The 241,477-nt window shown below is 41.4% G+C and overlaps 7 protein-coding genes and 1 non-coding gene across 16 annotated transcripts; 7 read left to right on the top strand and 1 right to left on the bottom strand.

Moving 5' to 3' along the window:
* Positions 1-45,036: 45,036 nt before the first annotated feature.
* Positions 45,037-105,169, top strand: MPG (N-methylpurine DNA glycosylase). Its single transcript, XM_072602232.1, has 4 exons — positions 45,037-45,166; positions 69,816-70,040; positions 87,028-87,232; positions 104,656-105,169. Exons 1-4 carry the CDS (start codon positions 45,143-45,145, stop codon positions 105,033-105,035), a joined length of 834 nt encoding a protein of 277 aa, XP_072458333.1. The 5' UTR covers positions 45,037-45,142; the 3' UTR covers positions 105,036-105,169.
* Positions 45,075-51,831, top strand: LOC140500054 (NTF2-related export protein 2). The gene is made up of 2 exons (XM_072602259.1): positions 45,075-45,166; positions 49,503-51,831. The coding sequence occupies exon 2, from the start codon at positions 49,660-49,662 to the stop codon at positions 50,080-50,082; it is 423 nt and encodes a 140-aa protein (XP_072458360.1). The 5' UTR covers positions 45,075-45,166; positions 49,503-49,659; the 3' UTR covers positions 50,083-51,831.
* LOC140521798 (U6 spliceosomal RNA) lies at positions 68,641-68,742 on the top strand. The gene has a single exon (XR_011973092.1). It is a non-coding gene; the product is annotated as a U6 spliceosomal RNA (small nuclear RNA).
* On the bottom strand, positions 96,027-207,048 carry NPRL3 (NPR3 like, GATOR1 complex subunit). 9 transcript variants are annotated; one of them, XM_072602164.1, is made up of 14 exons: positions 181,323-181,408; positions 176,869-176,938; positions 171,663-171,701; positions 167,010-167,139; positions 160,816-160,890; positions 157,491-157,644; positions 154,737-154,809; positions 139,461-139,598; positions 137,832-137,988; positions 124,222-124,328; positions 118,801-118,930; positions 114,758-114,947; positions 111,860-112,052; positions 96,027-106,859 (listed from the first exon to the last, which is right to left on the bottom strand). In XM_072602164.1, exons 1-14 carry the CDS (start codon positions 181,357-181,359, stop codon positions 106,694-106,696), a joined length of 1,659 nt encoding a protein of 552 aa, XP_072458265.1. In that variant the 5' UTR covers positions 181,360-181,408; the 3' UTR covers positions 96,027-106,693. The 9 variants fall into 9 exon arrangements, with proteins under 9 accessions (XP_072458265.1, XP_072458248.1, XP_072458310.1 ...); XM_072602147.1 differs by lacking the exon at positions 181,323-181,408 and adding an exon at positions 180,030-180,566; XM_072602209.1 differs by lacking the exons at positions 171,663-171,701; positions 181,323-181,408 and adding an exon at positions 206,962-207,048.
* LOC140500049 (hemoglobin subunit zeta-like) lies at positions 181,343-207,222 on the top strand. The gene is made up of 4 exons (XM_072602245.1): positions 181,343-181,455; positions 204,696-206,100; positions 206,528-206,732; positions 206,948-207,222. Exons 2-4 carry the CDS (start codon positions 206,006-206,008, stop codon positions 207,074-207,076), a joined length of 429 nt encoding a protein of 142 aa, XP_072458346.1. The 5' UTR covers positions 181,343-181,455; positions 204,696-206,005; the 3' UTR covers positions 207,077-207,222.
* A 9,391-nt stretch (positions 207,223-216,613) lies between these two features.
* On the top strand, positions 216,614-218,739 carry LOC140500006 (hemoglobin subunit zeta). The gene is made up of 3 exons (XM_072602133.1): positions 216,614-216,829; positions 217,790-217,994; positions 218,465-218,739. Exons 1-3 carry the CDS (start codon positions 216,735-216,737, stop codon positions 218,591-218,593), a joined length of 429 nt encoding a protein of 142 aa, XP_072458234.1. The 5' UTR covers positions 216,614-216,734; the 3' UTR covers positions 218,594-218,739.
* Positions 218,740-225,150: 6,411 nt separating this feature from the next.
* LOC140500000 (hemoglobin subunit alpha) lies at positions 225,151-226,584 on the top strand. Its single transcript, XM_072602119.1, has 3 exons — positions 225,151-225,543; positions 225,830-226,034; positions 226,315-226,584. The coding sequence occupies exons 1-3, from the start codon at positions 225,449-225,451 to the stop codon at positions 226,441-226,443; spliced, it is 429 nt and encodes a 142-aa protein (XP_072458220.1). The 5' UTR covers positions 225,151-225,448; the 3' UTR covers positions 226,444-226,584.
* A 9,584-nt stretch (positions 226,585-236,168) lies between these two features.
* LOC140499996 (hemoglobin subunit alpha) lies at positions 236,169-237,602 on the top strand. Its single transcript, XM_072602106.1, has 3 exons — positions 236,169-236,561; positions 236,848-237,052; positions 237,333-237,602. Exons 1-3 carry the CDS (start codon positions 236,467-236,469, stop codon positions 237,459-237,461), a joined length of 429 nt encoding a protein of 142 aa, XP_072458207.1. The 5' UTR covers positions 236,169-236,466; the 3' UTR covers positions 237,462-237,602.
* Positions 237,603-241,477: the final 3,875 nt, after the last annotated feature.

Raw genomic sequence — 241,477 nt, 5'->3', positions numbered from 1 at the left:
TTTCTCACCCAGCACTGGGTAATACCAGAGATACTCCCTTTCCCTTACCAGAAACCTAAGAAGAACTGAAACCAGAGCCTCTGCCCAGGACTCTGTGCCTTCCTATAGCCATGCAACTCCCCTAAATTCAAGGGGACTCAGTAAGACCGCAAGAGCAGGGGACACATTTCCTTAGTCAAAAGGGAGGCATTTTTCTACCTGCCTCTCACTGAAGCCAAGTCATTTAATACAAAAAGCATTTTTCAGGCACCTTACTATGAATACCACTTTATGTTTGGCACTAAGGAAATAAAGACAAAACAATGAAAGTTACAACCTACTATGTTCCCCCACTTCCAAATCTCTGTACTTCTATTGAGGACACCATCATCTTCCCGATCAATCACCTGGGAGCCATGACTCTTCCTTAACTCTTCTTTTTCCCTCACATCCCACATCTAATCAGTTTTTTCAAGGCTTGTTAATTTTACCTGTATAATATCTATATAATATCTGTCAAATCCTTCCCCTTCATTTCCCCCATGTAGCAGTCACCCTCAATCAGGGTCTCATGACCTCTCCTCTGAACTGCTTTGATGTCATAGTGCAATGGAGTCCTCACTCTTCTCCCACTGAGCATTCATAGATATTTTTTTTCTCTTTCCTGTGGATAATAGAGGAGCTGTGTGATCCCAGCTTCTGAATATATATGACCTCATGCTGAGAATCCTCTGATTAATGGCTGAGCTGAAAGAGCAATGACACAAGGTGCCCTGCTTTGTAGAAAGAGGCAGTTTCTGGAAGGTGGGCTTTTTTTGGGTACCCTAAATGACAAGATGTGATCGCAACAAGAGATGGAGAAAGATGACCTTTCTCTACTCTGATGTGATGTTGGTAAGGGCCTCTGGTCCCATTGTGAAGCAGAGACTCAACTACCTGGACTTTTACCAATGCCCATGGGTACATTTGCCACAGAAATGTTTCCTTCCTTTAATATCAACCCATGAATATTGAAAGGTCCAAGGGAAAAATAGTGCAGCAATGGTATCTTCTGTTAGCAATTGATATCCCCTGCAGTGGCAGCAGCTGATGGGACAATTTAATCATCACCAAGAAAGAAGCTATCAGAAAAAGGAGAGAGGTTGGGTGTTTGATCCAATAATGTTCAATGATGAGGTAAAATGTGAAACCACTAATTTAACAAAAATTGCCAAACTATGTTAAGCTTTGATATGGTAAGACAATCAATTTGTTAAATGTCCCTTGTTGATTTACTAGACCACTCAACCACAGTAGTTTTTCCAAAACTTTTCATCCCTTCGCAGATTTCCCTTTGCTTCCCCCTCCTCTGCCCTCACCTCTCAGCCGCAAAAACTGAGGCCATTTGCCAAGAACTCCTTCTTCTCGCCTCTGCTTCATCTCATGTTGCTCAGATCTCTTTTGCTCCACCTTCTTCTTCACCCTGTATCACTTGAAGGAGGCCCAATCTCATTCTATCTCATCTTCTCCAGCAGGATGCTCCCTCTATCATCCCTTCTCTCCTACTGATTTTCAGTGTCTTCCTGTCTACTTGCTGCCTTCTTATTTCCTGCACACACACCTATGTCTTCATTCTCAAAAGCCCTCACTTGATCTGAACATTCCTATTAGCTACTGTACTATATCTCTCCTTGCTCTCATAACAAAGCTCCTTGAGAAGGCTTTCTACAATCAATGCTCCTACCTACTTTCTTCTCAATCTCTTCTTAATTCTCTGCAGAGATAGCTTCCAATCTCATCAATGGACCAAAACTGCTCAAAATCAGTTAGCAATGGTCTCTTCATCTCTAACATTAATGTCCTTTTTTTCAATCCTCATCCATCTTGATCTCTCTGCATCCTGACATGGTCGATCACCTTCTTCTCCTTGACACTCTGTCTTTCTACCTCTCTGTCCACTCTTCAGTCTCTTTTACTGGATCTTCATCCAGGGACCATAGATGTCCCACAAGGCTCTCTCCTAGACTTTCTTCTCTTCTCCCTCTACACTATTTCACTCAGTGATCTCCTCAGCTGCCATGGATTATCTCCATGCATATGATTCTCAGATCTATTATGCAGCCCTAACCTCTCCCCTGATCTCTGGTCTCATCTCTTCACCTAGATGTCCCATAGATGTCTTAAACTCCACATGTCCAAAACTGAATTCATTCTTTCCCCCAAGCCTTCCCCTCTTTCCTACTTTCCTATTACTTTCAAGGATACCACCATCCTCCCATTCACCCAGGCATACAACCTAACTGTCATCTTCAGCTCCTCTCTTTCATCCCGCCCCATATTCCAATCAGCTGACAAACCTTGTCATTTCTGCCTTTGGAACATAGCTTGTATATGCTCCCTTCTCCTGACACTATCATCACCTTGATGACCTCCCTCATCACTTAGCCTTTCATAACTTCAATAAACTTCTGGTTGGTCTTCCTGCCTCAAACCTTCTCTCCTCCTCTACTTGGCTGTCCAATTGATTTTCCTAAAGCGCAGTCATACTACCCCACTCCTCTATTCAGCAAACTCAAGTGGCTCCCTATTTTATCCCAGGGTAAAATAGAAAACCCTCTGTTTGGGGTACAGTGGATAGAACACCAGCCTTAGAGTTTAAGAGGACCTGAGTTCAAATGTGACCTCAGACACTTAACTAACTGTGTGACCCTGGGCAAATCACAACTCCAATTGCCTCAAAACAAAAACAACCCTTTGTTTAGCATTTAAAGCCCTTATTTATCTGGCCCATTCCTAGCTTTCCAGTCTTCCTTCTTACATCGTATTCCCTTCAAGGCAGTGACGTTGGCCTCCTTGCTGTTCCTGGCACAAGATACTCTGTCTCTGAACCGTACATCTTCACTGGCCGTCCTCTCTTCCTGGGAGGCTCAACCCCCTCATCTCTGCCTTCACATTTCCCAGGGTTCCTTCAAGTCCCAGCTAAAATCCAGCCTTTTACAAAAAGCTCTTCTCTATTTTCCTTAGTGCTACTGCTTTCCATCCATGGTGATCTGCACTCTATCCTGTATAAATCTTATTTGTATAGACTTCTTTGCATATTGCCGTCCCTATTAGCCGACAAACTCCCTGAGAGCAGGGACTGTTCTCTGTCTTTCTTAGTATCCATAGATGTTAGCACATCCACTGGCTTACAGAAAGCCCTCAATAAATGCTTGATGACTAGACAAGTTCTAAGTTTTGGCCAAACCATACTCCTAGCTGATCCTAAACTCCACAGGTCATTTTTTAATTCCCCTTTTACCATGCCCCAGTGCCTTCCCTCCTCTCTCTTAATCAATCCCAAGACCTGAATGAATTTCCTCCTTATCTCTACTTCTCAGAATCCTCATAATCCTTCAAGGCTCAGCTCCTAAGCCTTGGGGAAGCCTTCTTCTATACCACCCTTTGCTAGTGCTTTCTCTCTTCACAAATTATCTTTTATTTATCTGTGGAAAAACCTGGGAGGCAACCCAGTAAAATGTAATCTTTTTGAGGCCAGGGATTGTTTCGGTTTTGTCTTCATCTGCCCACTCCCTAGTTTAGAGCCTTCCTGGGATTTCACCTTTGTAACGTGGATGCAGATGAAGAATTCATGTATTATTTGTCCTCAGTGTCAAGCCCGGTCACTGCCTTGGCTAGTTTTGTGGAGCTGCTTTTCTTTGTTACAAGGAAAGGTTCCGTGGGGTGGAGGGAGGATGTTTAAGGGGAAATGACTATTTTTTTTTAAAGCAGTAACAAAACTCAAAACAAAACAAAGCAAAACCAAAAAACTTCGAGTGAGTGGGCGTCTGAAAGGCTAGATAACTTGCTTCTGGTCACAAAGCTAGGATGTTTTAAAGGACCAAGGTCTTTCGGACTCCAGGACCAGCCCTTAATCTATCACTCTGTGCTGGCTGTTTCAGCCTTGCCTATAGTAGGTGTTTAAGAAATGTCTGTTGATTTGAATTGAATGGGCATGTGTGTCACCTGTGACCCAGTTCTCCTCTTCTCCCTACCACGTGGACCAGGTTAAATCCTAGGGGCTTTCCCAAGAGGGTCATTCTCTCTCTTTGACTGGTTCCTGGAGTTAACTGCAGAAAATATACTGTTACAGCTTATGTGTAACTTGTTTCCAGGTTTCCTCAAATTCAGATAAGTTCCCCAACTGACATACAAGGTAAGAAATGAATATGAGTGGAATAGCTTTCAATTCATTTTACAGAAAACTGCAGAAGGTACAAAGGTCTCACAGGAACACATAAAAAGATAGAGAAACACATAAAGCTTCCCCCTGAAGCATACCAAGTTGAGGTTGCTAACAGAGCAGCAACCCCTTGATATTACAGTAGGGTTCACCTCCTTACAAGGTCCTGAACAGTGTTTCCAAGATTTGTAATGCCCCCCCGAAATTTAGACTCCTCCCAGGAGACAAACACATTGTGGCTGCCACATAGGTATGCCCTTCCCATCATGCCATTCCCAAACAGCTCGCTGTGACAGCAGGAGGTAGAAAGACCCAGACCCCTTGCTTCCCCAAATCATAATGCCCCTACACTGTTCTTACAGTCTCAGGCATCATGTAGATGATTCTCCTTCCTCTCCTAGAAGCATGGTGCTCAAGAAATCCTTTTCACTCTTGAGAAAGCCAAGTCTTCATACTCTTGAACTTGGGGTTACTCATAAGGCAATCCCCCAAACTTGCATTGCCAAAGGAATCTCCCTTCTTTGACTAGAAGGCTAGGGTCTGGTATCACAATGCCTAGAAAATTCCCTATCTCTGACTTGAAGGCTAGATTCTAGGACCTTCACCTTGATTAACTTGCAAGGGAATCCTTGAGACTGGTGCTACCCAAGACAACTCCCTTCTCTAGGATAACATTGACAAGGCAATCAAAACCTCAATACCTCAACACGGGAGAATGGAATTCACAAATGTTGTGCATTATCCTAGCTTCTCAGGCCATTTGGGTGAGCATATGTTTGCTTCTGCCACATGCCTCTTTGGGAACTCTGTCAATTATCTGGCTACTGCCATCTCTTGGTCTGGGGAAGTAAAATCTCAGGAACTTTCCTTACAGGCCAAGTTCTAAGCCAGCTCACATAATGCCCATATGCCCCAGCCCTAGGGCACCCATTATAGGTTACCAGAGTAAGGAAGGTCTGGGTATACAGAGGCTCCCCATCACCTCCTTCTCTACCCCTACAAAAAACTTAAGACTTTTCTCCTCTATTTTGATCTGTCCTGAACAGGGAAAAATCCAAGAGGGCCAAGAGTGATCTATGACTTTTCATAATAGGACAGAAGTCTCTTCTAGACAAGAGCTCATCTTCCTGAGCCATACCCAGTCAACCATTTTGAAAGAAGTTTCAGTTGCTGGAAATCAAAAAGGAGTTATCCTTTTAAGTGTCCTTGTAACAAGCTATCAGTGCACATATCCATACTATATAGGGGGAAAGATGCTAGCTCAAACTGGTTGGGGGAAATTCCCCTGACCAAATCCCTTTGAAAATACCAATAAGCATGATAGAAGGTAGAATGGGATAGAATCAAGACAAGATCCAAAGTCCTTTGGAGAAATTTGATGAGGAAGAAAATACTTTCAACTAGGGACACCAGAGTCCGGATATTTTATCCCTACCTTTCATCACTGATTCCCACCAAGTTCAATGCATATTCACTTAGTGACTTCCATGTGAATATTAGCTCTAGAAGCGCTCAGTCCTAAAGGTCATCTACTCTAACTTTCTCACAGATGAGGAAATTGAAGCCAACGGAGAGAAAGTGACTTACCTAAGGCCACAGTATCAACAAGTGGCTGTGTTGAGCCTCAAAGCTCTATTTTCTAACTACAAGGGATAGAGATCCTTCCCCTACATCATACTGGGGAAAACACTGGAAAAGTCAAGGCAATAAGTTTTTCTTGTTGTTGTTTTGTTTGTCCTTCATTTTTGAAGAGGACCAATTACATCTCCAGGTGATGTCCTGACTCGTGTCAAGTTGTCAACGTCAAGAGTCAGCACAATCCAGTAAGACAAAAGTCAGGACACTGGAGATGGCTCAGGATGCATCTTCCATGTCTGTCCAAGCTCTAAGCACTTCACAGCGCCTGCTTCACCCACCTTCATGGCCTTTGGAATACATTGTTCTCCTCTGCCCATTCCATTAAGGGAAGTCTTCACATATTGAGAGTAGACATCCCACCTCAACCTGGTTGGTCCATCTACCAAGAGAGTTTATGGGGAATGGCTGCTACTGATCCTTGGAGTCACAGGTGAGGGCTGGGTGCTGGATGAACACAAAGGTAAATGAGCTGCCCTGAAAAGAGCTCAGCAAACCCTCACACCAGAGATGTTACACCTCTTTGAATACCCATACACACTACCCTTATTAATAAATAAACACTTATCAAGTATCTACTGTATGCCAAGCATTGTGCTGAAAAAAACAGAAATGAAGAGGAAAAAAACCACTTGACCCTCAGAAAAGCAGGGATTTCACTCTCTGGTTGGGACGCTAATCTCACACAGAAGAAATCACTAAATGTCAAGAAGGGTAAAAGGACTATGCTTGTTGCAACAGGTCAAGGGAAGGAGAGATAATAAGAATTCTCATTTCTATAGTACTTTATGATTTAATTTGCCCAACAATTACCTGGTGAAATAAGTAAGGCAATTATTATTTCCATTTTCCAGCTAAGGAAACTGAGGCTCAGAAAGTTACAAAGTCACATAGCCAACAAGTGTCCGAACAAATGTAAGTATCCAGACTCCACATCCTGGGCACTATGACAACACACTGGCTCTCATTTATACCCTACTGTCTAAGCTTACTCTAAATGACTACAGTCAAGGAAAGCTTCCTGGAGGAGGTGGGCCTTGAGCCGGAAATTCCTAAAGGAGCCTTTAACCTCAGGGCACGAAGAGCTCACTGGCCCAGGTCACTGGGATGGGCCCAGGACCATCCCAAATTCTAGACATAACTGTGTCTATTTGAGGAAGCCAGGGGTTGGAGCCCTGAGCTCATGATGCTATTTGAGAATGCTATTTGTTCCCAGTGGCTCCAGACCCCAGAGGAAGCAGAGTTGTTTTCTCCAAAAGCACCTGGAGAGATTGTGCTTCCAGAATCTGGGAGTTATCTCTTCCTCAGGACCTCCCCCCGCAACAGAGTAGACTGAGGACACTAGGGGAGTGTTTGGAGAATATAGCGATAAGGGAAATTGAGGAGAACTGAAAGGTAAGAAGACAGGAAGAATGGAGAAGGTGGAAGGATAGTAAGATGGGAAAGTGAGGGAAGACCATAAGGTAAAAAGAGAGAAAGAGTGGGGAGGATAAAAAAATAGGAGGATGGAAGAAAAGACTTGAGAAATCCTGGGTTTTAGAATCAGTTATTTACTAACTATATGATTTTAATCAAGTTATTGCTGTCTTCTGGACCTTAGTTTCCTCATCTGAAATAAGAGGGTTGAATCAAATGATCTCTATTTCTTCCGGATCTGATATTCTAAAAAGGAGAAGAATGAGGGGATGGGAGGGAGAATGGGGAAGATTGAAAGGAGAGAAGTTGGAAGAAAGGATGGAGGACCAATTAATTTTTTAATTGACTCTTTAGGGGTCTCTAGAATGCATAGTTTTGTCTCCTTTTTACTTATACTCAATTTTTTTTTGTATCCTTGCTAACAGAGATTTGCAGTTTCATGTATAATCCACCTTTGCTATTCAACTTTGTATATGGAAATATTCATTTTATTTGATATTCGATACACTCAATAATTGTTTTGAAAAGAGAGTGGAGGAGTGGGGAGGTGGGGAACATGGAGAATGGAGAGAAAAGGAGTGGGGGGGGATAAAGAAGAGGAGGATGCTGTGTCACAAAGCTTCAGAAACAGACCTGAGCCAGGCTACTGTTCGCAGCCTCTTTTTCAGTTCTTAGAGCATTACTGGTGCCCACCATGTACCCCTCAGAGGCAGTAACAAAAACAAACCAGAGACCAGGGCAACATAGTATGCAAGTCACAAATTTATGGAAGGTAGTAAGAATAAATGCTCTGGGATCAAACATGAAGGAAATCCCCAGGAAGAATAGGGGGTATATAAAGAGAAAGCCACCAGGAAAACAATTATGGAATGGACAGTAGCAGCAGCGATCCCACAATCATTCTAGCTGATATTTCTGTAAAGACTGAGGTCTGCAACGTACATTGTCCTATTTGATCCTCCCAGCAGCCCCTGAGATAAGTAACATAAATGTTTTCAATCCCGGAGAATGAGGCAAAGAGTGTAAATGACTTGGCCAACCTCACACAGCTGGTCTGAGACTGAATAGAACTCAGGTCTTCAGGACTTCAGGTCCTCACCCCACCTCCAACCTCCTTAGGCTGGAAGACCATACTCAGAGGGGAAGGGGGTCTTGCCCTCCTTGCTCATATGCCCCCCCCCCCCCCCACTAACAGCATCAGGGAGAGGGCAGGTAGAAGCCAATAGTCTGTTCTGAGAAACTGATGAGTGCAGTAGATAGGTTAAAATCCCACCTCTGACATCCACTAGCTGTGTGCCTGAGGGAAAGTTACTTCCCTTAATCTTTCTCTTTTTTTTCGGGTGGTGGGGGGAGGTTTTTGAGGCAATGTGTGCCCAGGGTCACACAGTCAAATGTCTGAGGTCAAATTTGAACTCAGGTCCTCCTGATTCCAGGGCTGGTGCTTTACTTTAATCTTTTTCAGCTTCAATTTCCTCATCTGTAAAATGGGGATAATAACGACCAGGGGGAGAGGAGGAAGAAGAATAAGAGACATATTGGGGAGAGGAAAATGAGGCCCAGAAAGAAGATGTTAGGAACCCAAGAAACAGCAGAGCAGAACTTGAACTCAGGTTGTCCCCAAACCAAGTGTTCCATGGTGAACTTTCACCCTCTCCCTCATTCCAGGAAAGTGTTCTTTTTATTCATGCCTAGGAAAGGTGAGGCCTGCCCCCTAAAATGCATTCCCTTTCCATAATCCTGTTCAAACTCCACATGACTCCCTCCCTCTGGTCAATCAGGGCCACAGCTGGACAACTGAGTTGGGCACCCAGGGCATCTGCCCGTGGGTCTGCATGTGACTTGCCAACATGGGCTGTAGCAGACAAACTTGGGTTCCTGATGCTCCTTCCACTCCACCTGCCTCACCTGCCCTACTATCGCTGGCTCTAGGATGCTTCCGGGGTGTGTGAGGGGGAGGGGGTGGGCAACAGGTTAGGACTCCAAGATAGCCCCTAGTTTGGGAGGCAGGTGAAAAGAGAGATGGGAACTGAGGATCTTGGGCCAGTGGGGGTGAGGGACTGAGGCCAGAGAACTTGGGAAACCCTAAGGGAGTAAAGTGAGGAGGACTGGTGGATTGATCTTCCATAGGGAGAAGAGTAAGTCTCTGAGAGGAGGAAAGGGTTGGTCTGAGTTGGGGGAGTAGTAGTTTGTTTGGAGGAGGGAAGGAAGGATCAGAGTCAGAGGAAGGGGTGTCTTGGGTAGGGAGAGGGGGGCGGATTAAGGCTGGAAAAAGAAAATAAGTAAGTCTGGACTAGTGGAGAATTGTTTGGGGAAGGTGTGAAGGGGGACTGATCAGGGTAGGAAGTAAAGATGTCCTGGTAAGGGGGCAAGGTAGGTCAGATTTGGAGAAGCGGGGGAGTCTAGAGGAGGAAAAAGGAGATGCACAAGGAGGGAATGTAGAGATATTTGGAGTCTAGACAGGGACTCTTCACTTTTGTGTGTGTCCTGGACTTCTTTGGTAGTCTGGTGAAGCTTAGCCTAGGGGTATCTTCTCAGAATAATGTTTTTAAATAGATAAAAATAAAATAAAAGGATTACAAAGGAAACCAATCACAATGAAATAGTTAACAAAATATTTTTAAAAAACAAGTTCATAGACCCTCGGTGAAGAACCCCTAAAGTAGGAGAAGTTAGGGGAAACTGGTCAGGGTTGAAGAAGGAAAGCAAAGGAGTCTGGGGTAAGAGAGGATCACTGACGGGAGGGGAGAGGTCCTGGGGGAAACACTGGGCAGGCCATAAGTCATTCTGGGCAGTTTGCACCAAAAACAGCTTTTCTGTTTGCCAATGTGTAGGAAGGAAGAGGCTGTGAATGGCTCTTTGTGATGGCTCTGGCACCAACAGAGGCCCTGTGAGGGCAATGAGAATGTGCCTATTGAGAGGGGAGCTGCCCACTGGCCAGGGGGCTACAGTCCCTTCCTGTGAGCCCTTCATTCCCCCTGGAGACAGAGACCCAATCTCAACAGCCCCTTTCTTCTTCTACCACTGCTCCTCCCTCTGGGGCCCAGGCACCCAATAGGCACAGTCCATGCTGCTGGGCCTAAGGGGCCATCCCAGAGACTTTCCTGGGCTCCCCAAACCCACCAGCGGGGAGGGGAGAGGTTTTTTTAGAGGCCCCTGGTACCTGGACCAGATTGTTAGCTTTTTGAAGGCAGGGAACATATCCTGTCTTCTACTCTGCTGCCTCTGCCTTAGTTTAGTTCCTAAGCAGTGACTTATGCACACAATACATTCTTAGTAAAGGCCAAATGAGACATAATAATAGCTCACATTTTTTTCTATAGCATTTTGTTAAATACTTTCCATGTAGCAACCATGCAAAGTAATTAGTGCCAATATTATTAGGAGAGGCAGTGTATAGTGAATGGAGAGCTGAATTTAGAGGTAGGAGGCAGCTGGGTTGGAATCCCCTTCCCATGCCTCCTAGCTCTACACTGCCTGGGCAAATCCCTTAGCCTTTCTAAGCTTCCTACCCCAAACGGAATGGAGATGCTCCTGCTTTCTGCACCATCTATCTCAAAGGGATGTTGTGAGGAAAGTGCTTGACCTAAATGTGAGTTAATGCTGACTCCATTTTACAGAGGAAGAAAGAGTCTCAGAAAAAGGAAGTGATTTGTGAAAGGCGATATCAGCTAATTAAGAGGAATATCCAGAATCAAATAATAAATAGAAATAGAATATATAAATAAATGATAAATAAAAATAATAAAAATCACTCCCATTTCTATGCAAATCACTTTTCTTGCAACAACCCCATGAAGTGGGATTTATTGCAGGTCGCATAACTAGAAAAAGGCAAAGCTAAGGCTCCAATCTGTTTCTTTACCTCCAAGTTAAGTATAATTTCTGGAAGATTCTATGTCCCCTTCCCTCTCAGACTCCTAATTCCAACCACACCACCCGAAAGCCCAGAATCCCTTGGTTGCACTGAAACCCTAAACCCCCAGCTTCCCCCTTTTCCTTTTTCCTAACTTCCCAGATCCCTAATCATCTTGTTCTTTTGAACATTTCTTCTCCCATTTAGAGGAGAGCCGGGAGCTCCCTTCCCCAGAGAGAAGGGCTCAGAGCTTGACTGGTTCCTCTTCCACCCCTCCTTGTATCCTCGACAGCAATCAGAGCCCAGGGCCAAGCTGTTAAGGACTCTGTGACAAGAGTTTTTTTTTTTTTTTGCCTGCCCCAGAGAATCACTTCCTCTCTTCCCATGGGATATATGTCAGCCACCTTCCCCTTCTTTTCTTCCTTCCCCAATCACTGAATCTTCACAGTCCCTCCCCCCCCCCCAAGACAAGTAGGTCCAGCTTAGCATCTCAGAGTTTCGTGGTAAATATTTTCTCCTGGGTTCCTTGAGATGCTCAGGCTAGGAATTCTCAATGAGACCCGGAACCTGGTTGCATCCTCCAGAAACTATCTCTGCTTTTCCCACCACTCCTCCCTCAAGGGCCATCTCTCTACCACAAAGCAAGAGGCAGGGCAAACTGAAGGCGTGGCATGCATGACCTCAGTCAGGCCTCTCAGTTATTGGTTATTTGGGTAGGGAAGTAGATTTGTGGTGGCTAGCTCTTGGCTGAGGACTTTAGAAATGCAGAATTTCAAAGTTAGAAAAAACCTTAGGGCACAGAACACAGAATGATGATCTTAGAGATCATCAAATCCCATGCTCTTTTACAAAGGTGAAAACAGAGGTCCAGTGATTAATGGTCACCTGGCTATTTATTGTCAGAATTGGGCCTAGAACTCACGATTCTTTAAGTTTGCAGCAACCCTGACCCTGACTCTGACTGTGGTCTTTGTTTTTGAATTGTGTTTTTAAATTTTGTTCTGTTTTGTTTGGAGGCAATAGAGATTAAGTGAGTTGTCCAAGGTCACATAACTAGTAAGTGTCTGAGGCTGGATTTGAACTCAGGTCCTCCTGGCTCCAGGGCCAGTGCTCTTGTCCACTTTATGATCTAGTTGCCCCTGACTCTGTTCTTGATGATGGCTCTGACGCTAATTTTTGCTCTGGTTTTAAGTCTTACCTTGATCCAGACCGTGGAACTTTTGCCTTAAATCCCTTCCTGACCTATGTCTTAAACCTGACTTCAGTCTTGACCTTGATGTTGCTGTGACCCTGACCCTGAATTTGATGCTGGATCTGATTTTAACTTTTTAACCCTTCTCCTAAATCTGTTTCTGAGCACTGGAAAAAGAGGCCCAAGTAGCTTAGTTTTCTTGGTTTTTCCCAGCAAGACCAGCTATCTCCTATATACCCCCTTGCTCTTTCATACTCCCTCTGGCCTCTGCCTCCAGCATCCTTCCCCTTAGGTGTCCTGAACTCAAGCAACCTACACAGAGAAGCAGGCAATGTTTGACCATTCTTGGCTTCTTTGCTCTCACAGAATTTTCTTTTTTAAGTTCCCAGTCCAGAACTTCTCTCCACCAATCCACACGCCCTTCTCTCCACCACCACCTACCTCCTCCTTTCTCTCTCCTACCAGAGGATTTCCTCCCTACTCTTCTCTGTTGCCTGCCTTCCCTCTCCTCCTCTTCACCTCCCTCTCTCTTCCCAACTTCTCTCCTTGGGGCTCTGGCTAGTCCTCTTCCCCTGAGTCCTCTGGGCAGAGGGCTCCCTCCTCAGCTCACAGGCGGGACACTAGATAGGGGCCTGAACTAGTTCCTTCCCTCTCCCAGGAGAGCAATGGGAATATCTCATACAACCAGCCAGTGCTTCAAACCACAGACCAGGAAATGGGATGGTGAAGGATTGGGGGTGAAGAGGGAGGGAGGAGGGGAAAGAGGGAAGCACAAGCCAGATGTTGTGCAAGTTCATGTAAATCACCCCTGGCAGAAAACATCTGGAGAAGTAGGTCAGCTTAAAGCCATACACAGAAGCATTTGGGCAGTTTCTTGACTTTAGAATCACCAGCCCCTCCCCTTCCCAAATACAGATATACCCCAAACATACACGTGTATACATTTCTCAATTTACAAACAGAGGACAGAGCAGCTGGGTCACCTCACTGGACACCCTTGCTGCATCCATGTGATGGAACCAAAACGGTTTAGAGATCAGGGTCAGAACGCTAGCTGAGACACTGGCTGTGTGACCTTAGGCAAGTCACTTAACTTCTCTGAGACTATTTCTTTCTTGGAAAGATGGGGAGAGCAATACTGTTACTGTCTCTTCCCGGGGTCACTGTGGAAAATGTTTTGTCAACCTTAAAGTACATTAGAAAAGTGAGCTGCTATTATCACTAGCATTATCATCATTATTTTTTCTCTGGATGCTACTTCACTAAACTTTTTTTGGGGGGAGTGGCTGAATTTAACCTCTCCTTCCTGAACCTGATCTAATTCTCTGTTCTTCCCTAGGGAAAGCAGGGTATGGATACTCTAACTTAGTGTATGCAAATAATAAGTACAGCAGTTTGGGCTATTGTTGACTCCTCTGGTCCTTTCTCCTCCAGACCCTTCCTTCCTTCCACTTACTTTTTCTACTTAGAACCATCTGCTTTAGCTGGGAAAGAATACCCACTATTACTCTATCCCTCTTGCTTGAGGGTTATAGAATAGTGACCTGAGGGGATTCTGGACAAGAACCTTGGGATATAATGAAATATAAAAGGAAGGATTGGAGGGGGAGACTTTTCAGAGAGTTTTAAGGAGAAATCCTAGGGAAGGAAACCTGAGGTGGAAAGGAACCAGCCCTTTTGCCCATTTGGGTGGGTGGGTGGGGGAGGAGCAGTTGTATCACAAACCCCTGCACACTGATCTTAGGGGATATTGGACTGGCTCTAGGTATGGAAGGTAGGAGGATAGGAAGGGATGTCTTGTCATAGTTGGGAAAGAAAGAGCTTCAAATATTGAGTAACCGCAAACCAGACTGCGGTGATTACAACTTTAAGATACAATGAACCACATGCCACATCCTATATCCCACATCTTCCAGATCTCTAGGAAAAGGAACTGGGGATGTTTAGCCTGAAGAAGAGAAGGCAGGGATAACATGTAGAAGAATGATTAGATATGTTTTGTTTAGTTAGATAAAGGTAGAGTTAGAACCCAATATCAAATAGTTCTGAATCAATGTAAGGAATGATGTCCTAACAATCAGAGCTATCCAACAGTGACATGGGATTCCTCAGGAAGTAGTAAGGCCCCTATCACAGGAGGTATTCAAGTAGAAGATGGATGATCACTTATCTATGATGTTTAGAGAAAATCCACAATGAAAGTGAGAATTGAACTAGATGATCGCTAAGGTCCCTTCCAACTCTGAGACTGATTGAGAACAATAATCCATTCCCCAGACCACCTATCAGACTTCCCAAAGACCCCACATCCACCCCTGTAACAGTCCAGAGAGCATCCCAATTCTTCAGGTAAAAAGAAGCATGGTCTAGGTCAGAGAGGGGAGGGATTTACTGAGCACTTAAAGCCATCAGATTAGGCACAGTCTAAGTCCCATGAGTACTCGGTGTGGTGGAGTAGGGAGATCTAGAGTTCCCTAGAAGAAGAAGAAAGGTGGACTGCATTTCCATTGCCTGGAACGCCTGGGGAAAATCAAAGGTCTGGGTATAGGACTGTGGCTCCACTTCCCACCCATACTGGTCCTAAAACCCCCTAGTCCTTTCCCTGGGCTTACTGCCAGAGCCAGTTCTTAAAGGGGTCAAAGGTCTTGCTTTTCACATTATTTTAGCTTCCTGTGGTAGTGACAAACAATTTCTTCTCAGGAAGTTTTTTATAGTTGATTTTTAATAAGCAGCCTTAATTTTGTAGGAACTTTAAGCATTTGTAGTTGCAAAGAAGATCTCAAAAAATAAAACTTGTCAGTCTAAATTCCTTAGTATCATATGCGTGTTTTCTGTGATTGGTGCCTATCTCTTCAGCCTTATCTCTCCCTATTCTCCTCCAAAGGCAGCGCTCCAGACAAACAGGCCTCATTGTCAATCCCCCTCCTACATGGCCCAGGCCTTCCTGTTTCTGTGACTTTGTGCCTAATTTCCCTTAGCAGTGTGGTATTAGGGAAAGAACACGGGATTTGGAGGCAGCTCTATCTCGTACAACCTGAATGACCACAGGCAAATCAAACATGTTGGATGACATGGTTAAGATCCAGAAAACCTGAGAGATTTGAACAATGGCCTAAATGGAAAAAAATTACATTCAGTAACTACAGCAAGATATTAAAAAAAACAAAACAGAGAAGGGACCATCTACATGAACATATTTATAGTAGCTCTTACCACGATAGCAAAGAACTGAAAATTAAGTAGATGCCTGTTGATTAGGGGTTGTTTAAACAAATTATGGTTCATGAATAAAATAGAATATTTTTATGCTGCAAGAAATGATTAATGTAATGAAAAAAGAGAAGCACAGAAAGATCTTTACATCTCCTCAAATATTTCCTGTCCGGTCATTTTGGATTTTTTTTTACTTCACCTCTACATGCTCCTTCCCCCCAAATCCCCACCCCAGCCTCATCACTGGGAAATTTCATTATCTTGTAAGATCTAATCATCCTTATTCTTACACCTCATCAGTACCTTCTCTCCCTCAGCCTGGAGGATAGAGCCATTTAAGGAGAAGTGATAGGACTGATTGTCTCCTCCCCAACCCCCCCTACCTTTCCAACTTTAAATATTATATTAAATAAATATTAAATATTTTACTTATTTATTACATTTATTTCCAACTTTTTCACATGTTGTCTTCCCCCATTAGATAGGAAGCTCCTTAAGGGCAGGGGCTTTTCTTTTTCATATTTGTATACCTAGCATTTAGCAATAACAAAGTACTTCTCACATAGTAGGCATTTAATAAATGTTTACCGATCTGACTATGTGAACTATGATACATAGGGGAGATAGCCATTGAGGAAACAATAGACACGATGCCTGTAAATGGAAAGAATAACCATGGTCTTTTCAATGAGATGGGTTAGCAGTAGAGAGGAAGAGAAGGGGAAAAATAGGGTTCCCTCCCCAAAATGAAAAAAGAACAGAAGGCCAGAAGGAATTACAGACAAGCAGGACAATTTTGAAAGTTACATGTTAAATTTATTGTACACTTTAAAATAAAACAAACTCTTCATAAAAGAAATTTATAGTTTCATGTACAAGCTCCTTTTGTTCTACAATGTATATAGAAATGCTCATTTTATTTGGCATTTATCAAATTCAGAATAAAAATTATTTTAAATGTGTTAAAGATTACATTGAGTAAAGATTAAAGTTCTCCACTTGGATTCAATCAATTTCATGATTACAAGATTGAGGAGTCAGTTAAGAAAGTTAAGGAGATGACAGGCCATACAAAAGGAGGTATAGTGTCTATAACATGAGAAGGGATGGGCTGTAAACCCCCTCCCTCTCCATATACATACACACACACATCTGGAGTATTATATTTTATTTTTTTTTAGAGAGGACAAGAGAAAGAGAAGAGAAAAATTTTCCAGAGGAGAATTATTGGGGATAATTCTGCATCCCATTGATCAATTAAAAGAAATGAGAATGTGTCCATCTTCAAGTATTTAAAGGGATGCTTTGTGGAAGAGGAATTAGGCTTGTTCTGCCTGGCCTCTGGGCAGAAGTAGGGGCAATGAATGGGGGGAAGTAACAGAAAGGCAGATTTAGTCTTACCAGAAGGAAAGAATTTCTAACAATTAGTTATCAAAAAATAGAATAGACTGTCTCTACAGATGATTGGTTCTTTCTCACATAATGGAATAACCAGCTGAGCTCCCTTGATTTTCTGAACTGTGGCATTTCCCACGTACCCTTGCCCCATTGGATGGGCCCCATACTCAGGCCCCTTGCTAAAGAACATGCCTGTTCAGAGGCTTCTGGTTAGTCTCCATCATACCCATCATTTGAGGCTGTTTAAAAAGTGATTGGCAGCCGAGCAAGAAGAGTTGCCCACTCAATAAGCTCTGAAGGAGAAACAGCTTCTACTCAGGATCTCTGGCTCATCCATATTTGTTGAGACATGGTCAATACCAGCCATCTTGGACTTCTCCTTTCCTGGACCCTCCCTCTCCCCACCAGCAGTTATGGTGGCCACACACATATGGTAAGATGGATAATTGTAACCTTGGTCGTTACCTTGTGAGTTCAAGAAGCCAGGAGTTCCAGTGTGCTGATGACCCCAGGAGGTACTTTCTGAAACTACATTCTTTTCAGAGGAAAATACCAGTCAGGAGGATGTGCCATGCGTATCTGGCGAGCCAGAAGATGTAGACTTTGAATTGTTGCTCAGATAGTGCAGACGGGGGAAAGTGAAATCTGGTCAGTAACCCCACAAGTCTTCTGAGAGTCTTTATCTCCCAAGGGAGCACAAGAGAGGTGATGGGTAATGTGTTTCCACATCTGTCAATGGCTTCCTATGAATCCTTTGCATCCTTATATCTCTCAGAAGTCATTCCAATATCGTAGGAGAGAAGATATTAGAATGATAAGCTTCATCTTGTAAGTATTTGTCAGTGTCTTCTGATCATTTGTGGTGGAGGAAATAAATAGCTATCCTAAACAGGATATCTGGTTGCACAGTGAATAAGTTTCAAATGTGGCCTCAGACAATACTAGCTGTGTGACCTTGGACAAATCCCTTAACCTCTCTTTGCCTCAGTTTCCTCAACTGTAAAATGGAGATAATGACAGAACTTATTTCCCAGGGTTGTTGTAAGGATCAAATGAGATAATACTTAGAAAATGCCTAATACAGTGCCTGGTACGTAGTAAGTATTTAGTAAATGCTTATTCCCTTCCCCTTCCCCCTAGTTTCCTTTATGCTAAAATATAATCAATAAGTTATATTACCGACTGTCAATGGTGGTCTAAACGCTGTGATTCTTAATACTCTCTGCCATCTTGCAGCCACCATCACTGGTGAAAAAGAAAGGGCACAGTCTTCTCAGCCCAGGACCATCATGCCACAACGAGGAAGAGGACTTTGTGAAGGACAATATCGTAATAATATGGGAATCCTAGCCCCTCCCCTTTTTTCCTTTTTTATACTTTCTTTGAAATAAAATATATGTGTGTTACATAAAGAACTTAACGACGATCAACACAAACATTTCAATTTCCAAAAAAAAAAAAAAGAACAAGGGTCTAATTTTAGCCTTCATATGCATACACAGAAGCTCACTCCGATACCTACCCCAAAGCACGCACACTGGAAAATCACTGTACTTGGTTCTGAGGAAAATACAAAGATAAAATAAAAATAGGTCCCTTTCTTCATTCAGTTTATAGTCTAGTGGGGAAGAAAACACAAACACAAATAACTATGATGTGAAATAATATATAACAGATATAGTGGTACAAATAGTGTGCCATTCGAGATCCAGGGAAAGAAAAGCCATTGTACAACAGATGACCAAGAGGGTTTCAAGGAGGACCATGGGAGAGGGCACTTGAATTCATCCATCTTTCTCTTTCCTTCCTCTAAATCTCCTTTTCTGTATTATCTTCCTGGCCTTTGATTTAGACCCCACCTCCACCTCTTTGCAAGAGTTTTCCCAATCTTATTACCCTCTTTGGGTTCCAAACTTGCAAAGAACCAGAAACTTTCAGAGTTGGAAAGGACCTTGGACCTAAAATATGGGATGTTAGAGCTGGAAGGGACTTTAGAACATACAAATTTGGAACACAGAACATGGAATGTTAGAGATAAAGAAGACCTTTCAACTGGGATATCCCTGAGACAACAGTATCTACACTGTGAATATTTGTTGGTTCAGATAATACATCAGGACAAAAAAATACTACGAATTTAGTAAGTGAATCTGTATTTTTAATCAAGTCATAATGGCATCTACAGAGGTTAAAAAAAATAGCGTGGAAGCAGACTAAATGAAGTCTCTTTACCACCCCTCTTAGTCTGAAGACTCAGTCTTATTCTGAAGCCCTTGATTTAATTTGAAAGAGTTTATTTCTAACTTTCACTTCTAAAACAATGTCCTGTTAGATCAACCTCTTTCCCAATGCCCAGAAGAGATTAATGATCCTTCTTATACCTGAAAAAATTAGGGTATAAAGTAGTGGGAGGAGGTCTCGTTGACTTGTTCGAGGTTGTTGATTTTGTCCTTCATTCTTGAAGAGGACCAGGACATCCAGATGATGACATGACTTCCAGTTGACTTTGATTTGAGTGAGGGAGGGCTGTGCAAGGTCACCAACCTCATTTTCTTCTCCTAAGCCATCTGGGTCCAGTAGCAGCTGATTAGTTCAAGTAGCCCCCTAGGAAGAGGGAAGAACCCTTGAGGGCAGTGGTCCTAGAGGGATTGAGTGGTTTTAGAAAAATGATTCTCTAAGATTGTTACTACTGTTCCGGATTGATGAAGCAAAGTGTTAAATTTTAGCATTTAACCCTGAACTCTGTTAACATTTTATCACACCATAAAATATTCCTTGTTCAAGAATCCTATAGATAAGGACTTCAAAATGAGTCAGGTTAGAAATAAATCTGAGGGGCTCTGTCAGCTTGGGACATCTCTTAAGCAGAACAATGCCTGAATTTAGAATAATGATATAAGTTAATGAAAATTGTTTCTGTCATACTTGTACTTACAGTGAAAAGTACAGTATTAATACTTCTCTTCAACAATTATAATATTTACTATACGTGGGAGACATAATAAATGGTATCTTTGACTATGTAACAAGTGGGTTCTGCTTACAGACCATGTGTATATAACAGATGCATTATGTATACACATGTATTTATTCATGCATAGATGTGTGTATATCCACACAAATTTTGCAGGTGAAGGTGGCATGGCCTACAGGCAGGCAAACATTTGACTCATCACCCCTCCCTCCCTCAGTCCTTTCGGTAGGGCCAGGCTATGAGCAGTCAGTTTGAGAAAGTTCATAGCTAAACAATTTAATTACATTAACAAAAGCGTACAGCCATGGTAGCTGGAGCAAATGGCAATTCCCCACTCCAGCCTTCTCGCTCCCATATGGCTCTTGAATCATAGAAGAGAAAGTAGAAAGTTTACCTACAAGATAGACATATCTCACTTCCTAGCACGGTGAGTGGATCCAGAGCTAGTCAATGACCCAGTTGGGAAGCAGGTGATCTATCACATGGGGCAGAGCCCGGGGAGAAAAAGGAATAAGCATTTAGATGGTGCCTACTATGTGCCAGGCACATTAACAAATATTAGCTTATTTGAACCTCACAACACAGAGAGGGAAAGGGAAGTATTAATATAGCACCTATGGCATGCCAGGCATTGCGCCAAGTGCTTTTGCAAATAATTAGTTCATTTGAGCCTCGTAACAGCCCTGGGAGGTAGGTACTGTTATTATCCTCATTTCACAGTTGAGCAGACTGAGGCAAACAGAGGTTAAGGGACTTGCCTAAGATCACATAGCTAGTAAGTGACTGAGGCAGGATTTGAACTCAGGTCTTCCTGACTTCAGGTCCAGCCCTCTCTCCATTGTGTAACTTATCTCTTGAGAGGAAGGTAGTTACTATCTATCTAGTCTTAGAAGGAAAGGAGAACCATACACATTGGATGTGGGCGTGATATTCTATCTCTTCCTATGCCTCAGCAATTGTCCCAGTACCAGCAGCCTCGATGGAAACAATGTATTCCAACAAACACATTCCCTGTATATGTCTATGGATTCTCTTGAAAAACTTGTATGGTCCACAGGTTGGGAACTATGGCCCTAGAACACAGAATGTCAGAGGCAGAAGAGACAGGTATCCCAAATCACCTTCCTCATCCCATGCTTATCTTCTTCCCTAACCTAGATCCCTAACCCCCAAACACCCTGGCCTCTCTGCTTCTTTTTTGGGACCTCCATATTTCCATCCAAAGAAAGGGAAGCTCAAGAGCTGACCTGGTACAAACTACTCCACCGCACTCCCCCAAAACTGGGCCCCACAGGAAGGCAAAACGAGAGGAATTGTTCCCAGCAGAATGGGGTTGCTGGAGCAGAGGAAGGAGAAGGAAACCCAGAACAGGAGAAGAGAGTGTTTACAGCTTCCAGCACAGTTATATTTAGTATTGGTGAATTTATGACACATTGTTTGGCTCTCATTCTGCCCCTCTGCGCCCTCCTTCTCCCATGTCCTCCAGCATGGGCCACACTGTTGACACAGGAAGTCAAATAATCATAGTCTACTGCTTTCTCTTGCCAGGTGTTCTCCTGCTACACCCCCTCTCCCTACCCCCAGTCCCTGAGTCCCCTTTCTCCACAGCCTTTCTGGACTGCTGCCTTGGGCCTCAGGGCTGGGACCAGTTGGGATAGAAAGAAGATACACAGAAGTCCCAAGGTTCATAGGCTCATTGAATTCATAGCTGGAAGAAACCTTAAAGAACACCTAATTTAACCTCATTTTACAGGTGAGGATTCTAGGCCCCAGAGTTTTTTCTTCCAGGCCCCAGTTCTTTTCTCCAAGAAGAGAGGGGTTCCCTGGGAGACTCCATGTAATATATTTCAAGTGCAAAATTCCAGCAATGAAACTGAGGGCAAGGGAGACCAGGAGGGAATAACTGAGCAATATAGGAAAATTTCAACTAGTAATGAAAAGCCCTGAAACTTTAGGGTCACCACATCAAAGGATCATAGATTTAGAGCCAAAAGGGACCTTAGAGATCCAACCCTCTCATTTTATAGGTGAGAAATATGAGACTCCCCTCAAGAGCTTGACTTTCCCAAGATTACACAGGTAAATAGGTAGTTGGTAGCAGGACCAGTGTTCAGAACCAGGTGCTTTGCCTCTAAATCCAGCATCTTTCCATTGTGCCACACTAGATGTGGGGTGCCAAACTCGGTTAAAATTCAAACATGACTCCATTCAACAGTGAATTCCACATCTTGGCCTTGGTAGCAAGAACTGCATGTGGGCTGAGATTAGGCCACTGTCATCCTACCCTCTCCCATAATTCACTAAATTATTCAGTAGGAGGTCCAGCCACTTCCCTAACCAACAGTTGGGCAACTAAGTCTGGTCTGGGGTACCCCAGGCTATGTGGGCAGTTTCGTCTTCCCAAGGAGTCAGGATTTGGATGCCTGGTCAGTACAGAACTTCCATTGAAAGGAGGAAGGGGTGGGAGGAAGACAAGGAGGAGAAGAGAATGCACAGGGCTCCCACATTCATTCATGCCCCATTTGCATTTTATTTACAAGGACCCACATGACCTCGGAAGTCTTATCATAAAACAGTAGAACATTAAAGCTGTAAGAGACCTTAGACATCAAAGGTGATCAGATTTTCAAAAGACTTCAGAATCATAATAGAAGTAGAGGTTGTCACACCTATAATAAGAAGAAATGACATTTATAAAGTGCTTTAAGATCTACAAAGATCCACTGACTTGTTCACACTTCACAAGGACACTGAGTGGGTACTGCAGCAATCATCACCCTCACTTTACAGGTGAGGAAACTGAGCTGAGAGAGGTCATAGACCTACTAAATGATGGTTACAGGATTCTAACCAAAATATCTGACTCCAGGTCCAGCATTCTATCTATTATAATATTAACCAGCCTTTCTACAGTGTCATAACAGTTTGAAAAGTGCTTTACAAATATGATCTCATCCTCATAACAACTCTGGGAAGTAGGTAATGCCATGATCTCTAGATTATAGATGAGGAAACAGAGGTGAAGTGACATGCCCAGGGCCACCCAGCCAGTAAGAATTTGAGATCAAATGTGAACTCAGGTCTTTTTGACTCCAGTGATTCCAGGCCCAGGTCTCTATCCCCTGGACCACCTAGTTACTTCATTATGTCATTCTGCCTTGTAAGAAGCAAAAAGAAAAATCTGTTCAAGGAGGTAACCAAAAATTTTCCCAAATTACAGAAACGCATCCAAACTATTAGCTGACTTTTGTGCAAGATTAGTGCCTCTCTTTCTCCCATCCAGACTGAAGGCATTCCAGACAATCATCAAGCTCTGGTTTGAATACACTCTTAACACATACATCTCTTTCTGGAGGCCATCAACCAAATGCTGAATGACCATGTGTTCTAGAGGGGATTCTTTTGTAGGCATGGCTTAAGCTAAATGAATCTCAGAATATTATAACACAAAAGAATCTCAGAACATTATAACATAAAAGCAACACCTCATTTCTACAGTTATTTTTATATTTCAATGATCTAATTTCTCTATTTCCATACAGCCACCCACTTTTCAGATTAGAACACTGAGGCTTAGAGAATGCCAGAAACAGAAGAAACTTAGGAGATCGTCTAGTCCAAATCCCCCTTTTACAGATGGAAAAACTGAGGTTTGGAGAGGGGAAACAATTTGTCTTGGATCATACAGCTGCTGCTGTTGGAGCCAGGATTCAGACCTAAGTCTCCTGAATACCAAGTCTATGTTTCTTTACTATGGTCCAATGTCACAGTGCTTCTAGGACTTAAAATGTTCCCTGTGCTGCCCTGAACATCCTCAGTGTCTTGACTTTTACTCTGTCCTGTCCCTGTTCAATTCCTCATAGCCACAACCCCAAATCTGTCCTCCCACACTTTGTCCTGGGAATAGAAGTGGAGATGTATAGTGGGGAGGAAGGTGGGAGTGGGAGGAAATGAGGGATAGTGGGGAAAATGAGGGAGGGAGGAAGAGAAGAAGCCTCTGGCTCTGATGGGGTCCCCTGAGTTTCCATTTACAATCTGATTTTCTCCATGGTTGCTCTATTATTAGCTTTTAACTCCCCTCTGACCAAAAGTCATTCTAAGTCTATCAACATCCTTCATTCTTTGAGACTACATCTCATTTCTAATCCTAACACTTATGTTTGCCCCCCTGTCTGAATTGTCTGATAGATGGACATACATACACATACACACATGCATAATTTTTATTGATATGTTTTATTTCTATTTTATCCATATCTTCAAATATATTCTTCTCTCTTTCTCCTACCCAGTTAGCCATCCCTAATCACACTTTTTTTTTATACAAGGGAAAAAATCAGTTTAGCAAATCAACTAACACATCAACCATGTCTGACAACATACACAACATTGCATAGCCCTCGTTCCCAGCCCCTTCTACAAAGAAAGGAGAGATATGAATGTTCTCAACTCTTTTCCAGGGTCAAGTTGGGTCATTATAGTTACACACACACACACACACACACACACACACACACACACACACACACACACACACATGCACTTGACTTTTTAAACAGCATATACCACATCCTTCAGAGAATCTGGGCCTAGAGCTCCCTATCCAGTCTCCCCTTGTTCCTTTCTCTTTCTCTATCTTTCCCACTCTTTAGTTCCCTTAGACTTGCTCAGGGTAGAATAGTGAGAAATTATTCCTATTTCTGTAGTGCCTTAGAGCATACATTTGTGCTTTATCCAACCCAATGCCCCCACCTACAGTGTCTGCCCTGTCTCTGGGTACTAGTTGGCACAGCTTTTCCCTTTTAATTTTATCCGAGGGATATTAATTAGCTCAAACTCCTACTAGTGTAGACCTCTATACCTGGCAAAGACTTGCCCCAGCCCATGGGATCAGGTTTACAAGGGATTATTTTAGTATTCAAAGCTGTCCTTCCTATTGGTTGACTAATAGTATAACCCCTTACAGATTAAAAAACACTTTCTTTACAATACCCCTGTGAGGTAGGTTGTACAGATATTCCTTTTTTTTTTTCCAGATGAGAACACTAGAGCTCAGAAAGGTTAAATGATTTACCCATTGTCAAACACTCAGTATTACAGTTGGGATTCAAAAGCAAACATACAGGACAGAGTGCTATATCAGTTAAAAAGAAGAAATGGTCCTTGGTTCACTCTCTTTTTTTAACCCTCCAAGTGGTATCAAGTAACTTTAAGACTTCCCATGAGGGTGTGGAGAGATGGATGGTGCTCTTTTTCCTCCCCCTGGTCACCTAGGGCTGCTCTCTATACCTAAAAGTGGATAGAACAAGCAAACTCAATTAGGTGAGTTTGCTCTGGGTCCCTGCCTTTTGCGATTTGTGTTTTCTGAAAAGGATTGATTATTGACTTCAAAATGGACATGCCAAGGCTTCAGAGTTCAAGAAGCCCAAATGTCTTAGGGTCCATCAGGTAGAACTGGCTAGTGACAAGGCAAGGGGAGTTTCTTCATTAAAGAACATGTCCATTGGTTGAAATGTAGATTCAATGCCTGCCATAACTTACCAGAAGACATCTATTTTGAAGGAAACAGTGCAGAGTAGAGATGAAATATGGAATGCATGTTTGATAGTAACATCAACTGCTTTATAATCTGATGAGGTTTAAAAGTCAGCTTCCTGGAAAGAGAGTATTAGTTGTAAGTTAAGTTACAGAATCTTGTTTTTAAGTTTTTTTTCACATCTTCTTCTATTTTTTCATTCTTTTGGTTTTATTTTGTAATTTCTTGGTTTCTCATAAAGTCATTAGCTTCTATCTGTTCCATTCTAATTTTTAAAGAACTATTTTCTTCAGTGAGCTTTTGAACCTCATTTTCCATTTGGCTAATTTGGCTTTTTAAAGCATTCTTCTCTTCACTGGCTTTTTGGACCTCTTTTGCCATTTGAGTTAATCTGTTTTTAAAGGTGTTATTTTCCTCAGCATTTTTTTGGGTCTCTTTTAGCAAACTGTTGACTTGCTTTTCATGATTTTCTTGCATCACTTTCCCAATTTTTCCCAATTTCCCACTTCCCAATTTTTCCTCCACCTCTCTTACTTGATTTTTGAAATCCTTTTTGAGTTCTTCCATGGCCTGATACCATTGCACATTTATTTTGGAGGTTTTGAGTGCAGAAACCTTGACTTTTATGTCTTCCTCTGATGGTATGCCTTGTTCTTCCTCATCCGAAAGGACAGAAGAAAATACCTGTTCACTAAGAAAGTAATCTTCTATAGTCTTATTTTTTTCCCTTTTGGGGACATTTTCTAACCAGTTACTTGACTTTTGAGTCCTTTGTCAAGAAGAAGATATACTCTGGGGACCTATAAGTTCCCAGTTCCTCCAAGGTAGCATAATTAAGGGAGAGGAGTTTACTCCTCTCCTGGCCTGTGCTCTTGTCGGAGAACCACCAAAGGTTTTCTGCCTAGGATCTGCAAGTAGAATTCCCTTTCCAGAGCCTCTACAAGCTCCACCATGCCAGTACTCTTCCTCACCCCAGGACCACCACTCAGGACTGAGACCCAGATCAGTGGCTCAACTCCCCCAGAGTCTTTAGGCAGAGGGCTCCAAAAATGGATGCTGCTGCCTGGGGCTGGGGCTAGGGGAGTACCTTACTCCCTTCTCACCCAGGTGAAAAAGCTTTCTCACTGACCTTTGAAGCTGTCTTTGGTGACGTTGATGGATCTCAACGGTTGAGGGATCTGAGAACCACAACTGCTGCTAGAGATTCCACCCCTGAGGCCTGCTATGGTCCTGTTCCTGCTGGTGCCCCATGGCCAAGGTTGGGTTGTGCTCCACTCCACACCCTGTGCAACAGACCTTTCCTGTTGGCCTTCCAGGCTGCCTTGGGATGGAAATCTCTTTCACTCTGTCATTTTGTGTTTTCTGCTGCCCTAGAATTTGTTTAGAGTCATTTTTTACAGATATTTTATGGGCTGTGGGGGAAGAGCTAGAGTAGGCGCATCTTTCTACTCAGCCATCCTGGCTCTGCCCCTCCAAGTCTTTCTTGACAATGCATGCTTGTGTTTTATGTTGGCATAAACATGTGGCATTTCTCTTGTGTATAGGAAATAGATAGTCCTATACCTGATTCATATTGTACACTGACTACCTTTCTATTCTCTGCTTTGGGGAGACCCTAGACATGAACCAAAACCTAAGCTATAAGTAATTATTTTTCCCCCTAGGCTAGGCAATTAGCAAATCAAAGTATGTGAAAAAAGGGAGTCTAGCTCCCTGGGGACTGAGTCTGACACAGAGTACTTGTATAAGCTCAGGGGATAAGGGCCCCTTAGTAGAGATGGGAGTTTGCATAGTGTCATACTCCCTTGAGCCCAGCAGTGATTTCTCAATGTCATAACAGACTGGAATCAGGTTTTTAAACAGCCTTAAATGCCTGGCTGAGGAGTTTGTATTTCATCCTAGAAGCAAGTAGGCAGTCAAACAGGCAGAGTTTTAGAAAGTGACATAGGCAGAACTGAGTCTTGGAAAGATTACTTTGGCATCTTGGTAAAGAATGGATTGGGGAAGGGAGAGACTGGAAGCAGGAAAACCAATTAAGAGACTATAACAATGATCCAGTTAATGAGAGTCAGAGTTATGGTGATGTGAATATGAAAAGGATGGGCATGAAAGATGTTGTGGGGATAGAACTGACAAGAATTTGCAACTAATTGGATTCAATGGATGTGGGAGAAGAATCAAGGATAACTCTGAGGTAGGAACATGGCATCCTAGAAGGACAAAGGTGCCCTCCACAGAAATCGGGACATTTGGAAGCTACTTATTTTGTGGATAAGGAAACAGAAGCTTTAATGTTTAAGAGGAAGATGATAAAGTCTGTCTTAAACATATCAAATTTGATATAGTAACAAAATCTCTGAGTGGAGATATATCAGAAGCTACCATAGAAGACAGAACCCAGTAGAGATTATTTAGTGCAACAATTTCTCTTTACTGAGGAGGGGAAGGTCACTAAATCTTTCATGGACACACACATACACAAGCACACAATCTATTTCAATACTCATTCAATGAGGGGAATGAGTATAGCTTTGGAGTCAGGAGTCCTGGTTTTTGGTCTAGGCACTGCCATTTACAAACCTTAAGACCTTTGACATTTGAAATGCAGTATGGAGTAACAGAGAGTCAGCCTCAGAGCCAGAAAGACTTGAGTTCAAGTCTCACCTCTGACACCTACTGGCTTTGTGACCCTGGGTAAGCCAGCTAACATTTCAGTGGTGTATGCAACTCTCTAGGATTATAAATTGCAGAAAAGGTGCCAACTTGTATTGGGATAGTGTATTTCCTCATTGAAAGCTCCCTTTAGTAGTGATGTCACAGATTTAGCGCCTATCCCTCTCCTTCCTTAGACTACAATCCCCTTGAAAACAGAGGATGTCTTTTGCCAGTACTTAGCAGAGTGCCTCACACATAGGAGGTATGTAATAAGTACGTGTTAACTGACTGACTATAACCTTGGACCATAACACTGATTACAGGGATAACAACTACATTCCCTCTCTCCCAAGGTTATTGTGAGGAAAGGACTTTTTAAATCATAAGGCATGATAAAAAGGTGAGCTATTATTACAGTGAGGGGAATGGGTCTTCCTCAAGGTGAGGAGTGCATTTAGGGTTAAAAATATATGGGGTCAAATCTTTCTCTGTTCAGGAAGAAATTCTGAGAGAGTCAAGGCTTGGTGCTTAAGTAAAGATAATACTGCAATTCTTTGGAATAAAACAACCAGCTCCTAATGACTTTGTCTCAGAGGTCACTCTAGTTTGGAGAATCCCACACAGTACCATATCCTGTATGGTGGCAGCAGGAAGGCTGAGCTCAGTGTATGCCAGGACCTGACCACTCTCATCAGCCTTGCCCACAGGGCAAGAAGCTGGAAGGTTGAGGGGATCTGACTATTCTCTGAGTCTATGCATGACTGTGTCTGTTCCCATAATTATGTGAAATCTGTCTGACCAATAATAAGACCTATAGAACTTTCCACTGCCTGTAGTCCAGGAAGGTAGTCAGAAGAGTGATACATTTAGAGCCGGAGGACCTGAGTTTAAATCCTGATTCTGTCTCTCACTCCCTATGTGACCTTGGGCAAATCACTTAATTTTTCTCATTCTCAGTTTTCTTAGCTTGAATCTGAAGGATTTGGCCTAGATGATTTTTAAGGTCTCTTCCAGTTCTAATTACTGTTTATCTATCCAAATTATCAAGAGATTTCAAATCAGGATAGTTTTTTTGAATCTGCAGGAAGATGGATAAGATGACCCTAAGGTGTCTTGTATTCTAAATTATCTACAGAATGGTTCTTCTCAAATCAATGGAATCCCATAATCGTAAAATATCAGAGCTCAGAATAAAGTGTTCATAGAAAAATGATCCTGTAATTAAAACAGTGAATTAACATCAAAACCTGGATTTGAAGTTAGGCCTTTGAATTTCTGCTCTTTTTTCCCCCCTTCTCTATCATATTGTCCCTATTTTTGGGGAGAGGGGAAGGAAGAAAGATTTGTTCTTTTTGATTTTCTAATTCTAGCTGTTCTAGTGTTCTAGATTCTACATAGGTTCAGCTGAGGCAAGGAGAATGATGTTTCCCCAGAAAAACAGCTGATGGGAGTGATTCTTGGATATGTCCCCGAGCAAATGGTTAAACATAGGGAATTATGGGAGCACAATATTATAGTGGAAAGCACATTGGATTTGGAGTCCCGGGCGGGAGTCATGTGACCTCACTTTTCTGGGCCTTAGTTTCCACTTTTGTAAAATGAGGGGGTTGGAAGAAATAATCTAAGTCCTTTCCAGGTCTAAATCTGTGATCTAAATTCAAATTCTCTATATAGAGAACTGACCCAAATGTATAATCATACAAGTCATTCCCCAATTGATAAATGGTCAAAGGATATGAACAGGCAATTTTCAGAAGAAGAAATTAAAGCTATCTATAATCATATGAAAAAATGCTCTAAATCACTATTGGTTAGAGAGATGCAAATCAAAACAACTCTGAGGTACCACATCACACCTATAAGATTGGCAAACATGACAGAACAAGAAAATGATAAATGCTGGAGAGGATGTGGGAGAGTTGGAACACTAATTCATTGTTGGTGGAGCTGCGAGCGCATCCAACCATTCTGGAGAGCAATTTGGAACTATGCCCAAAGGGCTACAAAAATGTGCATACCCTTTGAACCAGCAATATCGCTACTAGGACTATATCCCCAAGAGATCATAAAAATGGGAAAGGGTCCCACATGTACAAAAATATTTATAGCAGCACTCTATGTAGTTGCCAAAAACTGGAAGTCAAGGGGATGTCCATCAATTGGGGAATGGCTGAATAAATTATGGCATATGAATGTAATGGAGTACTATTGTGCCATAAGAAATGATGAACAAGAAGACTTCAGAGAGGCCTGGAAGGACTTATATGACCTGATGCTGAGTGAAAGGAGCAGAACCAGGAGAACTTTGTGCACAGCAACGACCACAGTGTGCGAGAGTTTTTTCTGGTAGACTTGGAATTTTGTAATAACACAAAAACTTCTTATAAAAAAAAAAAATCCCAATGGTGGGTCTCAAGGCAAAATGCCTTCCACACTCAGAGAGAGAAATATGGAAGTCACTCACATAATGTAACAGATCATGTTTGTGTATGTATATGTGTTTGTGTATCATGTTCTGATTTGTTATACAATTTCTTTCATTTATCTTAGTCTGACTACATAGCATGACTATAGTGAAAATATACTCAATAGGAAAGTATATGTAGAATCTATACAGAATTGTATGCAGTCGTGGGGAGGGAGGGGGGGAGTAGGGGGTAGGTGGGGGGGATAAAATCACAATTGTATGGCAGTGATTGTTAAACATTAAAAAATAAAATTAAAAAAAAAATAAAAAAAAAATAAATTCAAGTTCTCTGACTCCAAATCTAGAGGCCTTTCCACTACACTATGCCTGTGAACCATAGCCCCTTATCCATAAAATAAGAGGGTTGGACCTTGCTCGAGTAGCCCAGTCCTCTCATCTCACCTATGAAAAAGGTAAGGGTCAGAAACCGAGGTCCCAAAGTCACACAGCTGGTGAATAACAGAGCCAGAGCTTGGGATTCCACATTCAGTCTTCTTTCCATCATGCTATGAAGGTCCCTTCCAGCTATAACTCTTATGATCAGGCTGGGGCAGGAAGGGGAGAAACTCAACAAAGGAAAGATGTGGAGAGCCAATAGGATTATTCCTGCTCAGAGTTCTGAGTTGAAACCCTGTAAGCAGGTAGAAGGAAGAAGAATCCCCTCTGGAAGAGCCCTAATCTGGTATGAGGAAGGAAGGGCACCAACTTATAGGAACTGGGCTCCTGGACAAGAATAGGGAGGAGAACAGCAAGGTAGCTGGAATTTTCAGCTCCAGACCATTCCTTCCTTTGACCATCTTTAGATGTCCCTCATCCCAGAAGTCTGCTTTCCTGTGGGGGCAGGTTCCTCCCACTCTGGAAGGGGATCTTTCTCCAGAGTTAAATACATTCATTTCCTGACATCTAAGGGGGGGAAGGGTTGGGACTGCTTCTAAAGTCATTTCTCCTCTCTCCTCTCTCCTCCCTCCCTCAACTTCCTCTCTGTGGCTTGCTTTGATCCTCCTCAACAAGGAAAGACTCTTACTGCCAAAGTTCTCCTGCCCCCTCCCCTCGTCAACATCTGGAACTTGCTGGGGGTGGGGATTTCCTCTCATCCTACTCTGTCTGCTCCTTAATCATGCCCCTGTATAGATGTGGTAGCTCAAACACTGCCTTGAAATTGGAAGAACTGGGCTCAAATGATTTAATCTGAGTCTGAGTTTCTTAATCTGTGAAATGGGCTCTTCACAGAATGAGGAAAGTGCTTTACCTATGAAGTGTCATAGAAATGTGAGCTGTTACCATCCTGACCATGACCAATAATATTGACAAGCGTAGCTCATGTTTCTATGGCATTTGGAAGTTTTCAAAACGTTTTCTTCCCAAACACTGGAAGTATTAAGCCCATTGTAAACATGAGGAAACTGAAGTCCAGAGAAGTCAGGTAACTTCCCCGGGGTCACGCTTATGTTCTTACCATGTGCCAGGAACTGTACTAGCCAAAGGATACAAAGACAAGATGAAATAATCTCTGTCCTCAAAGGGCTCACATTCTATTGGAGGAGAAAACACTCGTGTATAAGTATGCACAAAATATACATATTCAGAAGTGTGTGTATATATATATATGTGTGTGTATGCATGTGCATGTATATGCATATTATACATATACATACACACAACAGAATTAATTGGGTGGGGACCAGGAAATGTTTCCTATAGGAGATGGCTCTTGAGCTAAGCTTTGATTGTGTCTAAGGCTTTAGAGAGTTGAAGGTAAAGAGAGAGTCCATTCTGGGCACAGGGGACAGTTTGTACAGGGGCAGAGAAAAGAGATGTTTTGTGGGATAGACAACAAGTAGGCTGGTTTAGCTGATTGATAGATTGTAGGAAGGGAAGAAACATACAATAAATCTGTGAAGATAGGGAGGAACCAGATTGTGATGGGACTTCATGTCCAAAACCAGAGCTTGTATTTTATTCTTTGAGGCAATAGGGAACAAATGGAGTTTTTTGATCAGACAAGTATGTGCCAAGGTCAGATCTGTTTTAGCAGTATCACTTTAGCAACTATGCAGCGGATGGACTGAGGAGGGGAGGGCCCTGAGACAGGGAGATTTCTTGGGAGGCTATAGCAATAACCCAGGCGAATGGTGATGAGGTCATGTGTATGTGAGATGAGGGAAAACTGTGGAGTCAAAGGTGACTTTAAAGTTATGATCCTGGGTGACTGGAAAGATCGTGGTGCTCCTAACAGAAAGAAATGAGGAAGAAGAGAGGGTTCTGAGGGCACAATAATGAGCTCTGTTTTGGACATGTAACTTTGAGAGGCCTATGAGAAATTCACTTGGAAATGTCCAATAGATAGCTGGTGATGTGATTCTAGAATTCAGGAGGAGAGACTAGAACTAGTAATTTTCAGAGCCAGCACTTGAATCTAGGTCTTTTCCAACTCTGAGTCCAGTGCTTTTGTTACTCTGCCACCCTGCCTTACTTCACGATTTTTACAGCACTTTACAATTACTATGGGACAGTAGTGCAATTATTATTATCCCCACTTTATATATGAAGAAACTGAGACCTAGAGGGGTCAAAGGACTTGCCTAAGATTATATAACTAACAGGTGATAGGATTAGAACTCAAAACGTGACCTCATTTCAAGAAAATTGTTCTTTCCAAAGTCACAACATTTCATAATGTCAGAGATATAAGGGATCTTAAAAATCTAGTCTAATTCTTTTGTTGTACAAATGAAAAAACTCAGGTCTGGAGGAGCTAAATGGCTTGTCCAAGGTCATATAGGGAGTTCCTGGCGGAATCTTTATCAAGCACTAAATCAACCTAACTCAGTATTGATGAGCAGCTGATAGGTACCTAGCCACATTCTGTGTTATTTGCACACTGCAAGGTATCACACTACAGAAGTACTACAGTAAGAAAGTTCCCTGTCTGAAGCCTGGATCCTTGCCCTTTAGAAGCCTAATCCCGAAAAAGAGAGACAGTGATGGGGGCATTACACAGGACACGCAGATATGGGAGTGAAATCAGCACAACAAAGACTGTAGAATCATATAATCTTAGACCTGGAAGAGACCCCAGAGGTCAGGGATTAGTTAATCAATTGACAAAATGACAAATATTTATTAAGTACATATCTTTAGGTGCTGGGTAATAAAAAAATTTACACAAGACAAGGCTTCTACCCTCATGGACATGACAGTCGAGTTGGGTGGTAAGACCCAAACACCTACAAAGCACAACAAAAATAAGGTAAATATAATCTACAACACAGGATTTCTAGTGTATCAGAATGGGGTGAAACAATGAGAAGTCCCTTCTACAGCCTTCCTGACAAGAAGTCGCCAGCTCCAATGTCTCCATAGACAATGAACTCACAGCTCAAGGCAGCCCGTTTCATTTTGGGGCAGTCTGATTGTTAGATAGGTCTTCCTCAAGCTGAGCCCAAATCTGCCTGCTCTGAAGGTTTCACAGGGCAAAGGGCTTTGCAGTTGGTCTTTTTAAGGATTTTGGTTGGTGTCAAGGAGATTGGGAGGAGAATGGCATGGGGAACAGCTTGAGAGGGAGAGAGAGAGAGAGAGAGAGAGAGAAGGAGAGAGAGAGAGGGAGGGAGGGAGACAGAGAAAGAGGGGAAGGAAGGAAGGAAGAAAGGAAGGGAGGGAGGAAGGGAGGGAGGGAGGGAGGGAGAGAGAGAGAGAGGGAGAGAGAGACAGAGACAGAGAGGCAGAGAGAGACAGAGACACAGAGAGACAGAGAGAGAGGGGAAGGAAGGAAGGAAGGAAGGAAGGGAGGGAGGGAGGGAGAGAGAGAGAGAGTGTCTAGTTGAAGAAGGCACAGATTGTATGAATGTGCACTAGGTGAGGGGAAACAAGGAGGAGACCAACCTTTGGCTAAAAAGAGCTATAATAATCCAGAAATAATGGGGAAAACTGAGGCTGAGGAGGGAAAATTACTTACCTCACAGATAATAACTGGCAGAGCAAGGAAATAATGGGATCATATAATTCAATTCAATAATCATTTACCAAGGCATACTATGTACCAGACACTGGGCTAGGCCCTTACCCTAAGATTTTCCTTGACTCACTGAGGAAGATGGTTATCTTTTGTGAAATTTAAAAGTGATCTATACTTATAGTTGGATAATTTTAATTTTTCTGAGGCGGTGGGCAACTTTTTATGCACAAGGCCTTTCTGCTTCCTTCCCCTGCTTTATGGAGAAAAGCTCAATTAGTAGAGCATCTCAGATCCAACAATCAATCAAGAGGCTTTCCTATTAGCTGAGACAGAATCTGTGGCTGTGAAAAGGACCTATAAACTCAGTCCTAAGTATGAAGGATGGGAGAAACCTAAGTTGTAAAGTAAATGGGACCATTTGAGGTCTGGATACTAGGGTTCACTACCTAGAAAGCATCATGGGGCATACTAGGTCTGCAAAACTTTAGTTAAGGGTTATGTTTAAAAGTTTATACGGTTTGGGTTTGAGTAGTTTTCTAAGTTTTATTGCTGTTTTATTTTGGTCACTCTGTTTCTGCATATATGCCTCTTCTCTCCCCTTTAAAAATCTATTAAAACCAATCAGCCCATCAGTTAATTCTGGCAATAATTTTCTTTTATGTATATTTTAATGACCTTTCTTTGGTATATATTAATATATTCTCTTTTCCCTTATAAATAAGCCTGGAAAAATATTCTGGTGGTGTGAGGTGTGTAGAGATGGGGCTGGAATGTAAAGAGAGGAATGACAGCTTTAGGACCAAGCACTCAAACTCCAAGGCAAGTGGAAGAAGTAGGGGGAGGGGGAGAAATAAAAAAAAAAATCAGGATTTTAGTATAAGAGATATCTGAACTCAGGGACCCAAATAGTTTCAAATGGCCAAGAGGGTCAGGAAGCACGATATCAAGAATTCAGTAATCAGGGAAGTTTAGAAAGTGGTGCAAGATGCTTAGCCAAATAAAAGTCCCCAGAATTGACTCAATGAGGAGAAGGACTTTGAGTGAGGCTTAAGGCTCATAACAAGATCCTTCACAGGTCAGGTATATGACTGAGACATGGTCACTTGAGCTGAAGGAACCCTTCCATTCCCTAGGATGGTGGTGATGGAAAGTTCCCAGCACTCTGAGTACAGGCCTCCTTTCTGTTTCTCACATAAGACACTCCTCTTTAACTTGAAGCATTTTCCCTAGTGGGCCACCATGCCTAGAATTCTCTCCTGTCACTTTCCCTTTTTGGTTTCTTTTCTTTTTTTTTTTTTAATTTATTTCACTTTTAACATTCATTTTCACAGAATTTTTAGGCTCCAAATTTTCTCCCCCCTTGTCCCCTCCCCCCACCCCAAAACACCGAGCATTCTAATTGCCCCCATCTCTAATTGCTCCGCTCTCTTCTCCATCATTCCTCTCTGCCCTTGTCTCCATCCTCTCCTCTGTCCTGTTGGGCCAAATAACTTTCTATACCCCTTTACCTGTATTTCTTATTTCCTAGCGGCAAGAACAGTACTTGACAGTTATTCCTAAAACAATTCAATATCGGCCAAATCTGTGTAGTTTTGCAAATGACTTCCATAATAGTCGTGTTATATAAGACTAACTATATTTCCCTCCATCCTATCCTGCTTCCAATTACTTCTATTCTCTCTTTTGATCCTGTCCCTCCCTGTGAGTGTCGACCTCAAATTGTACCCTCCTCCCCATGCCCTCCCTTCCATCATCCCCCCCACCCTGTTTATCCCCTTGTCCCCCACCTTCCTGTATTGTAAGATAGGTTTTCATACCAAAATGAGTGTGCATTTTATTCCTTCCTTTAGTGGAATGTGATTAGAGTAAGCTTCATGTTTTTCTCTCACCTCCCCTCTTTTTCCCCAAACTAAAAAAAAAATCTTTTGCTTGCCTCTTTTATGAGAGATAATTTGCCCCATTCCATTTCTCCCTTTCTCCTCCCATATATTTCTCTCTCACTGCTTGATTTCATTTTTTTTTTAAGATATGATCCCATCCTATTCAATTCATTCTGCGCACTCTGTCTCTATGAGTGTGTGCGTGTGCATGTGTGTGTGTGCAATCCCACCAAGTACCCAGATACTGAATAGTTTCAAGAGTTACTAATATTGTCTTTCCTTGTAGGGATGTAAACAGTTCAACTTTTATAAGTCCCTTATGACTTCTCTTTGCTGTTTACCTTTTCATGCTTCTCTTCATTCTTGTGTTTGAAAGTCAAATTTTCTTTTCAGCTCTGGTCTTTTCATCAAGAATGCTTGAAAGTCCTCTATTTCATTGAAAGACCATTTTTTCCCCTGAAGTATTATACTCAGTTTTGCTGGGTAGGTGATTCTTGGTTTTAGTCCTAATTCCTTTGACTTCTGGAATATCCTATTCCATGCCCTTCGAGCCCTTAATGTAGAAGCTGCTAGATCTTGTGTTATCCTGATTGTATTTCCACAGTACTTGAATTGTTTCTTTCTAGCTGCTTGCAATATTTTCTCCTTGACCTGGGAATTCTGGAATTTGGCCACAATATTCCTAGGGGTTTCTCTTTTTGGATCTTTTTCAGGTGGTAATTGGTGGATTCTTTCAATATTTATTTTGCCTTCTGGTTCTAGAATATCAGTGCAGTTTTCCTTGATAATTTCATGAAAGATGATGTCTAGGGTCTTTTTTTGATCATGGCTTTCAGGTAGGCCCATAATTTTTAAATTGTCTCTCCTGGATCTATTCTCCAGGTCAGTTGTTTTTCCAATGAGATATTTCACATTATCTTCCATTTTTTCATTCTTTTGTGATTTCTTGGTTTCTCATAAAGTCATTAGCCTCCATCTGTTCCATTCTAATTTTGAAAGAACTATTTTCTTCAGTGAGCTTTTGAATCTCCTTTTCCATTTGGCTAATTCTGCTTTTGAAAGCATTCTTCTCCTCATTGGCTTCTTGAACCTCCTTTGCCAATTGAGTTAGCCTATTTTTCAGGGTGTTATTTTCTTTCGCATTTTTTTGGGTCTCCTTTAGCAGGGTGCTGATCTGTTGTTCATACTTTGCTTGCAAGTCTTTTATTGCTCTTCCCAGTTTTTCCTCCACCTCTCTAACATGATTTTGAAAATTGTTTGGGCTCTTTATGACCTTTTCCCAGAACTGATCCCATTGAGTGGGCTGGGATGTAAAAGCACTGATTTCCGTGTCTTCCCCTGATGGTGAGCACTGCTCTTCCTCATCAGAAGGGAGGGGAGGAGAAACCTGCTCAGCAAGAAAGTAACCCTCAATAGTCTTGGTTTTTTTCCCTTTTCTGGGCATTTTCCCAGCCAGTGACTTGAGCTCTGAATATTCTCCTCACACCCACCTCGCCTCCGGATCCTCCCAGCCCGCGCTTGGGGTCTGAGGCTCAAATGCTGCTTCCCAGCCTCAGTGCTTTGGGCGGGGACAGGGCTGCTATTCAGTGTGAGATTAAGTTCAGGTGCTCAGGTGGGGGCAGGGCCACCTCACGGGCTCAGTTCCCTCAGGGGGTTTATGCGGAGACCTTCAACAAAGGATCCAGGCTCCTGCCTGCTTGGGGAGCCCTGGTCTGCTCCCGCCTCCGCTGTTGCCTCCTGAGGGGGCCTAAGTATGGGGGCTCCCCACTCCCCTCTCGACCCACCAAAGACCCCCGTCACCTGTGGGTGGAGGGACCTGCTCGGCCGCTGGAGATCCCGTCCCTGAAGTCCGCTCGGATCTGTTCCTCTCCGTGCCGCGGCTGCGGCGGGGCTGGGCTGGGCTCCGCATCCACAGCCCAACGGACCTTTTGCGAGAGGTTTGCAGGTCCCTCTGGAACAGAAATCTTATCCGCTCCACTATTATGTGGCTTCTCCTGCTCCCGAATTTATTGGCGGCTCTTTGCTACAGATATTTCATGGGCTGTGGGTTCGGAGCTAGCGTATTTGTGTGTTTCTACTCTGCCATCTTGGCTCCGCCCCCCCCTTTTTGGTTTCTTTCAAGGCCCAGCTAAAAGCTTTTCCCCAATCCCCCCAAATGGTAGTGCCTTCCCTCTGCTGGTTTATCAAATTATGCTTTATGTATCTTATTTTTTCATTGACTTTTTTTTTCATGTTATCTCCTCCATTAGATTGCCAACTCCTTGAAAGCATGAACTATTTTTTGCCTTTCTTTGTACCCCCAGTACTTAGAACAGTGCCTGACATATATTAAATGATTCTTCACAGACCCATAGCAAAAACAAAAACAAAAAAATCCACAAAATTTATGATTATGGGTCGTCCCTTTGTGGATTGCCCTGGGTCTATTTCATCACACAGAGAAAGAAGCTTGGGAACAGGGGGTGATGTATGGAAAGATAATTAAGGCAGCCCTGATCATGGAGGACAATGAATGTTAGGGGGCATTATGATGTAATGGAAAAAGGGATGAATTGGGAGGTTTCTCCTCACCTATTAGATTAGTAAAGAGAGCAAAAGAAGAAAATGGTAAATGTTGGAGGGAAGACAGGTACACTAATGCATTGTTGCTAAGACTGTGAATTGATCCAACTGTTCTGGAAATCAATTTGGAATTAAATCACAAAGGTCACTTTGTAGTATAATATCTCCACACACCCTTTGATACACATATAGCACTAGGGAACACATACTCCAAGAAGGTTCAAGACAGAGTAGAACTGTCCCAAATTTACCCATATTTCATAGCAGCTCTTTATTGGCAGCAAAAAAAAAAGAGAGATTAAAAGAAAAACCTTGAAACAAAGTGGGTACCTATTAATTGGGAAATAGCCAAACAAATCATGGCCCATGAGTGTCAGAACAAATATTATTATATTATTGTGAAAGTAGGTGTAAATATTATTGTGCCTTAAAAATAATGAATGAGTAAAAGTCAAAGAAACTTGGGAAGACTGAAAGTGAGGTAAGTAGAACCAAAAACCTCCCCAACAATTTATACACTGAGCACAATAATTTTATGTTCTTACATTATAGCAGAACGCTGAAAAGAATCCTAATGAATACAATGACCAATCTTGATTGTAGAAGACTTACGTTGAAATATATTCCCATCCTCTCAGCAGAGGCAGTAGACATTGGTGCAAAATGAGGTGTATATTTCCTGACATAGCCAACACATTAGTTTGTTTGGTTCATTTTGTTTTTTCATAAAACTAAGGTATTGTCATAGTATACAAGGAAGGGTTTCCTTAATAGTGAGGAATGGTTATTGGGAAGCAACAGTGATGTGGGAAAAAAGTATCAATAAAACACGTGTACACATTTTTAAAAAATTTTTTATTGTTTTGCATTACTTTCATTTTCTTCCCATCCCTCTCCCTAGTGAGCTACGAATACCAATTCCTTTAGTAAAGACTTTTAAAATAAGAAATGATTTTTTTATAAGAAAAAAGCAGTTCAACATAATCAGCTAATACTTCTACAAGTTGTAACAATGTATGCAGTATTCTACTCCCATAGGTCTTCATCTCTGCAGAGAGGAGGTGCATTTTCTTAACTCTTCTCCAGGACAAAGCTTTTTGGTCATTATAATTACAGTATTCATTTAAGTTCTTTTCTTTTTTCAATTTAAATTGTTACTATATATGTATATATATATCCATCTGTGTGTAAATATGTATGTATATATATACACACATATACATATCATTATATACATAGTTTTTATAGTTCTAACTTCACTTTGCAGCAGTTCATATATGTCTTCTAATGCTCCTGTGAGGTCTTCATATTTATTGTATCTTATGCTCTAATAATATTCCATCATGTTCAATACCATAATTTGTCCAGTCATTCCCTAATTGATGGGCATTTCCTTTTTTCTGTAATTCTTTGCTACCACAAAATATGCTACTACAAACATTCTCATGTCTGGTTCCTTCCTTTCTGTCTTTGTGACATCCTTATAGTATATACCCAGAAGCAGATCTCTAGGAATAGATGTTTTAGTCACTTTTTAAGAGCATAATTCCCAAATGCTTTCCAGAATTAGTGTGTCTAGCTTCCCATAACCCCTGTATAGATGTATATGTTACATATATAATATATGTTATATATAATATATATATGTTATATATATATATATATATATATATATATCTTTTGTCATCATTTCCAATTTGCTGATTGTGAGACAAAACCTCAGAATTGTTTTGATTTTTATTTCCCTCATCGGTGATTGGAACCATCTTTTATTAGTTAATAATTTGCAACTATTCTGAGAACTTTTTTTTTTAAAACACACTTTGATCACCTGTCCATTAGTTAATGGCTCTTGTTCTTAAATATTTCTGTTAACTTCCCATTATAGCTTAGATATCAGACCCTTAAAGATATCTGATATAAAGGTGTTTCCACAGTTAATAACTTTTTTTCCTAACTGCATTGATTTTGTTTATGTAAAATTTTTTAAAATTTCATGTGACTGAATTTATCTATTTTCTCTTTTGTGATTACCATTATTCCTTATTTGGCTAAAAATATTTCCCTTATTAAAAATAAGGGAATTATAAGGCATTTAGATTAGGTACATTTTACAACTACATCTACGGGAGAAGTTCTTACAGAGTTAGGGAGCCTGTCAATGTGAAACCTTTCATGCTCTGTCAGACTTGATTGATCTGGTGGTTAGGTTCACTGAAAGGCTTATTCCCCCCTTTCTTCTTTATTCTTTGTTATAAAGGATGACTCTTTGGGTGGAGGTGGGAGGGATGTTAGGAAATGAAGGTGGTATAAAAACCAAAGATATTAGTAAACTTTTTAAAAGAACTCTTCCCCTAGTCATAGCTGTAAAAGGCAGCTGATCTCATTCTCTTCTAATTTTTTTATGTCTTGACCTTTCATATTTAGAATGTATTACCATTTTGAGATTGTTATGATGATATATGTCAGACTAAATGTAATTTCTGCCAAACTTTCCAGAAATTATTGTCAAAGAGGGAGTTCTTCCCAAACGATTTATATTCTCAGGTTTATCTAACACTGGGTTGACTTAAATTCTTTCTTATTCTTCTTGATCTAATCTCTTCTACTGATCTACCTTTTAACGAGTACTAAATAGTTTTGATGATAACTATTTTATAGTCTAACTTGAGATCTGCAAGTATTATTTTCATCATCATTCTTACTTCTTTTTTTCATCATTTCCTTGAAATTCTAGACATTTTATTCTTCCAAATAAATTGCTATTATTTTGTCTAGCCCTGTAAAGTATCAACTAGGTAATGTGGCTGATATACCACTAAATCTGAAAATTAATTTTGGTATTATAATTTTTAGTATATTCGTTCAGTCCAACCATGATTATACAGATATAGCTATACATTTATGGACATATACATAACTATTTTTTGTTCAATTGTTTCAGTCATGTCTGACTCTTCATGACTCCCTTTGGGATTTTCTTGGTAAAGACAATGGAGTGGTTTGCCACTTTCTTCTCCAGCTCACTTTACAGATGAGAAACTGAAGCAAACAGTGTTAGATGACTTGTCCAAGGTCATACAGTTATAACATCTGAGTCAGAATTTGAACTCATGAAGAGGAGTCTTTGATTCCAAACCCAGTACTTTATCTACTGCACCACCTAGCTGCCCATACATATTACACACACATACACACACACACATATACATACACATATACACACTGTATGTATATATGTGTGTATATATATATATATATATATATATATATATATATACGAGCATTAGACTTGATGGGATCAAATTCCATAAAAAGACTTACTAATCATGAATATGGGCAGATCAGTTAATCTCTCTGGACCTCATTTTTCTCATTTGTAATACCGTATATAATACTTGTACTACCTAGATTATTGTGAGCTGTTACTGGATGTAGTATATCATTCACCAACATGTAGATTAAAGGGGTTAGGGAATATGGCATAGAAACAGGACCTATGAATATAGAGTAAGAGGCTAAGTGGTCATGAGAGGCATTTTAAGGACCCTAGAGAAATAGGGAAATCCCAAATTCCAAAATTCTCAGGAGTTTGCAAAGCATTCCCAGCGTGCTAGTGGGAAAGTCATATATTTAACCCCTTCCTTCTATCAACATTCAATCAATAAATATTTTTTGAGTATCTGCTCTATGAAAGAGACTATGAATGCATCCCTAATTTTACAGCTACTATTATAAAATATGGACAAAACAGATGTCACTTTAGAGATATATATGTTATAATTAAAATTTTTACAATTCAGCAAAAGATGTACTGGAAACTTTCACATAGGTCACAATAACCATAGAATATCAGAGGTTTAAAAAAAAAAAGACCTTAGGAATCATTGAGTCCAGAGCCCTTATTTTACAGAGGAAAAACACAAAGGCCTAGGATGTTAAGTGATTTGCTCAGTCCCAATACTCAACATAGGGTTCTGCTGTAAGGTGGATACTGATACCAAGGTGTGTTGGACTTTTGGGGCTTGGAATTCAACTTGATTCAAATCTATCCATCTCTTGCTATGTATGTCAGTGATCTATATATATAAGTATATATATGTATATATATACACACACATATATATGTGTATATGTGTATATATATATACATACAGACATATATACATATATCACTGTCCTGGGCCCAGGGGGCCCCGCCTTCCTGTGTGTGTAGAGATACATAGATGCAGACAGACAGATACATTGTATATGTCTTGATTCGTCATAACTATCATTTTCCTCAAGCAGGACTTACTGCTTTGGACACACGTGAGTCTCTGCCCTCCAGAAGCTTTAGGTCCAGCACAGGGTGGGGACCCTGCGGCCTACAGGTCACGTGGGCCTCGAGGTCCTCAAGAACGGCCCGTTGACTGAACCCAGACTTCACAGAACAAGTCCCCTTAATAAAAGGATTTGTTTGGTAAAACTTGGATTCCATCAAAAGGCCGCCCCCGAGGGCCCAGAAGGCCACAGGTTCCCCACCCCAGGGGGATTCTAAGTCCGGGCTTGGTCACTCACCAGCCCCGTGACCTTGGGGCCTAGCTCTCTTCCAATCGTTAACCCGGAGGGCCCGCCCCAGCACTGCCTTACCTCAGGGGGTTAAGGGAGAGCATCTTAAAGCGCCAGCCCGTATCCTCCCTCCCCCCTCCCCCGCCCCTAGTCCGTGAGGGGGCGGGGCTTGGGGGCGTGACTCCGCCCCCGGAGGGCGCCCGTATCCGACGTCGCGCAGCGATTGGTGGGACGTGAGCAGGAGGGTGGGCCGCGCATCTCGAGACCCGTCTAGGCCCAGATCCGGATCCGGCTCCTGCTCTGTCTCCGTCTCCGGATTCCCCGTAGGGGACACCTCCTCCCTCTCCTCTTCCTCCTCCTCCTCTTTCCGGGGTAAGAGGCCTAGCCCCTTGAGACCAGACGCCCGCCTCTAAGATTCTCCCTCCGGCACCCAGGCCCCCCCCCCCTCCCCCGCCATGTGGCCCTCTCCCCCAGGACGGGCCCTTCCGTTCATCTGCCCATCCGCCACCCCCTCCTCCCATCGCGTCTCTCCCCTTACCGCCTGACGCCATGCTTCTTCCCTTCCCTTCTCCTTCCTGCATCCGCAGCCTTCCTCCGCTCCCAAAGTCCGAGGCCTCTATCCCCGCGTTCCCGCACGCCCCTCCCCCAGCAGATCCCTCCCTCTATCGCCCCAACTCTGGCCCAGGCTCTCGGCAACGTTTCATTTCTCTCCGGGCCATCCTCCGTCAGTGGCCTATTCTCCTAAATCTTCCCTATCTTTTCTCACCGACCCCCTCCCCACCCAGAGTTCATCCCCAGGAGTCAGACCCTCGTACCCCAACCTTTTTTTCCTTCCGTTGAATTTCACCCCTCCCCTCCCCCACCCAGGTTCCTGCGTCATCCCGCCCCCCCTTTCTCTCCGCTCTCTAATGCCTCGCCATCAGCAGGCAGCATTATTCAGACAGCATTATACAGTTTACAAAGGGACTTGGAGCCAAAACTCGGCATTTCTGTGCCCGGCTTTTTTAGCTGTATAGCAGTGGGCACGTCACGTCCCTTTGAAATGCCAGTTGTGCCTGTAGGTGTGTGTGTGTGCCTTGGGGTCCTTGGGCAGGGTGGTGATGTCTGGAGAGCCCCTGTCAGAACAGTGTTGTTAGATGCATAAGCTAAAATACCAAGATTACAAAGAATCCAGTTAGGTTGACGTGTGTTCGTCCTTGGTCGGACGCAGAAGAAGACCATGCCGTTGGGGAAATGATGATGTGACTTTGTTTTGAGTGAGGGAGGGCTGGGCAGGTCACCAGCCTCATATATTAAGAGAAACCCCAACAGCAAACTTCGTATTAAGAACCACTGCTCTAGAAAATGGAGATGGATAATTCTTGAATCTTTTGGTGGTGGTGGTGTAATAATGAAATGTTTTGTCACCTTTAAGGTGGTATAGAAAGATGAATTACTGTTACTATTTCTCATAGATGAGGTTAGAGGCCACACGTGGTTATAACAACTCCTCCTGTGACCCCACAGTTAACCTACTGACCTTTATCCTAAGTTTTCCAGTGTCCGTTTTTCCTACAGGTGCTGGCCCACCGTTGGATGCTTGCATTGTCTTCTCCAGCATTACCCTGTGCCCTTGGCTTGCTTAGACCTGGGTGCTCTTCCATCATCTTCCCATGCCTGCATATTTAGGAAGGGAATGCCAGCTTTGAAGATGGCTCAGGTGAGTGGGGTTAGGAAATGCCTTGGCCTAAGCTCCTGAAACACGCAGAATAGCTTGTTAGAGCACATAAATTGAAACCTTAACCCCTGTGTGACTTTGGACAGAAAATCATATATTTGAACATGGAAGAGATTGTTTAGTCCAACACACATTCTGTGAGTGAAGAAAAACAAGCCAAGATGGATTTTGACTTGTTCAGGTTTAAACAGTTATTAAGAGTCTACATTAGAACCCAGGTCTCCTGTGTTCTAGCTTTGGGGTTGGGTTCATTGGCACTATTTGTTTTCTCTTCTTGCTCCTATTTTTTTTTTTTGTAAGTGATGGAGCTATTTTGTATTAACTTTAGAATCACAGAAGTTCAGAATGTGAAAGATGAGTTCCTAGATGATACTTCACACAACACGTTTTTATAGAGAAAGAAATGACATAAAAACCAGCAGGAGAGTGTTCTGATGTTCAGCCTCACTGCTCAGATAACATAGAATATGTGCAGAATGTACCTGGCAAGCAGCCAACCAGGCAAAGGTTTGTACGATCAGTGCAACAAAGTACAGATTTAGGATGACCAGAAATTATCTTTAACCTTTTTTTTTTAAAGTTCCCTCTCCTGCATACAGGAAGGCCCAAGAATTGGGCCTTTGCCCTTCGTTAAGTGAGACATGGCATGATCCCAGAGCTGAAGCTGGCCAAATAGGCACCTTTTCAAGGCATTTCCCTTCTCTGCACCTCAGCTTTCTCCTCTGAAAAATGAGGGAATTAGACTAGCTGATCTTGGAGATGATCTCCCATCTCTGGAATATTACCAGTGTCTGCCCATAGACCAGTAGGGAGTCAGTCAGTTTTTTACGAATTCTTTGGTTGAACATGAGAATGATTACAATAATGGTGTATTAAGTACCTATCATACAAGAGGAAAGTCTAGTGTGGGGATATAAGATGTTCACATAGATAAGTATTCTACAGATTTAAATAACATAAAAATAATAGGTACAGTTGAGGGAGAGAGTATACTTTATTGGACTGAAGAATAAACTATTATTATAGCTTACGCATGTATACCATTTTATAATTTACCAAATGCTTTCTTCACAACAGCCTGGTGACATAGATAGTATACACATTGCTATAATGACTAGATAATGATGAAATTCCCCTTAATAAATCTATATCCCTAAAATGTGATTTTTTAAAAAAAAGAGATCTTTGAAAAGAAAGACATAAGTATACACTTAAAAATAATGCCAATTACAGGCTTCAGTTGTGTTTTATATAAAACAGGTATTGGGGGAAAATGCTGTCTGTGTTTGAACTGGGATGGGTATTGGACAGATGGGATAAAGGAAGACCAAAGAGGGAATGTAACCTGTGTATTGTGACCTGGTGAGCTGATTAGGTCCAGAACTCAGGCCCCTGCACAGCCTCTGGCTTAATGAACTTGATTACAGATGGATTTGACTATGGTTTGAGTCCTGACAATGTTGGAAATGTCGCTAAGCCTGTTTTGAGGGTAAAGGCCTACTCGTGTTGGTGTTTGAGGCCACGGCATCTCCTATTTGTGGAAACAAAATTGTGGTTTCTGGTGTCACTGGCCTTAACTTCTGTCTTCCTAAAGGAGTCTGGAGAAGGGTGAGACACCTAGAGATCTAGTTTTAGTAGAAGAAAAGTAATTATAGCGAACCTTTCTATAGTGCCTTATGTTTACAAAACGTTTGCCTACTTTTATTCAAACAAGTATGTAAAGAAGGTGTTTCATTATTTTATCCCCATTTTACATATTGGGAAACTGAGAGCCACTTTAGAAAAATGAATAGGCCAGGGTGACACTAATAAGTGGTGGAACCAGGATGTGAACCCAAAAGTCTGGTACTTTTTACACTACTATAGTATTTCCTGCTTCCATTGGAGGTTGCAGATAAGAGAGATGGGATGTAATCTCTGTAAGGTACTTTATCCTGCTTCCATTAGATTGTGGGCTAAGAACAGCCACCTTCTGTTCTTTTATTAGTCTGATTTGAGCAACTCTTAGTGAAATTTGCATGTTCATAGCTGTGGCCTGGCCTATATTTGGAAGACTGTTGCTGAAGATTATTTGGTCTGGTTATCCACTCAGCACACTTACCTCTAGCTTGCAGGGCTTCCTGTGAGAGTGCACTAAACTTTACTGGTGCCACTGGACACATGAAGTCTAGTCTGTCCAAAGGTTATTAATACTGAGTTGGATTTGGCATCTTTTTATAACTTTCTATTTTCTGAACATTGACTAATGGGAAAGGTGAAGAAGGATGATGTCGAGGGTATGGGAGAGACTTTGAGTACTTTACAGTTTGTTATACTGGAAAGCATGTTGGCTTGCAAGACCTGGGTTCTAGTCCTAGTTTTTCCTCTTGTTAGATGTGTGACTGCAGGCAAATCACTTAATCTCCGAGTCTCAGTTTGTAAAAATGAAAGGGCTGATCTAAATAATCTCTAAGATAGAGACTAGCTTTGATATTTGATTCTGTGTTCTAACTTTTTTTTCCTAAGGTTTCTTACAGCTCTTACATTTTATGAATATTAGCTCTGTGATGGTACAGATTATTTTATTTCTGTCTTTATATCTCTAGTACCTAGCACAGTGCATTGTTCATAATTGGAACTTCATGCTTGAATTGAATTAAATTCTGTGTTGCAACAATCTGTATTCGTTCTAGGATCCTTTCCTGCTTTTAATTTCAGAAGAATACTCTGACACTCTGAAATGGACATTTATTTCACCTCTCTGAGCCTCAATTTTCTTTTTTGTTAAAAGGAAATAATAATACCTTCACTGCCTCACGTAGTGGTTGTGAAATAAGTGCTTTGCAAAAATGAAGCAAATTGAGTTGTTATTGTTAATGATCTGCGTTCTGAGATCCTTTCAGTGTTGGCCTTTTAAGGTTTTATGACTGTTCACCTCTTTGGAGATTCTTGGAGATTGAGTCTTAATCCATCTGACATAAGACCTAGCTTAGTGCTCTGCAGCTTTGTTTCTGTAGATCGTGAATAAGTACTTATGGATTGGGGGTAAATTAACTTACTTTCCATTTTCTCGTCTTTCTAGGCAAGTGACTTAGAATGTTCGTGCCATTAGTGGGCTACTACCTCTTAGTCTTTTTTACCATAGCATTGTCCGTGGTATAAGAGCCATTGCTTAGCTCTCAGGAATATGTTGAGAAACCTTCTTATTCCTGGGGGAGCCCTTGTGATCAAAGAGCCCAAAGCTACATCCTTTTAGTTCATGCTCATTTCCTTCTATTAAGGGGTTAGAATTGCAACTCACTATACAATACCACATGGATACAACAAACCTTATGTGTTATTTCATTTGATTTTTACCATAATCCATGTGATTGGCAATGCAGGTATTTTCTTATTTTTCCAGTTAGGAATCTGGGGCTCAGGACTTGACTTATATTAACTAGCATTTATATTGCACTTTCAAGTTTGCAAAGTACTTTACATATGTTAACTCATTTGGTCCTTCTCCAAGGATCTAGTACCAAGGATTGCTGAGCCTGGAACTCAGACTGGGAGTCAGAAAGACCTGGCTTCAAATTCTGCCTCAGGTGTTGGGCTTACTGGTTGCATGACTCGCAGTAATTCATTCAGCCTCTCTAACTCAGTTTCCTCATTTGTAAAATGGGAGAAATAAGAGCATCTACCTCAGGGTTGTGAGGCTCAAGTGAATTAATTTGTGGTTTTAAAAAAAAGACAATAAAAGACTGTATAACTCTAAATTCAGTGCACTCTTAGAGTGCTGGACTTGGAGTCAGAAAGACCTGGAATCAAATTCTGCCTCAGATGTTTACTAACTACATGACTCTTAAGTTATTCAGCTTCTCTTAACCTCAGTTTCCCAATTTGTAAAATGGAGGAAGTACCTTCTTCATTGGGTTGTGAGGATCAAGTGAAATAATTTATGTAAAAAACACTGTAAATCTTTAGGTGCTATATGTGTCAGCTCTTAGTGTTATTATAGAATGTGAAAGCTAAAATGGACTTCTGAAGAGCCAGAAGGAAATTTTAAAACCATGTAGCCCACTCCACCCCCTTCCCCTCAGGAATTTTTTTCCTCTGATGATTCCCTTTAATGTGAAAATGCCCAGGTACTGTCCTTATGGCTCCCCATCTTAAATTGTGTCAGGCTGGGATAATGTAGCCTGAAAAATCTATTGTTGAGTTTGTGAACCTCAGTAACTGTGTCTAGTTTTAATTATAGGATTTGTACTCATCATAAATGCCATTTATGCATTTGGGAGGTTTGCAAAGGAGTGGGAAGAAGGGACAGAAATGAATGTAATTTTTTTTAATGTTGCAGATGGGGATTTCCATCTTTTCCATCTCCCTGCTTTCCCTTGTCTACTTAAATTTAAACTAGTGTAAAAGGAGTTAGGCCTCTTGAATCTCCTGTACTTTCTGAACTACCTGATTGCTTCTGTGACTGGAGGTCTTCTGGACCTCACTAGGAAGTGGAAATGGCAATGGCATCATCTATGGATTTTAAGATCCACGTGGACCAGGCATGTAGAGCGGCTGAAGAATTTGTCAATATTTACTACGACACTATTGATAAAAGGAGAAGGGTGCTGACCAGACTGTACCTGAACAGTGCCACCTTGATTTGGAATGGAAATGCTATTTCTGGACAAGATGCCCTGACTGAGTTTTTTGAGATGTTGCCTTCTAGTGAGTTCCATATCAGCGTGTTAGATTGCCAACCTGTTCATGAGCAAGCTACTCAGAGCCAAACCACCATCCTCGTGGTGACCTGCGGGACTGTCAAATTTGATGGAAATAAACAGCGCTATTTCAACCAGAACTTCCTATTAACAGCTCAAGCCACACCCAACAACACCGTGTGGAAGATCGCAAGTGATTGTTTCCGCTTCCAGGATTAATCTACTTAGTCTTGGCAGAAAAATAAACTCTAAAATATTTGAAAGTCTTCGTTTTTCTCTTGTTGTTCCATTCATTGTAGAAATGTAAAAAGTATGCCGAAGTTGATATAGCTTAAAAATGTAGAGTACTGTCAACAACTTTTGCAGTTGCCATTAAGAACAGTGGGATTTTATTTGTACGTAACATGCCTTTAAATACTTTGATACTGAAATTCTGAGTTTGCTACTTGGTTCAAAGACAACGGCATAAAGAGAACTGCTGTAAACCTAACTGATTGAAAACTGAAATTCTTTGTCCCCATAGTGAATGCATAATGCCCTGGAAGATGTTCTCTGTAGTATATATAGTTAATATAAAAATACATGCAGCCTTTTAGTAAACAAGTAGTCTCAACTTCGCGACTACCTAAATGAGAACAATAAAAAACTGCTTATTTTTATTTGTTGGGTTTTCATCCCTATTCTGATCTTCTGGAAATAGTTGTGTGAAGAAATATTCACATTGCTGTTGTTTTGTTTCTTAAATTTAATTTTATTTGCGGTTACATTTAAAGTTCTGAAATGTCTCTCTCCCTATCCTGCACTTGAGAAGGCCTCTGTTTGACAGAGATATATATGTGTGTGTGCATACTATGCATGCTTCTGTTTATCAGTTCTTTCTCTGGAGGTGGGTAGCATCTTCCTTCGTAGATCTTTTGTAGTTGGTTTGCTTATTTATAATACTCAGAATAACTTAGTCTTTCACTGTTATTCTTTGAATGGTATTGCTGTTACCATGTACAACATGCTTTTTAAGAGGGAATGATACTAACTTACACATGAGTTTAAGGTTTAAAAGTATTATCAATTATCTCGTTTAATCCACTCAACGATTCTTTAAATAGTATTATTAATCCCATTTTACAGAGGAAAAAATTTGAGCAAGATCACACAGCTGGCAAGGGTCAGAGAACTCTTTGTATTATTACATCATGAGGCCTTAGATGGTGTATTGGATAGAGTACAGGGCCTGAGGTCAAATCTTACCTCAGACACAAATCTTACCTTGCTCTGTGACTCTGAGAAAGTCCCTTATCCTCTGCTTCAGTTTCCTCAACTGTAAAATGTGGATCATAATAGTACTACCTACTTTACCATAGTTGTTGGTTCATGGTTTTTAATGAATTATTCAAAAATTAAATTATTTCATGACTGTAATTTAAACAAATTAATTTGAATAGTATAATAGAGCACTGTATTTGGAGCCACAGAATCTGAGTTTGTGAAATAGCTATGCTGTTTTATTAATGTGAATAAGTGACCAGGGGTAAATCAGATCTCTTCTTTGAGCCACTTGCCTCATAGAGATGTAAAGAAAGTAGCAGAGTACTATAGAAATCCGAGGTTTTATGATGGTCATCAGATGTATAGAACTCAGTATAGTCTTGATGACAAGAAAAGAAAATGTAGTTTTTCACTAAGTTTTTGTTGCTGTCTTTTGTTTTTATATGACCCTCATTTCTCGTTTTTCCTCCCCCAGCTAGAGAGCCATTTGATAAAATAAAGTCTGAAGAAGAGGGGGAAAAAATCAGTTCAGCAACTGAGTCTGACTGTATGCAGTATCCCATAGTTCCCTACATCTGCAAAGAAGGGAGGGAAGTAACATTGTCATTGTCTTCTTGGCTGTTATAATTACAGTGTCAGGTTTTTTTCTATTTACATTGTTGTATTGTGTTCATGAAAAAGTATACATTAAAATTTTCATTGATATCTTGTTTTAACATCACCTTCATTTCCAATTTTATCTCCCCTTACCTATCCTTCAAGCTATCCCTTGTAACAGAGGGAAATGAAAAGAAAAAATAAAAAGCAGTTTAGCAGAACCAACCAGTAGATCAACCAAGTCTAATAGTATGTTTAATATCCACAACCATAATCCACAATCTGAGAATTAAGTTCATGAGACTAAGAATATATATTTTTATAAGTCTAAAAACATATATTTTAAAAAAGGCTTCATAAAAGGGAATGTTCCTTGTCAGAACCATGTTCCAATTTATGGTTTGTAAATACTATTGCACTTTGAAAAACAGTGAACATGAAGAATCCAGAGAAACTTGGCAAGATTTTTATGAACTGATGCAGAATGAATTAAGCAGAAACAGGAAAACAATGTATGCAATGAGCACAGTAACATAAGGGAAACAGTTCAAAACACAACAAAACTGATCCATGAGGTGACCAAGCCTGGTGTCAGAGGACCAAAGCAAAGCAAACCTGACTTTTCCTCAGGGGGCAGTGGACTGCAGCTATGGAACGAGGCATACATTATCAGCAATGGCCACTGGATTTAATCCCAGATCTACAACTTGAGAAAAGCTGAGAGGGCACCACGTGGTCCAGCCCCCTCATTTTACCTGTGAGGAGGAGACTCGGGCCCAGAGAAGGGAGGTCACTCTCCCAAAGTAGCAAGGGGCGAGGCCTTCACTCCAAACCCAGCATTCTTTCAAGCACACTGCTTCTGTACTGGATCGATTTTTAACTTTATACATGAGGAAGTAATGTGGACATTTAAAAAAATAGTAATTCATTAAAAAAACTTTGTTTTAAAGTGCTGGACTTGGAGCAAGAGGTTTAGTCCTATTTCTTGCACTCATCGTGTGAGTGTACAGAAGGTATTTCATCTCAGAAAGCCTCAATAGCTTTACCTATAAAATGGGGATAATAATGTTATCTCCTAGGGTTATTGTGAAGATCAAATGTGATTTTGTAAAATGCTTTACAAATTTCAGAGCACATGATAGAACTACTTATTTTGCAGAGAAGGTATTTGAAGAGAAAAATGACTTACTCAGGGTCACACATTAAGTTATAGAGATGATGTTACTAGAAGTTGGGTCTCCTGACTTCTAGTCCGGGATCTCCTGCCTTCTTCACCAACCTTACCTTGGCCACTCTGTCTTATGTTTTTCTTTCTGCTGTCCCTAGCATGAGAGCCGGTGTCAGGCTGACCCTTCTGGTGGATGAGTGTACTCAAGAAAGCACATTACAAAGCCAGGCATTTTCTTGAGGTACATAGAATTAGAACAAAGAAATTGGATATTTTGAAGCATTATTTCTATCAAGTCTGACGAATTGTCTTCCAGATTGCAGCTATTTCTATTTAGAGACTACGTGGTAAAGTGGAAATAGTACTGAATCTGGAGACCTGGATTCTAGTCCCAGCTCTGCTTTTGTTTTTTTTTTTAAAGCTGCCCAAGTATGGGTAAGTCAGTTACCTTTTCTAGTTCTCAGTTTCCTTTTCTCCTAAATAAAGAAGGTCTACCTGAAAATCCAGGTTCCTTTTAGCTTTTAAGAATCAATGGTTCATGACTTGGGGGAAAAAGAATATGTGTCTTCTAGGTTCATGGTACCTTCTCCCCTGGACAGTCAGGACTCGGAAACTGATAAATCAGAGGCATGCCATGAACATTCTTGATCTGGATATCATTGTGGATAAGTTGGAGAGAGGACTAGATGATAGTACAATTAAGTAAAGTTTGGAACTGGTTGAATGACCTGACCCAAAGAGATGGTTAATGCATGATTGTAAGCCTAGGGGCATGTCTCTTGGGGAGTGCCTTTCCTTAACCTTGTTCTGTTAAATGGTTTTTATTAGTGTTATTTTTATTAATATTTAATTTAATATTAAATTTTATTAATGTTGTTATTTATTACTATTATATAGACCAGGGCTTCTTAAACTTTTACCCTTTATAACCTCTTCAGCACTTCTTAAACTGTGGGTTGAAACCATATGGGCCCTATATGCCATATCATGACCCACAGTTTAAGAAGCACTGATATGGACAACATGGTTATGGAATTTGCTGATGGATGACAAATTTGAGAGTAGTTATTCATTAACTGATGGAATTATGATACCAAAAATACATTAGTAGTCAGATTAAACAAGATTCAATTTAATAGGGACAAAGGTAAAAGAAAAAAGAATCTATTGCACAGGTATGGAATGACAGAAGTGTGGCTAGATAAAAGTGCACTTGGAAAAGACCTACTGGTTTTTGTGGATTTATGGACTCAACAGTATGATGTGATATCCAAAAGAGCCAGTGTCTTCAACATCTTAGGATCCAGAATGAGGAATGTGATAATGCTCCTTTGTCACGCTGCATCTAGAGTTCTGTGGCTAATCCAGTAGCCACATTTGAGGAGGGATTTTGAAAAGCTTAAGTGAACCCACAAAGAGGTGATCAGGATGAATCCTAAACCTAAACCTGTCTTTGCTCCCAACTTTCCTGTTTCTTTTGATGGCACCAAAAAAAAAAATAATAATATTCCCCACTACCTTGGTTCAAAACCTCAAAATTCTTTCCGATTCTTTTGTCTTCTCCCTACCCTGTTCCTATCCTAAGTTCTATTGATTCTGCCTCTTCAATCTTCATTCATTACTGTTGCCTTATTTCTGCTCACATGGTCACCATCCCAGTTCATGATCTGAGCACCTCTTGCGTAGTCTGTTGTAGCAGTTGATGTCCATGCCTTCTCATCCCTTTACCATCATTCACATAAAGTATTAAGATAATTTTTCTAGGGCACAGGTCTGACCAAATTGGATATTCGGTAAAGGGAATTTTACATCTTTTCCCTATTTTAAGGGAAAAGTCATCTAAACTTTTTCTATTTCCTCTTCTTTCTCATACCCTCATTTTGCATAGTATTCTACACAGAGTAGGTTCTTTATAAATGTTTGTTGAATGAATTTGAGATTTTACCCTTCCAATTCTGAGATTGTAAACTTAGACTCTAGTGGGTTTTTTTGGGGGGGGACTCTAGCTTTTTCTCCCTGGACTACCACTTTTTTTCTCTCACTTGGTGACTTCATCAGCACTGTTTTAGGTTTAATTATCTCTGTGGTGATGACTCATTGATTTATATAACCAGCCCTAGTTCTCTCCTGAGCTCCAGTTTCACATTTTGGACTAGTCTTATATACGTCTCAAACTCAAACATGTCCATAACAGAACTTGTTATATTCTCCTTCCCCCAAACCCCACGCTTCTTCTAAATTTTTCGTATTTCTGTGTCCTAGGTTCACAATCTTGATGACATCTTTTATTCCTCATTCTCCCCAAGCCCACAAATCTACTCAGTTGCTAGATGTTATCATTTATATCACCACATTTGCCCCCTTGCATCTTTTGCATGTGCCTCCTTTCCATTCAGATAGGTTATTTATATTATTAGGTTATTTATAGGTATATCATAGGTTAGGCCTTTTCCCTGAACTATTGAAATAACCTGCTAATTGGTTTACCTGCCTGAAATCTTTACCGTCTCTAATCTTACCTTCACACAGCTGCTAAAACTTATTTTCTATTGCTCAAATTTGACCATGTTTGTTCACTACAGTTAACTCCAGCATCACTTTATTGCCTCTAGGATCAAATAGAAATTCTCCTTTTTGGCATTTCCCTTTACAACCTGATCCCTTCTTACCTTTATAACTTTATTGCCTATTCCTCCTTTAGGCACACTATGGGTCAGCCAAACTGGCCTTCTTTCTTCATCTTCCTTTGACCTGCCTTGGCACTGGCTCTGCTATACATGAAATGCGCTACCTCCTGGAGTCCTCATGTCTTTCAGTATTCATCTCAAGGACACCCTCCTACATGAATCTTGTCCTCATTTTCCCCATTGCCACTGCCCTCCTCCCAAATCAAAGTGTATGGTCTTTGGAGCTCTTTGAGGTTGTTATCAGGGACTTTGAGTTTTGTCTTTGCATTTCCAAGTGCCCAGCAGAGTGTACAGCACATAGTAGACAGTTTAGACTAAATGTGTGTGGATCGATTGATTCATTCTGTTCATAGGATCATAGCTCTTGGACTGGAGGGAACCCTGGAGGTCACTGAATCTGATCTTTTTTATAGAGAAGGAAATTTATTCAGTGAAATGAAGTGACTTGCTTATATGGTCACACTGGTAACAAGCAGCAGAGTTGGGAGTCAACATAAGTTCTCTGTTTGTAAAGCCAGGGGTCTATCAACCCCATTAAACATTATTAGTTGACGTGTGAGTAGAAGCATTTCATCTTCACAGAGCCTAAAGAAAGTCACATTACAGATAGTCTTGTCATTTACTTTCCAAAACTTCTGTGAGGTAAGTTAGTAGTAATCCACCTTAGAAGCAGAGGCAAGTAGATGGAGCACTGGGCTTGGAGTCAGGAAGGTCATAGCTCAGATCTGACCTCATACGTTTACTGGGCAGATCTGTTAACATCTGTTTGCCTCAGTTTCCTCAACTGTAAAATGGAGATGATGATAACAGCACCTGTATGCCAGGGTTGAGGATCAAATGATCAAATATTTGTTAAGTCCTTAGCACAGGGCCTCGGCGGTAGGGGCACGGGGCCTCAGCGGTAGGGGCGCGGGGACTCGGCGGTAGGCTGTACAGAAATGCTATTGTTTTTATTACCAGATTCCAAAAGGTGAAATAGTTAAATCTAACACTTATCTGGTTATCTACGTTTTATGATAAGTCTGCATTACGGCATCTAGAGGTGATCATAAAGGCTACCTATGCTAATAAAAAGTTAGTTTGGGTAAATAACCAAGCTGGAAGAATTTTAAGTATGGGCTTGGTGATTGAGTCTGTGGTCTGAAAACCAGCACACCTAAGTTTGAAGAAGTTCTCCAGAGGATTGATTACTGTCTGGGTGCTACATTCACCATTAAGTCACTGAGCTGTTGGAATCTGTAATCACTTGAGCTTGAAGCATCCATTGTATTGCATTATCTATTTACTCTGATGGACTAGATCGTTACATTCCAGTCATGCTTATTTAAGCAGGTGGGGGTGGGGGGAGGGATATGCCTTGGTCTTTGTTTCTTTGATTGATTCTCAGCTTATCAATCATCAGTAATTCCTCCCTCTTGCAATACCATTGAGAAGATAACACTTTATTTTCCTTTAGTTACCTTCAGATTGGTGTCTCCCTGAGAGGATTTTGGGGCTATCTTAAATCTTTCTCATCCACAACCCATTATAAACTATCTCTCTGGACTCTGGTGGGTTAAAGCTTCCTTTTACAGCTGGCTATCTCATCTACTTTATGTTGATTCCTATTTAGCTTAACTTTCTGAGGCTCACATTTTTCTTTTATCTTGCTCCCAGATGTTGGCAGCTCCCTGCTTGGGGCTTGACTATGGGAAACCATGTCCTCTGAGAGTAAAAGTTCTCATTTCTCTAATGCTTTATAATTCACACAGAGATTGCCTCACAAAAACTCAATTGAATTCAGCCAGCAATTATTAAGTGATATATATACAAGGCACTGTGCTACATTTTGGTGATAAAAAAGATAAAGATGAAACAACATTTCCTGGACTCCAAGACCAGATTCTACTGGGAGGTACAATACATGCATAAATAAGTGCATTACAAGTAAAATTGGGGGAGGAAAAGTGTTAACCACAGGAGTGGTGGGGAGCCACCTCAGAAATGTCTTCCTTCAGCCTTGAAGGGAAGCAAGGGTTCTAAGACGCTGAGTTCCAACCCAGAGAACACTTACTAAGCTCTTCTTGTGTGCAAGGCACTTTGGTTTTCTTTGGTATGGACCTGTGGTTTCTTCAGTGTGTAAATCTTCAAGTGTTAACTTTTCCCACTGATCACTACTGGTGATGGAAAAAGCTCATCAACTTCTCTGCAATTTGAGTCTCAGAAATTTTCCAGGACACTTAGGGGTTAACCTGCTTGCCCATAGTTACACACAGTAGTAGGTGTCAGAAGCAGGACCTGAAGCCCAAGGCTGAACATGGCCTTCTCTCCACTAAGCCATGTCGCTATTGTTGGGTGTTGATTGTTTTTGCAGAAACAAAATCAAAATGATCTCTTCCTTTAAGGAGCCTACATTCTGGTGGAGTGATGCCATAAGTCAGTATACGAGTTAGCAGATTGAAAGTACGTATAATGTAATGTCGAGAGGGAGAGAGCTAATAAGTGGGGGAATCTGATCAGGCCTTATACAGGCAGTGACAGCTGAGAGTGTGTTCCACATGTGGAGGCAGAGTGTGAAGGCAGAGATAGGAAATGGACAACTGGGTTTAAGGAACAGCTAGTAGAGCAGCATGGTTGATAATACCTAGGTTTTGTGAAGAGGAATAAGCATTTATATTAAGCATTTATTAAGGCCAGTCACTGGTAATACAAAGAAAGGCAAAAAACAGCCCTTGCTGTATAAACCTGATGATCTATAAATTTGATGGGGAAGAAAACACAAAATTACCGGGTACACATTGGAGATAATCTCAGAGAAAGGGCACTAAAGTTAAGAAAGACTGAAAAAGGCTTCTTGCAGAAGATGGTGCTCCAGCTGACACTTGAAGGAAGCCAGTGAAAGCAGGAGGCAGAGATGAAGAGGGAGAGAGTTCCTCATGCATTGGGGGTGGAGTGGGGCAGCCAGTGAAATGATGTACTTTGTTCAAGGAACAGCAGTGAGGCCCATGTCTCTGCATCAGAATATGTGGAGGGGAGGAAGGTATAAGAACCCTGGAAGGGTAGGAAGGGGATAGGTTTTAAAGGGGTTTAAAAGTTTTTGATTCTACCAACATGTGGGAGCAAGGTAAAAGATAAATGTGAGCCTCAGATTTATGTTTGATTAATAGAGGCAATAAGGAACCACTGGAGTTTATTGAATGGTGGATTGATGTGGTCAGACATGCTTGAGGAAGGTCAGTTTGACTAGAGTGGGGAGATCAGCCAGAAGGCTATTCAACAGTCTAGGCATGAGGTGATAAGGCATGCATGAGTCTAGTAGCAGCCTTAGAAGAGAGGGGGGAATACATGAGATGCTACGAAGGGGAGAAGTAATAGGAATTGGCAACAGATTAGAAATGGAATGAGTGAGGAGTTAGAGGCACCTCGGTTGGTGGTACCCTCAACAAGAAGAGGGGAGTTAGGTGGAGGAGAAGGCTTGGGGGTGGGGGAGGTAATGAGCTCAGTTTTGGACATATTGAAATTTCAGATGTTTGTGAGGTGTCCAATTCTGGGTTTCCAATAAAAAATTGGAAATGAGAGACTAGAGTTTGGGAGAGAGGTTAGCTCTGGACAAATAGATCTGAGAATCATCTTCATAGATGTGATCATTGAATCCATGGGAGCTGATGAGCTCATCAAGCTAAGTAGTATAGAGGGAGAAGAGATGAGGGTCCCAGGATAGAGCCATATATTCCTTAGGGAATACCCTCAGTTAGTGGGTAAAACCTGGATGAGGACCCAGCAAAGGAGACTGAGGAGTAGTCAGATAGGGAGAAGAGAGCCATGTTACAAAAACCCAGAGAAAAGAGAGAAGCAGCAAGATGAAGAGGGTGATGGCCAACGTCAAAGCCTGCAGAGAGTTCAAGAAGGACGAATTGGAATGGTATGTGGGAACCAGATTATGAAGGACCTTACATGCCAGGCTAAGGAATTTGTATTTTATCCTAGGTGTTTTTAATAGAAGAGTGACATGATCAGATCTATCTTAGATTATTTTAGTAGCTGTGTGAAAGATGGACTAAAAAGGGGAGAGACTATAAGTAGGGAGACCAACTCAGAAGCTCTTAGAAGTACTGTCCAAGTGAGAAGGGACGAAGTCTTGAACCAGGGTGATGGCTAAGGATGTGAGTGATGTTGTAGAGGTAGAATTTGGAGAAGGCTTGGGTTTAGGGAGAAGATAGTTCCATTTTGGACATGTTTCTTTTCACATGTCCTTGACACACCCAGAAGTCAGATGATAAGGCATTACTAGAATTCAGGAAAGATATTAGAGTTGGATACTTAACCTTGGGGAGTAGATGAGATCTCTAAGAGAGAATGTAGAGAGTTGTGAAGAGGACCCCCATGCTAAGGGGGCAGGAGATGGACAGTGACCCAGCAAAGAAACTTGGGAAGGAAAGATCAGACAAGTAGGAAGAAAACTGTGAGAGAGCAGTGTCATGGAAGCCAAGGGAGAGAGTCCTGGAAGAAGAATATTCTAAACTATCAAAAGCTACAGAGGAAAGGTCAGGGAGCATGAGGACTTGGAAAAGTCCTTAGGAGTTAGCATCTAGGAAGATTGGTTTTGGGGGTAAGGAACCTGCAACCTCAAGGTTCACTGGACTGGTTCAGTCAAAGGGTTGCATTTGAGGACCTAGAGGGCCACACATGGTCTTGAGACCAAAGGTTCCCCGCTGCTGCTTTAGAAGAAAGTGTAATTTCAGTTTAATGGTGGGGTTAGCAGCCAGGCTAGAAGTGAGCTATAAATAGGTAAGGAAGAGGCCACGAGTGAAAATGATGCTTTCTGGAAGCAGAGAGAATAGTCAGTAGCATTATCTCTTTCATGACCTTGGGCAAGTCTCTGAAGCTCCATTTCATCTATAATAATATGTGCTTTAAGGCATTTAAGATGCCTTCTTCACAGCAGTTCTGCAAGGTAGGTAGTGAATTAATTTCCTCAGAGATGTTAAATGATTTGCCCATGATCACAAGATTCAAATTCCTGAGGCAGGATATGAAATGAGATCTTCTGACTCCCAGTCTGGTGCTGACTCCATTCTGCCATGCTACCTCATCTGTAAAACAGAGATTTCAACCCTCAGGGGTTTCATAGAAGGACCCAGTGAAGTTACAGATCCAGAGCTGGAAGAGGCCACATCTCATCTTTTCCTTTTTCCAGGTGAGGAAATTAATGTCAGGTGCTATTTTTAAAAAGTCCAGCTATGATGATTATTGGCTGTGTCTATTATTCCTGCTTTATGGATGAGGACATCTGTGGAGGATCTGCTTGTAGTCACAAGTCTAGAAAGTGGCAGAACTGGGATTTGAACTCAGATCTCCGAGCTTCTGCCATAGTTTTGTTTCTGCTCAGCTATTTCTATGTCTTTAGGTGCCAGCTACTCGAGCCCTGGACTTTCCAGTTATTGTTTAGTAAATGCTGGTTGGATTGAATCAGAGCAGTTGAAACGCTCGAGGAAAGTGCTATTGAAGTATGGAATGATAACAGGGATCTTTTGGCAAAGAGACTAAACTCCAAGTGACATCATGTTGTTGGGATGCTTAGAGCAAGCACTAGAACTGCGGCCAGACTGAAAAGACAGGCATGTCAATTAGTGTTCACCCTGGACTTCTGTGGTAGTTTATGTTTAAAATGTAATGTCTTCACTTGGTTTAAAATACTAGTTTCTGTCAAAGTGAATGCTCCTGGAGCTCTGATGACTTGAGAAGAGGTGTTTTTCCAATCCTTGAACATTCATCAGCCTTCTGTCCTCCTTTAATCTTCCCTCTTAATCGCAGCTCCGAGAATAAGTTTTGGTCTCAAAATAACTAAGATTGTCTGGTCAGATGTTTTAGGACATGTGGCAGCCAGATGGACTGTAGTGAAGTTTATTCTTTCAGGAAAGTAATGGTTTTTGCCATGGAAAACTCCATCACATTTAACTCCTGCTCTTCCGTGGTGGTCCTTGGGCCCCTGCCTCCTGCTGCTTTGAAAAACAATGCTGGTTGATGGAACACTTTGTACTCATCATCCTTGTTTTCCAAAGGAGGCAGTTGGTAAAGAGCACTCACTAGACTTAAAGTCAAAGCACCTAATGCATTTGCTGTCTTTGGATAAATAATTTTCCGTCTTTGGACATCTGTTTTCTAATCAGTAAAAGGAGGGAGTTGCACTAGATGGTTTTTTCTTTGCCTGCATTCCTATGTTGCTGGAGAAGTTATGGGACTATTTGGTGGCAGAACCAGGACTCATGTCTCTTAGTATCCATGGTAATTTAAAAAAAATAAATTTGATGTCTTGTTTTTATATTATCATAATTATCTCCTATATCCCTCTATTTCCTCCTCCCAGAGAATTATCCCATATAACAAATTGTATTTTTTTTTTAAGATAAAAAGAAGAGGGGGAAAAATGTGTGGACCTCCTACCTCCATGAAGGATAGACTGAAGGTCTCTCATGTATATTTCTCTGAATTCATCATATTAATCATTTTTTTATAGTACAATAGTACTCTGTTACATTCACATGCTGCAGTTTGTTTATTCATTCCCCAATTGGTGGGTACCCACTGTATTTCAATTTTTTTTTTTTTTGCTTTCACCAAATCTATTGCTGCCAATATTGTGATATAAATGGGTCTTTGTTTCTGATCCCTTTGGGCTATGTGCTTAGTAATAGTATTGCTGGGTCAAAGACACTAATAATTTAGTGACTTGCATGGTTCCAAATAGTTTTCTGGGACAGTTGGACCCGTTCTCCGTTCCAAAAATAGTATATTATTGTGCTCATATCCCTACAACTTCTCCTGTATTAATTCTTTTTGTTTTTTATCTCCTAGGCTGAAATGGTTTTTCATGATTCACAACCATAGAGTGTCACCGTGAGGATGTTGCTTTTAAAAAGATGGATTTTACAGGGGGCAGGAATTTTAACACAATACATTTTCCCAAGTGCAATCCAACCTGACTTTTTCCTCTTCTGTCTTCAGCTTATTGCTTGTCATCTCTGCATGACCAAGATATATGTACTGATATACTCATTTGATGGATTGCCTTTCTATTTGCATGTCTTACTCTAAGTAATTTATGTTTCTAGTCAACTTTGTTTTTCTAGTATAAAATTAGACTGATCTTATTCATGTTACTGAGACTCTCTTGTAAGTGTGTTTAGAATTCAGAGGATTGATGCAATTAATATGAGTAAACGAATGAGTGTAAAAAATATTTACTAAGTGCTTATTGTGGGGATACAAATAGAAAAACGATCATCTCTGTTGTCAAGGAGCTCACACTCTTATAAAGTACCTAGGTAGTATAATGGATGGAGCATTGGACATGGAGTTAGGAACTATGGAGTTAGGCATACACACACACACACACACACACACACACACACACACACACATACACATATGAGTTATTATAGATGAAATGGAGGGTCATGCCCAAGGTCATGAAATGAAAAAGGTGACAGAGATAATGTTGTTGACTCCCCTTTCTGCTTTCAGAAATGTAAGCCATGTCTGAACTCAGATCTTCCTAACTCCTGACTTCCTAACTATGTGACTCTAAGCAAGTTCATCTCAGTTTTCTTATCTCAGGGTTGTTGTGAAGATAAAATGAGATCTTTAGAAAGTGCTCTGCAAACCTGAAGGTGATATCTATAAATCCTGACTCTTATCATTATTCTTTTATTGAGTGGAGTGATCAGTGGTCAGATCTGTGCTTGTACTTTGGCAACTGAATAGAGAATGAATTGAAGTGGGGAAAAGCCTATATAGACCAAATAGGGAGACCAATTAGAAAGCTATGTTGGTAATTTAGGCAGGAAATGATGATGATTTAGCCCTGAACTAAGGTGGTGCTGTGTGGGTGGAAAGAAGGGAAGGTCTAGGAGAAATGTTATAAAGGTGGAAGCAACCAGACTTGATAGCAGATTGGATATGCAGGGCGAGTGCTTGGATAAATTGAGTATGACTCCAAGACTGGGAACCTGGTTGACTAGAAGGATGGTGGTACCCTCGATAGACAATATTAGGGGAAGTGTGGAAGTGGGAAGGTTTGGTGGAGAAGATAATGAATTCTATTTTTAAAATGTTGAGTTTGAAATGGCTAGGTAGTATTCGGTTTAAGATATCCAGACAGCATCTTTATTACTTGGTATCAAGTGTAGAAAGACTAGCTATAGCAATAATAAAAGAAAAAGAAAATGAATGAATAAGCTAGGGAAAGAGGAAACAAAATTATTGCTTTTTGCAAATATGATGATCTACTTAGAGAACGCTAGAGAATCACCTAAAAGAAAAATTAGAACAATAACTTTGGCAAAATAGCAGGGTAAAAAATGAACCAACTATAAACACTTTTTTCTTTGTTTTACCAACAAAACTCAACAGGAAGTGACTGAAAGAGGAATTCTTTTCCAAATAGCCACAGCCTGTATAAAACATTTGGGAGTTTGCCTTCCAACATACACATGAATGAGCTATATGACCACAATTACAGAAATGCTCTTTAAAGAAAAAGAGACAGACCTAAATATTGAGGAGATATTACCTGGTCATGGTTGAACTGTGTCAATAAAATAAAAAATGATAATACTATCTAAGTTGATTTACTTAATTCACTACCAGGGTATGTAGGGTGTTCAAAAAGACTAGCACCTCGGGTGTGAAGGTTTACACAGTTCTTTTCAGGCCTGTTCATCCACCTTTGGTGTCTACCTGGCTCCCAGTTTTTACCTGGGGCTCCAACAAGCTGTGGTATGTGTGCAGCCATTCCCTGGTAAACCGTCTCAGCTGACAGGCTAAACCAGTTTGAGAGTAACTGACAGGCCTCAAACCTGTCAGTGATTTAGAGGGATGTTGTCCCTGGTGGAATGGGCAGATGAGAGCAGTTTGTTCCAGTGGCAACGAAAGCTGCTGAAGCAGACATTGTGGGGTGTTTTGGGATTGGTCAGGCATCAAAGACATCAGCGCCATCCACTGCATCCTGGGTCATTGCCAGTTGTCTTTAGTTTTGTGCTGCCACTGAACTTCAGTGACTCTGGAAGAAGGAGTGAGGCTGATGACTTTGTGCAACCCTGCTTCACTTAAATCCAATTCACATGAGTCAGGATGTCACCCTGTGATGTCATTGGTCCTCTTCAAAAATGAAGGACAAACAACATGACATACGGCAACCATACTATCAAAGGATTACTTGATTGATCTATAAGAAAATAACAAAATTCACCTGGAGAAACAAAAGGTCAAGAATTTCAAAAGAAAGTATTTTTTTAAAAAAAGGTAATTAGAGAACCTATACCAGATATGAAACCATACTACCAGTACTCAGGGCTCAATGTAAAGGACTCCTCCCTATTTGATAAAAACTGTGGGGGGAAACTGGAAAGTAGTCTGGCAGTAATTAGTCTCAGATCAACACTGTATACACATTCCATAATATGCTCTAAGTGGATATCTGACCTTAATATTAAACATCATACTATTAAAAAATTAGAAGACAAGCCGATCATATACCTCTTACAGCTATGGGTAGGTGATGTACTATTAACCAAACAAGGGATAGAGGTAATTACAAAAGACAAAATGGATAACAGATTACATGAAACTGAAAAGCTTGTGCACAAGCAATATTAATATCCCTAGGATAAGAAGGGAAGTGATTGAATGGGAAAGAAATCTTTGCAAAAGATTTCTCTGATAAGGGTTTGGTACCCACAATAGATAAACACTTAACATATGTTAGTTATAGGTACATATGCATATTTGTATATATTACATAATACATATACAGTGCGTGTGTCTGTGTGTCTGTGTATCTGTGTGTCTGTCTCCAAAAGCCATTCCCCAATAGGAAATTGAGGTAGCTCAGTGGCATAGTTGATATGCGGTTAGAACTGGGCTTAGAACCAGGAAGACCTGCCCTCAAATCCTGCTTCAGAAAGTAGCTAGATAAGTCCTTCACCTCTTTATGCCTCACTTTCTTAATTGTAAAATGGGAATAATAACAGCACCTGTTTCCTAGGGCTGGTGGGAGGATCAAATAAAATAACATTTGTAAAGCACTTAGCACAGTGCCTGGCACATAGTAGGCACTTAATAAGTGTTTATTTCCTCTCTTCCAATAAATATGCACAAAATTATATGAACAGATAAAGTATTTCAGATTATTCATAAGTCACTTGAAAAAAAATGCTCCAACTCACTAATTACAAGAGAAATGCGAATCAAAGCAGCCCTCAGGTTTTCCCATATACCCTGCGAATTGGCAAGGATGAGTGCATGTGAGAATAGGAAATATTGGAGGGATTGTGGGAAGATAGGCACATTGGTATTGGTGGAGCTTTGAATCAGTGTAACCATTTTGGAAAGCACAACTTGCAAATACAAGTAACTAAAAGGTCCACATCTTTGATCCAGATTGCCTGCTATTAAAAAATTCCTTTGGTTTTGTTTGATAATTTCTTGATTTTTTCATAAAGTCATTTGCTTCCCTCTGCTCCATTCTAATCTTTAAGGAATTATTTTCTTCAGTGAGCTTTTGGATCTCCTTTTCCATCTGACCAGTTCTGGTTTTTAAGACATTCTTCTCCTCATTGGCTTTTTGGATCTCTTTTGCCATTTGAGTTTGTCTATTTTTCAATGTGTTATTTTCTTCAGTATTTTTTTTTGGGTCCCCTTTAGCAAGCAGTTGACTTGTTTTTCATGATTTTCTTGCATCACTCTCATTTCTCTTCCCAGTTTTTCTTCCACTTCTCTTACTTGATTTTCAGAATCCCTTTTGAGCTCTTCCATGGCCTGAGACCAATTCATATTTTTCTTGGAGGCTTTGGATGGAGGAGCTTTGACTCTGTTGTCTTCTTCTGTTTATTTATTTTCCTCTTCCTTGTCACCAAAGTAAGATTCTATAGTCTGATTCTTTTTCCAGTTTTTGCTTGTTTCCCCAGCCATTTACTTGACTTTTGAGCTCTTTGTCAAGGTAGTTCTCTGCTTCCAGTGGAAGTGGAGGGGTGTACTGTCAGCCGCTCATCCCCCAACAATCTGTGGGCCTAGAGTTTCAGAAACAACCGCTGCTGCCACCCCTGCTGCTGCTGTGGCTGCCATGGACTCCTCCACACACACCCCCACCTCTGATTCAGAGATTCCATTACTAGGCTTATGCCCCAAGGAAGTCATTGATAGAAAGAAAGTCTCCATATACAACAAAATAATTTATAGCAACACTTTTTATGATGGCAAAGGATTGAAAATAGAGTAGCTGCCCGTTGATTGGGGAATGGCTAAATAAATTGTGGTATATGAAGGTAATGGAATATTACTGTTCTGTATGAAATGACGAATGTGATGAATATAGAAAAACATGAAAGTATTGACATGAACTTATGTAGAATGTATTAAACAGAGCTAAAAAAATAAGCACCCACAATGACAGAAGCAATGTAAATGGAAAAATACAACCACAGAAGGAAAATCAAAAGTAAACATTGCAGAATCATAAAGGATAAGCCTGACTCCAAAAAGGAGAGATGAGGGAAAAGCTCCCGTCCTACCTCTGTGCAGAGGTGGGGGGTCCACAAGTGTACACTGCAGACATTTTCAGACTTATTTTGAGGTATTGATCAACTATGCTGATTTTTTCCTTTTCTATTTCTTTTTTTGTTGTGGGGGATGGCCTTCAGAGGGGAAAGATTGTTGGGGGAGATTAGGATTGACGTAAAGGAAAACCCTCAAAATGCATCCACAAAAACTTTTTTTTTTTTTAAAAAGAAAAGGAAATAACTCAGAAAACATCTTTGCACTTTTTTGCTAATAACATTCTGATGTGCAAAATGTATAAGAAATTTACTCAAATATATAAGGACAAAAGGCATTCCCCAGTAAATCAGTGGTCAAATACATGAGTAGGCAGCTCTCAAAGGAAGAAATGCATGCTGTCAGCAGCCATGTGAAGAAACCTTCCAAATCACTACTAATATGAGAAATGCCAGTTAAAATAACTTCGAGCTTCTCCCTCGTGCCTGTCAGTTTGACAAAAATGACGAAAAGAAAAATGTTAATATGTACTAAGGTGTAATAGACTTCAGTGGTTCCATTATTTGTGGAGCTATGATGGGGTCCAGGAATTCTGGAATGAAATGTAGCACTAGACCTAAAGTCTATGCATCCCCTTTGATCTAGTGATACCGTTAATAAGCTTGTTGTGTGCCCTTCAGTCTCAAAGAGGATCATGATATCAGGGAGATGTATATAAAAGAAAAAGGGAAAGGACCCATATGTATAAAAGTATTTATAGCAGCACTTTTTTGTTGTATCAAAGAAGTGAAAACTAAGAGGGTACTCATCAGTTGGGTAAACAAATTATGGTATATGTATGTAATCAAATATTTTACTGTAAAAAAAAGCAAAAGAAATGAATTCAGAGAAACTTACATAGGAAGACTTAATATGAGTTAAAGTAGAGTGAATTGAGCAGAACCAGGAAAACAATTTAGCAACATTGTTACAAACAACAACTTTAAAAGACTTCAGAACTTCAGTAAATTCAGGGACCAGTCATTACTTTAGAGGAAGGAGGATGAAGCAATGCTAACCTTCATTGCCTGACAAAGAAGAGAAAAACTCAATCTGGTGTCCTGAGATATGTACTTTTGAACATGGCCATTAGATGGATCTGTTTTGTTTACTGTGATCATTTGTTACAAAGGAGTTGTTTTTTAATTACAGGTTTTGTAAGGAGAGGGGGATTAGTGGTAGGGATGCCAAGAAGAAAAGTATTTTTAAAAACGCATAGAAGAGGATAGAGATTTAAAAGAACACACAGGCAAGCAGGATACCTTTGAAAATGATGTGCTGAATTTATTGTATTTTTAAAAAAATGAAAGATGCATAATAGATATACAGTTTTTACACACAGTCCTCTTTTCCTAGTCTTTAGATATAAAGTACATATGTTTGATGTTTGTCAAGTACAGGTAAAAAATTAATTTTTAAAGATGAGAGGGCTGGACTCTGATCTCTGACATCCATTTCAATTCTTCTTTAAAAAAGTAAGGGGAGTGGGTAGTACTGGCTTTGGCAGCACATACACTAAAATTAGAATGAAACAGATTCGCATAGCCTCTATGCAAGGATGATGTGCAAATTTGTGAAGCATTCCTTTTTTTTTTTTTTTTAAATGGGGATGGGAGACAGAGAGAAGAGTCCATATGAGTGTACTTGCATGTGATATGGTATTTGGCTAGGTCAGATTTAGAGTCAACACAGCTTCCCAGTGAGCAATAGTTCTCAAGAGGTCCTGTGTTCCTTCACATAGCTTCAAACACATTTCCCGACAGAGCCACTACGTTCTACTTTGTGTTTTGTACCATGTGGGAATTGTTGGCAAGACCAGAAATGAGGGATCCCTGCTCTGTGGGCGGAGCTGGGTAAATTTGTATTGACTTAATTTCTTTGAACTTGTTTCTTTCCCTTCTTAAAACTGTTTTTTCCTCATCTGACCCAAGCCAGGGCCCTGTCTGTCTCCTTTCCTTATAGCCAAAAAGGTCATGCTAAAAAGTTATTTCTTGAAATAAATGCTTGGGACATTTATATAGTTATCAGCATGAGGAGTGTGAAAAAATTGATGGATGATTGTTGATTTTTCCCCCTTTAAAGCAAAGTGATGATAACTCTTTGGAAAGCTCGTCTTTTTTTCCAAACTAATACATGTCCTTTTGGCCTCCCATTTCAGAGTGGGTTACAAGAAACAAAAGTGAAAAGTTCCATGGATAACTTTTTTTAAATGTGGCTTTTTAGGCCACAAAAGGATCAGAACATATTTTAGGATCTTCATTTACTGAATACTTGTATGCTTGAGGAAAATCAGTTAATCTCTTTGGATCTTGATTTCCTCCCTTGTAAAATGAAAGAGTTAAGCTAGATTGACTTTTAAGGTCCCTTTTGGTTCTGACATTTAGTTATAGCTTAGCATACTATGTTCGGAAATCTCTTCTAGCTCTGACATTCTATGTTCTAAGGTCTAATACTTTTCAGTTCCAACATTTTAAGAATCTTGTGATTCCTGATGACCATTTCTCTACCCTGAGGTATATCTGTGATTTAACTCACTTGTTTTCTTGATTATCTTTTGGGAACTGCTCATTTGAAATCTAGGCTGCTTTGCTGATGCCCCCCCAGAGTGGGAAGAGACTATTTTCAATGTTTGAAGAGTTTTGTTTTTGTTTTCTTTTCCAATCCAGCTTTCTAGAACAATGCTTCGGAAAAAACGACGGTTATCAGAGTCAAAGGCCAGCCAGAGCCAGCCCAAGTTGGATTCCTTGGGGGATCACCCACTTGCCTCACCCAGGAGTCCTGCTCCAGAGTACAGTATCTATTTCACACGCCCAAAAAGTAACAGTTCCCGGCTGGGACCTGAGTTTTTTGACCAGCCTGCAATCACCCTGGCCCAGGCCTTTCTTGGACAGGTAATTTGCCTGTAACTCCTTGGCTATAGGACAAACTAGAATTGGTTGAATCAAGAGGTTTATTCAGGCTTTCATTCAGCATTCAATAGTGTTTGTTAAGATTCTACTATCTGCATTATGTTAGTTTCTGAAGGAGATTAAGTTTAGATAAGATATGTCTGGCCTCCCGTGGATCTTATAATTTAGAAAGTAGATTATACATCTGTACACAGATTAGATATAATGCTAAGTAAAATGTACTATGTGCATAAAAGGAGTATAAACTTCTATCATAGCAATCAAAAAAGGAATTGCTTCCAGCTGGGAAAATCAAGGAAGGCTTCATGAAGAAACCTTTGATCTGGACCTTGCAGTATGGGTAGCAGGTCAACAGATAGATATGGGGGATGGGGTGGAGTATTTCTGATAGAGGGAACAACATAAAGAAAGGTGCAGTGGTGGGGAAAACATCGGATGGCCTTGGGGGTCGAACAGGCCTGTTGGGCTGGAACATCAGTTGTATGAATGGGTATTACTATGAGATAAGGTTGGTGTCTTATTATGGAGGCCTTTAGAATCAAAGTATCATAAATTTAGAGCTAGCAAGGACCTCAGAGGCTGTTTAGTTCAGTCCTTTTATTTTTCAAATGAAGAAATTGAGGCCCTGTGAGTTTAAGTGAATTGCTCGAGATCATACTGGTAGTGTAATTGTGCAGTAAAGAATTTAGACTTTATTCAGTAGGCAATAGGGTGGCATGTGAATAAGTATTGAATTACTGTCAACTAAGGCTAATTACTGTCAACTAAGGGGAGTGCCTGGGTATCAGTTATAGGGTCCCCCCAGAATAGCTATACATATTTACACATGTCCAGAACTTAGAAGAAAAAAGGAAATGGGTCCACAGATTTAAATTGTTCTGACTTGCCTTCCTATGACCTTACTGTAAAATCGTTAAACTACAGAGTACTAGTGGTGGAAGGAACTCCAGAACTTATCTGGTGAAAACCTTTTCTTTTTACCAATGAAGAAATAGAAGTCGAAGCAGAGGGAGCTACTTGCCCCAAACCTATGATCATGTGGTAGCTGAGTGAAGACTTGACTACAGTCTACTTGACTCAGCTCAGTCTGGTGTCTGGTGTAGCCTTCATGTTGATAAGATGGGCAGAAGATACAGGAAACTTACTAGTCACATAACCTTTGGCAAGTCATCTCCTCTCTCTTGAGTTTCCGTTTATTTATTTGTAAAATGAAAGGACAAGATGGGGAGACTAGAACATGTTTGTATATAGTGGGTATATAGTCAGTATATATATATAGTATATAGTCAGTAGAGAAGAACCTGAAGATGACAAAACTGTGGTGAATGATGGAGCAAGGTCTGGGAGCAGGCAGGGAAGGAAAGGGTCAGCCCAAATTGAGATAGCATTGTCATTGTGTCCTTGTGGAGGTTATCCTCTAAGATTAGTGCAACAGAGGACCGTCTTTTATCATCTGAGATTGGAGCAATGGGGGAAGGTCATTTTATTATCTGATGGAGCAATGGGGGAGGGCCATTTTATCATGGGATTAGAGTAGTAGGGGAGGACTGCTTTATCATTTGATATTGGAACAGTTGGAGAGGGCTATGTTTTGGTATAGTAGGTATAGATTGGTATAGTAGGCAGGGCTAGGGGAATAGATGGGTCCATAAGAGTTTTTTTGAGTTTGGGAAGATAGAAAATGAAAGGATTGAAGATAGTGGGATAGGATTTTCAATCTATTTAATAAAATAAGAGGCAATATCATCTGTTTGAGAGAGGGCAGTTGGGGTAGAATTGAGAACTTGAGAAAGGGTCTGCTATTATAGCCTTTGTAGAGAGTGTGATAGGGAGTTAGTTAGAAATGAGTATAAGGGTTATCGTGAGAGGGCCAGTGTGGGAATATAGAGTAGGGATTTGTGATGGACTCAGGTAACATGATGACTTGCTCTAGCAATGGCTTGGAGGACTCTGAGAATCATAGCAAGAATAAAGAACCAACTGAGATGAGTGAGAGACAATGGGAGACTGTGCTTTAGTCCTGTGATCCTATGACAGGAGATTCGGGGCAGAAAGGAATTTCAGTGTTTGAAATCTTGTGGCCCTGGGTCCTAGGAGTAGCAGCCCCTGTGGGTAGGTACAGTATAGACATAGACCTCCCATAGAGGTCATGGGAATTGATCTCTTTAATAAAGTAAGAGCCAGGGTGGTGGTGGGTCATTGTCATGAATATAGAAGTTACCAAGGATGAGGTCAGGAAATGGGGTGGAAAGGCAGATCATGAACCAGGTGAGGATGTCATTGAAGAAGGATCTGTAGGTAGATCAGGCCTATTACTCTCCTTTCTGTGGACCAAGAACACTTGTCTTATTGCTACTGCAGAAATTTCCCATGATTTTGGATCTGTGATATATAGATAGGGTCCATGCCTTGGGTATCCAGGCAGCACAGTAGAAAGAGAACTGAGCCTGGAGGCAAGAAGACCTGGGTTCACATCTAGTCTGAGACACTGATTAGGTGTGTGATTCTGGACAAGTCACTGAACCTCTGTTTGCCTCAGTTTCCTCAACTATAAAATGGGGATGATGGTCACCCGACGGTGACGATGAGGATCAAGTGACAAATTTTTCAAAGTGCCCGATATTTAATAGGCACTTAGTAAAAGTTTCTGTTTCTCCTCTCCTCTCATCTTTTTTATTCCCCTTCTTTCCTTTATCCCTTTCCTTTCCTTTTCTGTTACATAAGGAATGATTGGTGATACTGCAAGTTCAGTATGAACCACCATTGTGATGGGGCAGTCAAAAACCCTAACGTGGTCTTAGGCTGCCTTAAGAAAGGGATGGTATCCAGAATAATGGAAGTGATAGTGTCTCTGTGTATACTTTGTCTGCACTGGTCAGAGCACTTCTGGAATATTATATGCAGTTTTGAAGGACATCGACAGCCTGGAACATACAAAGGAGAGTGAGGGGCCTTGAATCCATATCGTAGGAGAACTGGTTCAAGGAACTATCAATGAAAACAGAAAACTTGGGGCTCAATGTATTTGACAGGGACTTGTTCTACATGGTTCCATAGTGCGGAATGAAGAGTGGTGGTAAAATTTGTACAGAGGAAGATTTCAGCTGTAAAGAAAAACTTCTTCATGACTCCAGCTACCCTACTGGGGAATGGGCTTCAGGAAGTCTTCACTTGGCACCTGGAGGACCAGTCATTGAGGATGCTGTAGAGGATATTGGTTCCAAGGGTCCTTCCAACTCTGAGCTTCCCTGGTTCTATTTTTTTTCACTTGTCTATACAAGTTTATTCCTGCCAGATAGTACCAGGAAGTCTGTCGCCATTCTCTCTCCTTAACAAAAAATGAAATGTGACCCTTGAGTATCTTTGTTTGAACAGCCCTTCCTTGATTGGGAGGTAGACACTCCTTCTCTTATGTGTATGTAAATTGAGGTCTCAGAACATTGATTACCCATACTTATTAAGTACCTCCTTCATGCCTCCTAAGACACTGGCTTTAGTTTAGGAGACACAAAATGAAAAATAGTAAGTCCTGCCTTTAGTGAGTTTTAATTTTACTGTATGGGCTGTGGCTTGCATACTAATAAGTGACACAGAGTGACATGTAGAGTGCAAGGTAGGAAGGGAGAGCAGTACAGGCATGGAGAACAGCCAATGCAAAGGCATAGTGATGAGAGATGTCATTGTAGGGAAGAACTAGAAGTCCTCTTTGGCTTACTGTACCTTGAGTATGTTGGGTAGTAGATAGAAAAATTGCTGGACTTGGAATCTGGAAGGCTAACGTTGACTCCTACTAGAGATACTTAATAGTTGTGTGGCCTTGGGCAAGTTACTTAATATCTCTGTCTCAGTTTCTTTATCTGTAAAACGGGGGTAATATAGTACCTGCCTCATAGGGTGGGCCGCTAGGTGACTCATTTTAGTGAGTTCAAATCCAGCCTCAGATACCTACTTGCTGTGTGACTCTGGACAAGTCACTTAAACCTGTTTGCCTCAGTTTCTTCATCTGTAAAATGAACTGGAGAAGGAAACAGCAAACAACTCCAGTATATTTGCCAGGAAAACCCCAAAGTGGGGTCAGAAAGAGTTAGAAATTGATTGAACCACAACCATACCCTCACAGGGTTGTTAGGAGAATTGAGTGAATTTAACATACATAAAGTGCTTTGGGAGCCTTAAAGCTTTGTGTAAATGCCAGCTATTATTATTTGTTTTTTGGTGAGGTCTTGGGAGTTAAGTGACTTGCCCAGGGTCAGGGTCACATAGACTAGTGTCAAATGTCCAAGGCCAGATTGGAACTCAGGTCCTCTTGACTCCAGGGCTGATTCTCCATCTACTTAGCTGCTCCTTAGCCATTATTATTGTTACTATTATTGAGATGGAAAGGAGGACTTAGGTTGGAAAGGGCTTTAAAAACTGAACAGAAGACCTTTTATTTATTCCTAGGAGCATCTGCCTTTGGTGTCCACCTGGCACCCAGCTTTTACCTGTGGCTCCAAGAAGCTGTAGCATGTGTGGCAGCCACACCCTGTGTAACTGTCTTGGCAGATGGGATAAATCAGGTTGAGGATAACTGACAGGCCACAGACCTGTTGGTGAGTGGGGGGGGTGTCTATCCCAAGCATGAGAAGACTTCCCTTGGTGGAATGGGTGGATGAGAACAATTTGTTCAGCGGCCATGAAGGCTGCTGAAGCAGGCACTGTGGAGCCCTTAGAGCTTGTTCAGACATGGAAGATGCCAAGATGACCCTCTGCATCCTGGACCATCACCAGTCATCTTGACTTTTGTCTTGCCGCTGGGCTTTGATGGCTCTGACTTGGTGCAATTCTGCCTCACTTAAATCCACTTCACACATGAGTCAAGGTGTCACTCTGTGATGTCATGAGTCTTCTTCAAAAACGAATGACAGACAACAACAGTGATATCCCCATTTTACAGATGAGAAAACAGATTCAGAAAGGTGAGTGACTTGTTATGTAGGTCCTGCAGTCAGCAAGATATGAAATCAGAAACCTAAGATTTCCACTTTCTGGCTAACTTTATGCTGTTTTCTTTCCCAGTTTGGGTTGAGATTTGTTAACTATAGTTGTATAGGAGGGACTGCCCTTAATGATCCTCCTGTTCCTTCCTCTGAGTGCTTTTTGCCTTTGTGAACATGAGACTTCTCCTTCACCTTTTGTACTTTTTCCTGCTCACCCAGACCTGGTGTTTTGGCCAGGAGTTACTTGGACTTCTGAATATTTAATGGAAAAACCTAGATTGTCCCAGCTACCTCTGAGAGATAGGAAGAGGGCTCAGTGTCTTATGTTGAGGCATAGGATGGATTTGGGGGCCAGTTTAGTAACAACAGATGGAGCTGGAGGAAATCACACTTTGTGACAGCACCATGGTGTGCTTCTGGAGTACAGCTTGATTGGGGGCCTCTTGAGTCCAGAGCAGCTTCAATGAGTGTCTGTTTCTGAAGCTTTTGGAACCCTCAGGTTATTGTAATTTTGAGAGGAATGTGTTGGGGAAATGCATTAAAGGGAAGGATGGAGGGAGGGAGGGAGGGAGAGAGAGAGACAGACAGACAGAGAGAGAGAGGGAGAGACAGAGACAGAGTATGTGTGTGCATGCATGCATAAGCACACAGGCATTCACCTCATACTGATAGGGGTTTCATGCCAATCTGAGGGTCCTGAGGTGGGTGCCTTTGGAGGGAGAACAAAGCAGTTGTTGAGTCAAGCATACTGTGTGTCTGAGAAGTGTCAAAGCTCCAAGGTCTCCTGTAGAAACTGCAGTGGGAATAGAGATCTGACCAGATGCCTTTGCCTAAATCTGTCTAGAGCATGAATCCCATGGACCAGGAAGTCTCGTGAGAATCATGTGATGACCAGAGAATGGAAGAGGACTTGAATTGAGAGTCAGAGGAGCGGAGTTCAAGGCATTTCTCTATTGTCCTCATCAGTGCTCTGCAATGAGTAGTCACTGGCTAAATGTTGGTTGGATAAATGAAGGAAGGAATGAATTAATATTATCATTTCTCAAGAAAACACTCCTAGCGGGTCCTTCCTCTTTTGAAGTCTTAATGCAAAGTGCCAATGACCAATTGTAAGGGATATTGTAAAGGATTTGGACTTGGGAATATTTAGCCAGGAAGATGTGTAAAATGAGGCTGAGTTCTTTCCTGGCCTCCTTCTCAGGTCATTATGAAGAGGGCACTGTGGAAGTTTTGAATCGTGGTGGGGATGTGCGTTGTTATTGTCTGTGCTTTGGGCCCTCAGACCCCACCAGCCCAGAGAAGTTTGCGTTGTACTTACCACATTTTCCTAGTATGTGTCGTCACATAATGATCCTGCCAGAGGAAGACCCGTGCAGCTGTTGGGAGTATGGAGCTCTGAGATAGACTTCCTGGAATTTCACTTTAGGGGATTTTCTTTCTCTTCCGGCAGTTTCAATTTTATTACATAAAAAGACCCTCTCTGCTTTTTTCAGCAGAGGTTGTTAGTGTTGGATCCTGACTGAGTGTGCTCAGTAACACTCCCCAGAGAGAGAGGCACACCCAGGCCAGGCTCTCTGACAGACAGGCTGAGCTGGGCATGGAAGACAGACCACATGATCAACAAGAGGATGGGCATCCCCAAGACACATGGGAAGACATGCAGATTTGGTGGCTTTTCTGGCCAGGCTGGTCATGGGGACTGGGGAAGGTGAGAGTGGGGAGCTTCCTCAGGGCAGAATTCTGGAAACGAGGGAATTCTGTGAAAAGAGTTCATTGCTGCTGCTCCTATCCCTGTTATTACTGCTAAACCAAGCTTCTGGCCGTAGCCTCCTGACCAGCCCTTCCCTTCCATTCCATTCTGTACATGCAGCCAGATACACCCCCCTCCCAACCATAACAAGAGCTCACATTTCTCTAGTGTATTACAGTTTCCCACATGCTTTTCTCACAACAGCTGGGTGAAGTATGTGGTCTACACTTACCATACTGGTCGCCAGTATGCCACAGTGGGTGGCGGGCTGGGCTAGCAGTCCTCCAGGGTCCCTTAGAAACATCTGGTTCTGGCTTCGGTGTTGACTGACTTAGCATGTCTTTATCTCTCTGAACCTCAATTTCCTCATCTGTAAAATGGGAGTAACAATACACATGCTACATATTACACAGGATTGTTACGAGGACAGTGCTTCATAAACCTTAATGCTCTGCATAAAGAAGCATTCTTTACTGCTTCCTGACTGATTCCGCGTCCCCGTGGTATCAAACTTAAATAGAAACAAGGCCCCCAGACTGCCAGCAGCATACTGATTTAGAGAACTGCACATTAACTGTCAGCATTCTATTGTGTTTTTATTCATTTTGTTAAATATTTCCCAATCACTTTTTAATCTGGGTCTCACAGCTCACAGGAGGCCAGAGGTCAGTGCTGGCTGCTCTGTTCTGTCCTGCTCCTGTATTCTGTTCTCTCAAGATTCCTACATCTCTCCTTCCCTTACACCTTTTCAGTTGAGGACTTTGCCTGGAAAATGAAGGCTATTCACCCTGAACTTCCTCACCTCCCCACTTTATGTCTCCAGATCCCCACAGTCTCTGGCTCTGTAAAGGGGACCATAATCCTAATAGTCTGTCAGGTTCATGTCCACATTATCCTTGACTCCACTTTCCTTCATGCCACGTATTTAATCAGTTGCCAGACTGCCTTGTATCTCCCTCCACCACATCTCCTCTTGTCCCTTCCCTCCTTTTCACTTACACAGCCACCACTCACCTGGACCAGAGCCATAGATCTCTTCTACTTGACCTTCCTGTTTCCAGTCTCTCCTTCCTCGTGACTATCCTCCAGCTGCTAAAATGATTTTCTTAAAGCACTGCTCTGACCACTTGATTCCTCTACTCGATGAACTCCAGGGGCTCCCTATTTCCTCTAGGATCAAATAGAAATTTCTTTGTTTGGCATTTGCAACCTTTACAATTTAGCCTCATCGGTCTTCTCAGCCTTATTACATATTACTCTGTGGTGCAGGCAAAATGGCTTTCTCATTCCTCTTCATGCATTCAATATTCCATCTCCCTTTTCTGTGCCTTTGTATTTTTATCTCTGATGTGTGGAATACACTTTTCTCACCTCCCCCTTTTAGAATCCTTTGTTAACTTCAAGGCTCAGCTCAAGCACTGCCTTCTACCTGGAACCTTTTCTGCTTGGTCCATTCTTCCTGCCTTTTCTATCAAAATTACCTTGTATCTATCTTGTATCTACTTATTTGTGATCTTGTTGTTTCCCCAATGAACTATCATATCCTGGAGGGCACAGAGTGTGGCATTTTTGCCTGTGTCCACAGCTCTTTAAATGGCAACTTGATGCATCATAGGTACTCGATAATACTTTTTGGTTGATTTATTCGTGTCATAATAACTCTGCCTCCACACTTAGACCCTATTTGTCAATGACAGGCCTGTTCTCTGCCCTTGGACCTTAAGATAGAGTGAAAAGAGCCCTACTCTCCCACTAACTAGCTAGCAGTGACCTAGGCCAGTCTGACTCACTCCTTGCTCCTCCTTGGCCCTTATTTTCCCCATCTGCCTAAGGAGGGGTGTTCACTTCTGCCATAGCTGCTGAGGGAAAGCTGTAGGATTTCTGTGAGGAGTCCTTGGGAACTATTGATTCCGTTTGCTTAGAGTGAGATTCAAACTGTTTCTCACAAATGGTCAGTGTTTGGTGCGAAGGCATCACAGGCCTGTGCTGAAAGCCCCCTCACTGACTTTAAATGTGCTTGTCTCAGACTGCAATGAACAGTCTCTCTGTTTCTCTTTTGCCAGAAACTTCTCAGGCTTTTCTGAATGATAATCCCAATTCACTGAATGCATTTTGTATTCCAGTAGCCTGGCCTTCCCCCCTCCCAGAGCATTTCTGATGCTAATGGTATTATAATGGCTCTCCTTGAGGTGCTTCCTCTGTCAGACTGGGCCCCTTCCATGGCCCTCAGCCAGAATGGTCTTTAACTCCTGGTAGCTGCCCTTTGCTTCTCTGCCTTGTGGGGAAGCTGAGTGACTGCCCAAGTGATCTGTCGTTCAGAGTTCCCTGGCATTATTACCCTCACCCATCCCCCAGCATTGCTTCTAAATGGAAAGAGAGCCCAATTGTGTTTGCAGGCCACTTTGATCGGCCTGGGAGTGTGTTCTGTTGACTAAGCTATTTTTGGTCTCCCTGTTTTGAATAATGACGATTTTCCACCTGCAGGAAGGGTGTTTTATTTACAAATGAACAATCCTTCCCAGTCTCCTGGGAGAAGGGCCCCTCTACATCTGCCTGGTTCTGTCAAGGGAAAAGCCAATTGGCAGGTTTGGGTTCCAAGAAATGATTTTCTGTCTGTTGGAGATTGCTTGGAACTGAGACCCTGGTGCTCAGACAGCAAGGGATGCTTTTCCTATGCCAAGTGGGGTTTGGAGGCAGCTGCAAACCCTTCTTTGTGGTTTCAGCACATTTGTCCCATTCTGAATGGGCAAGATAGTCTGCGAGGTGAGGCTTGGACATTTGCTTTAGAAACTTGGAGCAAAAACCTGTGCAGAAAGGGTGGCCAGATTCTCCGTTCCTCTCCTTCCCTCCCTGTACTGGTTCTCCCTTGCGTTACTTTAACTTCCTTTGAGAAGTTAACTTAGGTAATTATCTTCATTGAAGAATCTCATCCTGAAGCCACATCTGGGGCTTAGTGAGCAGAGCCCAGCAATTTTATCTCTTCCTTCTAAAAAGCAATATGTTGGTTTTAAAAAAGGAAGTGGTCAGTAAATACTTATTAAGCATCTACTGTATTTCAGGTCCTGGAATTCATTTATCTGCTTTATCCCACATTTCCCAGTATCAGCCCAACCCTTTTCTTGTCATGAAGAAAAATAGTTAAACAGAACTGATGTGGTCCCTGAGTATGACAGTGTATGGAATATCCAGTTCTCGAAAGTTCCATGTCTCTACCAAAGAAGAGGGAGCCATGTTGTATTGTCTGTGCTGTGGAACCCAAACTGGTCATTGCTCTTCACCTGCGTTTAGCTTTCCTTAAGTGTTGTTTTCGTCTTTATTATTGTAGGCATTTTACATATGTCCCCCCCACCCCAATTCTGCTTTCTTCACCCTGACTCAGTTCATCCAAACCTTGCCATGTGTCTCTGAATTCTTCATCTGTCATTTCTTCAGCACAATAACATTCCACTTTACTCATCAACCCCTATTTCTCTTCAGTCAGAAGCCAGGCCCTAGAACAGAGGTGTCAAACATGGGGTGACCGGTAGGTATAGCACAGCACCCCTTAGTGCAGCCAGACCGGATTGAAATGTAACCAGGACATATTTAACAAAATAAACAAAAATGCAATAAAAAGTAGATAACGTTACATTTTAAAACTAAGTCATGGATCCCTGTTTCTGTTTGAGTTTGATACCCCTGCCCCAGAGGACTTAACTCTGACCCGCTGATTTCCTGCCTTAGGACCCCACTGTCCCAATTGGTGGATGCCTCGTAATTCCCCTCCAGTCATACTTCACTTTGCTCATCAGCCCACCCCACTATGGCTCCACTCACTATTTCTGTGACTTTCCAGACCAAAATATTTCCCTTCCTGCTCACCATTCTTCTCTCTATCTGGATGTGTTGTCTTCCTCTATTAGAACAAGTTTCTTGAGAGGAGGGGCAGTCTTATGTTCTGTTCTTTGTACAGTGTTTGGCACATAATAAGCGCTTAATAAATGTTTTTTCATTCATTTACATACTGTTGAGGTCTAGGGGTGCTGGGACCCTGAAACTCAAGCGCAAATGACTTGCAGGGTCCTGCTTAGAATGAATTAGACTCAAGGCTTCTTTCAGCCAAAGACAAAGTTTTTCAGAACACTGGTCCGGGTGGGCAAGATTGTAAGAATCTGAGCATTTCCATCACTAACGTAAGTAGACCAGATTCTTAAAGATCTGAGTGTTTTTGTGACTACAAACGTGCCAGACTCTTAAGGAATCTAAGTTTTTTAATGGGGACCCAGAGATACAGAAAGACTGTGGACAGGACCTAGGAGTGGCCAAGTAATCTGAGGTCACTGGGAGGCAACAGAGAAGGACATGGAAGGGCTGGGTACCCCAGGGGAATGCCAAGGACCTGGGCCATGTGGGAAAGTCCAGGGGCTTTTCCTTTTTGGGGTTCAGATCCCATCCCCATCCATACTAATTTGTTCAGCCAAGTCTTGCTACCACAAATGCTGCTATGTCTGTCACTTAGTCATTCTTTCTAACACATTTATTAAGAACCAACTGTGTACAGAGGCACTGGGAGAGTTCAGAAGTTTCCATAAGATACAACCCACACATGGAGCTTCTAGCCTTGAAGGAGGATAAGACCAGCACAGAGAACTATAATACTCTGTATTATATGAAAATGTACTTGAGGGTTCCAAAACTAAGTACTATATGTGGTCTGGGGAAGAAGGTCATTACTGACTGGGAGGATCAGGAACTTCATGTGGGCAATGGCATCTGAGTTGGGCTTTAAAGAATGGGTAAGAATTCTGCTGGTGAAGTAGGGGATTGAGGACGTGCAGCATATGTAATACAGTAAGCAAAAGCACGGTGTTGAGAAGGTGCGGGGTGTGTTTGAAGGACTGCACAATCACAGGGTCATAAGTTCAAGGATAGTAAATCTAGAAGTGGAAGGAACTTTAACATTTGCCTAGTTCAATGCCCTAGGGTAGGTAGTTGGTGCTGTGGCTATAGTGCTGGGCCTGGAGTCAGGAAGACTCTTCTTGGGTTCAAATCTGGCCTCAGTCACTAGCTGTGTGACCCTGGGCAAGTCACTTAACCTTGTTTGCCTCAGTTTTCTTATCTGTAAAATGAACTGAAGAAGAAAATGACAAACTGCTCCAGGATGTTCATCAAGAAAACCCCAAAATGGGGTAATGGAGAGTTGGACACAACTGAAACAACTCAAGAGAAACAAAGTCCAACCCTCTCATTCAGCAGATGAGGAGAATGGATGCCCAGAGAGGTTAAGTGATGTGCTCATGGTCACACAGCTATTAAGTGGCAGAGCTGGAAATAAAACACAGGCTCTTGACTTCAAGTCCAGCCCACTTTCTGCTGTACCTCGCTGTATTCTAATTTAGCTGGAGCCTAGATTACAGGTGGGGGAACAATCGCCTGCAAAAGTAAGCTGGTGTCAACTTGCAGAGGGCCTTGAAAGCCAGATTAAGGAAGATGAGCTCTATCACTAGACAAAGGAGGAAGGCTCACAGGCAGTGAGTCACAGGACAGAGCAGATTGGAGAGAACCTCAGACATACTAGTGCACTGGGACAAAAAAGCTGGTACCACTTCCAGTTCTCTCCTCAACATTTGACCAAAGAAATCAGTATACTTTTCCTGGCTGTTACCATGTCTGCTTTGGAAGTAGAAGTTTCAGAACAGTTCTGGCCCTGGTGAGGCTGCTTTCTCCGTGTTTCCTGCCATCTCCAACTTGAGTCTGGGGGGAGGAGATTGAAGTGGCTCCTGGGTGGAAGGGGGCAGCCAGTGGCACCAGGGCAGGCAGGACTCATCTCTGAACCAGGTACAGTGTGTACCGTACTCAAGTGTGTACCTGAGTAGCCCAGGCTGGCTCAGAGCAATAGCTCACCTCTGGTTAGGGACTCCCCAGGCTGCCTTTGAGGCAGATGCCTTCGATGCAGGTGGGGGCCTTTTTCTTGACTGTGTGAAGCTGCAGACAGTGGTATGTGGACTATTAATTCAAAGGGGCATCATGTTCAGAATATAGAAAAGGATAGTCCTGCCGTCCACTCTGGTCAGGCCACATCTGGAGTGCTTTGGACCTGACATCATAGGAAGGACATTAAGAAGCTGAAATACATCCAGGGGTGGATGTCCATAATGGTGAGAGGATTTGAAGCTGTCACTTAAGGAAGTATTGAAGGAACTGGATTTATGTTGCCTGAAGAAAAGATGGTTTAGGCTTTGAAGGGCTATCAAATAGCAGCAGGATTAAGTTTATTCTCCTTGGCCCTAGAAGTTAGAAGTAGGATCAGTTTGTGTCTGAGGATGGGGATTGTTACAGAAAGGAGAACTTTGGCTTAATGTAAGGAAAAATATACTAACAATTAGAACTGTCCAAAAGCAGAATGGGCCGCCTTGGGAAGGAGTCAGATCCTCATTGTTCAAGCAATGGATTGGAGATTCCTAGTCAGGAAAAAATTAGACTAGATGACCTCCTCAGACCCTTCCAGCTTTTACGATGATCTTATACATCCAAAACAAGGCCATGAAGAAAACATTCTTTTGCCATGTCTTTGGGCCTGCTTAGTTGCCTTAAGGGCTTTGGAGTGAAAACATAATTATAGATCAGGCCATGTTGCTGTCATATGAGAAAAACCCAAGCCTAGGAGTCAGGAGTTCTGGGCCTGGTACATAGTAGGCCTTTTTTTTAAAGCATTTGTTAAGACAAATGCTGACTGACTGACCCAGTTTCAAGTCTGTCATTGATAACATTGGATGATTCATTTGGTCTTCTAGGGCCCCATTTTCTCCACCTGCAAAGTGGGGCCACTCTGTTGCTACTTGAAAGGGACATGATATGTTTTTGTGCTTTGAATTCTTTATAGGAAGGACCTCAGGGTAATTAGTAATAGCATTGATGGTGATGACGTAGCCCTTTAGACAGCTGACAAAGTACATTCTTCACCCCAGTCTTATGGGCCTAAGAATGCAAGTATCATTACCTCCACCTTACTAAGGCAAAGTGGCTAAAACATGGCGATATTCAGACTCAGAATCACAAAACCTGAGTTGGAAGGTCCCTAGGAGGCCATCTTGATCAATAGTACTTCAGTGGGACTCCCCCTGCAGCGCAGCAGAGCCCAGCCCTCATCCAATCCTCTGTGGAGGCCTGTGAGGCAGGCAGCCAGCCCTGGCTACCTTCAGACAGACTCCTGACATGGTAGAACTTTTCTTTAGCCCTCCCACAGGGCTCATGGTCTGGTTCTCTGGGCCCAAGCAGAATGAATCCGACTCCTCTTCTGTATCACAGCTTCTTTAGGCTAAGTACCAGAATTCCTTCAACTGATCCTCAGATTGCATAATATTAACATCCATCACCATGCTGGATATTCTCTAGCTTATCAATATCCTTCTAAAATGTGGTCACCAGTACTGATAACAGTGCTCCAGGTGGAGGCTGACTGGTGCCACATACCTCCTCTCATTAGATGAGAGACCCACTTACCCATGTGAAAGTAACACAGGTGGGATTTGTTCTTGTTCAGTGTTCTTCTTCCAAGGTGCCCTGCTTACGTCTTCCTTGTATGACCTCTCTTAGAGGAAGATCACATTAGCTTTGTGGACACCATTTTGTGCTATTGACTCATATTGAGTTTGCAGGCCCCAGGTCTTCTGACTTTCAGACCCTTGGCTTTTTTCACCACTCTATTATTAGTTGAAGTATAGCTCTGGAGAGTAGCATCTCCCACTTTGCCCACACGCTAGTTGAGAAGAGCCCTAGTCCATTAGCTCAAATTCTTACATATGTTTTAGGAACTAAAGCTGGCTTTGGAATGCAATGAAACCACAGCTTTGCTCCTAGACTTTCAACACCAGAAGTTACATTGTAACTGCTTGTTCTTTCTGCCTCTGCAGTGGACCCCAGGTTTGGAATCAGAGGACCTGGGTTCAAATCCTGCCTGACTATGCTGCTTCTTACTTGTATATGGTCTTTTCTATTTTGCTTCTTGCTCATGATGATCACCTTTCTCCTGGCTTTTAAAGTGGGTCTCTGCTTTTGGGGCACAGGGAACTCTGTCCCACGGTTCTTGTGCTTAGAACTTGAGGCTTTGTGTGTTGTGGCCTCTGGTTCTTTCAGCTAGAAGCTAAAATGCTGCAACTTACCTGGTGCTGAACTGGCTGGTATGAGAAAGCAGAGGTCAGGTGAAGTCTCTCAGTTTCCTCAGTTACCTTGGAGCTAGCTGCATTAAGTGTGGGGGAGGGGTGGTCTGGCCGCTGGAGGTCTCTGCTGAACTGGAGCATAGGCAAGCTCAGAAGTTGGTGATCCAGTCTGCGCTAGTGTCTTCCTGATTCCCCTGGGGTGCTGAGGCAAGCCTGGGGTCCTGGTGTTGACAACTACGGGCTTCGCCCCCCCTGGGGCTCAGGATCTCCCAGTTTGTTGAGGTAGGGCTATCTGGGACAGCTCTGATCCTGCAATGGTTTCTCTCTCTTCCCCCCCCCCTCCCCCCCAGCCACAGCAAGAGGGACCCTCCCTTTGCAATTTTCTTAGCTTCGCTAAGAGACTGTTTACCCCTTTGGCTGATCCCACTGTTCCAGGATTTTTCCTGGGAAAATATTCTCTGGGTTTTTCAAGCGAGGGGAGGGAGATAGCATTTACCAATCACTCTGCCATCTTGGCTTCCAGAAGTTCAAGTAGGTGACTTACAGATATCTGCGGGTTGATAGTCTCAGGAGCAGTTGCTACAGTTACCTGAGGTTCTGCAGTTCTCTCTTGCTCACTTCCACTGGACTCCCATCCTGAGCTGATATGTTTGAGAATCCACACTGATGCAGCTTCAGACCACCCAGGGCTTCCTGCTTGGCTTTGCTATGATGGGGTCCACACTGGTACAGCCTGTGCACTGTGTGCTCTGCTCTCCTCCAGCCCCATGCAACAGATCCTTCCCATCTATCTTCCAGTCTGTCCTGGGTTGGAAATCTGCCACACTGTCTCCTATTGTATTCTGCCACTCTAAAATTTGTTCAGATTCTCTTTTCAGAGGTTTCTGCAGGAGTTTGTCTTAGAGCTTAGGTGAGTACTAGCTCTCATTCCACTATCTTGATTCCGCTTACTTGTATAACCTTGAGCCTAGTACTCTCTCTGGGAGTCTTGTTTTCTTTTTGTCAAATTGGGTGGATGGCCCTTAAATTTACATTTTAAGTCCCTCCTTGGTTGAAATCTTATGATCCTGGAAGCATATTCAGAAACAGCAGCTGACCTCAAATGACCGTCTTTTTTTGGATCATTGGGGATCCCTCTACCAGAGGTTGTGATCACAAATGACTTTTGGAATGCAGCTGTGACCTGTCAGGGCTCTGGTAACTCCATTATGAGACTAGCATGACCCTGGCTCTGGCTTCAGAATGCAGTCATCTGAACACAATTAAATGCAATCCCTTTGTATGGTCATCCAAAACCACTTGGGTTTGGTTTTGTTTTGTTTTGTTTTATAATGGCAAGGCCAGAATGAGTCTAATTAAGTAGATAGGAAGACTTGAGCCACGTGTCAGTCTGAAGACATTAAACAGTAAAGCAAAGACTTCACTTGGCTACTCAGAAAGTTCTTTTTCCTTGAGGAGTATGTTGAATTGTTCTCCCTGCTGTGTACCCCACCCCTGCTTGGGAGCCACCACCCACTCTGCTTAGCCTCTCCAAAGTGCTCTGCCAGCATTATCTCAAATAGTTTTTCTTCCCTTTGGGCTGATCTTTGAGGCTCAGCAGGGCCCTGGGATCTTTTTCTCCTTGGTTGAGGAGTTGAACAGATAAGAGCTTCATTCTTGGTCATGCCTTTCTCTTCTTTTGTGTGAGGCTTTTTTTGGGAAATGATCAAAGGTCCAGAAATGAGATTGAGCTGATGATGAGGGTTGATGCTTCTTACCCTCTGACTCATTCAGTCTTAGGGAGGAAGCAAAGAGTTGGGAAGGAGATTCATATGATTTTTGAGGGATTAATGACTATTGGAGAGGTCTGTTTTATGGGGTTTAGAACTCAGGTCTCCTAACTCTAAGTCTGAGGCTATGATGCTAGTTGCTCTGCTATGATGCTCCTGGCGGTGGTATGCCAGAAGCAATGGGAGAAAGCCTGCTGGGAAGAGGACAGCCCATGCTCAATGATGCAGGGGTTGCTGTTATTTTTAGCAATAACTTAGTGACTTGACCCTTTCCTGTCCTGTCTCTCCTAAGTTCTGCTCATTTATCCAAGAACTCTGCATCTTGCTTTTCAGATTCTGGTGCGGAGACTACCTGATGGCACTGAAGTTCGAGGCCGGGTGGTGGAAACAGAGGCATACTTGGGGGCTGAGGATGAGGCCGCACACTCAAGGGGGGGGAAGCAGACATCCCGCAACAAAGGCATGTTCATGAAACCAGGAACCTTGTATGTGTACATCATCTATGGGATGTACTACTGCATGAACGTCTCCAGCCAAGGTGAGTGAGGCCAGGCCTGGTGAAGGAGCTGGACCCAGACCCAGGGTCTCTACAGCACCATCCAGGGGGCTAAACAAGGCAGTTCTTAGAGGGGTCGCCCGTTAGGCCCTTTCCTTCTCCCCAAAGAGAAGACTCCTCTGTTTGAGAGTTTCTAAAGGAGACAGACTTCTCTAAATCCAACTCCTTTCCTCAGCCAACACTTACACATTTCTTTCTTTAGCCTTCAACTCTGCTGAGAGGCAGCATGATATTTTAAAAAATGAATATCTTTTGTCTTTACATCACCTCAGTTTCACATTTTATCCCTTCTCCATCCTTCTCTGAGGGTTTACTTTTTTCTTATTTATTTATTTATTTTATTTGTTTTCAGTTTTCAACAATCACTTCCATAAGTTTTAAATTTTGTCCCCCTCCCTCCCCATCCTTCGTTGAGATAGCTTGCAATCGTATATGAATTCTACACATTCTTATTAAACACATTTTCACATTAGCCATGTTGCATAGAAGAATTAAAACAAATGGGAAAAACCATGATAAAAACCAAAACAAAACATAACACAGGAGAAAACAGTCTGCTTCATTCTGCATTCAGATTCCACAGTTCTTTCTCTGGGTGTAGGTGGCATTTAGCGTCAAGAGTCCTTTGGGAATGTTTTAGGTCTTTGCATTGCTGTGAAGGGTTAAGTCGATCAGAAACAGTCCTCACACCCTGTGGCTGTTACTGTGTACAGTGTTCTGATTCTGCTCATTTTACTCAGCATCAGTTCATGTAAATCTTTCCAGGTTTTTCTGAAGTTTGCCTGTTTGTCATTTTTTTTTTACATTTTCACCATAATCATGTTGTATAGAAGAATTAAAATGAATAAGAAATCATATAACAAACCAAAACGTAATACAAAAGAAAATGATCTGCTACATTCTGCGATTGAATTCCATAGTTCTTTTTTTTTAAACTTTTAAAATTAATTTTATTTTCCTACTTAATAATGTTTTATTTATTTATTTTTTATTATTATTTTTTAATGTTTAACAATCACTGCCATACAATTGAGATTTTATCCCCCCCACACCTACCCCCCACTACCCCCCTCCCTCCCCACGACTGCATACAATTCTGTATAGGTTCTACATATACTTTCCTACTGAGTATATTTTCACTATAGTCATGCTATGTAGTCAGACTAAAATAAATGAAAGAAATCATATAACAAATCAAAACATGATACACAAACACATACACATACACAAACATGATCTGCTACATTTTGTGAATGACTTCCATATTTCTTTCTCTGAGTGTGGAAGGCATTTTGCCTTGAGAACCACCTTTGGGATTTTTTTTTTTTATAAGAAGTTTTTGCGTTATTACAAAATTCCAAGTCTACCAGAAAAAACTCTCACACACTGTGATCGTTGCTGTGCACAAAGTTCTCCTGGTTCTGCTCCTTTCACTCAGCATCAGGTCATATAAGTCCTTCCAGGCCTCTCTGAAGTCTTCTTGTTCATCATTTCTTATGGCACAATAGTACTCCATTACATTCATATACCATAATTTATTCAGCCATTCCCCAATTGATGGACATCCCCTTGACTTCCAGTTTTTGGCAACTACATAGAGTGCTGCTATAAATATTTTTGTACATGTGGGACCCTTTCCCATTTTTATGATCTCTTGGGGATAGGTGTGATGTGGTATCTCAGAGTTGTTTTGATTTGCATCTCTCTAATCAGTAGTGATTTAGAGCATTTTTTCATATGACTATAGACAGCTTTAATTTCTTCCTCTGAAAACTGCTCATTCATATCTTTTGACCATTTATCAATTGGGGAATGACTTGTATTCTTGTACATTTGACTCAGTTCCCTATATATTTTAGAAATGAAGCCTTTATCACAGACACTAGTTGCAAAAATTCTTTCCCAGTTTTCTGCTTCCCTCCTAATTGGGTTTGGTTGTGCAAAAACTTTTCAGTTAAATGTAATCAAAATTATCCATTTTGTACTTCATAATACTTTCTGTCTCTTCTTTAGATCAAAAATTCTCCCTTCTCCATAAATCTGATAAATACACTATTTCTTGCTCCACTAATTTGTTTATAGTATCAATCTTTATACCCAGATCATGTATCCATTTAGACTTTATTCTTGTGTATGGTGTCAGGCATTGATCTATGCCTAGTTTCCACCATACTGTTATCCAGTTTTCTCAGCAATTTTTGTCGAGCAGTGAGTTCTTATCCCAGAAGCTGGGGTTCTTGGGTTTATCGAACAGTAGATTGCTATATTCATTGCCTACTGTGTCTTGAGTACCTAGCTTATTCCACTTGTCTACTTCTCTGTTTGTCATTTCTTATAGCACAATAGTATTCCATTACATTCATATACCTCAGCTTGTTCAGCCATTTCCCAATTGATGGGCATTCCCTTGATTTCCAGTTCTTGGCCACCACAAAAAGAGTTGCTATAAATATTTTTGTACATGTGGGACCCTTTCCCATTTTTATGATCTCTTTGGGATACAGTCCTAGAAGCATTATTGCTGAGTTAAAGGGTATGCACGTTTTTATAGCCCTTTAAGCATAGTTCCAGGGCTTACCTTTTTAATAAAGAATTTTTTAAAAGGAACAGAAGAAAAGTTCAGCAAAACCAACGAACATACTGAAAAAAGTCTGGTGTTATATGCAGTGTTTCACACCCCTGGTTCTCCACTTCTACAGAGACTCAGGGGAAAAAGTGTATTCTCCTCTGGAAAGCAGCCTGATGTTGGGGAAAACAGACTGGATTTGGAGGGCCTTGGTCCCAGTCCAAGCCTTTGTTATTCATTGCCTGTGTAATTGGAGGATCCTTCTCTCATCTGGAATAAAATGAAGGGGTTTGTACTTGATGATCTCTAAGGCCCTTCCCAAGCACCAATCCCAGAATCTCAGGATCTTGTGAGTGCTCCTTCCCTAATTCTCTATGTCATTTCCCTTCCCTATCTGCTGTCTTTTAAGAAAAGACAGAGAGGAATCAAGAACGACTATATTATAAAATTCAAGCTGAGGAGAAAGAAGAGGTCAGAACTGGAGCTCCAGAGTTGGATGAGTGGGGAGGGGCACAGTTAAGACTTTAGTTCCCATCCTTGAGGTTGCTTCTGAGAGCATCTGGGACCTTCCCGCAGGCCTCTGGGGCATTAAGATTGTTACAGTCGCAAGGGCCTATATCCAAGGGTTAGGCCCTTAGTGAAGGCCATTTCCATGATAGACCTGAGAAGGTCAGCACCTGCAAGTCCCTTGAGGTGTGTCTTAGCTAAATAAATATTGATTGATTTGGAAGTAAAGAGAGAGAGCAGGGAAGTCTAGCTGCTCTGAATAGAAGTTTGAGAATAGGAACTTATGGTCACTTTAATATTGTCCTTTTAACTCTGACCTCCTCCATTCCCTACTCCAAGAAGTGGATTGTCTTTTGTTTTCCCTGTAACAGGCCATTCTATCTCCAGTCTGCCTTGAAAGGGCATTCTCTTTATTGGAAATAGCCCGGCCTCAGCTCCCTTGCTTTCCTCCCATATCTTGCCACTTGAATAGTACAGAGTAAATTTTATTCCAGAATATTAAGGATGAAATCTAGAGAATTTGGGAAGGGAAGAGAAGGGATCTGCCAGAATAAGAATGCCAATCATAACAGTAGCTTCAGTCCAGTGAGTGTACCCAAGCTTATACTTTGTGTAGTACCAGAAAGAGATGTAAAAGAAGGCTCTTGTTAGAGAGAATGAGTGATCATGGGACACTTACATGGACCAGGTGCTGTGCCAGGGATGGAGGTACAAATACAAGCCAGCAAGGCAGCCTCTGCCCTCAAGGAGCTTCCATTCTCACCAGGGAAGAGAATACATTTAGAGAAGCAGTGGCCAGGGAGAGAGAAAGGTGAGTAGTTATAAGGAAATGGACATGTTATTTCCAGGAAGACTAAGTCGATTTGATTCGTGTTGTCAGAGCTAGAGTTGGGGAAGGTGGGAAGATAAATGCATGCTGCAGCTTGGCATGGAGATGCCCAGGAGGGGGCTGAATTCTCATTAATCAGAGCCAGCTATCACAGGGAGGCAGGAGAAGGAAGAAGAGGCAGAAAAGGAAGATGCTAGAGGTGCAGGGAGGCTGCTGGGAGATGGTAAAAAAATGAAAAAGCATTATTAAATACTTGTTGTGTGCCAGTACTGGGCTAAATGCTGGGGATACAAAATACAAAAAGGAATACAGTCCTTGTTCTCAAGGGAATAAGGGAAAATAATTCATTAAAGGCAGTGGTGGTCAGGGAGGAGTGATTTGTTCAGAGTAGTCACTGGGGTGTTGCTGGCAGCCATGGGGCAGGCAATTGATTGAGATGTCCTTTCCAGGAATAGTAAGTATATATGTCTCCAGCAGCACCAGATTGTGTATGATCAAGTACTAGCCAGAGAGGAGGGAAAGATGAAGGTAGGCTACAATAGTTGAAGAAAGTTTCTTCTGGGAAAGGGGGAACTTGGAAGTAATTTATTGCTTTATTCAAAGACACCAGACTTCTTGACACCTAGAATCTCAGCTACCTTGGGAGAGTGACCAAGCCCTAGTTTGCCTCACCTGGAGGAGTAAGCCGAGACCAAGACCCAATGGCCCTGACCTTTTCCCCTGACAACACCACTCTGTGGAGACTGAGCATTCCAATTCTCTTGCCACCAGAACTATTACTTCTGTGTTTAGTCATCTTCCACCACCTATTGCTTTCCCTGTCCTTCTACTAATTTACAGCTGTCTCAGAGTAAACTATCCCCAACTTCCAGCTTGCATTGTCATCCCATCCTCAACATCCTTCACCACCCAATTTTCTCTCCAACTATTCCTCTACTTTTCTTTCTTTTTAAAATAAGTTTCCATTGGCATTTTCTTTTTCTTACATCTCCATAGTGATCCCAGTACTCCTCCGCCTTCTCCTTCCCCTCCCAGGAAACCATCCAGTGTGACATAGTATTTTTTTAAAGAGAGGAAAAAAAAGCACAATGGATCAATACACTGAAAAATTCTGAAAACGTGGAATATGTAAGACCTGTATACCTGCCACCTCCAACTTCTTACGTCTCTTCATTTGAGTCCCACTTGATCTTTATGATTTTGTTACTTTCACTTTGGGTTTTCTGGGGTGTCATTGTTCTTCCTGTGTCTGTTGTGTCCTTGGTTCTGCCCCCCTCACTTGGCAACAGCTCACACAGCTCTTCGTGTGCTTCTCTGTATTGACCACACACATCACAGTGTAGTAATATTCCATTTCATTCATGTGCCACCATTAATTTGGCCATTCCCTAGTTGATGTGTGCCCCTGCTTTTTCACTGTGCCCTCTGGAATTTCTGTTTCATTATGAACAAACTTCCCTTTATTCTGGATCACTTTCCTTACTACTCCTGTCTTTTTGCCTTCATTGAAACCTGACTTGCCAGGCCTAGAGGCCTGTGTGGGCTACCCGAGTCTTCTTACCTCACCTCCGAGGTCTTCGGTTGGCCAAAACCGGATGCTCATATGAGAGAAAGGACGTTCCAGAGTTGAACAAGGGTTGAGCTTTATTTCAGGGTCTAGTTACAAGTGCAGGGGGTCTTCCTTAGGAGGAAGAGGGGGAGATTTCCTAAGGAGGCTAAGATCTTAAGGGATTGGAAGTAGAAGTACAAGCGGGGAGAGAGGGGGAGGGGAGAGAGGAAAGGAGAGAAGCGGAGCCTACTGTCCTCTTGGCTCCTCACGTGCTAAGAGAGCTTTCAGGCTTCCTCAATCCTACTTAACCTTCAGCCACACAGTTTGCATCTGAATACCGTGCTGTTAGATAACAATAGTGTGCCCAGATCCGGGACGACCTCGAGGGCAGGGAGACTCCACCCATCACGTATCTCCCGGGGAGAGGCGGAAATACCCGAGCTAGCTGAGCTAGCTCAGTCTGACCTTCTCGAATCCCCGCTGTTCATGGAGGGCCTCGTAAGACTCTAAGATTTAGAAGTCCCACTTTTACCCGCCCGAGACCATCCACACGGATTTGAACTTCCAATCCCAACACTGACTTCTCACAGATGACACTGAATCTCTGGCTATCATATCTACCACTGGTTGTGTGTTCTTCCATACCTCTCAGATACGCTGGCCTTGCATTGGCAAGCAGAGCACGCCTTGCTCCCTGCTGCCACTTTTGGGCCCTCCCTTTGCCACACTCTCTTAGCAACTTCCCTCCTTTGAATTTCATTCTATTAAAAACTCTAACCCCATGTAGCCCAGAGAATAATAGCTGCTGTCAAGAAACTGACATTCAAAAGGAGGAAAAAATATGAACATATGTTAGCATAGATAGAATAATTATAAAGTAAACACAAGTTAATTAAATATTGGGCAGTTAGGGAGGAAAGACATTAGCAAGTGAGGGGATCAAGAAAGGCTTTGTTTAGAATGTGGTGCTTGGGCTGAGTCTTGAAGGAAGTGAAGGATTCTACCAGGTGGAGATGGGGACAGCTAGTGCGAAAGCATGGAGAGGAGAGATGGAGTGCCCCATGGGAAGGACCAACAGAGGGCCAGGGTTGGCCCATAGAGTACAGGATAAAAGAGCACTGTATGAGGAAGTCAGAAAGTCAGGTTGGGGCAAGTGGTAAAGACTTTATATTTGATCCTAGAGGCAAGAGGAAACCAGTGGAGTTCATTCAGTATGGGAATGACATGGTCAGAGCAGAGTTTTAGGAAAATCACTTTAGGAGCTGGCTGAAGGATGAATTGGAGTGGGGAGAGGCTTGAGGAAGAGAGACCAATAGGAGTCCATTGCAGTAGTCTAGGTAAGAGGTGATGAGCTGAATTAAGGCGGTGACTATGTGAGTAAAGGGAAAGGATGAGACAGAGATAAAAATGACAGTTAGCAAAGGAATTATTAGTATAGGTTGAAGGATAGTGAAGAGTTAGGGTGACACCGGGGTCACCAACCTGGGAGACTGAAAAGTGATACTTTGGGAAGCTTGGTAGAGGTTTAGGTTTAGGGGACAGGATGAGTTCTATTTTAGACATGTTGAGTCTGAGACATCTCTGGGACATACAGTGGAAATATCCAGTAGGCATTTGGTGAATTAGGAAAGGAGGTCAAGAGAGAGACTGCTACAGGATTTATAGATTTTCATCGAGATGATAATTAAACCCACAAGGGTTGATGAGGTCATCAAGAGCAGGAATAGATAGAAGAGGGCCTAGGATATAGCCTTGTATTATAAAATTACTGGGCATGACATAGATAATAAATCATCAGAAGAGACCAAGATATTGTAAGAAGGGAACCAGGAGAGAGCAGTGTCTTTAAAAACTCAGAGGGGAGAGAATGCCCAAAAAGAGAGGGTGGTCAACAGGGTCAGAGGGTACAGGTTAAAAAGGATGAGGTTGGGGGAAAAAAAAGACAAAAATGTTTATCAATTAAGATAGCTGGTAACTTTGGAGAGAGCTATTTCAGTGCAGTGATGAGGTCAAAAGTCAGATTGCAGCATGAAGGAGTGAGAGGAGAAGATATGAAGGCAAAGAGTATAAGTGACTTTTTGGAGGTTGATTGGAAGAGACAGAGAAAGATAGCTTGAGGGGAGGGATAATAGGATCTTGAGAGGATTTTTTAAGGAGAAGACTTGGGTGTGTTTGTAGGCAGCAGAGGAGTCAGTAGGTAGATTGGTGATTAGAAAGGGAGAAGGAATGCTTGCTGCAGAAGATGGGAAAGGGATGTGATCAAAGACGAGTGTATAGAGGGGTTGATTGCAGCAAGAAGTGCCATTTCATTATAAGGGGTTAGATAAAAGGAGAGATTAAAAGATAATGTCAGAGGGATGTGAGATGAGAAGGAAGAGGGGAGAGGGATGAGTGGCCTCAATTGCCTTAGTAAAGTAAGAGCTGAGGGCCTCAACTCAGAGACTTGGGGAGACGAAAGTGTGGGAGCCTTGAGAAGAGGTCTGGGATAGCTTCTGTGATAGGGAATGAATAAAAAGGAATAAAAGGATTGCCTTGTTTCAGCCAAGCACAAGTGAAGTTAGATAACAAATCTGGAGTTGTATCCCAGTTAGCAACAGGGTGTGACTTCTAGTTATTTCCAACAATAAATGAGTAGGAGTGGAAGAGGAGCATGGTGGGAGTAACCCAGGGTTGGGGTTTTGCAAGGGATGAACGAACAGTAACCCGCCAGGGATTTGAGACCAGAGAACAGTGTATGAAGATTGTTAACTATAGGAAGTCTAAGCAGGGTCCATGGCCTGAGGGGTGAGGAGAGACTGGAGGTTTTGAAGAGGATAAAGAATAGAGGTGTAAAACCTAGGGAGAGACTTGTGGCCACATTGGGAATGTCCAAGTCTTCATTAAAGAAGTAGAAGGCCATGCAGGCTGGACTTAGGGGAATACTCCCTGGATGATTTTTTGCAATGTGACAAAGACAAGGGGAAAGATGTGGTGGCAGTGACAGCGGGCCAGCAAGCCACAGAAGTGAAGGTGCAGACAGAATGAGCAGCTACTGCCCCTGGGCTGCTATCATGCTGTGGCATCTCAGAAGAGATGGGCAGGCTTGGCATCCAGGACACAGGTGGTGGATATAACCATGGCAAGGAGGAGGGAGGGTGCAAAATGTGGGCTTTCTGAGGCAGATGAAAGGAATGTTCATAGGGTCCTAGAACTTAGAGCAGGGGCTGGGGGGTTCCCTACCTTTGGAGGATGAGAACCCCTTTTTTAATGAAAAAATTTTACAGATCTCCATATGATACAGTTGCACTAGTACCTCCTAAAACTGATAACAAGAAGCTACTGTGAATTCAGTAATGCTTTTACATTTTATTTAATCACAAGGCCATATACATTCATTTGAAAATAATAATATATACATAATAATATGTACATATGTGAGATTCAGTCTACAGAAGGTATTTTTTCTTATTTATTATACTAAGTCATCCTGCATATTTTAGTAGAGCTAAATGTAGATTTAAAAAATGCGTGTTTCATGGATCCCAAGATTGTTTCAGTAACTCTGTGTGCTTTACCCTTCCATGCTGTCTCCCCCGGCCCCCATCCCACAGATTCAGAACCATTGGTCTAGTCCAATTCCTTTAATTTACAAAGGAGCAAACTGAGGCTCAGAGAGGTTAGGTGACTTGTACAGAGTCACGTAGGTAGTAAATAGTCTAAACAGGACTCCACTTAAGATCTTTGGACTCCAAGTAAGGAAGTAATGATCTGCAGCAGGAAAGAGCACTAGATACATGGTCAGACAACCTGGGGGAAATCCCAATGTTAGCCCTTAATGTCTTCTTGCTATGCATGTTGGTTCATGCCTCACCTTCCTCCTCTGAAAAACGGAGCAAGTACTTTCTGCTTTTCCCCATCATGCACGGGGTTATAATGAGGATCAGATGAAATAATGGATGGAAAGTATTTGTATTTATGGTGCTCCCTTAGGAGAGTGAGCGTGAAAGAAGTAAAGGGAGTTGGAACCTCGAGACTGGAAAAGTTTATACATGGGACTCTGCTAGCTCCTAATTTTGTCTTCTGTTTGGGAAAGAAAACACCCAGTTTTCTCCTTTGGGCTTAAAATAAAAGAACTCAATCTTTGAAAGGAAAGAAAGTTGTCTCATCAGCACTTTGGCTCCCCCGGCACCTGTGTGCTGGGGCGACGTTCACGAACTCTCTGTGTGGTCTGGGCGCCTCAAACCCACAAGAACGAGACAGCCAAAGATGTGCTGGCCCCACAGCCCTTCAGCGAGTACAATGGGTTTCTTAAAGGCGCTTTCAGTTACACTGACTCTTCCCAAAGCTATTTCCCAGGATGGCTAAAAGCCTTTTGTCAGACACATGTTATAAACTTTCTCCTCACGCATGGGTCTCACCCAACCAAGTACAGGCCTGATTCTTACCCCCAGCTTTTGAGTTCTTCCCCTTCAGAACTAACCACTTTGATAGTACCTAATTAATTGTTGATTAGATTATGGGATCCTCTTCTGCCTCCAGCTTCTAGCTCACTCACCCTGTGGCTTTCTCAGTTAACCATTTCTTTCTTCTAACCCTGCTCCTTCAGAGACCCTGAAATCCCTGCTCCCTTCTTCCCTAGGCTAAGTGGGTAGAGATTCTTTTTCACAGTCACCCCTGCTAAAGATAAGCATTTCAGAGCCTCCATAGACAGTCCACCTACACAGTTTCTCTTTCTCCTGTTCTAGAGATAATCTTTAGCTCTTGACAATATTTCAGCCCAAATGAACATGTCTGTTAGTCCTGAAACTTCCATGGTCCATACTTGAACTATAATAATGCCTCCTCCCTCACAGCTCTATAATATTCTGCACCTTATATAAAGCATGACAATTTTCAGGACTTTACCATTTGCACAGCACTTTCAAATACATTTTAATTTGAGCCTTAAAACAACCCTGGGATATAGGCAAGGCAGGGTTTCTTATACTCATTTTACAGAGAAGGAAATATGATTCCAGAGAAATGAAGTGATTTGCCTCAAGTCACAAAGCTGCCAGCAAGCCAGAGAGCCAATACTCCAATCCTGACTCTAGAAAGAGGCAAGAGTTCTTTCTGTGATGCCATTCTGCTCCCTTCCCATAGACGCAGGAGATAACCTGCTGTGTTCTAGGCACTGTGCTAAGCCCTGGAGATACAGAGAAAGGCAAAATACTGTCTCTACTAGTCTAATGAGAGAGAGAACCTGAAAATGACTGTACAAACATGATATACATATATCAGATAATTGGAGAAAACCAACAGAGGGAAGTCACTAGTATTTGGGGGATCAGAAAAAGGTTTTCTTAGAAGATGGAACTTTAGCTGGAACTTGAAAGAACCCAGGCAAGCCAAGAGGTAGAGATGAGGAAGGAAAATATTCTAGGCATGAGGAACAGCCGTGAAAATGCTGGAGTTGAGTTGTCTTGTGTTAAGAATGGCAGAGAAGCCAGTGTCACTGTATCACAGAGCATGTGGTAGGAAAGAAGGTATAGGAAGACTTGAAAGGTAGAAGGGGGCAGGTTGTGAAAGGAGTATTGTGTATTTGATCTTGGAGGTGCTAGGAAGCCACTGGAGTTTATTGAATTTTTGTTGTTCAGTCATTTTCAGTGGGTTTGATTCTTTGTGACTCCATTTGGGGGTTTCCTTGGCAAAGATACTGCAGTGGTTTGCCATTTCCATCTCTAGCTCATTTTACAGATGAGGAAACTGAGGCAAACAGGGTTAAGTGACTTGCCCAGGGTCACACAGCTAGTGTTTGTGGCTAGATTTGAACTCAGTCTTCCTAACTCCAAGCCTGGTGCTCTATCCACTGTGCCACCCAGCTGCCTGTTTATTGAATATAGTGAGATCTTCACTTGAGGAAGATCAATTTGACAATTGAATGGAGAATGGAATGGGGTGAGGAGGGACTTGAGGAAGCTAGACCAGCATCTGCTATGACAATAATCTACGTGTGAGGTAAGAGGGCCCACCCAAAGGTGGTAGCTGTGGCAGAGGAGAGAAGGGCTCATACTTGGGAGATGTTACAAATATAAAATCAATGGGACTTGGTAGTTGATTTGATATGGGGAGTGAGGGTAATGAGTTGAGAATGACATCTAGGTTCCAAGCCTGGGGGACTGGGAGGATGCCGGTGTGCAACTCAGCAGTAACAGGGAAGTTCAGAATAGCAGCAGGTTTGAGGGGAAAGAGTTAAGTTTTGTTCATGTTGAACTTAAAATGTCTACAGAATAGGAGGGGAAGTCACTGGCTTCCCATGTGGTTTTTTATCCACAGATTGAAGGACAGGGATAAATGCTCTAGAGAGTGAAGCCTCCAAGGACACTGATTCTAACAGCACCTGTGCAGATGAGCAGGAGAAAGACTGAGGAGGCCAGCGGCCTGCCCAGATGGGCCTTCCTCGTACCCCCTTTCCATTCCTGTGCATACCCCTCTTCTTTGTGACATTTGCTGTGGTTCCCATATTGCCCAGGCAGACCCTTCCCTGTGGTATCTCTGGATTCAGAGAATGGCTTTGGGTTTCCCATTGAGGTGAGGGCCACATCAAAACAGTCTTCAAGTGGTCCTTTCTGCTCCTTGGCATGACTTCTGAGCTCAAGTTTCTCTTATCCCATTCTCTGTCCCTTTTCTTCACCCCAGACTACAGAACCTACTGGTTTTCCCATTGCCCTTGTGGAGGAGTAGCCTCCTATTAAAACCACCATATTCATGGGCCTAAGGTAGAAGGTATCAAGTTTCAGAATCTAAAAGAAATTGGGCAGGATAATCTCAATCATGTGGGCTAGAAGTCTCAGCCCTGTCCCTGACTAGCTCTGGGACCTTCTTAGGTAAGTCAGTTTTCATAGATGGCCTCTGTAGAATGATACGGTTGTTCCTTTCAGTGATAACATTCTGTGCTTTCCATCTTTAAAAATCAAAGGGTTGGAGTAGCTATCGTCTAAGAATGGCCCTGGTGGTGAATGTAGACATTCTCAGGGTGGTTGCTGTTTCTCCCTCATACTTCCTTACGCTCCTTTATGCTTACAACGAAGAAAAGAGGTTCAGAGAAGTGACAAGATTTACCCAAGGTCACAGAGCTGGGCATGAACCCTGGGCATTCTGACTCTAACGTTATTCCTTCCAGTACAGCCATAGTTATTGTCTGACCTTAGTATTTTCCAACTTGCTCTCCTCCAAACCTTGATTTCCTCATCTGTAATGAAGATAATGACAGTGACATTATTTCCTTCTGGTGAAGAAAGTGTTTTGTAAGCCATAAAACACTATAGGAACGTGAGTAGCTGTTATTGTAGGTTTTAAGGGTCATGTGATCTTAGCAAAGCGATTTCTCTGGGCTTCTTTAGGCCTTGGGATCCCTATCTGTTCAGTGGGTAGATTCACCCCTGCTTTCTCCTTCTGCTTCTACTGAGAGTCAGGCAGGAGTTAGAGGACCTTGAATCCTTTAGGGGAGTCACAAAATCTCTGGTGATAATAAATGACCTTGATGATTACTAATTATCCTTTTGCTTGAGCATGGTTAAGCCAAAGCTATAGAGCTCTGGTTTGACACGTCATAGCACCACCAGAAATGGTACACTGCATGTTTTGCTTACTCATATGTAAAAAAGAATAAAGAGGGGAATCTGTGTCGACACCTTATCTCTGCAGCACTAAAGGCTGAAGCTTTCTGACTCCTCAAAAGGTCAGAATGGAAGCCTTAGAAGGACCCAGCGTATTGTGATACACAGAGATTGACTGCTAGACATACAGCTTTGCTTTCTCCATTGTGGGGTACATAGGATGTCTTGGGTCAATCCTTAATGAAACGATAGGTTCCCTAGAGGCAGTCTTTGGGGATGATACTTTGGTCTCCCAGGAGGCCTAGCTTTTATGGTTTTCATTAGCTCATTTTCTGAGAAGGTCCATGGAGTCTACAACAGAATCCCAAGTCTTCATCACTGATGAACTCCCTGGATTGAGGGAGTTCTGGGAATGAGTTTGCAACTTAACTGCTGCAAACTAGATAGACAGAAGGTATGGCATTGGCAGTTGGCCCTTGGTCAAGGCAAGGAACGGTTCTGTAATTTTGGAAATGCTAACCAGGGTGGGGAGAGTAGGGGGATATTGAGACCAAAGGGGAAAAAAATGGAGACACATTTGATGCGTGTTGGTGAGATTACGAGAAGACCTAATTGGCAGGAATGGAATCACATGTTCAGTGGAAGGAGCTTTCCCTTTTTCCAGGGCAGTTGTACTCTCTCTTCATACTACTTGTATTTATTTCCCTGTGCATACATTGTATTCCTTCAGTAGAAATCAAGCTCCTTGAGGATTTTTTTTTTATATCCTTGTAGGACTGTCTTCCATCTTAGAAGGGATTAATTTATTGAACTGAGAAGTAGGGTAGGATCAGACTGAGCATCTTAGACTTGAAGTAGGGATATATTGAAGGTGTTTGAGTTCACGAACAAGATGATCAGAGCAGTTAAGATAGATTAAATAGCGAGACACTAGAGAAAAGTTTGGAAGCTATTATAGTGGTCCAGACAAGGGGTAACAAGGACCTCAGTAAAGGAGGGTGTGGTGGTAGTGAAGATTGGATGATTTATGAGACATGTTAGAGATAAAAGTAAAGTCTTACCTTTGAGTGGTTTTACCAAGTACAAGATAGCAAAGACAAATTATTTGTAAGCTGGAGAACACCCAGGGGGCAACCGTAATGGTGAAGGTTTGTTTATGGGAACTAGGGGTGCTGATCCTAGAGAAGACTTAGAGCAAACCATGATACCTATCTTAAAATATTTAGAGATACACGGAAGGACTCTGCTTGTTCTGTTGGGCCCTAGAAGGCAAAACCAGGAGCTTGACAACTTGGAGATACATGTAGGTATGGTGGAAGGAGACATCTCCTCATGATTAGAGCTACTCAGAATTAGAATCGGCCGCCTCAGGAAGGCGTGGCTTGGTGTTTGGAGGCCGTGAAGGAAGCTGGCAGGCTACTTGTCAGTGCGAGGGGAGTCTGTCATGAGATTTGGGAAAATCTGTCTGTAGGAGAGGAATTGTGACTCTTGGGTTGGAGAGAATGTTCCGTGGTGCCATTGACAGAAACCAGAAAGTTGGTGGGGCACTGGGGATTCATTTTGGAACCTAAAGCTGATCTGGCCCACTTGCCCAACGCTGAGCAGGATTCCCCATTTCTGCCTCAAGATCTCCAGTACAGTCTTCTCTTTCTCCAGGAGGCCTCCAGCTTTGGGGATGGGGAACTGATGATGAACAGAAAATTGTGCTCACACTTGCAGTTTTATAGAGGGCCCAGCAATGAACATATTCTGTGGCAAGGAAATGTCCCCCATGGACAGGAGCCTGGCCCCCCCAGAGTGTGGGGTGGAAGTGAAGTGCTGCTGTTACCCTCAGCCACGGGGTCAGGCACTGCCCTTCGATGCTCGGCCACCACTGGACAAACTTGGATGTGAACAAGCAGTTGAGGAACCGCTGCAGTATTTGCAGAGGAGCTAGAATTTCAGGGCTTTGTTGGCCTTGATCATATCTTTACGTTCTTTGAAAGCTTGCTGCAGATGTGTTTGCGGACACATCCAGGCCAAGATTACCAGCTCCTTTCTCTAGTTTCCCGTCTGTCCCAGGAAGGACTCACTTTATGAGTTTCCCAAGTTTTTAGCTCTGCTGGATGCTTCCCCCTGACTTCTTCTGAACAAATAAAAGGGAAGGACAGTCTAGTGTGGAGCAGAGGCCATGGGCCCCCAAGAAGGCTGATGCTGGGGGAAGGAGGCAGCAAGGGCAGTGAGTCACTGGGGTGGAGGGGCTGGAATATCCTGTTCTCAAGCAGCTCAAATTTGTCAGCCAGAGGCTGGATTGAGCGTGAGAGCTCTGTTGAACTCAACCTGCCTGTTGTCCCCTAGGGGCTGTGTCCCACTCGGGAGACTCAGCCTGTCTGGACGCCAAGTGGGAGGGTGTCTGTAAATTTATGAGAGATTTTACATACAGGTTCTGGTTTAGTTGAAAACAAAAGCTACTTTGATATGGCATCGTCCCTCCCCCTCTCTCTCACCCACTTACTGGCTGGGGATTTGTACCTTTCTATTTCCATGTGACCCTTTAGTTCTTGGCCAGTAGGCAAGCCTAGAGGAATCCCCAGGAGGCAGCAGGAAAGGTCCCTCAGGGCAGAAGTGTAGAGGAGTCTGGGAAGACTAAGGAAGGAATTAGGACTGTGGGGGGAAGGGAAGTGAGGAGGTGGTCTAAGCTAGGTTCCAGATAAAGCACATCCCATCAGACAGTGTGAATGAGGGAATTCCCATCTTAGCCCTGTCACTTATGTGCTGGCATGACACTGGACTCCGGGCTGAATGAAGATAATATTACTTGCCTCAACAGCCCTACCAGCATTATCCTAATTTTATACATGAGGAAACTGGGACTCCACTCCAGGAGGGGGAGAGCTGTTAAGGATCATAGGATTTAGAGCTGAAGAGGAAGGCTCAGAGAGGAGGTCACCCCCATGACGTGGTGATGGAGTTCAAATTCAAAGCCAAGCTTTCTGATCTCAACACTCCTTCCACTCTTATACTCAAGGAAGTACCTGAAGAGATCCTCTTCCTCCACGCCCCGCAAAGATAGCCCAGCTTTTTACCTGATTCACAGAATGCCCAGTGCTTGACAACAAAGTACCACATATGATCTCAGAAACCCTGGCCTAAATTCCAAGACACTAGGGAGCGAGCACCTGCTTCTGTTCCTTACGAGGGGATACATGTTTATGCAGCGTTCTCTCCATTCAGTGCACTTGGAAAGGCACGGGGAGAACCACTTTCTTGTGTCATTCCTCATTGTAGCAGCATTCTTCTGACTTGATCAGCTCTTTTAACTTGGCCCAGTCAGAATACAGGTAAGGTGATATGTGGGGAGACAGAGACTGGAAACCTTTGAGCCAGTGCTTTCCCCAACAAGCAGGGCCTGTCTGAGGCTCCAGATGGCTTTATTTACTGGGAAAATAATCTGGGATTGGTGAGCTCCAGGGCCAGCTCTTTAAGCTCAGAGCTCAAGGCTGAGGCCTTGGGTGTGGGCAGGGGAGTAAGACCTCCTGAGATGTGCTCTGCTGGCCTCACAGATGGTATAGATAAAGAATCCTGTGGGAGGAGGGCTACAAAGGAGGTATTATGCTTAAAACTCATATGGAGGCTGGATTTTCCAAAATTTGACCTGTCCAGACTTAAAGGGAGGCCTAGAGAGAAACAGAGATTTGTCCTATTGGGTCACACATGTATCAGAACAATATGCCAGCCCATTTTATGATGGAGTTTAAAGTTCAGGCTTTCTCTCCCTGTTATCCCTCTTGGCAAGGCTCAGTCTCTTGACATGGGGAGTATGTCCCAGATTTGGGTACACAGAATTATGAAGCCCATAAAAGCTTCACGTTGCTTGTTAAACTTGTCCCTTACACTCAAGATTGTTCAGCGTCTTGGCTTAGTTTCTTTCCTAATTATTGATTTGCCTCTAACAGAACATTCATACTGAAGACAATTTCTTCCTCAAAAGAATGAGGAAGGAACTTTGGTTTGGGGCCTGGTTTTCCTCAGTTTCCCTCCTGTGTTGTTTGTGACTTGCTGCTGTTTCCATGAGCATAAGGGTAAGATCAGGAGAAGCAGCCAAGAGGTTTTCCTCTCATGATTGATGACTCATAGTACTGAAATAAAAACTTAAAAATTTATAAACTAATTAATTAGTGAGGTTAAAAACGTATTTCACTGTTTTGAGAAAATGAGTCACTACTCTTGCCAGATTAATTCCCCACTCTTATCTAAGGATACCATGGTTGGGCCCTGTCTCAGAGTGGGGCTGGGGGAGTGTTCTGACTGCTTTGCATTGCCGTGACCCACTAGCAGAAACCCTTCAAAAATCCTACTCACACCCTGTAACTGAAGGCTTGTGCTTGGCATCTGCAGGTGAAGGGGCATGCATCCTTCTTCGTTCCCTGGAGCCAGTGGAAGGCCTGGAGATGATGCGGCAGCTTCGTAATGCCCACCGAAAAGGAGCTGCCAGGGCCCTCAAAGACCGGGAACTCTGCAATGGTCCCTCTAAACTGTGTCAAGCCTTGGCCATTGACAAGAGCTTTGACCAGAGGGACCTGGCAGAAGAGGAAGCCCTTTGGCTGGAGCAGGGCCCTGAAAGGCCAGGGGAACACAGTGTGGTGGCAGCAGCCAGGATTGGTATCAACTATGCTGGAGAGTGGGCCCTGAAGCCACTCAGATTCTACATCCAAGGCAACCCTTATGTCAGTGTGGTGGATCGAAAGGTAGAACAGGAAATGCAGGCCAGTGGCTAGGGCCCAGCTGGGGAAGCCAAGCTGCTGCTGCTGCTGGTGCTACCAGTGAATTTAGCACTTGCAAGCCGAGCCCCTGGTGTGTCAAGGCCTTGGCTTGGCTAGGCTACAATAAAGATTTTAGAGGTTTAGAAAAATAATTCTTGTTTCCACAAAACAATGTTAGGTGAGTCATGTACATACTAGTGTCTGAACTTTTTTTCAGTGTGGTGTTTCAGGGCAGGAAAGTCAGCAGCCTTCAGGGAGACTATGGCTCTTGCCACTATGGCTGTTCTCTAAACCATGGGTTAGAGGGTACCTAACCCTCTCCTTTAAAGCACTCTGACTTTCTCATTGCAGACATCTATGGCCTTGCTCAAACAGCAGGGCAGAAGCCCTGGGCATCTGAAGATACCAGCCAGGCCATGGTCTTACCTTTTTCTCTAGCCCTGACACCATCATCCTTGTTAGTTGCCAAAATGTCCTAGTAGGCCTTCTCAAAGGTCTGTCCTGGGGACCAAAGTGGTTTTTCTCAGGGAGCCTGGTGCAGACACCAAGCTGTTTTCAATGCTGCTGGCCCAGGGATAACCTAAGCAGCTCTCCAGCTGATGCAAAAACCATCTAACATCGAGAGGGCCCAGGGTCACTGCCTACTTAAGCATTTTACCATAACAGCAGAGAAAGTGTATTTATTCCACAGACAGAGTCTGGGAGAGGCTCTGACAGAGACGACCTAATTGACTGTGAATCTCATCAGGGGTGGCTGCCACAGCATAGAGGGAAACTCATGTTTTCCCATTGCCTTAGCGCTGCTGTTTACACATCTCCTGGCCAGCTTCTGCCCTTGAATGCTGTCAAGGCATTCAGGTCACTCTGCGTGGGAAGGGTCCTGAAGGTTAAGTCACATTTTCTATAATGGCTTTTATAAGAATATGGAGAGAAAAACTGATCAAGGGGCTGTATCCCCTTTAAGGGGGGAAGGGCATTCCTTACAGAAACTGAATGATAGTTATAAGGGACAGGGAAAAGGCAGGAGCTAGAAAGCTGACTCTTGGCTCTTTTACTTTCCTATGACATCCTCAACAGCCCCTAAAGTCTGGGGCTGCACCATGGTTGGATTGAGAAGATCAGCCTTTAGGAGAACCTTATAAAAATCATGTGCTACTCAAGCAGGGAAAGGAAGGCCTCTCAGCTTCCCCCACCCCACCAACCCTAGGCTGATAACCAGCAAGTGTACAGGATGGTCACAGGTACAGGAATGACTGGCAAGCTGAGAAGAAGGGCTGGAGGGAGTCCCCATGCCATAGTCTAGCAGCGGGCTCAAACTGAGCTGGAACCTATAGTTGATTCCAGATTAGGCAACTAGCATGTGAGTCAAAGTCATGTTATTTCAGGGCATTTTTCCCCAGCTTAACTGACCTACCAAAGAGCCTTTCCTCCACCTACATCCAGAATTCAAGATCCAAGTAAGTGGACCTTTAGATCCCACTAATACTGTAATCCTTAGGAGGCCACATAGTCACTGCTGCTTCTCCAAAAGAGGAATAACAGGAAGCCCAACTTAGAGGCTAAGGGGAAACCAACCATGGTCCCAAGACAGCCACCCATACCCTCTGGGCCTGTGGTGGCTCCATAAATTCTCCAGGGTGAGTGTTCCTCTGAGCAGGGGGCTAGCTTCTCATTCATTTTAGAAGTGACTGGAAAACTGAGATAACAGGGTCCTCATGGTTGGTGACCACCAGCACACTTCGGAACTTATCAAAGAGCATCAGCAGTTGAGATCGTCGCATGTTTTCATTGTACATGATCTCCTCCAGGTGATGGCGTCCCCGGAAATAATGTAATAGCCTAAGAGGGAAGAAGAAATTAGTAAATGCACCTCAAAGGTCCTTGGCAGCACTTTGCCAGATGAAAAAATTGAGGAAATTGAGACCTACTGACGTTAAATGACTTGTCCATGGTCACAGGGGTAATATATGTATACACATATACATATGCATACATACATACATGGGTCACATGCATATATATATATATATATGTATCTCAGAGGTGGGATTTAAGAGTCAATGCTCTGTCTACAGTGTGATGCAGGGTGTTTGCTGGCCTTGTCAGCATTGGTTCATATCCTTATTCTAGGTAGTTTCTGCTGGCCTCAGCTGTAAGAATGGCAATGTTAGTATAGCACTCCTATAAGTTCTCTCACTGGGTTCTTATAGTGCCCACCCTCCCACATACAGGTCAGGGATAATAACAGATCTTACTTTTGGACTGAACTTGTGATGTCATTGGCATAGGGAACACCAGCAGCTCCCCAGCCAGGATGAATCAGAAATCAGGATTTAAACTCAGATCTTCCTGGAGAAGTCTGGCTTTTCTAGTCACTATATCATGCTGGCATTTGTATAGTGCTTTTTATAAAGTCTGAAAATTGCTTAAATATATGTCATCTCATAATACAGAAATGATTATTTCTGACAATGAAGAAATTAAGGCAGAAAAAATTGGGACATTAATGCAGTTGGTGGAGCTGTGACCTGATCCAGTCATTCCAGAGAACAATTTGGAACTATGCCCAAAGAGCTACAAAACTGTGCAAAGCTTTGATCCAGAAATATCACTAGTAGGGTCTATATCCCAAAGAGATCCAAAAAAAACTGGAAAAAGAACTGATATGTGCAAAAATATTTGTAGCAGCTTTTTGTGGTGGCAAAGAATTAGAAACTGAGGGGATGCCTATCAAGGGGAACGGCTGGACAAGTTGTGGTTTATGATTGCGATGGAATACTGTTGGTGCTATATGAAGTGACAAGATAGCTTTATGATGAAAAAGGCTATCCACTTCAAGAGAAAGAACTGATGGCCTCTGAATGCAGACGGAAGCATACTTTATAAAAAAATTGTGTTTTTCTTTTGGTCTGTGTTTTCTTTTGCAACATGGCTAATATGAAATTGTTTTGAATGACTAATTGTATATAATCTATATCAAACCGCTTGCCTACATGGTGGGGGAGGGAGGTAGAGAGAATTTGGAACTCAAAAATTTTAAAAATGTTAAAAATTAGTTTTACATGTGATTGGAAAAAGTAAAATATAAAAATAAAAAATATGAAGACTCGGGTCTTTCCCAGGTCTCTTTCCACCTCACCTCTTGCTGTTTTAGATTCCTGCTTCATTTTCTGCCAGATGTCAAGGATGACAACAACTTATACATTTCTCTCCCTCTGAGCTCCCAGTACACAAAGAAGCTAAGGAAAGGTGGGTACACAGCGGGAAGCAGAGTGACAGATGTACACATTTTCCCTCTTCCTTCAGTCATCAGAAGATTACAGGATTAGTGCCTGGCATCAGGCAGGGCACCTCTGATGAAAGGTTGCCTTTCTGGGAACTTCCCTCCTTAAGATTTTTAGGTCCAATTTTTTTTGTCCTCCTCCCCCAAATGGAAGAGCCAGCACTCTCTGTAGACAGCTAGTGCTGCTGGGGGAGGTTACTGGCCTTTCCTGCAATACTTCCCCATTCCCCTAACTAAGCAGGCCTGGGGGTTGGGGCTGAACTGGCTTTGGATAAGAAGGCCCTCTATTCTTCAGTTAAGTGTGGTGGTGTGTATTGGGGAGTCTATTTCATGGGGAAGAGTTGACACTAGCAGCATTTTTTGCTCTGATACTGCCCTCTCACTTGCCTTGAGCTATTCAGAGAGAGGCACTTTGGACTGCCCCTTCACATTCATTCAGATTCCTCAGCAAGGCAGGCACAGGTCACCCAGCATACAGGGCAGGCTCAGAATAACATCTACCCAAGCACCACTCAGACTAAGGGAAAGAGAAATACTCTGAGGAGCTTCACTGGAGTTGGCACAGAGCTGAGAGGGGGATATAAGGTGGTCTGGAGATTTCTGTCAGATCCTCCCCACCCACATTCAAAGCTGCACAACAGATGATTCAGCTCAGGAGGTGGTTGCTGGCTCCCTAATTTGCTTCCCCTAACGTATTCTGCTGGGTCCACCAGGCCTGACTAAGCAGTAAGAGACTAGGATCACAAAGTAATATATAACCTGAGAAGTAGAAGGGACTTCATCTAGTCCAACCGCCATTACCAAAGCCCATGGTCACATGGGCCAAAACTGATATTCAAACCCAGGTGTTTTAGGGCTCTTTCCACTAGTGCCCATTTCCATGTGTTCACAAATCATGCTGGTTTCCCTTTGCCATTTACAAACTTGGGGTCCCTATCTCCTTTCAGTCCGTAAGTACTCAGGGAATGCAAACTGCATTAGCATGAAACAGGGACAGGAACAGGACCTATGATTTCATTGATGCAGGGCATGTCCAGTGGAAAATGACTTTACCAATGCAAGCTAGCTAGTACCTTCTCTTCAATTTATGGTCTTAGGTGACTGGAGCACTGGGAAGTTCAGTGACTTGCCCTGGGTCACACCGTCAGCTGCCATTCATCTTTCATTTTTGAAGAGGACAAATCACATCACATTCACTCCTGAATTGTATTTAAGTGAGGCAGAGTTGCATCATAAGTCTCATTCCTCTCTTTTCCAGAATCATCTAAGTCCAGAAGCAAGACAAAAGTTGGGATGACTGGTAATGGGTCAGGATGCAGTGGTATCTTCAGCGTCTGACCAAGCTCTGAGCTCTCCTCAGAACCTGCTTCAGTCTTCCTGGCCACTGGAACAAATTGTTCTCATCTGCCTATCCCACCGGGGAAGTCTTCACATGCCTGGGGTAGACACCCCCCAACTCACCGATGGGTTTGAGGCCTGTTCCCCTCCACTTGGTTTAGCCTGTCTCCTGGGATGGTTTTGCTGGGGTGTGGCTGCTGCCCATGCTACTGCTCCTCGGAGCCATGGCTGAGCACTGAGTGAATCAGGTGGACACCAAAGGCGGATAAGCAGCCCTCACCTCAGAGGGGCTAGTCCTCCTGAACATGCCACTCACCTCACACAGCCAGTATATGGCAGAAGTAGGACTGGAACTTGGTCCTCACAGTTTCCTGGCTCTCAACTACAACCATGACAATTGTGAAGAAGCTTTCTCACAGGCCCTCTCATCTGGTTAGTTCTCCAGGCACTATGCCATGCCATGTCTCACTGCATTGGCATGGCTAATCCTAAATGGAGTGGATGGCTAAAGGGACTGAAATGACAGTTCTTTCTACCTTGCCAACAAAAACGATTCACCAAATACTTCATTTTGATATAGAAAGTAATTTTTCCACTGAGCTTTCTAAATTTATCATCCCCTATTTCTGTCTCCCAAACATGCTTGGTCTGTCCCACCTCCACTATTCCCTTTTATCCTGAATTAGGTGGGGCACAGGTGTCTTTAAAAGTGAGGAAAATGAGACTGAGAGAAATATGTGATTTTGCCTAAGGTTATACACAATTTAGTAGCAGGGTCAACACAGCATTTCTCTTCACTATTAAACTAATGTTTCTGTTTTTCCACTGGGTCATACCAGCACAGGTTCACAGGCACACAGTTAAGAAGTCAAGCCGAGACACTTATTTGTTAGGTGTGATGGGGTAGAGGTGGAGGTGTGGGGGAGTGGGGGGAGGTGGCAGGGTTAACTTCCCTTCCCAGGTTCTTATTAACCAAATTATTTTTTACAGAAGAACTCAGAATCACCTCTGCTGTACATATGTCCAGGAGAGTATTCTCTCAGCAGGTGTGTTCCTAAGAAACTAGGGGAAAATCAAAATGGTCCTTGTTCCTTAATAACCCTCAGCAGCAGGTAAAAGATGGATTTGAAATGATTTTTTTTAAGAGGCTAGCACAGCAACCCAATTAAATGTTACTGTGTACCTAAAATTAATTCCCCTTTTTATAGAAATGAAACCTTCAGAACTGCAAACTGAGGCACTGATGCATATTTTCTCTGAGATAAACAATCACTTGTCACTCTGCCATTACCTACGAGTGAAAAACCAAGTGGCCATTAACAGGATCTGGATCTGATTAACAGCCCGGGCCTTGGGTTAACTCCTGCAAGATTTCAATACTAGCTCTGGAGAACAGCTGATCTTTTTATTCTTAAACGTTTACCTTTAAAATAAAGGGTTAATTTTCCAAGTGAATTATCAAGATTTTGCACAAGGAGAGAAACTAAATGTTAGAACTACAAAAATCTTTAAAAATAATGTAGCCCAACCCCTCTGCGTTGCTCCCAATTTCCTATTACCAGCCCAGATCTGTGCTTCCCACCTCAATGCCAGAGCTCCACATGTAGGATACACTTAACAAATGTCTGTAGAACTGGATGGAATTCTAAGCCAGACCTACGCCTGACACGCCACAGTTCACAATTAAGGTTTTGCTGCCTTCATTATTTCCATCCACATTCCTGAGCTTGGGGCAGCTTTGAGTTTTCATCTTCTTATCCTGGTCAAACTCTATCCATGCCAACTCCATGCTCTCACAGTTGCATCCTCTTCTCTATTCTCATGATATCTGGCATAGTGGACAGACTGCTGGATTGAGATCTTCTATCAGACACGTACTAGCTGGGTGACCCTGGGCAAGTTACTTAACTGCCCTGGGCCTCAGTTTCCTCATCTGTAAAATGAGGGGATGGGACTCACTGACCACTTCCAGCTCTAATTCTATGAAGCTGTGATGACTTTAGCTGAGGCTCTAATACACTTGCCTGAACTATAGCAATAATCATCTAACATGTTTTTCTGCCTCCATTTTTCTCCCCAATTCCAGTCCATCCTCCATTCTGCTTTTAGCTTAGTCTTACAGGCGTACATTTTGTTCAGTCACTAATCTGTTCAAAAGTCTTTCAACTCTTTATTTCTAGTGAAAGTTCTGACTATTTGGTTCCACCAAAGCTCCCACCTGGCAAACATGCGGAGATCTTCAGGGTTCTGAGCAGCAGGAACATTGAGGATGGCTTCTCGCTCATGCTCTGACAAACTGGCCAACAGATTTTCAGTCATCCTTTTATTCAGTGGCGAGTCTCCACTGGGGAGCAGTTCAGCACTGGAGTTCTCCATGCTGGGACTTGTAAGGGTCATGTCATCACTGCTGGCTATAGGAAAGAACATGAGGTTAGGTGGTAGAACCTTATACTTTTTTGTGACAGGACTAAGAGAGGCCAAGTCTGAGAACTAAGACAAAAGGCTTGTGCTGTGTCTCATTCCTCTTGGCAGCATGGGCACTCTCTTCAAGTCTCTGAACAGACCAAGTCTTTGTTAACAGGAGTGCCCAGAAGAAGCCACATCTTGACTGGCCCAGTTTATCTCCCATCCCCATGAAAAGCCTACTCTGTGGTGAACCTGCTTTTGCTAGTTTCCTCAATGGCACGTTAGCAGGAAGGCCAGCTATATTACACAGCCATCTGAACTGGAGTTAACAACTCCTTCATTTGTGTCCTCCAAGGAATTCTGATGGAGGGGATAATACAGGTACACAGTATATGGGCAGCCAGCAATATGGGAAGGAGGCAAGAAATATGAATCACAGAAGCCAAAGTGAGGTCACTAGGAAGAAGTCTGGTTTAGAGGAAATGGGTTGCAAGTTATGGACCTGTAAATTAATTTTATTTTAGGATTTTTCAAAGCCCCTCTAAATTCCAGAAACACATAACACAGGTTGACAAGACAATGGAAAGAACACTGGATTTGGAATCAGACAAGTTGGGTTCAAATTCTGGCTCTGTTACTGACAATCTGTGTGATCTTTGGCAAGTTATTTAATCTCTTGGGGATCTCACTTTTCCTATTCTGTAAAACAGGGATTGGATCTGATGATTTCCAAGGTCCCTTTCAGCTTTGAATCTCTGATCCTAAGAATCACAGATTAAGTCCTAGAATGGAAACAAGTCCTAACCACTGTCTTACAATGGCAGGTTTGAGAAACAAGGAAATATTTCCCCATTTTTTGAGATAAGAAAAAAGATTCACAAGGGAATTTTGGTGTAAGAAGCTTAGGCACTTTTTTTGCAGACTTAGTTTTCATACTTGAAGTTGTGACTAATTTTGTAAAAAACATTCAGAACTAAATCTGAATGTTGTCCTTCCAAGTAGCCCCTTTGGGAAGCTATGCATTTAGTACTGCCAGTAGCTGCCAGTTATTGCTTAGAACTTTTGAGAAATTCTATTTGGAATTTTTACCTTTAGAGGCTAGTGAACACAGAAATTGAAATTATCTTCAATGACAGCACAAATTCAACTTTGGTGGGGGAGAGGCTGGAAACAGTTGAATGTCTGGAGCCAAGTCTGGCAAAAACAGAAATCATGCAGGGAAATAGGGGTTTTGGATTTGTTTGTTTTAAAGGAGTGTGAATCTAAAATAATGAAATGGATTCTCTTGTGTGGCTCCCAAATGGGGTTTAATGGTATTTCTAAGAATTCTGAACACCACCAACACTGATGGAGTTCCAGCATAGCATCTGCTGAACAGGAATGAAATCCTTGTTTCCTCATGAGCTGTTACAAAATCAGTTTCAATTTGAGTGAAAAGGTAGTTTGGCTGGTATTTTTTTTTCTTTTGAGAAGGACTTCTGGAGATCCGTATCTCCTCAAAGAAAGTACTCTGGGAAAGGTCTGGTTCAACCATTCTCTCTACGAATGTGTGAAGAAAATCTGATGGCTAGTTCCTTATTCTCCAGCCCTTGGCTTAGCTGTTTCCAGGATGTTCTTGGCTCAGGCCATGAGACTTCTTGACATACCCCTAAGGAGCCTACTCTTCTAGCAGTCTAACAGGCTTATCTCAGGAAGCTTTGTAGAGAGGAGGCAGTGCTAGGCTTGGAGCCTTGGTGTTAAGAGCTACAGGACTATGGGAGATGACTTCATTCCTCTGACCCTCGGCTTCCTTGTCTGAACAATTGGGATTAATAATATCCGTACCACCAACTTCCTGGGGTCACTGTGAGGGTTGTTTGGGGCTCTGGGAATCTTGTGAGTTATTACCAATAGTAATAGTAACATCAATCTTATTTTTAGGGAGCAAGTGCTTTCATACTGTGCTTTCCAACTACTTCACTCCTGGCTTTACAGACTTGGAGCCAGACACATCTTCTGTGGGTCCAGGATGGGCTCCAAGACAGTGGAGTCTCTACCTAAGACCAAAAAGGAGAGAACATGGCCTCAAGCCACATCAAGAGCTTTAGATGAGTTGCAGCAAAGTACTCAGGAGGATATAGAAAATGCCAACTGATCAAGGTTGTAAATCCTTTCTATAAAATGATTACGACTCACGGGTTTGAAAGGGCATAGGTAGTGACAGAGGAAAGGCCCCTCCTAGCCCTAGGAGTTCCTAATACTCCTGTACTCCTTCAGCTAACTTGTGGAAGATACCCAAGGTAGGAGGGGTCAGTCAGAGGGAACTAAAATGAGAAAGCTTAGAGCCCACATCCAGGCTGTCTAAGAAACACTTTGGCTTCACTCCCTCGGAAGCTCTGAGGATTGAGCAAAGAACTGGAAGAGCATGTACACAAAAGGGAACACTGCTCGTGGGGTCTTAGGCTGCTCCTGAGAACAGGCAAACACTGCAGTTAGCCTGGAAGGAGTTCCTAAAACAAGGCCTGCAACCACAAATATTTGCTCCCTACTGGGTACACACCTGCACATGCAAACCAAGCTGTCCAGTTATCCCAGTTCCCAAGGCCAGGGACATGAGGGGTGAGCCTAGATATGAGGCTACTCCTCACATCTTCCTGGGGATGGGGACATTAATTAAGGTGCCCTCCCCCTTGGTGAGGCAAAGCCAGGGTATCAAGAGAGGTGATCCTACTTGGTGAGCCAAAGCTCAGGGCATTGGGTGTGCTGAGGCTCCTGCCTCCGACGCGGGCAGTGAAGGGGACATCCTCCTCTCGTGTCCGATTGTCTTCCTCGTTGGGGGGCACCATCAGGCAGACGTATGTGTGAAGTTGGATCAGAAGCCTATGCTGAAGCATCCAAATCACCATCTGGATGAGTTGTGTCTACAAAGACAGTAGGGGAACTTCATAAGGGAAAATATAAAAAAGGAGAATAAACCAGACCTCAATGAGAAGAGTCAGGCCCAGAAAAGAAGCATGATACTTCTTTGACATCCAAGACTGGGGAAGCTCTAGGCCCCATGCACTTCTAACCACATTTAGGCATTGACTGTTGCCTTCAGCTGAATGGCCTCACATTTCTCCTGATGACAGGCCCAGAATCTACCTTCTCAGCTAAAGGCCTCACTCCATACTTCACTGGGAAAATGAAGACTATTTGCCTTCTCTCCTCTATGTCTCTGAATTCCCACAGGGTCTCTTTCATTCTAGTCTCTGATGAAGAGTTGATTCTTCTTCTCACTAGGGCCAATCCCTTTTCATGTTTCTTTGACCCCACTGCCTTCCTTCTTCTCCAGCAGACTGTCTCCACAATCACTCCTTTTCTAATCTTTAATCTCTCTATACTGATTCCTTCCAACTTTGTACAAACATGTAAGTCTCCCCCAACCTTAAGAAAACTCTGTATTAGACCCTACTTTCCAATGAGGGTAACAACTTCTTCTCTTCTACAAAAAGATGTCTAAATTCATTGTTTTCACTTCTTTTCTTCTCACTTCTCAACCTTTTGTAGTTTTGCTTGGGACTTCACCACTTAACTAAAATGGCCCTCTCTGAAGTCACCAATCATCTAATTGCTAAATCTGATGACTTTTTCTGTCTTTGACCTTGACCACTGTGGCCCCTAACACCATGCAATACCCTGTTTATCCTGAATACGATCTCCTCTTTGGGTTTTTATGACATGGTTTTTTCCCTCTCCCTCTCCTTTTTTGGTCAATCATATGTATCATGATCACACAGGTTCATAACGTCGATGTTATCCTAGAGCCCTCACTTTCCCATATCTTGCCAAATCTTGTAATTTTTACCTCCACAATATCTCTTGCATCCATGCCTTTTTCTCTCCTCAGGTGGCCACCAGCCTAACTCAGGCTCTCCTCACCTGGAATACTGCACTTTGCCTCCTCTTTGGTCTCCCTGCCTCCAGACTCTTCTCACTGGGATTCATTGTTCCCACAGCTGCTGAAGTGATTTTCCCAAAAACCAGGTCTGACCAGGTCACTCCCCTAATCAATAAACTAAAGAACTCCCTACTTCCTTCAGGATCAAATATAAACTTCTCTGTTTGGCTCTTAAAGCCCTTCACAATCTGGCTCCAGCCTCCTTATCCAATCTTGTTATACACATTATCCCTTTTCCCACACTATCTGGCTCAGCCACGCTGACCTCCTTGCTGTCCTCACCTACCACCTCCCTTTTCCTCCTCATCACTCCCCAACACCCAGACCCGGAATGCACCTTCTCACTTCCTTTCACCTTTTGTTTTTCTTCAAAACTCAGCTCCAAGGCTGCCTTCCATGTGAAATCTTTGTGCTTCTCTTATGCTCCCGGACGCTGAGGCCTCTGGGAAGTTCACTTGTATTTATTTTGTATATTCTTATTTACGTAAACAGAAAATGAACCTCAGGGTGAGCAACTATTTCACTTCACTTTTGTCTCAGTATTGCCTATTTCTCCCTTTTCAAAAAAAAGGCACAGGAACCCTTTCCCACAGAAAATACCTGCAACTGAGAGACAGTGCTCAATCTTATTTTAAATTTTTTTAATTTTTAAATTTATTTTAAATTTATTTTTATTATTATTATTTTTGGGGCAGTGATCAATCTTAAAGGCCCCATTCTAACTTCTTATGAATGAAGAAAGCAACATGGAATGGTGGGTAAATCCTGGATGCAAATAATAACTAAGAAACTTTCTAGTTGTGTAACCTTAGGCAAGCTGTTTAACCTCACTGTGCCCCATGTTTTTCATCTGTAAAACGTTGGGATTGGACTTAATGGCCTTTGAAGTCTCTACCTTTAAACATATGATCTTATGAGGAGGGGGCTGTGTTTTAGTGTTTCTTAATGTTTTGGAATCATACAGGCAGCATTTTCCACACTTAAAAAGCTTTCGCTGTTTCTAAGTGCAGAAGCTCTCATAAAAAGACTTTTGCATCACCTCAAAACCCAAAAGGGTCAATGTGTTCCAAGACACATCAACACAATAGTCCTTGGTGCAAAAAAAGGCAAGGGCATCTTGTTCAATGCACTTTTGAGGGCCAAGGTCCCTACGTAAGTAATATTCTGTATCTATAGCGCTAAACTTAGCCTGGGCCATTCTCTAGACTGCCATCAGTGCTGACAAATTCATCGAGTAGTCACCAGTAATGCAGAATCATTCAAGTCCAACCCAATGTTACCCAATCATAGTGGGAGGTCAGAAGCATTCATTCTGCCCTTCACACATCCTTTTTGTGAACACATGATAGCCACTGTGAGATGGCACATGGGCTAGTATGTAGATGGGCAAGTCTGGGAGGGAGATTCACTATAAGTAAACATTTTCTTTAATTCAACTTAACAACAACTAACTCAACTACTGAGATCTCAGAAACAAAATGTAGAATAAAGTATGACTTTAAGTCACACAGAGGCTATAAATGGGGGGAGAGCTGATTATGCCAACAAGCATGAGATGTTTTTAAAGGTTCTTATCTTCACTTTCTGGAAACCAAATCATCCCTTCATTCCTCACACTTCCCTCTTATTGTACAGACTTGTTGTCTGCTACTGTATCTAGCTATGTCTCATATCCCATTCAACTGTCCACTCAGCCATCTTGCTATCTACAACCGCTTCTCCCCTGACACACACACACACACACACACACACACACACACACACACACACACACACACACACACACACACAATGCCCCCCACTTTCCATCTTTTGCTTTCAAAACAATTAATGAATCAACTGCCCTATGGTTCTATTTCCTTCCCTGTGATTCCTAAGGCCAAACCCCCTTAATCAGCCCCTGTTCCCTGCTATGTGTTGTCTCTTCCGCTGTCGCTTTTGTATTTGTTTTCCCAGCACTTAATATTTGATACACAGTGTTTAATAAATGCTCCTTCATTTATCCATCAGGGGAGCCATGATTAATAGCGTACAGAGTGATTCGTACAAAAATGGGTACTAGCTATGCTCCTTTAAATGTTTCTCACAATGCAGGGGCACAGACTGGAAAAGACTTAAGTAGAAGGCAGCTCTTGGGGCCAAAATATGACAGGCTACTCTTGGACTTGGCACAGTGCCTCTTCTCGCCAGCTTTCTCTCATAGACCCAACTGAGCTCTAGGGCTCCAGTCCAGTTATTAAGGGAAGCAGGATGCACAGTGCCAACAGCAATTCCCCTTCCCTCACTGGGGCAGCCACTGCCCAGAGATTCCAAACCTTACACTCCAGTGAAAACAAAGCTGTCTTTGCTTCTGGTATCAATGGAAAAACATCCCAGGTCCCAGGAAGGGGCTGAACTCAAGCTTTGTCTCTCAGTGAAAGGTCAATCTCATCTCTCCAGGAGGAAGGTTTCAGATAAGAAAATCAGCTCCTTTGAGCCCAGAAGGGCCCTCCTTGGCAGGGGAGAGAGAAACCAAGCAGCTTGTCCTGCTCTCTAACTATATCAAGTAACCTCCCTCGGAAAATCCACACCAGGACACAGTCATCCTCGAGGGCATTCTCAGAATGCTGATGACATGGGCAGGCCTGGCCTGGCAAGTGGAGAACAAAGAGCTGAAATGAATCCGTTCTCTGCCACACTACTCTAACGATGTTGGCAACATGTAAAGTCATGCCCACTTGAAACCCTGCAAAGAGGGGAGTTACATAAAGAATAAATGGAGTAGGTAGTGGTTTTAGAGGTTACCTTGTTTAACCCTTGACCCCAGGCAGACCCAGCAATGCTCAACAACTTACCTCCTGCACTGGTGGAGCAAGAGGATTCTTGAATTCTGATAAGGAAACTGGCAATGAGAATTTGGCAAGAACAGACGGCAAATCATGAGCAGGGAACTGCTGAGAAAACTGATCAGCCAGTGGAGAATATCTGTTGGAAACAAGAATAAGAAACAATCATGTCCTTCTGATAAAAATGGACACAGTAACACTCGACGTCTGACAGAGGCAGACTACGGTAGGGTTAGAACAGGCCTGTACAATACACAGCCCGGGGACCACTGACAGCCAGCCAAAATGGCTGTCATGTGACCAGTGGCAACAAAGAATTTTCGGTCTGTCTCTAGTCTAATCTAAGGCCCAAAGAGGTTTAGCCTATTTTAATTTTAATTTAAACATGCCACCACAATGGAAGGATCTGTGGAACAGGAGGGGCCCTCATTTTTAAGAGAGGTACAGTGGACTCTATACATCTCTGATTTTTCTCGTCTTCCCCCTTCACTAATGCTCCTTTCTTTCCACTAATATTGCCACCATCTTAGCAAAGGTCAAATTCAGGTCTTTCATTTCTTTTTTTAAAAATTAATTCATTTGTTTTCAGTTTTCAACAATCACTTCCATAAGTTTTCAATTTTCTCCCCCTTCCTCCCTCCTCCCTCTCCAAGATGGGCCTTTCATTTCTTATCTGGACAGGTCTCCTAGCCTTTAACTTTTTCTCCTCTACGATCTATGCTCCTTACTCCTGTCAGATTTATATTCTATTTCTGCTTGGTTTTGGATTTTTGACCAAACCTGTGATTTCACTGGTATAGGGAATTTCTGGAGAGGAAACTCCTTCCACCAATGCAAATCAAAATTTGATTTGCAACTTAAAGTCTCAGTAAGTTGCTTGGGCCACTGAGAAGTTAAGTGACTTGGCTGTGTATGGGGTGGTTCACATCCAGTACGTGTCAGAGGCAGGATGTGAACCCAGGCCCTCCCGACTTCAAGGACAGCTCTCTATCTTCTATACCACAGCTCTTTGTCTCCAAATTGAGCTTCCTAAAGCACAGGTCAGACACAGTCACTCAGATGTTCAAGAAGCTTTAATGGCCATCTTGCTTCTAGGATGAAATACAAACTCTTTTGACTTTTAAAGTCTTTGGCTCCCATCTACCTTTACAGAATTATTGCACATGACTGTTCCAATGGTTCTATGCTCCAACCAACCTAGCCTCCATGCTGTTTTCCAGCATTCCATTCCACGCCTTTCAAAAGCTGCCCCCACCCCACCCCTTGCTAGGAAGTCCCAGAATCCTTAGCTACTTTCCAAGCATAGTTCAAGAGCTCCCTCCCACAGAAAGCCACCTTCTTTCCTATCTCCCCACTCAGCTGCTAATATCCTCTTCCCAGAAATTACTTTGCACATATTTTTCATTTAATATCCTAAGTATATTGTTTCCCCAGTAGAATGCAGACTCTTTGAGGTAAAGATCTATTTCATTTTGGTTTTTCCTTAAGAGCCTAACACAGCAGCAGGCACATAGCAGGCCCCTAATACTCACTGAAGGAATGCATGTATTCCTTTCTAGCCCTCATTTCATCTTTTCCACAAGTACAGCCACAAGCGATTTTGTCAAACACTTAAGCGGCTGAGTTTGAGGCAAAAGAGTGCAAGAGTTAGAAGCAGCTGGCTTTGGGAGTTAGGAGAGGTCTGTGTTCAAATCCCAGCCATGAGATTTATGAGCTATAAGACAACAGGCAAGTGGCTTACCTTCTCTGGGCTTCAGGTTCCTGTTTCCAGTCAAACAGACATAAGAATCATCTACCTCCCAAGATTATGGGAATAAAATGCCATGATGGACAGGAGAGCCATGAGTACACTTGGCTAAAAGCAATACCCCCATTTTGTGTTCTGAGCTACTTTTGTATTTCTAAAGCACTTTCATATATCTAGAACCTGCCTTCTTGTTCAGAGCACTCCTGGTAGGTGAAGAAAGGGTGCTGTTCTTCTTCCTATGAAACAGATAGGGAAACTGAAGAAAGGGCTTGGCCAGGGTCACACGGCTATTGGAAGAAGCCTACAAGTGTCTAGCACTATTTCCCTATTTATTGGGTGGACTACTAAGAGAGCAGCTCTTCTTACGGCCCTGAGCAGAATGCATCCATCAAGACAGCTCATGAAGCAGAAGCTCTGGACGAGAAGGTAAGAGATGCTGGTTCCAACCAGAGCTCCACCACTAATTTGTTGTATAATAATGAATAAGTCATTATTAAACACATTCCAGCTGTGGGGTGATGGGCCAGTCACTTAACTTCCTCCTGCCCCAGGCCACCTTTCAGACTGCAAGGTACAGAAGAGCTGCTGTTCTACTTTAGTAAAGGAAGCTCCACACATGGATGAAATCACAGATCTAGATAAAAAATTGCCTGTTCTCCACCCAGATACCCTATAGGCATTTAAAATTCAATATTTAAATATAATGAGGCAGAATTCATTATATTTCCTGCTAAACCTATCCCTCCTTCACACTTTCCCATTTCTGATAAAGGCACTATCACCCTTTCTTCAGTAAACTTTAGACTTTTTTACTGCCTTGACTTTTTACTCCTCTTCTCATCTTCTATATCCAGTTAGTAGTAAAGTTTGGCCATTTCTATATCCACAAAATCTTTCCCATTCATTACCTTCTCTTCACTCACATAGCCTTTACCCTAGGTTAGGTCCTCAACATCTGTCATGTAAATGAATGCAACAGCCTCCCTGCCTGCAGTCTCTCCTCTTGCCAATCCGTCTGCCACAATGCTGCCAAACTGATATTCCTAAAACACTCCTCCCCCACCAATCGAAAATCTTCAATACCTTCCAATAGCCTTTAGGATAAAATATGAAGCCCAGCATTTAATACCTTCCACAATCTTGCTCCCACTTAATTTCCCATTCTTACTTCTTTTATTTCCTTTCATAGACTACCTCTTCTATCAAACTGGTCTAATGGACGCTCCCCACCCCATTCCATGCCTCCCCCCATTTTCAATGCATTCCCTTGTCTTGGCTGCTTGTTACACTTAGCTCCCTTCAAGACACAGCTCAGGTGTCTCCCTCCTCTATTCTTTTTTTTAAAACCGAACACCTTTATTGGAAATGTACAAAATAAGTGAATGAAATGAGTTTTTAATAATTTATGTGACTGTTCATTGCTTGAATTATCCTGATGTTTGCCTTGAGTTTTCCCGTTGTGTGTGTCTGTGTGTGATGTGTGCTTACATGCAAATGTATTTCTAAAGTCAGCCAGAATAGTACGTTTAAAGAAAGTTTCTCAGTAAGCACAGAACATGTTACGTGTTTAGATTAACTAGGATCTTGGGAAAGTTTAGATTTGGGCCATTTAAGGATGGACAAGGGTGGAAGAATATAAGGTGGCGGAAGAGGGGTGGGACATGTTCTTAGTAAGTATGGAAGAAGGGAAGGCTAGGATACTGGCTTTTCTTTAAAGTCCAGCCAAATTTTTTTTAGCTATTTACACCAGAAACATAAATAAGAAGGCTTCTTTCTAAAGAACCAGTAATGTCTCCATCACACATCTTCGCCCAGTCAGATCTGATATCAGCATCCTCCTGACAGACCACAAGGTTCCAAAAACTCACTGCCACTATTATTTTGTTCTTCATATTCCAATTCTTTTTCTTCTTCCTCTTTCACAAGGCTTTTCCTGATCCTGCCACTTGTTAAAACTCTGTCCCTGATGCAACAACTCTGCGTTACTTTGTATACGCTTTGTACTTATCTGCGTCAGTCAGTCAATCAGTCAACAAACATTTATTAAGTACCTACTATGTGCCAGACACTGGGTTATGTTCCAGGGATACAAAGAAAAGCAACAGACCGCTCCTGCTCTCAAGTAGCTCAGACTACAGGGGCAAATGAGAAAGTAACGAGGCGCAAACAAGCTACAAACAGGATAAAGTGGTGGTCAGCTCAGGAAAGGTTTCCTGTAGATGGTAGAATTTTAGCTGGTACTTGAAGGAAGTCAGGAAAGCAGAAGACAGGGATGAGGAGGGAAGAACACTCCAGGCACGGGGCACAGACAATGAAAGTGCCTCCAACTGGGAGATGTAATATCTTGTTTGAGCAACGGTAACAAGGCCAGCGTTACTGGATCAAATGGCAGTGGATATACAAAATAACTGATGCTGGAGGAAGGCTATGAAAGGCTTTCAACACTAAACAGAGGATTTTATATTTGATGCTAGAGGTGATAGGGAACTGCTGGAGGGAGGACGGGGACATGGTCAGACCTGCACTTTAGGAAGATCATTTAGACAGCTGAGTGGCAGATGGAGCAGAACACAGAGACTTGTGGCAAGGAGACCAACTACAGGTCTATATACATGCGACATCCCCCTAGTGGAATGTTAACTCTTTGGGAGAAGGGATTAATTCATTTTTTGTCTTTGTATCCCCAACGTCCAGGCAACAATGTCTTGTACAGAATAGGTATTTAATATCACTTGTTGAGCTGAATTAATAAACGAAGAGGTTTCTGTCTGTCATTCCATGAGACAACCTCACTAACCATGGACTTACACTAAATAGCCTGACTACAGAGATGATAATTGGTGCAGTGGATAGAGCCCTGGGCCTGTGTGATCATGGGGAAATCACTTAATTAACGTGAGCCTCAGTTCCCTCTCAGTTGTAAAATGTGGATAATATCAATAGCACCGGCGTCTGAGGGTTGTTGTATGGACCAAATCAGATTTTTGTAAAGTGCCTGGTGTAGAAAAGCTGCTTACTAAAATGTTTATCTTCTCTACTTTCACCTTTACTCCTTCATTCAATCTGATTTAACAAACACACTATCCATACTCTGATTTAAAAGTTCCAGAAGCAAACAGATGATGCTTTGTGAGTTCCAGGAACTAGGAGACTAAGCCCAAGAAAATATTAGGAGTACAACTCTAGTTAAAAATCTGACCTTACGGCCATGGCCACCGTCTCATATCAGGAGGCTAGACTATACAAGAATTTGCTCTTCATGCCCTAGAGAATGGGGCAGCAAGGTTCCACAGCGGATATTGCACAGGGCCTGAAGTCAGATACCAGCTGTGTGATTCTAAGCGATGAACTTAACCCCATTTACCTTAGTTTTATCCTCTATAAAATGAGTTGAAGGAAATGGCAAAACCACTGTAGTATCTTAGCCAAGCAAACCCTAGGTGGGGTGAGACAGAGTGGGACACAAGTGAAAAATGACTGAACAACAACTTAACCTACAGGAGGAAACACGTAAGAAGGGCACAAGCACCCACTGCTCTTTCTGACCACTGTCTTTTCTAACTGCTGGTAAAAAAAAAAAAGATGGTGAGGTTGCTGGTGCCTTCCCTGTGGGCCAAATGATTTCCCCCACAGCATGTATGATTCAGTCTTTGACAGCTGCCACGCAGCCAGTTCCTACTCACAGGCACACACTGGCATTGGGAGACAGCATGTAGACGTTGTTCTCACACAGTGGATAGATGATGATGGCCTTGCCCCAGTATACCAAGTGGGCAGCAAGCTGGAAAACCTGCAGAGACACAGCAAGCAAGGGAAACAGTCAAAATGTAAAGCAAATTATAATGTAATACAAATGAGGTCTCACTCCAGGTGAGAGGTATTTGCTAGAAGTTCAGGAGAATAGGAGATCTCTCTGCTTCCTCTCAGCAGTGATTATCACAGGTTTCTGAAGAGACTCCTGGCCCCTCCCCCACTCCCCCCATTCAGAGACAACATGTGGTAGGTAAGAATGAATCAGAGTTTCAAATGAAATAATGTCTTTTCAAGGCTTGTTTCCTATTTTGTACCAATTTTTACATTTCCAACTTCCTACCAGGTCCCAGTGGGCAGAAACTGTGCAGACAGACAGTACCTCCCCTAACTTGGAGCCCTGGATTTGTGCTTTAAACAGCTGAACTTGTAATCTGCTGTTTTGTATTATCATTTCCTGTGTAGTTCTACACACTCCTATTTTTAAAGAGGGTCATATTTTTTCAATCAGAGGTCCCTGCTATCCTAGCCTCTGCTAAGGGAAAGGGCTGGCTTCCTTATGACAGGCCATTTGTCACCAAGACTACACTGCAGTGGTGGGAGTCATGGGCCATGCAGTCCTTCATGGGGATTCAGGCTCCATACAAAGATAATGTCAGGCCTCATCTGAGTTAATACTATAACTTTACTCAGGACAGAGTAGGTTTAGCAGAACACACATGCAGGTTTGGCAGATGCACATGTCAGCATCTAGGGAATTTTGCCACACCACAGTTTTTAGTCTGAAATGCCTCACGATACGTGTTTAATTTTTTTTTTTAACAAAATCTATTAATTTATTTTTGTTTTAAGAGGATTCTTTTTTGAGAAATCCATGACAGTCCTCAAGATAACTGAAGACAGCCCAGAGTTGGGAAGACAGTAGGATTGGAAATGCTTGTTCTAGAAAAACAACTGGCAAATGGTACAAAGGTTTTTATATGATTTGAAATGCAATAGTCATTTGAGAGACCACTCATTCAAACCTCCCACCCAGGGCATGGACTGCCACCACATGGCAGCAGTTCCTTAGTGCCCACTGACAAAGCACTTCATGGTTACAAAAAGCTCATACATTTATAACAGCTCTTTTTGGGGAATGGTTGAATACATTGTGGCATATGAATGTGATGGAATACTACTGTTCCATAAGAAATGATGAGCAGACTTCAGAAAAACCTGTACAGACTTACATGAACTGATACAGAGTCAAGTGAGCAGAACCAGAAGAACATTGTACCCAGTAACTGCCACATTTTGCGATGACTTTGATTGACTTAGCTCTTCTTAGCAATGCAAGGATCTAAGACAATTCCAAAAGATTCATGATGGAAAATGCCATCCACATCCAGAAAAAGAACTATAGAGTCTGAACACAAATCGAAGTATACTATTTGCTATTTTTTTGTTTCTTCTTTCTCATGGTTTCTCCCATTGGTGCTAATTCTTCTTTACAACATGATTAATGTAAAAAATGTTTAATATGAATGCATATATATATATAGCCTATATCTGATTGCACACCATCTTGAGGGGAGGGGTAGAAAATTTAGGACTCAAAATCTTATGGAAGTGAATGTTGAAAACTAAAAATAAAAAAAATGTCAAAACAAAACAAAAAGTTCATTTTAGCTCATATAATCTTTTTCCTCTAAGGTAGGTGGTATAAATATCTCCATTTTACAAAGAAGAAACTAAGGTTCAAAAATGGAAACTGACTTGCAGAGGGTCACCAGTAAGGGCAGAGCTGGGATTTCACCTCAAATCTTCTCATTTCAAGACCAGGGCTCCTGCTATCACCTAACAGGTGGGTGGTCATCTAGCCTCAGTTTAAATACCTCCAGGAAGGAAGAAATCACTTTTTTTATGAGGAAACACCATTCCGGTATTGGATGGGTCTCATTTTGGGGGAATTCCTCTTTACAGTAAGCTGAAATCTACCTCCCTGTAACTCTATCCAAGTTTTCTTCTTATGCTGCCCAAAAAGAGACCAGGGATTCAGTCTTACATCTACTGAAAGCAAAGTAGGTTGTTTATGTAATCTTACTCTCCTGCAGCACTTATTTATCCAAAAGGAAGTCCCATTGCAGGGAATCAGAATGAGCAAATTAAAGAAAGCCCAAGCCATGAGAAAGCACTTTCCTGTGGGAAAGGCCTTTTAGAGTTGTCATTCTGGGCATGTCCAAATTCATAAGGGGAAATCAGGACTGGAAGGTTGTACTTCTTATTTTGATGTAAGAAAGATCTTGACTTTAAATAGACAAAAAAATAGGGAGGGCCTCTAATTTACTTCACTTCACAATCTTGAAGCCTAACCAAATTTTTCTTAACTTATATCCATTCTCTTCTTAGTGTTGCATTTGCAAGCCTGTAGGCTATCATATTTCAATTTATACTCTCTGAAATGTCCCAATAAACAGGTTAAGCACATGAAAAAGGGAACTAAAAGGTGCTGGCTGTCTTTTTCAATATTTCCAATGAGCCAAGATCTCATTGATATAGGTAACTCCTTCCAGTGATGAAGACCAGAGCCTTTCATGTCTTTAACAGCTGGTCTTAATGAGCTGCAGTGGCTGAAAAATTCATCACTTGGTGACTAACCACTTGAAAATAAGCCCCTCCAAACTTAGCTAAACTGGATCTCTTAGATGATAGTACACTGACAAGACTTTGCTCATTTTTATGGGATGTGCCAAAGCATGTGCTTTACTGGCACAGCCTTTGAGTACCCTAACTCACAACGCCATTAGGAGGATTCAAAGGAGGACTTCTGTTGAGGAAAGTGCAAAGTGCTGGTCAAGCTTGTGCTCACACTCTCAATCTTAATCTCTCTCTTCCCTGCCTGTTTTTCCACTCCTCCTCCCCCTTCCTGTTTCTTCATTCTTCTCCCTTTATCTCTCTCTACACAGACACAGACACAGACACAGACACAGACACACACACACACACACACACACACACACACAAACACAGAATTACCCCAATTCAATAATAATCACTCTTTCTTAATGAAAAATAATGAAGACAATGGTGTTAAATCCTGAGGCAAGTTTCTCAGCAGCAAGTCTTAACCTTGGTTTGGATACATTGATGAAGATTGAGCACATAATCTAAATATCCTAAACTACACTTACCTGGATCTTAACAACTGAAAAAAGAGTATTAATGGTAGGAGTGAGAGTGCAGCCTGTACATCCTAAAAGCACTCACGGAAAAACTTTTTTTTAAAAAAAAATTCTAATTTGTTTATTTTTAGTTTTCAACATTCATTTACACAAGATTTTGAGTTCCAAATTTTCTCCCCATCTCTCCCCTCCTCCCACCCCAAGAGAGAATACATTTTGATTACCCCTTCCCCCAGTCTGCCCTCCCTTCTATCATACCCTTCCCTTCTTTTAGCCTCATCCCCTCTATTTTCTTGGAGGACAAGATAGATTTCTCTGTCCCAATGCCTGTATATTTTACTTGCACGTAAAAACAATTTTTAACATTTGTTTTTAAAAGTTTGAGTTTCCACTTCTCTCCCTTCCTCCTTCCCCACCCATCCCCACTGAGAAGACAAGCAATTTGATATGTTATGCATGTGTAGTTATGCAAAAGACTTCCATAAAAGCTATGTTGTGGAAGATTAATTGTATTTCCCTCCATTGCATCCTGCTCCTCATTTACTTTGTTCTCGCTTTTGACCCTATCCCTCCTCAAAAGTATTTACTTCTAATTACACCTTTCTATCATCCCCCATCCTCCGCTTATCCCCTTCTCCCCTACTTTCCTGTAATGTAAGATAGAGTTTCACAGTAAATTAAGTATGCATGTTATTCCCTCCTTAAGCCAAATGTGATGAGAGTAAGTTTCACTTTTTCCCTTTCACCTCCCCTCTTCCCTTCCACTGAAAAAGCTTTTTCTTGCCTCTTTTATGTGAGAGATAATTTGCCCCATTCTATTTTTCCCTTTCTCCTCCCAATATATTCCTCTCACCCCTTAATTTTATTTTTAGATATCATCCCTTCCTATTCCACTCACTTTGTGCCCTCTGTTTATATGTATGTAATCCTTCCAACTATCCTAGCACTGAGAAAAGTCTAAAGAGTTATAAATATTCTCTTTCCTTGTAGGAATGTAAACAGTTTGATTTTAGTAAGTCCCTTATGATTTCTCTTTCATGTTTACCTTTTCATGCTTCTCTTGATTCTTGTGTTTGAAAATCAAATTTTCTTTTCAGCTCTGGTCTTTTCATTTAGAATGCTTGAAAATCCTCTATTTCATTGAATAACTATTTTTTCCTCTGAAGTATTATACTCAGTTTTGCTGAGTAGGTAATTCTTTATTTTAATCCTAGTTCCTTTGACTTCTGGAATATCATATTCCAAGCCCTGTGATCCCTTAATGTAGAAGCTGCTAGATCTTGTGTTATTCTGATTGCATTTTCATAATACTCAAATTATTTCTTTCTGGCTGCTTGCAATATTTTCTCCTTGACCTGGGAGCTCTGGCATTTGGCTACAATATTCCTAGGAGCTTTCTTTTTAGGATCCCTTTCAGAAGGTGATCAGTGTATTCTTTCAATATTTATTTTACCCTCTGGTTCCACAATATCAGGGCAGTTTTCCTTGATAATTTCTTGAAAGATAATATGTAGGCTCTTTTTTTGATCATGGCTTTCAGGTAGTACCATAATTTTTAAATTGTCTCTCCTGGATCTATTTTTCCAGGTCAGTTGTTTTTCCAATGAGATATTTCACATTGTCTGCTATTTATTCATTTCTTTGGTTTTGTTTTATAATTTCTTGATTTTTCATAAAGTCATTGGCTTCCATCTGCTCCATTCTAATCTTTAAGGAATCATTTACTTCAGTGAGCTTTTGGACCCCTTTTCCATCTGCTCAATTCTGCTTTTTAGGGTATTCTTCTCTTCATTGACTTTTTGGATCTCTTTTGTCATTTGGGTTAGTCTATTTTTTACTGTGTTATTTTCTTCAGCATTTTTTTGGGTCTCCTTTAGCAAGCAGTTGACTCATTTTTCATAATTTTCTTGCATCACTCTCATTTCTCTTCCCAATTTTTGCTCTACTTCTCTAACTTGATTTTCAAAATCCTTTTTGAGCTCTTCCATGGCCTGAGACCAATTCATATTTTTCTTGGAGGCTTTGGATGGAGGAGCTTTGACTTTGTTGTCTTCTGTTTGCATGTTTTGGTCTTCCCTGTCACCAAAGTAAGGTTCTATAGTCTGATTCTTTTTTTGGTTTTTGCTCATTTCCCCAGCCATTTACTTGATGTTGTCAAGATAGATCTCTGCTTCCAGTGGGGGTGGTGGGGTGTACTGTCAGCCACTAGATTCCTCCACAATCTCTGGATCTAGAGCTCCAGAAACAGTCACTGTCTCTGTCCCTGCTGCTGCTATGGCTGCTGTGGGTTCCTCCACCCCCTTCCCCCTCTGTCGCCCTGGGGCTGGAGCTGGACCACTCCACTCTCACACATTGGTCCCACAGGCTTTTTCCACTGACCTTCCAATTTGTCCTTGGTGTTTTGGTGTCCTGAAGTCTGGAAACTGCCACAGATGCAAGACTCAGGTCCTGTCTGTGCTGGTGAGGTCCATGCTAGACTGCACCCTGCCCCTGTGTGGCATGATAGACACTTCCTGGCGACTTTCCAGGCTGTCTTGGGGTGGAGCTCTGCTTCTCTCCATCATTCTGTGGGTTCTGCAGCTCCAGAATTTGTTTAGAGCCATTTTTTACAGGTATTTGGCTGGGCTTGGGGGCAGCGCTCTAGAAAGTGCATGTTATTATCCCGCCATCTTGGGATCTGGAAAAGCTTTAAGAAAGATATTACGCCAAACCCTGAAGGCAGCCAACTTGGACATCGAGCATGGAATCTAACTCAATAAAATCCCAAATGAAGGAGGTGACTGTGAACTTCTCCAAGCTCCACTCCCTTTAGATGCAATTGTTCTATGATATTTTAAAAGTCATATATTCTCTATCAGAATCAGGAAAGTAGATGACCACCTTAATTCACAAGAAACAAATGCATCAGAGGTCAGTTCAGGACATAGGCCCTGGAGAGAAGGAGCCATTTTTGAGGGCTTAGACTTCCAGACAACCATGGTGGCAATCAATATTTATTTATCAACAATGGTGGTATTAAAAACGGGCACTGTAGAAAAGTCAACAGTAGCACCAGAGCAAGGAAACCTTTAATGAAGCAGCAGTACAGATCAAAGGGAAAAACTAACTACATCCACTGGAGATTCCTAGGACTTAGGGTTGTCTTTAGGAAGTTGGAGGGTCAGGGCCCCTTTACTAAAGCAGGTTCCAGGACTTGCCATTCATAATCAGAGTCCCAATACATACACAACCAGATGCAAACAGAAATCTGAAAAACTGAATGATTGTTTGATGAGTGATTCTGTCTTTTTCTTTCTTTTTACTTCCTTCATTACCTTATTTATGCTTATAGTCAGACATTATGGATGTGTCACAGATATAATCACACCCACAGAGATGCCCAGGGACCCCCAACATATTATCCTCCCATTGTACCCCAAACATGTCCTATTACTCATTTTGTCCCCTTTCCTCAAATCTCCCATTATTTTCCAACTCACACATGCCTTACAAACATTCCATCCACCATACAACCACCCCTCCATGCCAATACCACCAGGTAACCACCCCTCCTGTGTTATACACTATTCTCATGCAACCCTTCTATGCACACACATAACCCTCCCACACAAATACCACAAACACAGATAAACATTCAGATACACATACAACACTTCCATACACTCAAGCATACAGGCAGACAAATTCTTATATATGTTTATGTGTGTACATATACACAGAACATAAATAGACACAGAATCCCATTAAAAGATAAATGACTTCTTTTTTCTAAAGCTGAAAATGCCAATCAACAATTATCTGAGCATCTACCATGAGACTAGTACTGTAAATCAATTATTCATTTAATAAATACATTTTTTTTGTCCTTGTTATGTCCAAAGATGTGTCTAAGTGATATGGGAGAAACAAAGATGAATAAGACATAGTCTTTGCACTCCTGGACAATAAAAGCTGGAAAGAATTAATTAAATCCTTGGCTAACAGATTAATAATAGGTTGTTAAGGGAATCTAGGTAAGCTGAGGTCATATCTCTAACTATATAAACCAGATACTCTTTTTAGTTTTCAACAGTCACTTTTATAAGATTTTGACTTCCAAATTTTGTCCCTTCCTTCCCCTCCCCCATACCCAAGATGGCATGTAATCTGATACAGGCTATACATGTACAATCATATTAAACATATTTCCGCACAAGTCATATTGTGAAAGAAGAATTCTAACAAAAAGGAAAAACCACAAGAAAGGGAAAAAAGAGAAAAAGGTATATTCTGATCTACATTCAGACTCCATAGTTCTTTTTCTGGATATGGATAGCATTTTCCATCATGAGTCTTTTGGAATTGTCTTAGATCATTGAATTGCTCAGAAGAGCTAAGTTTATCAAAGTTGGTCACTGAACAATGTTGTTACTATATACAATGTTCTCCTGCTTTTGCTCACTTCATTCAACATCAGTTCATGTAAGTCTTTCCAGGTTTTTCTGAAATTTACTCATCATTTCTTACAGAACAATAGTATTGTATTACATTCACATACCACAACTTGTTCAACCATTCCCCAACTGATGGACATCCCCTCAATTTCTAGTTCTTTGTGACCAGGAAAAGAGCTGCTATAAATATTTTTGTACATGTGGGTCCTTTTCCCTGTTTTATGAAATCTCTTCGGGATAAAGACCTTAAACCAGATATTCTTAACCTATGAACTTAGATGGGAAAAATTTACATCTTTATTTTTAATAGCCTTTGGCTTCCTTTGCAATCCTATGTATTTTATTTTATGCATTTGAAAAAGTAATTCTGAGAAAAGGGTCTACAGGCTTGACCAGGCTGCCAGAGGGGTCCACAGCACATAAAACGGTGAAGAATTGTTGCAATTGTCCCTGGATGGCCCAGAGACTAGATATTACAATGTACTAAACAGGTCATGAGTCTGTCCCAAGGGAGCATTTCATAGGTTCTAATGTTCTTGATGACCAGATTTTGGTTTCCTCCTCAACCTTAAAGACTCATATAATTTTCTTAATCTGTGTGAGCCCACAAATAAAGTGAAAAAGCTCTCTGGTCTCCACTAACTCCAAAGAAGCAACAGAACATACACTTTTCTGCGAGATTTTGGCTGAGAGAAGTCAGTGGCTGCCCCCTAGTTGTAATGGTCCATATACAAATGCACAGGTGGGATGGGAGTGGGGTTGGGAGGAGTAAGGGTGGAGAGAAGTGGTAGAAAGCACTACCAGGAGACCTTCATTTGGTCTCCTTTGTCTTCACAACTCATCCACTTTCTCCGAGTTCTTTACAAATTCTTCATTTGTCACAATGGCATCACCATTCTCACAAACACTCAGGTCCAATCCATCTTCCAAACATGGTTAAATTCATCTCTTGCTATGCCTTTCTATTATTCAAAATCCTTCAATGGCTGTCCCCTGCATGTGGGATTAAAGCTGAAACTCCAACACACAGAGGCCTCCATAACCCTGCACCACCCTGCCTTTCCTACACTATCTCTAATTCCAAAATAAATTTTATGTTCTAGACAAACTCAAGTATTCACAATCCCTTATACTTCCCTTACTCTTCACTTTGGTCACTTTTCCTCCTACCCCCAACCCCTCTACAATGTTCTTCCATCCTATCTCTACCTATCAAAATCCTGCCCAGTTCAAATGCCAACTCCTCAACAGTCTTCATGAGCCCAACCACAAGTGATCCTCTAAATCTCTATAATATTATCTGAATCCATCTCATGAACCTTATCACATTATACCTTGTACTGTAGTGATCTATACATATCTTAACTTCCCTAAAAGATTAAGCAACATGAGGGTAGGGGTTATATTGTTGTATACATCTTTGTAATTACTCCAAATCCTAGCATACTCTCCTGGCACACAGAGGGCACATAATCAATTTCTGATGGATAAATGAATGAGTGAATGGATGGATGGAGTGACTGTTAAAAAAATAAATAAAAAGAGTGGGGATTTCCTTTTCTCTTTAAAAGAATGAACACCCTTATCACTGACTCTGTTAGAAAGAAGGTAAAATGTAAACGTATAAGTTCTACTGTCTGTACAGTAGAGGGAAAAAAGAGCAGGTGGTTATCATTTTTGCCTCCAATGAAACTAAGGGATTTTCTGTGGCTTTCAACAGTCCAGGTTTCTCTTACCCTTACAGCCATGTTTGTCTTCACCTTTCACCTTCTACTTGTCTGTTTTTAAATGCATTTTTACATTTCTACAGTTATCAAGATAGCTCTCTTTTTATGAGATAAGGCAGCAACCACACTGCACAGTAAGAAGACTCCTAATCTCTTCACTCTCCTAGGTTTTAAAGCTGGTTTCTAAATTTAATAGCTGTGTAGCCCTGAACAAGTCACCTAACCTCTGATCCATGGGCATAATGGCTACCACTATCCTGCTTGCCTCACTCAGTTTTTGTGGAAGCCAGACTACAGGGCTCTGCACACATGTGAGCGATGATAATGATGGTGATATCATTAATTAGTCTGCTACTTTAATCTTCTATGTAACCTCTGTTTACTTTAGGTAGTCCCACTCCTGAGCCACATATAAGCCCAATTTACTAAATCTGGAAACAATGACTCCGAAAGTGTAGGAGGAGGCGCTCAGGAGAGAGAATGAAAAGATGGAGAAGACGGAAAACTAGATTTCAGATTCTGAAGAATGATGAGGACTTAACCTGATTCTGATTGGCCAGAGACCAGAATCAGGACTAATGATGGGAAATTACAGAGGGAGGGGTGCAGATTTGGGCTCATCAGAAGGAATGACTGCCCAATAATTAGTACTATCCAGAAATGGAAAGGGCTGCCTCACTAGGAAGAGGGTTCCCTGTCACTGGAAGCATTCGGCAAGGCAAGATGAATATTTGGGGATTGACAGAGGGGATTTATGACTCAGGGATACAATGGATCTGATAACCTTTGAACTCTATTCCAATTCTGAGATTCTTTGATTCTGACCGAACAAAATGATAGATTTTTTTTCAAAACCTGAGTGAAAATTTTTTAAAAATTAATGTAAAAGCAAAATGTATCAATAATTACTTTAAAATTTAAATCGTCATTTGACAATTACAGAATCCCTTCCCTGTGGGACCCCAACTTTCAAAGACATTATCTTTCCTTCCTCATGTTCACCTGAAAGCAAGTTCTTTTTTGGGTTTTTAACCTGAAAGCACCAGAAGGTAGAATGAAATCCCTTAAATATAATCTGACTGCCAACTTCCAAGCCCAGGGCAGCACTACCTCATCTAGCCTGACAGAAGACTTACGTTCCTAGGGCACTTCCAAGGTTTATTACACCCCATTTTACAGAACAAATGAAGGTTCAGTGACACTGATGTCTCCATGATCACATTATAATACACAAAATTACGTACATATACAATTTCATTATATTCTCACAACAGCCCTGTGAGTTAGACATCATAGGTATTATCCTCACTCCTCAGATGAGGAAACTGAGGCTAAGAGATTATATGACATGGGCATGGCTACATCTCACATGGGCCAGGAGCAGGGGCTGGTGCCAGACCTCTTTTGCCTCTAAGTCCAATGCTCTTTCCACCATACCATGCTGCTCCAGAAACTAAACTCTACCTCCAGGACTCTTTCTGCAATGCCATACCACCAGTTATCTTCCCCAAACCAGATCAGTCCATTTCCCCCAGGAAGTGGTCAAATACATAAAATCACTTTTGCCAACATGTATGATATGAGCATTATTAAACGGGTCACTGGAAAGCACTGGGATACTGCTGGTTCAGGTGCTACTTCCTGCCTCAGGTGACCACACAGGAGGATGTTGCCTTGACCCCTTCTAGCTTTTCACAGGGTCCTAATCAAAAGCTATAAAAGTTCATAAAATTTCCTAAATGATCCGATGTTTCCAGAGCACCATACGTTATCCCACTTTTTAAAAGGCTAATAGAAAAACAATTTAAAAACCCAACAGATTCTTTGCGAGTACTTATTGGTATTACAAATGGATTCACTGGAGCATGTCCTTAAAAGGGCATTTCCAAGACTGCTTAAATTCCATTAGTGAATACTAACTGTGGGACCAAAAGACAGAAATGAAGCTAAGGGTGAGGAGCCCCAGTCACTAAAGATCAATCTGGAAAGGAAGATGAAGCATCTCTAATGTAAGTGAAAGAGAGGATTTTATTTATGTTAGGTTTGCCAAAAACACAACTGTTTACAATGTGGTCCCACCCACAACAAATAAAATAGACATTACGCAAGAGGAGAATGTTAACTCTGGGCCAGCAAGGTATCTAGGTGTCATTAACAGCAAGGGCCTACGACAGTCACAGATGAGGAAGGAAGGCTCATTGATGAGGTCAGATCAGAAGAATGCAGGAATAACAAAAGCTGCCACTTACGCCGTACTTTAACGTCTGTAAAGGATTACGGATATTTCATGTTTATGATCATCCTGGGGGGTAGGTATTATCATCATCTCCTTTTCTAGATGAGGAAACTGAGGAAATATGCATTTATACAGCAGCTATTACGTTCCAAGCACTGTTCGAAGCATTTTACAAATATTATTTGATTCTTACAACAACCTTGAAATGTAGGTGGTGTTAATATCATCATTTTATGGTTAAGGAAGCTGAGGCACACTGAGGTTAAATGACTTGCTCAGGGTTACACAACTAATAAGTATCTGAGGTGGGATAGGTCCTGCTGACTCCAAGTCCAGCACCGTGCCTTGGAGCTGACTGGGACACGGAAGGCAGTGTTATAATGTAAACAACATGAACCTCAGAGCATGGAAACTTAGGATGCTGTTCAAGCTCTACTGCTAACTAGATGCATGGTATCGGGCAATTCATTTCCCCTCTCTGGGCTTTGGTTTCTTCATTGATAAAAGGGAGTTGGACTAGTGATCTCAAAGATCCCTTCTAGCCTTGACATTCTAGGATTCTGTGACAAGCATCCAGAAAAAAAAAGTGCATCTGTCTCATACATGTAAAACCCCAGCTGGGAAAAAGATTGCTCAGGGTGGTCCAAGAGCATCTGACTAATGTGAGGAGAAGCAGGAGGCGGCAGCCAAGGAACACTGGAAAAATCTGCTAACAGAACTTTTCAGAAGGGTAGTCTCAAAGGCAAGTGGCAGAAGCATCTTTAACTTTAAAAACTGGTCAAAAGGACTGTAATAAAATGTTCCTAGGAGAAGAGCCCAGCATTTCTCATCCCCCAGTTGCCATGAGATTCTATGAAGTTTTAAATCTAATTAATGCAGCAGTGGATGCTGCCTCACTCATACAGACCTTCTGTGATTCTGAGAGAGCAGCTGCAGATTCTTCACAGCAAAGGTGGTCATAATCACTCCCACAAGGGAACAATTTAGCAAGGTTTCCTAGTCTTCAATCTCCTCCTAATCTACTACCAAACAATCTTATTCTAATCTTTTACCTTTTACAATCTCCCAGAAAACAATGATAGTTTCCAAGCCCCAATAAATATGCAAGAAGAAACATCCAGTTTAGGTGCCACCTGAATGGCCCAATGCTTAGCTTTCAACAGTCTATCTTATTTTACTAAACCTATGAACATACATATTGTGGTTCAGTTGTTTTTCAGTCGTGTCTGGCTCTTCGTGACGCCATCTGGAGTTTCCTTGACAAAGGTATTGGAGTAGTTTTCCATTTTCTTCTCCAGCTCATCTTACAGATTAAGAAACTGAGGCAAAAATGGTTAAGTGACTTGGCCAGGGTCACACTGTTAGTTAAGTGTGTAAGGCTGGATTTGAACTCAGAAAAATGAGTCTTCCTGACTCCAGACCTGGCACTCTATCCACTGTGTCACCTAGCTGCCCCATGAATATATATACATGCCAAGAAAACATGAATATCAGGAGGAAGACAAGTATAGGTATACAGAGAACATCTAAGAAACTGATAACTGGCTGCCAAACTATAACAACTGCTTAAGTGTTCAGTATCTTTGGCTGAGTTGGAATTATGTTCCAAATCATCTGATACCAATGTGAAGGTTATGAAGTATTATTTAGATTTTATATTAAGGCCCAGAACAGAGAAGAGCTTGCTAAAGGGTACAGGAAAAGTTAAGGGGTCAACCTGGAAGTAATACCAGTTTCCTGATTCCCATCCATCCCAATGCTTTTGACTTTCACAATGAACAGCTACTCCTGTTTCTCCACATGTAAACTACATAGTAATGACCATCTTTGTGGTATGGGACATGGTCCTCCTTCCCTCTGATCCCTACTGTATTTTAACTTCCTCTTCCTTCTTCCCTGCCATCTTTTTGCTCCCACCCATCATGATCTAGTGGTTTCCACCAATCAACGTCATTCAATAAATGTTTTTTCTTTCCCATGTACCTGCAGCAGTGCCAGATCGGCATCCTGAGCAAGCTGCTGAAGATTCTTCACAGCAGAGGTGGTCTTAATCACTCTCACAAGAGCAGGGGAACAGTCTAATGGGAGTTCACTGAGTAGGGACTTCTCATCATTGAGCAGCAGTAAGGCATGATAAGGCCTGACACAGAAGAAACATACACATTAACTGAAATCATCCAATAGCAGAGAAAGCAATGAGTAGCAATTGGCCAGGGTCGGCCTCAGCATGCAGCCTGCACAGACTTTACAGGGAACTACAAGAGGACTCAAGAGGGGTCATGGAAGCAAATCTGTACCTGGCAGCTTCAATGCATTGCTGTCAAACTCAAATAGAAACAGAGCCCCCAATCTAGACATAAGGATCCCTGTGGGCTGTATATTGACTTAGTTTTAAAATGTCATGTTATCTATGTTTTACTGTATTTTTACTTATTTTATTAAAGATTTCCCAATTACATTTAATATAATTTAATATGATCACACTATATTATGAGTATATATATGTGTACATATATATATATATATATACACACATGTGAGTATGGGTGTAAGTATATATATACATATATATGTATGTGTATATACATTTCTAAAATCAGCTAGAAATATTACCAAGGAATACAGTTCTCCCCATACAGTTTGGAGAGAAGTACCAGACTTAAAATCAAAAGGCCAGGGTTTACATTCTGTAAATGGGGATAATTAATCATATGAGGAAAGTACTTTGAAAACTTTTGAAATGCAAGCTCTCCAAAAACAGCTTTCTGTGTGAAAAACAAAAACCAAACTAAAGCCTAAACTGAAGAGGTCTTTAGGAGCAAGGAAACTTTTTTAGGGAGAGAGGGATAATAATTCACATTCTCATAGAACTTCACTGTTGACAAAGAACTTTTCTCACGAGAATTATTACATCCATTTTATAGGCAAAGTGGCTTAGAGGGTTGAAGTGATTTGCCCACAGCCACACAGATGGGAAGCATGAGAAGCAGGATTCTTGATAACAAGACAAGCACAAAGTACCACATCAACTCTTTGGTTCTCTGAGAAACCAAAAGGGATAAGTTTTTATAACCTATTTCTTTGATGGAAATTTGTAAATTTGGAGAAGTCAATCAGAAATAGGAAAGAAAGGCCTTAAGAAGGCAATCCCATGATAACTAAGTCAAATTTGCAAAAAGTTAAAAATGAACTGTTCAGCTGAGCCTTGGACTGCAGCTCACTCCCCTGAAACCTGACCTTCATGACATAAAACAAATAGTCACTAAGCCTAGGGCTGTGATCACAGGGAAAAAGATCTAAACACATCCTGGGTGCAGTAGGGCCAGAACAAAGGAATGGGCATTTCAGTTGCTCTTGGGTACTGTGTCATCTACAATAAAAGCCTATCATATTTTGACTACAACAAGTGGCAGAATCCCACTGACCATTTCTGAAATAGGAAGCAGGAGAGTAAAAGCACCTGGCCTGTGGGCTAATAGCTTTCAGAAGTAGTGTGATCAGCAAAACATTTGGCATAGAGGGCACAGAGTAATCCAGAAAGAATGACGATGATCTAGGAATTATGGGAGAGAAGTGGGAGCACAAGCCCTCTGGAGAACAAGATGTAGTTACCGGATAGCTTTCAGGCTTCTTTCAATGGCTTCAGGAGGTATAAAATTTGTTGCGACATAATGGATTTTATGAGGCAGGCAGAAGCTCACTTCCAGCCAATTGTTGATGTGTAACCGTACCACACCAGTAGTACACAGGCTGCAGAAAACCAAAGATAACAATCAACTATTTGTGGAGTCTGCATCCTGCTGCATCACACTGCACATAGGCTGCCTCACTTTTTTAGCAGGACTTTCTTAAATGGTTTTTGACAAGAGATTTCCTTTTTTATGTTCAGCACATTACAAAGACCCACTTACTGAAATTTCACAAATTAAATCCCAACCTGGGTATTGTTTCTCATTCAACCTGCTTCTGCTTGTCAGAAGAAACATGGAAGTAGATATTAAACTGTTCTCTTAACACAGAAAAACCACAGGAGGAAGGCTGTTATTCCTTGGAAAACGAAGAAAATGCATGACAGGAATAACTCACATTCTTTATTTCTAGTCTTGGAACCTACAGTTCTGTAACAATACTGAAAAAAATCAACCATAAGAATCTTTGATCATTACTATCCCTAGAGACCAATGAGAAGAATGAGCATATGTTTGGCACAAAAGAATAAATTCAGTTATAGGGCTTCCTCTCAACAGCTCATCAGAGCCTGGTTTTTGCCTCACCATAGCTTCAGCATCTGTTCTGCACAGAATCTTCAATGAATTTCAGAATCAGAGGGACCTCAATGGTCATCATACGGAACCCATACAAAGAATCCCCTCTATAACATATCTGATGAATAACCACCCAACTTCTGTCTAAAGACCTTCAATGAAGGAAAGCCCTCTACCTCCAGTAGCAATCAATGCCACTTTTGAGTAGCTTTAATTGTTAGGAAATGTGTCCTTATTTAAGCCTAAATTTAAATTTACAAAACTCTGAGCTAATGCTCCTAGTCCCACCCTCTGTGACCACATACAAAATAATCCCTCTTCCAATTCCTCCTTCACATAGCAGCCCTTCAAATACTTGAAGGCAAATAGTCAACACCTACTACAGTAAGGAAAGGATGTGTCATGCCTCTTATAAAGGATAAGGCTCAAAAACTGGCCAAAAGCTGAAACTAGAAAAGATCTGAGCAAAAGTCTAGGCTCTGGGTCAGAGAAAGGAGGCCCCTCAATGAAATGTATATTTTACCTGACAAGTTTCATATTCAGAATGCATTATTTTAATATCTGTTATTTTTAGGATATATGGAGAGATGGGACAAGGAAGACAAATATGGTTGTCTTAGAAATTTAACACAATACTGACTGCCTACAAGGAAGATGTTAATGGAGATAGTGACGAGAAGGATCACAAGAATGTAGCATGAGGGGAACCTAAAAATAAGATAGTCAGAAAATGAACCCCAAGATGAACCAAGAATGAACTATACAGTGCAGTAAAATAGTTGCCAAGATAGTGGAGCTTGCTCTCAGACTAGTAATGTATAGATCTATATAAATTATAATAAACAACAACTGAGGCAGGAAGTTTGAGTGGCATCTGAGACTGCAGGAGAAAGGGATGTGGCTTAATGCATAAAAAGGCATGTAACCAAGAAGGGAGATTTGGTCAATGCAATCAGGACAGGCCCACTTCCTTCATCTTTCAGTTGTAGTTATACGGAGATAATAAAATACTTAGATAAATCCAGGTTTCTTCCAAATTACATCATGACCGTGGAAAGCCACTGAACAGGGAGGGAAGAAGGGAAGAGGGGGCAGAGACTGAGGTAAGAGGGACAACAAAGAATCTGAGAATCTTAGAGTTGGATGGGGTCTAAAAGGCCATCTCGTCCCATTCTTACTCTAAAAAGAAGCCCCAAATGGAGTCTTCCACCTTTGCCTGAAAAATATGCAGTAAGAGGAACCCATTACTTCATATATACCATTCTACTTTTTTATTATTATTATTAATTTGTTTTCGGTTTTCTACGATCATTTTCAAAAGTTTTAGATTTTCTCCCCCTCCCTCCCCAAGACGGCATGCAATCTTATATGGGTTTTATAAATAAAATACATTCTTATTAAACACATTTTTTCACATTAGTCACATTGCACAGAGGAATTAAAATGAATGGGAGATATCATGGGAAAAACTCAAACAAAACAAAACATGGCGCAAGAGAAAATATTCTGCTTCATTCTGTGTTCCAGTTCCTTAGTTCTGCCTCTGAATGTAGATGATATGCCGTTCTACTTTTGCATAGTTCTGTGAGAAGTTAAATTAGAAAAAATGAAAGGTCCCTTATAGCTTGGACTCTGTGTCCACCTTACATGTGAGCCACTGGCAAATGAGCAACCTCTAATTCCACAGGTTGATCTCAGATGTTGGAGGATTTTTTTGCCAGTCTCTTTCGCTATACACAAAGGAGGACAGTAGTAGTCGGAACCTCACAAAGAACCTTAGACATCATCCATTTTAGCTGGCTAGCCAGAAAAGAGGTGAGATAGGAATTTAGGTCTCCACACTTCTATCTCGGGGAAGTGTTCTTTCTTTTTGTGGTTCACTCGTGTCCAACTCTCTGTGACCCCATTAGGGTTTTATTGGCAAAGATACTAGAGTGGTTTGCCATTTCCTTGTCCAGCTTATTTTACAGATAAGGAATATGAGGCACACAGGGTTCAATGACTTTGAGGCTGGATTTGAACTCAGGTCTTCTTGACTCCAGGCCTGGAATTCAATCCACTGCAGTACCTAGCTTCCCCAGTACTCTCTCTACTACATCTCAACTCTGCAGAAGACTAGAAAAAAAGAGAGAATGAGAGAATAAAGATAGCACCACTGGAAATTACCAAGATGATCCCACCCCATGTGGCCTTCAACGCCACCAGTATCATATCATCTTCCTTCTACCATGCTCTTAAACATTTCTGCTGACTTTTCTGACACCAATTTGGGTTTGGATATTTGTTATTATTGTTTGACAACTGCTATAACTGCTTGACAACCACTGCCTAGGGTGAGCTGCATTCCCTGCATACAACTGCTGCAAGAGGGCTTGTTTGTTTTCCAAATAAGTATTGTGTGTATTTTTAGGTTAAGAGACTTCAGAACTTTAAAAAAAAAAGTGAACAGTGTTCTTTTAAGAATATTTCTAATGAGGAACTGATGATGAATATATGATCCATCTCCTGACAGACTGGGGATGGATTTAAAACACAGAATGACACATTAGATGATAATGTGGGGATTTATTTTGCTTGACTACAAGTATTTATTTTTCTTTTGGGATTTGTTTTCTTCTAAATCAAGGTTGTGTGGAAGGGAAATAAATGTTTGTTAATTGCAAAAGATAAAATTAAACAAAACTCTTAAAGAACATTCCTAATGCCTGTGCCATAGAATGATCAGTAAAGATAATTGGTTTGTAGAATATGTCTAAAGGAAGGTCTCGAGAAAAACTTTAACAATAAGTTTTATGTGGACAATTTCACAGGAAATTGAGAAAACCTTTATAAACTGATTGATGCAGAGTGAAGTAAATCAGAGAACAATCTGTATAATGATAACATTAGAGAGAAAAATAACTTTGAGAGACTTTAGAACTCTGACCTAAGCAACAATAAACTATGAGTCCAAAAGAAAGATGAAACATGTCACTCACCTCCTGACAGAGAAGTGATGAACTTAAAATCCAGAAAGACATATACATTTAAAGATATGGCTAATGTAAGAATTTGTTTTGCTGCAGATAGGTATTTGAAGGGTGTGGTTTGGGGGTTTGCATGTTTTTTTTTTTAATTTGCCCAGTTGGTATGAAGGGTAATACCAGGAAAAGAATAATTTTAAAAAATACCTGTACTTGAAAAAATTTTAAAAAACAATAAAACCCCCAGTTTTATGCTTTGTACACAATCATAAATTAAGGGACAATAATTATACCTGTGTCTGTATTTATAGCTCCTCTCTATCTAAATCCATTAGAGGAATGGAAAAGTCCTCTAGTTAGATTCTCTGCAACATCAACATCTCTCAAATATATGATCGGACTTATGACTGAATTATGTCAGTCCTGCTGGTAGAAGGTGGTTATATTAGGAAACATTTCCTGTTCTGCTCAGGTATTCAGGCCCAAATCTGGGAAAACAAAGACTGAGTGTCCTTTAGATCCTATTTCATTTCACTTGGAAGTTGAGTACAATCACTGCCTTGTCTATTTCCAATGCCAGAAATCTGAAGAAATGCAGTGCCAATGCATGTGAGGTGGGTCCCCTGAAGTCAACAGAGAACAAGACAGGTATGCTGTGGAAATAATACAATCTACCTTTTTGCATCATGCCTGTGAAGAACTGAGAGCCATCAAAGAAAGGACACTCAGGGTTCTAGTCCTTCCAGTCAGGGGCACACTATGGGACTACTTGATTATGGATAGGAAAAGCCAGAATATCAAGAATGAGCTATGCTATGAAAAGCAGCATGCTGTAGTTGAAAGAACAATTGTTTGGAAGTTGGAAACCCTATTAAAACTTAAAACTGTTCTACAACTTTTGGGACAACCCTGTATTTTAGGTGTTAATTATGCCATTTACTGGCTTGTGTGACTTTGTCCAGTCATTCAACTTCTTGTAGCCCCAGTTGCCTCATCTACTAAAAAAGGAATAATTCATATGACTTATAGGAACAGTGTGAAGACTATCAAATGAGATAACGTACACAGCATCCTTTTTAAACAAAGAGATACAACAAGATGAGCAGTTAATTATCTCTCATCCCAAACCCACATTTTCTGTCTTCTATGCCAGTGGTCCCCCTAACTTCCTCTAACCAATCCACATCAACAAAGTTGGTAAGACCTTGTGGTTAAGTAAGTTACAGGTAAAACTGGACCATTTCTCTTCTCTCAGAAAGGGGCTGCATAACTGGGAGGTTATAAGAGATAACAGCTGGAAGAAACCACATCAAGGTCAATTCTACATTCTACAGATGAAGAAATTGAAGCCCTAGAAATTCAAATCAAGTACTCTCTGAAATACCCGTAACAGGAGAAATAAAAGCAACCCCAAATTCTACTTACTGAAAGCTCTTTACTACCATGAGAATTCTTTTTTCTAGATGGCTCATTTTGGCCAACATTCACCTCTTATCTACAATTATAGTATAAACAAGAGTTTATATTTTCAGAGCATTTTGTAGTTGACAAAGCACTTTCCTCACAACAACTCTGCCACTTAGGGGACGCAAGTATTATACCCATTTCACAGATGAGGAAAAAGGACTCAAAAAGGTTTAATGACCTTTCCATTAAAGGACCTTTCATGGAGCTAATTCTGGGCACCAAAGGCCATACCAGTGGAATGCAAGCTCTACTGGGTCACATTAAGAAAGAAAGGCTTCAAGTGTTAATATAGGGACTGAATATCAGCAGTCAAAGAATCAACATTGTTAAATTCAGAGACCAAAACACTGATCGTACAATAATGAATTTTTCAGCCACAGGAATTTACAAAGACCATCTTCTAAGATGTGTAGGCAAATCTGCAATAGCTCCATCATAGAACCTTGATGTAGTAATGTGCCCAAAGCACGTTCACTATGAAGTATCAAAAGCAGCCTTCTGACTCCAAATTCAGGGTGCTTCCTACCATACTACCTCTCTGAACAGCACAACAGCTTTTCCACCCCAGTGTGCTCTGCTAACCAAGGTATGCCATTTTGCACACAGACATTTTGAAAATCTTAATTAGACATTTATGTCAGGTCAGTTCTCAGTTTTTAAGCAGACTCTTCTTTTTAATTAATTTCCTCCATCACGATACTTAACCTGATGTTCTTCCTCCAGAGAAGCAAAACAACCATTAGTGATCACAATGACCTAAAGTAAAAGTGGAGTTAGTGTGAGCTATCACTATGGTCTGAGAGAAGGGACAGATGGAGCCTTGATGCCCATATTCCCAAAGGACTGCAGTAATAAAACTGAGCTACTGCTATAGGCCTGAGGGTCTGGGAGGACAGACAGACTATTGTTGTTGTTGTTTTTTTTTTTTTTTTAACAAAATCCTTCAGAGGGTGAATGTATAATAATAGGATTTAACAAGGTTCAAGAGTATGATGGGGAAATCCATGGGTTTCTCCCCAGTTCCTGTATTTAAATGCACTGATCCTGACTTCATTAGGGAATGAGCATTAATAAAACACGTCTGGAGCTGATAAAGTCTTGCCGTAGGCTGTTCCTTGGCTTTCAGAGAACTGCTTGTCTTTGGTTTGGGGTATTCCAGGATTGTGACTCTTATACTAAACTCTGAAAAATGGTTTCAGCTTCTTAAATAAACAAAGTAGAATAAGAAATGTATTAAGTGAGAATCATATAAGTGGTCCAATTTTAACTGCTGTAATTTCTGCTCCTATGGTGATACTACAGGACTAAAAAAATTAAACACTGTTTTATTACCATCTTATATTCCCATTCAGTTGTTGTTCAGTTGTATCCAATTCTTCATGACCTCAATCTGGGGTTCTCTTAGCAAAGATACTGAAGTGATTGGCCATTTCCAGTTCATTTTACAGAAGAGGAACTGAGGCAAACAGGGTTAAGTGACTTGCCCAGGGTCACACAGCTAATAAGTGTCTGAGGCTTGGTTTGAACTCAGCAAGTTTGAGTATTTCTGACTTCAGGCCCAGTTGTGTCACCTGGCTACTCACAGACATCTTTCCTCCTTCTTTTTCATTCTGTTAAAAAAGCTAGAGCAAAGAAGATTCCTCAGTGAAGAAGGTGAAATTCTTTCTATTTATAGATGCCTCATTTTTAACAAAATTCAAATACTCATCTGAAGACTCTAGAATTAGGAGTCAAGGAAATATCAAATATATAATCTTGTCATTTCAAACTTATATTCTACAAGTATTTCAAAACCTTATCCTTTCCTCTGAGGAGCACAAAGCATACATACAAGCAATTACATGCGGAAAGGCAAACAAGTGATCATCTGGGAAGCAGCCTGATGTAATGGAAAGAATATAATGGACTTAAAAAGTTAGTGGAAAGAAGACACAAAAGCAATCTTTAGTCATATGAAAATACGCTCCAAATCACTACTTATTAAAGAAATTAGAAAAAACTGAGGTACTACTTCACATCTATCAGAATAGCTAATATGACAGAAAAGGAAAATGACAAATGTTGGGGGGAAGATGTGGGAAAACTGAGACACATGTACTGCTGGTGGAGTTGGGAAGTGCTTCAGCCATTCTGGAGAAAAATTTGGAACTACGCCCAAGGGACTAGAAAACTGTGCATACCTTTTGACCCAGATGTACCACTACTAGGTTTGTACCCCAAAGAGATTTTTAAAAAATGGGAAAGGACCTGTATGTACAAAAATATTTATAACAGCTCTTTTTGCGGTGGCAAATTATTAGAAATTGAGGGGATGTCCATCAATTGGTGAATGACTGAATAAGTTGTAATATATGATTGTGATAGAATACTACTGTGCTATAAGAAATGATGAGCAGGATGCTCTCAGAAAGACCCAGGAAGGATTTACATGAACTTATACACAGTGAAATGAGCAGAACCAGGAGAATACTGTATACAGTAACGGCAGTTTGTACAATGATCAACTGTGAATGACCTAGCTATTCTCAGCACTGCAATAATCCAATAATTCCAAAAGACTGAAGATGAAAATGGCTAACTACTTCCAGAAAAAGAATTGATGGAATCTGAATGAAGACTAAAGCATACTTTTTAAACTTTCTTCATTGTCCCTGTTTTTTTTTTGGTCTGCATTTTCTTTTGCAACACGGCTAATACGGAAATGTTTTGCATAACTGCACATGTAGAAGCTTATCAAATGTCCTGCCTTATCAAGGAGGAGAAAAGGGGAGGAGAGAGGAAGAGAATTTGCTACTCAAAATTTTAAAAAACAAATGTTAAAAACTTTGTTTACATGGAATTGAGAAAAAATAAAATAAAAACTGAAGGACAGAACGAGGTTTGACATTACAGACATGGGGCCTGGAAAGAGGCTGGCAGAACGGGGTTTGAGTCTCAGCTCGACCACCAGCTCCAGTCACTTCACCTCAAGGAAGCTCAGTCTCCTTAACTGTAAAATAGGCACAATACTTATCCTATCCTACCTCCCTGAGTGGTTGTGAGGAAAGAACTCTGTAAACTGGAGTCCCACAGAAATGTGATTAAGACTCCTGTGTGGGGAAGGGATATACCAGTCCTTTACCCAGCTGCTATTAAATGTCTGATTTGTCTTTTCCCATGTACTCTAGTCAATTCTTCCAAGTAATCCGTACTGTGGCTGCCCCTCCACAAAGACTGTGAACTAGAAGATAATGGCATACAAATATTGCACTGAAAAGGAATGTACCCTTGAAACTAGAGGCTTTATATTCCATCCAAAACACTGTTGAAACACCAATTAAAACATTGCTCCAGACCATAAAAAGAATGAGGAGAATGTAATTTTCAGCTCTCCTCTGGCTACTGAGAAGGTCCTTGAAACCCTTCATAGCAACGAGGTAAACAGAAAAACCTGACGCTGAAGGGGTCACAAGGAAGAGGAGGAGAAGAAAGAAGGAAAATTTTTTCTATTTTAACTGTCATGTTAAATGCCCATAACCCACTCAGTTGAGTAGGACTTCATAACCTAAATGGTTTTGATCCCCAGTGTTTTTCTTTCCATTCACTTTGGTATTAATGGCATTGTCTGAAAAGGCTTTGTAGGAAATAAACTGTTAACTGCATGCCAAAGGCAGGAAGGGCCTCCTTGGAATTGATCCAAACCTTCAAATAACTATGTAAGCATACTGAAAGCCTTGGCCCATAATGTGGTGACTTGGGATGGTTTGCAGGGAAATTCAGGATCTTCAACGGATGATTTTGCACTTGGGTGTGAGGCCCAGAGCGCTGGTCATTACAACTCTGTTGTCCAATCTGTTTTATATATAAAAATAAACATACACATCCATTTACATTCTTTAATACAAAGCCAGAACTTATTTAGGAATTTAAGATGCCAAACTCATGGTCTAAGGCTGAACACATTACTTTCTTCTCTTCCCTCTCTCCCTTCCTTCTGAATGCCTCCTTACCTCTACCTTGTCTTCTCAGAACATAATGTTAGCAAAGCCAGGTGGCTCTGAATACATATGCATTTGCTGCTCCAGGATAATTTGGTTCTAATTTTACAAGGATTAAAGAGTGGACTTTAGTCTACAGAAGATTCAAAGTCATAGAATTCTAGAATTTGTGGGGAACATGGAAGACTATCTGTGGTAAGATCAATCCTTACCTGAAACATAATTCCTGATAGTCAATCAGATTCAACTTAATGCCTGTGTGTTTGTTCTTTGTTGCCGAAGAAGACCATGCCATCAGAGAAATAATGACACGGCTTGCACTTGACTTTGTTTTCAGAGTGAGGGAGGGCTGTGCAGGTCACCAGCCTCACTTCTCCTCCAGAGCCATCTGAATCCAGTGACCAGATATTCATCAGGATGACTGGAAATGACCCAGGATGAGGCAACTGGGGTTAAGTGACTTGCCCAAGGCCACACAGCTAGTGAGTGTTAAGTGTCTGAGGTGAGATTTGAACTCAGGTCCTCCTGACTCCTGCACTGGTGCTCTATCCACAGCACCACCTAGCTGCCCCACTTAATGTCTACCAGAGAAACGGGGAACTCACTTCCTCCCAAACCAGTACCTTTCATCTAGACAGTCAAAAGTATGAAGGCAGCATGGCAAAGCACAGGATAAAGTCACCCAAGGCTGTGCACATAATGATATTTGGAAACATCCACTGGCTAGCCCAAGTAGAGAGCAAAACTCTTTTTATTTTAAAGCTACTTAGTCTACCAAGCTTATTAACTTAGAGAATTTTTAAATGAATGGTTTCCCCAAATTCCTTGGGATCTATATCATTATTATTCCTAACTGAAATACAAGGACACTGAGGTCCAACGTGATGAAGCAATAGTAATAAAGAGGAAATGGATAAGGAGCAATCATTCTTCTCCATCTAGAAATCAATAAGAACTTAAATTTATATATCACTTAAAGGTTAATGAAGTGCCTTGGGAAGCAGGCAGGTAGTATAAGTATCCCTAGCCTTCTTTTGCCCACGAGGAAGCTGAAGCTCAAGCTCAAGCTCAAGCTTAGCCATGACACGCTTCCCCTCACCTAGCCAGGTATAAAAGGGCAAACTCAAATCCAGATCTTCTGACTTGGAGACCTGTGCTCTGTCCACAATGCCCAGGTTTTCTCAGCTGTACTAATGAAATGCAGGGCCTCAAAGAATCCACGCCTGAAGAATATTTACCACCAGAGTGGGGAGCAGGGGCAAGAGGAAGCAAGCATTTCCTCCCTCATCCAGCAGTCTCTGCTTTACCCTCCACACTATCCCAGGGAAAACACAGGAGAATCACAGAATGTAGAACAGGAAGGAATGTGGGAGTTCACCTAGTCCAGTCATTTCCATCTTACAGCTGAAGAAATTGAGAGGCCCAGTGAATTGAAATGAGCTGCTCCATGACACCCAGGCAGCAGGCGTAATACTGCCCTTTCTGATACATTATACTTACCACAGATCTGCAGAAAACTGTCCATACCCAAAGCAGCTTTATTATTATCATGGTCCTTTATTAACAGTTTGAGCTCAGTCCTTCCCTAACAACTCTCAACTTTGACTGGCAGTGGGGTACCAAGGGAACTCTGAAACTCAAGACTAGTGCTTCAAAATAGTCATCAAATTGTTGGTATAATTCAGGGTCCACAGAGCACAAACTGTTATGCTTTCAATTTCATTTACTGAACACAGAGAATGTGTGTGTGTGTGTGTGTGTGTGTGTGTGTGTGTGTGTGTGTGTGTGTGTATTCAAGATAATATACATATACACATACAAATGTTTTATGTATGTAATACATAAACACATATATACATACAATAGATGATACAACATATTCAAGAGTAGGCAAGATGAGGATAGAGTCCTAACAAAGAAAAAAGACAGTTTTGGGAACACAGAGGGCCTTTACCGTAATTGAGTAAATTAACAAAGGTGTCACTGCATAGTGGAATAAGCCATGGATCTGGAATCCTTAGACCCAAGTTCAAATCTAGGCTCTGTCATGCACTGCCTAGGTGTCCCTGAGCCTCCGTTTCCTCCTCTGTACAATAAAGGAGTTGGACTAGACGGTGGTCCTGAGATTCATGGTTTAACGGCTTACAAAGAGGCTGGTCTTTGCCAGTTAGAGAATTTTCAACTGTGAGTTCAAGGAGGCCGTCACTAGATGGAGCTGTGCAACTGTAAGTGCTCGGGGTCCCTCCAGAAACTCTTGGCCACGCCCTCCACACGCCACAGTGAACAGCTGACCGAACAGAGGAATCCTCCAGGAGGCTCAATCACTTTAATTTTTTCCACAAAAAAATCGAGACACACTTTCTCAGAAAGAAATAGGAAGGCTTTCTAATTAGTTAACACGATTTTTAGTTAGAAGCCAGCTTTAGAGGTGGTATAGACTGAGAACTGGAAGATCCACAGGTAGACTGAGGCTGAGAGGAGTGACTGGCCTGAAGACCCACAGGTGGGAGAGAATGTAGCCCTCTTCTGCCTCAGGTGCTCCCTTGGTGAGACCCAGATGACCCCACATCTCTGCCTGTTGAGAGTCAGGGGCTGCCCCTTCCTCCTCATTTCCCAAGGCTCTCCAGGCTTGGAGGCTCTTAGCAGCATCTCACCGAATGAATGAATATCTGCATGCATGTAAAAAGCATTTATTAAGCACTTGCTATGTGCCAGGTACTCTTGTGAATGTTGAACATAAAGAAGGCAAAAGGGGCAGCTAGGTGGCACAGTGGATGGGGTGTCAGATCTGGAGTCAGGACCTGAGTTCAAATTTGATCTCAGATACTTCCTAGTTGCGATCCTGGGCAAGTCATTTCACCTCTGTGTGCCACAGTTTCCTCAACCGTGAAATGGGCATAATAACACTTACCTTCCAGGGTAATTTGAGGATCAAAAGTGCCTGGTACACTGTAGGCACTATATAAAAGTTAGCTATTATTACTCAAAATAAGGAAAGAATTTCAAAGCAAGAAAATCGCTATCTACCATGTCACATTGTGGCCTGGGAACACCAATGATCCTGTAAAAGACAGCTTCCATGTGTGGACATTTTCCCTTCCTTTCAGCTTCAGCTCAGCTGCCCCCTCCTCTGTGCAACTTTCCCTGATCTGTCTCCACCACAGCTGGAAGTTTTCTATTTCTCTTCTAATCTCTCATAGTATGTTTTCATTAGATCCTTCCTCTGTACTGATCACATTCTAATCTATGACAGTATTCCTCTGTGTTCTCTGAGGGCAGGGTTTTCCAGGTCTTTCCTCAGTGACAAACACAAAGTTTTGCCCTTAGTTTGTACTGAATACTGAGCTGAATTAAACATGAAATGTAAAAAGGCTCACTGCACCAATGGCTCTTCAGCAGCTCCCTTGCTCTGGAGCAACTCCTTGTAGGAAGGGTCACAAATCTTCCAATCACATCATCTGTGGGATCTGAAATCAACATGTAAAGTGAGTTTCGCCAGTTTGACTGATCTTCCACATCAACCAACACATCAAGGATGGAGAAAGCTCCTTTGTTTCCGGACTCCAAGCTCGACAACGATCACCTAGAGCTTCTTCTAGGAGCAAGGAGGCTCATGGAGAGGCTGCGTGCCTGCAGCACTAGAGCGGACTCAGACACTCCGAAGGCTTGTCCTGACTCCACTATGACTGTTGGATTTGGAGCAATTTAGTTTCCTTTCATCTGTAAACAAGAGAAAATAATATCTCTCTGTCCCTTTCCTTCCTGAGAAGACATGAGGATGAATAAGGTACTTCGGGAGCACCCTATGTTCCCCAGAATCCTCCTCTGAAATTCTTGTGCATTTATTTTATTTCCAAAGGATCAAGAGCTGTAAGAAAAAGTAAGGGGTACATGGAGAAATGACGTTTTTCCACAGATAAGTGGACAAAGGATATGAACAAAGTCTTCAGGAGTAGAAATACAAATATCAACAACTATGTAAAAAGTTCCAGTTCACTAATAAGAGAAATGCAAATTAAACTACTCTGAGGTTTCATCTCCTTAAGCTTCTTAAGGGCAAGGACTGTTTTTGATTTTGACTTTCTATCCCTAGTGCCCAAAACAAAGTAAGCACTTAATAAATTCTATTTAGTTTATTATTAAGCTGGCAAAAATAATAAATGAAATAATCAGTGATGGAGGGGTTGAAGGAAGTCAGGCACACCAACTCACTGCTAGTAGAATTATGCAGGAAGTACGTCAACAAAAATTCAGTTCCTAACCTTTGGTTAGGAACATGCTACTGGGCATAAGTCCCACAAGGTCAACGATATAAACAAACGCCCCATGTATACCAAAATATCCATAGCCGCATTTTTTGTTGTAGTAAAAAAATGAAACTAAATGAAAGTCCATCAATTGGGAAGTAGCTAAATAGACAGTATTTATATAGATGAAACAGAATATTGGACAGCAAGACACTATGAATATGAGGAATTCAGAGAAACATGGAAATATGTTTATGAACTAATACACAGAGAAAAACCTGGAAAACAATACGCACAACTATAAGCCAAAAACAACACTAAAAGGCAGATTAATTGTAATGACCTCACTAATTTCAATGAACCTAGATTAACTGCAATAACCAATCTTGGTTGTGGAGAAGAGACAATGAAATAAGCTTCACTCCTTTCAGTAAAGGGGTGAGGGATTACAGGCTGCAGATGCTTTCCACGCTGTCAAACCTGGCTGTAAGTTAGTTTTGCATTGGTCTTTTTTTCTTCTTGTAAGGCAATGTTCCTAAGAGGAAGGTAATGATGGTGGAAAGATATGTCAGCAAATAACTGTGGTATGAAACACAAAAGGTAACAACAAATTTTTTTTAAATAAAGGTTTGCAGAACAAACTGGAGCTCAATACATATCAGTATTTTTATGATCATGTATCTGCACCCAGGTCCTCAAGCTAGAGTACATTTACTACAACTGCCTAGTTCATCAACTTCTGGGGTTGTTAGGGTACTGTGAGGTCACCTGCCAATGACATTCAAAGCTGCTGATGTGGGTTCTCCTAGAAAGAAACTAATGGCAGAAGCACGGAAAAAAAGAGCTGCTACTTGGGTATGCATTGGGGGCCTCAAAGCATCTCAATATAAGAAAGGATGACCTCATCTCTATTCACAGCTCTCCTCTGCAAAATGGAACAACACTGCTCCATCACAGGGTTACCGCAATGCTCCAACTGCATAACAAATATGAAAAGGCTTTGTAAACTGTAAATCTCTTCACAGATATTAGCAATGAGAACATAACCATGACCGATAGCTTCACTAGGACCTCTATGCACTCTATATTCAAACAGTCATACTTATTATGCACCTTTCTTTCAATATCTTTAAAATACTGTGCAGACATTTCCCCATTCAAGGGAAGTTTAATTATCTCTTTACAACAGAAGGGAAAACTTCTAGAAGATTGTTTTATGCATCCTGCTGTGCAGAAAAGGTCTTGGCTACCAAGATTAGCCCTCCTGAGGACATGGTGATGAGAAAAGCAGTACAAGATCATCTTATTCAAATCTACCTACAAAATTCAGAAGAAATTTCTGAGACAAATTAAAACAGAATCACAGACTAGCAGAGCTGAAAGTGACCTTAGAGATCATTTAGTACAACTGTCTCATTTTACAGTATTGAAAACGGAGGACCAGAGAGGTTAAGTGATGCCCTCAGGTCACACAGCTAGATAACGGCAGAACAAGGATTAGAAGCTAGGTTTTCTGAGTCCCAGCCCAATGTTTCCCACTATACCATGCTGTCAGAATCACAGTAAAATGTGGTATATCTGGAAAGGATTTTATATAGTACTTAAGCCAAACCTTTCATTTCACAGAAGAAGAACAGGACAAGAGGGGAAGCATTCTTTAAGGCTACACTACAGGTCAGGAGCAGAACTAAAATTAGAATCTGGGTCTTCCTATGCTTTCTATCAATCAGTTATTAAGCAACAATCTTAATGGCACTGATGGTCCCAGGCACCAAACCTCATCTCTACAAGGTCACTAGTTTTTGCATAATGAAGAGTGATTCCCTAGCAGAGGCTTACATACAGTGGCAGCTACTTACATGAGGACTATGAACGGCCAAATGACAAGCAACATAGACGGTGGTGACTAATTTGAAGATAAAACAGCTCAATTATGCTTCTTTCAAGCTGGTTACCTGTCATCACTTACCTGTCATAAGCTTCCTTGAGGTCTCTGGCCAATTTACATTTGGGAAGAATATGATGAAATGGAGACTGTGGACCTTCAATTAAAACAAGTAAATGAATAAAGTTTTCAAAGTAAAACAACTTTTATAAACACAGAACAGGAATACTTTTTTGTTTGTTTTCTGGAGGCAATGGGGGTTAAGTGACTTGCCCAGGGTCACATAGCTAGTAAGTGTGTGATGCCAAATTTGAACTCAGGTCCTCTGACTCTAGGGCTGGTGCTCTATCCACTGCACCACCTAGCTGTTCCTAGAAATACTTCTAAAAGAGAATTTTGTTACTTGTATCTTGAATTCTCAATTATTTATGATGTTGGGATTACAGATTTCTGAAGTGGAAGGAACCTATTCCTTATTCCAACAGCCTCCTTTATGGACGAGGACTGAAATGGAGGCCCAGAGAGATGAAATAACTCACTCTTGAGGCACAAAAGTAAGAAGCAGCAGAGCATGGATAAATCTAAGCTTCTGAATCCAAATCTAGGACACTTTCTACTGTGCACAATGAAAGAATTTTTAAAACAATTTCTTTTAATAATAAAACAAAATAAAAAACAAACCTTGTCTTGATCTCTGTGATTATTTTGAACCCTGAGTTAAACAGATTAGAGTTCCTCTGACCAGCATTTGTATTTTACGTCCAGCAGCTGACCAATGCCCCACAAATGAGGCAGGTCACCAGAAGAGGTATGACATACAATAAAACGGGAAGCACACTGCAGTCAATCAGACTCCCAGATAGCAGCAGGGATTGAACCTGGCTCCTTTCCAGCCACCTTGCTACCTTTCCTGGACACCTTTTCTGGATAAAGGGTCCAAGATCTTCAGAAAAGAGAAGGAAGTACAGACTGGGTACCTGGGACCATAGTGAGGCCTCAGCAGTGCTGCCAAGTCCATTGAAAACAATACCACTCACAGAAGATGACAAAGATGCCATCACAGAACGTGATTTCAAATAAATGGAAAGGAGTAACAAAATCACTGGAGTATTTCACAGAATATAAAATAAGAACTTGATATTTCACACTTCCTAGGCTTTCCAGGTGCCTTCAGGTAGGATTATAGCTTAGGTGAAGGCAGAAACCAAAAGAGGCTTCAATTTGGAGCAGATACCCAAATATGGGACTTGGCCCCAGTTCTGAACTCTTCTTTTTATAAACAGCTACTTTGATCCAAATATTTGAAGGCAGTGTGCATCAGCATGAAAGCACAGTTATCTGGAGTTAGATGATCTGTCATTCACAAACTGTGTGATCCTGAGCAAGACACTTCATTCCTCTGGGTCTCGGGCTTCCTCACTGAGAAAACAAAGGGGGTTGCCTTGGCCCCTTCCACTTCTAAATCTATGATCACAAAATGTGGCCTTGAGACAGTTTGGATCGAGCTGGTCTGAGATGTCCAAGATCAACATCTTCAAACAAAACAGCTACAAGGCTCCAGGCACCCTGAGTCACTGAGTCCGGCAACCCAAAGCCCTGTACAAACTAACTCCACTGCCGCACCCCCTTTTCCTCTGGATACTCTCCTGTCTTGCTTCTTCTTAGGACATGAGGGACTCTTCTCCATCTCTGCTTGCTGACATCCCTCCAGACTTCCAGGCTCTACTCAGGGGTCACCCACTCTTCAGTCCCACTCCTCCTTTCCTCTCCTAACTCTCTGAACTTTTCTCATATACTTAGGCTCTTCTATCCTGTATCATGTTTATCCACATACACGTCTTCTCTCTCCTAACTGCACCATAAATTCAGTAAGGACAGGGACTCCTTTTTTGTCTATGCATTTCTCCAGAAATCTAGAAATCTGCAGTGCAATGCACAGAGGAAGATGCTTGCTGTTTGTGAAATGAATAATGTTATACAATGCTTTCCTTATCTTCTTTATTAACCGTTTTGCTCTAATGTAAGGTTTGACTCCAGTGGCACGTGGAGTTTGGATTTTAATTCTATGTCTTCTCCTCAAGTAACGTCAGTAAAAAATCTGGTTTAAGAGATTTAATGGCAATGAAATGGTTCCAAATAACTCCCTCCCTTCCTCCCACCAAAATGCTTTTCTTTAGTCACTTGCCCCCAACACGAGAGGTCTGTCTCCACCACTGCTGGGTCGTAGGACCTTTGAGGCAAGTTTTTAAGTCTCTAAGCTTCATTTTCTTCAGCTATAAAATGAAGTAATAGTACTTATGGTACCTCCTCTATAGAGGTGTTCTAAGGACTGACTGAGGTAAGTATATGCAAAGCATTATGTAAATGTGAGTTAATTACTATAAGAGTAGCAAATTTTATTCATGGCTCAACCCAATATCTGGAAGAATTATTTCCAAATAAGAAAAAACACTTCAAGTTAAAAGTTCCCTGCTATTACCAGCAGTATTAATGTCCTAAAACAGGGTTTAATCCACTTAGACTCATAGAATATCAGAGTTAGAAGGGACCCAAGGATCAAAGTGAGGAAATTAAAGTCCAAAAAAATTATGTGACTTTTCCAAGGTCACACAGCTAGAAAGTGGCAAAGCTCAGACTTAAACCCAGGTCTAAATACCAAGTCTAATGATTTTCCATATCATACCACATTGCCTTTCATTTTAGGGAATATTTAATTTAACCACTAAAAAACAATCTATCACACAGCTGACCTGCTCCTCTACCTGACACTCATCTTCCACTTAAAAATTTCCCATTAGGGTTGCTAGGGCAGGCAAGGGCAGTGAGCCCAGGACTCACTGTCAGACATGGCAGACACTTCATCCTGAATGGCTAAGATCAGCTTGGCCTCTCTGGTCAGGTACTGGCAACGCCTCTCTTCATGCTGCAGCACAATGGCAATTCGACGTGACAGGTTATGCAGGCAGTTTATCACAGAAGGATCTGCATTGGCCTGTAAAGTAAAAAAGTCACTGAATGAAAATGTTATATACACACTACAATTATAAATATAATGTGTATGTACCAAACATGTATGTGAACATATATGTAAGTGTGTGCTACCTTAAGCTATATCCTAATTGGATACAGGCTCAGTTCTAGGCACTACATTAGGAGAAACACTGACAAGTTGGAGAACGTACAGAAGAGAGTAGCCTAGCTGGTGAGGAGACCTGAAATCATGCAAAATGATCCAAGGACCAACTGAAGGAATTTGTGGGGAAATGTGATTTTAATCCTAAAGCTGACATAAGGGAAGCATGACTGAGATCTTCAAATATTTCAAGAGTTCTCATGTGGGAAAGGGATTATTTATTTAGTTTTGACCGAGTGGAAGGGCTACACAGGGTCAGATCCAGCTCTAAATATAAGGAGGAAGTTCATAATTACTGGAGTTGCCTCAAAATGGAATGGGTTTCCTTGGTAGGTCATGAATTGTCTATCACTTCTTCAAAGGGAGGCTGGCTAATCAATTGTGAGGGATATTGTAAAGAGTATTCTTGCTTTAGATATGATGGTCTCTAGGGTTCCTTTTAACTCTAAGTTTCTATTTACAGTTGGCTGTTTGGAAAACTCTCTATATAACAGAAAATAATTACAAAATTACAATGTAGCCCCTTTACAATGCTGGTATTAAGAAAAAAAGACAACCCTGAAAAAGACAAATACCTCTTATGCTATGGTTTTTTATTTTATATAGTTATGATCAGTGGCTATAACTTGACCTATGAATCCATACAATGATAGGATGTGTTATAAAAGGGATGTATTGCATAAGTGAATAGATATTTTCCTTCCCCATTTTTAATATTTTGCTTTTCCATTAAAGGATATAATAGAACTGAATTTACCCTGGTTCAACCCAACTTTACCAAGATATAATATGCCATTATGGTTTAGGAATATACCACATTTCCCACTATGGTATGAGAAGCAGCTATGGCATAGTGGAAAGGGCCCTGATTTGGACTCCGAAGGCCAAGTTCTAGCTCTGCTACTTGCTAGCTGGAGCAAGTCCCTTCACTTCTGAGCCTCAAAGTGGAGGACATGGAGCGTGTACTACACCACAGGGTGTTGTGAAGATAACATGACCTCATGCATATAAAGTGCTTGGTAAACCACAAAGCTCTACATATATATCCGCTATTATTATCACTGTTATTTTTCTCATTTGTACCCTGTGTATATTTTGTTTTTAAATGGTGGGTTACAGGTGTCTCTCAGTACTATGAGATATTAGTAAAATCTATTTGCTTTCACTCATGAAAACCTGAAAACTATCAGCCCTGGACATGCTAGGGTGGGTCATCTGTTCCAGCTCAGAGAGGGTGGAGACAGCAGGTGTTAGATGTTGGTAGAGATGCTTAAAGGACCATCGGGTTCTACAGTCAACAGATAATGAGCCAGCCATGACTTAGGCTTTCTGAAGGCCAAGAGTACCTGCTGAGTCACTGAAGGCTGGGGAGTAAAGGGGGGGAGGGAGGGGAAAAAAGGGAGGATGGATCCTGCTGATTGTAACATCTGGGGCCTTCTTTGCTCTGCAACAGGTGTGCACTCCTGTTTATCTGTCACAAGTGGCCACAGACAATCCCCAAACACAGTAAATCCTTCTAACCAAATATTAATACAATGAACACAGTCATTCCCTTCCTTCATAAGAAGTTATTCTCTTTTATATAACTTTAGGGACATCAGTGCTCCCAAACAGCATCAATTCACTTATGAAAACAAAGAACTATCAGGCTTATGATATTTCAAAATCTCAAAGGAAATAAATGTTACAAATTAGTTACCAGAAAAATCGTCAAGAATTACAAATAGGCACAGCAATTCATCCCCAAAGGGCATCATTACAGAACATTCTATGACCACACCAGTTCCTTCAATGTGAAATAGACATTATTTAGCAATAATCTACTATGCAGCTGGGGTAACTGCCAAAATTAAACCTTCTTTTAGCAATTTTCTTCTCCATATTATATGAATTAGCTTGAATAGTATCTATTCTTTGGTTTATGGAACTTAGAAGGTAAGAATTTGAAAGATAAATCCAGTAACCTCAAAATAAAATTAATATTTGGAAGAATCTAGAAAAAATACCATAGCCAGTAAATCTGCACAGGAGAAAGTATACCTCTCATTTTTCCCTCTGAATAATATACAAATGTCAACAACACATTTCTGTAGCACTTTAAAGGATTACAAACAGCTTTCCTCACAGAAAAAAACCTTACAAAGAGGGTAGTGCAAGCATAATACGCTACATCTACTAATGAGGATGAGGAACTAATCAAAAACACCAGTAATAGACAGACAGGAAGACAACCAGGAGACAACAGTGAAAGAGAGAGCATCAAGAGGGAGAGAATGTTACAGTCATTAAGGATGAAGCTTGAGAAAAGAACAATAGTAAACTTGAAAAGGATAGTCTCAATAGAGTGAGAATGGATAGAAGCCAGAGAGTGAAAAGTAGAGGCAACGATACCGTGCTTTAATAGAAAGAGCACTGGACTTGGAGACAGGAGGCCTAAGTTTGAAGATGGGCTGTGTGTAACATGCACTGGCTAGCTATATGACCTCGGGCAAATCTATTAATTTTGTTAACTCAGTTTCCTCAATTGTAAAATGGCAATGATAATATTTACGCTACCAATCTCATAGGATCATTGTAAGCAAAGTGCTCTATAGGCTTTATACTGCTACAAAAATGAGCTATTATTTTTATTAGAAGCTTATCAGTAAAGACTGAAAATCTGCTTCACAGATATTGCAAGGGGCATCAAATTAAACAGAAGGGTACATTTCCTTTCCATTTATGATCAGTGGCACAGTATGATTTCTAAGGGTAAAACATTGCACCTTACGTTAATGGGAGCCTCCTTTAAACTACTAATCACAGAATCGTTGAACCAGAAAGGGCCATTAGAGATTATCTGGTCCAGCCCCATCTAAAACACCCAGGAGACATGGTTGTCCAGTCTAGTCCATTAGTCCATAAGGACTGACACTTCAGACCCTCCTTTAGTCACTTTAATTCTCATTCAGTTTAGCCTTAATGAGAGAGTAATCACAAATTCCCTCACTCCCAATGATTTGCATGTGACAATTTGAAAAATTACCTTACCCTTAATGCAAATACCACATTAAAGAGAATCATTGTAGGCATCTCTCGTTTTGGAGATGGATCTGTTTTGGATACCTGTGAAACAAACAGAAGTCTATTAAGCAAATGAAATTACTTTTAGAGAGCAATGGAAAGAAGATAGAGCTGGAGATAATCTGATGATGAATGTTTCACAATGGAAAAAGAAAAAAATGTCAAAACTGTAGTGCAATAAGAAAGCTAGTAAGAGATCATTAGAACCAGTCTGGACCATCCACTACCACCAATATTTGTCTGGTGAATCTGTCATGGGTTGGAAGTGGTACAGAGCTGTGCTTGGTCACAACACTCACTTTACCATACGGACAGAACCTCCCTGATTTTGGAGGTTGTTCTGGTGATATAATGAATGCAACATAATCAAATCAGTAAAGGTGATTGTTTTATATTCCTACTGGCATTTTCAAAATACTGAGTATTACATTACAAATGTACAACTCTTATAACAACAGCAAGACTCCATCACTATATTTGTATAACTCTTTACCTTTCTATAGCACTTTTTTGTGCATTATCTCATCTCTGTGAAGGATATTATCTCCATTTTACAGATAAAGAAACTGAGGATCAGAGAGGATAAGGACTTTGTCTAAGATCAAATGGCTAATATGGTAAAGCCAGGCCTAAAAGATAAGAGTCTTCAGGCTCCTAATTCAGGTCTGCCTTTTCACAACAGTGCCTCTCAAAAACACTTGGAATCACAGAATACTATGAGAAGGAACCTTGCAGATTATTTGTCCAACCCCTCATTTTTACATGAGGAAACTAAGGCCCCGAGAGATTCCTCAAGTGACTTATATACACAGTCAAAAAAAAAAATGACCAAGTGACCAAGTTGGAACTAGAACCCCCAGCCCTCTTCACTACATCACACTGCCATATCCAGGCCACTATAACTATCATAATAATGTGGGCAAATCCAACAAACACAATCCAATTCAATAAACACATATCTTTATTTAGAATTTATGTCTAATATGTTGAGAATAATCAGAAAGAATTACTGAAGGGAGAAAGTTTTCTGATCGGATCCAAGTATCATAGAATTGGAGCTAGAAGGGACCTTAGAGGCCAATGATTTCAGCCCCCTCATTTTACAGATGAGCAAACTGAGGCACAGAGCCATTAAGCGACTTGCCTAGCATCACACAGCTAGTATGATTCAAAGTCTAAACAAGGCACTTATTAAGTAATGTCTATTTCCTATACACACATCTTATATTCTCTAGCTCAACTGAGCTAGAGAACTCCAAGAGGACAAGGACAATACCTAATTTAAACGCAGTATCTTCTCTAACATAATAGGCAGTAGAGCAGTGGCTAGAGAACTGCCGTTGGAGTGAGAAAGCCCTGTGTTCAAATGCCATTTCTAATATACATAGGGTGAAGTGACCTCAGAAAAGTCACTTAACTTCTCAGTGCTCTAGGCAACTCTGTAAGACTTTAAGTTGCAGGAAAGATGCCAATCTGCATTGGTAGAAGGAGTTTCCTTACCTGTGAGTTACCCATATCATGAAATTAGAGGTCCAGTCACTATCAGGATATAAAATACAGCACTGATATAAATATGTAAAACTAAAAGCCATTCTCCTGAGTAAATGGTTAAAGGGTAAGAATAGTTTTCAAAAGGTCAAATGCAAATTAACAAATTGCTAATAAGAGAAATGGAAACTGAGACAACTCTTGAGGATTCACCTTGCTCATTAAATTGACAAAGATGATTAAAGACAGAAATAATTGGTCAATGTTGGAAGAACCATGGGGAAATAGTCACACCAGTACACTGTTGGTGGAATTGTGAATTGGTCCAACCGTTCTAGAAAACTATATGGAATTATATAAAGAAAACCAATAAACTTAATTCATATGCTTTGATTCAGTCATCCCACTATACAGCATAAATCCAAAGGAGGTTAATAACAAAAACAAAGGTCCCACATGTAATAAAATATTACTAGCATCACTCTGTGGTAGCGCAAAACTGGAAACAATGTGAAAATCCACTGACTGGAAAATGAGTGAACAAAGTGCGGTATTTAAATGTAATGAAATATTGTGCGGTAAGAAATGGCAAATATGAAAAAAAGTCAAAGAAACCTAAGAAAACGAATCTGAATTGAAATGGAGAAAAGAACTAAGCAAACAACATAGACAGTGATTGCAATAATGTAAACAAAAATAACAATAATGTTGTGAAACTCAGATGAACTGCAATGCCAATCTTCGTCCCAGAGAAAAGAGAAACACCTGGCTCCTCTCTGGAGAGAAGTGGCTTTAAGGTATAGAATAATCCATTTACTACTAGAGGAATTTTGTTAATTGAGTTTTACATAAATTTCTCTTTTAACAAAAGATGAGTCAGTTGGGCAAAGGGAGACTGGGAAATTATTTTGATGTTTAAAAAAAGGACATAAATAAAATTCATTAGTTGGAGGAAAATGTTTAAACTGCTAAAACAAAAAAAAAACCACATAAATACAATCTAAGGTCACTGGGTCTTAAAAAAATGTAAATTATGCCAAGAAAAATGAATACATAAATAAAATCTGAATTCAATGGATCTTTTAAAAATATGTAAATGAGATCATTCTATTCCCAGTTCTTATTGCCACAGATAACTGAAAGCTTGCTGTACATCATTCATGGTTCACAGATGTAGAAGAAAAGAAGAAGGATGAAGGACAGGGTCAAGACAATCCTTTAGGAAGGCAGTGATGGTGTAAAAGAAAAACCAATGGCATTAGAATAATAAGACCTGGATTCAAATCATGTTTATGATTCACTTGCTGACTGACCCTGGACAAAACAACATACTGCTCTGACTTTCAATTTTTCACCTGTAAAATAGAAATAACAATATTTACATGGGAATACTACCATACTATCAAGCTCAGTTATTGTGAGGATCAAATTAGACACTGTAATTCACAAAGTACTATACAATTATAATTACAAAGCACTACTCATAAAGCTATTATTAGTTCTATGACTGTGTAAAAGATAGCAAAGGACACTCTATACAAAGTAGGTACTTGATAAATATTTCCTGCATGGAACAGGTACTTTACCACTTTCCCACAACTCCCCCTCAACCTGCACCTCTAACTCCAACCCTTTATCTCTGCTGTTCTTGACCATTAACCACCGATTGTCACTAAAGAGAACCATCATTTCGAGGAGTCAGAGGAGCTGACTGGTATCCATCAGGCACATTTATTCTAGGCATGGTCAATTTATATGAAATAAAATGGTCACTTTCATGAACAAGTGTTACCACTAGGTGGAAGAAGAGTTCTAGCAGGGCCATAGGGGCTTTTTAATCACACACTGCCAGAGAGAAGCAATGAAGCTTTTGCTAGGAAAAGACTGCTCTAAACAAAACATACCCTTCAGTTTTTTGAACCATCGGAGGAAGCTCATTCTCTTGGTAGAATTTCAACAAAAAGTTTTGACCAGATGGAGAAATGTGACCTTGGTGATCATTCATTCATCCCTGTCCACTTTCTGATGGGAGATAGTGAATCACAGAAGCACAGAGTGTAAGCACTGGAAGGATCCTTAGAGATCACAGTCTAAGGAGCTTAACTTATTTTCATGCCCTGGATCTCTCTGGCAGTCTAGTGAAACCTATGGGCCAGCCTCAGAAAAATGTTTTTAAATGCATTATGTAAAAACCAATTATATTGAAACAAATAAAAATAATAAAAAAATAAGTTCAAGTGCCTCAGGTTAAGGATCTAGTCCAACTCCCTCACTATATAAATAAGGAAACTGAGGCCCAAAGAGGGGAAATATGACTTGCCCAAAGTCACAAAGTCACAGTTATTAGTGGCAAAACCAGGACCAGACCCTAGCTTTTCTGATTCTGAGTCCAATAAATGCCTAGGCCCTCTTAACTTTACCAACTCACATAATTCTTAAATAAGAGCAGAGCAGAAGAAAGATGGGATTAAGATAACCAAACTGAAGGTGATAGCCAGAGACAGAAATTAAGGTTATTAAATGACTTCTGCTAGTTAAATTTAACTTCTCGGGGGCCTTTCCACAGTGCTTTGTAAATAGCACTTAATAAATATCTGTTGATCTGAGGTACCACCTATGAGATTGACTAATATGACAAAAAATGGAAAATGATAAATGTCGGAAAGGATGAGGGAAAACTGGAACACTCCTGCATTTTTGGTGTAGTTGGAAACTGATCCAATCTTTCTGGAGAGCAATATCCAAAGGGCTATAAAACTCTGCATATCCTCTGATTCAGCAATAGCACTCTACTAGGTCTGTATTCCAAGAGATTAAAAAAAAAATGGGAAAATGAACCACATCTACAAAAACATTTATAGCAGCTCTCTTTCTAGTGGCAAAGAATTGGAAAATGAAGGGATATCCATCAGTTGGGGAATGGCTGAACAAGCTGTGGCATGTAAATATAAAGGATTACTATTGTTTCTATAAGAAATGATAAACAGGCAGATTTCAGAAAAACCTGGACAAACTTAGAGTGAACAGAACCAGGAGAACATTGTATACAGTAATAGTAACATTATGTGAGGATCAACTTTGATAGACGTAGCGCTTCCCAGCAATCTAAGACGATTTCAAGAGTGACATCTAATCCAAGTTAATACCAAAAGATTCATGATGGAAAATGCTATCCACATCCAGAGAAGGAACTATGCATCTAAATGCAGATCTAAGCATACTATTTTCTCTGTTTTTTTCTTGTGGTTTTTCTTTTTTGTTCTGATTCTTCCTTCATAACATGACTAATGTGGAAATGTTTAATATGATTGTACACGTACAGCCAGATTGCATGGCATCTTGGGAAGGGGAAAGGGGAAGAAGGGGGAAAGTCTGGAACTCAAAATCTTACAAAAGTGAATGCTGAAAACTAAAAATAAATTAAAAAATAAAAATAATAATTTAAAAAATCTGTTGAAATGAATTAACAATGAACTGTGTAATCTTGTACAACTATACTAAACTTCTATGTCAAAAATAAATGTGGTTTATTTTTAATTGCGAGAACATTGGGTTCTGACTTTTAATTTGCAGGTTAGGTTAAAAAAACTTTTTTTTCTTAATAAGTAACATTTATTTAAATTCTCTTCATTGCTTACAGGAGTATGGTTTTTTAATAACGAAAACAAGTGACGTTCTACCTCATAATCAACAAACAGGTAAATATAACAAAATAAAAGAACAGTAAATGTTAGGAGGACTTTGGAAAGACAGGTATACAAATATTTTACTGGTGAAGCAATGAACTGGCACAACCTTTCTGGAAAGTAATTTGGAATGCTAGTAAAATGACTAAAATGTCCCTACCCTTTGAGCTGGAGACCCACTGCTAGGAATCTACTCCAAGGAGATCAATGATAAAAAGAAAGATACCAAATACACAAAAATATCTATAGCAACATTTTTTTGTGTTAGTAAAGCATCAGAAACCAAGTAAGTGCCTATCATTTGGGGACAGGCTAATCATATTATGATGCATGACTATAATGGAATATTACTGTGATGCAGGAAATGATGACTATAAAGAATGCACAGAAGCATGGGAAGACACACACACTCATGTAAAGTGAACAGAAACAGGGAAACCGAGACTACAGCAAGGAAAATGGAAAGAATAACAAAAAAATCAAAACAGAATGCTGTGAAATTATGATAAAACAGCCTCAGAAATATGAGAATGCACCTCCTTCCTTTCCTGAATGTGGAACACTGTGAACCTAGCTGTGGTGTTGGTTGGTTTTGCTCAACTGTTTTTTTTTTTTTTCTCTTTTTGATTTTTTCTTATAAGATACAGCTCTCTAAGAAAGGGAGAAGGAAGAGACATCAGGAAATGAAGCTAATGTAAGAATAAACTGTAACAATAAAACAAGTTGTGTGTTTTTTTAAAGTGGGGTTCCTCAAGTACACTGCACTTGAAAGGTCAGGAGAACTGGATTCAAGTTTCAGTTCTGCTTTTTTGGGTGTTCTTTGTCAAGTCATCTAACTTCTGAGTACTTTAGATCTGTCATCTGTAAAATGAGGATTTATATTACCATTCACAGAGATGGTTTCAGAATGTTCTAAATAACTAGAAGAAGAGTGATATAGCTACATTAGACCCCATCTTTTATGATCCTTTGTGCTGTTGACCATACCTGTCCCAGAGCATGCTGCAGAAGTGTGGGGTGACCAACAAAGCGCACGTTATCAATCTTCAGTTCAAATTTCTGACCACACATGTCAGACTTAGTTGCCAAAATTGTTGCTAGAATAACATCTGAAAATCTTCAAAAAGAAATAAAATAGAAAAAATTACAACAGAAATTAATAGCACCATAACCCCAACTGCTTCCAAAGGGAAAAGGCAGTTAATATTAAACTGGAGCTTCATTTAGTTTTTATTTTACTAAGAGTTCCAATTAAACTGCCCAATTGTTAAACTTATTGATTTCTAACAATCCACCTTTTTTAAAGAACTTCCCTAAGATTACATATTTCAAATCACCACAATTATAACATGAAAGGCACCAAGAAGCAAAGATTGTAGGCACATGCTGCCATTTTATGACATGCTCTGTGAAGTACAGGAGAGAAATATAAGTTGCAGTTTGCTTTTTTTTTAAAAAGGTAAAAAACTATTTGGAGGTAGCCACTGCCTTGCTAGAGCTACATGTTAATACATGTACTAAGCGACTGTTGACTGATGCAGCCTTTTGCTCAAGCAAATAAAGAACAGGTATTAGCCACTGTGGGATTTTCATATATTGAAAGTATACATGGAAACCTCCCTTCTCCCTGCCTGCAACAAATACTCTACTAAATTAGCAAGAAAATTCAGTATTCCTGAATGAAGAGCAGAACTGAATCATTTGATATTCAACACTATAAACACACTTTAATAAATGCACTTTAATAAGTATTGCATTTTTTCTTAACAAATGGTTAAATACCTCTTATCTGATAAGAGCATTTTAACTTCAGAGTTATTATTTTGTAGGAAACTACGCATGTGTATAATTACGCACACATGTATATATGGAGATATACAGCATGTCTGGATTGTACATACTTATTTTTTAGTATTATGTATGACATTTATGTCTTAATATGTTTGTTACTTTCCCTCAATTCCCTAATGCAAGGATTACAGATAACACAATATCGGAGAAGTGAGGGTGGCTTATGGGTGTGTCTACTACATTCTTTTATCTCTTGTAGCCCAGACCTAGGTTTTAAAAATAGGAAAGTATCTATGCATAATTTAAAGAGGTATTCCTGTCAACAAAAACCTCTGTAATCTGGACAAGTTTAAAGTCTCAATATGTGAAGTTGGTTTTATTAAGGCCAAGAATAAGAATATTTCTGTTTCTTTTTAAATACTAAGATCATACTGTTTTGGAGAAGTCAAATGCAACACTAGAAAGAACTTCAGGTTCATATGGTCCAGTTGCCAGCCCTAGGCATCTGAATCATCAGAACTGAATTATCATAGGATCCATTTTTAAAGATCAACACAATTTGAAATGTTTAATCATGGTGGGAGTGTATAGTTTTGCAGATTTGGAGCTGAAAGGGATCTCAGAACTCAACTGATCCAATATTCTCATTTTTACCTGTGCGGAAACTGAGGCATGAGAGGTTAAGTGACTTGTCTAAGTCACATAGATAATAAGTGAAAGAGTCAGAACTTGAATCCAGGTCTTCTGACTCCAAACCCAGCATGGTGTAGCACTAGTGGTACCACTACTGTCTCAAAAAGTTGTTCTATCTATACTTCCTCTTGCTGAACACTAAACAATGTTTTTGTGATAGAAAAATCAATCTTTTGGTAGCTACTGGATAGCTACCACTATGTTTTTGGTTTTGTTTTGTTTTGGAAACAGGTTCTATTTAATCTGGACTGATGCAACAAGTGGAATATTTTACAATTAAAAAGGATTTTCAAACTTGAAGACAAGGATTCATTTATTTGAAGCAAATTTCTATACAATCTAGATAATTCTCAATGTATATATAATGAAATTTCACCCATATTAAGTAGAACATAAGAACCTCCCTACTAATGAATAATATGCTGAAAGAAATCTAGCAAGCAGAGCAACTGTTCAAAAATTCTTATCTTATTTAGGTCAGTCCTGTTTTGGTCTGCAGCAGAACAAGCCAGAAGCACTAAAAATTTAGGTTCCCTGATGGCAGGCCTAAGGTTTTCTGAGTAATCCTGAACCAAATCAACTGCCCACTGGGTTCACCTGAATGTAACTGGAATGATCTGATACATAGAATTAAGCACTAACATCTATTTCTTTCATAGTTAAGTGACTAGAGACACATTTTCTGCTTGAAAATACTGAGCCTTTGGATAAGTAAGAAATAAAATAGTGGAAACTTGCATAGGAATTAAGTAAACCCCTTTTGGAGTCAGAAAGCCTTTAGGGTACTTGACCATCCTGAGCAAATTTCTACTACCTGGAATAACAACGTAATGCCTGGCACCTAGTAAGTACTTAATAGATGCTTGGTGACTGACTGTCATAGGCTACTGTCCACACTTTTAACAAAAGTTTCTGTCTTGGATTAGGGCAAACTAACAATAACAACACAATCCTCTATACAGGCTTTACAATTTACAAAGCTCTTTTCTCATAACAACTCTGCAAAGGATAATTATTATTATCCTCTCCATTTCACAGATGAGGAAATTAAGGCCCAAAGGGCTAGAGAACGGTGTTATGTGACAAAAAAAGGACCATAAATGGATCTGCTTTTAAATGTACTCTCACTTTCAGTCTCATGATGGACAACAAAAGTAGAGGTAGAGTTTAGGTACTAGAAACTGCTCAAATATTACCTCTTTTCTCTACCACCAGGTGGCTAGGGGAAGATAGGGGAAGAGGCTAATAAAACGAACTCCACCTCATTCCAGAAAGTTCTCTTTTTAAAAAATTGTGCTAGTTAGAGATAATTTTGCAAGAAGAATTGCGATCATGAATGTGGGGAGAAATGCTATCTTAAATTCTTAGCTTTTCCATAAAGACTATTATTACCTTCCACCCTTAAATGGACCAAAAAAACTACAACCAGCTTCTCTTCAGCAACCAGATTTAGCTCATTATTTCCAAAAATTAAAAATGAAGCAGAAGATCCTGAGCTTATGAGAATCAAGCCACACTTCCCCCAGGCCCACTTCTATAAATCCAACATTGTGTCTATGTGGTACAATCAATGTATTCAAGAAGCCCAAGAGAGGGTGCTTTTCCCAGAGTCTAGAGGGAAGCAAAGAGTCTAGCAGGGGGCATTACTCTTTTTAACGTATGATGAGCCACTTTCAAGACCCTATTTTAAATAAGATTGCCTCAAATGGACCTCTGTTTTAAATGGGCCTCTCTAGATTAAATGCAACGTAGAAGAACTGAAGAATTTGGTGTTATGAGGGAATTCTTTCTACTCCGTCACCATACTTTAAAAAAAGAGGACTTATAGTCAGTCCCTAAAAATCATGAAATCAGATATTTGGATATGCCGAAAGGGTTTTGGTTCAATACCACACATTCTGTCTTATAAATTGTATAGAGACAATATATTTCTGCAAATAAAATAAAATTCATAATTATTAAATAATTAAGCAAAATTCCTGTAGGTGGGTAATAGTAAAAAGCAGTTGAATGATTATAATTAATAATATACATATCTTCTAAGATTACAGGAACCATTTCTACTTCTCTTTAAATGAAAAGGTTTGGCATTTGGGGCAATAGTGAAAAAAAAAACTGTACAAAAATGTGCAAAAAAACCCCAACAGCAAGGAATTGTGAAATTAATTAGAAATTTGGGCAAAGTACCTACACGCAGAACAAAATAGCCTACCTGTGAAAAAAAGCTAGGGCACTTACACACCCACTAATTCACTAATTCATCTGGGCATCCTGATTTGGTTTGACATCTCAGGGGGTAAAGAGTAAAATAAGAATAAAAGTGCTCCCAAGAGCAGTGTCCTAGTCTAAAAGTGCTACCTCTGTACCTTGTGTACCAGGGGAAAATGCTTGTACTAGGTGATCACACCCTTCCAATTTCATCACCTCAAACTCTTAGCAAATAAACCAGACTACGGGGTAAGAGGGACCCCCAGGAGAAAAGGTATGAAGATTGTCATTTATGAAATCATATAATCCATTTCTATTTGAGTAGAAACTGCTTATAAATACTAGGAGGAGAAAGTTTTTATTCCTTCCTGGCACCCCTAGTAGCAACCAACACAGGAAACATACATATACTGGCATTGGCCCCACTTAATTCCCAGAACCTGAATAGAAAGTGTACCTTTAAAATACGCCTGAAGAAACCAGGAGGAAAACTAACTTGTGAAACATACTCTTCTGGGAATATGTGTATAGAAACAACCTCTGATCCTCCTCCATAACATAATTATATTGACAATACAACCTGATGCCCATATTCATCCATAATTTGTCAGAAAGAATTGGCTAAGGGTTTGAATGTGGTTAAAGCTAAGCCCTTTCCAGAAAATATTTCTTGGTATCCACTTGGGCTCTCCAGGAACACACAATAGCTAAACACCTCAGGGTTCAGAAGAGAGAAGTCTGGGTTGGAGGAAAGCAGGGAAATGTTAGCAGGACCTCCTAACCCCTTTGGGGAGATCTGAGCATTGAGCATCAGAGTGATGGCTGCTGTTGTTGTTTCGTTAGTTCACTGATCAACATCAAGTGAAAATCAGAAATTAAGCACAATTATAAAGAGAAGAGGAAGCACGAGTGGAGGCAAAGAGACAGCAGAGAATGCTTTGGTCTTACCCTGCAACCAACTGTTCATCAGTTAGAGGACATTGCTCGCTGAAATGGGAATATGACCATCAAAACCAAACAAAAATAATAAATCATGAAAAGTAACATGAGACTGTTTAGGTTTTTAAAGACAGCATTTAAAAACTGGAAGATGTACAAAATTGTTAGGCGTTAATTGCTATAAATCAAAGATAAACAGCTGATGAAGGAAGAAACTCTTGCATATACATAAAAAAGGATTATCCACATTAAACAACAAGGCTTACAAAAATGTTTTCCTTTGAGAATTCTATAATTATACCCCCATCCATCTGCCCACCCAAAATCCCAGTTTTCATATTTGGGAGGCAGAGTAATAATATATGAGAAGGGGAAGAGTGCAGAATTAGTTCCAGTTCTTCAAAAAGCTTGATTTCTTCATTTAAATGCAGCAACTACATGTCATATCTACTAATACCAGCCTCTCTCCTTCAAGCCCTTCACTACCTATAACACATCTGTAGTTCATTTTATATCTTTCTAAAGTACTTAAGAAGAAGAGACTCTAAAACCTCAGCTGCCAAGAAAAAAACTATCTGGAATTAAATTATACAGCAACAGAAAACAGGCCTAACAAAATTCCCAGGATTATGCACCTCTACATTTTTATATTCTGAATCTTTCTATGATTACAAATTTTACAAATGATTACAAATAGTAATACTAGTAGTGGGCAATTATATAACTTACAAAAACTTTACATACGTTATCTCATTTGAGGCTCATGACAACTCTGTGACATAGAACATTTTCTGGATGAAAAACCTAAGACTCAAAGAGATGGAGTATAAGGGGTGCAGGCCATAGGACAAAGAGCACTAGCCTGAATATCAAGAAGGAATGGGTTCAGATAACAGCTGGCATGACCTCAAGCAAGCTATTCCACCACTCTGGTTTCAATGTCTCTATCTGCAAAATACAATGTTCAATTTAAGATCTCATCTATTTTTAACATTCTAGAATTTTTCTTGGGGGAGGAGGGACTGATCCAAGCCTGTGACTCCATTGGTGTAGGAAACTCCTTATTACAAGATATATATGACAAAGGAAGAGTGAACCCACAAAAGGCAGAGGAAATACCCTCCACTACTGCAGGAAAATCTGCTGACTGCGTGGCCCTGACCAAGTCACTCAGCCTCAGTATCATAAGGAACCTTCTAAGACTAGAAGCTGTGGAACAGGTGTCAAAATCTGCAACATTTTAGAATGAGGATATAATTCTCTGAACCTAGACCTTACTCCAAATACAATGTTCTCCAAGTCACAAAGTTGCTTCAAAGCTGCTTCCTGTGAGAGAACACTGCCTCAGAAAATGAGTCCACAGGAGACACAAAGGATCCACAGTAGTGCCCAGGTCACAGTGAGTGTGCAACAAATATATATCCGATGAATGGATCAATTAGGCAATCCCCAAACTAAACAGACAAGGTAAGAATTTGAGATAGTATAGCTTTATTGACTATAATAGCTTGTCCCTAGAGATATGCAGTCTCCCCCTTCCCGCTTACATTCAGGTTAGCCAGTAGAAAAAAAAAAAGAAAAAACATGTCTGAAAGCTTCCAAAGCTTTTGCTGACTTTGGACAGCTGATGTAGAAAACTGAAATCAAAGTGAAAGTTTTATTATTACCATTATGCACTATCATGTTATGACAAGATTGTTTTGGTTCAGTTTTGCTGTTTTACATATATCTTTTAAGAGGGGAAAACCACAACAGTGGACTTGAAGATAAAGAGCCATGCACACCATGTAAGAGAATTGTACAGTCTAAGGATCTCCAATTTCAGAGGTATTTGTGCTTTATCTCATCAGGCCACACAAAGTCAAAAATTATCTCTACTCAAGGGTGAAAGGGTGTGACATAAAACACTACAATCACCAAGTCCACAGTGTTCAAAGAAAACATCCAGTATGAGAGAGGAATCCTGATCCCTAAGATCACAGAGGAAAATCAGGGACAAGGGTAAGATTAGAATCTAGATCTCTGACACAACTAAAAGTGGCTTATCATATCATAGAATCACAGGGTTAGAGCTGGAAAGGACCTTAGAGGCCATCTAGTCTAATCCTACCTCCATTTTTTTTTAACAGATGAAGAAACTGAGGTCTAGAGAGTTAAAGTAACTTGCCCAAGGTCACAAAGGTAGTTAACAACAGAAATCTTGACTCTAAATTCATAGTGTCTAAAAAGGAATGGTCTGAACAGGAATTGATCAATTTTTTGCATTAAATCTATCCTTCTTTGCATTAAACCTACCATTTAAACCTGCATTAAGCTTTCAAAGAGTTCTATTTAATACTTAAAAGTCAACAAAAACCACCATGCAGGCTGACAATTTCAATAAGCTAAGCTCAAATACATAAAATATTTACATATCAAATATAAAAACAGGGCCACTTGCTAGAAAAACAGTAAAAACTTTCAGGCATGTTGTTGCAGAGTTCCCAGATGGCTCTGTCTTTCCAAAACTGCCAGGCACTTCCTTACAACTATTTATTATTCATTGCTGATGCCCATAATACATTTGGAAAGTGTTTGGACAGGGAAAAGTAATGAAACTTATCTTGAAAACTGTAAATCAATTTGGTTGGCATAGCCCTGTAAATTTAGAGAAAAACCTTAGTCCTTTTAGAATTGGGGAAGCCCAGTTAGACTGAAGTGACCCAGTTCCTCCAGATCCAGGTTCTTGTCCTGCTTCTGCTTCCCATCAAACTTATTTCTTTTGGAGGAGGAGTTTCATTAGTGTGGGGAGCTCCTGGCATGGACACTCCAACAACAGATGAAGCCAGGAAACTGTAACTCTGTTTTAGCAAGCAGCCTGGGGCACTAAGAGGTGGAGTGATCTGCCCAGGGTCACAGGTCTGTGTCCAAAGCAAGACTGGAATTAAGGTTTTCCTGATTCCAAGGCTTTATCCACTACACTACGTTGCCTCTCCACGATATTTACGGTCACCTGAATGAGAAATATTGTCATTTTGAAAAAGGCAGATATTATGTTAAGCGACAGAGCACTTCCACATTGTCACAAAATTTTCTAGTCCTTTCCAAAGGAGAACACAGCTTCTAAGTGCTGGAAGGCATTCATTTTAGGCTGAGATTGTTTCCTTGAAAGAACTTCACAATTCAAGCCTATACTAAAAGGAATAAAGCTAACTTTGATGACAGAATTTATCGTTCCCTGGCTTAAGTTAGCTATGGAAATTAATTTCATTAAGAATTTTCTAGTTTTTACTATTTCTCTGAGAAATAAAATAGATGGCACTCCCAGGGCTCTCAGAGTTCTGTACCTCTTTTACTGTACATGGACTGACAAATGTGTGAAGACATTTCATTCGTCATACACTCCTGTAAATAATGCAAACGAATTTAACAAATATTTATTAAGTGCCTACAACGTGCAAGGTAACATGCCCTGTACTATGCCATGCACAAAGACAAATGCTACACACAGACCTTCAGCTAAAGAAGGCGTATTCTAAGCTGTAACAACATTTCCCCTTGGACCTTTTCATAGGACTTGGTTTTGCAACTTACCATACTTTACATTTAACTGTAATATACAATACTATATGATAGTCACATTTATGTCTATTCGCCCTACTAGATATAAGTTCTATTAGTACACAGACAGCTTCTTATCCAAACTTTGTATCTCACCCTATGTCTAGCACAGGGTTTAAAAAATGTTTGCTTAAAGAACAAATAAATTCAGACATCTGAAGACACTGTAAAAAGTGTCAGTTCAGCGAAACATATGGACACTGTCTCATTAGCTCTCACTGAAACAAATAGCACCCTGTCAACACATGGCCCCATGAACTGCTACAATTAAAAAAAATGATCACCCAGTAGATCACCTTTCAGTAAAGAGCCTTCTCAACATGAGGCTGGTTAGTTCCATGAGGGCAGGGACGGTTTCATTTTTCTCTTCGTATTTTCAGCACCTAGTACATTACTTAGCACATTAATTGAACAGTGTGTGGCCAAGTCCATATCTGAAGCCTTTTCAGTTTGTTAAGTCCTTCCAGAGCCTACATTTCTTTGTCCACGGCTTTAACAGCCCAAGGTAACCACCTCATCAAAATGAAGCATCAAGGAAGACGAGCAGAGGACTCACAAGTAAGGAGGTGACGACCTGGGTTTACAAACAGTCCTATCAAGCAGTTAGAAGAATTACCAAGTCAACCAGTCAGTCCTACAACTCCAGCCACCTATGGGACATCTCTACCAAGATGCTGCATCAAATATTTCCAATTCATCATGTCTGAAACAGAAGATTCAAACAGAAATTGATCGATTTCTGCATTAAAATCACCCTTCACTAAGCTTCCCTCTTTCCACTGAGGGTACCATGACTTTGCCAGGCAACCAGATCCAAATACAGATCCAAACACAGACAATTTCCTCTCCCCTTTCCTTTACCTCTTATCCAGTTAACATGTCTTGGTGACTACACACGCCACCTCTCTCACACCTGCCTGATCCTCTCCATACATAAGGCCAGCCTTCTAAATCAACTCCTCATCACCTTTCACCTACACTATTCTAACAGCTTCATACCTGTTCTCCTTGTTTTTAGGTTCTCCCCTTTCCAGCTCACCTTTCACATGGCTTCTAAAATAATCTCCCTAATACACAGGCCTGTCCACGTTACTCTTTTGCTCAAAATCTCCGTGGTTCCCAGTTGCCTCTATATTTGAACTCGTCAGCTGGGAAGTTAAGACCATCCACAACCTGCTTTCAACCAACTTTTCAAACCTTACTTCAAATCATGCTCCTTCATAAATTACATTACAGGCAAAAAGGACAACTAGCTAGTCTCAGAAATCAATATCCACCTCAGTGCAATATCTCCAAATTCTTGTTTTCCTTCAAGTGCTGTCTCCTCTGAGAAGACTTCCCTTATGTCCCTTCATTGTTAATGCTCTAATCCTCCTCAAATTATCTTGTGTACACTGATTTCTGAATATGTTGTATCCCCCAATGGAATGTAAGCTCCTTGAAGGAAATATGTTTTTTTCTTCTTTATAACACCAGCACCCAGTACATGGGCTTAAATACAGTGGGCACTTACAGGATAATCAGGATGGAATGGGAAGGGAGCTATGTACTTTTCTGCCACCTAAATTTTTTTTCATCCTCTACTTTTTCTGAAAGGGTAGGAAGGTTTCGTTACCTGGAGTCCCCATCTTGGTCATCTGTATTGTCGCCTGTGTTGTTAACAGCATATCGGCTACGTGGCTTATCTATAGCAAAACAAAATAAAGCCTTCCATTAAATATGATAAATTAGGGGAAAAGTCTATCACGGACAAATTATCTTCACAGATAATCCCCAAACTTCTATTTAAATCATAGGTTTCCATCTTTCCCCACTAGATATGGTGCTTTTAAAAAGATTTTATTCCTGGTTCCACAACTTGTTGGCAAAACACAATCTCTTTGGGCATCAGTTTCTTCAACTACAAAATGGGAATAATACTCCTTGATCTACCTACCTCATAAATTTGTTGTAAGAAAATTACTAGAGAAATGTGGGAACTATTATACTCACAAACTGCTTATCAATGTTCTTGGCAGCTGTTTTTCATTTCTACTTCCCAGACACAGGCAAAAGTGTTTTTAAAAAACAATGAATTTGATAACAGTGAATAGTGAAAGAGGAAAGGAGTCACCCGAGGTCTGCAGACAACAAGATGGCTGAACTCTGAGAAGTTCTACCTGGACAATGACATCTTCCCTAACCCTTTCAACCTACAATGGCCTCCTTCTACCCAGAATCCTTACAGAACTTTAAAGTCTATACCATGCAATTTAGCATTGCGTACTATTATACACTATAACTGTATACTATACAACAATGTATACATTATACATACAACATTGATGCTGCATAATTAGTATGATGATCCCAGGTTGAATGAAAGCTCCTTAGGGCAGGAGTCACATCCTGCCCTATATCCTCCCACATATATAAAATATATATATTTTAAATCCTCCATACCCTCTAAAATAGTGCTTTGTATCTTAGTAGATGGTGGTGCAGTAGATAGTGCTGGGCCCGGAATCAGAAAGACTTACATTCAATTCCAGCCTCAGACACTTACTAGCTACTTACCTACTTTCATGTTACCAACAAAAGTGGACAAGCTTCTCTTCACAGAAGTGAAAGACAATGGATGTGGAACATTGCACTTAGTTGATGTGTTGTTAAACTAGTTTTTAAAAAAATTGTCTGTTCTATGGGATGGCTATCTGAGTAGGAGGATATGAGAGGGGAGGAAAATATGTGGGAAAGGTGGTGTAAAAATAAAAGATTCAAATAAAATAGTTTTTAACATGTGGCTAAACTCATAGAGTTAAGTAAGCAGTAAAACAAAATCAACAGGAAGTTCTTAAATGCAGTGCTTGGACCTATATAGGTGATGCCATTCCACAGCTTACATATCCTAAGGGCAAGGAGTACAAAAGAACAAATACGTGTTCAAATCCTGGCTTCCAACCCATGTGACTTTGACCAAGTCACTTTCCCTCTCCTGGACTCAGCTTTGTCATCTATAAAATGATGGGTTTGGATTAGATGGCACTAGCATCCCTTTCAACTCTAAATCTCTGATCCTAAGAACTAATGACCAGAACTAGAGGAAGGTGCAGAGCACAATGGGTGAATCCCCTATGGTAGATTTATGAGAGGACATAGCTAAGAACCTCACAGGATAAGCAGCCCGGAAAGATTAAGATCTGCTTATGGGAGAGAGCATCCATATCAATGATATTACAAATCCATACAATTATCAGAACACAAGAATAGTTCTAGAAAGAAATGGCATGTTGAGTTGGTAAGTTGAATAAAATGTTTTCCCACAGTGGAAAGTACAGTTGATTATGAAAACTCTGACAATTTCATAATAGCATATTAATTTTTAAAACATTCTTTGAAGAAAATTCTAATATTACAAAGTAGAAATACAACACTCAGCTAACTACTGAGACTTTTCCAAAAAAATGTTTTCTTACGCAAGAAATGGGGGCAAGCTAGGCACACAGAGAACAGAGTGCCACACTTGGAGTCAGAAAGCCTTATCTTCCTGAGTTCAAATCTGGACTCAAGACAATTACAAGCTATGTGACTCTGGACAAGTCACTTCAGCTGCTGGCCTCAGTTTTCTCATCTGTAAAATGAGCTGGAGAAGAAAATGGCAAACTGCCCCAGTATTCCTGCCAAGAAAACCCCAAATGGGGTCATGGAGAATTGGACACGACAGAAACAACCAAACAAAGGGAAAAATCCACAAGACATATGATAGAATTTCAGATTTGGAAAAGACCTCAGAGGCCATTTAGTCTCTAAACCAGAGGTGTCAAAACACTTGACCTGCCACTGCCACAGTCCTGCATGTGGTCCTAACCTATTAACATGTAACTGGGAAATATTTAACAAAATAAAAAGTTAATACGAGATTTTCCTAGGCATCCTTATGTACAATTTAATGGCCCCCTTTTCTATTTGAGTTTGATGCTACTGCTCTAGACCTATCTAGTTTTAGACCCCCTACCATCACAGATGAGGAAATTGAGGCACTGGTGGTGGTTAAGGGATCTGCCCAAAGTCACATATGTTGTTATCTATCAGAGCTGTGATTTAAACCCAGGCTCTCTGACTTCATCCAAAGCCAGTGTTCTTCTCACTGTACCAGTTACTGAAATGTAGTTTTTAGACTTCAATCAATTTAGAAACTTTTTCATTCTCAAAACTTTTCAATACATGACTAAGAATCACTCATGAACAGTCTTCTCTGAAATAAGTATGGAATTCATTTAGAAAGGAAGCTTATTTATTATCATCATTTGGAATATCAGGCTCTATGATCTGTGACCATTAAACAAACTGCCTGTCACAATGTGGAATATGAAGAAAAATACATTTTCTTCAAAAAGAATCACCAATAAAAGTTTTTTTAAGACCAATACATGAGGGTTAGAAAGTTTTCCAGAGAACAAAAGTAACTTTTTTAAATTTTTTCATTGCTTTGTGGTTCAGGCTGAAAAATATTATTTATCTGTAACCTTTAAAAGAAAGAGGGAGAGACACGAGCTTCACTTGGAGGACGATCACAATGACGTCAGTCACTTTTAATTCCTGGGTGGTCTGCCCCTCGGAGGAGTCTCAGAGACGCCAGATACCCTGTTTTCACCCCAGGGGGCTCGCTGTTCAGTCCCTACACAAACCACCGAGGTTCTTCGGTGCTCGCAGCCAAGGCTGGGAAGGGCAGACCTGGGGCCCCGTCCCCAGCGGCCCGGGAGCCCCATCCCACACCGCCACCACGGGCGCACTTACTTGTCTGGGACGCAGGGTGTTCCTGGCTTCTCTGAAATGGGTACCTGAACAGTAACTTATTGCCCCTGCTCCCTGAACTGACCAGGATCACACTGATGGGGCTGGTGTTGTCCCCCATCCTGGACCGAGCTGGGGGCGTTTGGAGGAGGGACCGGAAGGTGCGCTCTGGGCTGGACCAGAACCAGGCCTCCTTGGGGCTAGGAATTCGGGGGAGGGAGGGGTGGAGCTTGAGGGCGATGGAAGGGGGAGGTCGGGGGTTCGGTGTGAGCTGGGGTGGGGCCCGGGGCTTGGAGGGTAGAAGAGCGGAGGCTTGGAGCAGGCCGACGCAGGAGGCCTGGGAGCGCGGGGCTTCGGGCACAGGGGCTCCTAAGGCGGAGGGGGCGGGAGGGAACGAGGCCGGGCCCGAAGGCTTGAGGGGCACTTGGGGCGCTGAGGAGGGGTCGGTGGAGAGGAGGGACTCAGAGCGGAGGGCGAGTAACGGAGCCTCTCGGGAAAGACGTAATCTTGGGCCCGGGAACCTCGGAGGCCGCAGGAGACGGAAATGTCAACTTGCCCTCACCCGGGGCCCGGGAGTCACGTCCGGAATTGCCTCTCACCTCCAACTAGTCTCGCGAGGCTTCCGTAGGCCTCGAGCGGTTGCCCTAGCAACGCCGCTCCTCCCGCCGGAGGGGGCCGAGTCCCGCGCTTGCGCAGTGGCTCGTCGGCGAGAGTCTGCGCAGGCGACCGGAAGTGACCCTTAAAGCCTGGCTGTGTTTGTGTTTTGGGGGGTCTCCCGCTCCCCTTTTGAGCTGCTCGGCTCCCTAAAAAATGCATCCCTCCACCCCCACCCCAGCAAGGCCACAACCAGCCCCCAGCAGAGACCCCGCGGTGGAGTAGAAAGAGCTCCGCATTGGGATGGGCTTCCGCTCTCTGGGCCCTATTGTCGGCGTCTGGAAGACGAGGGGGGCCGGTCTAGGTAGCGGCCCACGTGGAAGCATTCGATGAGCCGGGTGCTGAGGGCTGGGGGGAAAGACATTGCCTGCCCTCGGGGAGCTCCCAGCGGGGGGTAGCATGCGAACTACCCCACAGATAATAGGCTATAATCAGGATAAATTGGAGATTTCGTCCAGGAAAGGCACCACCATGGGGGGGGGGGGGCAGGAAAAGCTTGCGGAAGGTGGAATGGTTTGCTGGGTCATGAAGGAAGCGGGGGATCGCGTTGGAGGGGCCCCCTGGAAGCCTGCTTCAGTGTGGTCTGTGCAATGGAAAGCCCCCAGCCCCCAGAGCGCTGGACCCTGCGCCCTTGGTCATCACCTGGAGAAGCACCTTCTCTCCGGGCCGGCGGGGTCATTCAAAGGCATTCCTAAGTTTCTCACTGCGATGTGCTGGAGAAAGCGTGCTGGACTTTGAGCCAGAAGACCTGGGTTGAAATGAGGTGTAACCACAAGTAAGTCACCTCACCTGTGAAATGGGAGGGTGAGCCAGGCGACCTCTTAAATGCCTGCCACTTCTAAGTGTGTGTTCTTATTACCCCTTTCCACGACTACCACCTTAACACACGTCCTGTTACCGCAGTGGCCTCCCAATAGATTTCTGGCCATCTGTCCCTGCAGTCTGATACTGGCTTCAAAATCCTTTCAAGGAATTGTATTGCCTAATAAATAAATTCAGATTTCATAGTAGGAAATTCAGGAGCCTTGATAATGTGGCTCTACCTTTCCAGCCTCCTCTCATGAACTTTTTTTTTTTAATAGTTTACAAGTTTTTTGGCAAACAACTAGCCAACTGATATTTTGTGTGCCTTAAAATGCCCTAATAGTGAAATAGTTGGTCTAATGTAAGTGTAGAACCCACACAAGATTGCATGCCATGGGGGGGGGGGGGCGGAGCCAAGATGGCGGAGTAGAAAGACACACATACGCTAGCTCTGAACCCACAGCCCATAAAATATCTGTAAAAAAGAATTCCCAACAAATTCTGGAGCAGCAGAAGCCACAGAGCAACAGAGCAGAGGAGATTTCTGTTCCAGAGAGCCCTGAAAACCTCTTGCAAAAGGTCTGTTGCATCCCGGACCCGGAGCCGAGCCTAGCCTTGCCTTGGCCGTGCGGCACCAAGAAGAGCAGATTCTAGTGGGCTTCAGGAATGGAATCTCCAGCTGCCGCGCAGGTCCCTCCACCCACGGGCCCCAAAGGTTGGTGAGAGGGTCTTCTCAGTTTGCCGAGAGGGGAGTGGGGTCCCCCCCATAACTCAGGCCCTCTCAGGAGGCAGCAGCGGAGGTGGGAGCAGACCGGGGCTCCCCAAGCAGGCAGGAGCCTGGATCCATTGTTGAAGGTCTCTGCATAAACCCCCTGAGGGAACTGAGCCCCGTGAGATGTCCCTGCCCCCACCTGAGCACCTGCACTTAATCTCACATTGAATAGCAGCCCTGCCCCCACCAAAAGCCCTGAAGCTGGGAAGCAGCATTTGAATCTCAGACCCCAAGTGCTGGCTGGGCGGATCTGGAGGCTAAGTGGGTGTGAAGAGAATACTCAGAAGTCAAGTCACTGTCTGGGAAAATGCCCCGAAAAGGGAAAAAAAATAAGACCATAGAAGGTTACTTTCTTGGTGAACAGATAATTCCTCCCTTCCTTTCTGATGAGGAAGAACAATGCTTACCATCAGGGAAAGACACAGAAGTCAAGGCTTCTGTATCCCAGCCCACCCAATGGGCTCAGGCCATGGAAGAGCTCAAAAAGGATTTTGAAAATCAAGTTAGAGAGATGGAGGAAAAACTGGGAAGAGAAATGAGAGAGATGCAAGTAAAGCATGAAAAGCAGGTCCACACCCTGCTAAAAGAGACCAAAAAAAATGCTGAAGAAAATAACACCTTGAAAAATAGGCTAACTCAACTGGCAAAAGAGGTTCAAAAAGCCAATGAGGAGAAGAATGCTTTCAAAAGCAGAATTAGCCAAATGGAAAAGGAGGCTCAAAAGCTCACTGAAGAAAATAGTTCTTTAAAAATTAGAATGGAACAGATGGAGGCCAATGACTTTATGAGAAACCAAGAAATCACAAAACAAAACCAAAAGAATGAAAAAAATGGAAGATAATGTGAAATATCTCATTGGAAAAACAACTGACCTGGAAAATAGATCCAGGAGTGACAATTTAAAAATTATGGGACTACCTGAAAGCCATGATCAAAAAAAGAGCCTAGATGTTATCTTTCATGAAATTATCAAGGAAAACTGCCCTGAGATTTTAGAACCAGAGGGCAAAATAAGTATTCAAGGAATCCACAGAACACCACCTGAAAGAGATCCAAAAAGAGAAACTCCTAGGAATATTGTGGCCAAATTCCAGAGTTCCCAGGTCAAGGAGAAAATATTGCAAGCAGCTAGAAAGAAACAATTCAAGTACTGTGGAAATACAATCAGGATAACACAAGATCTAGCAGCTTCTACATTAAGGGATCGAAGGGCATGGAATAGGATATTCCAGAAGTCAAAGGAACTAGGACTAAAACCAAGAATCACCTACCCAGCAAAACTGAGTATAATACTTCAGGGGAAAAATTGGTCTTTCAATGAAATAGAGGACTTTCAAGCATTCTTGATGAAAAGACCAGAGCTGAAAAGAAAATTTGACTTTCAAACACAAGAATGAAGAGAAGCATGAAAGGATTAACAGTAAAGAGAAGTCATAAGGGACTTACTAAAGTTGAACTATTTACATTCCTACGTGGAAAGACAATATTTGTAACTCTTGAAACTTTTCAGTATCTGGGTAGTGGGTGGGATTACACACACACACATGCACATGCACACGCACACACACATAGAGACAGAGTGCACAGAGTGAATTGAAGAGGATGGGATCATATCTTAAAAAAATGAAATCAAGCAGTGAGAAATATATTGGTAGGAGAAAGGGAGAAATGGAATGGGGCAAATTATCTCTCATAAAAGAGGCAAGCAAAAGACTTTTTAGTGGAGGGAAAAAGAGGGGAGGTGAGAGAAAAACATGAAGTTTACTCTCATCACATTCCACTAAAGGAAGGAATAAAATGCACACTCATTTTGGTATGAAAACCTATCTTACAATACAGGAAAGTGGGGGAGAAGGGGATAAGCAGGGTGGGGGGGATGATGGAAGGGAGAGCATTGGGAGGAGGGAGCAATTTGAGGTCAACACTCATGGGGAGGGACAGGATCAAAAGAGAGAATAGAAGTAATGGGGGACAGGATAGGATGGAGGGAAATATAGTTAGTCTTCTACAACACGACTATTATGGAAGTCATTTGCAAAACTACACAGATATGGCCTATATTGAATTGCTTGCCTTCCAAAGGGAAGGGGTGGGGAGGGAGGGAGGAAGAGAAGTTGGAACTCAAAGTTTTAGGAACAACTGTCGAGTACTGTTCTTGCTACTAGGAAACAAGAAATACAGGTAAAGTGGTATAGAAAGTTATTTGGCCCTACAGGACAAAAGAGAAGTTGGAGACAAGGGCAGAGAGGGATGATAGAAGAGAGGGCAGATTGGTGATAGGGGCAATTAGAATGCTTGGTGTTTTGGGGTGAGGGGAGGGGACAAAAGGGGAGAAAATTTGGAACCCAAAATTTTGTGAAAATGAATGTTAAAAGTTAAATTTAAAATAAATAAATAAATAAAAATTAAAAAAAAAAAGATTTCATGCCATCTCGGGGAGGAAGCAGGGAGAGGGAGAAAATTTAAAACTTATGGAAGTGATTGTTGGAAACTGAAAACAAATTAATTAAATTTTTAAAAAAGAAAGAGTTGGTCTAACTCTTTCAACCATTTTGACAGATCAGTCAGTTGTTTGATCGTTTACTGTTATCTGTAGTACTGGGCAAAACCCCCAAATCATTATACTATTTTGGGGGTTGATTCGGTCTCTAGGTTTCATTAGAAAGAGCTGAGCAAGCCCCCATACATCAACATCAGTAACAAAACAATAAAATTGTTCCAATCTGCCATCTTTCTTAGTCCAGCTTGACAATGATTGTTAACATGATGGTAGGTCAGTAGAAAACAATGAAACAAATAATGATTATTAGGGTAGTTAGAAGGAATATACATAGACAAAGAGTGCAGTATAAGTTGAATATGATGGGATGATATCTAAAAAAATAAAGTTAATGGGTGAGAAAGAGAAATGCATTGGAAGAAGGGGAAAAGGATAGGTAGAATTGGGAAGTTATCTCACATAAAAGATACTGAAAAAAGCTTTTACAGTAGAGGGAAAGATAGGGCAGATTTAGGGGAGCAATTGAACCTTACACTCATTGGAATTGGCTCAAGAGGGAATAACATACACACTCAGCTGGGTATAGAAGTCCATCTTACTCTACAGGAAAGTAGGAGAGGAAAGGGATAAGAGAAAGGGTGGGCACCTGATAGAAGATGGTGGATTGGGGGAGTCAGTAGTCAGAAGCAAAATACTTTTGCTCTAAGTCGCTATCAATTAGAGAAATGCAAGTTAAAACAACTCTGAGGCATCACTTCACACTTAACCAGACTGGTTAATATAACAAAAAAGGAAAATAACACGTGTTGAAGGAAATGTGGGAAAATTGAGATACTACTGCATTGTTGGTGGAGTTGTCAACTGATTCAACCATTCTGGAGAACAATTTTAACTATGCCTAAAGGGCTATAAAGTTGTGTGTGCCCTTTGACACAGCAATATCCATACTAGGTCTGTATTCCAAAGAGTTAGAAAACTAAAAAGGAAAAGGACACATGTGCAAAAATATTTATAGCAGCTCTTTCTACGGTGGTAAAATTTAAAATTGAAGGTATGACCATCAGTTGGGGAATGACTAAACAAGTTGTGATTTATGATTGTGATGGAATACTATTGTGCTGTAATAAATAATGACCAGGATACTTTCAGAAAAACCTGGAAAGACACTCTGATGCAGAGTGAAATTAGCAGAGCCAAGAGAATATCTACACAGGAACAACAATATTGTATAATGATCAGCTGTGAATGACTTAGCTATCCTGATCAATACAATGATCCTAGACAACTCTGAAGGATTTAGGATGAAAAATGCTGTCCACCTCCAAAGAAAGAAAAAACCGAGTCAATGTAGATGAAAGCATATTTTTAAAAAACTTTATTTTTCTTCTTTGATTTTTTTTTGGGGGGGCTGTCTCTGCTTTCTTTCATGACATGACTCATATGGAAATATGTTTTGCATGATTACCCATGTATGACCTAAATCAAATTGATTCCTTTCTCAATGAAAGAACAGAGAAAGGAGGGAGGGAGAGAATTTGGAACTCAAAATTAAAAAAAAAAACACGTTAAATATTGTTTTTACACCCAATGAGGGGGAAATTGAAATATTAAATTACATGTAATTGGAAAAATGAAATATTAAAAGAAGTGTATATTCAATTTAAAAAGAACATAAAGGAGGCTTGAGACCAAAAAGTTTGAGAACTTCTACTGTATACTATGGGAAATTACGGTAGGTTTTTGAGAAGAATAATACTACAAGAACTGTATGTTAAGATTTTTCTGATACTACCTGTGAAAGATGGATTAGGAAAGAAACTAGAAACTGCGAAACAATTACAATATCCAGGCGATAAAGATTAGCCTTTATATGGTGGTTTAAAGTTTTCAGAACACTTTACATAAATTATCATTGCATACTTATCATTATATTGATATTTCATCAAATGATAATGAGGGCCTGATCAAACATGTTAGCATAAGGTTTGAAAAGAAGACTTGCAAGAGAGATTGGAAAGGCAGAATGAACAGTATTTGGCAATTGATTAGATATAGGGGAGAGGCAGAAGGAAGAATCAAAGATGATAGGGAAAAAGTTGACTAATACAGTCTCCTGTTGCATCAAAGGATAATGGAGTTATGAGTTATGGCTATGAGTTAGAGGGTCTAGATAACAGTCTCAATGCTGCCACTTACCCCCCATGTAACTTTCAGCAAGTCACATCTTTTCTCTGTATTCTTTGAAAAATGAGAACATTGGGCTAGATGATCCCTGAACTTCCTTCCAAATCTGAGGTGTACTTTGGTTCTATGGCAGGGAAGGCCTATGCATGGGCCAAGAAGATCTACGTAAGTCCCTTAGCCCTTTACTTTTCTCATGGACAAAGTTTGAATTCCCAGAGAGGTGAATTCTCTTTGTTTTACATCCTCAATAACCTACTGTGAATGCTAGGAAAGAGCTATTATGTTTCCCCTAAAACTTCTCTGGACTAAGTATCCCCATTTTCTCCAGATAATCCCTGTATGGCAAGATCTTGAGACCCTTTACCATTCTGTTTACCCTTCTCTGTACACATTCCAGCTTGATAATGTCCTAAAATGTGGAGCTTGGAACTGAAAGTAGTCCTCTGGAGGGGGTCTGACCTCATCACTTGCATAGCCCTGGACACCGTACCTCTTAATAGCTAACATTTCTATAGTGCTTTACTTTGCAGGCTCATTTGAGCCTCACAACAATCACATTTTACAGACAGAATTGCTGAGGCCAAGAGAGGTTAAGTGGATTTGCCCAGAGTTGAACAGCTAGTAAAAGTCTGAGGCAGGATTTGAACTCAGGCCTTCCTGACTCCAAGTCCAGAGTGCTATCTACTGTAACACCTAGCTGCCTCTCTTAATGAAGTATAAGATTGAACCTGCATGTGTTCTGTCTTTTCAAGTCCAAAAGTCATTCTCCTTGGCAAGCACACACACACACACACACACACACACAAACACACACACGAGACTCTATTCTTTTTCCCTTTCTGGAAAACTGTGACAATATGTAAATATTGTCATATATGCATGTATAATATTAAAGAATATATAGGCAGAACCAACATGGCAGAGAGAAGCCAGGAAGTTGCCTTAGCTCTCACCAATTTCCCTCAGAAACAACATTGAATCAAACCTCTGAACGGATTCTGGAAAGATAGAATCTACAAAAAGATGGAGTGAAACAATTTCCCAGCTTAAAATAACTTAGAAGGACCCCTCAGTCCTGGCTCAGCAGGTCAGAGGCACAGCAGGCCAGCTGTGAGAACTCCAGCCCCAGTGAAGAAGATAAGTTCCCAGCCCTGGAAACCAGGTAACAAAAGGCATATAGGCCATGCCACCCCAGGGCAGTGAACAAGCTGCCAACACCTGAGCATCCACCACACAAAGCCTGTGACCAGATTCCTGGCCACCAGCACAAGAAGCTTGCCCCCTGTGCCCCAGAAGGAGAGCTCAGCTTTAAAAGTCATGAAACAGGCAAAAAAATGAGCACGGAACAAAAGAGAACCTTGACCATAGAGAGCTACCATGGTGACAGAGAAGACCAAAACACAATCTCAGAAGAGGACAGTGATGTTATAATGCCTACATGTGAAACCACAAAGAGGAATATGAATTGATCTCAAGTCCAAAAGCCTTCTTGGAAGAGCTTATAAAAAAATTTTTTTTAAATCAAATAAGTGAAATAGAAGAAAAATTGGGGAAAGAAATGAGAGACTGCAAGAGAGAGTCAATAGCTTGGAAAAGGAAAGACAAAAGCTGATTGAAAAAAACAATTCCTTAAAAAATATAATTGGGCAAATGGGGAAAAATTCACTGAAAAAAACAACTTTTTAAAAAATAGAATTGGACAAATGAAAAAGGAGATACAAAAGTTAGCTGAAGAAAATAATTCCTTAAAAAATTAGAATTGGGCCGTGGTAGCTAATGACTCTATGAGACACCAAGAATCAGTCAAACAAAACCAAAAGAGTGAAAAGAGAGAACAAAATGTAAAATACCTCACTGGAAAAACAACTGACCTGAAAAATAGTTCCAGGAGAGACAATTTAAGAATTACCAGACTATCTGAAAGTGATGATCACAAAAAAAAATAGCCTGCACAGCATCTTTCAAGAAATTATCAAGGGAAACTGCCCTGATATTCCAGAATCAGAGTAAAATGTCTTTGAAAGAATCCACTGATCACCTCCTGAAAGAGATCCCAAAAAGAAATCTCCAAGGAATATTGTAGCCAAAGTCCAGAATTATCAGGTCAGGGAGAAAATACTGCAAGCAGCTAGAAAAAAGAATTCAGATGTCATGGAACCACAGTCAGGATTACTCAGGATTTAGCAGCTTCTACATTAAAGAATCAGAGGACTTGGAATAAAATATTCCAGAACACAAAGGAGCTTGGATTACAACCAAGAATCAACTACTCAGCAAAATTGAGCATAATTTTTCAGGGGAAAAGATGAATATTCAGTGAAATAGGGGGTTTCCAGTCATTCCTAATAAAGAATGTACATTACCATCTACTTTACTACTGTACCATAAGGATCATGGAACTTTTCCATCTGACATACAGGTGAAACCTATATGCAGCATGTCCCAAAAGTCTTAATGAAGTTTTAATTTTTAATACTACACTAATGCTTTTGGGACATATTTTGTATTGTTTCCCCCAGTAGAGTGTGAGCTTTTTGACTGTTTTACTTTTCATTTGATTTGCATTTCATTTCCATTTGTTCATTTTCATTATCCTCAGCATGCAGCACAGTCTTTGCATAGAGCTAGCATTTATTCATTGCTTTTTCATTCATTTATATTTGCCCTTAACCATCTCTTCTCCCATTATCCCTAATCTTTCAAAGATCACTGAAATTGACTCAGCAATCATAACCATCAGTGGGGTGTTTTTTTTTAATGTTTTATTGATGATTACTGGGTTGTTCTTGTTTTAACATAACTGTCACTTCCCAATACCACATACATACACACTCTAAAATTCTCCCTTGTAACAATGAAAAATAGTTGAGCAAAACAAGCAGACAAGCTGATCAGGTCTGACAGTATATACCTTATTCCACAACTGCCAAGATAAGGAGGAGGGGACAAATACATATTAACATATGCTGTATGATCATATATCATATATAAACATATATAAACATCAACAGCACTTGGGTGTCAAAATTGGTCTCTTTTTGAACTGAATTTTAATGTCTTTTAGTGTCATTTTCCTTTATGTTATTGAGGTCACTGTACATTTCATTCTCTTCCTTCTGTGTTGTTTTGTCTTTATCAGTTCATAGGTACAAGTCTTTTTGAGTTCTTCATTTCTTATGGCACAAAAAAATTCTGTGTCATTCATATAAACACAATGTACAACTGTCCTTCAGTCAATAGGTCACAATTTATTTACAGGATTTTTGTTTTTTGTTTTTTGTTTTTTTTGCTACTATACAAATTGTTTCTATGGGACCTTTCCCTCTGTCTTTGAACTTCTTGGGATATATTCCCACTAGTTGTTATTTCTGAGTCAAAGTTACTTTTCTAGGAGAATTCCAAGTTGCTTTCCAGAATGTTTGAAATAATTCATAGCTCTACCAAGTATGTTAATGTATCTGCCTTCCTTCCGCCCTTTCCAACATTGACTGTCCAACACTAATTCTTTCTTTATCCCAGGATACAGTTCATCTGGCCCAGGAGGTTCAAACTCATCAAGAAAAGCTAGGCTCTCTTTTATGATCTCTTTTATTTTAGAATTCAACTTCCTGTTAGCAATTTTTGTGCTCCCCTTTCCAATACAAAATCCATTCTCTTTGGAAGAAAAGATGAAAAGTAAAATAAAGATTTGGTAGCTCTATTTTCTCTTTTTCTCATTTACCCAGAGCAAATTCCCTTCTTTGAAGGGAGCTTAGAATACAGAACATGGAATGTTAGAGGTGGAACGGCTTAGAGCTAAAGGGTCCTTGGAATAGGTAATGTCAGAAGTAGAATGGACAACCCTTCATTTTGTTAGAGAGGAAAAAAGACTAAGTCTTATGGCATCTTCACAAATCATTGATTCTCTCTGCCACTTTAATGAAGGTTGAGAGGAGCATGCACATAGTTCTTGTCTTGCATATATTAAGCAATTAATAACTATTTGCTGTATAAAATTGAATAGGACTGAACCTAGACCCATATTGCTATTAGGACTGAGACTCAAAGAACAGTTAAACTATGTATGAGTTAGAAGGGTACATGGGTGGGGTAGGAGTGAGGCTGTTATCTCTCCTGCCACTGGACTGGGGGTGAGTGATAGCATCCAGAGGAGGCTAAGTGACCAGAGGAGACTTAGGCCAGGAATGATTAAGGAGCAGCTACTCTATCTAAGAGCAACACGTTGACTACCTGTTTAGAACTAAAATGCCTCAGTTAACACGTTTACTCTCCCCATGAAGTTTTGGGTTTTTTAAAAAAAGAATTACCTATATATGGATAAGTATGTTTGTATATGTACACACACATATATTTTACATCTTTAAGATCTAACAAAAAAGCATCTCTCTCCCTCCCTTCCTCTCTCTATGTGTGTATGTATATATATGTACATGTGCATATATACACATATATGCACAGTATATGTATATGTACCTACATATTGTGACTATTTATATATACATGCATCTTGTATGTAAGTATGAATATATATTATAGAAAACACCTCTTTAAGATCCAACAATGGGCACATGTATGTATACATGCACATGTAAATACACATGTGTATATAGTATGTATACATATGCATGAATATACATGTGTGTGTCACCACCTTAAGATCTGGCAAAAAGACCAGAATATTCCTGCAGAAGCATTCAAAATGTCAGAAGGTCTGAATTCTAGGACCATGTCTGTCACTAACTCACTTTGTACCTCCTAGCTTTAGGACTGTTTATCTGTAAAGTAGGTATAATCATCCTTCATATTGTCTAATTTGCAGAGTTGTTGTATACATCAATAAGATATGGTTAATATTATTATGTTCACAATTAAAATTTCTTTGGCAGTTTACAGTTTACAGAACACTTTCCTCACTTTACAACCCCACAAGGGATGTCAAGTACAATTTTTCCCAGTTTATAGATAAGGAAACTGAGGTACAGAAAGGAGAAGTGACTCACCCATGGTCACACAGGTGGCAGCTGGTAGACATGGGTCTCTGAACTTAGGTTTTCTGATGCCAAATGTAGTGCATTTTCCATGATAGCATGCTGCTATTTCAAACTTGCTGAAAACTCAAATAGAGAATTTTCCTAAAATTGTGAGTAAAGCTGAGATACCCCAAAGGAAACCACAACTGGATGAAGAGTGTATTTGTATGTATATGGAAACTGTGAGTAACTCTGACATGAGGTCCTAGGCTAAGAAGATCATAAATTTAAAGCTTCAAGGGCCTTTAGAGACCATTGATTCCAACTCTGTCATTTTATAGGTGAGAAAACTGAGGTGAAGAGGGGCATTGCTCCTGGATTTCTAAACCATATCAAATCAGTATGAAATTCCCTAACAATTCAATGAAGGAGTGATAGAACATGTACCCAGAGTATAGTGGATTCTGTGCCATGGACCCTGTTTTCAGGAGATGAAGGTCATTGGGACCAGAGTCTCTGAATGTTCATCCCTGGAGCCTTTCCTCCTGGGAATCTACCTTGCCAAGACAGACTGGGGAAGAAGGGATAGCAGCCAGCCTTAATGGGGAATGTGCATTCTATTATGCTATCCATATCTACCCTGGTCATTTGGGATGAAACTCCACAGGGAGGTGTTCCTTCTATAAGAAAGCTAACTGGGAAATTGTTGACCCATAGTAAGTAACTTCAAAGGTCCCCAGATACCTCAAAAATTGTAAATTTCCTTTGGTTTCCTTTGGAAGTTCCCTCCATGGAAACTCCCTGAACTTCCACCATCCCTGATTCCTTTCACATATATCACCATCACTAATCCTACCAACAACATAGTTGCCCTCTTTTGGACATATTCCAGTCTGTCCATGTGCTTCCTAAAATGTGGTTCCCAGGAATGAATGCAATATTCCAGCTGGGTTATGATCAGACCCAAATACAGCAAGTTTATTGTTTCCCTTGTTCTAAATATTACCCCTTGATGAGTGCAATGTAAAAGCACACTCGCTCTTTTGGCTGCCATGTTACTCAGTTCATTTATTCCACTTCCTCTTCCCCCAATAAATGATCTGCCCTTTGTTTTCTGGCTTTAGACCTCATTGTTTAACTGAAATTGCTCTCTCTAAGGTTCTGGCAATATCTTAATTTCTTAATCCAATCCCTTTTCCTAGTCCTCATCTTTCTTTACCTCATTACAGTATTTGAAATGTCAATAATTCATGTGGTTGGAGGTGGACAATCATTGTTAACCACTGTACCCTTTTCCAGGTATTTCTGTCCTCTCTTGGTTTTTATGACACCACTCTCTTTTGTTTATCTTTCTATTGATATCACTACTCTCTTTCAGTTTCCTTTGCTGGACCATTAGCTATGTCCTTCCTTCTAACCTTAAGGGTATCTCTCAAAGCTCTGTTCTGAGCCCTCATCTCTCTCAGTAACTTAGTTCAATTACCAGCTCTATGCAGATGACTACCATACCCAAGTGTTCAGCTCTAGTCTTTCCTGAATTTGTCTCATAACATCAATTTGCCTGTTAGCTAATGTATGTCCCAAAGACATTCAACATGTTCAAAATGGAACTCATTATCTTCCTCCCTAAACTTATCCTTCCTTCTAACTTCCCTGTCTAAAGGAAACCATTATGCTTCTAGTCATCCAATTTTGCAACCTTATCCTGAATTCTTTCCATTTCCCCATCTTCCATTTTTCAGTAACCAAGGCTTGTTTATTCTGCCTCCACAACCCTAATTCAGGTCCTCCTCACCTCTCACTTGGATTATTATAATAGCCTCCTAATTCATATCCCAAGTTCCCGTTTCTCTCATTTCAATGCATCCTCCACAAAACTGACAAAATAATCTTTCAAAAACAAAAGTCTCACTATTTCTTTCTCCTTCCAACTCTATTCAAGAACTCTCCTTCCTAATCTGTCTCCAGTCTACTTTTCCAGGCTTATTTCACATTTCTGCCCTCTGCATTCTAGTTAAACTGGATTATATGCTATTCCTTAAGCTTAGTTTTTCATCTCTTACCTCCATGCAGGTTGACACTGTGGACAAGTGACAATGACACAATCATCTTTGACAAACTGACATGGACACAGTCGGGATTGCATTCTCTCTTCATCTTTACCTCTTAGAATCCTTAGCTTCATTCAAAGTTCATCCTATGTGCTACTTCCTATAGAAAGAAAACCTTTCCTGATCTCCTTGGTTATTAATTCTCTCTCTTCCTTCGTTATTAGATAGATAGATAGATAGATAGATAGATAGATAGATAGATAGATAGATAGATAGATAATAGACATCCGGGATAATATAATCTTCTTGAAAGCAAGGATGATTTTTCTTTTTTCTTTATATCCTTAGAATTCAGCACAGTGCCTTGCACATAGTAGGTAATTAATACATGCATACTGATTTAATTAGATTGAATTTGTGTTCCACTAAAACTTTTACATCTTTCAGATGAGTTATTATCTTGTCATTCTTTCCTCTCCTTCCTTCCTTCAATTTTTCTCTAATTTTCACTCATTTATTCAACACACATGAATCAAGTGCTGACTATGGTCAAAAAGCTGGGAGAGATAGAATGTTTAAATAAAATAGTCCCTACACTCTTGAAGCTTTCAGCTTAGTTGATAGAGAAGATAAAAATACCAAAATGTAAGTGCCTTAGGGGAGTTACCAAACTGTTATGTTAAGTATGAGAAAGAAAGTCATTACTGATCAGAACATCAAAAAAGACTATCAAAGAAGTGACATTCAAGTTGGGTTTTGGAGGATGGGTATGAATTTAACAGTTTGTTACCCATCACTAAATACTTTCCTTCCAAGATGAAAACAAGAACTCAAGCTCCGCTGTGGACACAATTCAGATAAGCTACATGAAATAGAATCTGGTCTTATAGCTCACATACATGTTTGATGGCCACTGGTATATACCGTAAATATAGGACAAGTAATTAGACAAGTTCTATTATCTCACACACACCCCTGTACACTATCCTCACCATAACAGGATATGAAATTTAGGAACAAGCACCATGATTCCACAGGATCCAAGACTACCTTTTCCATACACACACTGTTTTCATGCCTTAGCTCATACTCATCATAGCCACTGCTTCTCCTTCTCCTACTCACAGCACACAAGTCATTGTCCAGTCATACCAAAGCCACATACACCAGCCTTCTGTCTACTTCCTGATGACCTTAAGTGCCACCCTCACCTCTCCAAACTGTAATTCCCCACTCTTCCTAACCATTAGTCAGTCAATCAACAAGCATTTATTAAAGATCATCTTTGTGCCAGTCAGTCTGCTGAATGCTGGGTATACAAAGAAATGCAAAAAACAGTCCCTTCTCTGAAGGAGCTCATAGTCTGTTGGGGAAAGCAATATTTAAAAAAAAAAACCCAACTAGATACAAACAAGATATATACAGGATAAATTGAAGATAATCAACAGAAGGAAGGTACTAGAATTAATGGGAATCAGGAAAGACTTCTTATTTTAAATTTATTTATTTTTAGTTTTCAACATTCATTTCCACAAAATTTTGAGTTCCAAGTTTTCTCCCCATCTCTTCCATTCCCCCCACCCCATAATGCCTTACATTCTGATTACCCCTTCCCTCAATGTGCCCTCCCTTCTATCACACCCCTCCCTTCCTTATCCCCATCTTCTCTCTTTTCTTGTAGGGCAAGATAGATTTCTGTACCCCATTACCTGTATTTCTTATTTCCCACTTGTATGCAAAAACACTTCTCAATATTCGTTCCTAAAACTTTGAGTTCCAACTTCTCTCCCTTCCTCCCTCCCTCCCCATCCCCACTGAGAAGGCAAGCAATTCAATATAGGCTATATATGTGCAGCTTTGCAAAAGACTTCCATAATAGTCATGTTGTGTAAGACTAACTATATTTCCCTCCATCCTATCCTGCCCCCCATTTATTCTATTCTCTCTTTTGACCTTGTTCCTCCCCAAAAGTGTTTACTTCTAATTACTCCCTCCTCCCATTTGCCCTCCTCTCTATCAAGGAAAGGCTTCTTGTAGAAAGTAGGATTTTAGCAGAGAGGTAAAAGGGAACCAGGGAGGTCAGGAGATAGAGATGAGAAGGGAGGGAATTTCAAGCATGAGAGAACAGCCAATGCCAAGAGTTAGGAGACAGAGTGTTTTGTGTAAGAAATAGTAAGGGGCCCAGTGTCACTGGATTATAGAGAACATGGGGGTAGGTGTAAGAAGACTGAAAAGGTCAGACCAGGTTGTGAAGCATTTGGGATACCAAACAGAGAATTTTATATTTGATCCTAGGGATAATAGGGAGTCACTGGAGTTTACTGAAGAGAGAGGTGACATAGTTAGATCTATACATTAGGGAGATCAATTTTCAGCTGAGTAAAGAACGGACAGGAGCCAATCAGTAGGTTTTTGCAATTATCTAGGCATGAGGCCGTGAGGGCTTGCAGCATGGTGGTGGCAGTGTTAGAGCAGAGAAAGTCATATAAGAGAATGAAGGTAAAAATGACATGTCTTCAGCAACAGAACATAGGGCTTGCAAGACAGCAGAGAGTCAAGGATGATACCTAGGTTGTTAGCATGGGGAACTGAGAAGATAATGGTGCTCTCAATAGTAATAGGGAAGTTTGAAAGGAGGAAGAAACATGGGAGGAAATAGAATGAGTTCAATTTTGGCTATGCTGAGTTTCAAACATATAGTCTGAAATATGTAAGACCATATAGGTCAGGAGAGAGATTAGGGCAGAATAAGTAGATTTGAATATCATCAGCATAGAGAGGATAATTGAATTTGTGGGAGCTGGTAAGATCACCAAGCAAAATACTATAGAGGGAGAAGAGAAAAGGGCCAAAGGACTGAGTCCTGGGGGAAGGGGAGAAGAGGAGGAGACAGCCATCATTAGCAGAAATGACCTGGATGAAGATTCATCAAAAGACACTGAGTGGTCAAATAGGTAGGAGGAGAACCAGGAGAAAGGACTGTTATGAAAACCTAGAGAAAAAAGAACGTCTAGGAGAAAAGGGTGACTGATAATGTCGAAGGCTGCAGAGAGGTTGATGACCGAGAAAAAGCCACTCGATTTGGAGATTAAGAAATCATTGGTAACTTTGGAGAGAGCAGTTTCTCTGATGAGTTCAGAAGCCAGATTGTAAAGATTTAAGGTGGTAAGAGGAAAGGAAAGGAGGTAGAGGTACCTACATTGTAGATGGCCTTATCAAGGAGTTTAGCCACAAAAGGAAAAAGAGCAATATGCAATAGTTGCTAATGGGAATGAATCTAGTGAGTGTGTTTTGTTTTTTGGATAGGGGATTTAGAATCACTGAGATGAGAAAGGTATGACCTGGTGGGAGTTCCTTAATCATTGAGGAATGAATTCAGGTAGATTATCAACATCCCTAGTCACAGATAGGGAGGAAAACTTCCTGGACAATTAGCAGCACCAACATCTGTCTTCACATCTCCACCATGTAGTATCCCCATCTACATTACCATCACAGAGAGGGAAGGAGGTTTATTCTAGACAGAAAATGATGAGGACAGAAAGGCACAGAGACTGGAGGCTCCCTGGGGGGCAAAAGAGTAAAACAGTTTGAATGGAGGCTAGAGCACATGGAGAGGAGTAACACGAGATAAGACTGGAATGGTAGTGTAACACCTGATCGTGGAGGACTTTGAATGCATGGTAAGTGAGTCTGAACTTTATTCACAATGCAATGGAGCATCATGACCAGATCTCTGCAAAAGGGAGAGTCTTCTGGCATCAGAATGAAGGAGAGATTTAAACAGAGAAAGAATGGAATTGATTTTTTAAAACAGAGAAAGAATGGAATTGATTTTTTTGCACCTAAGCATGGAACAACTTGAGTCTTCCACTGGTACCTATTAAATATAACAAGACCCAAGGGAAAGCCTCCAACATATTGAGTAGACATCCCTCTATAGAGCATCTAAGGAAGACTATGGAAAAGGAAAGCAGAGTATGCAACAACGTGATTGAGTTGCCATTTGGATGGAGGAACTATATATGTTGATGAAATTATAATTGCCTTGAAGTATAAGTGCTGTGTACCTTCTTCATCACATCCAAATGATCTTTGGCCCACCTATTGGGAACTACTGATCTAGCCTACACATCTCCATTTTGTCTGCAAGAATAGCCTATCATTTTAAGACTCTATCACCTTGTCTTTATTGAAAATTTAGATAACATTTGACATTCTCTAATGCTGTAATACCTCTCCCATTTTCCAAGACTTCATCCAAGAGGGGATAACAATAGCACTAGCTCACATGGTTATTGTGAGGATCAAATCAGATAACATATGTAAAGCATTTTGCAAATCTTAAAATGTGACATTAATACTAGCTATTATTATTATTAACATACGTGGCTTTCTTCTTTCATCTGTCACAAACTCTCAGATAAAATGGTCCTTCCTCTATTGTGTCTACTTCAGCAACCAGTTTATCCACGGTGATTAGAATCACATCCAGAATGGTAGTCCCCTCATGGCTTCCTCCACTTTCTGAAGTTTTAATGAAGCTACCATTAGGGCAATTCAATCCTGTCTCTAGAACTAAACAGCTCTGTAGTCCTATTCCTGGGCCTTATTTTCCCCTTCTGAAAAGGGAGGATTGGCTAGCTTATCTCTTATCTTCCTATAGTTCAATGATTGAATGGGTCACTTACTGGACAGGCAAGTTGTCATGGATTGGAAAAAGTGGGTACACAGAACACTGATTCGGACCAATGTGGTTCCATAGATGAACAGAGGACACTAGAGAGCATTGGACAGTTGGGGAAGGGAGTTGATAAAAGGGGGCTTTTGTTCTCCTAAAGGAGAACAGGAAAAATGTGGAATGAAAACTTTGTCTTCTTCCTAAGTCTTCTGAGGGATCAATTGTGCTTAAAACATTTGGGGCTATGTCAATAGACTGTAGTCTCTCTCTCTCTTTTTAAAATTCATTTATTTATTTTTAGTTTTCAGCATTCACTTTTATAAGATTTTGAGTTCCAAATTTTTCCCCTGCCTTCCTCTCCCCTTTCCCCAAGATGTCAAGCAACTGATATAGGCTATACATGTACAATCATATTAAACATATTTGCACATTAGTCATGTTGTGAAAGAAGAATCAGAACAAAAGGGGAAAACTATGAGGAAGAAAAATAAAAAACAACCAAAAAGAGAAAATAATATGCTTTAAACTGCATTCAAACTCCACAGTTCTGTCTGTAGATGTGGATAGCATTTTCCATCATGAGTCTTTGGGGATTGTCTTAAATCATTGCACTGCTGAGAAGAGCTAAGTCTAACAAAGTTGGTCATCCAGCAGTGTTGCTATTACTGTGTACAATATTCTCCTGGTTCTGTTCACTTCATTCAGCATCAATTCATGTAAGTTTTTTCAGGTTTTCCTGAAATCTGCCTGCTCACCATTTCTTATGAAGCAATAGTATTCCACTACATTCATATACCACAACTTATGGTTCAGCCATTCCCCAATCTATAGGCATCCCCTCAATTTCCAGTTTTTTGTCACTAGAAAAAGAGATGCTATAAATATTTTTGTACATGTGGGTCCTTTTCCCATTTTTATGATCCTTTGGGATACAAACCTAGAAGTGGGATTACTGGATCAAAGGGTATGCACAGTTTTATACCTCTTTGGGCATAGTTCCAAATTGCTCTTCAGAATGGTGAGATCAGTTCATAGCTCCACCAACAATGCATTAATGTTCCAATTTTCGCACATCTTCTCCAATATTTATCATTTTCCTGTTTTGTCATGTTAGCCAATCTAACAGGTGTGATGTAGTACCTAAGAGTTGTTTTGATTTGCATTTCTCTAATCAAGAGCGATTTAGAGGATTTTTTCATGTGACTATAGATAGCTTTAATTTCTTCATCTGAAAACCGTAGCCTCTAACTAGCCTCACCCTGCTATATCAGTTCAAAAACCTTCCCTTTCCCCCTCAAACCCTTCTCTCAGCACTCAGACCTAAAGTCATGTGATCAAAACCACATAGAATGTTAAAATAAGAATGCAACTTAACTGGTCTCACGTAAGGTCTCTCCCTCGCTTGAGCTCAGAGAGGGGAAGTGACTTTTTCAAGGCTACTCAGTTAGTAAGAGATGGATCCCTGCTTCCCACCCCAGAGCCCCCCTGATATTAAACTTCGTGGGATTTCTGAAAGAAAATATTTGAAGCTAGGCAGCACAGTGGATAGAGCACCAACCTTGAAGTCAGGAGGACCTGAGTTCAAATCTGGCCTCAGATACTTATTAGATGTATGACCCTAGGCAAGTCACTTAATCCTGATTGCCTCTTTTAAAAAATCTCCTAATTAGAAATTAGTTCTCCTAACTCACAATTTAGTCCTCTTTCCACTCAGCCCTCTTACAAACTCTCTTCTAAGGTAGACAAGAACCAATATTATCCTTCCCATTTTTAAGATAAGGAATCTTGAGGCACAAAGTAAGGGACAAGTTACCTAACACATCAGACGAATGACTGTAAATGGCAGTCTTATAGTGAATGGTCCATACTTAGCTAGAAAAAACATGCACTTATAACACTTGTAGGGTTGTATCCCAAAGACATTATAAAAATGGAGAAAGGACCTAAATGTACAAAAACATTTATAGCAGCTCTTTTTTTGGTGGCCAAGAACTGGAAATCGAGGGAATGCTTTTCAATTGGGGAATAGCTGAATAAGTTGTGGTATGTAAATGTAATAGAATACTATCGTGCTGTAAGAAATGATGAACAGGAAGACTTCAGAGAGGCCTGGAAAGACTTATATGATGCTGAGTGAAAGGAGCAGAACCAGGAGAATTTTGTACACAGTAATAGTCACAGAGTTCGAGGACTGTTTCTGATAGACTTAGCCCTTCCTTCACAGCAATGCAAGGACCTAAAACATTCCCAAAGGACTCTTGAGGCAAAATGCCATCCACATCTAGAGAAAGAACTAAGGAATTGGAATTCAGAATGAAGCAGACTATTTTCTCTTGTGTTATATTTTGTTTGGTTTTGGTTTTTCTCATTTTCTCTCATTCATTTTAATTCTTCTATGCAACATGACCAATGTGAAAATGTGTTTAATAAGAATGTATGTGTAGAACCCACATAAGGCTAAATGCGGTCTTGGGGAGGGAGTGGGAAAAGAGGGGGAGAAAATTTAAGACTTATGGAAGTAATTGTTGAAAACTGAAAACAAATAAATTAGTTTTAAAAAAAATGATGAACAGGTGGATTTCAGAAAAACCTGGACTTATATGAACTGATGCTGAGTGAACAGAACCAGGAGAACATTGTACACAGTAACAGCCACAGTGTGCAATGACTGATTTCGATAGACTTGGCCCTTCTCAGCTATGTAAGGACCTAAAACAATTCCAAAGGGCTCATGATGAAAAGTGCCATCCACATCCAGAAAAAGAACTGAATCAGAATGCAGCGTAAAGCAGACTGCTTTTGTTTTGTTTTGTTTTGTTTTGTTTCTCATGATTTCTCCCATTTATTATAATTCTTCTATGCAACATGACTAATGTGAAAATGTGTTTAGTAGAAATGTATGTGTAGAGCCCCTATCAGATTGCATACCGTCTTGGGAGGGAGGGGGAGAAAATGTAAAACTTATGGAAGTGAATGTTGAAAACGAAAAATAAATTAATTAATAAATTGGAGAAAAAGAAAAGAAAAACAGGTGCTTTCCTGGAGGTAGATTTGCCTTTCATTTGTTCTCAATAGAGAAAAGAACATATTAGCAAGCAACCTCTTGGCCTGGGGGTCCCTGTGTCAGGGTATCTGAGGTCTTCTGGCCACATGTAATAAAATAAAACAGTCCTTATGTCAGAGCTTAGAACATAGAAAGCCAAAACTGGAAGTAAACTTAGAACATAGACTGTATAGCAAGAAGAGAATTTGGCATTTGTCTAGTCCAATATGCTCATTTTACAGATGAAGGAAACAATATCCAGGAAGACTAGTGACTTGCCTAAAGTCACTGCTATTAAATCTGTGAAGACACTTTGAAAAGTTAAGTTCTTCAAATGCCAGGAATTATTATTACTATTGTTTATTATTATTATTAATCCATGTCCAGAAGAATTAACATAATAGCTCACATTGAGATACCCATAAGTATATATTTCAACATAAATTTATAAGCACTTATATGATCACAAAGCACTTTATTTTCATTATTTCATTTGTGGGGCAACCTCTCCTTCATAAGAACCCCCCTCACAATTTCTTCTTTCCTTTTATTGATACTGTTTTTTCCCCATACCTGCTTTACCATTTGTGGCTGTTGAATTTCTATCCACCTTTTAATGTTCAATTCAAATGCCATGAGTTATGAATCTTTCCCTAACCCCCCAGTAAGTAAGGATCATATGTCATTCCTTTTTTTTTAGTATATTATATTTTATTTTTTGAAATTACATGTAAAGATAATTTTTAACATTCATTTTTTTAATATGATTTTGAATTCTGAATTTTTCTTTCTCCCTCCCTCCCACCCAAGATGGCAAGGTTATACATGATATAACAAGATAGGTTATACATCTGCAGTCATGTTAAATATATTTCCATTAGTCATGTTGTAAAAGAAGAAACAGAACAAAAGGAAAAAAACACAAAAAAAACAAAAAAATAAGTGAAAATAGTCTGCTACGATCGCATTCAGACTCCATAGTTCTTTCTCTGGATGTGGATGGCATGTTTCATCATGAGTCTTTTGGAATTAACTTGATCAGATGTCACTCTTGAAAACATATCTCTCAGGGAACCGATCACATGTGACTTAACAGTGTAGTTGTTACCTTATTATCATACATTCCTAAAAAACTACAAACTTCATGAAAGCAAAGATTGTGTTTTATACAAACTTTGTATCTGCTCCAGTACTTAGCACAGTTCTCTGTAGGCAGCAGATAATTAGCAAATGTTTGTAAAATTAAATTCAGTCATTATCTCCCTTTTTTTAACACATGAAGAAACGGAGGTCTAGAGAGATGAAATGACTTTAAGTGTCAGAACTGGGACTCAGACCCTGACTTAAGTCCAGCAGTCTTCCCACAAAGTCTCACGCACACCACGTCATCTTTTCATCTCTCCCTTCCCTTTCTCCCTTTCCCTCTTTCCCTTTTCCTAAGAACCTAACAGTCTACTAGCAGCTCCATGGGCAATGGCTTCCTTCAAAGATAAATAACTCTCTGAGATTTTCACTGTAAAGGGGCTATTAGGATAGTGCTAGGCAACCTGTCTAGGGCAGCTAGGTGGCATAGAGCACTGAACTTGGAATCAAGAAGACTCGTCTTCAGGAGTTCAAATCCAGCCTCAGACTCTAACTAGTTGTGTGACCTGGGCAAGTCACTTAATCCCATTTGTCTCAGTTTTTCATCTATAAAATGAGCTGGAAAAAGTATCCTTGCCAAGAAAACCCCAAATGAGGTCATAGATGGACATAACTGAAATAACTGACCAGTAACAAAAGGCACACTGTCTCCTCACCACCCTTCCAATGAGAATGGATTTGTAGATCTTAGGAATGATTTGGGATCTTTTATTCTATGTGGCTGAGACAAATGGAGGAGGTTTGACTCTCAGTCTGAAGATAATGAACAATAAGATAATTTATTTTCATGGCTATCATTAGAGCATTATAAGGTGAAAATCAGGTCCTAGAATCTTCTTCTGTTCTAGGGGGTAGGGGTCAGACCTCATATGGTTTGCTGACTTTAGTGCTGTGCATCACACTTTAGTAGAACCATTGACAAGTTGGCCCTGACTGCCCATGTAGGGCAACCAGGATAGTGGTGGGACTTGAAACTATGTCATGTGAGGGGCACTTTAAAAAAGTGGAAATTAACGATTCTGGAGAGCAATATGGGACTGTGCCCAAAGAATTGTGCATACCCATTGATCCAGCAATACCACTATTAGATCTGTACCCCAAAGAAATATTTTTAGAAAGGGGAAAGGACCTATTTGTACAAAAATATTTATAGCAACTCTTTTTGTGATAGTAAAGAATTAGAAATTGAGGAGATGTCCATCAATTGGAGAATGACTGAACAAGTCATGGTACATGATTATGATGGAATACTATTATGATATAATAAATGATAAGCAGGTTGATTTCAGAAAAATCTGGAAAGACTTACATGAACTGATGCAAAGTGAAGAGGGTGGAATCAGGAAAACATTATATACAGTAACAGCAATATTGTATGATAATCAACTGTGAATAATTTAGCTATTCTCAGCAATACAATGATCCAAGACAATTCCAAAGGACTCATGATGAAAAATGGACTCTGCCTCCAGAAAGAGAAGTGATGGAATCTGAATGCAGATTAAAACATACTGCTTTTCAATTTATTTATTTTTCATTTTTCTCTTTTGGTCTTTTTCTTCTTTCACAACATAACTGATATAGAAATATGTTTAATATGATTGCACATCTATAACCTGTCAAATTGCTTACCATCATAGGGAAGGGGGAGGTAAGGGAAGGAAAGTGAAAATTTGGAACTCAAAATTTTAAAAAATGAATGTTAAAGTTGTCTTTACATGTAATTGGGAAAAAATGAAATACTATTTAAAAAAAAAGAAAAGTGGGTATCTTAGAGAAGAATTAGGAGGGACAAAGTATCTGATTTAAAATTTCCAAAGGACTATTAGGCGAAGGATATTATATCTTCTTCTCTGTGTATCCACAGGTCAAAACTGAATCCAAGCTAGAGAAGGGGAAGTCACAGTGAGGCAAATTTTGTCTCAATAGATGGAAGAACTCCCTAACAAGTGGAGATACCCCAGAATGGGCAGGGGGAGATCATGAGCTTCCTGTCACTGAGAACATTCATTCAGCAACTGGATTATCCTCATCACTGATATAATAGAAAAGATTCTACCATGGAGTGGTAAGTTGGACTAGGTGATCTCTAACAACTCACCAATCCCAGGATTCTGTGACTTGAATATGATTAATTCTAAATTATGTACGAGCAGAGTTTAAGTTCTGTAGGAATTCAAAGGAAGAATATCAGTGTGGGCTACCATGCCAGGAAGAACTTCTCAAGGAAGAGGGACCTTGAGCTGGGTTTTCACCCTCACCTTTCTATCCTCCTTCTTGATCTCCAGGTCCCTGATGAGATGCTTCCTATAAGAATACCCTGACTATCATTTACCATGAATCAAAGGGGCAGCTCAGGTGGTGAGTGTAGAGCAGGCTCAGAGCCAAGGAGAGGAAAGTTAAATCCTGGTTATGTTCTACTAAGCCATGGTAGCTGCATGGCCCTCAGAAAGCCATTGAACTTTAGTTTGTAAGTTACAGAGAGGGTGCCAATCTGCATATATGGGGATATATATGGATAGGGAGTTTTCTCATGCAAATGAAAATTCCTTATCCCATGAAACCATAAGTCCAGCCCCATTCCTATGTGCCATAGAATTCCAGAATGTTAGAACTGGAAGGGACCTGAGAAAGCTCTTGTTCCAACCCCTGCCTTTTATAAAGGAGAAAACAGAGCCCCAAAGAAAGTAACTAGCCCAAAGTCACACAACTATAAACTGAAGTTTAGGTCAGGTACAAATTGTTAGTATGCTGAAATATGCTTGCAGGCTTGCTGAGTTAACAAACTTAACTATAGTTTTGGGTCACTGAAACCTAGGCCCCTCAAGCTTCCATATCTTCCCCCTGGACCTTGTGTCCAGGGCTGTGACCAACACCTCCCTTCTGGACCTCTGTTAAGATGGTAGAAACTGATAGACCCCTCTCGCTCATGGCCCTTGTCCTTCTCCCACCCCCAACCCATCTGTCCATCAAACTATTGTCTCTGACAGAGATAAGATGACCCCACCTCTTTGGGCTGTTCCTACACCCCTACTGGCCAATGGCTAGGGACAGCTGTGCAGCCCTGCTCTGGTCATAGTCCTATATAAAGGGACCTTTGGGGAACAGATACTCACCCAGGTTTGCTCTGAGTTTCTACTGAAAGCAGAACTCAGCCTCAACCCAAACCCAGCCACCATGTCTCTGACCAAGTCCGACAAGACTATCATTGCTGCCATGTGGAGCAAGATCGCCCCGCACGCGGATTCCATTGGTACTGAGGCCCTGGAAAGGTAAGAGTGGGATCCAGGGCTAGGGATCCTATACCTTTCCCATTCATAATAACATTAAGAATCGGGATTTCTTAGCGCCCTAGATCATCAGGGGATTCCAGGCAATAATTCTACTCCTACTTGTCTTTGGACGAGACCGAAGTCAGAACACTGTCCTTTCCAGGGTTTAGTACGAGATTAGGTTTAGAATTAGGGTACTGAGTTGGCTAAAAGTGATGTTATTTGAAGAGACTACTGAAAGAAATTGAGTTTAAAGCAATATTATCAGCTTTGTATTTCCCCAACCTGAGCATAACATTTCTGTGCACATAACAATGAGTTGAGCAGGTTGGAGTACATGGAACTATTTGGAGGGATGGGGTGTCCCTTGTAGCCTCAGCACCCTTCTCCCAGACTCTGCTAAGATTCTACCCTCTCTTCTCCCCAGACTCTTCACCAGCTACCCCCAGACCAAGACCTACTTCCCCCACTTTGACCTGCACCATGACTCAGCCCAGTTGCATGCTCATGGAGCCAAGGTGGTCAATGCTCTTGGAGATGCTGTCAAGAATATTGACAACATTCACAGTGCCCTGTCCAAGCTCAGCGAACTCCATGCCTACATCCTCAGAGTGGACCCTGTCAACTTCAAGGTGAAGATTTGGGGTCAGGAAGGGCAGTGTATTTGATATCCTCAAGGAGGGGTGGGCATATCCCCAGTTCACCATCTCCCCATATCTCCTCCTTTGTCTCCTCAGTCAATCCCAAGATCTCATCTGTTTCTCATCCCATCCCCTGCTCTCCTAATGTTTCAACTCCTTCACTTATCCCAGGCCTTACTGTCTCACCTCCCTCTTTTCTCCCACAGCTCCTGTCTCATACCTTCTTGGTCACCTTGGCTGCCCACTTCCCTGCTGAGTTCACTGCGGAGGCCCACGCTGCCTGGGACAAATTCCTGTCCATTGTGGCTTCAATCCTGACTGAGAAGTACAGATAAGCCCCCTGGACCTAGAGCCCTGAGAAGACAGAGGACAGTGTGGTCGTCAACCTTCTTCCCTATTCCAGGAGCCCCTCCTTCCTGGTGCCTTCCCTACAGGCCTGTCCTCCATGACCCTCAAATAAATACATAAACTTCATCTTCTATCTCTCTGGTCATTATGTCTTACTTTTATGTAAGTCCTTACTTTTATGACCCTTGGCATAGATCCAAGGCAGAGATGGGAAAGGGATGGCTGGAATAGCAAACATTTTACCATGATTTTAACCTTGTAAAAGTGTTTCTTGGGCCATTATTTTACTGTTATCCCTAACCATAGATTTTTACCATCTAGGTCAGAATAGACTTATGGCCAAGATGTGTGTGTGTGTGTGTGTGTGTGTGTGTGCATGTGTGTGTGCACATGCACATGTGCACATGTGTATGTGTATAAAATCTAGGTGTATGTGACCCAGATGTGGGTAAGCTCAATGTGCTTCTGTGGGTAGATCTGATGTGTATGCATAGGTTCTCTGTCTGCTACCCTACTCCTAAAAGCTGGGCCTTCCAGTAGGGCATCTGATAATATTACAATTAATATGTGAAACTATTATTGTCATAATACTTCAATCCCAGCATTGAGAAGGGAAGAATCCTCCCTGAAATGATATAGGTTACAACCTCTCCATGCCTGCTAATTTTCACCATTCTTATCCATTCTTTCCCATAAATCCTACCTTTATGAAGGATTTCTATTTACTGAACTGTGATTCCATTAGTAAAGGGTCACATACACCTCCTGGGGAGGGAATTCCTACAAATGCATTTAGGTACTGCCTCTATAATGTATAGTCTTACAGAAGTGTCAGCTACTGGGGGATTAAGTAGTTTACCTAAGGTAACACTGCTTACTATGTTTCTTAGAAAAGTCTTCATGCCTCCAAGGCTGGGTCTCCCTCTCTATCTACTATACTAGGCTGCCTCTCATAAAGGATTTACTGAATGTAAAAATTATTATAACAAAATGTATGCACTTATTTTATTGATAGCTTTTCTCAAATGCTTTTCCCTGCATTGATTTATTGCCATTTCTTTGAGTTTACAATGGGTAGCATTTTTGTCTTTTCTAAATCCATTTTTTCTTTTACATCTTTAACAAATCCTTAATATGTTTTAAAAACAAAAAGAGAGAGAAGTATTAGTAACCTGTCAAATATTTTAATATTAAAAATATGAATTGTTTTTCAATTACATTCCTATAGAAAAAATTCTATGAAAGGTGACAAGGGTGGGGGTGGGAGATAAAAATACAATATGGTATTAAGCCTATCTACCATACTAATGATATACCAATATACTCATACCACATCAAAAAGAATACCCATATACATCTTTTTGATTTCTTTATATACATTTTCATCATCTATTGATAAAAAAGGTAATCACATTATCCTAACATTTTACATGCAGTGAAATTGTTTTGTTTCTGTTTTAGTAACCTGAAAGCTTTATGAATTTCAAAATGTAGTTTACTGTATATCGTAAGCAGTCTGAATTCAAATTTACTTGATGCTAATTATAGGATCATAGTATATTTTAAAATATGAATTGTTTTTTAAAAATCTTGTAAATAAAATAATAGAATGATAACTGTTTCATTAGGACTTTGAATGTTTTTCAATATGATACCGTAAGTTTTTTTTTTTAATTACAAACTACTTGGGAAAGCCTCCACAGTCTTAGGGCCTCAAAGATCCAGGGGATCTGAATCTCCTCTGTGGCTGACTACAGGTCATAGTATGTTCATTAATTGAAAGTTAGAGGTAATCTAATCATTTTACAGACAAAGAAACTGAGACCCAGAGGTGTGAAGTCACAACCAACAGTACACAGACAGTAAACATCAGAGCCAAGATTTGTTCCCAGTTCCTCTGACCCTGAATCTTTCCATTATACTATCATTATCAGGATAGACCTGGGAAAGGTGGCGAGTGTCCGTCAAGATTAATTGGTTGGCCGATCATCAAGGGCCCCTGGGTGAACTGTAGGATTACCAAGAGCACCATATGGATAGTTCTGCTTCCTCCCCAATCAGCTCCCTAGTACAGAAGTGAATATTTCCAAAGTAACAACCTCTCTTCTTCTCCTCCCCAACCCACCACCAAAAAAGACAAAGCTATGAGATGAAAAGAAGTGTTTTCTTTCTCATCCTTTCCATACTCCCTTTCCTCAATGTCCAGGGACTTCATATTACCTTGAGATGACTGAGATGCCCCCAAGGGCTTAAGTCATATTCTAGGACTTATCTTTTCCCACCATGACCATCCCACATTATGGTTACTGCACAAACACCCCTTTCCATAAAACCAAAGAATTCATAGCAATTCAACAAGTATTTATTGAACATCTACTTATGTAGGGCATCATTGTAAGGTATTCTGGGGTAATCAAAAATTAAACATTCTCTGCCCTCAGCAAGCTTATATTTCACTAGAAAAAGAACCCATATACACATATAAGGAACATGGTATTTTGAGGAAGGAGAAAGCAACCATAACTAGGAGAATCAAGGAAGGATTCCCAGAGAGTGTCACCTGAGGGAAACCTTGAAGGGACATAAGGATTCTGAGAGGCTGAGCTGAAAATTAAGGATATATTCCAAGTATAGAGAACAACTTATACAAACGCACCAAGGCAGAAGTGCAGAAGTTCTGTCCAGTTTGGAAAATAGCTATTAGTTCAGGTTGACTGAACATAGAGTCTATGAGAAAGAGAAGTTTGAAATAAGGCTGAAAAGTTAAAGATCAACCCTTAAATGCCAGACTAACAATGGCATAGTGGATAGAGTATGAGGCCTGGAGTCAGGAAAACTTGAGTGCAAATCTAGCCTCAGATATTTACTAGCTATATGACCTTGGGCAAATCACTTAACCCGTTTGCCTTAGTTTCCTCATCTGTCCAATGAGCTGGAGAAGGAGACGGCAAACCACTCTGGTATCTTTACCTAGAAAACCCCATATGCATCCTGTGCTGTGCTAGGCACTGGGGGGTGTAGTCCCTGCCCTCAAGAAACTTATATTTTATCAAGAGAGACAACATATACATCTAGAGGCATACACAAATAAATAAAGATAATTAGGAAGCAGGGGGAGGCACCAGAAACTGTAGGATCAGGAAAGCTTCAGGTAGAAGATGATGAGTCTTATGGCTCTTGAAAGGAACTAGGGGGCAGAGGTGAGGAGGAAGCATATTCAAGGTATGGAGGAAAGGCAATGCAAAGGGACAAAGATGAGAGATGGAATAAGTGAGATATAGTAAGGTCAGTTTGACTGGACTAGAGAAGACGAAAAAGAGAAATTTGCAATGTGACTAGAAAGGTAGAGTGGGCCAGGGTGTAAAGGATTTTAAATACCAAACAAAGGACTTTGTATTTGATCCCAGAGGTAACAGGGAAATACTGGAGTGTATCGAGAAGGGGAGTGACATAGTCAAACCTGAACTTTAGTAAAAGTTTTCACTCTCTCTCAGCCTCTCCACCCGATTACTTTCCAAGTTCTGACCGGGCAACTTCCAAAATATTTGTCAAATCCATCCACTCCTTTCTTTGCCTCAGGTCACCAAGCTAGAACAGGCTCTTATGACTTCTCCCCTAGGATACTAAGATGTCTTTCTAATTGGTCTTCATGCATGTTCCCTCTCTAATTCATATTTCCATTTTCTCTCTCCTTGCCTTTTACTGACCACCCCCCTTCCTGCTCTTAGAAAAAGTTCTGGAACCATGGCATGATTAGTCAAAGGATCTAGAGATGTGCAACATGGAGAAAAGAAGATGTAGGAGGAACATGACTATGGATATCACATATGGAAATAGCACTATATGCTTCTGTGGACAGATACAAAGCTAAGTAAGAACCAGGAACACAATATAAAAAAATTTATATAAAATATAAATAATGCAAAAGCAAAAATAAAACAAAATGGAGCCAATGTTTATTGTAATGAGCAAGCTCAATCCTGAAGAAAAGAGGAGAAAATATGCCTTCTTTGCAGAGGTGGGAGACATGGGTGTGAAACTCTGCCTATACTGTCAGACTCAAGTGATATGTTGGTCAGTTTGGCTGAACAGATTTTTTTCTTTTTTTTCTTTTTTTATTCTGTTATGTTCCTATGACACTCTAGAGAGAGGACAAGGAAAGAATGTACCTGGAAATGAGGATGACATAAGAACAAGAGATCAATTTTTTTTTTAACTTCTCTTTTGAACAGGGATTATTTCTTTTGCTTGGTTCTAAGGGACAGAAACAAGACCAAACAAGGAAGCAAATTTCAGGTCTTCATGACTAGAACTGTCCATCAATGAAAAGGACCATCATGAATGCAGAGAGTTCCACATCACTGTAGATCTTCAAGCCAAATTTCAGTGTCTGGTCATCAATGATGTTGAAAAGGGGTTAGTGCTTCAAATATGAGTTGGACTAGACAACTTCTGAGGTCTGTTCACTCCCTTGTTCACCCTGAGACTGTAATTCTATCTGACAGACTGACAAAAGTTCATAATAGAGTCAAGATCAGGGCAAGTTTCAAAGCCTTCAACCAAAGAGTTGAAACTCCATCTGGAACGTCAGCTAACATGAGCCAATAGGAGAGGGAGCTTTCTTGTATCTCTCTTGTATACAAGATAGGCAAGCCTTGTTCCTAATGACTCTGTGACTGAAGAAATCCAACACAGATCAGTCTTATCAATGTTCCACACAGGCAGAGGCAGAGGCAGAGTACATACGTTGATACAAGGGGAAGAGCCTGTACCGGTAACCAGTAATTATGGGTTCAGGTCCTGGTTCAGCAACTGACTCCCTATGTTATCTTCCCTTTCTGATCCCTTCTATACAATGAGAAGAATGGACTAGATCCCATACAGTTCTGACATTCTATATATCTCTTTGCCTAGGGAACCTGGTGTTTTTTAAGGATTGATCAAACTTCTCTACTTCTCCCTTCCTCCCTGTTCAGGCCTTATCTCTCAATAGCCCTTATCTCTCTGTTATATTGCTATTAACCTCTCCAACCAAGCCACCATCATAACCATCCTTGCCCATGTATGCTCACAAACTCCCCCCAAAATCTTGATTTGTACGCTAAAATTGGGGCTTCTTGAACCATAAGAGACACGTATTCTTATTAACATCACTGGATTTTGGTTCAATATGACAACTACAGTTACCCAAAAGTGGAAGTGAAGGGAGCAAGCTCCTCATCATTAGAAATCTTTAAACAAAGATTGATTGATCATTTGTCAGGGATATTGCAGAGGGGATTTTCGTTCCAGTTATGGTTATACCAGATGGCCTCAGAGATCTCTTCCAGTTCTGAGGTGCTAAGTCAATAGTTCATCTGCCTATGAGAATCTTCCTTTGTTACAGGAAAGCTAAGACAGCATTGGATCTGATGACTTTAAGTAAGTCAATTGAATGGCCCTGAGCCTGTTTCTTCATTCGAAAAATGGGAACAGTAATTCCTGTACTACCTAGCTGACAACATTTTTGTGAGGCCGATATGAGATCATGTATGTAAATACTTTGCAACTCTTAAAAGGTTTTAATTCTTTTAAATGCTTAAATAAATATCAGTTATTCAGGTTCATTCATTGAAAGACTGGTAGAGCTGAGGTCTAGACATTCTATAAAGCAATTAGGAACTATGCCCTCAAAGTTACTAGATGGTGCATACCCTTTGACCCAGTGATACCTCTAGTAGACTGATACCTGTATTAGCAAGGACCTGGTATACACAAGGAGAATCTGCTGTACAGGTTCTTAGATCTGCATTTCTAAAAGGAAAGCAACTTTTGAGGGGTCAACAATCTACTTTAATCAAGCACATAGTCATTCACTTAGTTCCAGGAAAAAAGTTAGCACCCTGAACTTCAGAGAAAATACAACCAAAGAAATAAAGACCGACAGACAGGGCTTTCAACTGTCTGACCATAAGCACAGTCCTCCCAGTCTTCACAGCTAGGAAAGGAACTTCTCTACCTCTTCTGACATACCTCTCTGTAGTCAGAAAGTCTTCCCCCCAAATACTCTTCTAGAGCAGTTTCAGCCTATTCCCCCCATTCTCACTGCTCCCTGGGAGACAGAGTGGCCATCACCTATGTGAGGTTCCTGTGACTACCATGTTTGAAGATCCTTATGACTTGGCAGGGGATGACACTGTTGTTAGTTTTTCCACCTGGGAACCCTGGGAAAAGACATCCTCCTCAACACCAGCCCAGTCCTAAGAGGAGGCCAAGCCTCATGGGAGAGCTCTGATTGACAGAGCAGATTCATTCAGTGTATCTTTCCTGACTGTGGACTGAAGTCAGTGCTCATCAATAGGGAAATATAGAAAAGTATGGTCCCTTCCATTTTCCTAAGACATATACTCCATAACACTGGTATAGTTCCTTGACCATGGGCAACTAGGTGGTGCTGAGGTACACGGCATTGGGCCTGGGGTCAGGAAGACCTGAGTGCAAATCCAACCTCAGAAACTTACTAGCTGTGTGATCCTGGGCAAGTCATTTAACCCTGTTTACTTCAGGTCTGGAGAAGAAAAAAGGTAAACCATCCTAGGATCTTTACCAAGAAAATTTCAAATGGAGTCACAAAAAATCAGACTGAAACAGCAGTTCCTTGACCATCTTTGATTGCAGGGAGAAGTAGGCATATTATGGAAACCACTATATACTTTATACCCAGAAGACCTCCTTCCACTGTCCCTGCCCTCATCCTCTTCAGCCTCTCAGGGCCCACACCAGAGGCCATGATCTGGAAGGATTTCCACCCTAGTCCCTTCATCTTTCCTTATTGACTGCTTCTCCTGGAATATTATTTCAAGAAATTCCAGCTGCTTCCTCTCTGGCTACTTCCTCCATAACCTTCTGGCCCATTGCCTTCTGCAACAAATTAACTGCATTGTTTCTGGATGGGGTGTGTCAATACACTTCCCTATGGCCCTCCTTACCATCCCAGTAACTTTCTCATGCAAGTTCCATTCCCTAGCTATCTTTCATCTGTGCGTGCTGTTTCTGCCCTTAGAATATATGCTCTTCAAGGTCAAGCACTACCTTTGCTTTTAAATTTGTATCTCTAATGCTTAGCATCAAGTTTGGCACATAGTAAGTGCTTAATAAAAGTTTTTTTCATTCATTCAGCTTCATGGTCTCTGACCAAACTCTCCCTAGGACTTCTCTCCCACGCCTACGTCCAATTTTTCTCCTGCTGAATCTCAAACGTGGGCACACTGGACCCTGAGCTGATGCTTGGACAAGAGTCAGATAAAGAGCCTACATGTCGTAGTCAGAACAGTTGTTAGGTCCCGAAGCAGATATGGCCTTTTCTCTTCCTCTTCTCTCCTTCTCTCTTATACTCCTCTCCTCTCCCCCTTCCTTTACTGCTTTCTCTTTGTCTCTCATCCTTTCCCTCTTCCTTCTTCACTCTTCTCTCCTTTCCCTGTCCTTACTCTCACTTTTTCTTTTCTTCCTCTGTTCCTTCTCTTACTCTTTCTCTATTTTTTTCTCCTCACTCCACCTCATCTTTTTTGGTCACTTTATCTCTCTTTCATTTTTTTCCTCTTTTCATCTGTCTTTTTTCCATTTCCCTCCTTTTCTTCTCTTTCACTTTTTCTACTTATTTTCTACTCTACTTTTCCTTCTTCCTTTCCTCTTCCTTTCCCTCTTCTTCCTGACATCTGTCCTCTCCCTTTTCAAATCACCAAACACATATTAAGTAATTTTTATGTGCTAGGCACCAAGAGGGATACATAAATGAAAATAACAGTCTCTGTCCTTAAGGGGCTTATAATATATCAGGAGACATAACTGAACAATATTCATAGGCTACAAGATAGAATGAAAGAGGGGCAAAGGAGGGATCCAGAAAAAAATGTTCCAGTAAAATTAAATAGAAACAGATCCCAATTTTCTGGAGGAGATCAGGAAAGGCTTCTTAGAGGAGGTAGTACTCACAGTGAACCTTAAAAGAAGAAAAGGTGGGGCTGAGGCAAGAGTATATTCTAGGCATGGAGGTCTACCTGGCAAATATACAGAGGTGGTAAAGGACAGGAGGAGATTAGGGGTCAGTTAGTAGTTCAGTTTAGCTAGAACATAGAAGGCTGAAGGTGATTGGTACAAAATAAAACTGAAAAGGAAAATTAGAGCCAGATTGTGGGAAGTTTTCAATATCTTTTTCCTTCTTTTTTTCTCCTGTTCTTCTTCTCCTTTTGTAGCTTCTTTCTTCCTATTTGTCCCTTTCAAAATCTTTTTTCATTTTGCTCCAGTTCTTTGTTTCAGTCCCTCTCTGTCTCTCTGTCTCTCTCTGTCTCTCTGTCTCTCTCTCTCTCTGTCTGTCTCTGTCTCTCCTCTCTCCCTTCTCTCCTTTTCTTCTCTCTTTCTCTGTCTCTCCTCTCCTTTCTCTCTCTCCTCTCTTTCTTTCTCTCCTCTCTCCTTTTCTCCTTCTCCCTCTCTCCTTCCCTTTCTTCCTCTCTCTCTCTTTTCTTTCTCCTTTCTTTCAGTCCTCAATCATTCCATTTATAGATATTTATTCATCAAAGATTTACTATGACCTCATACCTTGGATGGATTCTGTTTAGAGACAAAGAAATATGATATTAAAGTCTTGCTGATAGAGAGCTCAGAGACTGGTTGGGGAGGCACATGTTATACTGGAAACCAACACAAGGTAGGATGAAACTAGACATAAATCATGCAAGTGATACATCAGCTCAAGTGAGGGCATCAATGTGTGCTGGGGTACTGAGAATGAGCTTCACAAAGGAAGTAGAGAATTTGAGTTAAACCCCCTCCCATTTTGTGTTACCCCTTTCCCACCTATTTCTAAAGTCCCCCAAGACCTATACTTCAGTACACACATACATTGTTAATGAGTATATCATTGACTAACAAAATATTAGTCCTAGAAGGTCTCTTAGAGATCCTCCAGGTCTATAGTCATAGAATTTAGAATGGGAAAGACTCTTAAAAACCATCCAGTGAGCAGGCCAATCTCCTCACTGAGGTCCAGGAAAGTAAAGGGCCACAAGTAATAGGTGGTGGAGCTGGCATTTGAAACCAGTTTTTCCAGTTCCATATCTAATGGTCTTTCCATCCCCATGATGCTTCTGAAGTCTAGTTCAAACTTGGAGGGGGAAACAAGACTCAGAGAAGGGAAGGGACTTTCTTAGGCTAGAATAAAATTAGCCACAGAGCCAGAACTCTATTTCTTGACTTGCAGTCCAATGAAGCTTACTGGACAAATTCCTGGGGCCTGGGCCCCTCGGGCCTCCATATCTCCCCCCAGGACCTTGTGTTGAGGGCTATGGTCAACACCCCCCTTCTGTGCCTCTGTGAAGATGGGAGGATCTGATAGCCCCCTCTCTTACACACCCTAACTACCATCCCCACCCCCACCCCATCAAGCCCCTAGCCCTTTTGCCCACCCAAGTCATTGTCTCTAAGAGAGATAAGTTGACTCCACCTCTTTGGGAGGCCTTCTCTTCACTGGCCAATGGTTATGGGCAGCTGTCCAGCTATGTTCTGTCCCTGGTCCTATATAAGGGGACCGTCAGGGAGCAGAAACCAACCTAGGTTTTTCCTGAGTTTTCACTGCAGGAATAACTTGAGCTCACCCTTAACACAACCACCATGTCTCTGACCAAGTCTGACAAAACTATCATTGCCACCATTTGGAGCAAGATTGCTACCCAGGCTGATTCCATTGGCACCGAGGCCTTGGAGAGGTAAGTGTTCTTACCCCAGGGCCTATGGCCCCCTTCTTTCATACCTGTACCTTGGAATTTGGGGAGGGAGACTCTTCTGGGGAGTGTTAAGGAGCCCAGGGATAGGGATTTTGATAGGGATACCTCAAATTCTTTTTGTAAGTTTCAGAAAATGCCACCTTGCCAGGCTGGCCCCAACCTAGAACAAGGAGGGCACAGAGCTGTATCCTATCTTTGCCTTATAAAGCCTTGAACTTTAGTTTAGGACTCTGTTTGAGATCACTTCTAGAGAGTCAGGACTGACTTAGACATAAGGAAGGTGAAGAACAAGGAATAATTTGTCTAACCTTGGATAAATTTTCTCTTAACTTCCCTAAGTCTGTCTTTTTTTTCCTATTTATAAAATGATGGGCTTCTAAAAATGATCTCTCAGTTCCCTCCACCAGCTTTGTCATTTTCTGCTCTTATAAAGTATCTCTTCATAAAACGTAAGGTCAGACCACAGGTAAAAAGAGAGCTTTCAGTGCTATGCAGACGAAATGTACTCCCAGTGATTGCTGTGTTGTTGAGGCAATAATTTTGATAATTCCTGTGGCCTTAAAGCCCTTAATTATCAGACCATAGAAATACTTTAAAAGTTCTTATAAAATATCTTATACGTTCTGATTCTGTCATTCTAAGCTCTACCTTCAAAGGTTTCTTCCAGTTCTTATGTTCAATACTTTTATTCCAAAATCCCTACCAATTCTGACATCTCTAGAGTTCTATGTCCAATAGCACTTCACAGAGCTGGAAATATTTTCTTTGCAAACACTTCTGAGGGAGACAGTGTCACTACAGTTATTTCCGTTTTAAAGATGGAAACTGAGTGATCCTCAGAGAGATGAAGTAATTTGCTCAACATCACAATAAATAGAAGATCAAGAACTAGAATCCTCTGCACCCTTCCCTCAGACCCAGTTAAGACTTTCTTCTCCCCAGGCTCTTCACCAGCTACCCTCAGACTAAGACCTACTTCCCCCACTTTGACCTGCACCATGGCTCAGCCCAGTTGCATGCCCACGGCTCCAAGGTGGTCAGTGCTATTGGGGAGGCAGTCAAGAACATTGATAACATTCACAATGCCCTGTCCAAGCTCAGTGAACTCCATGCCTACATCCTCAGAGTGGACCCTGTCAACTTCAAGGTGAGGATTGGGTCTGAAGGTGGGCAGGAGAGGTTGCCACAGTCTGGGCCCTAGAGCGAGGTAGCTGGTCTCCCCAAGAAGTAAGAATCCAGTTGATGAAGGGTCCACTCCATGCCCTTTGTTTCTCAGAGCCTCACCCTTTTTTCTCCTCCATCCCTTCAGTGTTCTACCCACTTCTTTCTTCTATACTCCAATATCTCACATCCTTCTGTCTTTCCATCCCCCAGTGTTTTTTACCTCTTTTCTCTTCTACACACTCAATAATTCCCTTGCTTCTCTAACCTGTCTATGTCTCATCCCCTGTTCCTCTAATGTCTGATATCTAACCTGATTCTCCCTGTTATCCCTTCAATTCCTACCTTCCCCTTTCCCCAGTAGTCTTGTCCCCTTCTCACCCTCACTTGACTCATTTCTTGCCCCACTCATTTCCCTAATCCCCCAAATTTTCACTCTTTCTCTTGTTGTGACAGCTCCTCTCCCACTGCCTCCTGGTTACTGTTGCTGCCCACTTCCCTGCTGACTTCACTGCAGAGGCCCATGCTGCCTGGGACAAATTCTTGTCCATTGTGAGCTCAGTCCTGACTGAGAAGTACAGATGAGCTTCTTGGACCCAAAGCCCTGGGAAGACAAAGGGAGCTTCACTGTCATTGAGTCCTGGAGTTTCATCTTATCCTTTTGTCCCTTTCCACTCTCTCCTTTCCCCAATATTGTTCATGACATCCTAATAAATGGATAGACAAATGAAGCCTGAGTCTCTGTGTCTGTTTTCCTGCCTTTTTTTTTTAATGATTTCTATTCCAAGAAACTAATTAAAGAGAAAAATCTGAGATTGTTTGGAAAGGGAAAGTAAGGAGGTAAGACGGAGGATTAAAGTCAGAGCTGTGACTTTTTCTTTCTCTTGATTTCTCCCATTTATTATAATTCTTCTATACAACATGACTGATGTGAAAATATGTTTAATAGGAATGTACATGTAGAACCTCTATTGGATTGCATGCCATCTTGGGGAGAGGGGAGGGAGGGGAGGGACAGAAAATTTAAAACTTATGGAAGCGAGTGTTCAAAACTAAAAATAGATTTAAAAATTAAGTCAGAGTTGTGGTCACGGTTAGGACATCCTAAAGCCAGCTTCACCAATGATTTTGTTTTGGGCTTTTTTTCCCCAGGGTAAGATCAAATCCACCTAACAGTAGTGGCCACAAAGGGAATAACAGTAGTTTGGAAAGGAAATCACTGATGTTGAGGGGGAGAACTGAGAGCCCAGTGGGAAAGAAATCTGTGGACAGAGCTAGGAGATAATTGGACATTTGGACAGAGAATTGTAGACCACAGAATGTTAGAACTGGGACTTAAAATATAGAACAAAGACTATCAGTGCCAGAAGGGACCTCCGAAGAAAAATGTCAAAGCTGGAAGGGGCCAATGAATTGGGTGGTACAGGAATTTTTATTCCCCTTTAGTTTCCTCATCTTCAAAATCTACCCCACAGGAAGAAAGATGCTTTGCCACTCATAAAGAGCTATATAAATGTGAAGAGTTAAACAGCCAGTTCAAAGTCACCTAAATAATGAGTGGCAGGACAGGGGACTTGACCCAAGGTTCTGGATTTCAGTTCCAGTTCTTTTTCCACTGGGAGGATTTAGGGCAGGGAATGTGTATTCCAATCCAGTTCTATTTATTTAGCATCTACTTTATGCAAGGCACTGCGCAAGATGCTAGAGACATGAAGAGGAAGCAAAATAGTCCCTGACTTCAGGAAGCTTCCATTCTTTTGAGAGGATACAAGTTGAAATCAATAGCTAACTCTCCACAGGATAACTTGAGGAGACAAAGCACACCAACATGGGCTTTCAGAAGGGTCTTGAGGGAATTTAGGGTTTCCAAGAGGAGGGAGAATATTGCAGACATGGGAAAGCAATATGGAATATTGAATTCAGGGAACACTAAAGCAGTGTGACTGGAACAGAGGGTGCATGAAGAGGAATAATGTGAAGTAAGCTGACCAAGATAAGCCACAGTCTGACTGGAAAGGACTTAAAATGCCAAGCTTTATTCTAGAGGTAATAAGAAACTTCTCACTACTCTTCAGCAGGCAAGTCTTGTATGGCTTTAGAAGGACTGTCTTTGACTGCTATGTGGAGGAAAGAAGCTAGAAGTCTAATTAGGAGGCAATGCCCAGGTAAGAGAGAGGCCATAAGGGCTGGCCCTAGGATATTGGTTGTGTGAGAGTAGGAAAGGGGACCAAGGAGAGATATGGAGAATGTTGTAAAGGCAGAATTGGCAAAGCTTTGCAACTGATTGGCTATGGGCTGTAGGGAGGTGAGGGGGAGGGAAGATATAGTGATGGCTGTCACTGAGATGGGTTATGGGGGAAAATGCTGAGCTGAAGTAACCACAGAGGTTCTCTTACTACCTTTGTAAATGTTCAGGCTCTAGTCCCAATTCTGACTGACCTTTGACCCAGAGTAAGATAGATTTGGGCAGGACAGGAGAATTAAAGATAGGATCAGTATGTTTTCAATTCCAGACCAAAAGGCTGAGTTACAAGGTGGGGACTGCAGGCAAAGGGAAAATTTCAGGTGGGGAGAGAAGTGGCCAAGAGATTCTCTATGGAAAAGGCTGTATTTGAAGTATGGGTTGTGGTCTTGACCCCAGGTCTGGGAAGTGGGAATGCCACTTGTGCCTTTTCTGTGAGAGGTCAAGGTCCAGAACCAACAGTACAAAGATTTCTTGGCTGAGGACTTAGCACACCTTAGTCCATCTACATGACCCCAGGCAAGTCACTTTTGCTATCTAGGCTTCCATTTTCCCATCTCTAAAATGGAGATGATAATCAGACTTAGTATAAGGACAATACAGAACAGAGTAGTTAGACAGGAAACCAATTATACAGACTTTGGGGAGGCATGGTATGGACTTGAAAATGGCATATGGCCAACTGTTTTATTACAGAGTTGTCTGGGGCACTGAGAAGTCAAATCATAGCACGTTGACCCAGTCAACATGTGTCAGAGGGAGCATCTTCCAAACACCAAGGACAGCCCTCTACTCTCTGAAAGAGGGTGTCCCACTATACTGTATATGTAATACAGGAGTAGCTAGTGATGCAGTGGATAGAGCACCAGTGCAGGAGTCAGGAGGACCTGAGTTCAACACTCACCTCAGACACTTGACACTCACTAGCTGTGTGACCTTGGGCAAGTCACTTAACCCCAACTGCCTCATCCTGGGTCATCTCCAGTCATCCTGATGAATATCTGGTCACTGGATTCAGATGGCTCTGGAGGAGAAGTAAGGCTGGTGACCTGCACAACCCTCCCTCACTCAAAACAAAGTCAAGTGCAAGTCATGTCATTATTTCTCTGATGGCATGGTCTTCTTTGGCAACGAAAGATGAACACACATATATGATACATATGTACATAATACACATATACATATTTATGCATATATAATATTAAATATGTTATTAGAATTGTTAAAGAATGTGAAACATTAAAAACTTTAAAGGATTTCAGAATTATAAGGGATTTGAGAATACAGAATGTTAGAAGTGAAAGAGTTTTAGAATCCATCTAGTGTAGGCCTCTCATTTTATAGATGGGGAAATTGAGGCTCAGAACCATCAAGAGCTGAATAGCCAAAAACTTTCCTACTTTTTTCTATTTTTTAAAAAAATAATTGGTTGATTTTTAATTTTCAATATTCTCTTCCATAAGATTTTGAGTTCTAAATTTTCTCTCTTTCCCTCTCCTACCTCATTCCTAAGACTACGTTCAATCTGATTTAGGCTCTACATGAACATTCACATTAAACATATTTTCACATTAGTCATGTTGTAAAGAAGAATTAGAACCAATGGGAGGAACCACATGACAGAAAGGGAAAAAGAGCAAATGGTATGTTTCTATCTGCATTCAGGCTCCATAGTTCTTTCTCTGGATGTGGACAGCATTTTCAATCATGAGTCTTTTGGAGTAATCTTAGATCCTTGCATTGCTAAGAAGAGCTAAGTCTATTAAAATTAGTGATCGCACTTCTAATTTTCAATTATAGGCTCCCAATAGTAGGGTCCATCTCTTCATTCATTTATTTTCTAATTCATTCCTTCATTAACTTATGTAGTGATTTATCAATCGCTCATTCATTCATTTCCCTGGAGCACAGAATGTCCAATTAACTAAGGATGACTGTTGCTTTAGTAAGGAACTAAACGGTTCCCCCCCAGAACCACAGCAGGAAGAAAGTGGATTCTCTAGCCCAAATATGCATTATCTGGGCGGGATATAAGAGGAAGACCAGCCAAGCTTGGAAATGTAATATAAAAAGGGCTCTTATCACGATTGCCACCACTATGTTTAGACCACAGAGGGATCTAGCCCGGACTCGTGTTCGAGGCTACGGTCATCTCCAAGGAACCCGACCACATCGTTCAGATTTGGAACATCATAGCTGGCCATGAGCCCATCTACGGGGCAAAGCTGTTGCAGGGGTGATGCTCAGACAGTCTATGTCCCAGGTAAGGAAACAATTGCTACCAATGAAAGATCAGCACCTTCTCTACAATGTACAGTTGAGTTTTTTTTGGTTTGTTTTTTTTTTTTTTTGTGGCAAATAGGATTAAGTACCTTACCCAGGTACTTAGCTCTGAGGTGTCTGATATGTGGATTTGAACCCATGAAGATGAGTCTTTCCGATTCCAAGCCCTGTTCTGTAGTCATTGTACCACCTAGCTACCCTCCATCTACAGTCTTAAGAAAGTTACCCCTAAAGCAATCAAAGGTTGACTTGCCCAAGACAGCCAGTATGATACTAGAATTCGTTATTCAGTGCTGTCTCTCCATAAGTATGCGGAAGCTATCCATAACAATACATGATATTAATAAAAATTAACATTAATATAATGGCTTACAAAGAGCTTAAGACAAATTTTCTCATTCATCCATCCACTCATCTAGGAGTTCAGTATGGGAAAATCTTTGTGTGGAAACTTCTCCCTGGGAGGGAGATAGCCTGCCACTACCTATGACTTTAGATAAATTCTAGCTAGTTTACAGAGGCATAAAAAGGTCAGTGCAGGAACCAATTTTGATTTCAAGAGATTGAGAATGAAATATGCCTCCTGCCTCTTAACAGAAAAGTGATACACGACGATAGGGGCAGAATATACATTTTCAGGAAGGAGCAATGCATTGATTTTTTTGGCGGGGGGAGGGGAATGATGCTATTTGTTATATTGAAGGGCTTGGATTTGGGTGTGGGGTAGTAATAGAAATTGAAGGAGGAAAAGGTATCAATAAAACATTTGCAAAATACACAAAAGAGGACCAAAAGTTCTGAAGTGAACAGTAGCAGAGCAAATTGGTGTATGTGTGTGTGTGTCTGTCTGTGTGTGTGTGTGTATGTGAGAGAGAGACAGAGAGACAGAGAGAGACAGAGACAGAGAGACAGACAGGGAGAGAGAGATTAGCAGGACGTGATTTCATGGGTATGGACCCATGAAGGTCTCCTATCAATCACCTTTGCAATTTATAGCTTTGCCCAGGGCATGAAGGCCCAGATCACACAGCCAGTAGAAATCAAATTGGGTCTGTGAACCCAGGGACAATGAGGCCCCACAATCTATTATTTAAGCCAGGCTGACTTGACATTAATACATATAATATACACTTCTAAAAGACTGTAGTAAAAGAAGTTCACAGTATCATATACAAATCTCTATTTGGTCCTTTGTGTTACTGAAATCTGTTACTGTGTTGTATGATAAAAAAGAAAATGGAAAGAAAAGAATGAAAAGGAAATTCCTGATCATAAGGAAAGAAATGGCACCAGACTGGGGTTTATGAGGAGTACATGGCAGGGAAAAAGATTCCAATGTAATGAGACATACCTGCCTGCACTGCACAAAACACCTGACCCTAACAGTGTTCTGAAGCCCCAGCAACTTCCCTCCTAGTTCCCACCAGGACTCTCACAGCTGGTACCTGCAAAGGTCTTTAGAAATAGCCCACTTTCTGGAAGCACAAGGTTAGAGAGGAAGCTAGGGAGGAGTTGGACTCATGACCTCTGACTTCTCTTGGAACTCTAAATCTATGATCCGAGGGATCTTAGAACAGCACCTTGGACCATGAAATTCATATGAAGGGACAGTTCCCTTCTCAGTAGCCATGTTAGGACCCATCTGGGCAGGATGTTTCCTAAGAATGCTCCAGAGAATGGGATCTTCCTGGGCCACTGCTGTGATTACTGTGACTAGTGATGAAGCCAGAGCGTGTGACTTGCCTGTCCATGGTCCACTTCTGTACTGTGTTTGAGTGTCATGACATTGCTAAGGGGCAGCTAGTTCAGGTGACAAAGTGGTTCAGTGGCAGAGAAGGAACTGACCCAAGTCACCTGCACCTCAGGACAGAGGTGCTGCCCAGGATGTCTCTTCATTTGGCTGATATTAGGCTGCTGTCTCAGGCTGCTGCGAATGAGCAGATAGACAGACACCCAAGTGTGAATATGGGCCAGAGTCCTATTCAAATCTGCCTGTGGTCTGGATCACCCCTTTCTCACCTCAGTCTTTCAATCTGTAGCATCTGGGTATCCAATTGTCTGATCCATCCGTCCTTCTGAACTGCCAGGGGACTGCACATCCTAGGGTGGGGAATATGACAGCTTGAATGAAAGCTAGAAGGGACCTTAGATGTCATCTACACCAACTGCTTCTCCTCATTTTACAGATGGGGAAACTGAGATCTAGAGTGGTTAAGTAATAGGAGTAGTTATTGAGAGAGCCAGGTGCTTTGTACCTAGGTCTCTTTGTTTCAGCCAGTGCCATTATACAGGACCACTCTGCGTCTCAAAAGTTGGGGGAGAAGGGAAATGCAAAGCTGCAGGTAAAGGGGGTACCAAAACGACAACGAACAAGCAGCACTGCTACAGCGCCAGCTGCGTGTCAAACGTTGTGCTTAACTTAATTTAATTGTTCTTTCATTTGATGTTCACAACAACCCTGAGAAGTAGGTGCGATCTTATCCCTGTTTCACAGACGAGGAAACTGAGCCAAACAGAGGTTAAGTGACTTGCCCAAGTTCAAACAGGTAATAAGTTCCTGGGGTCAGAGCTGAACTCAGGTCACCCTGACTCCAAGTGTAGTGCTCGCAATTCACCCAGTCCAATTGCAGAGGAAAGACCCAGCCAGACCCAGAGCCTGCCAGAGCGTGATCAGAAGCTGGAGAGTCCGAGAGAGGTGGCAGCACAGCACCCCTGCAGGGGGTGCACAGCCTCGCCACCGCCTGGATCAGTGACTCAGCTGAACCCCTGCCTAAACCGGGCATTGTGCCAACCAATGAGTGACGCCCACTGGGGAGCCTACCCGGAGCGTGCCCTTCCAGGGAACCCCATAAAAGGACTGCGGGGCTCGGGGCTGCATATTTCTGGTCCTGCACAGTACCAAGAAAGACGTCAACATGGTGCTCTCTGCCGCTGACAAGGGTCATGTGAAGGGTATCTGGGGTAAGGTGGGCGGCCACGCTGGTGAGTATGCCGCCGAAGGCCTGGAGAGGTAAGGGTCCCCCTCCCGCGTCGCTCTCCGAACTTCCCACTCTCACTGTAACCGATTCCCGGGCCCAGGGATGCTCCTTCAGAAGCCAAAATCCCAATCCAGAAGCAGAATCCCAAACCCGTCCCTTCCCCGATCTGAGCCCATGGGACCCCCTGGGATTTCCTGAGCTCAGAATCTCTCCCCTCCCACTTAGCATCTACTGGCTATTCCCCTCACCGGTCCTCAACCATGGGTCTGGCTCCACGGTGCCCAGTGCTCGGGATGACGCTCCCTTTGCTTCCCACAGGACTTTCCACTCTTTCCCCACCACCAAGACATACTTCCCTCACTTCGACCTGAGCCACGGCTCCGCCCAAATCCAGGCTCATGGCAAGAAAATAGCGGACGCCCTGGGGCAGGCTGTTGAACACATCGATGATCTGCCCGGGACCCTGTCCAAACTGAGCGACCTGCACGCCCACAAGCTGAGGGTGGATCCCGTCAACTTCAAGGTGAGCCATCCTCCAGGGACCCACTACGGGGAAGCTGAGGGATCCAGGGCTGGTGGCTGGAGATACCCAGGGCAGTGCATTGGTACTTCCAAGGAAGACTTGGCATGCGGGGCGGATTATTGGACTCCAGGGCAGAAAAGGGTTGAGTATGGTCAGGACCGTCACGGTGGAGTACGGGACCTGTAAGAGAATGAAGCGGGCGGGGGCAGTGGGAAGAGGAAAGTGTGTGCGCGCACCGAGCTGGAGGAGCCTGACTTAGGAGCTGTCCCTTCTCTCCCAGCTCCTGAGTCACTGCCTGCTTGTGACTTTCGCCGCTCACCTCGGCGACGCCTTCACTCCTGAGGTGCATGCCTCCTTGGACAAGTTCTTGGCAGCTGTGTCTACCGTGCTGACCTCCAAGTACCGTTAAGTCTGTGTCGGAGGCCAGGGATCTCCCTCACCTCCACCGCTGGTCACCGCCATCCAGACTGCGAGTCCCTCGCTGTCCCCACCCCCTCCCACCCCGCATGGGCAGATGGAAGTCTTCGAATAAAGTTTGGATCTGCCAGAACTTGACTGCGTGTGTTTGCCTTTTCAGGCTCGGGCAGGAGTGTGGGGAGGGGATGTTAAGAGGGACACGGACCCCCATCCTGACTCACTGCTCCTTCCACAACCTGGAAGGGATGGAGGAGGGAAGGAAAGCCTTGCAATGGTAATGGGAGAGATTGACCCAGATCAGCCTCCTCATGTCCCCCAGTACTCTTGGAGCCCCACAAGCATTCTCCCCCACACCCTAGCCCCATTCTGTTTGTTCATTTCTGTTACAAACAATGCCTGTAATCTCTGGGTGACAAGGCTGGGTTCTCTAAGTGGGGAGACAAAGTGTCATTAAAACTTGGTCCGGGCCCTCACAGGAACTGAGAAAGTGCAGTATTTGCACCTTAGCCTAGCTGACACCCTAATTTCCATATGCCAGCACAGAATATAGTGTCTGGTGGAGTTGGAAGGGGATGATAAAGTGAAAGGTGGCATTTTCCTTCAACTACTCTTTCAGACAGGCAGTGAGAGAAGCCACCCTAACATCACTCTTGTTTCAGCTCATTGTGGGAGATGTGGAGAAAGAGGGGGATACTAGCCTTAGTACACCCTGGGCTCTCCTTAGCACCTCTGAGATATTCTATAGGGAAACCTGAGATAGCCCATTTTAGGGAGGGTCATTTCAGGGTAGGCTTAGATGCTTTGGGCCTAGAGACAGCTTCTTGCTTAGATCCCTGCCTGTCTTGCCCCACCAAAAAAAAAAAAAAAAAAGATGAATTATGACTGTCCATATTTTTTTCTCCTTTGTTTCTTTTGTTTTAAGTTTGCTGGTATTCTGGGACTGCATACGTTCATGATTGAGTTTGCAAGGCCATATAGCTAGCTGGGGAATAGGTTGGATCCAAGCAGTTGATATCAGCTGAATACATCATATTTCTTCGTTGATATTGGGACTGGGACTGAGAATGGGCCTCCAACTCTACCCATTCCACTTTCCATTCCCTACTTGCAAGAGTTCTACCTCACCCAGTACTTTTTAATTGTCTAATGTGTATCAAGGGAGCAACTAGGTGATGTAGTAGATTTTCCTGGCATCAGGAAAATTCATCTTCCTGATTTGAAATCTGATCTCAGACATTTACTAGATGTACAACCCTGGACAAATCACTTAATCCCATATGCCTCAGTTTCCTCATCTCTAAGATGAGCTAAAGAAGGAAATGGCAAACTACTCCAGCATCTTCACCAAGAAAACCCCAATGGGGTCACAAAAAGTCAACACGACTGAAAATGACTAAACAACTATGTGCCAGGCAGTGTGGTTCACCATGGAGATATATATGCAATGAATGAAGCAATCTTTATTCAAATGACGCCTGCGTTCCAAGGGAGGAGACAAGAACCTGTGTGTGGGCATGGAGATAACGACATGTATGCATATATACATACATATAACTATATACAGAATAAATTATACAAAGGAGTTAGTACAAGATAGTTCATAAGGGAGGGCACTAGGAAGGGAGGGGATGAGGAAAGACTTTATGGAGAAGCAGGTAACTGAGTTTTGTCTTGAGAGAAGGGAGAGATTCTATGGGGCAGAGGTGAGGGGGGCATTTCAGGCATGGGGGACAACCAATGAAAAGGACCGAGGCAGGTCAGGGAATGTCACATGTGATGTGATGTGACCCTTCAGACTGGAGAACAGTCATGAACTCCAATACCAGGCCAATCATTTCCAAATTTCCCACCTGACTCTGAACTCTTTTAGATTTCTTTGAAATTTTCCATCATGTCCCCAGGCTGGGTCCCCTTCTCTTCACCTCCGTTTCTGCTTGATTTTCAGTTTTCTTTTGGGTATGGTCTTCCCTTCATTGCACTAAAAGCTCTCTGAGGGCAGAGACCACTTTTCTCATTCGTATTTGTATCTCCAACTCTTAGCACAGTGCCTAGCACACACTAGGCATTTAATAAATGTTTATTGACTAAGCAGCAGAGTCACAGAGAAAAGGCCAATATGTCTAAGTCAGGGAGCAAAGGTCGGGGAATAATTTCCATTTTATAACTTTTAATATTTGCAGAGCCCTTTAAATAGTAATACCTAATTGATTAAGCCTTCAATAAGCATCACTTACCATTTCCCGGGCCCTGCATTAGGTACTAGAGATATACATATAATCAAAAAGAGATGGGCCCCAATCTCCAGAGCCTTATTTACATGGAAGCTGGAGACACTTCATGTGAGACTCAGCTAGATCTAGAAAAGGAGTAAGTCTTCTCTTGAGAGGTGCCCCATGAACTGGCTACTCCAAATGTCTCCATAAGCCTCCTACACCACCTACTTTTTTCCATCTTCTCAGCTGAGGATCTCCCCTAAAAAATGAAGGACATTCCAAAGAAGCTGCCTCTTCTACTACTCATTTCATTTCCAAACCCCTTGCTATCATTCATCCTATAATCCTATAATCATTGGATTATAGAAGGATCCTCACCTCCTTTTCTCCAATGATGTGGCTCTTCTGGATATGGCTAGACTATCTATACTGGCCCTTCATTCAGTCCCATCTTTTCCTTCCTAACAGATTGTCACAATGGCTCCTTCTTTTCTTCTAATCATCAATTTCTAACTATTTACTGGTTTATTTGCTTGTAGCCTACAAAGGTGGCGAAGTATAAGGCCATGTTTAAAAAAAAATTTGCACTCGACATTACTATCCCATTAAGCTACCATCTTTTTATATCTCTTTTCCCTTCTTCCACCAAACTTCTAGAATAAATGCCTATTTTTATTGCTTCTATCACCTTTTCTCACACTCACATCTCAAATCTTTACAACTTAGCTGGTAATTTCATCACTTTATTGAAACTGCCTACCTTAAAGTTATCAATGATTTCTTAATTGACAGATCAAATGATACTTTCACCTTCCTCTTTTTCAACACCTTGAAACTGTTGACCATCCTCTCCTTCTAGATGTTCTGCCTAGTTCTCTTCCTGCCTATCTGAACACTCTTCCTCAGACTCCTTGGGTTCTTCAACCATATCTCCACCTCCTAAATCTTCTTGTACCCCAAGACTCTGTCCTGTGATCTCTTTTCTCACTCCGTACTCTCCCATTTGGTTGTCTCTGGAGTTCCATGGATTGAATTCTAATCTTTATGCAGATAACTCACAGGTCTACAGAGCTAACCCTAGTCTCTCTCCTGAGCTCTACTCTCAAATCTATGATGACTTTTGGACATTTTAAACTGAATGTCTTCACAGATTTCTCAAACTCAACATATCCAAAACAAAACTCATCACCCCTCCTCCAAAATCACTCCTTATCCAAACTTCTCTATTTCAGTCAGATATAACAGCAACATCTTTCCAGCCTCCCAGGTTCACAAGCTTAGTGCTATCTTCATTCCCTAACTCAGGTGCCAAATGTTAATATTTCTACGTCCACAGCATCTCTCCTGTCCATGTCCTTATCACTTCTCACACAGTTACCACCTTAGCTCAGTCCATCATTCCCTTTCCTACTGACTGTTGCAATGACCTCCTAATTGGTTTCCTGTTTCAAGCCTCTCCCCATTCTTCCACAAGGCTGCCAAAGTGATTTTCCTTAAGACCAGGTTTGGCCATATCCCTACCTCACTGAATAAACTTCAGTGGTTCCCTATGTGCCTCCAGGGAAAAAAAATTACTAACTCCAGGTTGCTAAAAAGAATAAAGCATTCTTAAAAGGAAACAGAGCAGAAGACTCAATGGGGCGATGAGGAAGCTGAGAGGGAGGAGAGCAGATGACCCTTGTAACAATCTTGGAGAGTACAGGAGTGTAAGGTAAAGGGAAGAGGGAATGACAAGGTACAGATTTGAGACTCATGCTGCAGGGAGCAAGCTGGCATCTCCAAGGAAGAAGATGCTTGTTCTCCAGAGAACGATATAGTAATGCTACTGAAACAGCCAGGTGAGAGATGGACCAGGAAGGGGAGGGAAAAACATAATATGAAGTGAAACATAGCTGATTCACTGCTCTGGATTCTGAGGTGGTTCTTTGTAAACCTGCTAAGAGCAACAGTGAGTACTGTTGCCTTCTAGGGCTTTTATCAAAGACATAATAAGGAAGCTTCCATGAGTTATTAAAATGGATGACAACTGCCCCTTTCTAGTGACTCCCATGGACACAACTGACATCATCAGAAGGAACCTCAGACATTTGGCAGTGATATATTGGAAACCTCAGGAAAGAAACTAAAGTGTATAGGGGTGAAGATTATGTTTTTTTCACTATTGACCATTGGAGGTGACATATACAGAAGAGAAAAATTAATGTGGGAAGTAAATATCTGACTAAGATGAGGATACCTAAAAATGGGATTGAATTTAGGACCACAGTTTAAACTGTAGGGATGACAGGGTCAGTGCTGAAGTACAAAGGCTGATAAGAATGTCATACACACATATTATATTATACATATTACATATATGTATAAATGTGTGTACATATGTATGTATATACACATATGTATTCTACATAGAATAGCTATAATGAAGGGACAATACCAGCTGAGATACCCAGAAATTCACAGGAAACCAAGTGCGATAGTCAGGAGTAAAACATGACCTCAAATGTCTAAATACAGATGAACAAGTGAATGTGACAAGCAAGAAGAACTAGAACTCTTGAAAAGAATAAAAATCATAAATAATAAATAAAAAGAACCAATAGAATAAAAAAGTTAAAACAAAAATAGAAAGAGTCAAATTTGACCTCTCAAGTCCCATTGAGACTTGGGGGCATGAAGACCATGACTGTACTACAGCTCTTGATGGGTGAACCTCATTGTATATTAAGAAGGTATACTCATGGGAGGAAATCCAAGAACCTTAGGTGGGAAGCAGAACAGATGATATAGGTCAATGGAAAGAGAAACAGAAGTAATTTCATAGACCACTTGGGCAGAAAAAGGAAATAGGTGAGAAGCTGAGGAAACAGATCACAAACCAGACACAGAGGCATAAAATAGTAAGGATAGGAGATTTCAACTATGCAGACATTTGCTGTGATTCTTTGTCTTTGTATCTGTCTCTCTTTCTCTGACAAAAGCAGAGATAATGTCTTGGCTTGCATTGGGAAATTTCTTAATTCAAAAAACAAAAAGTGAGGAGTAAGATCCTCAACAGGAAACATTGTGTTCTGGATCTGATTCTCACTAATAGAGTGGAACTGCTTGCTGGGCTGGAAATGGTAGGAGCCTGGTGGGGAGGGGAGGGGAGGGAAGAATGACTACTCCCTCTAAGAGTTTGTGAGAAGGCAATAGCGAAACATGAAGCCTAGATTTTGGCAGATTTCAAAGTGCTTTTCAGAGGAAAGACGGGTAGAATCACATGAATGAAAATTCTCTAGAGAAAGTCAGCCCAGGAGGGATGAGAGATGTCCAAAAATGAAATTCTGAACACACAAAGGGAAACAATTGAGGAAACTGAGGGGATGAAGACAGCAAGTGGTCAATTGTGAGAATCGGGGGAACCGCATTGACTTCAGGATGTGACTCAATTCTGGGTCTAGCTCAGTTCTCTTTCCAGTTACGGGTTTAGTCTAACTTCTATCTTGTGAGAAAACTGTATTCAATTTTGGAATTGGGAGAAAATCTTATTGTATTGTTTGGACATAGCCCTGCATGGCTGGGGAGCTGGACTACTCCTACCTCTACCTGATGCTTAGAAACCCTTATGTTGAACATAAACCCAGTTAGATCCAAAGACTGATGTGAGGAGTTTTCTCACAATGGTACATCTCAAGGAACCCATAGGTCCTATCTGACAACTAACCCCATACTGATCTATTGGCTATTGTTTCCATGTCACTTTGGTTGTTTATAGATGCTTAGTGGGTATGGGACGCCTCTTTTTCTCAATTCAGGGAACTGCACCTGTTTCTTCTTCCCCTCCCAACTTGGAAAGTCCCTAATCTTTCATCTATTTAGAAATCAGATTATCTAATTTTCTATTGTTTCCTTTTAATTAATTGACCGTGTTTGATTAATTGCTTTTAATGTATAAAAGTTTGTTCCCCCCCCCCCCTCCAATCAGTGTCCAGCTCCAGCTGAGGTGGTCCGGTTCCAATTTGTGATGCAATTGCCATACGTTGCTTAATAAATCGATATGCTCAGAAGTTTGAGCCTTTGTTTCATCAATCATTCCATCTTTAACCCCACACACAATGCCAGCAAAAAGTGGAAATAGAATGTGTCTGAAGAGATTAATGTGTATGAACAGGGAACTTACCAACTTACCAATTTGGATTTCTAAAAAGAAAAGTGCAGAAGGGGAGACCAAGACCAGATAATGAAGGAGGACAGGTCCCCTAAAAGTAGGCTCAAGAGTGTTGAATCTCAGAATGAACTGAGGTTAAGTGAAGGAATCTCACGATGCAAAGGGCTTTTTTAGGCATATTAGTAGGAAATGGAGGATCACGGAGCAGAGATTTGCATGGAGAGAATGGGATTCGGATAGCTGACAATGGAGAGTAGGGAGAAATTCCATTCTGATTTTGCTTCTGCTTTCTCTACCCTTTCTAAGGAAAATGCCCCTTGCCCTGGAAATGACAGAACAAAAATGATGAACAGGAAGTTACTATCAAAGATAAGTAAGACTATGGTTAAGAGAGCACCTAAGTGTCTCTGATGAATTTGTCACCTGGTCCATATGAACTTTACCCTCGGGTACTGAAAGAACTGGCAGAGGCCATTGCTGAGACCTTGTAAGTAATACTTGAAAGATCATAAAGTCCAGTTAAGATGATGGCGCTGAAGGTCCTACAGGAATTCAGCTTTCCAACAAAGGCTCCAGCAAAGTTCTAAACATTTACCAGAAGGAACAAGAGAGACATTGGAAAAATGAATGGCTTACAATAGAAGGTGTGGAAAACCTTACCATGAAATATACACTGAAAAATAGAATATGCAATATAGAAAAAATAGAATAAAGCAAAATAACTCAACAACTCCATGGGACAACAAGAAATAATAAAGCTAAAGTGAAACCACTGAAAAATAATAAAAATAGTAAAAAAAAAAAAAAAAAAAGAAAGAAAGAAAGAAAGAAAAGAAAAGAAATAATAGAATAATAAAAAAGTTAAAGCAAAAAACCTCAAAAAATATACATCGACCATCAAAACAACTGACCTGGCCACTTCACATCTATCAGATTGGCCAATATTTGAGAAAAGAAAAATGATAGATGTTGGAGAGGATAGGGGAAAACTGGGACACTAAGGCTTTGTTGGTGGAGTTGTGAACTGATCCAATCATTCTGGAGAGCAATTTAAAACTATGCCCAGAGAGCAAACACTTTGGTCCAGTAATACCACCACTAGGTCTATATCCCAAAGAGATCATAAAAAAGGGAAAAGGACCTACATGTACAAAAATATTTCTAGCAGCTCTTTTGTGGTGGCAAAAAAAACCCCTGGAAACTGAGATGTCCATCAATTGGGAAATGGCTGAAACAAATTGTGCTATATAGACAAGATGGAATACTATTGTGTTATAAGAAATGATGAGTGTGATGCTTTCAGAAAAACCTGAAAAGACGTACATGAACTGATACAAAGTGAAAAGAGCAGAACCAGGCAAGTATTTTACACAGTAACAACAGTATTGTGCTATGATCAAATGTGAATGACTTGGCTCTTCTCAGCAGTGCAATAATCCAAGACAATTCCAATGGAGTCATAATGGAAAATGCTATCCTCATCCAGAGAAAGAACTGGTGGGGTCTGAATGCAGTTTGAAGAATGCTGTTTTCAATTTCATTATTTTTTCCTATTTTTCTCCTCTTGGTCTGTTTCTTTCACAACATAACTGATGTGGAAATGTGGTTTGCATAATTGCACATGTATAAGATATATTGGGTTGTTTGCTGTTTTGGAAGGGGGAGGAGAAGGAGGGAAGGAGAAAAATTTGGAGCTCAATTTTTTTAATGAAGGTTAAAAGATTAAAATTGTCTTCACATGGGAAAAATAAAACACTACTTAAACAAAACAAAATAACAGGGTTACAAAAAAAAACTGACCTGGAAAAATAGAACAAGGAAGGAAAATTTAAGAATCATCAGATTCTAACATGAATATAAATTGAAAAATAAAGTAGCTTAATAATAAAGCAAAATAACTGAACTCTCAAAGGGAAATACCCCAAGATCAGATGGATTTAGAGGTACATTTTGAGTTCCAAATTATTTTTGGAACTCAAAACCCAATCATTTAACTAAGCCATTTAATCCAATGATTTCTTGACTAAGTTGATATCCCAAAAAAATCACAGAAAGAGGGAATAATGATAGTTTCTAGATCACAAAGTGGTGTATGGATGGAAAAGGGATGTCCTGAGTTCCATTCCTGTCTTAGACATAATAGATGTGTAACCCTGGAAAATGTACTTAACACATATGGATCTCAATTTCTTCATCTGTAGAGTGGAGTTGGATTCAATGACTTCTGAAGTCCCTTTCAGCTCTAAATTTGTGATTTTATGGACCTTAGGACAGCTCCTTGCACCACAGCCTTCATACTGAGCCTCTGCTATTTCAGGAAGGGCAAGTTTGGAGAGGGGACAGATCCCCTGTCAGTAACCTGTGGTACCCATGTAGGTCCCATCTGGTCAGGATGCTTCCAGGGACGTCACAGGGGATAGGAACCTCCAGCTTGATGGCTGTGATGACTGGGAATAGTGATGAAGCCAGAGCGTGTGACTTGCCTGTCCATGGTCCACTTCTGTACTGTGTTTGAGTGTCATGACATTGCTAAGGGGCAGCTAGTTCAGGTGACAAAGTGGTTCAGTGGCAGAGAAGGAACTGACCCAAGTCACCTGCACCTCAGGACAGAGGTGCTGCCCAGGATGTCTCTTCATTTGGCTGATATTAGGCTGCTGTCTCAGGCTGCTGCGAATGAGCAGATAGACAGACACCCAAGTGTGAATATGGGCCAGAGTCCTATTCAAATCTGCCTGTGGTCTGGATCACCCCTTTCTCACCTCAGTCTTTCAATCTGTAGCATCTGGGTATCCAATTGTCTGATCCATCCGTCCTTCTGAACTGCCAGGGGACTGCACATCCTAGGGTGGGGAATATGACAGCTTGAATGAAAGCTAGAAGGGACCTTAGATGTCATCTACACCAACTGCTTCTCCTCATTTTACAGATGGGGAAACTGAGATTTAGAGTGGTTAAGTAATAGGAGTAGTTATTGAGAGAGCCAGGTGCTTTGTACCTAGGTCTCTTTGTTTCAGCCAGTGCCATTATACAGGACCACTCTGCGTCTCAAAAGTTGGGGGAGAAGGGAAATGCAAAGCTGCAGGTAAAGGGGGTACCAAAACGACAACGAACAAGCAGCACTGCTACAGCGCCAGCTGCGTGTCAAACGTTGTGCTTAACTTAATTTAATTGTTCTTTCATTTGATGTTCACAACAACCCTGAGAAGTAGGTGCGATCTTATCCCTGTTTCACAGACGAGGAAACTGAGCCAAACAGAGGTTAAGTGACTTGCCCAAGTTCAAACAGGTAATAAGTTCCTGGGGTCAGAGCTGAACTCAGGTCACCCTGACTCCAAGTGTAGTGCTCGCAATTCACCCAGTCCAATTGCAGAGGAAAGACCCAGCCAGACCCAGAGCCTGCCAGAGCGTGATCAGAAGCTGGAGAGTCCGAGAGAGGTGGCAGCACAGCACCCCTGCAGGGGGTGCACAGCCTCGCCACCGCCTGGATCAGTGACTCAGCTGAACCCCTGCCTAAACCGGGCATTGTGCCAACCAATGAGTGACGCCCACTGGGGAGCCTACCCGGAGCGTGCCCTTCCAGGGAACCCCATAAAAGGACTGCGGGGCTCGGGGCTGCATATTTCTGGTCCTGCACAGTACCAAGAAAGACGTCAACATGGTGCTCTCTGCCGCTGACAAGGGTCATGTGAAGGGTATCTGGGGTAAGGTGGGCGGCCACGCTGGTGAGTATGCCGCCGAAGGCCTGGAGAGGTAAGGGTCCCCCTCCCGCGTCGCTCTCCGAACTTCCCACTCTCACTGTAACCGATTCCCGGGCCCAGGGATGCTCCTTCAGAAGCCAAAATCCCAATCCAGAAGCAGAATCCCAAACCCGTCCCTTCCCCGATCTGAGCCCATGGGACCCCCTGGGATTTCCTGAGCTCAGAATCTCTCCCCTCCCACTTAGCATCTACTGGCTATTCCCCTCACCGGTCCTCAACCATGGGTCTGGCTCCACGGTGCCCAGTGCTCGGGATGACGCTCCCTTTGCTTCCCACAGGACTTTCCACTCTTTCCCCACCACCAAGACATACTTCCCTCACTTCGACCTGAGCCACGGCTCCGCCCAAATCCAGGCTCATGGCAAGAAAATAGCGGACGCCCTGGGGCAGGCTGTTGAACACATCGATGATCTGCCCGGGACCCTGTCCAAACTGAGCGACCTGCACGCCCACAAGCTGAGGGTGGATCCCGTCAACTTCAAGGTGAGCCATCCTCCAGGGACCCACTACGGGGAAGCTGAGGGATCCAGGGCTGGTGGCTGGAGATACCCAGGGCAGTGCATTGGTACTTCCAAGGAAGACTTGGCATGCGGGGCGGATTATTGGACTCCAGGGCAGAAAAGGGTTGAGTATGGTCAGGACCGTCACGGTGGAGTACGGGACCTGTAAGAGAATGAAGCGGGCGGGGGCAGTGGGAAGAGGAAAGTGTGTGCGCGCACCGAGCTGGAGGAGCCTGACTTAGGAGCTGTCCCTTCTCTCCCAGCTCCTGAGTCACTGCCTGCTTGTGACTTTCGCCGCTCACCTCGGCGACGCCTTCACTCCTGAGGTGCATGCCTCCTTGGACAAGTTCTTGGCAGCTGTGTCTACCGTGCTGACCTCCAAGTACCGTTAAGTCTGTGTCGGAGGCCAGGGATCTCCCTCACCTCCACCGCTGGTCACCGCCATCCAGACTGCGAGTCCCTCGCTGTCCCCACCCCCTCCCACCCCGCATGGGCAGATGGAAGTCTTCGAATAAAGTTTGGATCTGCCAGAACTTGACTGCGTGTGTTTGCCTTTTCAGGCTCGGGCAGGAGTGTGGGGAGGGGATGTTAAGAGGGACACGGACCCCCATCCTGACTCACTGCTCCTTCCACAACCTGGAAGGGATGGAGGAGGGAAGGAAAGCCTTGCAATGGTAATGGGAGAGATTGACCCAGATCAGCCTCCTCATGTCCCCCAGTACTCTTGGAGCCCCACAAGCATTCTCCCCCACACCCTAGCCCCATTCTGTTTGTTCATTTCTGTTACAAACAATGCCTGTAATCTCTGGGTGACAAGGCTGGGTTCTCTAAGTGGGGAGACAAAGTGTCATTAAAACTTGGTCCGGGCCCTCACAGGAACTGAGAAAGTGCAGTATTTGCACCTTAGCCTAGCTGACACCCTAATTTCCATATGCCAGCACAGAATATAGTGTCTGGTGGAGTTGGAAGAGGATGATAAAGTGAAAGGTGGCATTTTCCTTCAACTACTCTTTCAGACAGGCAGTGAGAGAAGCCACCCTAACATCACTCTTGTTTCAGCTCATTGTGGGAATTTTAGGGGGAAGAAAAGAAAGAATCACCATTGGTACACCCTGTGCTCTTGTCAAGAACTCTGAGATATTGCAAAAGGAAAACCTCTGTGGTGGGACATGGCAGGGGAACGGCATTTCAGAGAAGGGGCATTCAGACTAGGGACAGATGCCTTGGGCTTGGAGTCAACTTTTTGTCTGTTTCCCTACCTGCCCACCCTCAAAAGGGGGAGAATTATGATGAAATCAATGGCCTTTTCTCCAGCCTTTACTTTCTCAACATCTGTGCAGCACTTGAAACTTTTGACTATTCTCTCCTCCCAGATGTTCTGCCTGGTTCTCTTCCTGCCTTTCTAACCACTCTTCCTCAGGCTTCTTGGTAGACTCTTCAACCATATCCCTGCCTCCTAAATCTTCTTGTACTCCAAGACTGTGTCCTATGATCTCTTCTCTTCTCCCTCCACACTCTCTCACTTGGCAGGTGCCCTTTGGAGTTCAATGGATTTGATTAGAATCTCTATGCAGATGACTCACAGCGCTACAGAACCAACCCTAGTCTCCTGAGCTCGATTCTCAAATATACTGTGACTTCTGGACATTTTAAACTGAATATGCATAAATAAATAATATATGATTAACAAACAAATATATATCAAGTAAATAAATCCCCATAGCTTTCTCAAACTCAACATGTCCAAAATAAAACTCATCATCTTCCCTCTGCCACAAAATTACCCCTTGCCTAAACTCTATTTCAGCCAGACATAACAACACCATCTTTTCAGTCTCTCAGATCTACAGACATACGTTATCTTCAGGTCCTCATTCAGGGGCCAAATGCTGACATTTCTACCTCTGCTGCATCTCTCCTGTCCAAGCCCTTGTCACTCCTCACCAGAAGGAACAGTGATAAAGAATATCAGAGGTATTGGCAGAAGAATACCTGGCTTAGAATAGAAGGTGTAGAAAATGTTATGTGGAAAAAATAGAACGAAACAAACAGAACTCAATGATTCCAAGTGGCAACAAGAAATGTTAAGCAAAGTAAGAAAAAAAACAACCTGAAAAACATAGTACTGGTAATGTATCCACCATCAAAAAACAACTGACCAATTTAAAAAATTGGAAACAAAGGATTTGCCCATCAATTGAGAAATGACTAAACAAATTGTGATATGTGACTATGATGGAAACCCAAACTAGTATTTTGATTGAAGCAGATATAGTTAATTTATTAAAGTTCAAATGGGTGTGTGTTGGCATGGCCCCAAGACAAGAGCCATGTGATTCCAGTTTCAGCAGCTTTCTGCTCTGTCTTCCTCCATGTTACAGGGGATAGAAATGCACTATCTTGCAATGGTCCTCTGAATCCCACTCCAGTAAATCTGAGATTCCTGGAGCCCACCTTGCCCCTAGGGACAGGCTGGTCATGCAGACTCCATGCGTGACACATTGCTGAAGAAGATAAGCAGGGCATCATGGCTTAAATATAAGTGAATATTACTGAACTCTAAGATATGGTGTAATAAATGTAGTCACATGGAAAGATCTTCATGACCCCATCTAGAGTGAAGTAAGCAAAGCCAAGAAAACTATATACATGGACTACAACAACGTAAATCAAAAGAACAACCACAGAAACGCACACACACACAAACATGCGCACAAATGTTGCAAAATAATAAAGGACAAGAATAAATAGAATATATAAATAAATATAAATAAGAGATATAAGACCAGCCCCTTCATAGAGGAGGAGGTCCAAAGGTGTTAAACATTGCACATGTGTTTGTATTTATTCAATGTCTTGTTTGACTGTGCTAACTTTTTTTCTTTTCTTTTCTTTATCTTTTAAAAAACTGTTCTGTGGGATGGCTCTTTGAGGGGGAAGAGGGAGAAGAATAGTGGGGAAAACTCTGGTGATATAAAAGACACTAACAAAAACTTATTTTAGGAAAAAGAAATGTAGTGAATACACTCTAGATCACTCTCCCAGAGCCAGGCCAGTTACGTCTGCCCCCTCAGAATTCTAGGGGTACCCTAAGGGGTTGGGAATATCTCTTCTGTATTGCCATTTGCTCAAGACACTACTGCTTATAGTCTTTTTATTTCTTGGTGCCAGAAACTATTACCCTAGTTTCACCTTACCACTTAATGTCAGTGGACTTTTACCAAAGGATATTGGTTTCAAAGATTTAGCAAAAACAAAAGTAAAAATATTTCATTTGTTAACAAGCATATTAAAGAAAGGGGAAAGGAACTATCTTTTGGAACTACAGGTAAGGGAGGAATTTTTGATCAAAATAGTTCTAGAGAGGTTCACAGGAAATAAAATGAACAGTTTTGATTTGATATAATTTTTAAAAATTGTACGCACTAAAAGTCAGTACAGGTAAAATTATAAAAGGGAAATAGTTGGGTATTCTTCCCAAAATTTATCTGATAAAGGTCTGATATCCAAAATACAGAGGGAATTAATACAACTATGTAAGATTAAGGGTCATTCCCTAATAAGTAAATGGACAAAGGATTTGAACAGACCATTTTCAAAAGAAGAAAGACAAACAATTAACAACCATGAATATATGAAAAACATTCCAAATCACTAATAATAAGATAAATGAAAAATAAAATAACTCTAAATTTCTGTCTCCCACCTCTCCAGTTGGGAAAGATTGCAAAAAGGGGGGCTGACAACTGTTGGAAGGACTATTGAAGAATTGATCAACCAAAGTACGATTGATGGAGTTGTGAAGTGGTCCAGCCATTCTGGAAAATAATTTGGAACTATACCCCAAAAGTCACTCAACTGTGCATGCTCTTTGAACCTCCATTTTTTGCAGTCTTTTCTAATTGGAAGACTGGAATTTTCACCTTTATAAAAAACAAACACCTCACTTGATTTTTCCATGCCCATTAGATATAATTCCCTATCTCTCTTACCTTTTGTGACTTACTCCTTGAGAAATCCATTTACAGCAACACATATCTCCACTTCCTTTTCTTCACTCTTGTCTCAACTCTTTACAGTCTGGCTTCCAACTCTTTTTCCAACCTTTAACAGAGACTGTTCCGTCCAAAATTAGTGATGTCTTATTTGCCAAATCTAATGGTTTTTTCTCAATATTTATCTTTCTAGATCTTGGACATGTTAAATTTAAGAAGTTTACAAGACATTCAGTTTGAGAGCTTGCATTACTAGGAGGAGGATGGTAACTTTTGACACTGTCAATCACCTTCTTCTCCTTGAAACCTGACACTATTCTATTTTTATAATCCTCTTACCTACCTGACAATTCCTTCTTAGTCTCCTTTGCTCGGTATTTGTTTAGACCATTCCTGTTAATGTTCCATATGCC

Source organism: Notamacropus eugenii, chromosome 1 (genome assembly GCF_028372415.1).
Source record: "Notamacropus eugenii isolate mMacEug1 chromosome 1, mMacEug1.pri_v2, whole genome shotgun sequence".
Classification (NCBI taxonomy): Eukaryota; Metazoa; Chordata; class Mammalia; order Diprotodontia; family Macropodidae; genus Notamacropus; species Notamacropus eugenii.
The sequence above is the reverse complement of the archived record's forward strand: the minus strand, read 5'-3'. Positions and strand labels throughout refer to the sequence as shown.

What these genes read in the sequence shown, in the direction of transcription:
- MPG (XM_072602232.1), top strand. Translation starts at nt 45,143, where the DNA reads ATGCCAGCTTTGAAGATGGCTCAG. An exon ending in CAGCTTTGAAGATGGCTCAG is followed by an intron (nt 45,167 to 69,815) that starts GTGAGTGGGGTT and finishes TTTCCAATCCAG; the next exon opens with CTTTCTAGAACAATGCTTCG. An exon ending in CCCAGGCCTTTCTTGGACAG is followed by an intron (nt 70,041 to 87,027) that starts GTAATTTGCCTG and finishes CTTGCTTTTCAG; the next exon opens with ATTCTGGTGCGGAGACTACC.
- LOC140500054 (XM_072602259.1), top strand. Translation starts at nt 49,660, where the DNA reads ATGGCAATGGCATCATCTATGGATTTTAAGATCCACGTGGACCAGGCA.
- NPRL3 (XM_072602147.1), bottom strand. Translation starts at nt 180,147, where the DNA reads ATGGGGGACAACACCAGCCCCATCAGTGTGATCCTGGTCAGTTCAGGG. An exon ending in AGTGTCTGCCATGTCTGACA is followed by an intron (nt 154,810 to 157,490) that starts GTGAGTCCTGGG and finishes TTTTAATTGAAG; the next exon opens with GTCCACAGTCTCCATTTCAT. An exon ending in CCCAATGCCAGTGTGTGCCT is followed by an intron (nt 118,931 to 124,221) that starts GTGAGTAGGAAC and finishes TGTTTCCAACAG; the next exon opens with ATATTCTCCACTGGCTGATC.
- LOC140500049 (XM_072602245.1), top strand. Translation starts at nt 206,006, where the DNA reads ATGTCTCTGACCAAGTCCGACAAGACTATCATTGCTGCCATGTGGAGC. An exon ending in GGTACTGAGGCCCTGGAAAG is followed by an intron (nt 206,101 to 206,527) that starts GTAAGAGTGGGA and finishes TCTTCTCCCCAG; the next exon opens with ACTCTTCACCAGCTACCCCC. An exon ending in TGGACCCTGTCAACTTCAAG is followed by an intron (nt 206,733 to 206,947) that starts GTGAAGATTTGG and finishes TTTCTCCCACAG; the next exon opens with CTCCTGTCTCATACCTTCTT.
- LOC140500006 (XM_072602133.1), top strand. Translation starts at nt 216,735, where the DNA reads ATGTCTCTGACCAAGTCTGACAAAACTATCATTGCCACCATTTGGAGC. An exon ending in GGCACCGAGGCCTTGGAGAG is followed by an intron (nt 216,830 to 217,789) that starts GTAAGTGTTCTT and finishes TCTTCTCCCCAG; the next exon opens with GCTCTTCACCAGCTACCCTC. An exon ending in TGGACCCTGTCAACTTCAAG is followed by an intron (nt 217,995 to 218,464) that starts GTGAGGATTGGG and finishes TTGTTGTGACAG; the next exon opens with CTCCTCTCCCACTGCCTCCT.
- LOC140500000 (XM_072602119.1), top strand. Translation starts at nt 225,449, where the DNA reads ATGGTGCTCTCTGCCGCTGACAAGGGTCATGTGAAGGGTATCTGGGGT. An exon ending in GCCGCCGAAGGCCTGGAGAG is followed by an intron (nt 225,544 to 225,829) that starts GTAAGGGTCCCC and finishes TGCTTCCCACAG; the next exon opens with GACTTTCCACTCTTTCCCCA. An exon ending in TGGATCCCGTCAACTTCAAG is followed by an intron (nt 226,035 to 226,314) that starts GTGAGCCATCCT and finishes CTTCTCTCCCAG; the next exon opens with CTCCTGAGTCACTGCCTGCT.
- LOC140499996 (XM_072602106.1), top strand. Translation starts at nt 236,467, where the DNA reads ATGGTGCTCTCTGCCGCTGACAAGGGTCATGTGAAGGGTATCTGGGGT. An exon ending in GCCGCCGAAGGCCTGGAGAG is followed by an intron (nt 236,562 to 236,847) that starts GTAAGGGTCCCC and finishes TGCTTCCCACAG; the next exon opens with GACTTTCCACTCTTTCCCCA. An exon ending in TGGATCCCGTCAACTTCAAG is followed by an intron (nt 237,053 to 237,332) that starts GTGAGCCATCCT and finishes CTTCTCTCCCAG; the next exon opens with CTCCTGAGTCACTGCCTGCT.